This window comes from Podarcis filfolensis (genome assembly GCF_964270895.1).
Source record: "Podarcis filfolensis genome assembly, chromosome: 14".
NCBI classification, from domain to species: domain Eukaryota; kingdom Metazoa; phylum Chordata; class Lepidosauria; order Squamata; family Lacertidae; genus Podarcis; species Podarcis filfolensis.
In genome coordinates this window covers 17288692-17542573 of record NC_139616.1, presented here as the reverse complement: position 1 = coordinate 17542573, position 253882 = coordinate 17288692, and the positions used below count along the sequence as shown (strand labels likewise).

Sequence of the window (253882 nt, the reverse complement as noted above, 5' to 3'; positions counted from 1 at the left end):
TGCGCAGACGCCGATGCCAAAAACCGCATCTGCGCAGACGCAGACACCAGAAATCACGGGCTCTTACGTGAGTGCACAATCTAGCTGGATCTCCGCTGAAGTGAACCGGCCCAGGCAAGGTAAGCCTTGCTGACCCCTGGCTTAGGGCCCCACTCTCTTGGAGGCTCCCCAAAAAATCGAAGGGGGGAAAAATGGATTTCCAAAATATAAGATCAAACAAAAACAAAAACCTACATACAACAACAGTGTTTTGTGTTGTGTAGGCTCCTATGATATACGTAATGGGTCCATAAATTACCATTTATAGGACCGCTGACCATTAGGTCCAGTTGTGACCGACTCTGGGGTTGCGGCGCTCATCTCGCTTTATTGGCTGAGGGAGCTGGCGCACAGCTTCCAGGTCATGTGGCCAGCATGACTAAGCCGCTTCTAGCGAACCAGAGCAGCGCACGGAAACGCCATTTACCTTCCCGCCGGAGCGGTACCTATTTATCTACTTGTACTGGTATGCTTTTGAACTGCTAGGTTGGCAGGAGCAGGGACTGGGCAACGGGAGCTCACCCCGTTGCCGGGATTCGAACCGCTAACCTTCTGATCGGCAAGTCCTAGGCTCTATGGTTTAACCCACAGCGCCACCCGCGTCCCAATTATAGCATATATTCAACACAAAAAACAGCGACAATTTGTTGTTGACAAAGGACTGCTGGACATATAAAGGGCTCCATTATCTTCCGTAGCTTAGGGCCTCATCAAACCTAAATCTAGCCCAGTCTGTGCATGAGCAAGAGGTGTCTCGAAAGCATGTGCCACATCTTAACCGCAGCTTACCTTTTCAAATCAGATGGAAGCTGGTTTAAGGGTAAATGCAGAAAAACAGCAGCATTTCCTTAAAAGCTGCAGGATACATATGGACTGAGGCTACACCGTATGTATACACGGCTTCAAACATCAGAGGCAGGAGCGCACTGGAGCCAAAGTTGCAATGTGCGCACAGCCGAAGAAGGGTAAAGATGGCAAAGCAGGGTTGGCGACTCCCCACCCTCACCTGCCCCGGGTCCTCTTTCTGTGCCTTTAATTCACAGACATTGCATCTCCGTGCTGTGAAAAGTATTGTCGGGTTATTTCTGCAGCGCAAGGTGTTGTGAAAGGACGAAGGACCAGGCAATGCGCAAAGCATCTGCCTCCCACGCCCTGCTTCTGGGGTGCTTCCAGACAGAGGCTTCATCTGCAAACAGGTCACTGGGATAGATCTCTGGTGTGGGGCAGATAAAGCCACAGCTGCAAAAGGAACAATTGAGAGCGCTAGAATTCATAGAATCATAGCGGGACCCTTAGGATCATTTAGTCCAGACCCCTGCAGTGTGGCAGTATCAGTGGCGTGTGGTAAGATTTTTCGTAGGGGAACAGGGCCAGAGGTGGCAGCATGTGAGGGTGATTGGACGGGATGGCATTCTGACATTTCGCCCTCCCTAAGCCGGACAGAAGCTTCCTGGGTTTTGGGGAGGAGGCGCCAGGCTTAACACTTGAATACTTTAATTTACCGGGAACATTTGGGGGGCTAGCTTAGTCCACTGATCGCACACCACTGAGGAATATGCAGCTGTCCCTTACAGGGATCGAACTTACAACCTTGGCATTAATAGTATCACGCTCTAACCAACTGAGCTATCAATTACAATTCAACAGCAAAGGCAAGTCGGCTGGTATCAATCCTTAGTATTTTCCCAGATGGTGCGAATCGAGACAGGAATCCTGAAAGGCAGAGCATTTAGAAAAGGCGCCTCCGTTCGAAATATGTCAAAGAAACACGGGCGTAATGCTCACCCTGTTTTTCTACGCTCTTTTCTCTTCTTTCATCTCTCATATTTCCTGTATCGTTGCTTGTCTTCCTCTCCTCCTCTTTTTCTTCTGTTTGCTTTTCTTTCCCCCTCTTCTACTGCTTGCTGTTTTGTTTCTTTTACTTCTCGTTTTCCTGCTTCCTGCTTTCATCCCTGGTTGCTCCTTCCCAGGCCCTCGAGTACATCCTTCTTTAAACTTGTGAGCGGCTGATACACATCCGATGGATGAAACAAGAAGCCGTGTCCCGAATGTCAGCCTCAGTCTGCTGCTCATCTTTAGGAATATTTTTAATGTTTAATGTTTCATCGTGTTTTTAATATTCTGTTGGGAGCTGCCCAGAGTGGCTGGGAAAACCCAGCCAGATGGGTGAGGTATGTATGTATATATGTATGTATGTATGTATGTATGTATGTATGTATGTATAAATAGATTATTATTATTATTGTTGTTGTTGTTGTTGTTGAAATGTATGGAGCAACAGTGGTTATAAAGGTTGCACAGCACAATCCCCAAATCCCTGTGACGGGGTGAGCTCCCATTACTCGGTCCCTGCTCCTTCCAGCCTAGCAGTTCAAAAGCACTTCAAAGTGCAAGTAGATAAGTAGATACAGTGGTACCTCGGGTTACAGACGCTTTAGGTTACAGACTCCGCTAACCCAGAAATAGTACCTCGGGTTAAGAACTTTGCTTCAGGATGAGAACAGAAATTGCACAGTGGTGGCACAGCGGCAGCAGGAGGCCCCATTAGCTAAAGTGGTACCTCAGGTTAAGAACAGTTTCAGGTTACGAACGGACCTCCAGAACGAATTAAGTTCTGAACCCGAGGTACCACTGTAAGTAGTGCAAGTAGATAAATAGGTACCACTCCGTCGGGAAGGTAAACGGCGTTTCCATGCGCTGCTCTGGTTCACCAGAAGTGGCTTAGTCATGCTGGCCACATGACCCGGAAGCTGTACGCCGGCTCCCTCAGCCAATAAAGCGAGATGAGTGCCGCAACCCCAGAGCCGTTCACGACTGGACCTAACGGTCAGGGGTCACTTTACCTTTAAGTTAGAAATATGTATTTGTTTTATTTATTTATTACATTTATACAGTGCCTTTTTCTTAAAAAAAATATGTTTAGGGGTACTCTCATTTTGACTCAAGAAAATCACCATTTTATAGTTCACATTGGGGAAAATAAAGACAGTAAATGGACAAAAGTACAAAGATTCACAAAAAATTTAGGGGTATGTGCCCCCCCCCACAGAAAAAAAGCACTGCATTTATATCTTGCCTTTCCTCAAGGAGCTCAAGATGGTGTATGTAGGTCTCCTCCTCCCCATTTTATGCTCACAACAACCCTGTGAGGTAGGTTGGGCTGAGAGGCGGGTCACCTGGTGAGCTTCATGGCTGAGTGGAGATTCACTGGCAGTGAACATGTCTCGGGGGCTGGACTAGATGATCCTCAGGATCCTTTCCTGCAATTCTATGATTCTATGTTGGTTGCCTAACAATAGAACAGGAAGTATCATATCTCCCACTGCTGGGCTGGTATCTCAAGTCTAGACTAGAAAAGGGATCAATGATTGGATCTCCCACCTCATCCAAATTTTGATAAAAAGCAGTTGTGAAATGCAAGAGGAGGGATATGGATCGGGACTTTGGCACTGGGGGGGGAGGGAGTATAACCCATTTCTCCAAAGCAGTTTTGAAAATTGCCACACAAAACTGGCGGGGGTTTTTTGCCCTGTTTAAAGAAAATATACCCATCACCGCTCCCTTAAAATGAAAGTGACAAGAGTATGAATTATGGATCTCTGTTCTCTCACCAACTTTGTTAGTTTTTAAGGCAGTAGTTTCCAAAGTTTTTTAAATAATAATAATAATAATAATAATAATAATAATAATAATAATAATAATTGCTTATTGGGATGAAAAATTGCCACAAGATAATATATTTATTTATATTTATTTTTTGTCATTTGAAGTACAGTGGTACCTTGGTTCTCGAACTTAATCTGTTCCTGGAGTCCGTTTGACTCCCAAAACTGTTGGAAAACCAAGGCGCGGCTTCTGATTGGCTGCAGGAGCTTCCTGCACTCAATTGGAAGCTGCGGAAGCCGCGTCAGACGTTCAGCTTACGAAAAACGTTCGCAAACCGGAACACTCACTTCCAGGTTTGCGGCGTTTGGGAGCTGATTTGTTCAGGAGCCAAGACATTCAACTACCAAGGTAGCACTGTAATAATAAATTGATGGCGATGGTGATAATGATGGAAATTTTAATTTCAATTATTTCTCCCGGCAGCCAGTTTAGTATCGAGAGAGCCGGTAGAAATGTAGGATTGTACAAATTTCCGGTAGCGTATTGGGCTTCTAATGTGCAGGCTGTTCTAGAATCTGTCCAGACCTAGTGGCACAGTACAAAGAATGCCAACAGCATATTGATATCTCACTACAAATAAAAAAAACCAAGACCAGCGAAGTCTTGCATAGAAGGGAAATCACTGAGTCACCAGCATTTCCTGTGCCACAGTGCCCCCTAGCATATGTACATGGTATTTTGTACATTATTAACTGGGCTTACCCATTTTAATTATAGATGCTTGCAGTTCTTTGGGTGTGGGTTGTAGGATTTGGTATTCATGCCTGACTTCCAGTTTCCTCTCCAAATATTTGCCAAATGTTACCCAGTGGCGGTTCTAGGATATCTGACACCAACAAGGAGTGCTAATGGTGGACTAATTTCAAGAAAGGCACTAATTTGCCAAAAGAGAGACTTGTGATACTTTTAAATACTAGCAATGATCATCTCATTATCATTACTGTATTATGTTTGTTGCCCATCCTTCGCCATAGGCAGCATTATAATTTAAAACACAGTATTAAAAAGAGTTTATAAACAAATTACAGCCGCAGAAGTAGGGCAGGTCCTGAAATCACACACCTTGGGTGTCAAACGGACAGGGCAAAGAGGCGAGTCTTCAGCATTTGCTAAAAACTGTAAAGTGAAGGTGACTCTGTAGGGAGGGAATTCCACAACTTAGGGGGTGCCAGAGATAATGCCGTCTCCTGGGCTGCTTCCACCCTGAGCTTCTAAGGTTGGTGGAACTATCAATTATGGTGCAAGCTTTCATGGATTAGAGTTCGCAGATGCATGAAGTGTCATCCTCATTTGGCTTATTCTATTTCACAAACATACTGTAAGCAGTAGCCTGAGCTAGAAAAGAAAATGACGTACAGCCTCATTTATAAAGCATAAGTTTTTGTGCACGTACTTAAGTAAGCAAGAATTACAATTCATCACTGATTTCATTTGAGCTCCTGAGAATCTTAATTTGTGGGTGAACATATCAGACGACACAGCAATTCTTCAAACAGCTCTTGTTTATTCACAGAACAGAACAGAACTGAACTGAAGGGTTCAGCCAGCCTGCTTATATAGAGCTCCACTAGAACACAACAGTACCCATTTTCTGTAACTATCCAATCACTGAACGTCACTTTCAATCCCTTATTTGCATATGTGGACCTGAGTGAAAACTATCTACAGTATCCCCCTCCTGGCCCAGGGTGAGAACTTCAGTACATAACACCCTCCCTTTAACATCATACTTTCACTGTGATCTGGGAATACCCACCTACCTACCACCCCGGCAACAGGTTGAACAGGGGCTCTTTAGAATCTAAGAGCCCTGCTGGATCAGACAAAAGAATTTGATTTTACTTTTTTAAGGAAATGAATGTTGTGGGTGTTGTCTGGAGCCAGTGCTGCAGCTGTCTTCGCAGGGTCCTTAAATACCGTATTTTTCGCACTATAAGATGCACTTTCCCCCTCCTAAAATGTAAAATGAAATGTGTGTGTGTCTTATGGAGCGAGTGCAGGCTGCGCAGCTATCCCAGAAGCCAGAACAGCAAGAGGGATCCCTGCACAGCACTCCCTCTCGCTGTTCTAGCTTCTGGCTTAGCTGCACGCAGCCTCTTCAGGGCAGCAGGGAGCCTTCATCCCGCTGCCCTGAAGAGGCTGCGCAGCTATCCCAGAAGCCAGAACAGTGAGAGGGATCGCTGCGCTCCCTCTTGCTGTTCTAGCTTCTGGCTTAGCCGTGCTCTGTCCCTTCCCCCACCTCCTGGAAAAGCCCCCAAGAGCCACGCTCCCTTTAAAGAGCCACGTGGAGCGTGTGTGCGGCACTTGGGGGCTTTTCCCCGAGGAGGGAGAAAGGCAACCCGTCAGTGATGGGCTGCCCTTCTCCCTCCTCGAAGAAAAGCCCGCAAGCGCCGCACACATGCTCCACACGGCTCATGAAAGGGAGCGCTGAGCAGAGCCTGGGATGCATACAGGCTTTGATCAGCGCTCCCTTTAAAGAATATTTTTTTCCTTGCATTCCCCCTCTAAAAACTAGGTGCATCTTATGGTCAGGTGCGTCTTATGGAGCAAAAAATACGGTATATAGAGCCTAACTCCTGCCAGATACTGACACTCCTTTGCCCAATATTCTTCGTGTTAAGAGAAAAAATGGCACACACAAATTGAGAAAGCAAAAGAGAATTAATTTGGGATCTGCGCTCAGTTTAGTTCCAGGAAAGGGCAGAACGAAACTGCTATGTTAGCCCCGTATTGCTATAGACACATTCTTATTTGGCACAATGCTTAAGACTAGGAGATATCCACAGAGCATTCAGACTCTAGAGCCAGCTCCTGATTGCTAAATCTACCTTTCCTTACTTTGAAGCATTTACACCACCTCCTCCATGCATGCCTACTACCCAAACCATTAATCATGCTCACGCACATTACCCATCTTTAAAAGCAAGCCTCTGCATTTTTTTAATAGAACTCGCAGTGTGTCATTATGCTGTGTGTTACACCCACAAATGTATGCAGAATCGCTACTTAAAGGAATACAGGATGTGGTTGGTTTTGCAGCGTAATTATTATTATTATTACTATTATTAATCTAATCACCTTCTATCTACACAATCATCTCAAGGCTATGTACATTAAAAACATGATCATAGAGCTTGAGGAACTTATAGCAAATTTATGTTGGTGTTTCCTGAGAGCTGGAAGAAGTTTGCTTCTGAATTAAAATTAAAGCATAAAAAGAACCCGGTATCCAGATGCATACTGCACCTGACAGCAGGGAAAGAACATGCCTGTCAGAGTTCGTAGCCCCTGAAAGTCTTATCCACCACGAATTTGTCTAATCCTCTTTCAAAGCATCCTGCCCTCAGCCTTCTGCTTCAAAGCTGCCTTATTGATTAGGCCACACAACAGCTCTAAAGAAGGTGGTTTTGTTTATTTGATTTGTGGATATCAGATCAATCACACCCCTCATTTCTCTCTCTCTCTTTTTAATTTTAAAATAACCTTTATTATACAACAATTTACATATAACTTAGACAGTACATACAATACATACAACATAGACACACCATAGACACTAACGTACAATTTCTCATCAAACAAAACACCCTTTTTAACTGCCAATTCACTTCATTGTACTTTTTACATTTTGTTAATCTATACGCATTTCGTTATGATTTAGCTTTCCCATTATTTGTCAAGAAAAATTTGTTATATGCTTTCTCCATCTTTCAAAATTCAATCTAGGTCTGTTGGGAGATTTGCATTATCACAATAATTTTTAAGGTATTCTTCAAATATTATCCAGTCTTTTCTAACTTTCTGATTTGAATTTCCTCTTATTCTCCCGATCATTTTTGCGAGTTGTAAATACTCTATCATTTCCGCTTGCTAGTCTGTTTTGGTGGGGATACTGTTGCTTTTCCAATTCTTTGCTATCAAAATCCTAGCCGTACATGAAGAGGGTTTTAAAATTTATCTTGATTCACATGTATTTTTTCCCCACACCCCTCATTTCTCAGTGGCTGAGCTCTTTGTAAATGCATGTTTGCAGAACACATGTTAAATTAACAGTGGTTCTGGGTGTTCCTCTCAGGGTTGGGCTGAAAGCAAACAATACTTCTTTGTACAGTATTGCAAATACGACTGCAAAGCAAGCAAACAATGGTAACCAGGAGAAAACAAATGTGGGAAGGTGGGAACCATCAGTCCTCACAACTGCCGGGATGTGTTGCTGTACCCACTAGGCCTAGCATCGTCAGTTGACCTTGTTGAATAAAGAGTTAACTTCACTGATGCTGTGTGATTTATCTCCTGGCACCTGCTCCTGATAGCGGATGAGGGAGCAGCCATGCCTGAGCAGAGCACCTGCGGCCTCGGCTGCCCTGAGAGAGCCCGAGGCAGCAGGTAGGTGGGCAAGGGAGGGAGGGAGCTGTGGGTCTGGTGGCAGCAGTCAGGTCCTCCTCCCCATGTGGCTCCTCCTTTGCCTTCGCCACACAGCAGCCCTTTTTTTTAAAAAAACAAACCTGGGTGTCATGGGGGGATCTTTGTGTGGGTGAGGTGGGTACCTTTGTGGGTGTGTTGAGGTAGGGGAGCGGTTCATGACTCCATTTGTTCTTACTCCTTGTGGCACTTTACATTTTAACCCACTTCCCCCACCACTTTGTAATAATACTACAGTGGTGCCTCGGGTTACATATGCTTCGGGTTACATATGCTTCAGGTTACAGACTCTGCTAACCCAGAAATAGTACCTCAGGTTAAGAACTTTCCTTCAGGATGAGAAAAGAAATCGTGCAGCGGCAGCGTGGCAGCAGCAGGAGGCCCCATTAGCTAAAGTGGTGCTTCAGGTTAAGAACAGTTTCAGGTTAAGAACAGACCTCCAGAACGAATTAAGTTCTTAACCCGAGTGTAATGGTTCTAGGGGTTGCTCGTGCGTAAGTTGCCGCCACTCCTGGCTAGTTTACCTGGTTGAACCCTTTCTGTCTGGACAGCCTCTAGCTTCGTGGCTGTCTCAGTCGCTGGCAGAATCCGTCAGTGGGTGTTTCTTGAACTTCTTCCAGCAAAGAAGTTCTTTGACGCCAAGTCTCCTCCTACTCTCCCTGCGCGGAAGTCTTCTGCGCAGGGAGGGTGTGGGCAGCGGAGTACCCGTACTCTCTCCGCTGGTCTCCGGCGAGGAGTCTTGGAGCCTCCTCTCCGATTCCCCCCATCTGCCCCCCTTCTCCACTGGTGTTACGCTGATTTCCTTCCCCAGCAGATGGGCTGCCTCTCTCCCTACTGGGACCCTCTCCGGCATCCCTCTGGAGCCTTCCCTCCGCCTCTAGCTCCGATGGCAGTTCCCTGACACCGAGGTACCACTGTAGTAGTAATAATATATTATTTACAGTCATACCTTAGGTTACAGACGCTTCAGGTTGCGTTGTTTCAGGTTATGGACCGCTGAAACCCAAAAGTACAGGAACGGGTTACTTCCGGGTTTCGGCGGTCGCGCATTTGCAGAAGCGCTAAATTGCGCTTTGCACATGCGCAGAAGCACCGAATCGCAACCTGTGCCGCTGCGGGTTGCAAACGTGCATCCCGCACAGATTACGTTCGCAACCCGAGTGTCCACTGTATGTATGTATGTATATATACATACCCCGCCCATCTGGCTGGATTTCCCCAGCTACTCTGGGCGGCTCCCAACAGAATATTAAAAACACGATAAGTAAATCAAACATTAAAGCTTCCCTAAACAGGGCTGCCTTCAGATGTTTTCTAAAAGTCCGGTAGTTCTTTATTTCCTTGACATCTGATGAGAGGGCGTTCTACAGGGTGGGTGCCACTACCGAGAAGGCCCTCTTCCTGGTTCCCTGTAACCTCACTTCTCGCAGTGAGGGAACCACCAGAAGGCCCTCAGAGCTGGACCTCAGTGTCTGGGCTGAATGATGGTGCCAACGAGCGCCCAAAGATAGGGGGAGGAATTCAACATTGTTCCATGAGGGCAAGCATTTCAGCTTGCTACATGGAATGAACACATCCCTCTCTGCCCCGTGCACCGATCTGGGGTTTCTCCTGGCTCAGCAGATCCAGTTTTCCGGGGTGCTGAGAAAGGATAGAAGGAAAAGCTCCTTTGCCCAAGTGGAAGCCCATCTGCTGATGTTGAATCCCATTAGTTGAATCCCACCCAGGAATTTGTTGCTGTCATGTGTGGTTTGGGCCTGAGCTGTGGTTCAGCATAATATAGCAAGGCATTTCCGTTTTCTCGTATTAAGAACCTGAAAATGTCCCTCCCCGCTTTTACAGAACCCCCTGTATCATTCAAGCTTCTGTAGCACCACTGCAGTGGTTGGTGTTTTGGTTTGGAGGTTGTATGTCCAGTCCCTGTAGCTGAACAAATAAAGGGGCTGGCCGTGTCTCCACTGTACGACTTGTGGCACCAGTGGAGAATTGAGTTTGTAAAGGGCATGAACATGGTAGAGAGAGAAAAAGCTTTGCCGAAGGAAAAGGAGCATGCAGTACAGTCATCATAATCTAAATATATATTTAGGAAAAGGGCCTATTTTCTTTTGAGAAAAGTGAAAGAATGCCCGGAGCAAAATGTAAAGGTTGTTGCTCTATTTCCTCCCTCTCCGTTGGGTTTAATTAAGCGCCAAATTAAAACAGTAAAGCAAACACAAATTGAGGGATTTTCTTTTTAAATGAAACGGGAGCTTGCTCACTGGATGGGGAGGGGGACCCCTCATGCTGCTCTGGCAGTGATATGGATGTAGACTAGAATGTCCCTATTTTCATCTGAGGAGTGTTGGAGGGTATGCTGTCTAGTCACCACTGTTGAAGTAAGATTCAGCCATGAGTTCAGTTAGCTTGTGTACATAGAGCAGGGAGTGCCACCTTGGATGGCTGTAAAAGGGGATTAGAGAAATGTATGGAGGAAAAGGCTATTGAAGACTACTGCCCATGATGGCAACGCTCCGCCTCCACAGTTGGAGGCAATGCTTCTGAATACCAGTTGCTGGAGGAAAGAGGGCTCTTGTGCTTGGGTCCTGCTTGCTGGTTTCCCAAAGGCATCTGATTCGCCACTATGAGAACAGGATGCTGGACTAGATGGGCCATGGACCAGATCCAGCAGACTCTTCTTATGTTTGCCAAACTGATACCCATCTCCAGAGGTTTGGGACTATAACTCCCTCTGTGCTTGCTGGGACGGATGAGAGGTGTAGTCCAAAACATCATGAGGGCACTAGATTGGCAAAGGTACCTGTGTCAGGAGTGAGCCAACAGTAAATCACACTGTGCAAGTTGGAGTTAACTCTTTATTAGAATGAACATAACCTGCACAGACTTGGAGGAGAGCCAGCACAACTGAACACAGCAGCTCTTCCCTGATAGGTCTTGCCCCCTGATAGGCCTTGCCCCTGATAGGTCTTGCCCCATCTAAGTCCCCTTCTCTCCAAGGTTTTTCCCAATCAGAGACTGCACCTGCGTGAAACCAACCTCTCCTTCACTCTTTTCATGCCTCTCTTCGTTCTGGGAGGCCAGTGGGGAAGAGAGCTTATTGCAGCAGGAGTGGAATGCACCCATGACTCTTCACCAGCCTAACTCATCTCTGCCTCTTGACGCCCCTCCTCCCACTCGCCTACTTCAGATTCTGCTTTTGATTCTGGACTTCTCTCTGTCACAGGCTTTCCCAGCTCAATAAAGCCTGTTACCTCTTCAGCTTTCAACACCTCATCTTCTCAGTGTTCTCCCTCGGACCACTCATCATTGTCCCACCACCACTTCCTGGGCTCTGAACCTTCTTTCCTTGATGGTTCCCCAGCTGGTTCCTCCCACCATTCCTTTGTGTCCAACCAGTCCATGACAGTACTCTAGGCAGAGTCAGGCATATCTATGCTCAATTACTTCATTAAGCAGGCTTACATGTTCCAAATTACCATGGGATCAGGCTACATGTTTTAAATTTAGCCATTTCTTCCTGATGGCTTTGTTCCATTCCTCCATGGTGACTCAGAATCTTTGGGACTTAGTCACCTTGATAGACGTACTAGCCTTTGGAAAATGTGACTACATTCTTACAAACTTGTTTTTATAAATTACGCTTTCAGCAAATGCACACAAAAAACGCCCAACACAGTAGTGAAGGAAGGATATTTTTACAGAACTATGTCAAACACCCAGGATACTAATATAGTCAGAATTACTGTAGAATAGTACTTTTGAGACTTATATAATTTAGGACCAAGTCACCATTTTAAACTTGGGACAACAGGGCTGCCTCAGACATTGACTATGGGGAAAGATTGTAGCTCAGGGTGGTAGAACACGTGGTTTAGATTCAATCCTTGGCATTTCTAGTTTAAAGTATCAGGGTTAAGGGTGCTGAAAGTTGTGAGGATTCTCTGCACAAAGTGGTGCCAGACACGCCTCTGTGGGGAAGGAATTATACAACTTAAGGGCTGCAACACAGAATGCCCTCTCCTGAGGATGGTGAAACTACCAAGAGGGTCCCCACTGCTGATCTTAACACCCAAGAGAGTCTGTAGGCAAGAAGGCAGGTTTTAAGACATTTGGAGCACAAGTTGATTAGAGCTTTATACACTAATGTCAGTACTCAGAATTGGGCTCAAGAACAAACTAGCAACGAATGCAATTAAAATTTATGAGTTCTAAAAGGAACCCTAGCTAGGGTTGCCATATTTTCAGTTGACTTGTCTAAGATTCAGGACTGCTGCCTTTCAGAAATTACCCCCAGACGTCAATTCCACCTTTTGAAATCCCGGTAATGTCTGGACGTATGGCAGCCCTAACCCCAGCCAGTAATCTGACTGCCGCATTTTGGACCTATTGAAGTTTCCAAGTCATCTTCAACGGCAGCCCCACATAAAGCAACAATTGCTGTCTCCTTTTACACCTTCTGTGACAGTGCATTACAGCACAGGTGCCAGTCAATCAGTGCCACCTATAGTCGTTTTCTGCTGCAAACTGACAGAAGAGGATTTCCTGAGCTCACGTCCAAAGATGTTGCTTCCACAATAGTTTGTATGCCCAAATAATGTACTTAATAGTCACATGGATCCTCTGCAGGGGCTGTCTCTGGTTATGAATTCTAATAGAAAAGAGAGTCATTTATAGAGGAGAGTTAGAAACTCCTATGTCTGGTTTGGCAGAGGGTCCCCATATCTTCTACCCCAGCCGTGCAATATGCAGGCTAGAATAAGTATTATTTTTGGTCTATTTTTGCTTTTGCTGGTGGCTGTTATTACAGCTACCAGCTGCAGTTTGGACTAATCTCCCAAACTGAATAAATGTTTACACTTGGTCCTCAAGCCATTTTGGAGCACTTCCACTAAATTCAGTAGGACCATTCTGAAATAAGTGGGAGGACTGCAGCCGCTGCTATCAAGAGGCAGCGATGAGAACATATGACTCAATTATTCTGTAAGCACATGAGAATCCAAGACACACAAAGGAGCTGTCACGTTGAATCAGCAAGTGCCACCTTTGGCAGTCGCTATGAAGGTCTAGTATAGCAATCGCATGCACATGATAATTTGAAGGCCAGGCAAATGTTAAGCAAACCATTCTTTCTATATTCAGGGTCCAAATGTGAGTGTCAGTGCTTTTGTGCCAAAATGTCACCATCCACACACAAGAGGGAAATATTAGCAGGCTCATGGGAAGCCCAAGCTTTGTAGATGTGCACATACAACCCCCCCCCAAAAAACAGAGAGCACCTAATGGGGAGGGAAACCCCAAAATAGCTCAGAGGACTAGATTTGCTAAGTGTCCATGCAATGCTGACTGAATGTTGGAGTGAAACAGTCCAACTAGAAGGGGAAATGGAATGCAGTAGCCATTGACTAGCTGGCAGGAGCGCTCCAGCATGCAATGTTCCATTGAAGGTATCACTTATAATAAAACATTTTTTAAAAACGTAACATTTGGTATTTTTACAAGGAAAATATGTGGATCACTGAAACTGAGTTATGCTTTAAACACTTGAAAATAGAGTGCCTTCTCTTTCGCCACCTTTCCACTTTAACTTGCCCCCTTTTCTAAAAATAAAATTTGTGCACAATGTGTACTTTGCCCTTCAGGAGGAAGCTCATTGACCTTTGGCTAATCATAGTTTCTCAGCTGCCTGTACCTCGCAGGGTTGCTGTGAGGATCAAATAAAAGAACACAGTATGCTTAGCACAGAGCTCACTGGAATGAAGTCTGGATGCAAATGTGATGAACAATTATTTTATTAGTGCAAGCTCACCATCAACCAGCTTTAAAGCATCTAAGAGACCTCATTTTAGTGGGGAATAAATAAAGCCTCAATGGCTGCAGTTGGGATTTTTATAAAAGTATTTGCTGTCTTTTTCTCTCCTCTTCCCCCAGTTCCTTCCTTCTTTATTAATGATAGCAATAATAGGAAACACTCAGATCTGCAGCTAATTCCTATTTGTTGTGGAGAACATTCCCCCCCCCATGTTGTTACTCATGACCTTTTTTTAGTGCTCAAAAAGGATTGCATGTGTGTAATTGCGAAGAGGACAATACTACTAATTTCTGGTAAGCTGAGTATGAAGAATTTTCAGTTGCTGCCCAAATATTTAGGATAGAAATTCCTAATGCATGCGACTCTAGCATTCTTTAAAAGGCACCAGCTCTTTCTTCATCCAAGAATAGCTGATGGAAAGGAAGATCTAGAGGTTAAAGCGTAGAAGCATGAGTCAGACCAATATATCTCTCACCAGCTGCACGCCTGCTTTTCTTTTTCTCCCTTTGGAGGGGTTTGTAAAAGAAAAAAAAATCATTCCTGGTCATCCTTTTTAACTATGTTCACTATGGCTGCAATGAGAATAAGTCATGCCTAGTGAGTGAATTGTAAGTGCAGATGTGTTACAGGACAAGGCAATCACAGGACAGGGACAAGGACACAATCATGGCATGCCCTTGTCTCTCTCAAAATACTTTTCGTTTTAATGCCCACTTGTATTTTTTGACATGGCTTGTCACATGGAGTATGTCACTTCGGGCACACGAGGGGGGGGGGGAGATAGGCAGGGCCAGCTCTTTGTGGTAGCCCACAGCCAAATGTTTGTACTGAAAGAGGAACTGCAAAGGCAGCTTTCCGATCTCATTGGCAGTCTGTGCACAGCAGCTGCCTTCCTCCTTTCATATCTTCTGCATGCAGCACGGGCCTGCACACTTGGATGAATAATGAAAGGGGCTGTTGCTCACTCTGTCTGGACCAGCCTCTCTGCGCAGCCTACAGGCTGGCTTTGCACACAGAGGAGGAGAATGAATGGCATTGGACAAGGGACCTGTTCATAAACACATGAGCTGCCACGTGCAGAGGCTAAGACTGCACTTAAAGAGACCCGCAGGATGAATCATAGGGCATCACAAAAGGATCTGTGGAACTCCACCCTCTCTCCAGACAGTGTAGGCAACCACTTGAGAAAAGGTCAATAAATGGCTAGAGTTTTGCAGAGTGCTATTTAGGGATGAGCAAATATGCCACGCTCAGTTCCTCTCAGTTTGCCATTTTCTCCGATCTTGAATTAGTTCCACGCATTTCCGCATCAGTTTGTGATTCTTTGAAAAGCAATCATAAAAAAATTAATCAGCATTTTAGTGCAAATGCCTCTTAATACAGTATGCACATTTTGTATGCAATTTTGCGTAATATACCAATCTTTGCAAAGCAACATGGCTGATATTATGCATTTCGTATGTTATTTTCACTAACTGAATTTTGTTTGATTTTACTATAAAGTGCTGTGATCCATTTATCCTGGGGAAAGCTGGCACTTTCCCAGTGGGGAGAAAACAAGTCGTGCACAGGCCGCTATACATTCTGAGAGGGAAACATGGCTTGCCTAACATTACAAGCTTTTCCAAGCCAGGCGAAGGCCTTCCTATTTGCCCATTTTTAAGATTTCCCTGTTGTTTTCAACATCACACAGAAAGCTGCCTTGGCCCATGTTGCTCAGTACTGTCTACACAGATCGGCATCAGCCCCACCTGAAAACTGAACCCTTTCGCATGCAAAGCACCTGTAGTGGTTAAGAGCGGTAGTCTCATAATCTGGGGAACCGGGTTTGCTTCCCCGCTCCTGCACATGCAGCTGCTGGGTGACCTTGGGCCAGTCACACTTCTCTGAAGTCTCTCAGCCCCACTCACCTCACAGAGTGTTTGTTGTGGGGGAGGAAGGGAAAGGAGAATGTTAGCCGCTTTGAGACTGCTTCGGGTAGTGATAAAGCGGGATATCAAATCCAAACTCTTCTTCTTCTTCTTCACCTGCTCTCATGGTTGAGCTATGGCTCCTTTCTGTTCTATACAATATTTCGAGCTTTTGAAGTTTGTGGCTCTTTTTTATTTTTTGTATGTACAGTATGTTACTCTCTTGGAAAGGGAGGGCGATGAAGAAATATTATGAATGAATGATACAGCCTGAGGCAAAACAACTGAGGCAGAATCTTCCACCTGAGGTAAAAATTAAAAAAACAAAAAAACCAACACCCATCCCGCCCCTTTCCCGCTCATTCCCTCTTTCCCCTCAGCGCGACGCAACGCTCAGGCACGCGTCACTTCTCCACCCAGCCCTGACTGACACCCCTCCTGGCCCAATGGCGCCTCGTGTCTCCGCCCAACTGCGTCATAAGGAACCAATGGGCATCCTCCTCCTCTTCCTCCTCTTCGCCGGACTGCTGCGGGGAGGGCAGGGCGGCGTCGGCGTCGTTGCTGCTACCGCCGCCGCTGCCGCCGGCGCCGCCGCCCTGACAACCTCCAGGCCCTCCTCTTCCCACCCCCTTCTCTTTCCCAGTTCCCACTCGGACGAAAGGCCGGCTTCCGACAGCCAATCCGGCGCCGGCTGAAGGTGGAGAGTGGCAGGCGCCGGCGCCAATGGAGTGACAAAGGCGGCGGCTGAGGAGAGGGAGCGGGGAGGGGTAAGCTGGGAGCCCGAACCAGGCGCGGGTGTGTGGCGGCGTATCTCGATGGGAGTCGCAGTCAAGACAGGAGAGAGCGGGAGAGCCCGGACCGGGCCTACGCAGGTGAGGCTGCGGCGTGAGGTGCGCTGGCGGAGGGGGGGGCGGGCACGAAGAAGGGGGAAGGGATGTCTGTTGTGTGTGGGGGGGGGGGGGGCTGAGGCAATTTCCCAAATTGGGCGGCGACCAAGAGACAACCCCCTCCCCCCAAAAAAATGGGAGGGGGAGGATGTGGTGGCACTATTAGTCCCCTCGCCCTTCTTGTACCCGGGGGGGGGGAGAAGCGGGAGGCCGAGGCACCTTCGCACCTGCCTAATGTGGCGGAAAGAAGCAGGTGATGGGTGGGGAGGAGCGCGGCTGGTGGGCTTCTGTCGATTCCCCCGCCTCGCACCCCCCCCCCCATTTTGCCACCCAAAGCGGCGACAACGTGGGGGCGAGGGGTTGGCTTTGTGACCTTGGCCCAGAGGCCTCCCTCCTTTCCCAAACATGCCCGGGCTGCCCATCCATCATCATCACCCTCTGCAGGGAAAGGCAGGCCCCTTCTCTCCCCCCCATAACAACCACCTAAATTCCTGCTGTTGATTTCTCCTATTCTCCTTTCCAGCTTCTATTTCTTCTCCTCCACCTCCCTCCTTAAACTGTTCGTTTAATTTAATTTTAAAGACATTTTTAATTAGATGTTTCATACACACACACACACACACAGAGAGAGAGAGAGAGAGCCATAGCATCTTATGTGGGCTTCTCCCTCTCAATCGCTCTCTTTCTCTCATAGGTTTTCCACAAGCGTTTGGTTGGTCGCTATGAGGATAAGATGCTAGGCTAGATGGGCCAAGAGCCTGATCCAGCAGGGTGGTTCTTAGGTTCTCTCCTCTCCAACACCCCCCTCCCCGGCCACACACAATTATTTTGTTACTGTTCCATCTCTTTGAGTATTACTTAATAATGGAGTGTAGAAAGTAGCCTAAACAAAAAATACTGGCTCCAGTGGCGTCCCTATAGCTTTCATCTCTCTGCATGTTAAAATCAGCAGGTCCGTCACTTCAAAACTGGGGAAAGAGGGAGAGTTTTCAGTATCGGGGCTGTGTTTTAAAAACAGCCCCCCCCTGCCATCAGAATAAAGGTCAGTTTAGTAAGCAAAGCCTGGAGGCAAGGGTCCTCCCCTGTTCAATAACAGGCATTGCCTGTGCCCCAGCAAAGGTAGTAAAGAGGTACAACGATTACTCCAAGATTAAGTTGTAAAAGAAGAAGAAGGTGTCATCTTAACAGCGTTTTATGTGGTTATTCTTTATCATAATGGAAATGCTCTTGAGAAATGATAGGGTCTACAACTCAAGAATTGTAATCGAGTCTGCTTTTTTCGTCCTAAATGGTCTGTAACAGTGATGGCTGAGGTTCTGTCCTTTACCAACTGTTTCCTCTTTCACCTCTTACAAAGGCTCTTGTCTGTTTATGGTTTGGTTTTATGGGCTACGCCCCACCTATCATACCCATTGTTGTTTCACGTTACTGCATGGGTTTAACATAACATGAAGTATTACTAGACTCAGTTTATCCTTTTTTTACATTATGGACTGGGGTAAGGGGGTTAAGGTGAGTTTTCACATCTCTCTCCTTTTCTCCTATTCCCCAATATTTTTGTGTGTGCAAGGGCAGCAACATTTACTGCCTAGGTTCAGCATCTTTTCCCCACAGAGTAAAAAATATTCTCCCTAATTTTTCTTTCAAATATGCTTCCCTTCCTGTCATCTTGTTTATTACTTTCTGGTCCAAGTGCTAGTCACCTCTATCCTTTGAGCCATGTGTTGCTTCTGCTTTGGGAGATTTCACTGAACTGGCCCGCTGTTCCTCCTAGGGTGTTTCTCTACTTCCTGCTGCTTCTGAATTGTACCCAAGACAGACTTCCTATTATATATTGACTGGTGATTATGATCTTCTGTGCAATGCATACATGTTCGCCCGTATCCAGCCAGCAAAATGGTGCCCCACCAGGCGTGCTTCAGAATTTCATTGACATTAGTTGTTATACCCTCTCTACAAGTATATGTTGCCGGAGGGAATAATGACAAATGTCAATGAAATTCTGAAGCAAGAAGCCGGGAAGGGCACTGTCTTGCAGGTGGAATGTGAGGTAATGTGTAGACATTTGTCTTCCTATTCCTGAATCTCATCTATTCCACACTTGTCTTATAGCTAGGCTTTATAGATTGGTTACTTAATTTAAAGACAGTTTATAAAGTTAGTTGCTCCAATCACCTGGGATTATTTTGATTAATTGATGTTGTTATAAGCCATAGAATAGATAAGATTACACTGATAGAATAAGACTTATTCTAAAATAATCCATGCACAAGAAGACTAAAAGGGGGCATTTCCCTCTCCCTTTTGCTCTTTTGTGTTATACAGTTATACTGCTTTAGATTTCACCCAATTGCTGTTTTGTCAATGACGACCTTGTTAGCTTTGCATGAAGAAATGAAAAGTACTGTAAATCTTGTATTGTGTCCCTTAAGGGTATTAAATACAACTGTACATATTCTGTAATATGTAGCAGTTAAAACAAATAGCTGGCAGGGCTTGTCACCCAGTGGTATATACATGTTCTGCATAGGCAATCCTAAGTTGTCTCATACAGAAAAGTGAGATGCAGAGATGCAGTGACAAAGGCCAGAGCGGGTGCTGGCTTTGAGTGGCAACAAATTTGGTTTCTCTGATCCTTCTGAGACTTCTTCGGCCATAAAGACCAAATGTCTCCTGCTGAATATGTGTCTTGTGACTCTTGATAATGCGCTTTTGTGCTTATATTCACTGTGGGCCTTGCCATCTTGCTATTTGCTTGATTTATCTGTTACATTTTATAAATGATGTTAGCTGTTTTGGGACTTTGGTTGAAAAATGGGATATAAATCTACTAAATACCTAAATATGTACTTGCATATTTTTTCTGTGTATCTGAGTCAATTTAAAACTGTCAAGAAAGATCTATAATGGTTTGTATGAGTTGTTCTGAAATATGTTCTGTGTATCTGTAGTAGTACTTTCATAAATGTACTACTACTTTGATAAATGTACTACTAGTTGGACCATCACCTAAAAGATTTAGGTGATGGTCCAACTAAGATTTACTCAGAGTAGACCTATTGATTCTCCTTGCCTTTTAATTGGTCTCTTAGTATTAGTATATCATTCAATACACCCATAACATTGTCAAAGGATCATACTGCATAAATCAGAAGTTATGTTTAGACAATTCCTGCTTTTTCACTATTCAGGTTACAGACAGCAACTGCAAGCAGTCAACCTTTCTTGGACTTAAAAGAAACTCTCTTCTGAGAGTTATCTTGCACAGAGTCCAACAGTGTTGCTTCTGTTTAAGCAAACAGCATGGGTGTTTATCTCTTAAGAGTTCTGACACTCAAAACTGCTCATATAATATAATAAAAAACGTATCTGACATATTACTGGATCCATGTCTTCTTCACAGCGAATATTTTGCCCACAATATCACTTTGTCCCTCCCTTATAGGGACCCACCCAATTCTTCTGATTGCAAATTGCTTTAACTGATTTTAATATTTTATACTATTACAGTACTCTATTTGTTTTAAAATTCATGTTCTACTCTTTTCTTTCTAAACTGTGTCATGTCATGCCATTATAACATTATCATTATAACAGAGTTTGGATCAGTCTGCTTTTATAAAGTCCTTCACTCTCCTGGGCAGATACTTTCATATCTTAAGGTAGGGTGAGCAAGGATTACTCACCTCCGTCACTGGCGTTGTGCAATGCCAGGTCTATAGGCAACAAAACCGCCACCCTGCGAGACTTCTTCACCTCGCAGGGGGTTGACCTGGCTTGTGTGACGGAGACCTGGGTGCGCGAAGGGGAAACTGTTACCTTATGAGAGATGGCACCCCCGGGTTTCTCCATCCTCCACCAGTCGCGGACTGTGGGCGGGGGGGGGGGAGGGGTGGCATTATTAATCCGGGAAGATTGTTCTTTCAGGGCTCTACCATCGCCATCGATCCCCGGCATTGAATGTGTTGGCCTAGTGTGGGGCTCCGAGGTGAGGTTGGCTGTCTGGCTGGTGTACCGGCCACCTAGCGCACCAGCAGCCACCCTGTCAGGCCTGCTGGAGGCGGTGGCCGGCTGGGCCTTGGAGTTCCCTAACCTATTGGTATTGGGGGACTTCAACATCCATGCTGATGCCATTCTCTCCTCACAGGCTCTGGACCTGGTGTCTTCCATGGCGACACTAGGGCTCTCCCAGTTTGTTTCGGGCCCCACACATCAAGCAGGCCACACGCTGGATTTGATCTTTGGCGCCGGTATAGATGTGATCATGTCTCCTTCGATGAAGGTGCCATGGTCTGATCACTAAGCTCTGAAAGCCAGGATTGATTTTCCACCCCCACCCTGCTTAGGTGGCGAGCCAATTTGGGCTCGCCCGCAGAGGCTGATGGACCCTGATAGATTCCGTCAGGCCTTGCGGGACCTTGCTCCCCCTGGCGACTCATTGACTGAGCTTGTTGAGGGCTGGAATATCCAGCTCCTAGCAGCCATCGATGAGATCGCACCTAGGCACCCTCTGCGACCCCGCAGAAACCGGGCTCCCTGGTTTACCGAGGAGCTTCGGAAAATGAAGCAGGACCTCAGACGGCTAGAGCGAGTATGGCGGGGTGCCCGTGACGGAGCCTCAAGAACATCTTATAGGGTTTTTATGAAAACCTATGAGATGACAGTGAAGGCCGCTAAGAAGTCCTACTTCTCGGCCTCCATTGCTTCCGCTAGCTCTCGCCCGGCGCAATTATTTAGTATAATTAGGTCTTTAACGTCCCTTGAAGGACAGCCAAATTTAAATAACAATTTGAAACACAGCTGTGAGGCATTTGCGAGCTTTTTTGCGGAGAAGGTCCTGTTGCTCCGCCATGACCTCCCTGCCAATTTGGATACAATAAAGGAACTGGAGGCCCCTCGACTGTCCTCGGGTCCAGTATTGGACCACTTTGACCGGATATCCCCAGCCGATGTGGACAGACTCCTCCGAGCTGGAAAGCCCACCACCTGTCCTCTTGACCCGTGCCCGTCTTGGCTGATTAGAGCGTGTCCAGATGAGGTGCGGGCCCCCCTGGGTGATATCATCAATTTGTCCCTTGGCACTGGGATATTCCCAGGGGAACTGAAGGAGGCAGTGGTGTGTCCGCTCTTAAAGAAAACATCATTAGATCCCTTAGATCTATCCAATTACCGCCCGGTTTCGAATCTTCCATTCCTGGGTAAGGTGATTGAGAGAGCGGCTGCTGAACAGCTTGGTAGGTTTCTGGATGAAACATCGGCTCTCGATCCATTCCAGTCCGGCTTCCGCGCTGGTCATGGGACCGAGACGGCTCTGGTCGCCCTAACAGATGATCTCCGCAGGCAGCTGGATCAAGGCGGGTTGAGGCTGCTGATTCTTCTAGACCTGTCAGCAGCCTTTGACATGGTCGATCACGAACTCCTGGACCACCGCCTTGCCGACGTGGGGATCCAGGGCACAGTCCTTCAGTGGCTGCGCTCGTTTCTCTCTGGTCGGGGACAGAGGGTGGCACTTGGGGGGGAATTGTCATCGCGCCACTCCTTGGTGTGTGGAGTGCCTCAGGGTGCGATTCTGTCCCCGATGCTTTTTAACATCTTTATGCGCCCCCTTGCCCAGCTTGTCCGGAGTTTTGGGCTGGGTTGCCATCAGTATGCCGATGACACCCAACTCTATCTGTTGATGGATGGCCATCCTGACTCGGCCTCAGACACACTGACCAGATGTCTGGAAGCTGTGGCTGGATGGTTACGTGGGAGCCGGTTGAAGTTAAATCCTTCGACGACAGAGGTCCTCTGGCTGGGACGGAGCGATATGGGATTGAGGGGGCAACTCCCATCTCTTGCGGGGGTGCAGTTAGTGCCAGCATCGTCCGTTAAGAGTTTGGGTGTAATCTTCGATACCTCCCTCTCTATGGAGGCGCAGATTACAGCTATAACAAAGGCGGCATTTTTTCATCTCCGCCAAGCTAAGCAGTTGGCTCCTTATCTCTCTCGCCCTGACCTAGCCACTGTGATCCACGCAACGGTCACCTCCAGACTGGATTATTGTAACTCGCTCTACGTGGGGCTGCCCTTGAGACTGACCCAGAAACTCCAGCGGGTGCAGAATGCCGCGGCGAGACTCCTTATGGGGTCTTCGCTGCGAGATCATATTCATCCGGTACTATACCAGCTGCACTGGCTCCCGGTGGAGTACAGGATCAGGTTTAAGGTGCTGGTTTTAACCTTTAAAGCCCTATACGGCCTAGGACCCTCGTACCTACGGGACCGCCTCTCCTGGTATGTCCCACAGATAAATTTACGGTCTGCAAATAAAAACATCCTGAAGATCCCAGGCCACAGAGAGGTTAGGCTGGCCTCAACTAGAGCCAGGGCTTTCTCGGCCGCAGCTCCAATCTGGTGGAACGCTCTGTCACAAGAGACTAGGGCCCTGCGGGACCTGACATCTTTCCGCAGGGCCTGCAAGACAGAGCTGTTCCACCAGGCCTTTGGTCAGGGCGCAGCCTGGCCCCCTCCTCTGGCAATCTGCACAGAATTTTGCTTAATGGTTGCCATCAATTTGATTTTAATTTGATTTTAATTAATTTTATAATGAATGTTTTTAGAATGTTGGATTATTTTGATTGTTGTTAGCCGCCCTGAGCCCAGCTTCGGCTGGGGAGGGCGGGATATAAATAAAATTTATTATTATTATTATTATTATTATTATTATTATTAAGGCAGCTGAGACAAATAAATAATCATCTAAGCATTCTAGTTATCGTGTAGGAAGTTTTGAGCTATTTTGGAAGATAAGTTTTTATTGTGGAATTATAGATTCATGAAGGCTTTGTTTGGTAGTTAGATTCCATTATTGAAATAGAGAGGGATTTCCCTTTGTTGGGAAAGGCGCTAAATGTGAAATTGCTTATTATTATACTTTGAAGGTGCTGGCTGGCTATGAATTAATGTTTATCTTTCAGCTTGGTTTATAGCATTCTTTCAAAGTTTTCTTCTCATCCTGAATACTGTGTAATCTTAAATTACTATGACATTTCATAGAAGAAATAATTTTGAAGATCTAGGAGTGGAAACTTTGGGTTGTGCAGTAGAGATTACCAGAGCTCTTACATAGGAGAAGCAGGGTATTTTTGTCTTTTTAAAAAAAATATTTGTGTGGCTTAAAATTAGTTGCAAATAAACTCATGCTGATAACTGGCATGTAAAAAATAAATGAGAACTATTTAGCATCACTGTTGGTGACCTGTTTGGCCTTGTGACTAATAATATTTATAGTTTAATTATACAGTAGGACATTTGGAACTTCCTGTCATTTAGCACTAAAAAAATGCAGATCACATACTTGTCAGAATTATGTAACAGTTCAGCAATGAATGATTATATTCCAAAGTTCACTTTCTTTTGAGAACATTCTGTAGGCCTGAAAATGTATATAGAATGAAATATTGCTCATCATCAAACCAGTATTCAGAACTGCAATGGGGACGTTAAATTGTATAGCAGCTTGTTTAGCTCAGCAAATGTTTCCAGCGACTGCAATTGAAAACGAAGAAGGGGCTGAAGTAGATAAGTCCATCTTCTGGCAAGCAGAAGATCTCTTCTAATACTAGTTCCATGTGCAGCACTGGAAAAATGTGTAGGTCATAGTGTTTGGGGTTTTTAGTTGGAGAGGGAAGGCAGGTGAGAAGCACATAATGGTTTATAAAATTTGTGAAGAAAGTGGATAGAGATTATTTTAATAAAGCTGAATGATTTGAGATTCAGAACAGTCAATAGGAAGTACTTCATAGGTAAAGGTACCCCTGACCATTAGGTCCAGTCACGGATGACTCGGGGGTTGCCCGCTCGTCTCGCTCTATAGGCCAAAGGAGCCGGCATTTGTCCACAGACAGCTTCAAGGTCATGTGGCCAGCATGACTAAGCCGCTTCTGGCGAACCAGAGCAGCGCACGGAAACACTGTTTACCTTCCCGCTGGAGCAGTACCTATTTATCTACTTGCACTTTGACGTGCTTTCAAATTGCTAGGTGGGCAGGAGCTGGGACCAAGGAACGGGAGGTCACCCTGTCACAGGGATTCGAACTGCCAACCTTCTGATCGGCAAGCCCTAGGCTCTGTGGTTTAGAGCACAGTGCCACCCGCTTCATACTTGCGTATAATTAAACTGTGGAGTTGGCTTTTGCAAGATGTGGTGATGGCCATCAACTTAGATGGCTTTAAAAGGGTATTAGACAAATTTACGGAGGATAAGGCTATCAGTGATTATGGCACACATCCAGGATTAGAGATAGCATGTCCCTAGTTGCTGGGGAATATAATGCTATTGCCATCGTGTTCTGCTTTGTGGGTGTCTCAAATGCAGCTGCTTGGCCACGCAGAAAAACAGGATGCTTTACTTACTAGACAGGGTCATTCATAGCACAAGCAAATAGGCAGTGGTGAACGCTGCAAGCAGATGGGCTTCCTGAGGACATATTACCTAAGAGTCCCAAAATTGAGAGCCAATGCTGACTATGAAGCCTCTGAGTTTAAAAGAGTTTAAAAGAATGAGAAGTGAGAGATCTTAATAACAGATCTTCCACAAACTGCATTTAATTTGACCCGCATTGTATTCTCTGAGGTGTAGAATCATGAACTGAAGAATGTAAGCACTAGTTAAAGATAGAAATGTATGTGGAATTCAGACTTGTAGTGGATTAGTCTTTGCATGTCTTTCAGATCTTCAGTAACTTTCAAAGTGAAATGTACATCTTTTTGAAATAGAGGCTGCAGATTTCCAAACCTTGGATATTAGGTTGTAGAATTTCTGTAGTGCTTTGGCATATAAATGCTTTCATTAACATCAGTAACTGGTGATCTCTATTTTTGCTTTTGACTGTACATTAAATGCTTCATCCATCCAGTCCAAAACAGTAGACCTTTATCATGCCTTTGTATGATATACCTTTATAGCACCTTGAGAATAAAATACTTTGCACATTGCTTCTTTATCAAAAATCTAGGTAGAGACTATGCTAATTCCAATTTATGCAGATGGAGATCTGAACTTAGATAGTGATCTTGTGCCATATTAGTGAGCAGTGACCTCAGATGTTTCAAATCTGAAACTCTGTCCCTCATACTGGGTCACTTGCACAATCCTTGAAAATACAAAGTCCATATATTAATAATCTCTTTCCTCTTGATAATGAAAAAATGTCGAATAAACCCCCCTTCATATCCTATTTTCCTGATGGAGAAAATTATTTACTTTTCTGATACCTGACAGTTTATGCAAACACACATGGACTATGCCCCGAGCAACTGCGTTTCTGAACCCTGGTACCTTTGGCGGAGACGAGTGGGGATGGCATATGAGTTAAGAGTGTTCCACCCTGAATTGTAAGAAGTAGCTCTTATAAATGATGAAAGAACAGCTGTGAGCTCAAATTCCAATTCTTTGAACAGTCTTTCCCTTCCTTTTGTTAGCTTTTAAAAAGGGCATTGGGTAAGGAGAAAATGTTGAGCTGGTTGTAAGTACTGCTGTCTTCTTGGAGGAACTAGATTAACAAATAGAAGAGAGTGCTAAAGGTCTTTTTTAGATTATTTGATTTTCACTCCTCTTCCTTTCTCCTGTCCCCTTCCACATTTTCTCTAGATATGAGCACAGTTGTGATTTGGGTATACTGTATTATAGACTGGCCCTAAAATTCCCCCTCCCATGCTTCTGACACAGCTTTGTTACTGGTAACTGCTTCCTCTCTTTGTCTGTTCCTAGAATGTTTAAAGAAGAGTCTGGATGTAGCAACAGCTCACTGGGGGATTCTGACTTTCCCATTGTGGTGCTTCCTAGTAGCGTTGGCTATGACATTAGGTAATGAATTGGTCATATGGAGAATAATAGAGAAAGAGCTCTTGTGAAGCCTCAAAGGCACTAATCTTTTTCAAAGATCTTGGGTGCTTTGGCACCTGAAACCTTTCACAAAGGTTCTCCCCTTTGAGGACTCACAAGAGCCCTTTCTCACTTACCCTCCTCAATGTAAAATGCATTGCTATTGGAAAGCATCACAATGGGGGAATACAGAAACCCCCAGAGTGAATGAGATGTCACTATGCCCAGCCACCTCTCCTTTTAAACATCCTAGGAGCAGACTAAAGAGGAATCTGTCAAAGGTAACTTAAGCTACATTAGAGATAACTAAACTGGTGATAATTAATGCTCATGGACATTAGCCTATTCCAAATTGGTCCCCTCCTGATGTTTAGAACAGCTCACATCAGTTTCAAGTTAGAGGGCACCAGGTTTGGGAGGGCTGGTTTAACACACACTGCCTTTTGCTTCCCAATTTCTACCGAGCAGTCAGACTTGAAGCTACAGCTCCTGGATTCCTGCTGTCTAATTACTAGAATGCTTCCTTGTTAAAGACTCAATGTTCACCCAGCTCTGTGTCTTGGAGTCTGCTCTCCTAAGAGCATAAAAGCCTTGGTGGAGCAGACCAAAAGCTCATCTAGTTCAGCATTCTGTTCCCATAGTGGCCAACCAGATGGCTATGGAAAACCCACAATTAGCACTCTCCCTACTTGTACTCACCAGCAACTTCTAATATTGAAGGTAGCACATAGCCATCATGGCTAGTGGCTGTTGATAGCTTGTCCTTCCCAGTCCTAAATAATGCACATTTGTGAATTCACCACTCTTAACTCGTCTTGGAGGGGCAGCACCCATTCTGAACTTAATGTCCTTATTAGCACTTGGCCTTCTTTGCCAGTTTAGTTGTTTGGGCAGTAAACATAGGGAATGAAAGGCATGCATTTGATACTTGTGGACTTCTCTGCTTTGTCAGGTAAGTAGACTCCAATTTATTTTTAGTACTGTATCAGTGGCCATTGGAAGTACTCTCAGTACATTTGATAACAGGCTCTGCCATTTATACCTTTGAAGGATATAGAACATATTCCAGTATTGAATTTTGAATTATTTAGCTTATTAAAAAGGTGAATGACACTACAGCCATATTCCTTCCTCCCTGTTCCCTGGGTGCGGCAAGGGTGTATGCTCTACTTCTGCAAACATTCCCTTTAAATGTCAAGAGCTTGATTGGAGTTTGAGTTATTACTAACTTCCTTTGCTTTAGGCTGGTTTAGTTTCTTCTAGAGTATTAAATTGCTAGCACAGGGTGTTGCATTTGATCTTATCTCTTATTAGTCCCACCCTCCAGTCTTTCCTTCATAGGGATATTCTACAAAGCATTATATTATCTATATGTTTCTGCTTTCATACTCCTCTACGGCAGGCTTCCTCAGACTCGGCCCTCCAGATGTTTTGAGGCTACGATTCCCATCACCCCTGATCACTGGTCCTGCTAGCTAGGGATCATAGGAGTTGTAGGCCAAAAACATCTGGAGGGCCGAGTTTGAGGAAGCCTGTTCTACAGTATTGCCTCAGTTCCTGTGATTACGCACACCAAAGGTTTTATCCATTGTAACAGCCATCACTTCAACCATCTTTCATCCAGCAGATATTTTGCACAGTTTTGCATTAGCATTGACTTAACTTCAATGTAGACTTTCTTTGAGTTTTCTTCAGGTAAAACGTTGCTGCTGTCAGATATGTGTTGGGGCAGCTGATATTGAACAATACAAGTTTTGCTAATGTTAGAGGAATTCGGGTTGAACAACTTTTTATAGTTTATAGGTACAAAAGTTTTTATTGTCAGCTTAATTTCGACTCAGGCGGTGTACAACCCTGTTCTCCTATGTAGCATAAATATTATACAGGACTATATCTCATGGCACCAGTATTGCTGATTATGCCAGCTTTTATTGGCTTTTTGTTGTATAAAATGGAAATCTACTACTGTTTCATAGATTATATGTATATATAAATCTGTTACATAGATGCAACATACTGTTACATAGTTTATATGTATATATTAATCTATGTATAGATTATATCTTCTGCCATGCTGTTGTCTTTGCAATATGGATTTGCCAAAACACGGAGGCAAATCATATTCACTGATTCATATGGTGAGCTACTGCACATGATTAGCTCTCCAACTTCAGGTGGCCCCTGGGTAGCTGACTTGCATGAAGTGGATCTAAGATAGCTATCCTCTTGTGTTCTAGATGGGTTGTGCTCTGAGCCTTTTGATGTGTTATTATTGCCAGTAAAATAACATTCAGTATGTCTCTTATTTTATAGGTTAACCTTGATTTGAACAACATATTTGCTTAGATGATTCCCGAGTTTCCTGCATTTAAGAATAAGTGGCACACAGCACAAGGTGGGTTTTATGTGCTTGAATGCATTATTTGAGAGTTGTCAAGGACTACTCTCAACATCCTGTAAATTATTGCTAAACAGAGTGCTGCTATTTTGGTATGTAATCTAGCAATGCTTTTTCTGCTAGTCTCAGTTGTGGCAGAGTCTATCGTGCCAAAATTGTTGTTGAGGTTTTATTATATGGAGGAAGCTTAGGTTGCCCGGGAGCATATGTATCAGCTCCTAACAAGTCCAGATCAGCTAACCAGTTAGTTAAGCTTTCAATAGAGGTGTAGCAAAACCTCTTACTTGAGATAAGGCATCTCCAGCCCCATTTCTTGCACTCTTGCCATATGGAGAACCAGGTAGTCCATATAAGACAAATTAATTTCATCTTGCTTTGCAATTACTTCTGATTCCCTTGATTCACAATAGTCAAGCATAGATTTGTGGACTAAACCTGACAAAGGAGTTCCAGACAATTTATCTAAAGCACTACAGGTCTGTGTTTTTGTGGTAACTGTATTAAAACTGTTAAAACTGCAGAGTCTCCTTTGTAGCATTGAGCTTTTAAAAAGCATTCCTTATCAGTTGAATGCTAAATGCTACTCTCCCAGTGCCTGTCCTGCATTTAAAAGATATTGCTTTTAAGCCCACGTAAAAGTAAAAACAGATATGCTCCTTGCCTGTATATTGCAATTAACATTAGTGGCTGAGCCAACTGACTTTCAAACTATTCAAAATAACAAATTAAAACAGACCACAGAGCTCAAGGACAAGCAGCCTTACTCATTGCCATGTTCACGTGGACTTTTGTAGCTTGTTCTGGGGAAACTCTTAAAAGCTTCAACGAGAGAAACTGCAGTAACAAATTGAGCTTAGTAATAACAGATGGTTGCGTTTTTCACTAATACTATATTCATTTTACAAGCCCACCATTCATCATAATGATCCCAGGGTGGGATACAACATAAAAAGCAACATAAAACAGAGTGAGCTATTGCAGTGACGTTAACCATTATCATAACATGTCATGAGATTGTTGGATAAAAATTACAATGCAATTTTTACTAGTCCAGCAAGCCATGTAATTGGCCACATAACCTCAGCACTTACATATGCCTTAGATCTAGAAGGTAGCCCCCACTTGTGGTCCCATCAGTGGACATGGCCTTTTTGCTGGCGATATAGGATAGGTACATCTCTGTGGCTGCAGCCTCAAAGCAGAACTCCTTCGTGGTAGGGTTGTGATTGTCCCTTACATCTTAATTATTACACTGTTCCTAAGGACCCCGCTTGTTTATCCAGGAAAGGATAATGGGGCCAATGAATTCCTTTTCTTTTGTACTTGTGAGTTCTGTGTCTTAAATTGTATTGATATTATTTTGTGTTGTGTTTGTGTTTTTTTAATTGATTTACTGATATTCTGTATTGCGTTTTTAAGGTTGTAATTTGTTTGTATTCTTTGCTTATCTGTACTCTTCCTTGGGTTCTTAAGGTAGGTAGAATGGGATAGAAATTCAAGGTTATCCAACCATGTTTATGTGGCAAGTTTGTCAAGGAGTGGCTGTAGCTGGCAAACCAGCTGGTGCTGACAGTAGACACTCCTTGCCATTGACAGTTGCACAAGTCATCTCCTGCATGGATGCATTTGCTTCTCCTCCTCCATGATTCAGCATCTTTGTGTAACTTCTCTTGCGATTCTTGTATCTTGTTTCAGTTAGCTGATTTTGTTTTTAGAATAGGCACCAGAATTGTTCCTTTTTATTCTTTGCTTGGATAGGAGCTTTATCAATACTGGCAGAGTCATCAAACAACATTTAGAGTTGGAGTGTCTAATCTTTAATTGGTAATATAGAGATAAAAATCAAGATAAGGATTGTCAACCAAGAACAGAAATCTCTGCTTTGTCAAAATGTTCTGGTGTAGAGTCTAGAGATTTATTGTGTATGTACACATAGCTCTTAAGCTAAACTGGATAATCTGTTCTGTGTGAGCCTGCCCTGATCTGGGCTTTTTATGAATGTTTTTTATACATAAAAGCATTTCTAACAATACTGTTTCATGGCACCGCTTTGTAAGCATGTCTCAGTTGCTGAAAATAGATTTCTGAGCTTTATTTTTCTTTCATAGATTTCAAGATGAATTCCTTAATGGAAACCCCTGAGCTGCCGGCAGTATTCGATGGGGTGAAGTTGGCTGCTGTAGCTGCTGTTCTTTACATTATTGTCCGCTGCTTGAATCTGAAGAGCCCAACTGCCCCTCCAGATCTCATATACCAAGACACTCCTTTGTCCCGCTTTCTACTCAAGTCATGCTCTCTTCTAACCAAAGAGTGAGTACCCAATGAATATATGAATGTTTAGGTGTCCAAATGCAAAAATTCATACATAAGAAGGGAATTATTTACAAATGGGAAGAGATCTTTTATTGGGAATAGAATGGAACATTTTTGTGCAAATATTAAGAACATCAAGGCTTATGTGAATGAAACATTTCTATCTTTGGAAACTTGTGTATCGTATAGAGATGTTGGATTTAAGAGAGCGGGGCTGACTGCATCCTGTTGTTGAGTTCACACTCGGTAACAAGCCTGGGTTTGTTGCCATATGACATGTGGAAAGAACCTATTTTGCTTGATCAAACTCCAAGGCCCATCTAGTCCAGTTTTCCATTTTTTACGGACAACCACGTGTCTCTGGTGATCATAAGCAGGGCAGTTAAGGTAATGACTTTCCCCTATTCAGTCTTCAGTTCTAGTATGGGGAATGATAGTGCTCCTGTACTTTTTGGAGCTATCAGTCTAGCATCAGGAAGTGTTATTTGCTGAAATGACCAGGTCATTGCTATGTCCTTAGTTGAAGTTGTTTTGTAGCAATAAACTAATTTTGTTGAGTTGGACTAATACCCATTTGCAGTGAGATCTTTGGTTTGAAGAAATAGTATTAAAACAATATTACTTACCGTGAAACCTCAAAAACTGCCAAAATAATTAGTCAAATCTACTTTCGTTGGGGGAGGCAGGAGATTTCATGGCAGTAATGCATTAAGCTACCATCTATACCTGCAGATACTGCACAAAGGTGAATGAACAATCCACATTTTAATCTACTGTGACTTCTCCACGCTAGGCAAAGTAAGAATCTTTGAGCAGTAGATGGAAAGTCTGGTCTATAGGAAAAGACCATTTTTATTTTAAGGTTTTGAGATTACTATTCATTGTATTAATTTTCTTTTTGCTTTGTGTTGATGGATATTTGTCTTTTATTTTTGGTGTGTTAAAGTGAATATATATATATATATTAATGAAATTGTGCGCAGCGGGAGGCCCCATTAGCGAAAGTGCACCTCAGGATAAGAATGGTTTCAGCTTAAGAACAGACCTCTGGAACGAATGAAGTTCGTAACCAGAGGTACCACTGTAATAGCAGGAATTTCTGCATCTTTATCTGCCACAACTCTGCTTTGATGCAAATGTACAGCAACCCCCTTTTCCATTATGGAGAAATGTCCACTGTTACATCTCCTTACTGGTTGAGTTTCATTGAAAGAAGGCAGCAAATACAAAGGAAGAACCTCTCAGAGAAACTTATTATTGAATCCAGTAGTATAGAATTTCATACTTCATGGCTTCCCGTGGATTATCAGAGGTGAATATAATCATACATAGATAATTATGTAGCTAAATAAAGTGTTGGTTAAATCATTAATGTAAAATTATGTTTGATATGTGTGGGAAGCAATAGCTTTATAGAAAGTTTCCTACTTTTATGATACAAAAATCTGAAAGCTTTTTATACAGGTAAACTATTGCAAGTCTGTCTTGTTTAAATGTGAATATAAACTAAATGTTGGATTGGAAAATGAATATGTATTAAAACAGCAGAGCAGTAATTTTTTTTTCAGAAAAAAAGATTTCAGGAAAAAAAGTGTCAGGTGCCTCTCCATAGGGAGGAGAGCTTTCCAGAAATGAGGCCTTTTCAAATACTGCAAATCACATTGCTACCTGATCTAACCTGTTTTTGTTTTTTTGGTTTTTTTGCCATTATAATCTGAGTGGGTTGAAGGAAAATCACCTTCAACTATCTGAATTTGCTGTACTGTATAGCCAAATACTTGTCATACAGTTGTTCTGATTTGAATTTTAAAAATGCTATTCAAAATTTTAAAATCTTAATTTTTTAATTTAAACAATTATTTTTATCAATGAGACTTGATAATGTCTGCATTTGAAGGCTCTTCAATAGTTTAGTGAGCATGTTAGTTTTTGGGGTTTTTTTAAATCTACTTGGGAGTAAGCATTGAACACAGAGGAACTTTCTTCTCATGAAACATGTGCAGGATTGGGTTCCTGTTAACCAAGTAAAAAACTGCTGTTAAACCTTGTACAAAATGCATGGAATCTTAATTACTGTGTTCCTTGGGATATTCCAAGGACCTTACTGAGGCTTAAGGGATTTTGCATGCCTCTTCTAGCTTGATCTCCTGATTTTAAAGGACTGCTGGAACAAGTGAGTAAAAACACACACAGGTCAAACGGTAATTTCTGTTTTAATCAAGTTAGCTTGTGCTGGAACTGGACTCCTGAAAGGAGCGTAAAATAATGACAAACACAGCACAGTTGATGAGGTTTAACTTCACTTTCCATCTGACCAGCATTTGTAGTAATTTTTGAGTTTTTGTTCTCCTTCCCCCAAAATCATTCAGCAGTAGTGAACACTTGTCATGGGGTGGCAAGGTCAGCAGGACTGCAAGCAGCACATGATAAAGTGTTTTAATCCTTTTGGCATAGTACATAGCACAATACCTCTGTGTTCAACCTGGATAAAATATTTTAATAGTTAATGGGCCAAGCTGAGCTTTTTACATTCTATATTAAGGTAAAGTGTGCAATTGGGTGGAAAGGCAAAGGACAATTTTAACAAGCAAGTAAAAATGGCTTTTGCTTGCTAGCTTTTGGATCAGCTCTCAGGGTGATATGGAATACATGTTGCAGGCTAGACAGTTGGTTTCCTGTGCTGAGATGGTGCAATACAATACTGAAAAGCAAGATTTTATTAAACTTGTAATATTTCCATGTATATGATCTTGAGAGGCTTGAGAGGCTCGTTGACTGCTAGAGGAATGTGATTTGGAAAGCAAAATACTAACACTCAAACAAAAAGAATATTCCAAACGTTTGCATCACTAGTGCTTTGGTTATGGGCACTTGGTTATGAGACACTCTGCATTGGCCTTAGGAAACATTGCACAGATTCATCATTATTCCCAATGCTCCTGGGCCACTTGCAGAATATGAGCTATTTCATATGAGACTCCTTGTAGTTGGATGTGAATTAAATTGCACATTGGGGGCCTCTTGAAAGGCCCTTAGATATTAATACCATGGAATGGTGGCAAAAGAGGATTGATCCAAAGTCTGTCAGCGGTACAATAGAAACTGCTCACTGATAAACCACTCCCCAGTGACAGTGTTATCTGTTATCAAATGTAATTGTGTGCAGCTATGCACCGTTTCCGTGTTTCTCACCAGCATAATGCATGTTTGAACTGTGAGTAACTGCACTGCAAATACACCTTTATTATGAGAACAGACATGAAGGAGAAGAAGCTGTGTATTAGGCTGCTAAATGCTTTGCTTCATAAAGGAAGTGTAGAGTTTGGTGAAACTCTTGAGCCATATAAATGTATTGTGTTTGTGGTTGGTGAGAAAAACAGGAAAAGGTAGTTCCCGCTGTGAAATTTTTGCAAGAGCTACTTTGTGAGAAGAACAGTGCTGTGGAGCAAGTCAGTGGTGGTAAGACAACTTAGTCATTTTCAGAGTGGTCCCACTGATATCAGTGATTTAATTAAAACACTTAGAACCAGTGACAATTAAAGTTAATTTTTTCCCCTAAAAGTTCCCATCAGCCTAGGGTGTCCTTCTGTAACCTATGTTTCTACAGTGTACAGCATAGTTAATATTTTTTTATATGTTTTTCCCCTCTTAAACTGTTTCAGCTGGGCCATAATTCTGGATCAGTAATAACTTTAATGTGAGAGCTGTAGCACTAGAAGCCCAGGACAAAAGCACAATTCTAGGCACCATCATTTGTTTGCTTATTTATTTATTTTTCATTCTGAATCCTGCCTTTCTTCCATTGCGGAACCCAAGGCAGCATCTATATGGTTCCAAGGCGATTGCTGACCTGACCCAGACCTAATTAGCTTCAGCAAGGTAGAGTATAGGTAGCACAGTATCAACTAGATCTTGTAGCTGATGGCAGTCTTCTTAATTTGGGAAATGAGTGCTGTGCCCCAACTAAAGTTTACTCATAGCAGATCTTTTAATTCAGTCATGGCCATTAGTGTCATTGGGTCAACTTTGATTATGACTAAATTTGAATAAAACTTTGGGTTGCTCAAATTTGGCTAATGACAATTCTACCTTAACATTTTTTTAAAGATTCAGGCATATTCTTAAGCAGCATCTTACCAACACTCTCTTAGTAAAGTTTCCAAACTTCGAAGTCTTGTCATATGCCTATAATGGAAACAAGTAATTTAAATGCTAGTGCAGCTCATTAATCTGAAGATCCTGTGAAATGCTCTTACTGTTGTCCACAGGAAACTTGGAGCATCTCTGGCATTCTTTTCAGAATAGCATGACTATAAGCAGCACAATTGCATGAATGCAGTGCTGTTTACTAGAGCAAGAAGAGGAGCTTTGTGTAGAAACTGAAGCTAAATGTCTGTGTACATATGTTCTACTTGCATATAATCAACATGACTTATGTATCATTTGCACTACCATTGTAGGAGCTGCCACGATACTGGTCTATATATTTTGGAATTATTAACCACAAGGCTATTAAGAGCATTTAGAACACCAGTTTAGGACAGCTAACTGCATAATGGAAATTTCTTTTTTCCAGCCTGCTAAAAAATCCACCAACTATCTGTATTTCCACTGCTGGTGTTTAATGTCTAATTAGATCATGCTGATGACCTTTCATGAATAATTCTATTAGCAACACCAAACATTGCACAGGATATGAAAGATGTATGAATGTGTTTGAACAAATTGGATAGGATTGCAGTGCTAGTCAATTGACTATCTGTTATTTGATAACTGTCAAAGATTCCAAAAAATCATAAAGTCTGTGTGACTGATAGCCCCCTTTTTCATTGTATCATGCTGTCCTCTGATAGCAATACATTGAGGGCCCTTTTGCTTTACCTACAAGACTCAGTAAAGCCGTTTGTCTAATTTTAAAAGGGGGCAGGCACCTCTGCACTGTAACTCTGTTTTCTGTATTTACTTATTAAATTTGTATTTCCCCCTTCATCCGTAGATCTCAGGGCAGTTCACAACATGCTTTCCTTTATTGATCTACAAACTTTTTCTATGTTCCTAAGCAATACTGACTGGCTGTCCTCTTAAGAATGTTTACATTATTGGGAATCAGTTGTTGATTAATGCTCCTGCATTTGCAACAATACTAGCGTGTGTATGTGGTACAGTGTGACCTAGCTGCAGCTCTGCAATAATTTCAATATGCCTACCTGCCCTCTTCCAAATTAAGCCATGTGGCCAACTTTTCCCACTGGCCATGTTCTATAAGTACAGCTTTGTCTAATCAGAAGTAAGATTCAATATAAAGCATAAATCAAGCAATCACATGTTGCAAATGCCCCAGACTTGGGGCTGTCACTGAGACCATTTCATTTGCTCTGGGGTCATGTAGAAGGGATTGGGCTCTGATGTTTTCTAGAGCCACAGTATCTCTTGTAGTTTTCATATTCCTCTCTCTTCTAGTAAATCTGTGCTTCAATATTTGGCTATTGTTTGACTGGTCAGGTTACTGATTTATTTATTTATTGGAGCAGGTGCATGCACATGTGTTTTACTGGTCAAATGTTGACCTGATCTCTCTTCATAATGGGTTCCCAGGCCTTATAGGGCTTAGGACACAATAAGTATTGGAGCACCTCTCCACATAAGAAGGGAAGAGGGCTGTTTCTCTTATGAGCTCCTGGTTAAGGAATGTTGTCCCCTACGATGACTGTCAGGTGCTTATGTTAGCAACTTTACAGCACCAAGTTCATGTTTTCACCAGGCATTTGATAGAATGTGCTGTTTTGACCATTTGCTTGTGTATTACTGGGAATTACTGAGAATCAGTTGCTGACAGACAGTCAGTTGCTGTAGAACAATGTGTAAAGGTAAAAGTAAAGTGACCCCTGACCATTAGGTCCAGTCGTGGCCGACTCTGGGGTTGCGGCGCTCATCTCACTTTATTGGCCGAGGGAGCCAGCGTACAGGTCATGTGGCCAGCATGACTAAGCCGCTTCTGGCAAACCAGAGCAGCGCACGGAAACGCCGTTTACCATCCTGCCGGAGCGGTACCTATTTATCTACTTGCACTTTGACGTGCTTTCGAACTGCTAGGTTGGCAGGAGCAGGGACCGAGCAACAGGAGCTCACCCCGTCATGGGGATTCGAACCGCCAACCTTTTGATCAGCAAGTCCTAGGCTCTGTGGTTTAACCCACAGCGCCACCCGCGTCCCAGAGCAATGTGTAGTGACATTCTAATGCTGTTGTTTTTCTGTGTTTTGTATTTTTGCTCCAAATTAGTGATAGCTGCTCCGTTTTAAATTTTATTGAGTTTTATTCTGTTGTGAGTCACCTAGAGACTCTGACAGGTGGCAGGTAAAATCCAATGATAGTATAAGCACATAATTTAGACATTCATTATACTTTTATGTTGGGAGCTCAGGTTCTGATGAGCTCACCAGTGTCAGGCATGATTGTTCTGTGTACAGTCGAAAGCTTGCTTTCCACCACTTTGATATGCTCATGACCTCTGTATTGGTACCAAGGACATACTTCTTTTGAGTAATGAACTAGGTTTCCTAATATGTATTGAAAAGGTCCCTCCTGTCTGGCAGCTTTGTATTGCTCACCTACTGATTCCTTCCCATTTAGATTGGTGTTCCTAAAACAGATAAAGTTATCAGCTTTATATCTTTCTCTCCCTCCCCCCCCCCAAGTTTCTTCTTCAGTACACCAGGAATCATAAATCTGAGATAAAAAGCCATCTGCTTTGGCACCAGGCTGTACCACCTTCCTGATAAGCATAGTACAGATGTTCTCTTCTTTGAAAGGAAATGCTTTTGTAAGCATTCTGTAGTTGGTGTTTTTCAGAGGTCACTAAATCATACCTGATGCCAGATCAATAGGTTGGGGGCTCCAGTTCTATATCTGTTGGCCAATGCACTTACCAAGCAGCTGCTCCTTATTTTTACCTCTACACATCACAAAATACTACTCTAGGAAGGAAGTGCCCTTGTTTCAATAGCAGATCTGCTTTCCTAAAGCAAATAAATGCATTTGTTATCTTTTTAGGTACATTCCACCTCTGATCTGGGGAAAGAGTGGACACATTCAGACTGCCCTCTATGGGAAGATGGGGAGAGTAAGATCACCGCATCCTTATGGACTTCGCAAGTACCTCACAATGTCAGATGGTGCAACAGCAACTTTTGACCTCTTTGAACCACTGGCTGAAAACTGCATTAGAGGTGAGATAACCAGCTGTTGTGGGTTTTTTATTAGAAGTTTGAGTAAATGTGGGGGAAATACATTACTATTTTTGACTACCATTGGCAGGCTAGGGGGCCACTGCTTTCACAACTCCGGGACATGTTTAGGTGGTTGTAAGCTTCTGCAGCTAGTGCTGTTATGAATCATGTACCAAAAAAACAGTTTTTACAACCAAGTGATAAGATACAAGGTTTATGGCCTAGATTTCCAGTTGAGTTAATGGGCATGAAATGCTATTCCTCTGACCCATAAATAACATAATGCTTAGGATTAAGGTCTCTAAACAGGCTGTTTTGCCTGCAGGACTTTTCTCTTGTGTATATGGGCTTAATCACATCTGGAACGTGTGTGTGTGTTTAAAAACAATATATCAAAATTTAGTGAGTAATGACATGTCTTTCTGAAGGTCAGTTATAAGGGGCCGTTGATCCTGCTTGTTTTGAAATGTTGCTCTAGTGCATAGGAAGCTGCTGCTAAATATTCTAAGAATTTCACTCTCAAATGTGGAATTGTACCAGATGCTGGAGGGTTGATTCTTACTACCAAGCATTGTTTCCCAATGTAGATAGCAATGCAATGAGCTGTAGAGCTGTTCTCAGCAATTGCTTTCTCGGCAACTTTGATTTGATCTTCAAAAGAAGGAAGCATTGCTGACCAAATGGATATTTTTCAGATAGATGTACAAATCTGGACCCTTTATTTAGTCAACAGACATGCCAAAAACAAACAATTCCTTCTCTTACAAAGTTATTTCTAGTTAGCCTCAAAGACCTTCATCTTTAATCAGATACATTACGTCAAGGTTCTTCATGAAGAGTTTCAAAATAATGTACCAAAACTGATAGAAATCCTCTCTCTCAGTGACATCATTTGGAGTAACATCTGTAGTAACGTGTTAAAATAAACTCCTCTCAGTCAGATGAAAGAACCTAGATGAACAAACTCTGAAATTGTGCAGGGCATATTGTTTATTTCCCTTGATGATATAAACATAGCATATAAAACATCACTACAGATTGAACAATGCATGAGGAGCAAAAATAGCTTTGTTGTGAAATAAATGTGTTTTGTCTTTGTGGAATATGAAACTGGTATAACTAGCATGTATTCTTTTGCTTTTGCTTTAAAACTTACCTCTCCCGACCTTTTTCATTGTGCAGAAGATATCACAATGGTAATTTGTCCAGGAATAGCCAATCACAGTGAGAAGCAGTACATCCGCACCTTTGTTGACTATTCGCAGAAGAATGGCTATCGATGTGCTGTGCTAAACCACCTTGGAGCTCTGCCAACTATTGAGTTGACTTCACCACGCATGTTCACTTATGGTAAATATTGGCTCTTTCATCTTAACCTTTCAGAGTTACTTTGCAACTGGACAAAGTCCTCTAATGTCAAAGCACACTAGATGGTGCCTTCTGAAGCTTGAAAGTGTTGTCTGTGATAAAAACCTCCTCCTTTTTCCAAGCAGGATGACTTATTTGCTCAATTTCAAAAAAACAAAAACAAAACGGTATTCGAAGTAGCAGCCATTACTTGTGCTAAGTCTGCATTAATTTTGTTTCCAAAGGTTGATTCCTAAAACCCCTCTCTTTACAGTACACTATATTGGGAAGCATTGGGAAGGGAAAATAGTAGGGACAAGATGACTTGGTGAGATAATACCATGATCACCTTGCCAATGTTTTGCCATATATAATGCTTCACAATTGGATGACCATGAGATAGCAATTGAAGATGCAACCACTATTGCATTACCAGCTTCCCAGCATCTGTGTGCCCAGTACATTCATCCACCTAGGATGTCCAGTACATTCATCCACCTAGAATCTATTTACTCAGATTCTCTTTGCCAGAAAAGTAATTGATGTGTAACTTTTCAAGATAGCTTTAGAGAGCAGGTGAGCATAAAGCTGATATCTATTAAAGGAGAGTGGGGATCTCTTTAGCTGATGTAGGCCTGTTGGCTCTTGTCACATCTTGTATCTCAGTGCTTGTGATTAGAATTTCAAGCCTCCAGGGTGCGGTCTACTGCATGGCTGCTCTTTAATAACCACAGTCTATTCCGCCCTCAGGAGATAATTCTGGAGTGTTGTTGAGCAACCCAAAATGTTGTTGTAAAGCTCTGCACCGCCCCTTCTTCCTATGGGAGTTATGTTCTTTGAGGCTTAGGTATGGTGTTCATAAACAAGGCTTGAAAAACATTTTCAAGAATGAAGATGCATCCTCCCTACCAAAAAAGTGCTGTGCAATGTTTCTCCTCCCCAAAGTATTAAATATCAAGCTGTGACACATGTATCCTCTCAGGGGCTGGGAAATCAACTCAGTATATAACAGGCTGAGCATGCCCAGCCACGGAGCTGCATCTGGTCCGAATCTAGCCACCCTATCCTCTTGTTCTTTTTGGGAAGACATCCTCTGAAAGGAAAGAGATGAAGTGCATCCAAAACCTTAGTATAGGGTTGCCATATTCCCAAATTGCAGTCCGATTTTAAAAAATTGCAGTCTGATTCCTGGACATGTGGCAGCCCTACTTTAGTGCAAAGCTAAGCACCCTTTCCCCTCCCAGAGAAGAAGGCAGGCAGGGAAAACAAAAATGAGGCTGCTGTGTTCTAAGTTCAGGAAGCATCCTGCTTCACAGTGGTGGGAAGGTAAAAGAAAGTAAGATGGCGATAGAGCTGCTGCAGCCCCAAGAGAGCTAATGAGAGAAGGGGTTGGGAGCCAAAGAGAAACTGCATCTGTAGCCAAGGGTCCAATATGAAGCTCACTGTCCAACCAATGTCTGAAATGTTTTGCCAAGATCCCCATCTCCCCATATTCTGTGACCCTCCAGAATATGGCGGTGAGAAGCTTGGCAGTAACTGTTTGTGCCCACCTAAGGGCTGACAGAGTATCTCAGAAACCCATGTTACGTTGCTTAGCTGGAACACAACATAGTCCTGTTTCAGTCACTGCAAGCAAGCCCTGGGGATCAGAGTGGTATTGGTATTAAGGCTTCTTGGTGCTGTCCCTAACTCTAAAAATTCCTGAAGTGTTATTATAATGCCTCTGAGGGCTGTAGCTCAGATGTAGAGCATCTACTTTGCATGCAGAATGTCTGGGATTCAGTCCTTATAATCTCCAAGAAGGGTTAGGAGAGACTCCATCTTAAACCATGGAGAGCCACTGTAAGTCATTGTAGACCCTACAGCGCTAGATGGACCCCATTGATCTTGAATTGGTATAAGGCAGCTTCCTAGGTTCCTGTAAATGTTTTTAAAGGAGTGGCCATTGACAGTAGAAAATAATAGTCAGGTCGTGTTTGCACAGGAGTGCTGTGTGTATGAATACAGTCTTCAGTTCCCAAAAGTTTGTACAAATCGCTGCACATGAAGGATTACAGTCAAATGCACTTGATCGCTCAATAGTTGCTGGAAATCTGGACTGTGTGCAGCAATTTGTGGGGGGTTTTTGCAGGGAGGGGGATACTTTATAGATTTCTCTCCCAGTTCACAGTTGGAAGAAATAACAGTGTGTGTAGTATTATTAGTTACAGCTTTTGGCTGGGACCTGATGACTGCTGAACAGAGAATGAAATATTTTGAAAAACTTGCTTTGATCCTTTAAAAAAGGGGGGGGGGAGTTTGCTGCTGTAGCCAGCAGTTAGAGGCTCTGTTCATATGGCAGTAAAAAGGGGAAGAAAAAGGTTCTTTAGAAGAGCAGGTGTGGGTTTCACTATTAATGTGGGTGTATTCTCCCTCTGTATGATCTTCTGGAATATCACTGTATATGTGCAAAAATGCCCATTGTGCTACAATAATGAACAATGTTGTTAGAAATGTTGTCTCTTGAAGTGCATATGTGAGCTCTGGGGGAAGATTGGGACTTTAAATGCATCTGTGATATGTGATGTTTATTTTTTTTTTGCTGTTCTGCAGGTTGCACATGGGAATTTGGAGCCATGGTGAACTACATCAGGAAAACTTATCCTCAATCCAAGCTGGTTGTTGTGGGCTTCAGCCTCGGTGGAAACATAGTGTGCAAATATCTGGGGGAGAACCAAACTAACCAAGAGGGTGTATTGTGCTGTGTCAGCGTATGTCAAGGGTACAGTGCACTGAGGTAAGCTTGGTCTTGTAGAGCAGGAGAAACTTATGGTAGATGTCTAAGGAAACAATCTGCTGGTCATGGAGATATGATACAGATACCAAAAGCTTTCTTTGGGGTTCAGGGGCATAAAAACTTTAGTTGTGTGAAGTTTTGTTGCTAAACTGTGTTTTGAACTTTTTGCACAAAAAAGGGAACTGGGAACTTACAGCAAATTCCATCATTAAAATTTCTGTTGGCATATTCAGTTGCTGTAGGCATTTAGTTGAGAGAAAAGGGTGCAAACCATTTCCACATATACCCAACCTATTGATCTGTACTCTTTTATTCAGTATTAGCAGTCTCTTTTGAAGCTTTGTTGTGGCCAAATTTTCTGATATCTAGTTATGCCATGTCATTTCTGCTAGTATCATTTCTGCTTACAGTTGTGCTGTGTATTTTGGGTTGAGAGCTGGGTTGAACTAATGCTCCCTGCAAACTACTATAACAGATTCCGGGATGTGGGGGAGGCTGCCATTTTTAGCAGAGGAATAGAGTGTGCTTAACCTTGCTAGCATTTTTTCTGCAAAAATCCAGACCTTTTTCAGCTGCCACCTCCCGTTGCATAAACACAAATCTAGAACTCAGGTGTAAAATGGGATACATTAGCTGGGCAGAGGTGATTATAATTCAGAAAAGTGCCAGTGGAAAGAATATTAGGCATACCCTTCCCACCTGCTGTCCTTTTGTTCAGAATCACAGTCTCCCAAAACTACTTTGGCTCTGTGTATTTCCAGTGTTGAACTGAGGCTCCAAACAGGATGTATAGTAGTGTCCATGTGTGCACACAGGAGCTACATATATCCCAAGAGATCAAAAGTGACATTTTTAAAAAGGACCTTAAAGATGCTTGCTTTTTCTGTGCTACTTAGAAACATGACACCAATATTATATTATATTATATTATATTATATTATATTATATTATATTATATTATATTATATTATATTATATTATATTATTCTGCCCTATACCTGGAGGTCTCAGGGCAGTTCACAGAACAAAATCAAAATATAAAACCACAAAATAAATAATCAAAATGAAAACAACAACCCAATAACCCCCTCCCCCCCCAAACCCCCACATTTTAAAAGGGCATAGGATGTCAGTCAAATCAACCAAAGGCCTGGTTAAAAAGTAAAGTTTTTGCTTGGCACCTAAAGTTATATAATGAAGGCACCAGGTGAACTTCTCTGGGGAGAGCATTCCACAGATGGGGAACCACAGCAGAGAAGGCCCGTTCTCAGATGCCACCCTCTGGACCTCTCAAGGAGGAGGCACACAAAGAAGGGCCTCAGGAGATGATCTCAAGGCCCGGGTAGGTTCATATGGGAAGAGGTGGTCCTTGAGGTATTGTGGTCCTGAGCCGTTCAAGGCTTTACAGGTCAAAACCAGCACTTTGAATTGGGCCCGGAAACAATTGGTAGCCAGTGCAGTCAGACCAGGATTCGTGTAGTATGCTCAAGCCATCTTGCTCCGGTGAGCAACCTGGCAGCTGAATTCTGCACTAGCTGAAATTTCTGAACCGTCTTCAGAGGCAGCCCTACGTATAACACATTGCAGTAATCCAACCTTGAGGTTACCACAGCATAGACAACAGTAGTTAGGCTATCCCTGTCCAGATAGGGGCTGAAGCTGATGGACGGCACACTGAGCCACTGAGGCCACCTGAGCCTTGAGCGACAGCAAAGGATCCAGGAGTACCCCCAAGTAATGAACCTGCTCCTTCAGAGGAAGTGTAACCCCATCGAGAACAGGCGATCTCCACCCACTAGGGAACCACCCACTAACAGTGCCTCAGTCTTATCTGGATTGAGTTTCAGTTTTTTGGCTCTCATCCAGTGCATTACCAAGACAAAATACTGGTCCAGCACTTCCACTGCCTCACCTGCAGATGTAAAGCAGAAATAAAGCAGAGTGTCATTGGCATACTGCTGACAATGTACTCCAAACCTCTGGATAACCCCATCCAGTGTTTTTATGTAGATGTGAAGGTTCCACGGGGCTGAAAAGCATTCCCCAAGCAACACCCTCTGGGAATGGCCATCCAAGTAGGACTGGAACCACCGCAAAGTGGTGCCACCCAACCCCTAGTTTGGACAGTTGCTTCAGAAGGACACCATGGTCAATGGTATCGAAAGTATTATAAAGCTAGATTACACTGGAATATTGAAAGATAGAGTCTTATATTCTTGCCAGTCTCCAAATGTTGAGTAGAGGTTTAGGAAGGGAATTTCTTCGTGTTCTTTCAGATCTGATTAGATATTTGTACATTTACAGTAATGTTAATTCAGGCAGAGTATGTAGCAACCATGCTTTTTATAGTCCTGTGCGCTGAGGGCAGTGTACTCTGAAAGAAAGGTTAAAAATTGTTTGACCTAACCTTGATGAGCTCTGGTGTATTTTAAGGTCAAAACCCAAGGGAGGGTACTGTTCTAAAAAGCAGCAACCAATAATTTATTTCATCACCCACTTGCACAAATGGATTTAGAGGTGGAAGCCTTCCCTAGAATGACATTTAGTATGCAAAGTTCTGCTTATTAGGAAATAAATGCCATTGAAATCTATTAGTTGCAGTACTATAGCTGCAACTGCACTTTAACTAAAGGATGTTGTATCTGAACGTAAATACTACACAGGAGGCCCTTCTGGTTGGAGAAAGTGTCGAGCAGGCTAAGGAAATGGCAACCTCCATATTAATAGAACACATAGCAATTCAGCTCTGGTTCCAAACTGGACAACAAAGGCTCCCTTTATATTTAAGACTGTGCAGCTGCAGAAATATTGTGGCAGGATTAATTTTTTTAAGCAAGAGGATTAGAAATTGGAACAACATAAGCTTAATACACCGTGTCTTCTCTCCTCCCCATCTCTAAAATATTTGTCAAACTTTGTTTGAACCTGAGAAAAATGTGAGGATACTGCATGTAACTGCAAGATAGATTTTAGACTTTTACAAATTGCTTCACAAGACTGTGCCACCTTTGGCATGTGTACACATTCAGGGACTGTTATTTTAAAAGGGAGGTGGGTATTGTGCAAAAACCTCTCATTCTTATAAAGTTCTAGTTGCTCTGTCTGTTTTCCTTACTTAGTTAACCTTGTTTTTTAAAAAATAGCAGTTTCAAATACAGTTTTGAGTTCAACTGTCCATGCTCTGTCAATTTTTGTAACGCATGTTTGAAATTACCTGTCAAGACAACATAGAACAACCCATCTCTTCCTGGAAAGTTCTGTTTTGCAAGCTGTTGGCTGTTTTGTGCTCCAGTTTCTAATGCTTTTGTTCCCCCTGCTGGCTGAATCCTTTAATGACACATTTTTCTTATGCATTACTGTGCGTTTGAAAAAGGAAAAAGCTGATTCCTTTTGAAGGTGTGATAGCTTATAGGTAGCTCCTTGAAGTGAATCAAATTAGTTATGTGGAAATGCTGCCATCTATTTGCAGAGTACTTTTTGTTGCTATGACCCTTGCTTTTCCAGCTTTTAATTAATTTGCCCCATGTCATATCTTTAGGGCACAGGAAACCTTCATGCAATGGGATCAGTGTCGGAGATTTTACAACTTCCTCATGGCAGACAACTTGAAGAAAATTATATTGTCTCACAGGTACAAAATGATGCTCTTTATATTCTAAATGGGCCTCTGTGTCAGCTGATAATGTGCAGTACCATAAATTGTTCTTATGTGTCGCCAAGTTGATCAGGGTACCAACAAAATTAATTCTCCTCTGGATCAGTAGCTACTGAAGAACCATGTGCATTAGTAACCTTACTTTCAGAAACATCTTACTTAAGAAAGTCTGTGACACTTTGGCTGTGCTTGGGGAAAGGGTGTGAAACTACAATAACTGGTTGTTTGAACAGTTCCAGGTTAGCAGTAGTCAAAGCTTGTAACTGTAGTTGCTGTATTGCTTCCTGTTTAAGCCAGTATGGAAAAACAGCTTTAAGAGACTCTAATTATATATAGGATATAGAACCCCCTTAATTCATCCCAGATAACTAAATATTATGACAACTTAAGTAAATATATTAATCTCCCTGTTAAAAGAGCTCTTAGTTGTAAGCATGAGCAACCTTTGGCAGGTTTGAAGGACGGCTTGTTAATCTACAAAAACACTTTTGTCTCCATAATGGATCTTTTGTGCTCCAAGGCCAACCCTCAAACCAAACTTCCTTTTGCACATTTTCTGCTCCACCTCTGCTTTTTGGAGAACATGATCATGCATCTGATACATAGTCTGCAGCACACACCCTGTTGCATTGTTCTCACCAATGCTGACAGGGCTATTGCTTAGTAATGTAATTATCCACAGGGCCTAGTGCAGGGAGTGCTAACCTCTGGCCCAGGGGCCTCATTCAGTCCCCCAAACAGATTTTTCAGCCCCTGAAGACCCCATTGCTTTTTGCAGCAGCATAAAGGTGGAAATAAATTCCAGCACTGGGATGGGCAGAGAGATTCCTTCTTTCAAGGAGACCAAGGTGGCATACGTGGTTGCACACACACACACTGCCATTTTATTTTTCAGCAACACTGAGAAAAATGAGACTGAGAGGTCTGGCCCAAGTTAAGTCAACACCAGCAAGCTTCATAGCTGAGCAGGGCTTTGAACTGGGATCTACTGCTCTAAGGCCAACTTCCTGACTACTGCAGTACACTGATTCTTAAGCACTTCTGACCTTGGCTCAATTTTACTCCATTTATTTATTTATTTATTCATACCCCAGAGTATTAGAAACACGATAAAACATCAAACATTAAAAACTTCCCTAAACAGGGCTGCCTTCAGATGTCTTCTAAAAGCCAGATAGTTGTTTATTTCCTTGACAACTGATGGGAGAGTGTTCCACAGGGCGGGTGCCACTACCGAGAAGGCCCTCTGCCTGGTTCCCTGTAACCTCACTTCTTGCAGTGAGGGAACCGCCAGAAGGCCCTCAGAGCTAAACCTCAGTGTCTGAGCTGAACGATGGGCAACGCTCCTTCAGGTATACTGTTTGTATCTGCACCAGTTTCTGCACCAATGTCAAAATCTGTGCCAGTATCAAGTCTTCAGGGCTGAACAAAACTGCCTTTTGTATTTTTTTTCACACGGGACATATTCAGAATTGTATTGGAGATGACAGTAACATGGATCTTAAGATCTGTGTCAACATAAAGCAATTTATGAAGTAACCTTCAGATCAGCAGTAAACCCAATAGTGTAGGTTCTCTAATAGTTACAGTATGTCTGTGTTTCATACTCACTTACTTCATTCTCTATGTTTCAGACACACCTTGTTTGCTGAGAGCTCTAAAAAGCCTCAGAGTTTATTAGAGTCAGACTTGAGCAGACTTCACACAGCAACATCCCTTATGCAGATTGATGACAGTATCATGAGGTATGGACATCAAGAAGCACATTTGGTAACTCTCCCCTGTCATTTAGACCTTCCTGAAATGGAGGCTGTTGTTATCATCATTGTGCATATAACTCCCAATTCTTTCTTGATCTTATAGTTTACACGTTTGTCTTGCCTCTTGTTCGTTAGACTTTTAAAAATGAATTTACCATGCTGTAAATAGCAAAGTTGTTGAGTGAATAAAATTAGGGTGCAGGGTGACTAATCGGACTATGCATTTGAGGTTCTACAGTGTTTTTGTGAAACATATCTTAAGCCAGTACTAGAAATCTTTTCTGAATGGTTAGAAAACAGTGATCCTTGTCATCTAATTCCTTTGGCAAATTCCAGTAATTTGAGTTACTTGGTGGTGCTACAGAAACACCTGAGGGGTGCTGGTAAAAGTTCATCAGAATAGAGCCAGAAGTGTCATTTTGTTAGAAGTACCAATGGCCCCAAATGCTAGCACCAGTGCTGAATCACTTTCAGTTATGGTATAGATGGAAAATGAAGCTGGTCTGAATGAAATGTGTATTTTAGATTTGTAGTTGCATCAAATTCTTCATATACTGATTAGCCAGTAGCCATTGGCATAAGCAAAAAGTTGTGATTCCTTATGATCAGTTCTTACCACTTTCTACATAATTGTGTTACATAGCTGAACTTCTGTCATGGAGTTTCAAGGGTAGGTTTTCCCGTAGAAACTAGATAAAGCCTTTGTTGGTTAGCCTTAGTTTCCCCTACACCCTATAGTGATATGGCAAGAAATCAACCCTGTCCTCAGAGGACACCCTCCTTTTTTTGGCTGCACACTTGTTCCTCAGTAAAACTTGCATTCCCAAATAGGCGGACTAGGAGTTGCTATATCTCCTGTGTGTGTTTCCTTGCTTGTTTTTGCTTGCTTCTGTTACTTCATCCAAGGAGTCCTGGAATGTATTGTACACAAATAATTCATAGGATGGCCTGTTTATGGCTCATGACCAGTACAAATAATATTTAGGATGGCTGGGAGTAATATGAACATCAGCATTACGTTCTACTAGTTGAGTAGGGGATTGACTTCTGTTCTTAGAAGAACTTGGGAGCCTGATGTTGCATCTAAAGAGGGGCTAGTAATACAATTAGTTTTAACTTCCTTAACTCAGGGGTTCTGCAGTTAAATCGGAAAGGATGTTTCCAGTGTATTTGATATGGCTACGTGTGTGTACACTCCTTTCCACATATTTGTCTTACTGCTTCATTGCCTGGTATTTTGTTCCCTAGCTAATTGTTTACTAAGTAGCCACATTCTTCTTTTGATGCTTTTTTTTTGCGGGCCAGACAGTCTTGAGGAATGGAATTTAGATATTAAAGCTAAGAACAAGAGGAACATATAAATAGTTCCATATTCTCTGGATGTTTTACTAGATAGTTCTTTTGAAAGCCGAAGCAGAATGTTGGCTTTAACTTGTACAGAAGTAATCATTTCAAGTGTCTTATTTGGAGAACTATTGTAATCCTGTGTATAAGAATTAGAAGAAAATATGTGTGATTCAATAACAAGAAAATCTCTAAATGCTTAAGCTTTCTTTTTACTGTGTCTCAGGAAGTTCCATGGCTACAGCACCTTAAAGGAATACTATGAACAGGAGAGCTGCCTGCATTACTTGCAGAAAGTAAGTTGATATGATATTGTTACTCTAGTTTTTGACATGCACCACATATGTCAGTATGTGAGATTTGTGGTGAGATGGAGAACGTCCCCATGTGCTTCTAGCCAAGTTTATAGCACATGTTGCTGAATAGTAGTTCTTTATGTGGGGTCATCATAAATTAGCAATAATTTTCCTTGCCTTGGAAAGTATGCTTATCTGTGGTATGGTCAGCAAGTGGAAATATGCATATCTGTGAAATTTTTACAACCAGTTTATTATCTTTTGAAGAGACTAAAGCTCCTCTATCTTATGGTCAGGTACTCGGAGACCAACATTTCTTATAGAATCTATTTATCTATTGTTTTTCTGTAAGGCAATTTTTGATTAACTTCTATGGAATAGGCTACATATGCTGTCATTAGTGCTCCCCCCAATTCTGTTTCTGTTTTCCCTAAATTTAGAAAGCAGCAGATGTCTGTCACTGGAAATGTTAAGTTTAAGTCACCGTAGCCAATTCTACACTCTTGAGTTTTATACTAGTTCAAAATCTTTTCCACCTACAGCAAAATAGTGAATTGGTTTTGCCTCAAACGCAGCACTGCAGAAGATATGCTATTGACTGCTGCTTGTAGTAATAAAAGCTTTCTGTGACAGAAATCACTTACACTGGTGCTAAGGAGCCCCTCCATCAATTTTAAATGTGTATTATCTGAACAGTGGTGTTTCTGCAGGTTCAGGGCACCTACAGCACTTGATGTACTCAATTGTGACTTCATAACTAGACTACAAACAAGATTGTGTTCCAACACAGAATTCTTTTTTTTTAATCTGCAGATCTTTGTTCCCCTCTTGCTGGTTAATGCTGCTGATGACCCTCTGGTGCATGATAGTCTCTTATCAATACCAAAAGCCCTCTCAGGTGAGCTGAAAGCTTCAGTAAATAGATTTCTGCAAGGCAGTGTAGTGTTGTGATAACCTAAAGATAGTCTTGGAGGGCAGAAGGCATGTTTGTTTTTCCAGACAAACTTGTAACCTGTGCATGTGTCTCATATAGAACCATAATGTGCATATTCTTTACAGAGTCCAAAAGGATAGGCCCCTTCCCCAAGGAGTTTGCAACCTAAAATTTGAAACTAAAGGAGCAGTAGAAGAGGGTAATGGGGTATCTTACTTTCTAGAAGGATCAGTGGAAAATACCCAGCACAGACTTGATTTCATGTAGCTTGCATCTTGACTAATGCAACTGCCTTATAACTGGAGTATCATGCCTACCTGGAACACAGGTGGCTGTATATACATTTTCCAGCCAAAATAATACAGTAGAGTATAAGGGACGTGGGTGGCGCTGTGGTCTAAACCACAGAGCCTAGGGCTTGCCAATCAGAAGGTCGGTAGTTCGAATCCCCACAACGGGGTAAGCTCCTGTTGCTCAGTCCCTGCTCCTGCCAACCTAGCAGTTCGAAACCACGTCAAAGTGGAAGTAGATAAATAAGTACCGCTCCGGCAGAAAGGTAAATGGCATTTCCATGCACTGCTCTGGTTCACCAGAAGCGGTTTGGTCATGCTGGCCACATGACCCGGAAGCTGTACGCTGGCTTCCTCGTCCAGTAAAGCGAGATGAACGCCGCAACCCCAGAGTCGTCTGTGACTGGACCTAATGGTCAGGGGTCCCTTTACCTTTTATACCTTAAACCTGAGGTTTTACTGGACAAAGTACTGTATTTTGGTAAGATGCAGATCCTGTTGAGTTCTAAACTTGTGTTTTTTCACTCTTGCAGAAAAGCGGGAGAATGTCATGTTTGTTTTGCCATTGCATGGAGGTCACCTGGGTTTTTTTGAGGGTGCAGTACTCTTTCCTGAACCCCTCACCTGGATGGATAAGCTTGTGGTCCAATATGCCAATGCCATCTGTCAGTGGGAGAAGAATAAATCACAATGCTCCGATACGGAACAATCATCTGGCCAAGAATAAACAGTTCCAAAGACTTCAGGTTGTTTCACCTTTAATCCCCATCTTCTGGAACTCTTAATCTCTTCTGCTTTTCCAGACCTAACTTCTGAACACGTTGAACTTGGGCATTGACCATAGTGTTTCATGCCAAAGTAGAGCTACGGCCAGAGAGGCTAATGACTGGCACTGAGCAAGTCGGGAGTATATTTGATCATTTGCAGTACAGTTGTGTATTGGAAGAACTGATGCACTGTATTAGTGGGTTGCTATCTAAAGCTTGCTTCAATGTTCTGAAACAAGTGCAACGAAAGAACATTTTTGAAATTAGCAAGAAGTTTTGATGCTCTTGACCATCTGTTCACACTTTCACTGATAGAAACTGAAACAAAAAAACCCACTTCTGGTTTTTGCAAAACTTGTCTAGCAGTCAGTGATGTGCGTTAGGAGTTACAGTCTGTTTGTGGTTGCATTTTTTCCCTCCCCACCTGGGGGGAGACATCTATATCTATCTGTAGAGGAAATCAGTCGTAGTTCGCTCTGCAAGTCATCGGAAAGGCTGTCCACAAAACAAGGGGAAAGTTGAAAGAATTTTGAGTTTCCGGAATTGCATCCCTTTGAGAAGGGGGGGGGGCTTGCCCTTTCTGATTAATGCACTTCAAGGGTTTAGATTGCTTTGAAAGTGTTTGATGTGTAATCAGCACTACAGTTGCTCCAGAATTCTGGAGTGATGGCTGGGTGTGTACAGTCACATTTTGCTTTTTGTTGAGACTTGGCTCAAAGATGGCTTCTGGGTTGATCAGTCCAGTGGATTCCCTGTTGTGTTACTACTCGAGACTAAACAAGTAGCCTTGTGATACTTGCCTTTTCTAGTATAAGGAATTTTTATTTTGACACAAGACATTTGTGTGCTCTTAACCCAGGCCTTTTAATACGGTCTCCGAATGGAAGCCACTTGCTATCAGTTTGTAGGTGGCCCCTTTTTTGTGTTTTGTTTTCTAGAGTACTTCTTAGCAAATCTGTATGTATACTCTTAGGAACTTTTTGTGTGTGTGAAAGAGAGAATATAATATCCATCTATGCTTTTTTTTTTGCTTTTTTTTTGTCTTGCCCACATTTCATGTCTGCTAGGGAAGAACATAATAGATAAATAAATTAAATCCCCAGACTTCTAAAGCGTTGAACTGGCTATTTTCAGTCAGTATGCCTTGCCTTAGAGGAGATGGGGATTTGGTGTCTACAATACTGAAATGCTTAAAAGGAAAAAAAAGAGTTCTGTATCTAATGCATCTACAGTTACTAGGTTATATAGGACAATCTGATGAGTCCAGTGTTCTGACTTGTCTTTCAGAGCAAAGACATCAACAGAAAATTGGTGAATGATGCATTAGGCTGAGTTACAGTGAAAAAGTTTTTTTTTTTTTTACTACCACACAATAGAGAGACATATTTCTTCACTGAGCTACAGAGTTTCCACCCTGGAAGAAAAATATTCAGCCATATATGTATTAATAAGATTTTTTTAAAATCTGATATTTAGATTACTTTTCTATTAAGACAGTGGAACATTGTAGTAAGACACTGCTTCCCTTCAGAATTGTCAGCTCACTGTTGCCTCCTTGTGGTCCCTTTCACCTCTTTTTGCAGGAGTTCTCACGCACCCCATTTTTCATAACAGTTAGCACTTTATTGTTTAAACCTTTTTGGTTTTGTTTTTCAAGGCACTTTAATTATAGTGAGATTTTTTTTTAACATGGATAGGAGTCCTTTCTGAACTTGGATGCTTCATAGAACATATCCTGGAGCAGCTTTGAAATTCAGAAAGGTGTATGTTGAGTTTTCGGGGGTTATTCTATTCTCTTCTAGTTTTATTTATTGAGCAATAATTAGCTACTGTAGCAGAGGTGCATTTCTCACATCAGGAATAAAAACTCCTTCAGCCTTAGTTCAGCAACCTTGACATGTCTGGCAAGCTGTGTAGAACTCATGTTCTACCCCCTCAAATCTGAGGGAGTGACCAAGCCTAGCAAGGCATGATTTGGCCAGTGCTTATGGCTCTTTCCTTTTCCTCAAAGAGTTGGCTCTCCATTCTTTTTCAGTATGTTATTCTTTGGAATTTTCTTCTATATCCATAAACTGCCAAAATCCTACGTAAACCCTAGTGTGGGGATGAAATTATAGGTGCATAAGCAGTGCAGGTCACTATCTAGAGTCTCCTTTCTGTTTGAGTGGAAGTAGATGTTGAACTCATTTTTAGTTACTGCAAATAAATATTGGAAGTGAATGTAGCTTCTTTACCCCCACTTAAAATTTAGAAAGTTAGCTATGAGAGTGTCTGTTTCACATCAGTCTCCACAATATTAGTTTTTTCCTCTTTAGTGTGCAGCTGTTTTGCCAAAAAGAGTTTGCCTAGCAGCACATAAGCATAGAAGTTCCTCTAGACCCGCCACTGAGAGCCATCTTTCTCCTCTGCCCCACTTCTGGTTTCTCTTTAGATCATATAAATCTCATCTGCCCCACTTCTTAGCAAATGGGTGCTAAATAGCGGAATTTAACACTACCATTGACTTCTACCCAAGTAAGACATTTTTGATGCATTTAAAAGGGAAACTGCATTTTTCACAAAGGAAAGGCTTTTATTACCTTCTCCTGCTTGAAGGTGGATGTGAGGATGCAATTATTTGTAAAGGGCCCTTCAGCTATGGAGCTAGTTTTGCACCTGAACAAGAAGATGAGTTGATGCCTGCTTTTGATGGCACTCCAGTGTTCATATTTAGGCATTCTTAAGCTTCAGTACTCAGGGATCACATGGCAATGCACCTATGTAATACAGCCTTTTCAAAGAAGATCACTTCAGTGGTTAAAATTCTTTTAAATGGAGGAGAGCATGAACCACTCTTGTCTAAAACCATCAAACCCTTGAAAATCATTAGCGCTCTTGTGAAATGTTAGAAGGGATCCCTTTTCCCTACACACACACACACACACACACACACACACACACACCCCAAAATGTGGAGCTGTTACAGAGTCTTTAGTTCTCACTAACATGGCCATATAGAAATTTGGAAACCTATTTTGCCCCATAACACTGCCAGTGAGACCATAAAATTGAGGTTCTCAGTCTGCTTGATAGACACGCTTGGGGATACACTTAATGCTCCCCACCCCCCCAGAAAAAAACCCAGTAAGGGAAAGAACGTGTTAACTTGATCCAACGGGAGGAAGTGGCTTTACAAATTCCATTTTAAAAATATATGTGATTCTGACTTTCAGTTAGTATTTTCCAGTAAATCTGTGATTCTGCTGTAATGCATCTCACTGCTTATCAGTAGACTAGACTTCAGCCCCCCTGAAAGATATTACATGGAAACAAACAAACAAAAACAAGGAAGCATCCAGTACACTAACATTTCTTCCATCCCATTATTTTTGCCAGTAAATTTGATCTTGGTGATGCTTTCTGTGTTACTATTTGCTGTTTGTAACTGTGCATAGGAGCTCACCAGATCTTGTTACTTAAAAAAAAAAAAAAAAAGGGAGCACACCACTTCAGACCTTTCTGTTTGAGGTGATCTGTTGCATTCAATTGGTTTGCCATGTGGTAAGAGCTGCCATGTTCAATTATTTTCAAAGCAGATTTCATCAGATGAAAGCATAAAGCAGCTCTTCACTGATAACATCTGCAGCTTTCTGTAAACTGTGCACCTATTTCAACATTCATATCTTCACTGTTTTGTTGATGCCTGCACTAAAGTGGCCTGGTTGTGGGTGAAATGTTTGTATTCCAGATATTCATGGACTCTTAAGGTTGGGTACCTTTTTAAGATTGGCTTTGGTCTTTTTGTGAAGGCTTATATTACTAGGTAGCAGGTCATGTTTACAACTCTCTCTTTTTTGTCCCAGACTCATGCTGAAAGTGTTTGGTATATTCTTTTCTAAAAGGGCATGCCCTACATTCAGTTATACAGAGGTTAGCAGTTTTCTTCCAATTGTATTGTCATTGGCCTTTGAGTTTTCTGCCAGAATAGAACTTCCAACTCCCTGTCTGGGGACTCTTATCATAGGAAAGCATCTCTACAAGGAGAGGTCCAGGTGTGTATCACTGAGTAGTCTTGACAAGAGTAATAATAGCCAACAAGATGGTTGTAAAGGATCTGAAACACACCACCGGCCCCCTCCCATATATCAGTTGCCTAAGCAATCCTCCTTAGCTACATGTTATGCAGACCTCTTAGTCGCACACCAGGCACACTTATTGCCAATGATATAAATGAGGGCGAAAAGTAGCCTGCTGGTTGTGTACTGAGCAAGGTCTCCATTGAAAAGGGGTGGTGGGTGCCATGCAACGCTGCTGGAGTTTTGTGGCCTTCGTACTATTCTAACATCTTGTTTCGCTGTCTCCACATGTTCCTTATCTGGAATTGTTTTCTTTTTAAAATCTCCTTTGCCTTGAAGCGCCTCTGGTTTGGTTGCTTGACAAAATGAGATGAAATCAGCCGGGTGGAATGCGGGGGCAGTGGGATCTTCCCCCCCTTTTTTTAATCAAGAACTGTACTGTATCTCATTGAAGCATCTGGTGTTCTGTTCTTTTTGCTGGTTACATTAAAGGGCACAACCATGAAAGGGCAGCATTTATAAAGCTGGATCTGAGAATTGGTATTCCCCCCCCCCCCCCGCCGCTTTTTTCCATTTTGCAACCAGAGCAACCATCCCTATTTCCTCCGTGCAAGACATTTCCTCAGTTTCTGGGACCACCAACCTTCCAGCACTTTTGCTGGTTCAAACCCTTGTAGAGTAACCCATTGTTTCAAAATTCCTGAGATGGGGATTCACTGTTTTTCAGCATAAGGTTTTTGTTTTTTTTCAACTCGCAGGAGTTATTCTTTTGCTATATGCAGCAGAATCTCTGCTTGTACCAAACAGCCTTTTCCAGAATTGAAGTAGGTTCAGTTCCAGATCAATGGCTGATAAAAGCCTATGCAGACATCACGGCTTAATTTGTGTGGCTGTTTCGTACTGGGAACCTCAAGAACTTAATCTGCCATTGAGATTCATCAGTGTAGTGTGTTAGAATCTGTGAGTCTGTCCGTTCAATTATTTCATCACAGCTATTTCGATTGCATTTGATAGTTAATTCATAGATTTGTTCTGACAGCCTTTCACCTTATTTAAGAAAGCACAACTTTAAAAGATAAACACCCCATTTTTCTCCTGAACACACAGAGGAATATCCGAACACCTCAGGAAGCTAGACCTGTACCTGTGCGCTCTTTGATTTCTGTCACTGCAGCTGCCTTATTGGAGTGAGTTGAGTGTTTGGTTTTTTAGGGTTTTTTGTTTTTTTTTAAGAAAATGTCTCTTCAACCTCAGTTTTTTCTTTTTTTCTTTTTTGGTAATTTTTGCTTCCAGACAGACATTTTGGAAAACATCACTTTCACATTCCTAATTCCTTTGGAAACAAAAATGCTGCCCTGAACAGGTTTCATGTGTGTAAGTGACTCTCATGGTTGCTGGTTCCTTTCTTGTCTCTTAGGAACCAGTTGCTGCTGAGATGAAAATTTGCAACTAGCAATGCAATTTTTCTAAATCTGCTAACGTTTCAAGTTATTAAAAGTGTGTCCTTGATCTTTTTTTTCTTAATTTTTTTTGTTCTGTGTGTGATAAACAGAGTCATGCGGAACAGAGTAATTTTGTTATATTTGATTCAATGGAATTTCTTTGCTTAAAAAAATAAAGAACTTATTTGAGTTCGGAACACGTTGTTTTGTCTGTCATTGGTTTCAACTAGCATAGGAGGTACAAATTGGAAGTGGTATTATGACAACTATTCAAGGTGGATTGATTTTAAATCATAATTTTACATCAGCAAGGGGGCGGGGAAACTGATCTGCAAGGAAATCTGACTACTAAACCAAGTTTAGTTTACAGCAAAGTAGAGTATTAGTTACAGTTTCATTCCTATAACCAGGCCTTGAAGCTCTTTGTCACGCAGTATACCTTGGTTTAAGAACAGCTTAGTTTATGAACAACATGGATTAAGAATGCTGCAAACCAGTAAGTTGGTATTTTGGTTTGTGAACTTTGCCTTGGAAGCAGACCATGTTCTGCTTCCTGTTGAGTGTGTTTCATTTGTAAAATGAGTCCCCCGCTGCTATGGGAAAGATCACCTTGGTTTAAGAACGCTTTGGTTTAAGAACAGACTTGCAGAACGGATTAAGTTTGTAAACCAAGGTACCACTGTACATTGTGCATGCTTTCCTTAAATAGATAGCAATGAAAATCCCATACAAGCTCTTTCTACAAGCAGCTTCCATAACATCTGTGAGGTTGGGTGTGAGAATTTAGGAACCTGTGCACTGGACAAGTCTTCTTTCCACACTTGCTCATTTCTGTTTTTCTATGCCTTGGCTAGCCCAACCCTTGCAGAACCAGCAGCAAACAAAAATGACTGCTATGTGTCAGTGATTAGCATTTTCCTTTCATTTGCCACTTGGTTTTTGTGAGGATTGAGCTGGCCAAGGCAGAGCAAAACAGAAAAATCTGGGAGTCACTGGGCAGAGTAGAACAGTTTGTTTCCATCTAACAAAAATGAAAATGTCTGTGCATGGCACAGCAGATATTTAAGTATACATATTTTGAGAAATAATCACATTGATTCTTCATTTACATGGAAAAGCCTCTTAACTCGCAATGTATCTAGTGGAAGCATTGCTACCCATACAGTTAATCTTTGAACTGAGTCAACTGTACTGGTAACATGCCTATATCCAGATTTAATATTAACCTAGTTATTTAAGAGAAAAGAAGCCTAGAGAAAGAGACCTGGGGGGAGGAAGTACAGCATTGCAGAGATGCACAATAGTTCAGTTCACAAATTGATCTGAAATAACCATCCAGATTTGGGGCTGATGGCTTCTAGTCAACAACACACAACAAACTGGCTTTTTGTACTGCAACCTACTTAAGCCCCCAGAAATTCTAGGAACCAAGCTGTATATGACCCACAAAATCTGTCACAGCATACTGCAGGTCTGCATTGCTTACTCTAAGTTCCCCGCATTTGGGAAAACATCAAGTCAAAGGTGGTGGTGCAGCTGGAACTCCTTTCTATAACTTGCTGATTTTTGTGATCCAGGGGGAGATGCTTATTCCGTATACTAGCTTTAAGGGTGGTGGAGTGATGGGTGCTTCTTTTATTTCTGTGGGAAACCTTAACCTGACTTAACATGGGTGAATTCATCAGAAAGAGTGGCAGAGGGACACTTGATTCCATCCACATCCCTTGCTCCACCTAAGTCATATTAATGCCTCTGGGTAGGGTGAGATTGTGATCGGTAGCTCAACCAGCTTCCACCCCACTCTCCACTCTGAAAGACCCCTGTCTTCTCTGCAGCATCAGAGTAGATATCCTGTTTGGCTTGAGTGGGAGCCAGTGGTTTAATGAATGCACCTCTTGTAGGCTTCTTCCGAGCTTTTTCTGTTTCAGAGGGACCCCTGCTGGTTTGCTTTACAAATCAAACAATCCTGGTATTTATCTCTAGGAAGAGGAATAGGAGAGAGGTGGGGATTGCTGTAGATCTAATTTCATAGAACAAGGAAGAGAACCTACTTCTCTTTGGGTAAGCATGTCTGCTTTCCAGCACTGCTGGTGCCTCTTAATGAGCAAAAAGGGGAGTATGTCTGAAACATGGGTTGTATGAATGAAATTGGTCAACTGATCATATCACTACCCTCATCTGAAATTTAGTATTCAGAGAATACAGCGGGTCTGTGTGCAGTAAAAATGAAAAATCTGGCTGAGGCAACAGTAAACCTTGCCACAGATTTGTTGCTGGGCGCCTGTGACATGCGTACGATGTGCGCCAACCCCCCCAGACTTGGGTGCTAGACAGTGCCTCTGTCTGGGGCCTTGGAAACCAGCATGGAGGACCAACAAAGACTATGGAAATGAAGAAGTAAAACAAGATGGGGGAACTTTTTTTCAACCTGAGGATTACATTTTCTTCTGTGCAACCTTCTGGGGCCCACATGCCATTGGTGGTCAGGGCCAGAGGTAAAAATGGGCAAAGCAATGAATGAATTTCCTTTATACCATAGTTTCTAAACACATTCCCCTTTGACTTCATCCAGGCAAGCAAGAAGCATTTTCAGAGTTCAAGGATATGTTCCAGCCAGGCAAAAACCCTCAGGGAAGTTGCAAAGCAGGGCTGTTGAGGGCTGTGGCTGGTGAGAGTCTTAAGAGCCAGATACAGAGGCCTGAAAGGTTGTATTTTGGCCCTCAAGCCTCTGGACCTCCATATCTAAAGTAAATCAAACTCGTGATTGTGGGGGGGAGGGATAACTTTGTGGATGTCTTTTCTAGGAAGAAGGTTTGGATTTGATATCCCGCTTTATCACTACCCTAAGGAGTCTCAAAGCGGCTAACATTCTCCTTTCCCTTCCTCCCCCACAACAAACACTCTGTGAGGTGAGTGGGGCTGAGAGACGTCAAAGAAGTGTGACTAGCCCAAGGTCACCCAGGAGCTGCATGTGGAGGAGCGGGGACGCGAACCCAGTTCACCAGATTACGAGTCTATCGCTCTTAACCACTACACCACACTGGCCTGGAGCGTTTTCTGATGGTGAAGCCACTTCATTGTCTCCACAAACCTCAAAGCACATTCATTGATACAATTTCCAATGAGCTACTTCTGGGTCTTTTGCTAAAGTTGCTTTCAAAATGTTGAAGACATATGTTGAAGGCATGTCTCCTCTCCCAGTGGCTGCCATTTCCCCTCTTTCACCTTTTGCCCGGGAGTGATAGAGAGGGATCTCTCTCTCTCTCTCTCTCTCTCTCTCTCTGTGTGTGTGTGTGTGTGTGTGTGTGTGCTGTGATTCGAGGAAGTGCAGAAAACTGTTGGAATGTGGGATCACCCACAGAATCCAGCTTTCTAAGAATTTAAGCTTTTAATTCTTTAAAACAACAACAGCAGCTTTTTTAGGAGCACACACTTGAACATTTTGATCAATGATTTCTGAAATCTTTGAAGCCGGAGGAATTGCACATTAGGATTTCTAGTGGTTGGAGTATGGGGCCTTAATGCTATGTATAGGTCATGGCATGGTTGCTAGGAACACAAAGCATGTAAAATAGTGCAAATTTACTGAAAATATTGTACAAAAAATTCAACCGTAAGTAATTCTCACAGGCCACACATTTGGAGAATTTTGGTTTCTCCAAAGCACAGAGAAACTCGGCGAATGTTGCTTTTTGTGACTCAAATGAAGAAAAACACCCTTGCTGCTGTTGGTTTTTTTTATTCTGTATTGAAAACAGTCCTTGGCTTGTGTGCTGCTGCAGTAATGGACTGTGGCTGTGCCATTTACACTGCCTTTGTAACAGCTTTGTTTGTTTCCTCTTTCCTTAGCCTCTTGCCCCCAAATCCAGCGACACCTGGGCTCTAAAATACATAGCTATATGTGGGTGCCCACTTTCTCCCCACCATTCTAGGGCAAGCCAGTAAATCTATGAAGGCACATCTCAACTACTTGACTACCTGAGTGCTTGGTCAACAAAGCTTGTACTGCCTCATCTAAAATGTCCCCACCACAGACCATCTCTCTTTCTCCTTCCTTCCCCCTCTCATTCCGCCTGCTTGTTTTTCCTGGGTGGGGGTGAGGTAATAAAAGGAAAAAGGATTATTCTTGAAAGAAATGGCAGGGGACTTTTCATTGCTCTACTGCCATCTGGTGACAAAGAATGAGAGAATGGCAAAGCAATGTACACCCAGATTTTATGGCCAGGACTGATCTTTCAACCAATGCTACGTTTAACAGGATGGCTGGGGGACACCTCTGCGCCCTATCTTCTATTCCAAGATGCTGCTATTTAAAGAGCTGTGTCTTCAGCATCAGGTCGGGTCCCAAAAAGCAGCTCCGCGGTGACTTTGCCATCGTATTTGGGCAGATTGCCCCCAAAATCTGCTGGCAGGATATCAGCATCGATCTCTCGGTAGAAGGTGTCGAGTTCGTCGCCATGCACAAACACCTGAGTGCAAAAATGAAGGCAGAAAGGTTGAGCTGAGAGATGCTGTGTAACTGGGGACAGAGTTCAGCTATTTGAGCTATTATGTGATATATAACAGGGGACGCGGGTGGCGCTGTGGGTTAAACCACAGAGCCTAGGACTTGCCGATCAGAAGGTCGGCGGTTCGAATCCCCGCAACGGGGTGAGCTCCCATTGCTTGGTCCCTGCTCCTGCCAACCTAGCAGTTCAAAAGCACATCAAAGTGCAAGTAGATAAATAGGTACCACTCCATCGGGAAAGTAAACGACGTTTCCGTGCGCTGCTCTGGTTCGCCAGAAGCGGCTTAGTCATGCTGGCCACATGACCTGGAAGCTGTACGCCGGCTCCCTCGGCCAATAAAGTGAGATGAGCGCCGCAACCCCAGAGTCGGCCACGACTGGACCTAATGGTCAGGGGTCCCTTTACTTATGATATAGAAGGATTTGAAATATATGTTTAAAATAACCTTGGCTTAAAAAAACCCCTGAAGCTTTCCTTTTAGGAATTATAGGTTCCGAAATCCCAAAGGAGCAGAAAAGACTATGTAAGCAACCACAGCTGCGCAGATGTTATTGGCCCAGAGATGGAAATAAGATAAAGCCTTCTACCAGAGAAGAATGGCAGATGAAGTTGATGGACTATGCCAAAATGGCAAAAATGACCGGAAAAATCAGAAATCAGGAAGACCAAATTTTAATAAGGAATGGGGAAAATTTATAATTTATCTTAAGGACCATTGTAAACAGCTAAAATCGTTAGCAGGATTGGAATATCACTTGTAGCTTAATGGTGAATTTTGGACACAATGGAGAGGTAGATTTGGATCATCATAAAAGATGCAGGAGGAAATCATTAATAATAGGACCCACAAAGGGGAGGAGGGAAGTCCAAGACATTCATTGGAATTTTGTTTTTATTTTCTATGTTCAATACATGACTAAAATTTTAAATCTGAAAAACCAAATAAATTATGTATGTATGTAAAAAATTGATTCTCAGCTATCATTTCAAAAGCGAAACGTGTTTCTAGCCCATATGACTGAGTGGCTGGATATAATATCAACAAGTGATGCAAAATTGTAACACCAGGAGTTTGCTACCCTTGCAAGCAGCAGCTAGGTGTGGGAAAACCTTTGGCCCTCCAGATGTTGCTGTACTACAGCTCCCATCATCCCTGACCATTGACCGTGCTTGCTGGGGCTGATAGGAGTTGCAGGCAGTGTGGTGTAGCAGTTAGCGTGTCAGGCTAGAATGTGGGAGACCAGGGTTCAAATCCCCACTGGGCCATGATGCTCCCTGGGTGGGAGTGACCTTGGATCAGTCACTGCCTCTTGGCCTAACATAACAGGGTGGCTGGGGGGATTAAATGAGGAGGGGAAGAACCATGTACACTACCTTTTGCTCGTGGAGAAACATGTGAGATACAAAAGTTGTTGTTTTATCAATAATAGATCAGCAGCATCTGCCGGGCCAAAAGGTCTCCATGCCTGCAATTCCTGGCAGAAGATACCCAATCCCAGTAACATCTCATTTCTGGCCTTGCATGCTTGCATTCCTTGACTGACAATGCTGTATTCGTCTTCTCATTGCTCCTTACCCTTCTGCGGCATAACTCACCCTTTCCAGCAGTTTGTTTTTCAGGAACGGTTTCACCACATTGTAGGTTGTGGTGAAGTACCACGGCTGGTGGATGAAGTGGACGGCCTTGAAACGAGCTGGGAAAGAATCCTAGGGATTTCCAAAAAGAGCACATGGTTAAGGCAGCCAGCCGCACAAAAATAATAATACAGTGGTACCTCTGGTTGCAAACGGGATCCGTTCGCAACATGAGCAGAACACAACCTGCGTCTGCACGTGCCGCGATTTGCTGCTTCTGCGAATGTGCCTGACATCATTTTGCACGTCTGCGCATGCGCGAGCAGCGAAACCCGGAAGTAACCCTTTCCGGTACTTCCGGGTCACAGTGGGACGCAACCTGAAAACACGCAACCTGAAGCAAACATAACATGAGGTATGACTGTAGAGCAAAGGTGAGACAGAGCAGCTAGGCAGAGGGGACTTTTATTGCTTCAAAAGCCTGATTTCTCCTTTTTGGATGGGTGGAGGAAGCGAAGCAGTTCCACTAAACCACCACTGAGGGCTGTGCTCTTTGTATGGATGTAAAGGGCAGGGATGAAGTACTTTGTGTCCAGGGGCCAAATACTCCATCTTTTTGGACTCTTTGGACAGTCATACCCCTCACTCAAGCACTCCCCCCCCCCCGGCTTGAATGTGTCTCTGAACTGTGATAATGGCTGTGTAGACACCAAGAATTTAAAGCACATTTCCCCGCCAAGGAATACTGGGAACTAGTTTTGCTATGGGTGCTGGCAACTGTAGCTCTGTGAGGGGTAAAACTACAGTTCCCAGGATTCTTGGGGGAAGGTGTACACAGACAACATCTCTTGCTTGATGGGATGTAGGGTGGAAACGGGAAGGGTGTCAACTGTTGGGTGGCTGGAATGTAGCCGCCTGTGCAAAAAGTTAAGAGTTTTCATCCATCATTAAATTGTAGAATTGGAAGAGGCCCCAAGAGTCATATAATTCAACCCCCTGCAATGCAGGAATCTCAGTTAAAGCACCCATGAGAGAAACAGCAATCTGGAAGACTGAAGGAAATACTTCACACATTTTTGAGCTAAAGGGCAAAAGTGTTCAGGGGTCAGCAGGTCAGCAAACTTTTTCAGCAGGGGGCCAGTCCACTGTCCCTCAGACCTTGTGGGGAGCCGGCCTATATTTTTTGTGGGGGGGGGATGAACTAATTCCTAAGCCCCACAAATAACCCAGAGGTGCATTTTAAATAAGAGCACACATTCTACTCATGTAAAAACACCAGGCAGGCCCCACAAATAACCCAGAGATGCATTTTAAATAAAAGGACACATTCCCTCATGTAAAAACATGCTGATTCCCAGACCGTCCGCAGGCCAGATTTAGAAGGCGAGTGGGCCAGATCCAGCCCCCGGGCCTTAGTTTGCCTACCTATGGTTTAGGTACAAAACCAGTCCATGTTCTTTTCCTTTTGGTTAAATGAAAGCTGAAAATGCGAGGAGGACAGTTCATCCAGCGCTAAGGAGGGGCATCTGCCTCCCCTTGCCCTCTCCATCGACTCCCAAAACTCTACCTGATGCCCTGATTCTTCTCCTTGAATAACACCAATGCAGGTGTGGGATGATCGTTCACTTCTTCCCGCGATGACTTGCCTCGCCTTATCTGCCCCTCCTTTGCTCAAGAAGCAGCCACGCCAAGTCACGCGGCACAGCTGCAACTCCCCGCTTGGCACCCATCCACAGGATCGTGCCCTTCCCCAGGCCGCTCAGAGAGACACTGGCCAGGTGAGGATCCAACCAGGTATTGGCACCTGGGGAGCACCAAGCATCTAGTGCTCTCGTGCCTCTGGCCTTGTTTACCACTGGCATGCATTACCTGGGAGGTTTCCCATAATAGGATGCAGTGCTTGGGTTCAAAAAGCACCACCACCAACTATAGGGCATAGGAAGATATGTTCCTTTGACCGTGCTCTAGATGCCTCTACCTTCTCCTTAACAGGAACTCTTCACTATCGCGTTCCTGGCTTTTTAGTTCATTCTTTTAGCCAGATCTGGATGCTTTCCTGTTACAGATCTCTTCTCCTGTCTGAAATTTAGCCAAACGGCCAAATCGCACCATCACGCTCATCAGATTGATGTGATGACTTGCATGGGGTCGTGAAGGACCATATAGCCCTTTCTCTCCAGCACCTCAAATGTTCCTGTGAATGTTTCTGGTTGTGGATACATCATCTTTTTGTTCCCGTTCTGAGCACCAATAAGCAGCGGACTTTCATCACTCAGTTGCCTACATTCCTAGATAGAGGAAGTACCGTATTTTTCGTTCTATAAGACACACTTTCCCCCCTCCAAAAATTAAAGGGAAATGTGTGCGCATCTTATGGAGCAAATGCAGGCTCCATGGCTTCAGCAAAAGCAACGCGAAGCCTCCGAAGTGCAGCAGGAACGCTCCCGCTGTGCTCCGGAGGCTTTGCGTTGCTTTCGCTGAAGCCTGGAGAGCGAGAGGGGTCGGTGCGCACTGATCCCTCTTGCTCTCCTGGCTTCGCTTTGCTGGAGAGGTGCTGCGCAGCTTTCCCTCTCTGTGCAGTGCCCCTTCAGCGAAGCGGGAGGAGAAATAGAAGGGGCTCCATTTCTCCTGCCGCTTCGCTGAAGGGGCGCTGTGCAGAGAGGGAGAGATTTTTTTTTCTTGTTCTCCCCCTCTAAAACTAGGTGCGTCCTATGGTTGGGTGCGTCCTATAGAGCGAAAAATACGGTACTTCGTAGGCGAAAGGACTTTGGCTCCAGTGGCAAGCTGGCAAGAAGGAAATTGCTGCCACCTGAATGAGTTTTGCATGGGCGAATATACTGTACAGGAGCAAGGCTGTAGATTGGACAAGAGTCCAAATCAGTAGAAGGCAGCTTCCTATGTTTCTACAAAGGAACTGTCCAGGGTTGATTGACATCACTGATGACACACAATGGTCATGTGGTATGCTGCTTGCCCCCTGGTTCTAGGAATGCCTCTTGCATAACTATGGGGTCCGGGTTGTCTTCACTGCTTTCTAGGGAGGGCAATAAGGCAGACTCACCTGCAGCATGTCCACCATTTTCTTCAGTTCGGATGGTTTAATGCCAGAGGCCTGCTGCATGGTGAACCCATTAAAGTTCTCAATGATGCAGAAGCCATTGATTTGCGTCTCCTCGTTCTCTAGCAGCTTCTCTAGGATCACACAATAGGCGCGAAGAATCTGGATCAAAACACATGGAGACAGGAGCTTATGTCCAGAACTCTGGCCAACTTGATGGATTTCCTTCCTCCCATGGCTTGGGAAACAGGCAACCTTTCTGTACAATGCTGCTGAAGTCAGTATTTATTTTGTTAATTAAATTTCTATGCCTCCTGTCATCCGAGGATCACAGGGCAGTTTACAATAGAAACACACACACACACAAACAACAACAACATAGTAACAAACAAAAACAATACCCACCCCCCAAAGCCCAAATGGTGCTCCACCTTGCAGAATGGAGAACAGATGTGGAGAAACTTTGACCCTCCAGCTTTGGGCAGAGTTCAGCTATCTGAGATTCTCAGCTTTCATTTAAAAAGCTAAGTATGTTTCTAGCCATATGACTGAGTGGTTAGGATATCTGACCTTAAAAACAGTCAACAACTGATGCAAAAGTATCACACTAGGAGTTTGCAACCCCTGCAAGCAGCAGCCAGGTGTGAGAAACCTTTAGCCCTCCAGATGTTGCTGAATTTAGCACTCGCATCGCCCCCAGCCATTGGTCATGCTTGGTGGTGCTGTTGAGAATTCAGCAACATCTAGAGAACCAAAGGTTACCCACACCTGTCCCGAAAGAACCTGAAACACCTTGATGAGAAGCAGTAGCTTGCAGCAGGAACCAGGAATATTTTTGTATCGAGGGTTGTTTTCCCTTGGGGATAATCTTTCAGGAGCATCCTTGCACTAGCGAGAGGTGCTCCCTCCTTGTCTAGTCAGTCACCAGAGGGAAGGCAGACTGCCCTTGCTAGAGGGCTGAAATAGTTGCGAGAGGGCCCCCCCCCCACCACCTTCCATTGCTCCAGGAGTCGCATTCTAACACAAAAAGAAAATAGTCCTGCACAGATGATATGAAGCACCTATCACATCAGGCCATTGTTCACTACCCAGCATCCCAAACCAGGAGGTGGGTCAAATATACAAGAAAAGAATTCTGGTGTCTTATTTGGTTGCTGTGCATGCTTGTACAAACTTGTACACTTGACTCTCCAGGTGCCATTGAACTCCCAACTCACATCAGCTCCAACCAGCATGGCTAGTGGTCAGGGATGGTGGGAGATGCAGTCCAGGGGTGGAGAACCTCAGACCTGGGGCCAGTTGTGGCCCTCTGGGTTTCTCTATCTGGCCCATGGAACTCTGCAAAGGCCATACCCATCACCAACCCACCACTGGCCCGCCTCCACCCCACCACTGGCCCTTGGAAGGTTGGCCAGAAGGGAATGTGCTCCTTGCAGTGGAAAAGGTCCCTCACTCGCTATTGTAGCTCAGTAACATACGGAGGCCACAAGTTACCCATCCCAGTGGTAAGCATTGGCAGTTTAATAGTGGGGGGGGGGAGCACAAGTGCTTGCGGTGTAGGACCTCTGCTCGAAGATGCTCACCTCATCAAAGGTGATCTCCTCGTAATCCCAGTTCTCAATGTTGAACAGCAGCACCACCCGTCCATACTTGTCCCTGTTGGCCAAGATGCCTGGGTAGCCAGCCTCAATGGTGCTGCGCACAGCCTCGGGAGTCAGGTTTTCAAAGAGCTCTGGATACTGCTGGCGGAAGTTGACATAACCTGGTGTGAGGGGGAAGAAAGATGGAAGAAGAAGAAGAAGAAGAGGAGGAGTTTGGATTTGATATCCCGCCTTTCACTCCCTTTAAGGAGTCTCAAAGCGGCTAACATTCTCCTTTCTCTTCCTCCTCCACAACAAACACTCTGTGAGATGAGTGGGGCTGAGAGACTTCAGAGAAGTGTGACTGGCCCAAGGTTACCCAGCAGCTGCATGTGGAGGAGCGGAGACGCGAACCCGGTTCCCCAGATTACGAGACTACCGCTCTTAACCACTACACCACACTGGCTCCATGATGAGCGTGGGAAGAGAGACTGAAGCATTGAGCTAGATTAGGAATGGGTGAAGCTGTGGCCCTCCTGAAGATGATGATGATGATGTTTTATTATTTATACTCCACCCATCTGGCTGGGTTTCACCTGCCACTCTGGGTGGCTTCCAGCTCATATAAAAACATAATAAAAAATCATTCCCAGCTAGCATGGCCAATGGTCAGGGATGATGGAAGTGGCAGTCTAGCAACATCTGGAGGCCCACTGGTTCCCCATCCTTGCAAATGTTCCCCTTCCTTGCAAGGATGCTGTGTGCTTAAATGGTGGGGCTATCAGGGCAGAACTTCAGGGCAGAAAGTCACTCGGCAGAAGGAGAAGGGGCAGCTAACATAGCTGTGATGTCTCATCACATATTGAGGTAAGTAATGAAACCAGGCAAAGATCTCAGAGGAAGGTCAGTCGCTTGGTGGTAATGTGTCTGCTTTGCATGCAGAAGGTTACAGGTTCAACGCTCAACATCTCCTGGTAGGTCTGAGAAAGAACCCTGGAGAGCTGCTGCCAGTCAGGGTAGGCTAGGGTGAGGGAAACTATGGAAGTTTTGCAGTCAAATCTAACAATGCATATTTTTGCTAGTTAGCACATGAAGGAGTTAAGACCATAGAGCTGTGTTGCTGATAGGCAGACGCAGACCATAGAAACGTAATTGGTAGAGAATGCTCTGTGTGATGTCATTAACCCTCCTCTCCTGGGAGGGAAGGAGCAAATAAGTATTTCCTGTTCCTTTCGCCTCCCCCTCTCTCTTCAACTAGCCATGGGAGCAACCGTCTCTCCACTTGTTCCTGTATAAGGCACATGCCTGAAGTTGTTTTGGCTGTAAATACAAGTATTTTACCTGCATTAGTTTTTACTTCTGTTGCTGCTAAGGATGAATGCTTGACTGTGAGTAAACTATACATTTTAAACTTGCTTTTCAGTTTGGAGCCTGTTTCTTTGATAAACAGGGAAACAAAAGGGAGACAAAAGGGAGGCTAACAACTAATTCCTGTGCTTCCAATTATACTTGCTCAGATGGGAGTTATAAACTCCACTGAGAAGGCTTTCTCTCGTGGGAGTATCTGCAAAAGCCCTGTATTTTGGAAAAAGGCTTGTAGCCCCATTTTCTCTTTGTCTCAACCCACACACATGGGCCTGCAGAGGGATCAAAGATAGTTAATGCATCCCCTCACCTACCTAATAAAACCCATCAGTAACCAGTGTGTTCCTGATATTGTTGGACTACATCTCCCATCAGCCCAACATAGCCAATGATCAGTGATGAAGGGATCTGTAATCCAACACAGAGAGATGTTGGGGAGGACAGGTTCCCCATTCCTGGTGCAGACAGTGCTGAGCTAGATGGACCAAACATATCACTCAGAACAAGGCAGCTTCCGATAAGCCCACTCCCACTGCCCCCCCCCCAATAATATCATGAAGTGCAAACTCTGGAATTGTACTTGGGACAGTACTTGGGACGCGGGTGGCGCTGTGGTCTAAACCACAGAGCCTAGGACTTGCCGATCAGAAGTTCGGCGGTTTAGATCCCCGCGACAGGGTGAACTCCCGTTGCTCAGTCCCTGCTCCTGCCCACCTAGCAGTTCAAAACCACATCAAAGTGCAAGTAGATAAATAGGTACCGCTCCGGCAGGAAGGTAAACAGCGTTTCCATGCGCTGCTGTGGTTCGCCAGAAGCGGCTTAGTCATGCTGGCCACATGACCCGGAAACTGTCTGCAGACAAATGCCGGCTCCCTCGGCCAGTAAAGTGAGATGAGCACCACAATCCCAGAGTCAGTCATGACTGGATGTAATGGTCAGGGGTCCCTTTACCTTTACCTTTACCACAGTACTTCAAACTTGTTGCTTCAGGACTCAGGAACCTAACAGGGTCTATTTATTTTTTTCATCCCCCACCCGGCCATCTACTTTTCTTCTCAGTAAAAACTAAACCATTCTGCCTCCTTATTTTTCTCATGCTTGTTTACTAACAAGGGGGTGATCAACACAGATTTCCATTCTGCAGGGGGCAGGAATAGCAGGGGTAGTAACTTGTTTCCTGTTAAGAGCCATCAGGCGTGAAATGGGGAAACGTAGCTTGGGGCAGTTAAATAAAAACAGGCAAAAATCCTTCTCTTGTTCTTTATCTCCTTCGCTAGTTTTGTTAATTACTGCTCTGTTGCATAAACAAAGGGAGCTCTGAAATAGAGCCAAGCAAATATTTTTCTTCTTCTCCAGGATAATCTCTCCAGTTTACCAGAGTCCAGGGTCAATGCCAGTAAAACCCCTCTCAAAGAGAGAAAGGGGGGGGGACACAATACAGTGGTACCTTGGGTTAAGTACTTAATTCATTCCGGAGGTCCGTACTTAACCTGAAACTGTTCTTAACCTGAAGCACCACTTTAGCTAATGGGGCCTCCTGCTGCTGCCGCATCGCCGGAGCCCGATTTCTGTTCTCATCCTGAAGCAAAGTTCTTAACCTGAAGCACTATTTCTGGGTTAGCGGAGTCTGTAACCTGAAGCGTATGTAACCTGAAGCGTATGTAACCTGAAGCGCGTGTAACCTGAGGTACCACTGTATAAGGTAACAATACACAGCGGAGGCACCCAAATGGAGAAAAACCTCTTCCTACAACCTAACTTTGGGTTTTGCTGGCAATTAAAGGTGTTGCCCCTCACTCCTCCTTTTTTCTTTTTAATATACTAGATAAATAAGCCAATATCACCTGCCCACTCCCTGTGCTACCCTAAGGAAGGGTGACTACAGCATACCAACAATATTTGACTAGGTCTGTTTGCATGCCAAAAATCCCCACCTTTAATCAGATCATAAGCCCTGCTGATGTCAAATTTACGGGCTCGGATGAAACGCAGGAAGAAAGCATCATCCTTTCCTTTCACTTTCTCAGCCACCACCTTGCAGATGTCCTCTCCTCCTTTGGCTTTCTCCTGCACCAGTTCCCGCAGCTCTTTCACAGCCAGTTCACGCTTCTCCAGAGTCTCGTTCAGTTCGTCCTTTGCCTGTGGAGGAGAAGAGAAGCCGGACAGTGTCTCAAAGGTAGATGATGTCACTGGAACGGGACAATACCTGCTTTCCCTTCTCTCCCACGCAAAATAGCACTTGTGTGCTCATATTCAAGGAAGCGTTCTCCTAAACAGAAACATGTTCGCTAGCTGTGGCTATTGGTCTCATGATACTGTATCTGGCATGGCCCTCAGTGCTCAGCCAGCAATTTTTCTTGCCCTAATGCTGGGGACTTCAAACTTCCTTTCATCGCTGAGCCCTATTCTAGATCAACTTGTCTTCTAAGCAACACCAGAACATCTGCCATACAAGCCCAGAACACAGCAAAGGATTCTGGCCTATGTTGTTAATATTTCTATGGAGTGTCGGCCAGGTCTGTCGACTATCACCATTGCCCCCTGAAACCAGAGTATATATAGAACAACACACCTAGCATTCCACTTGTGGTTGTACTATTCAGGAAGAAAATTGGTGGCAGTGAACTAAAATGGCTTTTGTCTGCTATTGCTAGGCAACTCACTGAGGAGCCACCAAAGGAAATACTTTTGCAGACAACTGTCCCAATGTATTTTGGCATACCAAGCAGTAAAATAGCAAGGAATGTCCAGCCCAGCTCACTTTAATTAGTTTTCACTGTAGAATCCAAGTGCTGTCATTTCACATAGCTGGTATGAACAAAATCATATCATTTTCTGGATATTAAGTGGGCTGGTTCACAGATCCTATATTGAGCAGCAGGTTAAACTAAAAGGCCTCCAAGATACCACCCAACTCTAAACTTCTATGGGCATTCCATACTTTTCTTTTTACATTTAATCCAGATTTCCTCCTTTGCAAAAAAATTCCATTAATTAGAAATGACCCATTATATACCCACAGTTGCTACTGGTATGGAAGAAAGGGCATTCACAAGGTAAAGGTAAAGTTAAAGACCCCTGGATGGTTAAGTCCAGTCAAAGGCAACTATGGAGTGTGGTGCTCATCTCTGCTTTCAGGTTGAGGGAGCCGCCATTTGTCCACAGACAGCTTTTCTGGAGCATGTGGCCAGCATGACTAAACCACTTCTGGCACATGGAACACTGTGACGAGTGCCAGAGTGCATGGAAACGCCGTTTACCTTCCCGTCGCAGTGATACCCATTTATATAATTGCACTGGTGTGCTTTCGAACTGCTAGGATGGCAGAAGCTGGGACCGAGCAACGGGAGCTCACTCCTTCACGGGGATTCAAACTTCCAATCAGCAAGCCCAAGAGGCTCAGTGGTTTAGACCACAGTGCCACCCGCGTCCCCAGTGAAGGAGACTATAATGTGATTGATAGCACTTCCACCAAATAAGTATATTGACCCTTAGATATGCCTACAGGACTCCCGTGAAGGCTATATAAATTATGTTGGTATACAGATTTCAGGCCCTGTGCATTATATTTATTGTCCAACGATCAATGTGAGCTTAGAAAAATATCTTCCAAAAATACCTTCCGATCAGCAATGTGAGCTTGGAAAAATACCTTCCGATCGGCAAGCCCAAGAGGTTCAGTGGTTTAGACCACAGCGCCACCCACGTCCCTGGCATTCACAAATAATCCCTTGGCAACCTCAAAAGTAAGGTGAGTGTGACCAAAAAAACCATGCACCCCACCCCTGAGCGCTTCCTCTCCCCTTTGATCATTTTCATAACGCAATTTATTTTCTCATTAATTGATGGAGAATGGTAAAAAAGCAAGAGTGGGATTTTCAGCACAGCAGTAGGAAACCCTGAGATAGACATGGCTTTGGTCTGACCTAACAGGACTTATGCTCTTAATTAGCGACTTCTGCCTTTGATACAATTGTATGTAGGAAGTTAAACAATGGGCACATTGCAGCCCTTTGATGATTCTTGCATAAAGCAGCCACCACACTGGGCCTCCCTGTAGGGTTGTCTCTGCCTCTACATCAATGGCAGCATCAAATCTGGAGCGCCATTTTTCCAACCTTCTCCTTTAGCTCTTTGTGCTTTTTAGGGGAGAACAAGGTAACCGCTGTATCAACTGTTAGGACTGCCAGTGATGGACCTGGGCTGTGGTTCATCTCTGTGGCTCAGGGCCTAGCAGAAGCCCTGGTGGACTCAGGACCCATGTGTGTCTCTGTGTGTTCCCCTTTGTCTTCCCCCCTGCTATGACCCTCTGGTCTCCACTGAATGCTACATGACATGAACAGAGGCGTACTGGTTAAATTGCAGTGGAACAGCCATGCAAAACAGGGGCAAACTTCAAAGAAGGGTCCCTGATACAGGCCTTGAAGGATTCTTAGCTAACCCTGTTGGCAGGGAGACGAGGCATAAAAATTCAGTTTCTGTTTTCTCAGGAAGGTAAGGCAACAGTCTCATGATGGACCATCTTGACATCACTAAAACCTCTTGCTCTCTCTCTCACACAGAGCTACGTAAGTAGTTAGTTTTTGAAAGGTTAATTAGCCACGTTGAGCTCCATGAACAGGCCAACCTCTGGAATCATTAACAGCTTTCAGTCTTTGGCCTTCCCTCTCCACCCTGCCCAGCGATGCTCACCTTTTGCAAGGTATAGTCAGGGATTTTCTCACACTTCCCAAAGACGCGGCCGTGGTCCTTGGTGGTCAGCCTCTCGAGTTTGGAACGCAAGGCTTGCTCCTCCTCGGAAACGATCCTGAATGTGCCAGTCTGGGGGGAGAAAGCACAAGGGGGAAGTGAACTCCTGACTTAAAACATCCCCATCATGTCAACTGCTCATGCAAGAACTGACAAAACTTGCATAATACTTGGCACCCTATGTAAAAAATATTGACTCTAAAAGGAGAAGACCTGTGAATATTTTTGCAGCAGGGTCCTTACAGGTATCTCAATAGTAATAATAATAATAATAATAATAATAATAATAATAATAAAATAAATAAATATTTGTACCCTGCCCATCTGACTGGGTTTCCCCAGCCATTCTGGGCAGCTTCCAGCATATACAAAAACATATCAAAACATTCAACGTTAAAAACTTCCCTATACAGGGCTGCCTTCAGATGTCTTCTAAAGGTAGACCCAATCAGCATGAAAGGAGAGTTTTTTCACCACTGTACACCCAAAGCAGAGCATTTAGGAACTGAAAACATAGTGTTTTCTCTTTCCAGAGTCTGGTGCCCAAGTTCTGTTATGTACAATCGAACTTCATGGAAAACACAGCGTAAGACACTCAGAAAGAAGATAGTGGAGGAGTCCAAATATTTTTTGTCCATGTACACGCACAGAAAATTATCAATTTATCTGAAAGGCAACTCGTGGAGATTCGCATTGATCATTGCAATGCATCCTTAATAATTATTATTGTACAATATTACTATGTAAACTTAGAAGGTTGCATAATGTTTGAAGGGGTGTGACTGTCAGGGAGATGGCTTTAACTATCATGACCCTGCGTGACTGAATTTGCCACTACACTACTGGCTGTAGATCAGTGGCAAAGTGCGTACTTTGCATCTAGAAGGTTTTGGGCTCAATCCGGGGACTGGTGGCAGGGTGGCGATGAGTGGTCAGAGGAAGAAGAGGGAGCAGACTGGGAGGAGGAGGTGTCAGAAGTAGAAGAGGTAACAGGGTTTAGTGAGCAGGGAAAATCTGTGGCAGATAGAAGTACAGAATTAGAAGCAGAGGTGGACGCAGAGAGGAGGGAAGCCAAGAGGAAGAGATGAGTCAGGCTGGGTGTCTTCCCCTCCTGCTGTGACAAGCTCCCCTGACCCCTTGTCTCCCAGGAATAGAAGAGGTCTGAAGAGGGAGGAGCAGAGACAGGCACATCGGCGGAGTCTCAGATTGCTTGGGAAAGACCCGAGGAAGGTGGAGATTTAGGCAACTGCCTCATAGGGACAAAACCCACTGAGAATAGTTGCTGTCCCCATTAGGCCTGGCATTCCTGGGCAGGTCTTATTTCTTCTGAATCACTTACTTTGTGTGATTTATTCCTGATACCTGCTCCTGACCTTATACATCTTAGAGGCAGAGCTCCTCAGTTGCCTGTTACTGTTCATCTACCTTTTCCTTTCATCTGGGCTGAAGCAAGACAGAAGCAGGTGTTTATTGTGGGCTCAACACTGCTCACAAATGTAAGGTTTTTGCAGTGTGCCCACACAATGGCATCGGCATAAAAATGCCAGTCCAGATTTGCCCTATCCATGGACTATCTTTCCATTGCTTTGGATGGGCTAAGATGCATTGGAAGGGCTTTCCTCCAAAACTGCAGCATATAAATATTCAACAACATTTTCACGTGGTAGGCAGCTTCCTGGATGCAGCCACTATTTGTCCCATGTGGCAAAGCCAAAGTGACATTGTCGTCAGGGCTGGTCTCAGCACTGGTAGTGGCCTGAGGGTGTAGAAGACTGATGCTAGCCCTGCTGAGAGCAGAAATGAATCAAGATCTCCTTAATCTAAGCCTGGTTAGAATCAGGAAAAGGGAACAAATGGAATGGAACAAACAGGATCTGTACTCACCACTGAAGTCATGTTGTTTTCCTAATCCACGCAACCACTAAAAAGAGAGAATGAGGATTATCAGGCTAACATCAACAGGAGGCAACACAGTGACACCTGTTGCAGTTCACTCTCTGGTCCAGAGAAATCTGGTAACTTTCCGCAGCTGAGGATCCTTCAGAATCCCAAGTCCGCCTTGAGGGTTCTAGAGGAGATCTAGTGAGGCTGTCATCCCTGCAGGAAGTCCCACCCTCTTCTCATTACCAGGAACTTAATTTTCAGAGAACATTGCTGGGCCGCCTCCTTTAATTATGTCTTATACTTATACAGTCCCCAAAGTTTACTTTCTCTCTTAGGTTGCTAAAGGCTTCCAGCTGCTAGCCTTTGATGGCTGTGGAACTTCCCAATTATATGGCTTTTACCACTCCTCCTGTTTGTTTGAGTCTTTATCTACTGATAAGGGTGGGGCCAACATCCCTGTCCTGTCACCACGTCAGCTAATGTCCTGTTTGCCTTTGTTTATCCTTGGCCATGATGAGTACAGATATTGCCGAAGACTAGCTAGCAGGAACTGTAGTCAGGGATGATGGGACATACAGGAAGTCCTATTAAACTTGGTGGCAGTAAACATGCATTGGAAGTGGCTGTTTTGTCTTATTTCAGTGCCAGCGCAATATGCCTGGGTCAGCGCAATAGGTCTTGGGTCCACTCCCTGACATCTTCAGTTAGCAAGAGATGGGATAGACCTATTTCTGCCCTGGAGAGCAGCTGTCTGTCAGAGCCGGCAGTGAAGGGCCAGATGAACAAAGGATCCGCCCTGGTATAATGCAGCTTTTAAGATCCCATGTTTATAGACTCACAGGTTTGCTACATAAGAGACTACATGAACAGGCTGCCGGTAACTTGTTGCACAAGATTGTGTGATCTCTTGCACCACGAGTTTCTGCTAGTGCAACTGTTGCACTGGAGAGATAGCACAGGACAGGACAGTACCCACCCCAGAAATGATCTCTTTCAGCTTCTGCCTTCTGGAAGTAGGTATAGGGTTATAAAAGCCAGGACTAGCCGCCTGAGAAACAGTTTCTACGCAAATGCAATTCTGGTTCTAAACGCAGCATAAGGAGTCTCTATAGTATATTGTATTTTAAAATGGGGTTTCAGAGTTTTAGGGGTTTTTAAATGTTTTATGTAGTTTTTCAATTTCATTGTTCTGTATGGGACAATGACAATAAAGATATTGTATCGTATCGTATCGATTCCTCCGTTGTGCAACACTGAAACTCGTCCATCTGCTAGCTCAGCAGCCCTGGACACAGCTCACAGAGTTTGAATGGGTACATAGCGGTTGTCTAGTCTAACCCCATGCAATGCCGAATCTGCAATATAGGGTTCCAAGCAGAGCATCCCTGACATGTAGACATCTAGTCCTTGCTGAAATACACCCAGTTGTTTTTAACGGCTGGGCTGCGTTTGCTGCGATTTGAAGCAGTATTAAACCTGCAGCACCTATACTCTCCCAACCGACAGTAACAAGAAGGGTTGCAGCGGCAGAATCTAAGCTGAAAGAAAGAATCTCGAAATACTCACCAGGGAGGTGAAACAGTTCCAAGAAGGTCAGTGTGCAATCCAGGCAGAATCACCGTAGTGAATAAATTGAACATGCAACAGGCAGCAAAGAATCGAGAAAAGGCTGAAGTGCAACAAGAGGAAACCCAGGCAAAAGCTTTGTAGAGTCACCGGGCTGGGATTAGACCATCACAAGGCATCGCTCGCAAGAGCTCTCTAATTAGGTCAGCACAAACCAGGCGAGGGACCCCATTAAAAAATTACAAAAGGCCGGCGAGGAGGGGGCGGGGGAGAGAGAGAGCAAGTGGTCTTGGCTCACAGAAGTTCATGGCGGGGAGGCTGGCAGCATTCTGGGGCCGATTAGCCAAGTATAAAAGCTTCTTATTGTATAACTGGGCCACACTCATTAGTGTAACATGCAGGGTGGAAGGAAGGGCTTTGGGGGACATTGCAGAGGGAGGGAGGGAAGGAGGGAAGAGGGTCCATAATTTCAGCGGGGAAGGGCTGTAGCTCAGGAGCAGAGCACATGTTTTGCATGCAGAAGGTCGCAGGTTCAAACCCTGGCATCTCTAGATAAGCAAAAGTGGGAAAGGCTTCTGCTTTGGAGAGCCAATGTCCGTCAGGATGTCCACCAGCCTAGATGGACAAATATAGGCCCCATCTACACAATATGTTTAAAGTAGCATCATGCCACTTTAAATAGTCATGGCTTCCCCCAGACCAGCCTGGGAGCTGTATAGTGGAGTAGGACAGCTGGGGGGGGGGGAATCACATCTGGCAACCAATGTGCCCCTTTGGTTTCAGATAGTACATGGGTAGACGAGTCTTTTTAAAGTGGTATGACGCTGCTTTAAATGTACAGTGCAGATGAGGTCTTATTTAAGGTAAAGGTAAAGGGACCCCTGACCATCAGGTCCAGTCATGGCCGACTCTGGGGTTGTGGTGCTCATCTCGCTTTATTGGCCGAGGGAGCCGGCGTACAGCTTCCGGGTCATGTGGCCAGCATGACTAAGCCGCTTCTGGCGAACCAGAGCAGCGCACGGAAACGCCATTTACCTTCCCGCCGGAGCAGTACCTATTTATCTATTTGGACTTTGATGTGTTTTCGAACTGCTAGGTTGGCAGGAGCAGGGACCAAGCAATGGGAGCTCACCCCGTTGCAGGGATTTGAACCACCGACCTTCTGATTGGCAAGTCCTAGGCTCTGTGGTTTAACCCACAGTGCCACCCGCGTCCCGAGGTCTTATTTAGGGAAGTGAAAAAGCCGTTCTCTGATGTATATTTAAACAATGGGTTGCATCCAGTGCCAGCCCTACTGAGAGGAACCAGAACTGTGGGATTCATTCATCCCTAGTGGAGCAGCAAGCCATGCTGAAATTCCCTCTTCTATGGGTCAATGCCAAACCAGGCGTTTAACGTCACCATACTTTGGCTCCTAGGTTCAATTTAAAGGGTGCTTACAGGCTGCTGCTACTTTGGGGTGAGATTCAGTCACTCACTGACAAATTCAGGTTGTTCAAATCAGGTTCTTTGCCGCCTTGTGTGATGAACCCGAATGGTGCAGGCAGCCTTGGCTCACCCCTAGTTCTCGTGAAACCCTATAGGAGCTCCTGAGTTGTTGCAAGATGGGACACAGCTGGCTGCCCAGAATATACACCTTTTTACCGCAGGATCATCCCAGCCACCCTTCCTTGTTGTTTGCCCATTACTGTGGACTTGGTTGGTTTCTGGTCCAGAAAGGAATTTTGATCCCAACCACAATTTGTCTCTTAGTTGGGAGGTGTTCGCTTTTCCCTTAGTCAAGGACAAAATGTTTCTTGTTAGGTATTAATCTCTTCCTTGAAATTCCTGGGAGTTTACCTTAGTGAAGACCTCACTTGGAAAAACAATATAACTCAGGTGGTTAGGAAGGCCCAACAGAGGCTCCATTTCCTCAGGGTCTTGCGAAAGAACAATGTTAAACAACAATCGATGACCTCCTTCTACCGGTCCACAATAGAAAGTGTCCTCTCATATTGTATCACAGTGTGGTACGTTGGCTTGACAGCCATGGACAGAAAGTCTTTACAGAAGGTGGTGAACACAGCACATGATATCATGGGCTGTCTCATGAACCCGCCAGATGACATTGCAAGGGATCGTTGCCTTAGGAGAGTGAGAAAAATTCTCAGGGACGATTCACACCTCGGCCAGCACCTATTTAATCTTCTACTCTCGGGCAGGAGATATAGAAGTATAATCAGTTGTACCAGCAGGCTAAAAAACAGTTTCTATCCGTGGGCTGTTAGGCTGCTGAACGGAAAATAATATAGAGCAACTGACTTTTGGGGTTGGTGTTTTGTACGACAAGCACACAGAGTGCAATGAGGTTGAGTGTATGTGGGGGGGGGGGAGGCTCAGTTAATTTCATTGTACACAGGTTGTACATTGACAATAAAGGTATTAAATATTACATATTTTTGTCATAACTGGTGGAAAATGGCATCAGGCAGGCAGAGGCGGAGCTAGCTGCACCCGGGTCGAGGCTAACCACCCGGTGGAGGGTGAACGTCCCAGGGGGGCGGCAATGTCACCCCCCCTCAGGGATGACACCCTGGACGGGCCACACCCACTGCACCCCCCTTGCTCCGCCAGTGCAGGCAGGCAGGATCTGCTTAAGACGAACCCTCATAGGTAGGGTTGCCATATTCCAAAAAGTAGAATTCCTGACAACCCCAGAAATAGTGATTTTTAAGCTTTTTGAGCTGTTTCTGATGCTTTTTCCATTGCATACGTCTGGGTTTCCCCTTACATTTTGCCGATTCTGCAAAATTCCTCCCCGACACCATTTTTACACCCAAAAACCAGGACATTTTCCTAACATATGGCAAGCCTACTCATACAGGGTCTTGTGGGGTTGCACTATAGGCTGCAGCCTGGCTTGATGTTATTTTTTTATTTGCTTAAAAAAAATAGTTTAACAACAACAGCTGCAAAAAAATGCAAATGTAACTTGATTCTGTGTTTCCTTTCTGTGTGCACTTTGCTGTTGTTATTCTTTGGATTGTCATTTGTTTTAAAGTGCATTTCATGTTGCAATTTTAGATTGCTGTGGGAACCCAAGGAGAAGGGTGCATAATAAACAAAAATATTATAAATAAATGGTACTGTGCACGATTTCTTCAAAATGTGGCAAGCCAGCTCTGCTGTGTTTGGGTGGGGGCTCCTGCTTATTTTGTTGAATGGATCCCTGGACTTCTGCCCTATTCTGACAGCACCACTGGTACACAGTCTCTTTCTATGTAACCAGAACAGAAGATTCTGCTGAATTCTGACCGAAGAGAATAGGACAAAGTGTATATCTTCACTGGCAGTAAAGACAGAAGTGATTATCAACGGTCACTTTTGCCTTCCTCTTTCAGTCCAGAGACCTTCACACTAAAGGGGGCTTCGCAGGGGGCACAGTGGCAAAACGGATGGTGCAACTCTGTGGCGAGCTTATGCAGGGCATGTTTTCTAACTGTGTTGAGGTTTTTATTTTTATTTTTTATATATAGTTACATATTTTAATGAAGTAATAATAATTAATAAATAAAAATAAATATGTACACCCCACCCCTGAGACCATTCCATTGTAACTATCCAACCTCCCAAAATTTCAACACCTCTTGCGATGCTTTAACCCCTTTCTGTTTTAACAGTATAAATTCTACAAATGCCTCCCATATTTCCTCAAAACCATTTCTTCTGCATATTCCCCGTCTTACCTTAATAGTAAAGGTAAAGGGACCCCTGACTATTAGGTCCAGTTGTGGCCGACTCTGGGGTTGCAGCGCTCATCTCGCTTTATTGGCCAAGGAAGCCGAAGTACAGCTTCCAGGTCACGTGGCCAGCATGACTAAGCCGCTTCTGGGGAACCAGAGCAGCGCACGGAAATGCAGTTTACCTTCCCACTGGAGTGTACCTATTTATCTACTTGCACTTTGACGTGCTTTCAAACTGCTAGGTTGGCAGGAGCAGGGACTGAGCAACGGGAGCTCACCCTGTCGCGGGGATTCAAACTGCCGACCTTCTGAATGGCAAGTCCTAGGCTCTGTGGTTTAACCCACAGCACCACCCGTGTCCCGTCTTACCTTAATAGCACATGTTAATTTATGATTAACAGCTATATCCCTCACCTCTTTATACCATTCTTCCATTTTATATTCACCTTGCCTCTTCCACTTCCTAGCTGTAAAAATTCGCGCAGCTGTCATTAAATTTGTGAGCAAGTCCTTCGTGGCCTGCGAATCTCCCCCTCCCCATGTGTTGGGATTTAAGGATTTGAATTCCATTATCGCCAGAACTGTGGTTAGAAATGAGTTTCCACTGTGAGGCAGGGAGAAAGGGGGAGAGAAGAGGTATAGGACAATTAATGATGGAGCTGTGTGAACAAGGCATGGATGGGGTTCAGCCAAAAGCCACTCAGGCCCCCCCCAAAAAAATCCTCATGATTTAGCATCTAGAGATTTGAAACTTGTATAAATTATATTAGCACACAGTGCTTGCAAAGCAACTGGTAAGCAACTGCATGTTTGAACCAGTCTTCAGGGCTGCTGCTTCACGCAACCAACTTGGAAGGGTGTTTTGTTTTGTTTTTTCTAAAATAAATTGGTGCAAACTCTTTTAATAATAATAATAATAATAATAATTAATAATAATTTTTATTTATACCCCGCCCTCCCCAGCCAAGGCCGGGCTCAGAGCGGCTTACAAGCAATAATAAAAACAAGTTGAATTATTACAACTTAAAAACAAAATTAAAATACAACATTAAAATATTGAAACATTAAAATATAGCCTCATCGCAGGAGGAGAAGGAAAAGAAAAATTTTTAGCACGTGAAGATACGATGGATTGGATACAGGGGAATGAAGCAAACTGGTTACTGGCTTCCAGTGCTGTTGCAAGTACAGTATATAATCCACATTTGGGCACCCCCTGCCCCCAATATAACCTAGATGGGTGCAGTAGCAAAAAGTGAGAAATTGCCCCTTAATCTAAAACTACCTAATTGCGCCACTGATGGCTTCTGTTCTCTTGTGTTAGCTACCATCTCTGAACAGTTCAGGCTTTTGTGGAAAGCTTCAGAAATAAGCCGGTGTGTTTGCAACAAGAAAGGCCACTTAGGTTAATCTCTGCTTCCTTTTAAACATAGGTTGAAATCGCCTCATGGAACAAAGGGTTCCCCTTGTTGCTGGGTACTTAGGGGTTTTGTACAAAATGATCCAAGCCACGCGTGAGGCAAGAAAGAAATCCAGGAAAAGGCCAACCTGCAAGAAGTGTTACCCTCACTCTGATTTGGTTTCACGATGGTGATATTATTATTATTATCATCATCCTTCCTGGCAGGTCTTGAATGGGCTTTCTGTCCGAGCTCTTAGCAGCGAAGAAAAGTCACTCAAGGGTTAAGGCTGCACGGGACAACAGCAATTGGAACAAATGTTATGTAAATGAAATGTTAAAAAAAATATCAGATTGTTTTGCAGAGAGAGGTTGGATGAGGTCAGGGCAGAAGCAGATTCCCAGGTCTTGCTGATGTGACCCTCATTTGGGATGGTGGAAGAGAGAATATGACAGAAGGACTATGGGTTGCTTTCAATTAACGTATACTCAGAGTAGATCCACTAAGATAAACAGGGTCCATTAATTTTAATTAATGGGTCCATTAATGGGTCCATTAATTTAAGTGGGCCTATTCTGTGCGGCTTAATACAACACTGTACAGTGGTACCTCGGGTTAAGAACTTTATTCGTTCTGGAGGTCCATACTTAACCTGAAACTGTTCTTAACCTGAAGACCACTTTAGCTAATGGGGCCTCCTGCTGCCGCCGCGCCGCCGGAGCATGATTTCTGTTCTTATCCTGAAGCAAAGTTCTTAGCCTGAAGCACTATTTCTGGGTTAGCGGAGTCTGTAACCTGAAGCGTATGTAACCTGAAGCATATGTAACCTGAGGTACCACTGTATACTTCACTGCCATCAGGAGAACCTACTGGATGACACCCATAGCCCAATCTAGTCCAGTCCCCTTATAAAGCCATTCACGTCGGTGACCATCCCTGCCTGCCTCCAGTGGGAGTGAGTTCCATAGTTTAATTACGTGCAGTGCTAAGAAGTATAGTGGTACCTTGGTTCTCAAATGCCTTGGTACTCAAACAAGTTGGAACTCAAACACTGCAAACCCGGAAGTAAGTGTTCCGGTTTGCGAATTTTTTTCATAAGCTGAACGTGCTCCGTTTTGAATGCCACACTTCCGTTTTGAGTGTTACGCTGAGGTCTGTCTGTTTTTGCTATTTATTTTGTGTTTCTGTTTTTGCGGTTTTTTTGTTTTTGTGACTGTGTGAAACCCCAGTTCAGCTAGTGATTGATTGTTTGTGTGACTGCAGTACATTGTTTATTGCTTTCATTTTATGGATCAATGGTCTCGTTAGATAGTAAAATTCATGTTAAATTGCTGTTTTAGGGGTTAATTTTAAAAGTCTGGAATGGATTAATCTATTTTACATTACTTTCCATGGGAAAGCGCACCTTGGTTTTGAAACGCTTTGGTTTTGGAACAGACTTCCAGAACATATTAAGTTTGAGAACCCAAGGTACCATTGTAATTTCTTTTATCTGTCCTGATTTTCTTCCAGCATTCGGCTTCACTGGATGATTTCTTGTGTTCAGAGGGAGAAACAATTTTCTCTATCCATGCATAATTGTATAAAAAGTACCAAGAACTTGCTAAAAGCAAGAAGCCTCAAGCACTACAACCGTTCTTCATAGGAGAGTCTCTTTGGGCTTCTATTTAGTGAGCTCCCTTTTATCTGGTTTCTGTCCCCGTCCCCGCCTTTTTCATAAATTGGCAGGCAGCAAGCCTCGAACGTCCGATCTTCCGATTACCGCGCCGGTCACCCTACGCGCTGCGCCACAGCACCATCTGGGGACTTAGCTTGCCGCGGGGGCAGGGGGAGAACAACGGCGAAGCGGAGGCGGCGCATGGGTTGCCTAGGGAAACGGAAGCTGTTCGGAGAGGGGCGGGACTCCGTTGCCGGGGCAACGCCGACGAAGTTCCAGGCGGGAAATTCGGCGCGCGGGGAAGTTTTGAAGGAAGGTGAGGCCGGGAAGCCGCGCCTGAGGCAAAACAGGAACAAGGGGTCGGCAGCGGGAGGGGGCGCGGACGGGGACGTGAGAGGGTCACGTGGCCGGGGTCGTGGCCGAAGGTGGGTCACGAGGCTGAGCGGTGATTGTTGGTCATTAGCCAAAAAAAATTATGACAAGTTTTTTTTTTTGGGGGGGGGGCTTCCTTTGAGCCAGGTTAGAAAAAAAGGGGAAGGGGAAACGGTGTCTCTGAGCATGTGGAGAGTGCCTCTTTTGTTTATAACGGTTTCTGTACCATTTTTTTCCCCTACAGGGAGCTCAAAGTGGCATAAATGATTCCCACTCCCTATATTTCCAGTTTTGTCAGCGTAACAACCCTGTGAGGTAGGTTTGGCTGAGGGTTGAGATTGGCCTATTGAGCTTTATGTGTGTGTGTGGTGTGTGTTGGAACAAGAGTCTTCCTGGTTGGTTGCACCATCGTGGATACACCTGTGTCACCCCAGATAGGGAAGCTTGGTAGAAGATGTGAAAAGAAACCCAGCGGTTGCAGCAAAGTTGTGGCACGTGGCTGTACATTTGAATACTTTCCCACTTGCTGCAGTCATACAAAAATACAAAGACAACCCCAGCATGTCATTAAGGAGTCATCCAAGCTTCAGTTCCCTCCCACCCCAACCTATGTAATGCGCTTTTTTTATTGGATTCAAACACATCCCCGCTTGTAGTGCAGAGTGGTGCAGTCCACAAAAAGTTTTACAGTTTGAGGCTGCTATTCGCATCAGTTTACCTCTCGAGGCCTTAGATACGGAGGCAATCTGAGTTTCCTCTGTTTGTTTCTGTAGGTTAAATCTCTTTTTGCTAATTTTACAGATCATAAGTTTTTGTTTTTGTTTCGCCAGCTCTGTTAACAATGGACCAGAAAATCCTGACCTTGGCGGCAGATGAAAAAGCTGAGCAACTTCAGGCATGCCTGCAAAGCCTGAAAGAAAATGAGGTGAGCTGTTGTGATTCCCACAGTATTTCAGTTGGGGGGGGGGGAATCCACTGATAGTTTGCCCTTGTTTGGGATTGACTGTAAAGAGGGAAAGAGAACCTGTGTTCCTGTGTATGTAGCTGAACTCGCAACTCCCATCAACCCAAAACACATGGAGAACCGCTCCTATCCCTTCATTTGGACATTGCTCATTCTCTTCAGTGTATTTGTTTCACCATCATGGCTTTCATGATCAGTAGTTTTGTGTCCAAATTGTGAGGCATCCATATATAGTACATTAATGGACCTTTATTCATAGTTTGCTAATTGCACGAGTTGCAAGTCGCTAGATATTTGTATTTATTTCTGTTGTATTTCCGTTTCCTTCTATTAACTCATAGCTGTGGGAAGTCCCGTGCATTCGGGAAAATGGTAAAAATTGTGGTGACTCTGTCAGTGGGCAGCTATGCATCTGCCGTATGCCAAGGTGCTGCAACTTTTGCATTTTGCACTATACAGTATCTGGAACCAAAACAGAATCTCATACAATTTGTATGTTTTTATACGTCTCCCTCCTCCTGTAATGTTACCTCCTGTACAGTTTTATGACAGCTAGATAATGTTGTTTTGCTTCCATTTTTCATCATTGTGTTAAGGTTGCCAAGTCTCCTGCCTTTTACTAACTGCTAATGACAAGTATATCCAATGCCTTTCTTGCTCCTCTTAGAAATCATAGGCAAGTGGATTGCCACTTCCAGTTTTCCATGGTCTTCAAGTGTTACTGTAGTACTGTATATAATTCACAAAAATGTTTTTGGGAGCATTCATTCCTCTGTGGTTCTCCCTTTTCATGAACATGGTGTATTTTAACTGCATGTCAGGCTATCTAGTAACAGGCCATTCATCTAGTCATCTATGATGAGTGGAGGTTGCTTCCAGGTGATCAGGCATAGAGAACTGAAAAAAGTTTAGGGTTAGGCAGCCACAAATGATTAATGTAAGTATGTGTAGGCTAGTAAATATTTTGGATGTATCTGCAGGACCGTATTAAGAGGGCGGGAAATTTATGTGTCTTAGTGATGATTGTATGGAAATTAGTACCTGGTTACACACAGTGTTTCTATTATCCTTGGATGTAGAAACTTAAAGTGATGATAAATGAATCTTGTGCTTTCCCCCCTTCTTGCTGCAGTTGAAAGGCTTAATCACAAAGCAGGCTTTGAAGGGAAAGGAGATTGGTGCCCTCCTGAGAGGAATCTTCAAAGGTACCACACAATGAGTTGTGATAGACAGATCTATGAATCCGTTTTTTTACCCAACTGTTCCATGTATGACATTGATATCTTACAGTGCAATCCTAATCATATCTACTCAGAAGCAAGTCCTGTTGAACTGGGTTAGGATTGCAGCCTTAAGCAAGTACTTGAGTGTGGCTGCAATCCTATGTTCATTTACCTGGAAGTAAACTCAGCTGATGTCAGTGGGACTTGCTACTGAACAGAGAAGTATGGGATTGGTGCTGTAAAGAATCTTCTAGATTTTTATTTGTTTTTTTAGAGACATGCTGTGGACCAACTGAATGAAGTGGTCCCCAGACCACAGTTTGAGAACCCTTGTTCTGGACAGTATTGCTTGCAGGTGGGGAGAGTTCTTTTGAACTTGTCCCAGCAGTTGGGTTTCCTGATCACTTAAATGTGCCAGTGTTAAGTAATTCCATGTGGACACAACTGATGTTTATTTGTGAACAAGATACAAAAATATAGACTACGAAAGGGGATATTTTAATTTGGAGCTTCTGTTAATAAAGGAATTTGGGAGTCATGCAGAACCCTTTAGCTGTTTAAATTGCACAGAAGAAAGTGAGTAAATGGTCAGAAAAATTATTGAGAGTGTTGGTGAAGTCTAGGCCACCAGCTTCTCTTTTATCTCTTGTAAGAACTGTATTAAAATGTTTGCTCAAGTAACTTCTTTATTGTTTTTGTTTCCCTTGGGAATTCCACTCCAGGTTCTCCTTGCTTCCAACAGACGGGTGTTGTTAGGAGGCTCAGTGTTTATAAGCATTGTGTCCAGTTGGTGGAGTCGGGGGACCTGCATGTGGAAGTTGCATCTGAAATTATACGGTTGCTTATGTTAGAGGTAGGAATGGAGTTATCAAGACTGGTTTCTCCAGCTCTGCAAAGTGTAATGGAGATGATGGTTCCCTTCCACTTCTAGATTCCACGCTTAAATTACATTGCGGTCATCTCCTGAGAATCCTGACCCTATGCATGTTGCGGAACATGCATGTTATCTAGTGGGGCTGATTTTCAAGACACTACATGTGATTGCAGCTTTAGAGAGCAATCCTTAACTATTAAGAAGGGTAGGTAAGGAAGGGGCTATTTGATATTGTGGGCCTCCTTCTCTGCAGATGGAGGAGTCCCCAGTGTGGTGGAAGAAAGCGGTGCTGTGGTCACTGACTTGCCACCAATGCTCTGTGTGTGGTGGAGCCACGAATGGGGACACATTGTGGGAGGCTGTGATTTTTCCAGATCCAAAGCCTCCTTGTTCCCCAGACACGGATTCTACACACATACGCACACGCCATTACTTTGTCCAACTCCTTGGTGATGAAATCATTTCTAGGTCATAGGTTTCCTCCTGGTGTTACACCTGTGCCTTTGACAACAGTTCAGCACAGTGTAATTTTGTAAGTGAGGCTTCTCCTACCACTTAGGTCTATGGCAGGAAAGTTTTCATCTGCTCAGTTTCTGTGCTTGAACTACAGGATCGGGACCCCACTGCACGTGTGCATATTTAACATGATCAAAGGTAGCCAATCACCCAATCCCTCCCCCCTCCCTCTCATTATATATAAGGGTCTGATGACTTCTGTTTCAGTATATCTGAAGAAGTGTATGCACACGAGAGCTTGTATCTAAAACTACTCTGTTGGTCTGTAAGGTGCTACATTATAATTTAAAAATTCTTTTGGAAGGATTCTTTTAAAGACTTTCTTAGATCATATAACTTTTTGAAGACTTGATTCTTTTAAGGGAGTTTTTAGGTTTTTAAGAAGAGTCTTTTTAACTATATTTTTAAAGAATTGTTTTAATTTATTTTGACTATGGCTGACCAACACGGCTACCTACTTGAATCTACGATCGAAGGTAGTTTATATAGTTAGAACATTCTAGGCCTTCAGGTTCTTAGTGGCTAATGGGTCATGTAATAAATAAGTGATACTGTTAACTTCCTTTCACCTGAGGAAAGACATCCCAGTGTGTTCCTTTCTAATGCACTTTTCACTGGCAACTTGAGATTGCATTTTTTAAATACTTTTGTTATTTTAGTCTGGAACCCCCTTGGTGCATATTTTCATATGCATCTTCCCATATCTTGTCCCTCATTTTTCAGGCTCATGAGCTGCCAGGTTCTGCATTGGCTGACCTGGCAACTTCGTTTGTTGAAGCTATCAAAGGTGGCATCTTGCTCAGTGGCAGGTCTTTGGAGCTTTTCCCTACAGTTCTGACTGCGCTAGCGACAGCTAAAGAGACGCTGGTTTATGGGGCAGGTAAGCCCTATCCCTTCTTTCTTCCTTATTTTCATTTGACTAGCAACTCGTCCTAAGTGCCCTTGTACTGTGTGCTTTCCCACCCCTTTCCAGGTGAGCTGAGTGGGGAAGAGTTTAAGAAACAGCTGATCAATACACTTTGTTCCAGCAGGTAGGCATGTCTTCAGCAGGTCATGTGCAGTTCTGTGCTTGCCTTTAGAATTGTTCAGAATGCACCAGTTTTATGTAAGCAACTCTTTGCTATGTTTTACCCAGTCAAATGTTAAACTCTGGTACTGATTTTTCTTGGTGTTCTTACTTGACTTCCACCAAAATGGTGAGTTGCAACAACATAAAAATGCAATAGCAAAACCAGTTAAAACATTTTACAATCAGAAGAACAAGGGTGGGTCCTAAATATATATTTTTAGGTGTCAAAGACCACGGTAAAGTGTGCCTGCATCATTTTAGAAAAGCTATACAATAAAGGTGCCAGGCACACCTCTTTGGGGAGGAAATTCCCCAGCTTAGGGGTTGCCAAAGAGAATTGCCTCTCCTGGGCTGCCACCACTGAACTTCTGAGAGTGGCAGAATAACAAAGAAGGCTCCTTCTGCCAGTCTTAACACCCAAGAGGGTCTGTAAGGAAGGAGATAGTCTTTTCAGATATTTGGGGCCTAAGTTTTTAGGGCTTTGAACACCGACATGAGGACCGTGAATCACATCTGGAAATGAACTGGCAACCTGTACAGGGTTGTTGCTTTCTTTTTTAGAAAAGGGGGGCAATTATATGTGTTCTAACTAGGACCCCAGCCAGTAATCTGGCTATTGAAGTGTCTGAGTCATCTTCAAGGGCAGCTATTGCAATTAATCCAACTGTAGGTGCACTGGGACAGACATCTCTCTCACCACCCCTTTATTTCACAAACTGTCATGTGTAACACAACTATCCCTGCTGGAAGTATTTTTTGTTAGTACTTTATTTTCTGTTTTCAAACCTTCTGATTGATTTTTATATGGGCAGGTGGAGTCCTCAACATGTGATACATCTCTCCTCCATGTTCAGGTAGCCTCTCTACAATTTTTTTATTTTCTTTTTTCATTGCTGACTTGGGGAGCACTTACAGAGGTGTGGGGAGAGCAGTGTCACTAGGCATGTCAGTCAAAATCAATGCTTGCACTTTGGAAGAAGTTCTAGTTGGCCAAGTGTTTCCTAAGTGGGAAAGGTTCTTGATCCAAGGCTAATTTCTGGGATATACCATTTGGGGGCCAGTGTAGTGGAGACAGTATCAGACATGGAGCATGGAGACTTGGGTTAAAATCCCCACTTAACCATGAATGATTGTGGGCCAGTCTCAACCTAACCTGCCACACAGGATTGTTGTGAAGATAATTTGAGGGGTGGGGCTGCCTTGAGCCCCTGGGAGGAAAGGTGGGCTATGAATGTAAATCATAAATAATATTTGCTGCTTTTTGTACCGTGGTGTTTGTGGCCCCAGAGGCTTCTCTGCTGATGTTTTGGACTGATGTTTGGGTAGATGATCTGGACTGGCTTTCATCTTTACTCTGCAGGGACATCCCACTGAGTGCAGAAGAGCTGCAGTTTGTGGTGGAAAAGGTCTTAAGGATGTTCTCTCAGTTGGACCTCCAAGAAATCCCTCCTTTAGTTTATCAGCTTCTGTTGCTTTCTGCAAAGGTAAGCTTTTTGGAAAATTTGACCAGGCTCCGCAAATCTCAAAACCTGGACCCTGCAACTGACATGCAGTAGGTTCTGTGGGTGACTCAGATCACATAATGATGATGATAACAACAACAATAAGTAATAATACTAATAATTATTATTATTTATACCCTTCTCATCTGGCTAGGCGATTTCCAATATATATAAAAACATTATCTAACATTAAACATTAGCAACTTCCAATTCAGCCCAGCATTGCCTAGTCTGATTGTTAGAAGTTTTTCAGGGTCTTGGGGAGAGATCTTTCCTGGTACCTGGTCCTTTTAACTGGAGATGCCAGAAAGTTTTAATCTGATACCTTCTGCATCCAAACATGCACTCCACTACTGAGACATAATCTCTCTCCAAATGTTTGTATGAATGTTTATTGTTACTGTACTTTATTACCGTAATACTGTGGTGCACTTTCTGTTTACTTTGTCTTGTGATCTTTCAGGGCAGCAAGAAAAACATTTTGGAAGGGATAATCAACTTTTTCAATCAGATGGATAAAAAGCAAAAAGAAGAGAAGGGAAATTCAGAGTGAGTCCCCTCTTATATTCTCATTTTTCTACTCTGATATTTGTTACTCTCTTTTCCCTGTAAGGACACCTTCGATTCTGGGGCAAATGTGTTGTTTTAGTTTCTCTGTGGTTGTCCTTATTCCATCCCTGCCACAACTGTCTTTCTATCTTTGGCCTCTCTGTGACTGATTCTTTTCAGATCAATGGACCTTGAAGAAGCCACAGTGCCCCTGGACCAACTTCGCCATGTGGAAGGCACCGTCATTCTGCATATCGTGCTGGCTATTACTCTGGACCAGGATTTGGGAAAAGAGCTAATAAAATACTTAAAGGTATATCAAATGCATAATGTTGATGCTGAGGATGTCGCTGATATGCCAGATATTGGTAGCATTAATCTGTTTATGCCAATGCTAGATATAGTTTGGTCTGTGTTGATAGCAGTCTTCTAGGACTGAACTCACCGCGTGGGACATTGTTCTGACCTAAGCTAATTGTGGCTTGGAATGCCAGTCACTCCTAGAATTCTGTGATGTCTTACCTGCTTTCATTTTTTTTCAGCTGGGTGAAATGCTTGCTGGCTTTGGCACTGTGTTCCTGGTTGTTTTAAGCCACACTTCTTTATGTCTGATTTATAGGGAGCTGTGGTGTAATGTCATCTTACCACATTAAACAATTGCATTGCTGAAACTGGCAGCTGAAATGGGGGGTGTGGCTCTGTGGGTCTGATGCTTGTTCCCAGGTTAATAAATTATGGCTTATTAAATCAGGAATGTTACATCCAAATGGAGCCCCTCTTTTGCAGAAAGAGAGACACAAAAATCAACGTAATCTGGCAGCCCTGCTTATGTTAACCCAACCACATGGACCTAGTGGCTGGACTTGTGTCTTCTTTTTGGCTCTTTCTCCCTGCAAGACAAAGAGAAAGGGGTAGAAGGGAGATTCAGAATTCAGCTCTGCAGCATTTACACAGCTGTGGGAGCAAAACAGTCCGAAGCGCTGCATTTATAGCCGAGCAGTTTCTCAAAGAGGACTGTGTTAGGAAGGCTATCTGTAAGATGGTCTCTTTTCCTGTAAAAAGGAGAGCGAAAGGCTTTACACAGGCTTGAACCAACTCTGCTGCCTAACCATCCCCATCTTTTGTTGAAGTTTTGGAGAGAAAAGTATTTGGGGCACAAGAGGGGCTTGAAGAATGCTGTGATGGCTTCTGCCATCCAAGTGCAAACTTGGCTTTTGACTTTTGTTTAGAAGAGTTTAGAAGAGCTGAACATTCAACCAAAGCTGAGAACTATGTGTCCGAATAACTAAGCCAATGCTAGCTGTTGCAGAAAACACTGAGCTACATGAATCAATGGTCTGAGTCACTATAAGACAGCTTGATGTAGAATAAATTACATGATGAAACAGATTCAGTGACATAGCTGCCAAGCTTAGTCCGCTGAGACAAGAGGAACACTCATGTCCATTATTGGTCTAACTTCCATTCTAACTAGAGTTTTAAATAAAAAAGGAAACATTTACTTTATAAATCACAGACACACACACACACACACACACAGTGTATATATATAATCATCTCATTATAAATATGAAGCCCTCTAACTTTCTCCATTTGCTTGATGCTTTGTAGACTGAGCAACAAGGGGATCTTAGCAAGGTCTTGTGTCCCTTCAGCATAACCATTCTGCTCTCAGTGACCAGAATACACCGATTTGAAGACCAGGTATGCCTTTCCCTACTAGCGCTTGACTACATCTGTGAGCCTGATAGAGAATATTTAGGTGGGCTGATGGAGCTTTTAGTTGGCAGGTTTGCTCACGCAATGTTTAGTTCTGGCTGGGACACTCAGTGGTGGAAATTGGACAAGCTTAATCTCTCTTGCCCACTCAACTTTTGTGCTTTAGGTCTTTGACTTTTTGAAATCTTCAGTTATGAGGAGCTTCAAGGACAAGCAGTTTCTTCAGGGCTCCAAGTTCCTGCAGGAATTGGCTCCTCAAAACTATGACATATCTGCCGTGGTTTTGGAAGTTGTGGCAAACAGGTGAGTTTCTGCAGTCTACCAATGAAGAACTTGATGGACAAATTTCTCACCGTTTCTCTTCTCTCTCCTCAACCCCTGGCATTATTCTTTGATAGTAATGCACACATTTAGTAAGTCAGGAGATAAGGATGCTATAGAGTATTGTTGCCTTTGCAAAAATACCCGGTTCTGCCCATGCCCAAGTATGTACATAAAAGAATCTGCTTATGCCCATCTGGTTCAGCAACCTATTCTTACAGTGGTGAACCATATGCAAAGCCCGTAAGCAAATGAATAAAAAGTAAATGTTCTTTTAAAGTTGCTGTCTCCCTCTCCCTTCTTTTAATGACTCCATCCAGTGTGTTTGGTTGGGATCATGTGACTCGGGGCCTGGTGGATCTTGGATTCATCCTGATGGACTCCTATGGGCCAAAAAGAACTTTGGGAGGCAAAGTCGTGGAAACGAACCACGGCCTTTCCAAAACTCCAGCCCAGCAAGCTTGTAAGTTGGGAACTGATCTCCTATTGGAAGCCTTCAAGGTAAGGAGATGCCATTATAGGGAAACAGCTGTGATTTATATTATCTTCTCCAGTTCTTTGATAACATTTCAAGCATTGTTGAATCTTTCAGTTAAAATTGGAGCCACACCTTTCTTCCTTAAATCCAAAAATGTTTACTTTTACACCATATAAGAGAAGGAATTGCACACCCCTTGTACGTTCCTGCACGAGTCACAGTTCTGAGCACAACTTATGATTAGGCTGAGCTAAGCACACAGTAGTGACATGCACACATTTTGAGGTTGGATAGCTGCCTTTGTCTGCACCAAAAATGACTGATCCATCATCCTTTGCTGGAGGGACATTAATTCGGATGAGGGTCTTTCCTTCCACTTGCTTCATAGTTAGGGCTATGTTAGTGTCAGGGAACTGTCATCTGAGACGAAGGAGGTGAAAGGGCTCATGGAGGGTGAGAGAGACCACTCAGCGGAGGAGGGGACCAGCAGGGGGAGAAGTGGAGTTCCAAGGGAAAGTGAGTCGGAGGGAGGGCTCAGAGACACTTCAAGCGAGAACAGTGGGGAGGTTTCAGGACCTCCCGTAGGGACACCCACTCCTCGGCGGAAACTGTCACGCCGAGAGTCCAGAAGACGCGTTTCCGTTAAGGAGCTTTTATGCTGGAAGAAGTTCCGTAAACGCCCACTGTCCGATTCAACGAGCGATTGATGGAGCCATGCTTAAGGAGCTCCATCACAGACAGAGGTTTGGGGACTTAGCCAAACTCTGAGGGATCAGGATTTTACGCACAAGCAGCTCACCATCCCATCACAGTTAGTCATAGCAGCAATATTGGAGTAAACTTTTTTTTATGGTCTGATAAATCTGCAAGTCTGGCTACAGCCTCAAAAGTCGACCTATGACTGAATTTTAGTCTTCTGTCTGCTTTCAGGTCCATGAACCAATCAGAAGTGAAATACTGGAGCAGGTCCTGAACAGAGTCGTCACAAATGCAGGCTCCCCTATCAGCCACTTCTTAGGTAACTGTGAAATGAGCAAAGGGGGCACATTATTGCAAGGGAAATCTCATGATCTCATGTCTGCACAGTTCGATACAACAGCTTCTTGGTTTCTTTCCTCCCTCAACTTCAGAAGGGAGTGGTGCTCCATCTGTTTTCCAGAGCCATAATTGTCTGTCTTTAAGAAGTAGAAGTCTCACATAGCAGTCATACTCTCTTGTGTAAAAATGTAAAGGTAAAGGACCTCTGGACAATTAAGTCCAGTCAAAGGCGACTATGGGGTTGTGGCGCTCATCTTGCTTTCAGGCCGAGGGAGCTGATGTTTGTCCACAGACAGCTTTCCGGGTCCTGTGGCCAGCATGACTAAATTGTTTCTGGCACAACAAAACACCATGACGGAAACCAGAGCGCAAGGAAACGCTGTTTAGCTTCCCACCGCAGTGGTACCTATTTATCTACTTGCACTGGTGTGCTTTCAAACTGCTAGGTTGGCAGGAGCCGTGTCAGACCAACGGGAGCTCACCCAGTCGCAGGGATTCGAACCGCCGACCTTCCGATTGGCAAGCCCAAGAGGCTCAGTGGTTTAGACACTCTCTCATGTACCTTATTGTTATTATATGTTTTGTTGTTTTTGAAAAACTATACCAGTCTTTCCATTTACAGAAAGGGAGTTTATGCAAAGAAAGTCCAAGGGAGTTTATGCAAAGGAAATCACACCAGATTGCTGCCAAACCTAAAAACCAGTGGTTTGTAGCAGTTGTAGTCAAAATGCAGTTTATTCCCAGTTAGAGCCCCAGTTGCATACAAAGTTATTTTCCCACACCCATTTTATCCTCATAACAACCCTGCGATGTAGGTTAGGTTGAGAGATGGAGACTGACTCTCGTTTGCTAACTGAGCTTCCTGGCTGATTAGGGCTTTGAACACGAGTCTTTTTGGTCTTTGTCTGAAATACTTAGTGTCTGGCCCTCAATCCTTAGTGAGTACATATTTGAAAAAGTCAGTTGTATGACCTCTTATCTTTCACTGTTCTACTTTTTTTGGAAGGTGACTTCATAATTTGTGCAGTTGTCTTTTCTTGATCTGTGAACCTACGAATCAAATGCACTTCTTTTTCTGTCCCTGGTTCTTGACATCTTGGCCTTCTCTTTCTCTTATTGAAGGCTGCAGCTCTCCTTGTTACCGTTCTCTCTTTCAGATCTGTTGTCCGGTATTATCCTGTCTGCCCCGCTCATCCTTCAGCAGTCTTCTTCAAAAGTCGCAGAGGCCTTTGATCATTTGTCATTCCTGCCTCTTGACACAGTACAAGGGTTGCTTAAGGCCGTGCAGGTAAAGTTCTTTTATACTGGTCAGTTTTCAGCTCAAAAAGTCCTCAAAATATCTTATGAAAGAGTGCACCATATTAAAAAAAATACTTCAAAATATATTACTACTCTTAAATTCATTCATTAAAATATCTTTTTATCCCTTCTTTCCATTTAAAACAAATCCTCGAGACACCTTGCAATCTCATCCGTATATTTAAAAATCAATAAAAGATGGAAAGGGCATGGGATATAAAGTTAATGTTTCAGAGATCAAAGAATTCAGCAGGCCAGACAATTGCTAGAAAACTGATGTTTCTGCATAGTGGCATAAAGTTGTGGAGAATGTGGGACAGGTTCCCCTTGACAAGGCATTCTAAAGTCTAGGTGATGCTTTCACCTGTATGTCAACCAAATGCTACACTCAGGTCTTGCTTGTGGGCTTCCCGTTTATTTCTTGCAGTTCTCTTGCGGCTCATAGATTGGGAATGACTGACGTGGCTCATTGCTTATGCTGATACAATGTCCTCCTCATCCCTCTCTTCTTGGCCTTCCTGCTGCTGCTGCTGCTGCTCCTTTAGTGAAACTGCAGAACACTTGGTTTAATGCATTCTTTTTTTCTCCCAGCCCCTGCTGAAAATTAGCATGTCCATGAGGGACTCTCTGATCCTTGTTCTTCGCAAATCAATGTTTTCTGGGTAAGCTGCCATTTTTTATGCTTTCAAAGTAAATAGACATCTATGGAGTTCCTTGGTTTCCCTACTCCCACCCCTCACTGCTTTTATCACGTAAACAACACATGTGGAAAGGAGGATGTAACCTGAGGAGAGTCCCAAGAGCCAGATGGGGTCGCCAGGAGTGCCATACGCTCCAAATTCTGCATGCGTTAGTTTTTTTACCCAAGGGCTTACCCACAACTCCATTTGCCCTGCCTCTCCCCACCCCCCGGCTGGAAAAACCCAGTCTTTAGCACTGAATCAGAGCAAACAGCAACTGGGTTTTCTGCAGATTGCTGTTTGTTCTGATTTAGCACAAAATAGTAGGTTTTCTGCTTAGACCCATGACTTTCTAGGCACAGGACAAGTGTGGGTAAGCCCTTTCCTGAAGCCTTGGGGAATTAGTTTCTCCACGACATGAAAAATGAACCAAAGTTCATCATGCTTGGTTGGCGGAAATAATTATTTATAATGGGTCCCAATAATAAAATGTAAAAATAAGTGGCTGTCTTTAAAAAACAGGGTTGCTGTCTTTTAAAAAACAACACACAGCACATTTTATCCACTTGATCATACTGTAAACAAGCAACCCTGCACACCTTTGTGGTTTTCCACTCTAGGTTTGTTTGTTTGTTTGTCATTTTATCTCTTCGCTCCACTTTTAAGGGAATTCAGCTCATCAAGCTTTGTCTAGCATGAACAAGGTAGGGAGGACAGGGTGCCCCAGAATTCTCAGCAGAAGCATCCATGGGTGTCCTTAATTGTTCTCCCTTGCCTCTGTTTCCATCACAGGCAGCTGGAGGCCCGTAAGTCAGCAGTTTCTGGGTTTCTGCTCCTCTTAAAGAATTTTAAGGTTCTGGGTAGCTTGACCTCCTCCCAGTGCAGCCAGGCAATTGGTGCGAGTCAGGTAAGCAGCCAGCAGCTTCCCAAAGGTCCTGTGCAGCCTCAGGTGCATAGGGTTGCGGCTTCAGTCATAATAAACCAGAGATGATTTCTCATGACTCTGTTACTGCCTTCTAGGTCCAGGTGGATGTTCATACCCGCTATAATGCAGCAGCCAATGAGGCCTTCTGCCTAGAAATCCTGGGCAGCTTGAGGCGATGCTTAAGTCAGCAGGCTGATGTCAGATTCATGCTCTATGAGGTAAGGAGGATCCTTTTGGCCGTGGTTCCACATAATTTCTTCGGTTCAAGCAGTGTCGAGGTGGTGGATTAATGTCAGCATCTGCAGGCCTTTGGGAAGCTGGTTCCTGGTCTTCTGGTAAGTGCTTGTGTGCTGGTGTGTTGTAGCGCTCTAGTTGTATAATACCCTTCCGCACCTCTGCTGTGCTTCATAGCAGTGCAATGGGACCTGATTTGGTTTTGTGTGTTATATTGTGAGGATCAGTTTTTGCTTCTTAGCATAGCGGCAGGCAGCCGAGGCAACATGGTTGTCTTCCATTGCCTACAGTGATGAAAATTGCCTGTGAGAGTTTTTAAAGGCTCTATTATTATTTTTTTAACCTTTCTTTCCTCTCAGGGTTTTTATGATGTCCTGCGGAGAAACTCCCAACTGAGTAATTCCATTCTGGAGATGCTGCTGTCTCAGGTATATGGCAAGATCAAAACATTGCAGGCTTGGTTCAGACAGTATGACAAACCATAGTTTGGTATTGCACATCCCAGCCGTAGGCTCACATGCTCTCTTCTCCCCAGTCTTCCCCTCCCTGTGTGATCTTGGCTTCTCGGTCAAGTCAGCCCTTTATTGTGCATAGCCAAGGGCCATTACCAATCTTAGTTTCTGATTCTGGTTTCAAATTCAGGTTTATAGGGAAAGCACAAACCAGAGCATCCTGGTTCGGACAAAATGGCAGCCTTAGACCCGGAAGGTTTTTCTGTTAGTTTTTTGTTAGTTTTTAAGATGCCATAGGACACTTCATTGCTTTTGCTATCTGGTGAGGTAGCAGAGTTTACACAGCAAGAGGTAACTCATAAGATGACAAGTGAGGACGTGCATCAACTTAGAATCTCATCCTTCTCTCTCTTATTTTTTTTAACCTGCTGCTTATACCTGCATTTCTGGATTCCACTGTTTGGAAATGTACAGTCATTGATGGTTTAACCAGGGATGGAGAACCTTTCCATGGACCTCATTCCCTCATTGGCAACCTTCTGGGGGCTGCAAGCTTGTGGTGGGCAGAGTAAGAAGTAAAAAGTGGGTGGGACCAGGGGCAAAAGTGGGCAGAGCGACTGAAGTGACTCTTATGGTGGACACTGTGTGTGTTTGCTCTCCATCCTTCATCCATGCAAGCAAGAGGTATTATCACAGATCAGGGACTCGTTCCAACTAGGCGAAATCATTCAAAGTGGGTGCAAAGCATTGTCAGTGGAGGTTGTGGCCTGGGGAGAGTCCTGAGGCTCAGGTAGAGAGGTAGCCAGAGAGCTACATTTGGCCCCTGGGCCTGGGGTTCTCCAACTCTGCTTCAAAGCACCTGAAACTCAAAACAAGTATTAGAAGCCGCATGGTGGAGGGGGAAATAAGATAGATGGAAGGTCAGTGAGCCGTGCATCAGTTTCATAAGAGAGAACGCAAATGCACATATCTTGAACAATGCACTTGAGATGTGGATTCATGCTCCCCCTTCCTTTTTGGACAGATGTACAAACTCCCAAACTTGGGAGTAAGCTGTCTTCCCTGTTTCCAGGTGAAGCTGTCTGTGCAGAAGGTTGATTGGCTTCCCCTTGTGTCAGTCATAAAGACACTTCCTTTCCACCTTCCTCTCTTGCTGCCCAGAGCATTGCTTTACGTTTAAAAACAAAGGAGCATAGAATTGGTGATTGGTTGTTTTTTTAACTCTTTAAATGGAAAAACATGTCAGGCACCTAGGAGGGGTGGGGAAAGCTGGTCTAAATGGGAGCAGGGGGAGGTGGGAAGAGAGGGTTGAAAATTGTGCTGATGTATATTTGAGCCAGGTATGTATGTCAGTGGATCTCACACACGGTGGTGGGAAAAAACTATTCCTGTTCCTGGGCAGAGAAGTGTGGGTAGGAAGTATGTATATGTTTTCACCCTAGTTCAGCAATCCTAAGCTAGGGAAGATTTATTTCTTATTTCTAACTTTAATTCAGATGCTTAGCCTTTCTCCCCTGTTCCCTCTCCTGCCTAGCAGTAAAGTGGGATGATTCTCACTTGTAAAATGTTGTTCCTTATTTATTGTGGCAGATAAAGCGGTATTATGAACCAGAACCTGACCTGCTGCCCCCGTTAAAACTAGAGGGATGCATCCTGGCTCAGAGAGACCAAATCTTCCTGCAAGAACCTTTGGTGAGAGCGTTGAAGGATTGAGTCACTTGGATAATGGCTTTTAAAAGTTTGTTTTCAGTTCCACTGATATCTGGAGCTTGTAACTAGCATCTTTCAAAGGAAAGTGCCAGCATATTTCTCATAAATTAAGAACTGGCACCACTACAGATGCCACATAATACCCATTCCATATTTGTAAGAACTTGATCACTTAGTGTGGCAGCACCTGAACTTTGGAACTTCCTGCCTATTGAGATCAAGCAGGTGCTATCACTGTACTCTTTTTGGCACCTACTAGACAAGGGACGCAGGTGGTGCTGTGGGTTAAACCACAGAGCCTAGGACTTGCCGATCAGAAGGTCGGCGGTTAGAATCCCTGCAACGGGGTGAGCTCCCGTTGCTTGGTCCCTGCTCCTGCCAACCTAGCAGTTCAAAAGCACGTCAGAGTGCAAGTAGATAAATAGGTCCTGCTCCGGCGGGAAGGTAAACGGCGTTTCCGTGCCCTGCTCTGGTTCACCAGAAGCGGCTTAGTCATGATGGCCACATGACCCGGAAGCTGTACGTCGGCTCCCTTGGCCAATAAAGCGAGATGAGTGCCGCAACCCCAGAGTCAGTCACGACTGGACCTAATGGTCAGGGGTCCTTTTACCTTTAGACAAGCCTACCCAGATGCTTAGAAAGTTGGAGTAATTTTAATCCGTTTCAGTATTTTTACTTTTGTATGTTTTTAAAGTACAGATGTGAATTTTCCCTCTATTTTATTGTTTTATCTTTTTTGTAAACCACTTTGAGGTTTGTTTGTTTTTTTAACAATCAAGCAATATATAAATTTATTAAACAAACAAACAAACAAACAAACAAACAAACAAACAAACTGCAGGTCCTTTTATCTTAAACAATGCATTACTCTGCACTGCTTTGGAAGAAAAGCTTCCAGAGCAGTTAGCAGCTGCTGGGTCTGAATCAGAAGTACAAGGGAGTAGGCAGGGGGAGGGTTAAAGGCCCACCCACACCATTAGTGAAATGGTGTGGATGGTGTCGTGTCCAGTTTAGCCCTGGCAGAACAGATTACTGTATAGCATAAGTTTTCAACCTTTTTTGAGTTCAAGGCTCCCTAAACCAACCACATTCTTTCAGCAGCAGCCCTGTGGGGCTCAGGAGCCCAGGTATGTCACCCCTTGACTGCAGAGCTAGCAGCCGCTCACCCTTTTTTGAACACCCTCCCTTGTGGAGTGTTCCCTCAGCCTCCTCTCCCCTCTCCTTGGGAGTCCTCCAGGCAGCTGCTGCTGCCCCCGCTGGTCTCTGAGCTGCCCCCCTCTCACCGCAAAGAGGGATGCCTCCCAGAGGCACCATTCGCCTGTGGAGCTTTTAGCCAGGACTGCTGCAATAAACAGCTGTACAAGCCTTTGGGATGCAGAGATGCAAGAGGACATCAGAGTAGGGAGGGAAAGAAAGAGGGACAGAGGCCAGCGTTGCCCGCAGCACCCCTGGCCATCATTCAAAGCACCCCAGGGTGCCACAGCACATTGGTTGAAAACCACTTCTCTATAGTATTAACCCCTTTGTGCATTAATTTGACTTAAGCATGGTGGTTATATGAGGCTGGTATCTGTGGCAAGAACATTTTCCTGAGGAGTGAGGAGGCATCTGAGCAACCTGCATGACCATTAATGATTGATGCTGCAATTTCCTTCAGGCTCACTTACTCTGCTGTATTCAGCATTGTCTGACCTGGTATAAGAGCACCTTAAGCCTGCGCCGACAGGCTGAGGAAGAAGAAGAAGAACAAGAAGAAGAAGAAGAAGATGATGATGATAAGGGTCTCCAGCAAGACTTGGAGGAGATGCTGGAGTCGATCACACGGCGAATGATCAAGAGTGAATTAGAAGATTTTGAACTGGTAAGTTAGGAACAGGAAGGGAGAAGACTGCTTCTTTCTTTCTTTCTTTCTTTCTTTCTTTCTTTCTTTCTTTCTTTCTTTCTTTCTTTCTGCAAAGCCCTGGAGATTAGATTTTAATTTCTTACCTTTTTATGCTCAGGATAAGTCGGCAGACTTCTCTCAGTCTACAGGAGTGGGCTTGAAGAACAATATCTACGCTATTTTAGTGATGGGCGTCTGTGAGGTCCTGATTGAGTACAACTTTAGCATAGGGAATTTCAGGTAAGGAATGAAATTATCCTCCCTCTCTCTGCCCTCCATCAGCATACAGCCAGCAGGACTTCCCAGCTGCAAACTGCATGGGATAGAGCTTGCAAGTTCAGCACAATTCCTGATAGCAGAAATAGTGAAAAAACCTAGATGGTCTGGTTGAGCTGAACACTTCGAACCTTGACTAAGTCTCTGAAGGTTCTGGGTTCAAGTGACTGCCAGTGGTGTTAATCCCAGCTCTCCTCATTAATAGTGGTCCTTTAATCCCAGTAGGATGGAAATTAGTTCAGACATTACTTTGTCCTACCCTCCCTCAATTTCTTTTAAAACAGCTTTGCAAATGGGTCTATCGGAGTCCAACTAAGTTACCCGTCCATTCTAGTGAATGACTAATATCTGCATGTTTGTCTGTGTGCTTCATGAGTGAAACATGAAATAAAAATACCTAGGTTCTGTTTTGAAATAGTTTGTCTCATGGTTTTTTGCATTTTTATTTCTGCAATGTGTGTTGCAGCAAGAACAAGTTTGAAGATGTTCTGGGCCTGTTCAAGTGCTATACCAAACTTTGCGAAATCCTGAAAGAGAAAGCTGGGAAGAACAAACCCACTTCGGCAAATAAAATTGCCCGAAGCTTCCTTTCCATGGGCTTTGTGTGCACATTACTTACAAGTCTCTTCAGGTAAGGACCTGTGTTTCAAGGCACATTCATCTAGGGTATCTAGAAATTTTGTATCTCTCTTGATACCTGATTGTGCTTTTACCCAATCTTAGTGGTAGCTTAAGTCACCTGAGATTACACCACTTTCTCCTCTGGCTCCATCCCTGATTCCCTTTTGCCATCTTGACAACCATTGAGAATTTGCTTTCTTCTGATGCCCCAGGGACTGTTCCCAGAACCACGAGGAGAGCTTGGCCGTTCTGCGCTCCAGCAGTGAGTTCATGCGCTATGCTGTCAGTGTGGCCTTGCAGAAAGTACAGCAGTTGGAGGAGACGGGACAAACAGATGGGCCTGATGGGCAGAACAGAGATAAGATGTTCCAGAACCTCTGTAGAATCACTCGGTGAGTCCCTTGGCCTGAAGACTTTGGTGTGATATTCGTAAAGGGTACCTCTTAAATATCTCAAGCTTTTACATATTAAAAGGTGAAGAAAGAAAACAAAGAGGAGTTTGAAACTAAGCCAGTGTTGGGATTCTGAGCAAGTAGCATCTTGGTCTTTGAGGCCATTGAGCAGCAGACTTCTGCAGTAGTTAGTTAAGTCAAACTGTTTTGTACGGTTTTTGCAATATTGTAAACAAAGTTATCGTACAGAGGTTTCCAATAATAAATTCAGCTCTATAATATAGGCATAAGATACTGCCATCATAAAGTATATCTAGGCAAGAAGAATATGCATCCTGAATATTTTTTATCCTTCTGGCTTGAGAGAATCCCCAAGGCAAGAGAAATGAACTGTTTCTTGAAGCTGCCTATCTTAGGTGTGCCGGTGGTTCCCAGTGATAGCAAGCAAACCTGAGCAGATGTTCATCTGCCATGCCTCCCCTGTCTCTGCTCTTCCTCAGGGACAGTGGGGGCAAAGGGAAGTTAAGAGTCCATCAGGCATTTCTGCTGTTACTGGTATCCATAACTCCCAGTCCTCAGCACTCTTGACGGTTGGAGGCAATGCAGAGGCAGTGATTCTTAAAATCCTCTCCCCTACCCTCTTGCTGATGTTGCTAACTTCCCACAGAAGCTCCAGGGGTGGGGAGGTAGGCTTCTAGGCTTAATACTCAGCAACCTGATGTTTCCCATCTCTCTGGGGCAGGAATTCTTTGCCTAAGTTGTGTCCACCCACCCCGCTCTGCTCTTTCTCAACGGCAGCAGGGGCGGAATGAAGTCCAGGGGAGGACATACATTTTTCTGGGTCCTCTACCCAAATTCACCAGCTACAATGGTGAACAATACACTAGTGGAGGGATGCCAGGTGACAGCTAGGTTCCCTGCACAGGCTGCAGCATGTTAAGTACACAACTGCCAACCCCGATGGCTATGTTCTGCCTCCACCGTCAGAGGCAGTGATGCTTCTGAATATGTCGCTGGAAACCACATGAGGGGAGAATGCTCTTGCACTCAGCTCTTGCTTGCAGGCTTCCCATAGGCTGGCCGCTGTGGGAATGGGATGCTGGACTAGGTGGACTCCTGGCCAGTTCTTCTTAGGATCACATTGTGCCACTGAACACTGGGGAAGTCCTAGCCATAAGGAGGGACTTGTCATAAGATGTCATAAGATGCACCCACTCAGCAGGGTGCAGCTTGTCAGCTATATATATATAGTGGCCGACCAAGGATTTGATTTTCATTCTGTTTTTGCTGCCTGCCTAAGACAGCAGGAACCTGAGAAATTATCAAGCAGCTGGCGTGCCCATTGTGTGGCTTGCTGGCTGTGTTTGGTTTTGTTGGCCACAAACTGTGCAGGCCTGACTTTGACTGTACTAACTTTGCAAGAGGTGCATGTAAGAGATGACCTGACGTGAACTTCTGCCCCCACCCTCCTTTGCATGCATGAATAGAGAGTTAAGCACAGTAATAGCAGATGAGTAGTTTGGGTACAAGGGTTGGCTGTTCCTAGTCATCACACATGGCCATTAAGCCTGCCTTAAATCACCCCCTACTTTACCCCTTTCCCCAAAGAGTCCTGCTGTGGAGATACACCTCAATCCCAACCGCAGCTGAAGAATCGGGCAAGAAGGAGAAGGGCAAGAGCATCTCACTGTTGTGCTTGGAGGGTTTGCTGCGGATCTTTAACACCGTGCAACAGCTGTATCCAGCAAAGATCCCACAGTTTCTGCAGGCACTGGGTAAGCATTAAGGCTCGTTTTCTGCTGAATTGTCAGTGAAGGGGCTGGAAGTGTCATCGGAACACTCCTGCGGAATGCTCTTTCTGTAAAGATTCTGCAGGCCCCTTCTTTGTTAACCTCTGGGTGTCCACTGAACACTTTTCTATGGTGCCAAGCTTACGCAGACAATTAAGAAAGCTATCTTCTGGAATAGTGAGCTGATGATCTGTGAATTTAAGTTTTTGCATGGTTTTTTATTGTATATGTAAATAAAATTGTTGTAGACTACTGATATTTTTTAAAGAAACTGCAGCATACAAGTATTTTTATAAATATAAGCAAATATACTGCCGGCCACTGCTTTTCAAAGTAATGATAATCTCCATGTGTATAGCTGTGATGAATTCTCTCTCCTGACCTCAACTTCTACCTTGTTGCCATTCTCCCTCCTCCTTTTTTCCTTTTTGCCAGATATTTCAAACGAAGATGCGGAAGAAGACAGGGACATTAACGTCACTGAGAAAGCAGCCTTTCAGATTCGACAGTTTCAGGTGAACTGCAGAAAGGTGATGTTGGGGTCAAACTGCTTGAAGGGATGGATCGACCTCTTGCTCAGGAGGATGTAGGCAGAGATATTGGGCCTGTGCTCTCAGTTTGCTGCTTACAATTGCAAAGCCATTGAAGCAGATCTAGGAAAGGAGCATCTCCTACTTAGGGAATTGCCTAAGAATACTTGGACAGGAACAGAATGTTTGAGTCTCAAAAAGTGTTCACCCCACCTTCTTCCCCTCCTTTCATTGCTTTCCTACGTTTGTTGTTTGTTCATGAAATCCATTTTCCTTTCCCCCTCCTTCTCAGAGGTCATTAGTGAACCAGCTCAGCAATGCTGACGATGACTTCAGCAGCAAGGAAGCACTTCTGTTAATCAACATCCTTGCAACTCTTTCCAAACTGTTGGAGCCCTCCTCCCTCCAGGTATATACTGCAGAGTGATGCCACTGGCCTGATCCACCAGCCTTTCCTCATGTTTAAGTTGGTCTGTATGTTACATGTGGACCAGCCCTCAGTCCAATCTATCTGATTAAACTCTTGCTTTTAATACGTAGCATTTATTTATTCTCTCTTAACTCTTCTGATCTGCCTTTCAACCTACATTGAAAACAGCTCTCATGGTGGCTTTACAACAACATAAACACTAATAATTCTGTAATGGGAAAAGTCACCCTCTCTCTTCTTGTGCAGTTCATGCAGCTGTTATCCTGGACAGTCAAGATTTGCAAGGAAACTAGCCTAGGTAAGATTTCTGACCAGGTAAGACTTCGTTCCCCTGCCTTAGGCCTGATGACATTTGCAGCTTAGGTCATCAAATGAAATGTAGCATCCAGGTTTAAAGAAAGGGTTAAAATAAATTAATGGGAGATAAGGGTACCCAAAGTTGTTTGACAGAAGTTTGGGCCACTAAACATCTTCATGCGACCCAATGCAAGTGCAACACTGCTTGATTTCCTCGCCATCATTAGGTTACATCCTGTGGGCTCACATTCTCTTCTTTCTCTCTCCCTTCCTTCCTTCCCATTTTTGGAACTGCGGTCAGCATTATGCCTGTATCGGTGTTTTTGACAAAAGCAGCACTAAATAGCATTTTTTAGCCCTGGTTAGGGAAAATTATGATAGAGTGTGGGTGTCATGCTAACTTTAATTTGCTGTGAACATGAGAAAAGGAGATTAAGCAGTGTTAGATTTGCAGAAGGCCTGTTAAGAGATGGAATGCTGGGCTGGGTTGGTTGTTGGCCTGACCCAGTAGACCAGCCATGGTGTCTCCAAAGCTTACTTGTGTTTTCACTCTCCGCAGATGACGCCCCTTGCTGCAAGGGCTTGCTAGCCCTGCTCTTCAGTCTGCATGTTCTCATCAAGAGCCCAGGCAGTGTATTGCGTGAGCTTGCCCAGGATATCCATGCTCAGCTTGGGGACATAGACCAGGTAAGAGATCAGTTGGGCCTTTTAGACTGAGCTTATCAGTCTGCATGCATTTGCCAATGCAGAGCTTGTGCGCTTGTTCTGTATCCCCAAATCCCCTTCCTGGATATAGCTGTTGAAAGAACGTAGAATCAGGCTGGTGTAGTGGTTAGAGTGTTAGACCAGAGAAATTTGGGTTCAAATTCCCATTTAGAGACCAAGCTCACTTGAGTGACACTGAACCAGTGACTATTATCCTATCCTACCTCGTGGGGTTGTTGTGAAGATAAAAAGGAATGGTGGAATAATAATAATAATAATAATAATAATAATAATAATAATAATAATAAAAGATAGGTATCTAAATTACTGTTTGTTTCATCTTTTTAATCCCCCACTCTCTACCTAGGATATTGAAATGGAGCACCAGTCCCACTTTGCTATTGTGAACGCCAAGACAGCAGCTCCTACAGCTTGTGTGAGTTGGTATAAAACAGCAACAACAAAAAAAACTAGGTTCAAATTTAATGAAAAGTGGTACATAAATGTGACAAGTAAATTCTACTTGGCAATTTCCTGTGGCTGCAAGGCACAATGTGCTATTCAAAGCAATTTCTTTCTCTCTTAGAGCCAGTGTGGTGTAGTGGTTAAGAGCGATAGACTCGTAATCTGGGGAACCGGGTTCGTGTCTTGGCTCCTCCACATGCAGCTGCTGGGTGACCTTGGGCCAGTCACACTTCTCTGAAGTCTCTCAGCCTCACTCACCTCACAGAGTGTTTGTTGTGGGGGAGGAAGGGAAAGGAGAATGTTAGTCGCTTTGAGACTCTTTCGGGTAGTGATAAAGCAGGATATCAAATCCAAACTCTTCTTCTCTTCTTAGTTACTGATTTTGAGTCGAGCTGAGAAGGTCCTCGAAGAGGTGGACTGGTTGATCAATAAGATGAAGAGTCATTTGGGACTGGAGGCAGCAGGTAAGAAAAAGAACAGTAGTTCTCAAATGGTGTCTTTTGGGTTGTCTCGTGTTAAGAAGTATGAACAGTTCAGCTGACGATTCCCACTCTCATCCTTATTGTCAAGTCAAGAAAAAACAACACAGGATCAGGGACAAAAGGCCTTTTGGCACAGGTTTTTGGAAAAGACCCCAGGGAAACAGGTTTTCATAGGACAAAAAACAGTCCACCTGCCCCAAACATGGTCAACTCTGTGAAATGGTTTGAATTAAGCTCAGGAACAAATTTGTTAATCAATACAGATGACAGCCACATTCTAGACCAACTGAAATTTCCAAACTGAATTCAAGGACAACACCAAGTAGAGCTTGTTCCAGTAGTGACCGGGATATGATGATCAAGGCCAGCATCTCAAGGAAAAGACACATAAATCAAAGCTGTAAGAAGTGAACTTAATTAATGCTGCTGCTATTTGACCAACCAGGAACTGGGCTTGAACTTGGAACATGTTTAAACTGTATACCTGATTTTTAAAGGGGAGTGCACACCCATTCAAACAGGCTATGTGACTATTTCTAGATATCAAGGACCTTTGTGGTTTTTACGAAGCTTTTTCCTTCCTTTTGTAGAAGATGCCTCTCAAGCAACAAACCCAACCCAGCCTCTGGAAAAGGCAATCATTCTTCAGCTTGGGACTTTGTTGACTGCATATCATGAGCTGGTACAAACAGCCTTGCCTCCGGGAAGCTGTGTGGACACACTGCTCAGGAGTGTCAGCAAGATGTACACCACTCTTACAAGCCTTGTAAAATATGTGAGTGCTCTTGACCTGAGGCATGAGGTTTGGGTTTGAGGGCCTGATCATCAACTTTCCCTAAGCCCAACTTAGGCTGGATGCCTAAAAACTGATGATGGGCTACTCTCAGGTAGCCAGTAGTGCGTAATCATGCAAGTTTGTTTCTAAAATGTATAACCTGCTATCTAGCCTAATTCTTATGGTGGTTTATGTTAGCCTACTTGGGCAGAAAATCCCAGTGGAATGCCACCGCTACTAAGAACATCCTGACTCTTAATAAATTGCTACCTGCCAAATTTCAGCTGAGGGGGGCACTGAAAGTATTATTTCTGTAGGATCTCTGCTGCTGATCTTACAAAACACAAATGCTAACAGGCAAGGATGCCCAGACCATTTGCATTCTGTAGCAGGGAGTTCCTGTGGCTCATATACCATGTCCTCTTGCATTGCTTTTTTTTTTAGTATCTCCAAGTGTGCCGAACCACAACATGGGCGATTCCAGGACGGCTAGAAAAGCTGGTGGGTGTTACGTGATCCTGTACAAGGCCTGTTAGTAGGTGCTGAATAAATGTTTTCTGCTTTAATTCCGAAGAAAATTATTGAAATAAGTGGCATTATCTTCTCTAGGTTAGACTCTCTGGCTCCCACTTGACCCCCCAGTGTTATGCCTTCATCACATATGTGCAGGTAAGCCAAAAAATTGAATTTCCCATTTCACACTCCCAATCCCAAACAGTGCATCTGTTAACCTAGGGGAAAACAGCATTTACATATGCTGACGGCACAGGAGGCATCAACCTTGCTGGAGCCAAGTGGGTTTGGGTCTGGTCAGTGCCTAGATGGGACGATACCTGTGCTTGCTGCCTTGAGGTTCATTTAAAGAGACTGCTCTGTTTTGAGTTTTAGTGAAAGCTGTGATGCTGAGGAAGCTAAATTCTGTACCCGGCACAATTTCCTATGCTCTCAGCATAAATAGCCCTGTTCATAAATGCAGAGAATGCTGTTATCAGTGGCAAGACAGGAAAATGAGAATCCTAACAATAATAGAAAAGAATGGAACGTATTCTTCTGACTAGACCAAGTCGTGTTTTAAATCTGGGAGGTACTGATATGGTGAATTTTGGCACTATCCTACTCTTACTCTGTGTTCTGTGCAGCAAAAAGCTGCAGACTACAGAACTGTCCTGCCCTTATTTAACGAAGGTGTGGTATGGATGAGGGGCTCAGTATTTCCTGCAAAGATGGATTACGATTGCAAAAAATGACTTCTTCAGAGTGAGGACTATGGAAAGGTCAATGGGAAGACCAGAACTGGAGTAGGAAGAAGGGAGAGGGGGGTAGGTCTGGATTAAACCCAAATATAAATTCAGCAATGAACACTCCTTGTAAAAGGGGCTTTCTCTTTTTATGAATTGCTCCAACGTTTTATACCAGCTTGTTAACCCTATAATACAGAAACTCAATCCCCTATCTTTACATGCCCAAGCAACTTCTCCTTTCAGAATATCCAGAGTGAAACCTTGAGCATGGCAGGAGAAAAGAAAAAGAAGAAAAAGGAGAAGACAACAGCTGAGGTGTCCACCGTCATGGTGAGGATGGTTATTTCTGCCCAGAAATACACTGGACCCTTATTTATTTAATTGAGTTTCAATGGGATGTACTTAAAGCCTTAAGTCTCTGCTCCTTCAGTAGCAGAGGATGGCAGCATAAACTACCACTGAATACTCACAGGTGCAATTTGAATTGTGGAGGACAGATAAACTTGCACAAAGCCTTGAATAGCTATGTTTTTCAAGTCAGTTTTGTCGCTCAGGGTTTAATCAAATTCAGAGCATCTATATCTCCCTAGCATTTGGTTCCCTAATCATGTGGATAATACTCACCCTGAAATGATATTAAAAATCTTTGAAAGGCCTACATAGCTACTTACTGTGAGATCCTGTAATTGTGCTGCCACTGTATTTAATACACTTCAATGCTTTCCTTCCATCTGTAGGCCAAAGTGTTGCGGGAATCCAAGCCAATTCCTAACTTGATTTTTGCCATAGAACAGTATGAGAATTTTCTGATCCATCTCTCAAAAAAGTCAAAGGTAACATTCCAAGATAAGAATGTAGCTGCAACTTTCGGGCACACCTTGGCAACTTCTTAGGATAGCTCAGCTGGCAGAGCATTGGACCATTAATCTTAGGGTCATGGGGCCACATTGGGCCAAGAGATTCCTGAAATGCAGGTGGTTGGACTAGATGCCCCCCCCCCCCCGTGGTCTCTTCCAACTCTGATTCCATGAAAATTATGCAAGTTAACAGGAAATTGAATTATTATTTATATTGACACTTAAAAAGCTAAGAAATTCAAATGAAGGACTGTCCCTGCTGAATAGACTAAACATTTATCAGATACATTTTGTATATGTAATTGGTAATCTTTATCAAATACTTTGGTGTAATGAGTCACGTCTGTTAGAACCCAAGATGAAACCCAGAAAAGCCTGTGTCTACAGTTTGCAAGGAATACAGACAAAAAGAATAAAAGTAATGCTTGTAATAATTAGTAATCTTTTCTGCAAATAATTAGACAAATTCCTTCTGTGCTTCAAAGTGCTGTTCATCAGGGATATAGATCTTAGAATAAGGGACACCTGCTCCTTTATGTATCCAATATTTATTATATTGATTCGGTATGGTCTGAGTCAGTTTTGGCACAAAAAAGTACATGTTTTCACTAGCTTTTTGAGCCTTGACAACTGTGGTTTTACTACTGATATCATACTATTTGTGTTCTGTAATTTTCAGTATGTAAATGGCTTTGAGGTAACTTGTGATGAAAAGTTGTGGATAAACTTGGTTTTTTTGCTTCTACATTTAAGTTTTCATAAGCTATGCCTATAGGTGGTGCAAGCTTTCACTCTGACTACCCCTTGGGCTGCTTGCTGTAGGTCAACCTGATGCAATATATGAAACTGAGCACCTCCCGGGACTTCCGTATCAATGTGTCTACTTTGGAGAACGCTCTACAGGAACAAAATGCTGAAGATAGGGAGAATGAGCCAGCCAACGACCAGGTCAGTAGTAGACATTCTAAAAAGATGCAATCTATTTTCTGCCAATATAAATGTAAATCTGTACTTCCAAAGTGCCTTCTATGAAATTCATATGAAGCTTAGTCAGTTGTATGCTAATGGTAAATACCCATTTCTGTACGATGGCAACTTGTTTTGAAGTGTGGGGAATACCCCTCTGCATCATCCTGACTACTCAATTTCACCACTGAGTCTCAGCAGCCTCTGTGGGGGTGAGGAAGATACATGAATGCTAATGAGATGACAAAAATGAAGAACATGACACTTTTCTAGCAGAAGTTAATTTTCAGAGGTGTTTTTCAGAGTAAAAATTGCTTTAAACAGCAGGTTTTAAAATTGTGTTTCAGTAACTCAGGACTCCTCTGGCGCATTTACTAATAGCTTGTTTTCATCTCTTTTAGAGCACTGCATCTACCCAATCCAACACCAGCCAGGAACCCAAACCTAAGAGGCGACGTAAAAAATAAGAGCTGCTTTGGTCATTCCCAAGTGACTACTGTAGCTTGGTTCTGCTTGCCCTGCGAAGCATTAATGGAGAAAGATGATGGGCTTTAATTAGGTTTCTGCTTGCCATACGAATGACATGCAATTCTCTGAATGCTTGTACCACAACAGGCTACTGAATAACCATCCTGGCACAGCCCAGTTAAAGTGCAATCTGTCCTTCTGGATGTTCTGTCAGTGATTCACCTTTGCAGCTGTAGCCTGTTTTAATGATAGCCCCGAAGTCTTCTCCCTCTTCTCAGTGAAAAAAGCGCAAATCACAGGGACTGGGCAGGTCTCCTTGCTTAAACTGCTTCTGGGAGGATTCACTGAGCTGGTGGGTTTCCCGTCAGTTGAAGTCTTGCATCCTATTTTTGTTTCTGCAATGACCCTTTGGTTATTTTGAGAAGTTGATATATATCAAGAGCATCACCTGAAAGAAATTAAATAAGTCATGTTTACACCCCCCAGCCACATAACAGATACTGAAAACCACTTTGAGATCTACTTGTTGATCTTGAAATAGCTAGCAAGCTGGGAAGGGACTAGAACAAGTAATCAACACCACTGTTTATTCCAAAACTACTGGTATTACAAGAGAATGGTGGAGAATATTCCCAAATCTAGGACTGACTGCCATTTTTCTAAAATGCCTTTTCCCTAAAAGATTTGCTTTAAAGGATTCCTGCCAGAGCTTAATTTAATAAAATACATGAACCCTTCTCCTGCAGTGGTTCCTTCGCAAGCTGTCATAGTTGGAACAAAATTGCCATTACAGCTCAATAATTAACAAGCTTTAGTTATAAGTTGTTTAAACACTCATTAATTCACGCCAATTAAAAAGTGATTATGTCAAGTGCTGAGCATAATTACTACTTGTGAGACAAGATTTCATCTTGAAGTGTTTGTAAGCACTCTGTTATTTACACTGTACCTTTGCACTATTTCCAGTCAGTGGCTGGATAACAAGCCTAGAGCTGATGGAGTGAGAACAAGCAATATGGGAAAGCCAGATGTTGCAGAACGGCTTCCCTATGCAAATGTATCAAAGCATAATAAAATGTTACATTGGGCAAAGAAACAAAGACTGACTGGGACATCCCACAGTTATTGTGAAGATGGACTCTCTCCTTTCTGTGGGAAACTAAGGCTGCTGTGCATACTTACCTAAGTATAAGTTTGAGTGAGGTTTTCTGCTGGGTAATAGGGCTGTCTTTCTACTTGCACCAAAATGTAAGGTGTTATCATATTGCAGTTCTTGTGGCAGCAACACAAACAACATCATGACAACAGCAGGTGAGGTGAGTGAGCAGGCAGGTGGCCCAGGAAGGCCTTCCCATGTTCCCTGTGTCACCGCTGCCTACTTGCATGTGGACACACACACATACAACAAGGAAGCCCGAGATCTAAATGAGTGAGTGGCCTGGCTGAATGAGGGCTGCTTGTGTAAACAAGAGGGGTAGCAGAGCAACACAAGCAGGAGTGGCAGCCCTAGTGCTGCACAAGCAGATAGGGATCTATTTGGTCACTCTTTTCTTCCTATGGCAAAGGGAACATGCAAGTGCAAGCCTGGCCTCACTCCGAGGACAAATTCTGGAGAAAGGAGATCCAAGCAAAGCCTTGTTGAACTGGAAGGCTTTAAAAGGACATTTACAAGTTTTTGGCCAAAACCATACACTGGGGATGGTCTAGTTAGCACATAAAACCATGGCTTAGTGCAAATGAACAGTCATGGGTTCCCAAAGTGCAGATCATGGCTGTTGTGCTCATGCCAGTCTTGCTGCTGTGCTTCCCGTATTGCATCTGAAGCCAGTCTTGTGGTTTGCCTCACTCTAGACAAACTGGTTCATCCAGAATGAGAGACAAGCTACCCTTCGCTGGGAAGTAGCACAGCAACTATGATCTTCATTCCAGGAACTCACTCATTGGTGCTGAACCATGGTTTGGCTTAGTGTTATATGCAAAGTGGATCAATATATATGGCGCTCCTGGTTTATATGGCTATTCCAATGAGTAGACATAAATTATTATTCAGTAGTAGCACAACAGGATTCAGATAATATTTCTGTGAGAAAAGGAGGTGCTAGCTTTTCTAGAATTAGGAAAGTGGCACAATACTCACCCTGGGGAATATTGTATCTTCTTTCCATCCCTGTTGGGTTAGATGGAGTGACACAATCCATCGTCACCTCTTTCCTTAAGCACCGATCAATGTCCACAGCACTAAAGAAGGCCACTGACTGAGGCAGATCTTGAATACCCAGTTTATATGAAAACATGCACCTGAAAATACAAGCAATGCAAGTAGTACAGATTTAGGAAATTCTTCTGAAAGGTGTCAGCTTTCAGTTATCACATCAACTACAGGCCCAAATCCTCACATGCTTTTACAATTCTTTTTCTTTTTTAAAGACAAACAAACTCAAACTCACCTGAGTGCAGTAGTGCTCTCTCTACTTGTGATTGCCAGCAGCTGATATTCAGAGGCATAATGCCTCGGACAGTCAGCACTTTCCCCCCAGCCAGAACTCACAGGAACATGAGGCAAGGACAGGAGTGACACACCAATGGAGGACAGTCTATAAAAGCTGGTCATGTGGTTCCTCACATCTCCCAGGTGGAGATGGACACCTTGTTCACTCAACCCAGAAAAAGTATTTATTGCAAGGATTTGGACAGCCCCACAACCCCAAATTTGATACTATGTCTTCTCTATGTAGTTGCTTTCCCAAGTGCTTAATATATTTGCTCTCAGCCATGGAAGGTAGGCTAGTATTATAAGAAATCTGTCAGGCAATCCCTTATTTTCCAGCTGAACAGATATCCTGAACATTGGCTTGTGGAATGCCATGACAGAAATGGTGCTTACCGTGTAAGGAGGTTCGTGATCTGCAGGGCGAGAGCTGCCCGATAGCGATCCTCACTTTGCACCAGGTATCGCACTTCGTCATGGATGCTGATACAGAACCGCCCATCAATGTTGAACTCTTCAAGGAGCCATTTCATTGACACAAGCATCAGGTGCAGGTAATCTACAGCCGAGCTCTGGACCACCCAGTTTATTCTGCTGGTTATAAACTGGAAGAGAGAGAGACTGTTTTCTATTGTAAACCTCTTTTCTTGTTGGCTGCCTGCATCTTGAAAAGCATGACCAGCATATCAATGTACACAACCACTGAAAACTACTGAGCCCTGATCATTACTGCACAATATATGAATTTGCCAAACACATTTTTAAGGTGGCTTGGAGATACAATGAAAGCACTTGGCATGGAAAAGACAACTTGTTGCCAACACTTGATCCACGGCATAGCTTGCTACACCACCTACAGATAACCAAAAAGCACAACCACCTTGCAAATACAGTGGTACCTTGAGTTACAAACGCCTCAGGTTATAAACGCTTCAGGTTACAAATTCCGCTAATCTGGAAGTGTTACCTTGAGTTGAGAACTTTGCCCCAGGATGAGAACGGAAATCGTGTGCCAGCGGCAGCAAGAGGCCCCATTAGCGAAAGCATGCCTCTAGCTAAGAACAGTTTCAGGTAAGAACGGACCTCCGGAATGAATTAAGTTTGTAACTAGAGGTACCACTGTAACTTTAGGACTTACACTACTAGGTGTACAATTTCTACTATCCAACCTCCTGCAAATACGTGTTGCTTTTTTGTTGTTATGTAATAAATTACTAACCCTTCTAGATCTCCCCTGCCTGGTTGTCTAGTGGTGATTTTTACTCACTGCAGGCAGTGAAATCCTGCATTACAGCTCTTGCTCTTCATGGGAAGGCTGCCAGAATCATTCTCAGCCTTTCTCCACAATCACAGACCTGGAAAGGAATGCACCTTCCTCCCGCCCCCTTCAGCATGCACAATCACATCATGTACATGAATATTGGCATGCTCTGTGTGGCATGAAGCACACCATGGAAAAACGCCCAACAGCAAGAGTTTTAGCTGCATGCTCTGCTTCATACAGCAGCTGGAGAATTTAAATGAAATACTGTTCCTACATGTTGCTGGTCATTGGCTAGATACCTCCATCTTTCCTTTCCCATTCACTTAATACCACCTTTCCAGTGAAAACCCTCGCAATGCAAGCTGGGCAATTACTGCTGCCACCAAAACACACTGTAATGAAGCAAGGGCTGGAATTCCGAGTCAAGAGGTCAGAGTCAAGAGGGTTCCTTCTCACCTCGCCCTTGACAGCAGCTGGCTCCAAAGCTCTGCTGATGTGGCAGCCCAGCACAGGGGTGCGAGGAGATTCTGACATGGCAATGCTTTCCAGTTTATTGAACATTTCAGACTCTGTCCCACTGGCCCACACTCGTCGGTTCACCACATCCCACTTTTTCCTTCGAGACCTGCAATATGAAGAACATAAGAGCTGAACAAGTCATTCAGCAACAGACTTCTGTTTAGGGATCTGTCAAGGTACAGGTACCAGGGTGCATGGATTGTGCTTACTCCATCACCAGCTACCCACCTCCTGACATTTTTCTCTGCAGCATGGAAAATGCAGCTGGAACTCCAGCCCACCTATTTCTTCTCCACTAGACATCTCTCTTTCTCCCACCTACACTGCAGAAGTTTTGTAGCAGCCTCTACTTGTAGGCCCCACAAATTAAAGCCACCACCCAAAATATAAACCCTGGGTCCCATGCCACTAAGTGCTTAGAGTGGAGAAAGAAAAATTCAAGTTAATCAAAAGCAAGGCATTAAAGCCCAGTGATAAGAGTTGCTCAGATAAATGCCTGGTCTTGAGCAGGCAAGGGGTGGGGCAGGGGGAAGGTCTCCTCCCTATGGATGCTTCAAGCTTGCCTAATTTGCACAAATTATGCCCTGACCATGAATGCGAACAGATAATCTGTTTTGGGTTACTCTCCTTTAGAAAGAACGTCAAAAGTTATCTCTAAAAGTACATCATCTTCTGGAGAAAAGGCCATGGCTGTTCACAACCCAGTTATGTTATGGTTTCACATAAACCTGCAAAGCACCAGAGACTTTTCTGAAATCCAAAGGAGGACTGAATAGCTACAGCACATATGCCACCCCACCACGGGAGGGAGAGAGAGGACATTATGTGGTGAAAGAAGGGAGAGGCTTCAGCTTCTCAAGGATTTCCATCTTCCAAAACACATTTGTGACCCTTTGGCTAAGAGTGCTTGGTGATACTCAGAAGCCACAAGGATGGCTAAATAATTTTTCCAGTGGCCAGGCTTCAGTGGCCTACATAACCTTTTGCCTTTGTCTGTGACCAGCAGGAGAAGGAACTGAGTAAAATGGAGCAGAAGCATGTAGATTTTTGTGGTATGGAGTTTAGATGACCATGGCACAGAATTTTGATTTTTTAAAAAGTTTTATTTTACTTTAGTGCCAACGGCCCTGGCTTTAGCTCAAGCATAACTTTCCAGTAGAAAACACCTTACCATTTTCCTGCTTCTCTCTTTATCTTCCGCACATCTTCCAGGGACACAGAACCATCCTCTTCCCTTTCTACGGGGATGCCAAGCTCTTTCACCAGCCATTCCCCTTCCTCGGACAGATAGCAGCTGTAAGAGGAGACTGGAATAAGAAACCACAGGAGTTGGGAGGGACCCAAAACTGCCAACACAAAACACCTCCAAAGTCCAAACTAAGTAGGACCTTCAGCATGGCAGTTCAGGCAATAGTTCAAGTTGGAGCCAAACAGGAACTGAGAGTGAGCAAATAGCCTTGAGGGTAAACTGTTTAGAGCTAAGTCACATGATCTGGGAAAGAAACATCCCCACTCTCCTCACACAATATCCTCTTACCATCCTGAAAAAGTTGGTGTCATTAGCAAACTTGGCCTCCCCACTGCTTACTTCTAATTCCAGATCATTTATGAACAAAAGCACAGGTCCCAGTACCAATTATTGGGGGGGACTCCACTTTCTACACCTCTCCATTCTGAGAACTGCCCATTCATTCCCAAGCTCTGCTTCCTATTCTTTAACCAGTGACTGATCCATAAGAGGACCTTTCCTCTTATCCCATGACTGCTACGCTTACTCAGGACTTTGGTGCGGAACTGCACCAAAACCTGCTTGAAAGTCCAAGTACCCAATGTCTACTTGACCCATCGCTATGTTCACTGACATTCTCAAAGACAAGGGAAATACTGATTAGACTGGACTGACCCTAAGACACCACCAGAGAAGAGCCATTTCCCCCAATGAGATGGAATGGTTCTTTCCAGATAACAGTGGTACCTCGGGTTACAGACGCTTCAGGTTACAGACTCCGCTAACCCAGAAATAGTACCTCAGGTTAAGAACTTTGCTTCAGGATGAGAACAGAAATCGTGCTCTGGCAGCGCAGCAGCAGCAGGAGGCCCCATTAGCTAAAGTGGTGCTTCAGGTTAAGAACATTTTCAGGTTAAGAAGAGACCTCCGGAATGAATTAAGTTCTTAACCAGAGGTACCACTGTATAAAAACTGAAGGCAGTAGTATTTTTTAATCACTTTTTTGTTGTTTAAAATATACATTGCCCAATTAAAAGTTGCTGTTTTAATTAATCAAAGGTTTTTTTAAATCAAGGTTGCAGCAATTTCTATGGAGCACAAACATGATACTATCCAACTGATTAATCAGAGGTGGGCTCTTCCCCAAGCGCGCCTTACCGCCGAATCCCTTTTGTAGCAACATACAACTGGTGAGCCTTTTCACTGGCCTGTTGCTGTGTCAGGCGATGGTTGAACTGCATGAGGAGGCGCTCTGCAAAGGGCTGCCCTGCCCCATAGATGCGCCCATAGTTGAACACTTTGGCATGTTCTCGGCTGATCCCCACTGTGGTGGCCGTCTTGCTGTGCAAGTCTGTGGCATTGCTCTTCTTCCCCTGAAGGGTCATCCAGCCAAAAGCCGTGCTGCCTTTGGTGGGGAAAGAAGGGGTTAGTGTGGTCTTGAAGAGGGTGTGAACAAAAGGGACCTTGGAGTGAAACGGGGCCAAGTGTATCTCCGTAATTCTGTACAGGAACAAACTATGGCACTGGATACAAAATGGAGCTCAGAACCTCAAATGTCAATTAAAAACAAGTCTGTAGTCCTTATGGTTGCCTAGATACCATAATGTAGACTGTCAGACAAGGGTTGTTAAGCCCTGGGGGATGCCCCACTGTTGCTCCAACTGTTCAGCCAGGGCACAACTTGGGAAAAATGCCAGCTCTGTAGCTGCCAGAAGTGTGTGTGCATGTGTATTCTGTGCACCTTAGGAGCTTCTGTAAGTGTCTGCTTTTGTCAGTAAAGAATTAAACTGCCAGCCATTTGTCCTCCTTGGCTGAGTGAGCTCAGGACACAAATATATGGAAGTCTCTAGACCCCTCTAAATTATTTTAAAGAGATATGTTGGTCTGAAGAAGGCGAAAAGTGGAATTTCTAATATGCAGTTTCCGTACTCACTGTACTGTAAAAATTTACAATAAAAAACTGTATTTCAAAAACAGCATTAGCTATGATAGTTGAACAGAGCTTTCATATTCCCAGGCAGTAAGTATACCCCTGACTATCAGCTGCTGAAGGAACAGACAGGGAAGGGCCATTGTGAGTGGAAATGCTCACCATGCATGCCAGCAAAATGAGCTTCTCCCAAAACAGCTGCAATCCAAAGTTCCTGGGAATCCACATCAGCTCCAACCAGATGGTAGCCAGAAGGGGCCTGGACCATAGCTTTCAACTCACTGCCCACCCGGTCAGTCTGCAAGGCACAGAGAACATAAGAAGATTCCTGCTAGATCAAACCAAAGACCCTAGTCCATCACTGTTCACAGTGGCTAATAGCACTCTCCTGCTCATGGATATATTATTACAGAATCTTCTAGTTACAGTAGTGATAGCCTGAGCTCGTAATTAGAAATCAATGCTCCAAAAATCGAAATAGCTAATGAACTAATTGGACTTTGTAGTAATGAATAAACGAACCGATAAATTATGTTTGCCAGAATGGCTTTTCTATTCCTGTAAATTAGCCAAAGGTGTCTATTTCTTATAGACTGGAATTCTCATTATGGACAAGAAAAGCAGGATGGACATATCTTTGGGCAACTATATTTCAGTTTCTCTCTCTCAGTAAGCATAAAAAGCATTAGAAAATCCATACATACTCTGGCATTACTGGCTGTCAACCAGGTGGGCTCCACAGCTCGACGAGTTATTGTCCCGGCAGTTACCACCTGTGGCAGGATGGCTCCATAGCTATTCTCCTCGTCATAGTCTGGGTGCCTACAGAAACATCAGGATGAGCCCATTTCATATAACATGAGGAAGGCAGCCTTGCCAGTGATTAAGTAGCTACTTGACAGGAACAGCTAAGACTGCAGATAAACCGACACATCCTACAGAGGCCAAGGGTTCTAAAAGATTTTGCTGGAGTAGCTGTTCAGCAACTGTTCATGAACATTCATCACTCTTAACTGGCTGTTACTGTTCAGGTAATATACATCTCTGACATTTGCTTGAAACCCAATTAACCTGGTGGAGATTCTTGAGAGAACGCAGAACTTATTCCAAGTTATGCTACTAGCCCATCTAGACTTAAGGAATAAGTGGCATGCAAATCTGGTTAAATAAACCAGACTCAGCAGGCAAGTCCTTTGTGAGCCAGAAGTAGAAATGTATCCTACAATTACTCCAGTATCTGGGATAAAGCCCCCCCCCCAACAGCAAAGACATGGATGGCCATCTGTCAGGAATTATTTGGCTGTGGTTCCTGCATTGCAGGGGGCTGGACTAGATTGCCCTTGTGGTCCCTTCCAACCCTACCATTCTATGATTCTTTGAATATCAGCTGCTCTCCCAAAACAGAATCCTTTTACTTTCACAGCCCAGATAATTTACAGCTTGGCTACACATTACACTTGCCAGGGGAGAGCAGCATGAACATGCAGAAACTCTGTCTGCTCAGAGCTCAAAAGATTCTCCACCAACAGGCAGCAAAAGCTGGAGGTGATACAAATCAGATAGCAAAACAGGGCTGCTATTTTTCCGCAGGAGCTGGAAAAGGGAGGAACAGGGAAACCTGAGAGGTAGTACACCAGAAATCAACAAAAACGCTGCTTCTGAGAGCTGCCAGCTATGCAACTTGCCAGTCTGATTTGTAAGACTTAAGATCTTTGAAAAAAGAGCAGAAAAACAGAAAAGTTTGGAACCTAGACACACCACCTACTCCCAGAGATCAGAAGAGACTTGTGAATGCATCCCTAATTATATTGTATTATTATTATTATTATTATCATCATTATTTTAGTTGTAAGTCACTTTGGTAACTAAATTTGGCTGAAAAGTGGGGAAGAAATAAAAGGAAAAAAATGACCTTGAGAACATCTCTGTATGTGTACCTGGTCACAGATCGAGGCAGCTCCCCTTTCTTCAACCACACCACCATCTGGGAACTGACAAAACAAAAGGGAAACAAATTTCAGAAAGCAAACAGCAGAAGCTAAAGAACTAATGTCTTGCATTGGCCCTTGTCTCCTTGCCTGAGCACACCAAGTCTCAAACCCTTAGCAGACCATGAAAGGAAGAATTGAGCTGAGCTAGCGTTTTATCCAGGGCTCAACAAGCCCAGTAATCAGACTGAACTATACCAAGTGCACCGCCCCCCCCAAAAAAACTACCTCCCCTGAGCTCTTAGCAAATTGAAGATGATTCAGGGGAGGGGCTCCTCTCATGTTGCAAAGATTAAAATTCAAAGGTTGAAGCAAAGTATACAAACTGAATGCTTCATGGCACAAAAAGCACATTTACCTTGGTACTGAAAGCAGAATTTGAATTATAACCATACAGCATGGGAGCAGGGAGTAAAGTCTGTCATGCAGTTCTGCAGACTGGTAATTTAATTCAAAGGAAGTCACCCCTCACCTGATTCTTTTGTGAGCATTTCTCCAAAAGGAGATCTTCTTGTTGATTTCAAGAGCTTGTGTCCCTTCTGTGGCCCCTATGCCAGCTTTCAGGGTGCCATCCTCCATTTTGGGCAAGAAATCCTTAGCAAATGGGCTTCCAACGTTGTTTTCATTCCCATCCTTTTAACAGCAGGAGATGGAAGTTTGCTTTAGCTCAAGGTATTGGTTATAAAACGGGATTAGCCAGCATAAAACCCTCCTCCCTAGTACATATGAAGTTGCCTTACAGAAAGGCAACTTAATGGACCAGTCCAGCAGCTTCTATTCTAACCAGCAGCGACTCCAACAACTGGATTATGGCCTCCTTAACACTTGTGAAATGTTAAAGAAGCAATGCCATGGAGCATGGGTAGGATGCATTTCCTTTCCCAAGGAACAATCCTTAACACCACTCAGAACATCTGGCAATAAGGATACAGTGGTACCTCGGGTTAAGTACTTAATTCGTTCCGGAGGTCCGTACTTAACCTGAAACTGTTCTTAACCCTGAAGCACCACTTTAGCTAATGGGGCCTCCTGCTGCTGCCGTGCCGCCGGAGCACGATTTCTGTTCTCATCCTGAAGCAAAGTTCTTAACCTGAAGCACTACTTCTGGGTTAGCGGAGTCTGTAACCTGAAGCGTATGTAACCCAAGGTACCACTGTAAAGACTTCTAGGTCACAAACTGCATTTTCCAGGCCAGTTTGAACACTTGGCACCTCTAGCACATACTTTGTTCTATCCAGGAAAGAAATATTACATTTCCAATAGAATTTAATAAGAGGCTTCATTTCAGTGGCAAAGGTGCATAGCCTTGAGAGGTCTATAAAACCATAACTACACTCTTATTTTTCCCCCCTACAAGGATATTAGAAAAAAGAAAAATAATCAAGTGGAAAACAATAGTGTATACTCAAGGGGTGGGGGAATGTTCCCTGTGTGGTGTTTAACATCTTCCATATATCACAGACACTTTCTTGCATATATACTTTAATGCATTTCTGATTTTAAAGTTCAATTTACTGAACTCAAGAGAATTATCAATTTATTTCTATATACAAGAAATTCCTGCTCACCTTGTGCGGTAGCCTGAAAAACCAGCACCCAGGGATATTGACCTCATTGTAAGGACCATTGCCATGGTGATAATCAGGACGACTCTTTGAATGGTCCAGCTCATCCTGTTGGCAAACCAATGTAGGGTTAGTTGGACCTGAATGTACGAGGATGTACAAGAAAACAAAATAGACAACTCAAGATGTAGGAATGTCCCACCTCATAAAGGCAAACCAAAAAATTTTAGAGAAGCATTCTTGATTAGATATGATGTTTTTACCATCCATGCCAGCAGGGCCTCAACCACCTCTGTCATATTTAAGAGGAACAGTCACCAAAAAGTTGGGAAAAGAGATCCCTCTCCATCTTTCTAGGAACTCTTGATGTTGCTCTCAAAATTCTGCAATGCTTCATGCCATCAATTTGCTATGGTTCTTCCCCTCCCATTTTACCTAAGATCAGGGTTGCTGGAGTAGACAAAGGGTTTGGGGCATTTGGGAATGCTCTTCCTACTACCTCCCCAATCAGACGAGCCCCTCATTCAGGCTTTTGCCCAGCACTCCCAAGATCCACTACTCAAAGCACACAGGTTTAGGCAATACATGAGTACAGATTTTCCCTCAATTACTGTTTTTCTCTCAAGGGGGTATACCATTACCTCACTAAATTGCTTGGTTACAGGATCTGAATCCATCTCCATCTCCGCACGGCTGAGCTCTTCAACCTGGCATGAGGGAAAGAGATCTCTTTAACAGCTAAGCTCATTCTCACCTCCCACATCTACTCATTTGCCTGATCCCCATCTGACCAAGGTCTTTCCTAAGTGAGAAAAACAAAAACTCTTTGCATGTAGAAACCTAGCTTAGCTTCATCCTTGACATGCTAGTTTTCTGTATCCAGTGAGTTTTCTTTTTAATATGGAGAGAAATCACTTATGCAATGCCTTTACCAGTTACCTGAAGTTGTACAGTTTAGCAAGAACTGCACCACATAATTCTACTGATCATGTATGACAGCTTTGAGACAGACAATTTGTACCTTATGCCAGAAAGTGCTATTTTCTGTTAACATGAGCTCTTCTTCCAGCGTGGTGTCCAGTGAGATAGGTTGCTCTTTGCCTTTCTCCTTGCAGTGTTCCCGGTACAGATGCTCAATAACCCTACAGTTAAGGGAAAAGTAGTTTTGCTTTCACTGAATTCAGCAAATTATTCTGTTTCTTGATCCCATTTGCAAAGCAATGCTAAACTTTGCCACAAGAATGTTATGTAACAAGGAGATTGGTGCACTGGGCCTGCTCACTTTAATGAAAGTAGTTTTTCATTGAAGGATGTTGAGCACTTCACACCTTTACTCATTTGCAAATATCAGACCTAAAAATAGCTTTCCTTTTTGCAATTGGCTATAGTTCAGCCATACAGAAGTGAGATGTTCCTATACCTACATTCCTACATCCAGACAAGCAAGAGGCACTATTGCCATTCATGAACAAATTCCACTCAGGCAAAACAACTGGAGGATGGAGTGGCCTGGAGAGTCCGGAGGGCCAGGCAGAGGCCTGGAGTTTGGTCCCCCAGGCCTGAAGTTCCCCACCCCTGCTTTACAAGGCCTAGCTCTTACATGTCATTCTCCAGGGAACATTTCTTACATCTCACTGCAATTCACTGTGGGGCTGAAAGAAGAGAAGGAAGAAAGGAGGATGCAGAGGGGGTGAAGAAAGAGCTGTGAGTGGTGGGGGGCCCTACCCCCATCTTTTGGACCCCCTGGGAAACTCAACAAATCTGTTATACCCAGAACTGTGTGTGCTGAGTGCAGCTGAATGGGACACAGCTGTAGGCAGCCCGAGGAAGTACCATCTACCTTGGGCCTGCTCAACAAAACAAATTTTGCATTACAGCTCCTAAGATCAAGGAGCATGTTTTCATCTATTTTGGGAGACAACTGGACGTCATTTTGAATCAAGATGGCAGACTGAACCTTTTGCACTGATTTCAGCCACTGATTTCAAAACTGAACTCTTCCCACCACCTTTCTTTGAACCGGAAAGCATCACAGAACAATGAATGAAATGGAATGATGTGTGGACAATCCAGCATAAATCCACGACTACTGCGTAAATAAACGTTGCAGAACACACCCTGAAAAATCCACTTGGACGATCCCTAAAAGGTACCAAAGTGAATAAATGATGCTCTCTCCTGCTGAGAGCACTTTCTCTGCTTGTCTTTGGAGGCAACTGCTTAGGTCTGAAGCAGATTAAAATCATCACGCCTGCAGGGTACAACAAATGGGCTACGAAAGGAGGTGAATCTCCTGGAGAACCATGCATGCAACTGCATTTGCTCACCTTCATCCTTTTTCTAAAACGTGCCTCTCACAATTCTCCCCTCTTTTGGGTTCCAAGTATAGCTCTGGTGGCAGAGACCCAGTAGTGCTTTATTCACTAAGCATAATCAACAATTCCCCCCTCTTTTGTTACCTTTGTGTCCTACCTCCTCCTTTGCTGCCTTCCACTGCAAACTCAACAATTTTAAACTATAAGCTCCTTAGGGCAAGGACCTATCTTTTTTCTGTGACTGTATGATGCAATGCATACACTGATTGCACTGCATCAAATAATATTATTACTAGCAACAATTATAGACCATGGCAGCTCTGTTGCTCTCTTCACCCCAGAATGCACTTCTTACCTGAAGGGGCAAGTAGGCAAGTCAGCATCTGGAGTCCCCTCTGGCAGGTTGTCACTCCTCCCTGGCACCAGGTAACCCCAACCATATTTCTCAGAGTAGTGCAATGGAAAGCCATCCCAGGTGAGCCTCATGAGCTTTGGGGTCACTCTCATCTGAAGGCTGATAAGGCTGGGCCCAGGCACCCAGCTGGGATCATCCAGTCTCTGGCACAGCTTACGATACCACCTATGCAAGGGGAGAGCAGACCACAAAGTCAACATGAAGCTTTCCTCAATAATGTTAGATAATTGGTTGTTCAGATTAAATTTTATACCAAATTGCTCAAAGGCCTTCACCAAGGAGCTGTATGGAAATCCATTAAATAATAATTACATCTCCTGTCAGAGTTGATTTTACTCAGTTTAACAAAAGCTACCTTTTCCGTCACTGATGCTTCCAGGTGGCCTGCTCCTTTTTTAAAGTAGAGAACTTTTCCAATCGAGCTGCTAATGGGAGACTCTGCTTGCTGACTCTCTTCTCAATACATTATAATCTGGATGGCACTGACGCAGCTACTTGGGGAGTTTGAATACAAAGAAGCATGCCTGATTGCAGGAAATTAATTATGGGGGCCTTCCATTCTACAATGCTATGCTTCGTTAGCAGCAGTAGTAAACTTTTTTCAGGCTGAGGGCTGCACTGGCTTATGGCCAACCCTTGGGGGGAGGGGTTAAGTGTGAAACTAGGTGTGGCCAGTGTTAAGAAGTGGGTGTGGCCAGAGCTGCCATTCAAAAGGCTGCCTTCTGAGAGACTTTCCCACCAGCCATTCTACACTATTGAAAATAATTATTCATCACTCATTATTAAATTTAATCGTTTTTAAAAGAGGTTGAATTTGGAGAGACTTAGGGATCATAAAATACTTTTGTGAGGGTTGGATATGGGTTGTAAGTTAGCCACCCGTAATCTTCACTATACTACATAGGACTGTGACCTTGCCAACGGAATTCTGTATGTTCACAGCAAACGGAATAATTCAGACAAATAAGTGGTTGTTTGACCAATCATCTTGTAAATCAAACAGTTCTAACTTTTAGACAAAAAGCATCCACTCAGGATGACAGGAATGTTAAAATTTATTTTACCCTTGTTTGAATGCCAACTGTAAAGTAGGTCTACTTCTAAGGAACGTGGGTAAATCTATGTCTAAGCTGCACACTTCTGATAACAGGTGGAGGCTCTTGTGGGCAAATGATCTATATAAAAAAAATCCATGCACATTGAAAACTAACATATTAGAAGACTAAACTGGAATTCTTCTTCCTGACAAAGAGATGAACAAAAGGTCCTAGAAGGGTCACTGTCTACAACTTCCCTTTAGTAACACACCCTGGATGGCCAGGCAGGTGCTGAATTCTCTTTGGCTGCAAAGCTACAGTCTCCTTCAGACGGTCCAAGCACAATCGGCTCTCAGGGAGTTGCTGTTCTTCCTCTTCAGTTGGGGGTCCTGGATCTGTTTCCATTATACAACAAATCAGAAAGGAATTATTTTTTAATGAGTACAGTTGTTGACAAGGCTGTTTTCTAACTGCATACATATTACGTCAAAGGGCTTAAGAATCTACGTGGACACAGTTATTTGGTGGCCTGCAAAGCCTATAATCCAAAGCAGAATTTGACAGCTAGCAAATTTCTAAAACTCTTAATGGCCAAGAGGAATTCAAATACATGAGTGTTTAATGCACAGTAGCCTAGAGAAGAGTAGAAATGTAACTTTAATGGTCAGGAGAGAAATGTTTTCTCGCTGAAATGTGTCAGCTCCATAACACTCCATAGCTCTTATGTTCCTCCACTGCCTCTATATTGCACTCCAAACACCTGTGTATTCCATATTTATCCTCCAAGACTGTAATTAAGAAATAAATAAAAATGCAACACCACAGACACCCTTTTTAAAACAGCACCTCTGGGATCTCAGGACTTTTTAAGATTCTCTGGTAATACTATCGTACTTTGAAATCACTTGAGAGCTGGATGCAAAACATTCTGCCTGCAATACACACACGCTGAGGTACGTATTTCAGGCTTGTAAATAAGATTTTAAAAGATGCTTGCTCCTACCCAATTGCAAAGACAGCTTAGCGGAAGGGATCTGGATCAAGTGTAGATTACATGCTTTGGATCCAAGAGGTTAACAGGTTCAACTCCTAGCGTCACCAGGTGCGGCTGGTAAAACTATCTGAAACCCAGGAGAGCTATTGCCAATCCGTACGGACAATGCTAAACCAGATGGACAAAAGATCTCATTCCATCTAAGGTATATTCTTTCTCTCTTTTTCTGATTAAGATTTAGGAGAGAAAGATTACAACTGCCAGTAGACAGTGGGGACATCTGTGATTTGCTGTGTGCTAGCAAGCTAGTAGTCAATTATGATGATGCTCTTACCTTCCTGCCACTCCAGCATGGAGGCTTTTTCCACGGCTTTGGGCAGTTCATCATTACCATCTTCATTCTTCTTCTTCCCAATTTTCTTCTTCTTTTGCTTAAATTCCTGGAGATCCCACTCTAGATCCCACAGCCAGGGATCACATTTGTACCTGTTTTGATACATCAGACCAAATACCACAGCTTAATTTGAAGAATACTTTTTTCAATTTCCATCAATGAGATCTTGCTCTACAAGCTCCTGATTATTTACAGCAAAGGAGAGGAGCTGAAAAGGTACTTTTCTCCACCATGTCATAGTAACAACTTCTCAGTTTGGCACTGCTGAAACTGCGTCAAACAAATTCCTTTACTAAGTAGTAGTCTGCTTAATGAAACAGTATTGCATTTCACAAAACCCGCAGTCTCAATTCTATCTCAACCTTGCAGTCTTCCTTTAGGGGAACTGCCCCCCACCCTCAAGCATACTACAGATTTTAATGCCAGAACTAAATGTCAGCTGAAACTGTGGTCTGAGAACCCAGTTCTCCAACTGCAAAGATGAGGGGAAGACGTGGCAGATGTGCGTGCATCCTTAACTCTTCCCCATTTCCCCATTTCATGTTCTGTCCTGGTCTACCTCCTCAGCTGAGTTTCCCTGAGATGTAGCAAGCATGCAATTGGGACCCCAACCAGAGGGAGGGTTGAGTGCTGCATCCTCCTTCCAGCTCCGTTTCTGCTTCATAGTGTTCTCTCCTGCCACTGCTTAATGGAGAGCCAGGTCTTCACCAATTATGAATCTCTGGCTTAAGCAACAGTGCACTGTAACAGTGATTATGATAATACCCCCACCTTTCTTCATGAAGCAGCTGGCAGGCATTGTCAGCTAGGTTCATCAAGGATTTCTTCATCTCCTTTTGCAGCTCCTCATAAGTGACCTGAGCTTCATCTAGGTACCTCTCCCAGTTCTGATTGACAGGAAGGTAGGAGACTCCCATTTCCAGCATCCCTGCAAATGTGACAGGATGGGGACACCTAACCAAGAAACAGAAAAGGGGGTAATAATAGAGTGGAGCCAGAATGTTGTAAGCAACTGGACTAAGCTATGTAAACTAGGCATCTGTAAACTAGACCTTAGCATACAATGGAAGCAGATCGTAAGAGCCTGTCAACACTATGCATGACCAATGGACAGAACCAAGGATGGATCCATGTAGATGAAAGGCTGAGGCCACATTGCTAGGAACAAGGTCCAATAGCTGAGAGCACTGATCTGGGTAACAGATGGACCCCTTCACTCTCTCCCATATGTGCACGGATGTCATTCATTCCAATGAAGCAAATTAAGGGACACTCTTTTTTTTATAGCAAAGTCAAAAGTGTACTCTTTACTACTGACACTGGGCAGTCTGCAAGGACAGATCGCCCGCCAGGGCTATTCCTTCCACCTAGTGGAATGAGATTCCACAAGAGACAATACATTTTGTGCCTACTCCCACCCCCAAGGTTTTTGCATTGTACAAACTTTCCCCTCACATTCTCCCTGCCTGTCACAACAGACATTTTATTTAATATGATAAGTTGTTTGATGTAACTCCCAGAATTATTTGGCTCAGTTTTCCAACGTGCATTGTAAATTCTGGTTAACTATTATCTGTGTTTCTTTCACTGAGAAATTTTGTATATGCACTTGTACCACTTCTGAAGGATTAAGATGTTTGGGGAGATACTGCTTCTTGCTTCTTTCTTACAAAATTGTAACACTGGTTGATTTGTACTGATACTTTACCACCATGCTGAACCTTGCAAGTTTTATCTGTATCTAAAGAAAGGTGAGACCAGAATCCCTAGCAAGGTAAAGTGTAAAGGGGTTTATTGATAATCTAACACCATCTTGTCCCTAAGATGCTTCTGACACACAAAGGCAACCTAACACTACTGGCTAACCCACAGCAAGCTATCTCATAAATGGACACACCATAAAAAAGAATTCCACATTTCAGAACCCCCCACCCCAAATACTCACCTTTCTAAGAAGAGAGGAAGCTGCTCCTGGAATACTTCGTAAGTAGCCTGGACATCAAGGGCACAATATCTCATCAGGTCCTTGGAAGGGAGACAGAGAGAATAGAGGGAATGGGAGAATAAATTATGTACACCTGTATCAAAAGCCACATTCTACTAAGTCACACCATCGGTCAGTCTATCCTAATATTCTCCTCTGACTGGCAAAAGAGCTCCAGATTGAAATCATACATCTTTCCCAGGTATACCAAGACCCTTTCCTTCACACTAGACATGCCACTTTAAACATGGAACTTTCTACATGCAAAGAATATGCTCTACAACCAAGCAGTGGTCCCTTGATTCCTTCCCTTAAAAAGTACCATCCTATAGATTATCTCCCTACCTGGAAGTTATTCCTGATGTCATTCATGCTCCCTTTGACAAAGAGTTCCCGGGCTTCTTTCTCCAGTGGCTGGCCTCCAACATATAAGGCATGCACATCTACTAGATTGTTGATGCTACTAATGTTCACCCAGTCCCAGGAGGCAATCTGCAAGGTAGTAAGGCAACAGAGCAATGACTAGCTAGTCCACAAACCCCCAAAATGCCCACTTTTGGATGGAAAGCATTTAAAAACATTTAAGAAACCATCAGATTGGGTCCTCAATCTATAGGAATAAGACTTCCATTATGATTAGTTCTAACCCTCAGAATTACACAGAACATCTACACAGTCCAGGATCTTTACAAAAATGGCAGGTCCTAGGAGGCCTCGTCTACACATGTGAATGAGGCGGCAGAAAGTTGAGATGGTATCTTGAACTGCATTACGGCAGAAAAATAATTCCAATTTTGAATGTTCCTCTACTGTACAAAAAATAAAATAAAAAATCCTTCCTGCCAAGGGAAAAATAGCACAGTAGGGAGAAAGGTTCTAACCTAGTCTTTTGTCAACGAAGTTTGTTTTCTATTTATGTATTTTTTAAAAAATATATAGGTGACTATTTAAAAAATATGATCACTCTGTCTAAAGTAAAGCCATCTATTATACCATCTCAGCCCTCCACCACCTCATTCTGATGTATCTGTAGATCAGACTTACTGTGGCATCCATACAGAAATATAGCTATAGTTTGGCAGGCCTTTATCGGAGGATTGCCTATGAAACAATGACAATGCAAGAGGCAACAGAAGTTCATATTACTTAACAAAACTTTTCGCACATCTAGGATGTTGCCAATCTCCTCCATGCTGGCTCTGCACTTCTCCCCTCTACTACCAATTCAGAATGCTTTTGCCAAAAAAATTCCCCCAACTGTCTATGGTGATCTCTGTCAGTCTTCTACTAAAAACCCCATGGTGGTGGAACTGCATTTTACAACTTTAGTAAGAGACAAAATTGTACACATTAAGACATGCAATTATGAGGAAGGGAGGGCAATTAGTTATTTTGGAAGAGAGAAATAAAGTGTTCAGTCCCAGCTAATGTAACCTCAGGTATAAAAATGACATCCCTATCTACCTCTTTCTCCACTCATCTCATAGGACAGAGTATTAAAAACCAGTTATTCAAGTGTCATGTATGTATGAAATTTAGTTCTGCAAAGTGCCTTCCAACCTTCATTTCATTCTCACAACAATCCAACAAGGCCAGACACGCTCATTCCCATGTTTTATATAAGTATGACTTGATCAAGGTTGCTGAATGTAGAGGACCCGTTCTGGGGGAGAGGGAAGCTCGGGCTTCCCCCACCCCAGCCCCGCGCCTGGGGGGAAAAAATAATAATTTCCCCCCCTTTATCCCCCCCCCCAAAATCTAGGTGCGTCCTATGGGCCGGTGCGTCCTATAGGGCGAAAAATACGGTAGTTTTATATTGTTAGCGAAAATCCTAAAAATCTGTTTACCGGAGACCAAAGAGGAGCTAGCATCCAGACCACAAGCAGTAATCCTTCTTCCAAACTGCCTTCTGCTCTTTGGGGGGGGGGACGACACCTCCAGTTCAATATACAGTGGACGCTTGGGTTGCGAACGTGATCCATGCGGGAAGCACATTCGCAACCCACAGTGCCATGTGTGCACACGCACGGGTTGCGATTTGGTGCTTCTGCGCATGCGCAAAGAGTGATTTAGTGCTTCTGCACATGTGCAAGCACCAAAACCCGGAAGTAACCCGTTCCAGTACTTCCGGGTTTGGCACGGTACGTAACCCGAAGCATCTGTAACCCGAGGTATGACTGTACCCTGGAGTACATTACATCTTATCTAGTGCTGCCGCTTTGCATGCCCTATAGATATAAATTGGGGCAGCCTTGTGAAGAAAAGGAGGGATTAGCATGCAACTCCTCTGTGCCTTTCCAACTCACCTCAGGGCCATCAGTTTTACTCCGTGTTTTCTTGATATGGTGCTGCACCTGCTGCTGCCCTCTTCGCTTGCCATGTTTTGCTGCCATCCAAAGGCTGCGTTGGAATCCTGTTAGCCCGGAGATGGCCATGTGCATACTCATGGTGTCCAGGAAACGCATCTGGGAGCCCTGAAAGAGTTGTTTTAATGTCACAAACACTGCCATTTCGACACTCATTTACACAAAGAGCCATACATGGCAAACAAAAAAATAACATGGTATAGCTTGTTATATGCTAAAGACACCTCTTTATACCCTAGCCTACAACATCTAGGATATATACTATGAGGGCCAACCCTCTTCTTCCTATTGTAAATGATTTTAACTAGTTTTAAAGTTACAGGTATATTTTTTTATTGTTATAGCCTGCCTTGGGACCACATGGTGAAGTGCAGGTAGGAAATCCAGTAAGCAACAATAGTGAGGCAACCTGGAGGATAAAAGAGTATTACATAGAACTTGCTATGCTGTATGTTCAGGAGCAGGTCAACTGAGGGTCAAGTTCAGCATCATGTCTTACCAACAGAAGCCATATAGATACCTCAGGAAGGGATCACAGGCAGGGTGTGATGCCAAGATTCAAACTCAGAGTTCACAATTTAACTACCCTGCTATCAGGTGAAATTCTAGCCAAACGGCTCATACCCAAACTATACATTCTATCTCCACCCTGAGGATTTGAAATTCTGACTGCAGCTTCTCCCCTGCAAAGCAGCATCAGAGTGGGGAGCAGGTGGGAGGGGTGGTGCTTAACCCTTCCCTCTTCTGCCTCTTTCCACCTGCAGCTCCTTCCCACAACCACTTTTTCTCCAGCTAGAATTCCAGACTCATACATCTGATCCAAAGAGGAGCTTGAAAGCTTGCTGGAAAGAAAAGCAGCAGGTGAATGAAACATTAATCACCCCTCCTCCTCATGTATGGATTTTCCCTTGCAAATAGTACCCTCCTGACAGCAGTTTGCAGAGAAGCAATGGCTGGGTTTTAAAGATACAAGGCAATAGCAGAAAACATAGCTCTATCATTGGACAAACAACCAACAAGGACAGCTGCTTTGTTTGCAGCTGCAGCATCAAAGTTTCACAGGGACTTTGTAATATTAAAAAAACCTAGCTAACTGCTGCAGGGAAAATTTTGCTCCAATACAGATCTAATATTTGATCTGCTAAGCTTCATTTCTACAAGTATTTATTTGTATCTTGTTTGTTGTGCAATTTCCTAAGTTATGGCTCATGGCTATGATAACAACTGAATTGATACATGTTACCACAAACATCTAGCCTTCAGCCACCAATAACAGCTTGCATACAAGAAGAAAGTAAGCAGAAAAGACTGGAAGACAAAGATGACTTACTTGAATCAGGTACTGTTCTTTGATGTGCGCACGGTCAAAAGAGACATTGTGACCCACCACCAGCCTCTCTTGCCAATCCTGCTTGGCAAGGCTGCTGCCTGTTTCCAGAGGGATGAGATCTGACAGAGTCAACTGGCTGGACCAGGTGTACCGTTCCTCTAACAGTCGCTTGCTACACCAGGAGTACCTGGGGAGAAAACACACCCAGCCGTGTGAATTAAAGCACCCTTTCCAGGGCACGACAGAACACCTGAATCCACCTTCATTTCTTTCTATATCTGAAAATTTAGTAATTTCAGAAAGAACAGTGCAGCATTGCACTCATTTTAACACCCATATCAATTTCATTTTTTTGGGGAAAAATGTTACAATCCTAAGAAGATTTACTACAGAATGAATCTTGTTGAACTTAGTGTGGGAGATGCTCTGGAGCCAGCACACTTAAGATCACACCACAGGAGTACCTGTGCTTTGGGGGAGGGTTCCCCTGCTGTGTGTAAAGCTTGTCCAAACCAAATGGGCACATTCACACAGATGACTAACCATGTAGAGCAGTGTTCAAATAGATCAGGTTCCCAGCAGCTATCACACTGCCAGAGAAGACAAGGACATGGTCATAATAAGAACCTAACATCAAGAATTTGGTGCCTCTTGTTTGGCTCTTCCCTCCCAAAACCCTTTTTTGCTTTCTTGCCATGTCTTTGTAAGCATAGGGGCAAATAATGTGTTATTTTATTAATTTTTAAGTTGCTTTGTGGGCTTTTCCAACTGAAGAGCAGGGTAAAAACACTTTGAATCACCACCAGCATTTATTTATTTTATTTTAAAATTTTAATTTAACATGGGCCACATATTGTATATGTGTACTGAAGGGATGGCTAAATTAGGATTCATAAGATGAAGTTCTTTAGAAGTTTAAGAAAACAAGGAAAATACAGCCTCTTTTTCAATTCTCACTTTGCTTTGAACAAGCTTAGGAGGTGAGAGCTCCAGTGTTCTAATTTAACACTTTTCTGACCGTCCCACAGCATCTGTGCACAACCCACACATCTGGTTAGGAATTTTGTGAGTCAACAAAGAGGGCTTCCTCCAAATATATAAAGGAAGGTTACACAACCCCCTCCCCCCAATACAACATTAATTGTCTCTTCATAAGCACAGTTTCTTGTTCTTGCTCTTTTACAAAAGCCCAGGAAACTCTAGGTGGAAACATTTATTCTCATTCTGGCACTCTTTCAACAACAGAACTCCAGAAGAAAAGATAACAGCATGATGTATAAGCGGGAGGGGAGTTTTCAGCCCAAGGGTCACATCCACATTTCTCTCTGGACAAACTTCTGAGGGCCACATGCCAGTGGTGGGTGGGACCAAAGGCAAACCAATACAAATACAAATTGTACTTATGTACCATAAGCTAATTACAGGAAAGCAAGAAACATTATCAAAGTGCAAGGACACATTTCAATCATTCAAAAAAAAAGGGGGGGATATGAAGCAGGGCCAGTGAGCAGTGTAGCCTTCAAGGGCCAGAAAGAGACCTAGAGGGCTGCACGGAACTGAGGCTCTCCAGCCTTGCCCTATGGTATGAGACCTAGAACTGAATAAGAACAGGAAGTGGTCTAATAGATGTGAGATGCTGATTGATCGGGGCCTTTGGCCAAAAAGTGGTATATAGGAATAAACCAATGAACAATGAAAAAAGTATTTGGGACACTGGAGGCAGAAGTAGCAGGACACTGACTAGGTCATGTTGTTGATGCCTAATAGGTTCTATTTTTATACAAAGTTTGTAGGAACAAAAACTTTCACCCTTCTACCAGAGCTGTCTTACCAGGCATTTGAGGAAACAGCTACTGCAAGCGTAGGGCACTGGCCTGCATTCATGCACACTTCCACATCAAACACCAAGGCCCGCTCATCAGGGAAATCAACAGCTGTCTTCTCCCCACTGGGTCCGTATCGTGTCCACCCAGCTTTCCAAGCCCACTCCTGGGGCACTGGTGGGATCCCAAACTGAAGAAGTTCCTTAGCAGCTTCCAGATATGGGAGGCTCTGCTTCTGTGCCAAGATGCAGAAGTGTTCATCGATGTTGGCCCCATACAACTGGGGCAGCTGCAATTCCACATCAGGAAGAGTAGTTGTCTCTTTGCCCCACAAGTCATGCTTCTGCAAGTGTGCCACACTCTTCTGGATGTCTTCCTCTGAATATTCAATCTGGGCACCCCGGAAAATCTGCTCATGAAGATGCTTAGAAAGCATCTGGATGCCAAGTGGATTGATGCGTTGCTGTTTGGGTCCAGAACCAGTATCTTGTGCCATCTCCTCCTGAACCAGGCGGCTGGCAGAGGAACCCGAGGACCATCTCTGCATTCCCCGTAATCCAAATGGACCTGTGTTCCACACCAAGCGCTTCATCTTCACTAGAAATGAGCAGCATGGAGGATACAGAAGATCTATCAGGAGACAAAAAGTATTAACAGAACTGAGGTTTAGTGTGGAATTTTATCTTCTTGCCCAAGATGCCGGTACATAGTGTTTAACTTGTGAAGCGCCTAGATAAGTGTTCCAGATTCAGACAAAGGATTCAAAACCTCACTCATCCACAAAGCTTGCAAAATGACTTTGGTCAAATGACTATCAAATGAGGGTATGTATAGGAATGGAAGACGAGCCTGCTGGATCAGGGCAACTGCCAATCTAGCCCAGAATCCTGTTCTCAAAGTGGCCAGCCAGATGTTTCTGGGAAGGCTACAAGCTGAAAGCAAGCACTAGAGCACCCCCCCAGTTTCCAGGGACTGGTGTTCAGAAGCACTGTTATCTCCAGCTGTGGAGGCAGAGCATAGCCATCATAGCCACTAGCCACGGAGAGCTGCCATGAATTTGTCTCATCCTGCTGTAAAGCAAAGTTGGTGGCCATCACTATCTTCTGTGGGAGAGAGCTCCCTAGTTTTAACTATGTGCCACATAAATAAATATGGGTGTCCCGAGCCCTCTGGAGGGTGAAACTGAAAAGCAGTCCATAATATCTGTGACTGCTAAGAGCAGCCCCTTCCAACCCTAGAATTCTATGAAAACAATGATGATTATACTTGTCTTCTTGAGATGATAACAGTAATTTTAGTATTTATATGCCACCCATCTAACTGGGTTGTCCCAGCCACTCTGGGTGGCTCCTGACTGAATATTAAAAACACAGTAAAAACACCACCAACACCACTTTGGACACCAAACGTCCAGAGGGCATAAGAAAATATTTCTGATTCCCAAATTCCCACCCCCCCCTTCCAAAAAAGAAAAAAAGAGATATATCTACAGATTATCTCAAAATTTACCTACCCCCTCAGTTTAGCTTCTTTTCCATGCCCCCTAAAGGAGCTAATATTTATTATCCTCACCAGCACCCCAACCCAAAAGGGGCGCCCACAAATTATTCCCTTCCCTAAATTGGGCTATTTTACCCCCTCCCCAAAAATGGGCTGCCCCTCCTCACAAAAATAGGGTAGTGGTAGGGGGAAGAAGCTATACAGCAGCCCCCACAGCCCGCCCCCTTTCGTGGGTACACGAAGCCCCCAAAACACCATGAGGTGATTTTTGCCCACGACCCCAAACTCCGCCCCGCCCCAGAGCTCACGAGGCGAACCTTCCGCCGGCGCGCGACTGGGGTGAGCTCGCCCGACACGGGGGGGATTATTATATGGAAGCTACCAAAGTCTCCTTTCGCGTCTTAAACACAGCCCAAATATTGAGAGGACAAGCAGAAGAAAGAGAAAGCAATGAGTTTGCCTCAGACAGAGGCTGTGCTGGTTTTGTTTCCCACCCACCCCTAGTTTCTTCCTCCCCTCTCCCCCCCTTGACACTCGCTAGGAAATGGTATCTCCCAAAATGCTTCAGAACCAGCTTCCTGCTTCTCAAGTTCCTATAGGTCTAGCGGAGACCCTGTATCCAGCGCGGCCGCGTGGCCTAATGGATAAGGCGTCTGACTTCGGATCAGAAGATTGCAGGTTCGAGTCCTGCCGCGGTCGAGAGGGCTTGCAGGTTCGCCACTGGCAAGAGTGTATTTTTGCTTTTATGCAGTCGCGATTTCTGTGCAGATATATATTTTTTTACCATCTTGGCAACAATCACTGGCTTCCGTAATTAAGCAACCCCCTTGTTCTCCACGGCTAACATTTGGTACCTTTGCATTTTCGCTGTTGCCCCAATAAGCGCCGTTGGACTCAGTCATTTCTGAGTAGACACGATTGCGCTGGAAGTCTTCGTGCGCTCAACAGGGCGCGCAACTCCGTAACAGTTTACGCCTCTGCATGTGACCGTGGGAAAGTGTGGGAAGGCGTGTAAACAGCCTACAAGCAAATCAGGATGAATGCTCAGCGTCGACTGACCTTCCTTGCAAACAAATCAGGAAAAATGCTCAATAAAGACTGGATATAATCTAACCTGTGCCTGAGCTTTGTGCAAGCAAATCAGGATGCGTAGTCGTCTGAATTGCACTTAGTCTGAACTTAAGGGGTGCTTAAGTTTTGTTGCACCAGGAAGTATTTTCCCTATTGTGCACCAGGTGGCAGTGTTGTCTGCTTCTTAATAATAAAAACACTAAGTTGATATTTAATACTCTTTGCTAACTTTCAAGCTACAGAAACCTGAGGAATCTTCTATAAGAAATCATTTGCTGGCCCTTGTGCTGTTCGTGATGATGGGTCTGTTATAAGGTAGGCTCTCCAAAGAGGGCAGAGACATTGCCCTGATGGCCTGGCCAATGCTCCCTGCGGACAATGTGCCCCAGAACCCTTTGCAAAGCTGATGTGAAAAGCGTTACCCCAGAAGCTGAAAGTTTGGAAGCCACTGCCCATGCATGTTCTCATCTAAGCTGAGAAGTTGATGGAGGTATCAGGAGGTTCTCTTTGTCTATCTGTGTTCTCTTTCTAGGGTGTGTTTTTGCTGCTTTTTTCCAAAAAAATTTATTGGTTTTCCAAAATTTTTAAACAAACAAACAAACAAACAAACAAACATACATCTTAACTGTACTTGATCCAATCTTAGTAACATTGTTAAATGACTTCCTCAAACCCCGCTGGCTGAATTTCAGTGTATATCATTGTAACAGTTTTCCAAAACCAATTTTCTCATAAAATTAACTTAATCACTTAACATCTTACTTTGTTTTCATTTTGACTTTAAACATATTATTCTCTAACATCACATCATTAAATCCTAAGCCTATCTGGTATTTGCAAGTTTTTCCAATTAAGTTATCTTAACATATTTAACTAAATAGTCTTTGAATTTCATCCATTCCTCCTGGTACTCCTCCTCCTTCTGGTTGCGGACTCTTCCGGTCAGGTCGGCTAGCTCCGAAAAGTCCATCATCCATCTGCCATTCCTCCACTGTTGGGACTTCTTGTGATTCCCAATTCTTAGCTAACAAAATTCTAGCTGCAGTTGTGGCATACAAAAACAATCTAACATCTTTTTTGGGCAATTCTTCCAAACCTAATATTCCAAGAAGAAAGGCCTCTGGTTTCTTAATAAATGTATATTTCAACATTTTTTTCAATTCATTATAAATCTTCTCCCAGAAGTCTTTCACCTTGGGGCAGGTCCACCACATTTCTTTACATTTCCAACATAGATTATCACTATTATAATATATCTTTGCTAATTTTACAGGAGTTAAGTACCATCTATACATCATTTTCATAATATTTTCCTTTAACACCATACATGCAGTGAACTTGACCCCTTTCCTCCAGGGTGTGTGTTTGCTGCTTCTGCCAATAAGGCATATGAATGACCATGATTGTTTCCTCTGTTCCCTCCTGCTTATTGGAGAGCCCTTCAAGCTTCCTGCAAACAGCTCCAAGCATCACCTCCATCACCACCCCCTTGGTTAATTAACCCTTCAATTACAAAAGGAATGATCCCAGCTGTTGCACTTCCAGCTTATCCCCATCACCTGAAACAAACCTTACTTCCTAGCAAGTGTGTTTAGGATTAGAACTCAATAGGTGATGGGGGCAAAAATATAATCCATTGGCTTGCCTCTCATTGGCTCTGGCTTCACCTTTGCCTTAGGGGTCAGTACTAGAATACCCAATAGGCAGGCTAGATAGGTGCTTTTTCTGTGCTTTTAAGCATGGAAATAGTAATCATATGGAAAATTAGAACTTACTACACACTCTTCCTCTATTTTTCTGTTCTGTTTTCATTATTTAGCGGTGAGGAGTGCCATGTGCTGCCCAGGTATTTTTATAAACCAAATAATATTGCAATTTTTAAATAAATACGGTGGTACCTCGGGTTAAGAACTTAATTCATTCTGGAGGTCTGTTCTTAACCTGAAACTGTTCTTAACCTGAAGCACCACTTTAGCTAATGGGGCCTCCTGCTGCCACTGCACGATTTCTGTTCTCATCCTAAAGCAAAGTTCTTAACCCGAGGTAATATTTCTGGGTTAGCGGAGTCTGTAACCTGAAGCATATGTAACCCAAGGTACCACTGTAGTGTAATTTGTACATTTGGACCCATCATGCCAAAAACTGGGTGGAGTAAACCCAAAGTCGTATTTTGGTCTGCCTTCTTGATTCAAAATGGTGTGTGGGATCCAAGCGCCAATGAAAACTTCTTCCCCCATCTTAGGAACCTTTTTATGCCAAGTTTGGCGATAATGATATATCAAGGGATGGTCAAACCTATGCCAAAAAATAGGCAAAGACAAGCCAAAGTTACATTTCAGTGTGCCATCTTGATTCAAAATTGCACCTGGCACCTAAACATTGAGGAAGACTGCCACCTCGGAGAGCAGTGTGCTGAGTTTGGTGATGAGATCTCAAGAGGTGTCTGAACATGTTGAGAAGAAGCAAATGGACAGTCAGATAAACTACTTTCTCGAATATATAGTGCTGTTGATCCTGAGCTACACCAGGAGATGTCCTACTAACATAGACTGAAGTATTACTAATAAATCCAATCTTGTCATGTGCTGCAATAAATCTAGGCTTTTATTATTGATATATTCTTCTGAGTTATATATATTTGATTCACTCATACACATGCACACACACACACACATAAAAATAGTGTATATTGTATAAGATGTTTGTTTGTTTGAATTACATATGGGGGCACCATAATCTTTTCAGTGCTAAGGGCTTCTAAAAGTGTTACTTTGTCCCTTGCAATGGGCAACAGCCACCACTAAAGAACAGGCCTTCTCAGACATTCACAGAGGCCCAACTTTTGAGACCCCTAGTTGTCATGGGGGGGGGGGGGAGATGGCACATCAAAACAAAATAGGGCACCCAAAAATATTGAGTGGTTTCTACAGTCCTCTGATCTGATGGGAACATGTTCATCACAGTCTAATCTTGTGCCCTCAGATCTGATACATATTTATTAATATTTATGAGCATTCTCAACTCTCTAATATGACAAAATCTATGTTGGATGCCTTTTACCAAGCCACAGCTCTTATTTGCTTAAACTGAGGCCATGTACGCATTAGTGGCTTGAAATGCAGTGAGGTCATTTCCCCCTGTCAAGCCACTTTCTTACATTGCTGTACACACTGGAGAAGGGTCAAAAACATCTTCGCCTGAGGCACCTCACCTCATTGGCTTCCCCGTTCCAAACGCCAGTTCACTGAAGCTGTCTTCTGCACATTTGCAATGGCTCTTTCCAATGTACACACCTCAGCTTACCTGAGGCTTCCATTTTCTAACTGGCTGGAAGCTGGTTTGAGGGAAAACACATCCAAGAGGAGTATTTCTCAAGAAACTACTGGCTACAGATGAATTGTGGCTAATGCCATGTATATACTGCTTCAAGACTGTGTCACGTTTTTCACCCAATGTGCATAAATATTAAACATCTATTTAAATTTGTAAAACAACAACAACTTTCAGCTTCAGGCTCAGGACAAAACCCTCCTGCCCTCCCCCCACTGGTTCTGGGGGTGAACCCTGTTTAGATTAACCGGGCTGTTCAAGAAAGAAGCTGGAAGCGAGCCTTTAGTCCAGGGGTCAGAAAACTTTTTCAGCAGGGGGGGCGATCCACTGTCCCTCAGACAGGGACCGGGGCCGGACTATATTTTGAAGAAAGAAAAAAAAAAGAACAAATTCCTATGCTCCATAAATAACCCAGAGATGCATTTTAAATAAAAGCACACATTCTACTCATGTAAAAACACCAGGTAAAGGTAAAGGGACCCCTGACCATTAGGTGCAGTCGTGGCTGACTCTGGGGTTGCGGCGCTCATCTCGCTTTACTGGCCGAGGGAGCCGGTGTACAGTTTCTGGGTCATGTGGCCAGTATGACTAAGCAGCTTCTGGCGAACCAGAGCAGCGCACGGAAACGCCGTTTACCTTCCCGCCGGAGCGGTACCTATTTATCTACTTGCACTTTCACATGCTTTCGAACTGCTAGGTTGGCAGGAGCAGGGACCGAGCAATGGGAGCTCACCCCGTCGCGGGGAATCGAACCGCCGACCTTCTGATCGGCAAGTCCTAGGCTCTAACCCAGAGATGCATTTTAAATAAAAGGGCACATTCTACTCATGTAAAAACACACTGATTCCCAGACCATCCGTGGGCCGGATTGAGAAGGCAATTGGGCCGGATCCGGCCCCCAGGCCTTAGTGTGCCTACCCATGGCCTAGATCAGGAGTCAGCAAACTTTTTCAGTAGGCAGCCAGTCCACTGTCCCTCAGACCTTGTGGGGGGCCGGACTGTATTTTGGAGAAAGAAAAAGAAGAACAAATTCCTATTCCCCACAAATAACCCAGAGATGCATTTTAAGTAAAAGCACACATTCTACTCATGTAAAAACACGCTGATTCCCGGACCGTCTGTGGGCCGGATTTAGAAGGTGATTGGGCCGGATCTGGCCCCCGGGCCTTATTTTGCCTACCCATGCTTTAGCCTTTGACTGTGACAAGTGGGGTTAAAAGTGAGATATTATTATGAGCCATTATCGGCTTATAACGATGTTACGATCCAACGTATGTTCCAATAACCACCCGTAATGGTTGTGTAGTTAATGCCTTAGGCTTGTTCTTGGAGGAATTCCTTCAAATAGACACTCCTGATAATGAGATGGCAAGCTTCCAGTAAACAGCTGGGCTGGGTGCCTTTCCTGGCTTTTAAAGTGGTTTAAATCACAATTCCTAGATATTGGGAGCTGCCGGGGAGGGGGCTGCATCACTCAGAATATATCTGAAGCAACAGTTTGATGTAGTAGTTAGAGGGACTCATGATAGGACCTGGGAGACCAGGGTTCAAATCTCCTCTCAGTCATGATGCCCACTTGGGCCAGTCACGCATTCTCAACCTACCTCACAGGGTTCTTGTGAGGATAAAATGGGGTCTCTTGTAGCGTCCAGTGCCATGAATAAAATGTCCAACTCCCATCATCCCTGACGATTGGCCACACAGGCTGGGACTGTTGAGTTGAAGTCTGACAGCCATTGGGCAGGGGGCACAGGTTCCCCACTGCTGATTGATGTGATCCATTTAGACTATGGTTACCAGACGTCCCCGTTTTCGGGGAAAAGTCCCTGGATTTACAAATCTGTCCCCGGACAAAATCCATCCCCGGAATGTCCCCAGATTTCATTTCATGTCCCCAGATTTATATTTTAAGTGTTGTAGATTTATTAGTAGGGAATGAATGTTGCGTGATTGGTTCAACGGCACAAGACACATCATATGGAGACTTCCGGCGAGGCAAAATGGCGGGCGCCACGGCAGCGAACAGCTCCTGAAGCCAGCCAGAGCCAACTGAACTACCAGGCTGGCTCCAGGCTGCTGAGACTGCTGCCACAGAGGAACCAGGGATACCTGGTGCATCAACTGGGGAAACCACTGCCCCCCCCCCCGCCCCGTGACCCAAATTGAGCCGGGAGCGAGAGTGTCCAGCCATCCAGTCAACTGCCCAGCAGTGCTCCGGGCCCAGGAAAAACCCCAGAGCCAACGCAGGGAGAAGGAGGAGAGGAGAAGGAAGAGAGAGAAAGCGGAAGGAGAAAAAAGAGGGGAGCCCCGACCTTGCCACGCCGCTGAGAAGGAGCGGTAGTAGAGCACCGGGAGGGCAAGGACATGTGCCTGAGCCCAGGCCCGAGCCGAGCCTTCTCCACAGCGGCTAGCGCTCCAAGAGAGCAGGCCGGGGCCCATAGGAAGGCCACGCGACGGAGGAGACCGCAGAAGAGAAGATATTGCTTCTCTTTTAAAAAAATAAATAAATAAAAATTCTCTTTTCAAAAAAAAAAAAGTGTCCCTGGATTCTTTTAAAAAAATCTGGTAACCTTAATTTAGACCAGGGGTTTTCAACCTTTTTGAGTCCACTGCTCCCTTGACCAACCACATTGTTTCTGCGGCACCCCTGTGGGGCTCAGGAGCCCAGTTGCATCACCCCTTGCGTGCAGAGCTGGCAGCCTCTTGCCCTTTTTCAAACACCCTCCCTTGTGGAGGGTTCCCTCAGCCTCCTCTCCCCTCTCCTTGGGAGTCCTCTGGGCAGCTGCTGCTGTCACCCCTGATCTCTGAGCTGCCCCCATGCCCACCCCAAAGAGAGGTGCCGCCTCACACTGCCCCACAGGGCCCTGGGAAGAAGATATCCCCAGCCTTAGTGGTCCAGCAGAGACTGGCCAAAGGTGAACACCTTACCTTGGAAGGCAGAAGTGGCAACAGTGGGCGCTGCCAGGCCTACATGGCGGAAAGGCTGCCCTTCAGCACTGGGCATTGAGCTCCCAGGCAGGCCTTGCACACAGCAAGCACGAGAAAGGCTAGCACAGTGCTTGCTTGCCTGCCTGCCTGCCCGGCCTCCTGCTTCTCTTCTGTACATTCCCAAAAGCAAGGGCTGGCAGACTGGCTGGCTGGCTGGACTCCCTCACTCACTTGCTTGCTGGCAACCAGCAACACTCCCCCACCAGCCCCAGAGGCACCATTCCCCTGGAGATCTTGTAGCCGGGGCTGCTGCAGCAAACAGCTATGCAAGCCTTTGGGAAGCAGAGAAGCAAAAGGGCAGAGGAGGGAGGGAAGGAAAGAGGGATGGAGGCCAGTGTTGCCCGCAGCACCCCAACCATCATTCAAGGCACCCTAGGGTGCCACAACACACTTAGCAAGCAACAGTGGAGCTGGATTGCCTCCTGCCCTATAGTGGTACAGGAGATCTTACTATTTATTTATTTTGCAACATTTATATACCACTTGATTGTAAGAAAACCACAAAATGCTTTACAAAGATGAATAAAACAATAAAATGATCAGTTAAAAGAAGATTAAAAATAGGTACTGAAAACATTTATAAAATCAATTAAAGTCAATGATAAGCTAAAGACCGCACATCAAGATTCTCCATGTCTGGATAGATAAAATAGCAAGTGCCTTAAAAAGTACAGTGAAGACTCCTGCCTGATGTCAATAGGCAGGGAGTTCCAAAGTATAACTGCTGCTACACTAAAAGATCAATTTATTGTGAATGCAGAACAAGTATTATGTGACACCAGATCCACAGATTACTACCTCTAGTGTGTCACGTTTGACCATAGGAGTCAACTCCTAGAATCAGAGGGGGCTTCTGCCCCCAATAAAATATCTGAGGAGGCTGCCCCCCCCCCCAATGTTGATGGGCATTGCCATTGAAATGGTGTCTGTACACTGCATCATGTGATCAGTTATGCAGGGGGGGCTTACCTGCCCCCCAATATTTTGTTCAATTTAGCACTCCTATTTTTGCACTTTGCAGGATCTTGTAGTGCTTCAATATGTTTAACCACGCAAGAGAGCCAGTCAAGAAATATATACGTATAGACTCATAATTGCATCTTGTTTTGCAGTCTTCAGTTGTGTCTTGAAACTGTTCTTGGTTATTATCTGCCCTTCACCAGAAGGCCCTAGGAGAGGTTACAGAAATCTAAAATGCAGCATTTAAAGGTAAAGGGACCCCTGACCAATAGGTCCAGTCGTGGCCGACTCTGGGGTTGCGGCGCTCATCTCGCTCATCTTGCTTTATTGGTACAGCTTCCAGGTCATGTGGCCAGCATGACTAAGCCGCTTCTGGCGAACCAGAGCAGCGCATGGAAACACCGTTTACCTTCCCGCCAGAGCGGTACTTATTTATCTACTTGCACTTTGATGTGCTTTCGAACTGCTAGGTTGGCAGGAGCAGGGACTGTGAAACAGGAGCTCACCCCGTCGCGGGGATTCGAACTGCCAACCTTCTGATCGGCAAGTCCTAGGCTCTGTGATATAACCCACAGCGCCACCCACATCCCTAAAATGCAGCATTTAAGACAGTATAAAACAAATTGCAACCATGACTTGAACAATGGTCTCTCCGTTGGCAAAGGCACAAACTTGGCATGCGTTTTGTTTCCTACAGCCAACCTTGGCCAACCTGGTGCCCTTCAGATGTTCTGGACTGCAACTCTCAAGAGCCCCAGAAAGCACGACTGATGATCAAAGATTAAAGAGAGAAAGTGGCTTGGTCCTGTTCTGACCACACAGAGCAGGAGAGGGAAATTCTGTGCCAGCCCTAAAATTAAAAGGGAATAGTTACAGGAAGCTTTCATACCCTGCTCAAATGGCCGTCACTGATCTCACTTTCTAGTCTAGTGCATTAAAGAAAGAACACGCAAACACACACACAAAAACCCAATCAAACTACTTGGACACAATCCAGCCATAGTTAAAACGTTTTCTTAAAAAATGCTTTGATTTCAAGTGACAGAACACCAATCAGCTACTTCCACTGAGACTTAAATATGCTTAACTTTGGCTGAATTATATCCTCTGCTAAGAACAAAAGATACTTGGCATTGCAGCTACATGAGGCCAGCTAAAAATGCGTGCCAGGATGTTATGGCTCTCCAAATACACATTGGCGCTATATCTTTATAGCTTTATATCTTTTCCTTAGAGAGAGAAATAATAATATATACATATGTTGTGTGTGTACTATATACACTTCTAATTCAATGAGAGATGAAATCACTTCATTCCCACCACCCCATCCTTGGATTTCTACTCTTATGCCACTGGTTCTATAGCTTTATTGATCACAATTGTTCCCATATGAACTCATTTCTTTCCTTCCTTCCTTCCTTCCTTCCTTCCTTCCTTCCTTCCTTCCTTCCTTCCCTTGGGTTGCAGGATTTCCTTAACAGATCAGTTTGTTGAATTAGGATTCTTCCATGCTCTCTCTCATGCAAAAATACTCGCTTGTGTAGGAAACATGGCAGAGGTCGCGCAAGGAAAGGAAGCTGGCACGATTTCTGAAAAGACCCCTTTTGGCAAGAATCTGGGCTTCTTCTAGGCGTTTTTGTAAGTGAATGATAAAAATATATTCGAATGACTCCTTTCTAGAGTAATGTCATGGGCATTTCTGAAGGGGTTTGCTCTGAATGGACAAGGAAAAAAGCGGACTCAGAATGCTTTCCCCCCAGCGAGAAAGAGCTCAGCTTCTTTACGAAGGAAGGCAGATTTCAGGCTTGTGGGATCTACTTTGAAACACAATCTGAAACCCTTTGATGCGCCAATTGGCGCCTGGTGCAAAAGACCAGGAATTTGTTCTGAAGACCAGAACTGAACTGAACTCGCCACACCAAAACTCACTCTTAGTTACCCAAGTATCGCAGCAGCGTTATTTAGCGGGTAGGGTCGTTTTGTTGCTGCTCTTGTTAAGTCATTGGGAGCCAGAAATCCTTGCCGATCTACTGCGAATCACTCAGAGATCTACCAGGAGAAGCAGCAGATTGACCTTCTACCCAACCCTGCCTTAGGAAGAGGGGGTTTAGCCGTGTATATATTTAGGGAAGAATGAATTCTGCTGAACCAACCATCGCCAGAAATCCCAAATATTGGCACACCAGGCAATCCTGAACAATCGCGGGTGGAAAACAGCTTTCTCTGTTCAGATGAGACACAGAGAACCCCAAGAAGCTGCCATCTGGTTCAGTGTTGTCCACACTGGTTGGCAGCGGCTCTCCAGGGTTTCAGGCAAGGGGTCTCCTACCCCATCGGGGACTGAACGTGGGTCCTGGGACCTTCTGTAAGCAAAGCCTTCTCTCCGCCACTCAGCTACGGCCTTTGCCAGTTAAAAGAAATACAATGAGGTACCAGGTTTGTTTGCAAAAGCATATTCATAATGACGAGGTGGAGGCGGGTGGGAGGCGATGGTGTTCCCTTATAACGTTTAGTATTTCCGGGAAAAAACTACTGTGATCCCTGCACTTTGCTGCGCGCATGGAGACAGGGTTATTTCTTTGCAAACAGGCATAGGATTGGGACCAGCATGGCTATGATGTCTCCCAGTGGTCCCAAATTTTGGGCGCATATACAGCTGCAGGAAAGTAGTGTCGGGGTGGGAGGTGAGGGAGCGAATTTATTTGTGAACCAGGATTTTCAAACAAGCAACCCGGCCCTCCGCGGAACAAAACGGACCCTTCGCTTCTCACGTGTAAATGGGATTAACTGGCGCGGTGCAGTTTGAACCCGGGGTAGGTTAGTATGGCTTGAAGTCCATACTGCAGCTTTGACGCCTCCGTCAGTGCCTCTCCCGCTATATAAAGGGATTTTGAAAAGTTCCATTCCTTCCGGAACGCTTCCTTTTTTTTTTTGAGGGGGGAGAAAAGATCTCCAAAAGGTCAACATGAAAAGATTGTCACGAAAACAGAATGGAAGCGATTATGTCGATTTTTTTTATTTTTATTTTTATTTGTTCTCTTCGGGGCCCCCTCCTAGAAAAATCCTCTTTTCTTGAGGAGGTAAAGGGAAACGAAAATAATCCATATTAGTATCGGAATGCCCTTTTAGTTTGTGGGATTATGGATAGTTTTGTGGGAGGAGTGAATCCTTTGGCATCAAATTTTCGCAGTTCGAAAGCATTATGCTTTAAGGAAAATGAAAAAAATATATATGAAGCATTCCACCGGAAACACTGTAATCTAGTGTGATTTATTCAGGGAACTGTGTGGAACCCGTTGGAGCCTTCAGGGACGATGAGTAGCAAATAAGAAATTCGTGGGAAAATTTCCGTTTCCAGATTTTCTTAAGCGAGCCAGCAAGTGTTAAAAAAACAAACCTCTTAGCCTGGTCGTCGGATAGTGGGGAAGGCAAACCCAGGTTATAATAGCATTAGGATGGCATTGAAATGCAAAAGCTTCAACTTTAACCCATAAAATATGGTGGGTGTTTTGGGACAGAGTGGCGGGGAGAATTAGGAGCAAAAAGATAGAATACATATTTTTTTGGAGTAACGTCTACAAAGCTGGGCGGCGCAAAGCCGTGCAATTCTCAAAAGGGCCGCTAGGGGCCGCCCTTGCTCACCGCAGACCTGGCAGAGCAGCTGCCAATCAAAACAGCTTCGGATACTTGGAAATATATAACACTCCTAAAACAAAAAATCGTCATTCACCTTTTAAAACCGATGTTGGCAGGAAGGGTCCTAAAATTAAATGTCGCACATCTATGCATTGCCAGCCTCCTTATATATTTAGCAGGTTTTGTCCTGCTCCCATCAGATTCTCGATGGAATAATATTTTAGGAAATATAAATGTAAATGCATAGCTTTAATTAAATAGGCGAACTCTGTGAATATGCCGTGGGTTTCTGTTTTCACGTGTCTGAGTGTTTCACTGTGGGTGCATGCATTGGCGTATGATTTATTTATTTATATATAAATATTATAAACGTCAGAGGAGAACTTGGAGAGTCGTGCTGCCATGTTTATTGCGTAGGCACCTCGTCCCACGATAGTGCAAACTGATATACTCTCTAAAATATAGGAGGAAGAGCATTTTAAGCCAAAGAGTAAACATACAAACAAAATATGCATTTATTGAACTCCCGTCTTTTCATACAATCTACAAGCAGAATTTTGCTTCGGTTAAAATACGCCGGAAGGCTCATCTCTTTCCTGGGTTATCGATTTCGTCCTAGTGGATGAATGTTTCAGAAAATTGTAGAGGCGGGGAGCGTAAATGTTGTCTTTTTTAAAACAACAAACATTACAAATTCACGAATTTATTCTATTTAAATTAATTTTTGCTTGCAAAATCGGTAGTGCCTGGAGCGAAGCAACCGGATTCTCATGCCACCTCCGGATACTTTTTTTCTCCAGCATCCTTTTGCCTGGAAATAATGTATAAAAGAAACAAAAAAAAGTGCGCTTTTAAAAACTGAAAATCTTCCGGCATCACAATGGAATTTCCAGTTTAGATACTAACAATGTTCCAAATCTGCGGGGTGTGTAATTGTGCAGTTTCTCTTCCTCCCCGCTCCTCAATATTTACCTTTTTAAAAAAACAACTCCCTCTCCCCCCAAAAAACACACACACACAATCCAGACTGTTCGGGGTTAGAATTTAGAAATGACCATCTAGGGATGTTGTGCGTGCGTGTAAGAAAAACAAATTCGGTTTCTATCTCCATAAATTTCATAAAGTTCGCTCCAGAAATCCATTTCTTCAGTGAAATGCTATTAGAAGTAATTAATTAATTAATTTATTGGGAAATATTAATCGAGGTCGAGCATTTAACCCCGAAGTAGTCACCACTAGGAAAATAATCTTTCAGGAAAAGAGAGATTTCTTTCTTTCTTTCTTTCTTTCTCCCCCAGAACAAACAAGGCGGGCATGGGGGGGGGGGGAAGGACGACACCCAACCCTGGAGAGAAGTAAACAAGCATATTACCTTAACGTGATTGCAATAAACAGGCCAGACAATTGACAGAAAAGGGAATTTGTTTAACCTCTCCTGCCCTTTCTCATTGAAACAAACCGGTCCCTTTTTGTTCCCGGGCGGCTTCAGTGGGAGAAGAACAGAATCCGGAGGTCAGGGGTCAAGAGCTTCGCCCATTCTCCTTGCTTTTATTTCCCTGCCCTTTTTCACTCAGGGGATCATCTTAAAAAAAGGGGGGGTGAGGAAGGTCGCTTGATGACCCAGAAGTGTCCCTAGACATTCCATTACAGGAGATGTGGATCTGGATAAGCCAAAGGATCCGATCTGTCAGGGGAGGGAGACCGAATCTTACCTTTCTAGGTCGGGGGAAGGAGGCAAAGAGACCTCCCAGACCATGCTAGGATGTTGCTGGTGGTATATTATATTTGGCACCCAACTTCTCGAGCTCTTGATTTCATAACTCCGAGCTTGGTTTAATTCTCCCGGTTGCAGCCCATCTCCATTCCACCAAACTCTTCTAGAAGCCCTTTGGCAGGAGAAGCCGGGCAGGAAAGGTTTGTGGAATAAAGCAAGATGAAGAAAAGGGCGCGATGGAAAAGCTAAACAGTGGGCGAGATCATTCCGGGCAAAATTGAGCGCTATGAAGTCTCATTGATTTCACAGAGAGAGAGAGAGAGAGAGAGAGAGAGAGAGAGAGAGAGAGAGAGAGAGAGAGAGAGAGAGAGAGATCCGTTTCGACCATCACTAGCACCAGCGACAGTTTTAAACTTCGGGTTGGATCGGGCCCCAACGTTTCGGTTCTGTTCTGCTTCTTCTTGAGAGTATATTACATAAAGCCAAGCTATTTGAGAACACTCAAAACGCAACCCAAAATTTCAAACGGTGTTGTTCTGGTGTTTCTTTAAATATATATATTTAAAAATATAGAGAGCATGATACTTGCAGAACAGAACGGGAGAAGGGTGGTATTTTTGAGGAGGGGTTCATATTAATAAAAGCGATAAGAAAAGCGATCACACATCCACAATGTGGATATTCAGTTGCTATATTACATGTGCACGCGTATTGCAGTTTTGTCATTCCTAACGCGGAGACTACGTTCGGCTCCATTCGCGTCTCAAGGAGTTCACATGAACATTGCTTCGTCAAGTACTGGAAATCTCTATTAGACAACTTTCCCTGGTTTGCAAGGAGGGTGCGTGTGTGTTAGGTGGGGAAGTGGCGGAGGCGAAAGGCTGGACTTGGACAGCTTCGTGTTGAAAAGTTGTTCCAGTGTAGAAACTGAAGTATTTTGATTGCAACAGCAATGGGATATTATAAACTGGCCTCTCTCACACCCGCACGTGTGTGCGTGTGATAGTGACTGTCCAAAATGCGGCGACTGTTGCTATCCACGAGCACGTGCTTTCTCGCACACATTTACACAGGCGTGAGAAAAATAAAACCAGTGATGTATCGTCACTGTCAGTCACTTAGTCATACGTACACGCCAACAGATAGATGCACACACACACAAACACACAGGCGTGTTATAAAAAAAATAAAAACAATTATACGAATGTAAATCGACAGTCCCTGTAATACATACACACCAATAGGTGTGCCTCCTTCCATCCAAACTATTGGCGTGTTTATAAGGCAGGTTGTGTGTGTGTGTGTGTGTGTGTGTGTGTGTGTGTGTGTGTAACTTAGACCGAGCTGTCTTTTTCTCCAGCCATCTATCTCATCTGCCGTTCTTTATCGACACTGTTTTCACACAAACACACGCGAGCGCAAATAATGGAACTGGGTGCGTAAGGGGAACGGTGCAGAGTGAGGACGCAGACCTCAGATCAGAAACCTGCCCGTCGTCTCTCCCTTCCTTCGAACTGGGCGCTCCGTTTATGGTGTGCACGCATCCCTCCCCCGGGTTCCGTCACCCTAGTCGTGAGGATAGTGTGCTCTGCCCGTGGGCAGAAATGCCCAGATAGCGCGCAGTGCGGAGGGAGCCTGCGCCCGTGGGGAAACTCTGGACTACTGGAAAGGGGGAGCGGAGGTTAGGGGGCAAGTAGGGGGCTGTGGATTTCTTCGCGTTAGCAGCGCCCCAACCGGGACAGGCGACCGCGAGCTCCGGAAGACGGCGGCGGCCGCAGAAGAAGCCTCGCTCCGCATCTGGCTCCGCAATCCAGTCCAGCGGAGCGTGTGGACGCCGCCTCGCTCGCATTGCCAAAACTCGGTTGGCAGGGCTGGAATGAGAACGGGGCAGCTTTCTCGCGGTGGTTCTTCAGACTAGGCTACTAGGGGGCTGGAATAAACCCCTCGATGGACGGAGACCCCCTTCTCTCTCTCTCGGTGGGGCAAAGAGAGAAACCCCCATGCTCGAGAGTTTCCCCCACCTAGTTCCCCTCTTCGCCTTTTGCCACCCACGCCGCCTCTTCTTCCTGCCTTTTGGAGGACTTGGGATTCCTCTCCCTTTTCTCTTTCCAAACTTTCCCCCAAGTCTGCGGACCCTCCATCCTTGGACGCCAACTATTGCCCCTCTCCTCCCACCCCAAATATTTCAGCGATGTTCCCCATCACTCACCCAACCTCTGCCTCTCTTCCTTCCTCAGCACAAGTCTGTAAGTTATTTCTCTCCCCCATTTATTCTTATAAGAAAAGGAAAAAGAGCGACGAGGCTTGTTATTATAGATATTCATATATTTATTAGGCGAGCATCAAGAGCCAGGAGCCTCGGAGGAAAGGAGGCGCCGGGGGCTTTTTATAGGTGACGTATAGACCTACGTGGGGTGCTCTGGCCCCACATGGCCCCTGCTTACAGGCTTCCCACATCCTAAAATGACATTTCCCCGCAGTCCTCCTCTTCCTCCCGCCTCCCTCTGAGGTGAGGAGGGAAGAGGGGCGGTGGGGGGAAATCAGCCTTCGTTGTTCTGCTCGGGAGACGAGCGACGGAGCTTCAGTTGCACAGAGAGACACAGAGACGGAGGAGCGCAGGGAGGGAGCTCTAAAAAGGACCCTCCATTTGTGGGAGGGGGAGCGCTCACCCCAGGAGGGGACACCCCCTCCCAGGAAGAGAGATCGAGAGCTGAGATCCAGCAAAGCGGAGGGGATCGGCAAGTCCTCTCCAGCAAGGTAAGGTCACAGTGGTTCCTATTGCGTGGCGTTTGCTTAAGACACAGTAGAGAGGGCAGAAAATGACTCTTCATTTCTTTCTTTTTAGAAGGGTTCTTGGCTAAGGAGCTGCGGAGATCTGGGGTTTTTTGTCTTGGGGGTACAGAAGAAGGCTGGAATATAAATGATGATGGCGGGGTTGGGGGGGGGCTTTCCCCACCACAACAAATCACAAGTCCTGTAGTGGAATTTCTGACCTTTTACTGTCTGAAATTGACTTGGGCTGCCGCAGTGGCCCCGGACACGTGTCTTCCTTCCTTCCGTTTAGGGAGTCTTAAGATTTAGAGGAGGGGGTGTGGAACACACACACACACACACACACACACGCTTGTGTGTTTGTGCATGCGCGGGTGTGTGTGAGTGTGAAACACAAGCCATTCTAAGGTTGTTGACTGACTCTGTCTGGATTGTCAAGAAGAGTTTTCTCGCTACACACCCTTCTGGATCCTGGCTCTGGGCAACTCATTGGCACATTTTTGTCGGCCACTTCTAGGTTTTTTTTAGGAAGGTGGGGGGGGATGCCCCTCTCCGTCTCCATAGATGAAGGCCAGCTGAAGCTCTCTTAGACAAAAACTTATTATCTGTGTGTTTGGGGGTGGGGAGAGACTTTACAACACCTTGTATGCAGGAAGGAGAAGGGACAATATAGTAATTTCCTCCTTTAGGATTTTGATTGATTGATTGAAAAAAAAAGAGTATAGACCCGCTTTTAAAATTGGGATGTAAGGTATATATGGGAGCCCTTTCCCTCAGCTCCATATGAGCTCTCCGTGCTTCGTATGGAGCAAGGGGAAAGTCGAGGGACAGCAATTTGTTGTTTGTTTTTTTAAGGCTGGGAGTAATATTTGCACACCGTTAATCCGGATCGCAGTCCGATATTCTCCTTTTCACACAAGGGAGGACATGGAGGAAACGTTCATTCACTCGTATGGGGGCTAGGGAAAGAGGTTGGGGGACTGAGAGGGTTTGGTTGACCGTGAGAAGCAGATAACTTGTGAATTTTCTCCCCATCGTCCTCAGAGATGTTAGTCTGGTGGTAGTAGATTCCTGGCGCACTAGATAACGTAGTGGGCTGGACCAGCTCTGCCCTGGACTGTGTGTGGATGTGTATAGAAACTATGATATATTAGTTGGATATTATCCTTCCTTTTGTGAGTTTAGCAGAGTACACCCCTTGCAGTAAAAATAGGAAGATTGCACACCCAGCCCTGACTTTATGACTTTCTTATCTGTTATGTGTGCTTGTGTGTCTATATCAATATCTAAACAGATTACACACACGCAATCCCAAAGCGAATTGTTTCCTGCAACGCTCATCTATTCGCTCTCGGAAAGCACAGAGCAGTTTTACAAGCAAAGGTCGACCCACACAGACACACACGCACGCCGACTCCTCGCGCTCGAGGTCCCCGGTGGTGTGTGCCTTTAAACACACCCAGACACACAGCACACACCCGCCGCACCATGGTCACCATTGGAAAGTTGCCTTGGCAGAAACTTCACTCAATAGGGCGACAATGGAGCCCCCGGGGCGGGCGGGACAAAAGGGGTTGGAAGTAGTTGAACTGCCAGGCACGTCCACCCCCCGGGTGCTTGAATTAAAAAAGAAGAAGGAGAAGGAGGAGAAAAGGAAATAATGAATGAGAGAGAGGGAGAGAGAGAAAGAAAAATGAAAGAAAAGAAATGTACGGGGGGAAGAGGGAGGGGGAAGCTAGAGAGGGACTTTTCTTTGCGCTGGTGAGAAAATACTCCGGGCAAAAAGTTGGTTCGGCGTCTTCATTTCAGCGCCAACGGAGCAAAGCTAATTCAATAGGAAACGCGAAGGTTTCCAAATAAAGAAGGGCTGTTAACGTGAAAAGTTCGTCTCTGGCGAATTAATTGTTAGGGCAAATAAACTCAGCCACGGAGAGACGGCAGTAGGTCGGGAAGGGGATCATTACTATTATTTTCTCTTAACTGCTGGCTGACGTTTCCTCCGCAGTTACGCAATGATTTTTCAGTGCTCGTCCTTTCGCGGAGAGAGTTTAAATCTAACCCACACAACGCTATCTCAGATACTTCCGGGGGGAAAGGAAGGATGTCATTTGCTGTTGTTGCTTTTATTTTATTTTTTTAAAAAAAATATTTATTTATTATTTTTTTAAAAAATAAAATACGACCCTTTGTCATAAAGCAAAATGAGACAGAAATCGTGGCAGGGCCTGGTGTTTTCTAAGAGAGCGCAGTGATACTCGGAGCATCTTCTAAATGGGAATTTGTATTTTCCCGTTCAGAAATCCGAAGCGATCAGCAAGATTTTTGTAGCTATCCCATCTATTGTATAGCTGCCTCTTCCGAAGTTTGGTTACTGCTAGCGAAGGTTTGAATACCTGTTCTTGTGGTTTCAACGTTTTATACCATAGCGCCTCTTTATTATCCCGTGTTGTGTGATCGTATATTTATATATCTATCTATCTATACATACATACATATGTATATATGTATATGCATGTATATATATATATACAGATTGAGTCTACAGTCCAAGTTGGGAAACATTAATGGCCCAGAGAAAAGAGTTCCAGAAGCAACGGTTGGTTAAATAATAATAATAATTTTTTAAGCGAAGCATACTGAAAAATGCAGATTATTTTTTGTGTGCATATGGAAAATAAATTCATTACATAACAGAAGGCTGAGCAGGAAAGAGAAACAAGACGTTTGGAGATAAAATAATAATAACAGGTGTACAGTGCTAGCTTAGACAAGTCTACTCAGAAGTAAGTCCTATGAAGTGGGCCTTATGACCAGATAAGTGGCTATAGGAGTGCAGCTGCAATTAATATAAAAAAGGGAGGGGATCCAAATACATAAATAAATAAGACAGCGACTAGAGTTGCTCGAGGCTAATGAAAGCACAGGGCGGGAGGGGGGGAGAGACGTGGAATCAAGACGAGAGAGAGAAGAGAAACAAAACGGGAAGGAACTGATTTAAGGCTCCAAATGCTCGAATTCCAATTCAGACGTCCACACGCCCACATTCACCTAAACACAGCACCGCCTCGCACCGTCGGTTTTGTTGGGGGGGGGGTGTCGTCTGTTCCAGCGCAACACAGGAATGGCCTGCAAGGGGTTAAACTGATTGCTCATGAACTTGGCCTGTCTGTCTGTCTGGATTTTGATGGATGGGGTAGACCCCGCTGGCAAGTTCAGGCGGCAAGACCTCCCCCGCGGCTTCGGCGGTCCTGGGAAGCAGACGACAGAGGGAGAGGGCGGGGGAAGGGGAGGGGGGCGGGGGAAGAGGAGGGGGAGACTTCACCTCCCCGTTATACTCCCCCTCGCTTTACTACCGCAGCCTCCCACCCTTCTACCTCGCTGCAGAGGAGGGCGAAGTTGCCCGATCTCGGATAGAGAGCTGGTCTTTCCCTGGCCTCTTCAAGGCCCCTAATTCGCTTGGAATGGGATGGAGAGACAGGTAGAGGGGGAAGGTTGATCCACGCGATGGAAGGAGAAGGCAGGCTGGGAAAAAGCGGGGCTGGGTTTCAGCATTTGGACAGCGCCCGAGGCAAGGTACCCACGGTGGGCGAAGAGGGGCATGGAGAGAGAGGCAAGCGCAGAAAGCGGGGGGCCAGTAGAGAAGAGGGTCTCTAGAGCGACCCCCTTCCTCCCTGGCTTTCAGATCACACCGTGGGGGGGTGAAGTTGGGGAGGGAGCCTCTCTGGGTTTGGAAATGTGGGGTGGGGAAAGAGGTTTTCCTAGAATCCAGGTACAAATCCAACGTGCCCGCGAGCTGTTCCTCTGGTTTGCCATATCTGCCCATCTGGTTACCGACCTATGGCGCGCACCCCATCTATCATCAGGAGAATTAACAGACAGACAGACAGACAGGATGTATGGGTGGCTATAAAGGCAACAAGGAGGGGAAGAGAGAGAGGGTCACCTAACCACTGTCACAAAAATATCAGTTATGTCAAAAAGGCTATGATCAATATCCTTCCCGCTCCAATACTTTTTCTTCTACTCAATCCCCCATCCCAAGATGCGGAAAGACTTGGGGGTCTGTTCAGCAAACCCCATTACCCCATTACCCCCTGTCCCACAATACCTTCTCTCAACGCCCTGCAAAGAATGCGGCAAAACCAAACATCCCCCGCAAAAACCGCCTCTTTTACCTGCCCAGAATTCCACCCCGTTGGTCATTCCCCTATCCAGGAGGGTTTGAGGACTGGTGGGGGGCTGGTGGGGCAGGTGGGCGGGTATAGTGTTGGTTTTCTTCTTCTAAGCCTGCCTGAGCTGTTTTCAAAAGGCCGTCCTTATGCAAGCCTATCAGAATGGACTCCCTCTCCCCCGCCCCGCCACAAGCCACTTTCCCTTTTTAATTGGAGCTCCACCGGAGTCTTAATTACAGGCTGAGAGAGGGAGGGCAGGCTGAGATTTCTGCTCGGTGGAGAAGCCTGGCCAAGCGCCCCCTCCCCTCCCCCTCCTCCTCGCTTCTCCCCCTCCTCCTCTTCTTCTTCCTCCTCCTCCTCCTCCTCCAGCCGCCCCTGATTGGCTCGAGTAAGACGCTGCTGCTCTGACGTCACCCAGCCTGCCAGCAGACCAGGCTTTCTTGGAAAACGACCAGAGCTTTTGGAGCTAAGAGGAGCTGGCTGGGCGCGCGGAAGGAAGCCCAGCTAGAGGCGCCCTCCTTCTCTTAAATCCCTCTCCTCCCCACCCCTCTCTCCGCTCCCTCAGAGCCAGAAGGGGGAAAGGGGGGCCGGCCAAGGAGGCCCACACAGCGAGACGGAAGCCGTGGATCATCCTCGGCTGGGAAATAAGCTACGCAGCAGCTCCAATCGCCTTTCGCCCCTTCTTCTTCTCCTTTTTTTATTATTATTTTTGTTATTTTCTTGGCCACGGATTTCTTCTGTCTGCCTGCCTGCCTTCTCCATCACCCGTGCTTGGAGCTGCCGCGTGTAAGTGCTGATCTTGCTTGCTCTTCGCCGAGAATCCTGCCTGCCTGCCTTTCTTTTCTCTCGCTCCCCCACAACCACGGGGGAAGGCGTTAAAGGCTGTGGGTTTTTGGGCCCACCATCGTAGAAAAGAGAGATGGGGATTCGGCTGGGTTAGAGGCGGTGGAGACGGCTATGGAGTGATGGCGCTGCTCGCCTTTGAAACAGCGTCTGGCGTGAGGTGTGGGGGGGCGTTCAGGGGGGTGCTGGCGTTTTGAGGGGGGTGGGGGGCAGAAGGGGAACGGATTTGGGAACGATCGAGGGTGCCGGGGGAGGAAAGAAATATCTCCCTCCCCTTCTATAAGAGAAAGTTGATCTTCCTTTGCTGCTTTGAATAAGCAAACGAGGCAAAGAAGGAAAGGAAGACGAGCACGTGTGAATTGCAGGTTTGGGGAAGGGAAGTAAGATCGTGGGAACGCGGGGAAGAGAGAAGAAGGCGCTCGCGAAGAAGGAAGAGGGTGTCGGGAGAAGTCCTCCCAGGCCTTCCTTGGTTGCAAGCTTTGGATCTTGACAAAGCCGGGTCTGCGTGCGAGTGTGTTTTTGCTCCCACCCGCTGGAAAAAGCTTTAAATAGGCATCCATGGCTTTGGGAAGTAGCTGGGGTCTTGGGATGTTGCGCACGTGAAGGCGAGGGGAGCCAAAGGAAGCAGGGGTGGGTGGAATTGTTCGAGGCTGCGATCCCCTTACACGCTGCGCACCGTGCGTGATTATTGGCTCCCGAGTAAAGCTTGCTTGGATTGTACTTGCACGCGGGTGGATCGGGTAGCTGCGTTACGCTGCCGTTGAGGAGCGCGGTGGCGGTGGCGTCTTCCCGCAGTCCCAGATTAAAGGTATCCCCTGATAGCAGATGGGTTGTAACCAATGCTAGTCCTGCTGGGTGTGTAGAGCCATTAAAGTGAGTGAGGATGAACTAACTGAGGTCCATTGCTTTCAATGGGTCTACTCTGAGTAAAGCTAAGTTAGCTACCACCCTTTGCCAAGTCAAGGCATTCCGAGAGTCTACTGTGCGTCTGTCTTCGGTTCTTGGGCTGCTAGAACTAAGAATGTGGCGAGGAGGCCTTGAAGTTCATCGCTAGCATTTAATAACAACACTGACAGCAGAAAGTAATAACTGCACTAACACTAGCGATGATGGTGCTGGTAAATAATAATTATATTAAATAATTATTAAATAATAATTATATTAATAATGCATCATTTTTTTGGTGTCTTTTGTCCCGAATCTACCACCCGAGGCAGCTGCCTCAGTCGGCCCACTGTTGGGGACGGCCTTAAGTTTCAGGCTTATATTCCACGTTTATGGATTTGTTTCCAAGATGCGCGATAGAAAGGAGGGGACGAGTTGTTGGTTTCTTGGACATTCACATAGTTACTGAGGTGCTCTGAGCGGGTCCTTACCAAACCTTAGAAAGATATCGATCCACTTCTCCCAAATGCTCGCTATTGTAAAAGCCACTTCTGAGACTATTATTTTACGCGGAGGGCATTCGAAAGATTCTTCACCCACCAGTTATTTCATAAGGCTTTGTTCTTTTCGAAGGGCCCGTGGGTTTGTGGTGAGCGTGTGCGATTTGCATGGGATGGTTAATATTGCAAATTCTCTTAACAAACGAAATGGGTTCTGTAGTGTTTCGATGCCCATGGTGGAAAATATTTATATAAGAGTATATATATAAGAGTAACAGATTTCAAGACACGTGTGAAATATCCCAGGCTTACGGTGGATATTTTTGAGAGAATGATAATGATAACCACAACAACCATTGCACTTTTTACATGATGTCTGGCCTTGAAAACACAGAGTTAGAGAGCATTCCATTTAGAAGTATTGCTTACCATACATTACTGAAATGAGGACAGCCACTAAGAATGAATCCTTTAATTTTCTGTTATTGGAGGCAGAAACCTTAACTAACGTGGGGGGCGGGCGGAACTTGGATATATTTTCTATCGCAAGTTACAGCCACGGCATTGATATCTAGGTAGCAGCGGATGCAAGAGAGTCTGGATTTGTTGCCTTTGCTTAACTTGCATTTTATTAGGTTTCATTTTTCCTTCCTTCCTTTCCTTTTCTTCCTCTTATTTTTCAGAGTCAATTAAAATAATAATAGTGAATTAGAACGATTTCCACCCATTAGGCCTCAGCCTTGAGCGTGTGCCTAGGGATATAGCATACGATATTTTAAGTTGTGCCCCTCAAAACAGGCCAGACGTTCAAAGGACACGCATTCCTGTCTAGATCACGGTCCCCTCACCCCCCGACGCTTGTTTGGAAGGCAGTGTAAAGAGAAAAACAAACACACTCTGGCCCTCCTCTCTCCCTCAGCTTTCTACTCCATTTCTGGAGCGGCCGCGTTTACACCGCTCATGATGGGACTCTTAATTACTCGGCAAAGCGAGGCTTCCCAGTTCACCGCCCTTACTTTTCCCCCAACCAGCCCGCATCTTCTTTCTCCAAAAATACCCCCCCAACCCTTCGGGATCTGCGGTGCGAAGTTGGCAAAGAGAGAGGTGAGGGGACCCAGCACAAACCAGGAGATTCACCTGACTGAGTCCACCGAGCAAAGAAGCGTGTGTGTGGTTATTCGAGGTTGGCTAAAAATAACTTTCCCCTAATTAAAGAAGACCTGACGTCAGACATGCTCAGGCATAAAAAAAAGGGGGAAGGCCTCGAGAGATGATGTGTGTAGTTTTCTTCTTTCTTTCTTTCTTTCTTTCTTTCTTTCTTTCTTTCTTTCTTTCTTGGAGAAGAGGAGAGCAGGAGGGCTTCTTTAATTTTGAATGTCTTGGAAAGCGAGTGCGGCAAGGTTGGGGCTACGATTCTTTCTAGCTGGCTGGTTGTGACCCTTTTTAAAAATGCTCATCTCAGTAAAACCAGGCACGATCTCCCTCTCTCTCTGTGTTATGATTTTGCCACGCTAAAAAAACCTACTCTGGTGTGCGTCTCTCTCTGTGTTGTGCTTTTGGGCGTTGAAATAACGACACGGTGTGGAACACAGTCAGCCTAGGGGGGTTGTGTAAGCATGCTGGAGGGAGGGAGGGAGAGGGGTGGAATGGAGAAATATCACTGGGGAAATCTGGCGGCCGCCATGTGAGCGTGGTAGCTGCCGAGCCTGCTCCCTCTGCGAGCCTGCGGCCCCGGGGACTGCGAGCTCGGCCTGCCTTTTCTGCACCAGCGCACCGACAGACAGACAGCCGTGTTACATGGCTCCCTGTTGGGACTTCCACGCGATTTCCTCCTTCCCCTCTCCCCGCCACCCTTAAATCCCCACATTTAAAGCATTCCTTTGCAGGAGCACAAAGCTCACGCTGTTAGAAGGGAGCGAAAGCTTATGCCCCCTAGGCCCATTTCACAGCTATAGGGATGGGGAACATTTCTCCTGAATGGCACTCCAGTATTGGAAAGATCTGACCCGTCCAGTCTCCCAACACGGACCCGTTCACTTCAGAGCAGCCACACTGGCTGCGGTGGGGCACATTCCCAGAAAGTGGGGTTGTAGATTCTTTCCTCTCTCCTCTTCTCTTCGCCCTCATTTTCATCCCTGTATCTTCTCTCCGCCTTCCACCCATTGCTCTCCTCTTGGACTGGGTGAATAAATATTCTTCACCTCCCAGAATCGGGCTCAGCTACGCGTCTGAGGTGTAGGAGGGATTTTGAAAGATGCTTTTTGGATTTAGTGGCGCGCTCGAAATCTTCTCCCACCTACTACTCCTGGGTAGGGGATGGCGGTGACGTGGCTGCAGCCAGGACACTCTGTCTTTGTACCGAGGCTTGATGGATCCGAGTTGGGCCTTGTTAGATTGACACCCTGCAGTCTACCAAAGTCTTGGAGGCCAGGGAAAAGAAAGAAAGTCTGCAGCCCTCTTCGGGAAGGTTGGCAACCGCCTTAAATGCAATCCTAATAAAACAGCCAATAACTGTGACTTGTTATTTCAATTAGAGTCGAATTGCATCTAGCTTTGATGATGTAGTGGAAGAGCGAACGAGTCTGAATCGATTTGTTAGAGTGGAATCCTATACATTTCTAATCAGAAGTACACCCCCCAAGTTCAGTGGGGCTTACTCCCAGATAAGGGGGTTTAGGGGTGCAGTTTCAGTCTTTAAGATGGCACCAGACCCTCTGCAACAACAGACTAAGGGGGTTGCCACCGCTCTGGAAGTTTTCTTCATCTTTTATAATTTGCGAGGAGGGGAAAAATATTTATTTAATAGAGGACTGTTCATTTTCCATCACGCATCCGTTACAAATAGCTCTAGCCAGAGGCGGATTATACCTAGATTAGTATTTCTTTTTTTAAGGTTGGGGAAGAATTTCTTATTATGTAACCTGATGCACGATTTTGCTATTTGTTTACTGTCCCTTACCAGGAAATTTCCCATTGTATTAGAAAGGAGGGAGCGGAGGGGGCATTAAGGAGGTTTTATTTTATTTTGCAAGAGGCGAGTGGGGGAGAGATGGTGAACAGATGATGCAAATATGTGGCGGCAACGAAGGCACGTTAAGGGAAGCTAGCTTCCAGCACCTTGGCCAGTGCCTTCGCCCTCGGATTTAAGCAACGCTTCATTCTTGGGCAGCCGGTGGAGAAGTAGGGAATTATGTTCCGCAGCAGAGTTAGTGCCCAACCGCATTTTCCCATCCGGAGACTCGAGGGAGGAGACCTCTCACTGGGGTTGCGGGAAGACTGGCGTGCTCCCAGGTTCCAAAAGCCTCTCGGAGGATCCGTAACGCGAGACAGCACCCGCAGGTTAGGCCTAAGGCTGCTGGCAAGACTTTCCCGGGCCTGGCCAGAGCTAGCCTACCTGCTGAATGATGGTGGGGGTTTGAAAGGAAAGTGCTGGACAGAAATGGGGCAGGAATGACTGCTTGGCCAGGCTGGCTAGTAGCTTAGCACCAGGGAAAAGCGGGTCCGGTCGCCTCTTGCGTTCCTTGGTTCCTTTCCTTCTTCGTCTTCCGTGGATTCGAAGCCCCCCTCTGGAAATAGTGGTTTGATCCAGGGATTATTTGATTTATTTAGATTATATTTAAATTCCTTATTTCCTTCCCTTCATCTCTCCCTCCCCTCTTTTTACCCGTCGTTCACCCCCTCTCTCTGTCCTATCAATATTCTATCTATCCATCCACACATATCTTCTTTCTTTCTTTATTTCCAACACCCACCCACTCAGCTAACAAATCTGTTTTATCCGGATTCAACGCACACGTAGAGCAGCCATTCCCCATAGCGGAGAGATCCTGTGGCATTTAGCATCGATTTGAAACATTCTGTTCAACTGCACGGGCAGATGCATAGAATATTGACTAGAGGAGACAAGTCAATACTCCGCAATAGGCTCGATATAGACACCATTCTCTCTCTCTGTGTGTGTGTGACACACACACACACACACATTTAATGGTAACGACAACGTTTTAGATTTAGCATGCTTGCAGAGGGGTAGCCATATCTGTCGGTTGCCGCAAAAACAGAGTCTTGTAGTACCTTAAAGGCTAAGACACTCTGACTGTGGCAGAACCTATCGGTTCTGGATTTAGGTTATCGAATCGTCTGCCTAGCTTGCAAGCTAGCTACCTGTGTGATGGAGCGGGGGCGGGGCAGAAATCAGCTCGTCCAAGTGGCTTCTGCGTATTTGAGCACAGAGAAATAATGAATGCAAGGATTTTCCTTGCATGTTTTACGGTCATCCTGTTCAGGCGCTGGAGGAAATATCGCGCGCTTGGCCTTGAGATGCCTGCTTCTGTTTTCCACGCAGGAGGAGAAGCAACAACAACAGTACAGGCAGAAACGAGCGGCGCGTTTCTACAAGGCCAGGTTGGGGGGGGGGCGCCTCATTTTATTCCGAGAAGGGGAACCGGTGACCTTCCAGATCCTTCCTGGACTACATTTCCCATCATCCCTGACCACTTTCCACGATGCCTGGCGCTAATGGGAGTTGGGGTCCAGTAACACCCGTGTGTGTGTTTCACTAGTTCCCCATCCTTGATTCAATCGCAAACCCCAGAATGAATGTCCGTGGAACCCAGAACGTCATTCCGAACGTCTTTTCGCTAGAAATCTTCGGAACTTGCTGGGCCTTCGCTTCCCTTCGCTTGCAACCCACACCGAAAATAAATTAAATTGAGAGAGCATCATCCACACACCCCTCCCCACCATTGCACCGCACATTTCGCTCCTGCAAAGGTGCCGGGCCCTGCGGGCAACAGACGTGGACTCAGGCGGAAAGATTTTATATTTTCACGGAAACATGTAAGGGGAGGCGCAGAACATTAAGACTCTATATAGAAGTGTGAGGATTTGGGAAATGGCATTCGGGAAGGTGGAATTTTAGGGATGGCTACTAAGCGGAGGGACCTACTAGCCAGCCACGGATAATCATCCTTTACTAAAGAGAACCACACCTCCTTCTTTTAGGAAAATCTACGACAATTCCCCCTGGACCTGGGGAGAGGATCAGTAATGTTTGGATTTTGTTTGAAAACCCCAAATTCTCAGTGTTCAGTATCTTTCCCCCGCTTTCCCACCAATCTTCTAGTCCAGAGAAATCTAATTCAAGATTAGTCCTTTAAAACAATCTGTTTTGCAAATACACTGGATTAGGCCGTGGGAGGAGGGGAGGGAGTTGCAGATCTGCTTCTGATCCGAAGTCAGATCCCATTCACTGCTTTCACTCCGGTTTGATCCACTCGTTCTCAGTCCCACCCAATCAGATCCTTTCAAACGGCAACAACGCGTGTACCATTCGGGTGTGTGTGTGGGGGGGGGAATGTCTTCGGAAAGGACGAGCGGTGTTTTTAAAGCGTGTTTGTTCCGAGTCAAAATTAAAAGAAAACGGAGGGTGGGGGAGAGTGAAGGAGCCTAATTTTCCTCCAAGAAATGGTGGGGGGAATGGAGACGGAGGGCGTCGTCCCTGAAATCTAATCCCACCGTTCATTCAAAGGTTCTGGAATTAGAACACAGTACCTGGTGGACCTCCGCCGAAATTACGACTTATTTTCGGTGTATACCTGTTCCACTGACTTGGTTTCAGTCTAAGTGTATTGATTGACCTATGGAATGGTTTGAGAGCCCCTTAAGGTCCCTTTTCCATTGTACCTGGAAGGCGGTGCCTAAAGATTTTGCCCTGGGGTATTCAGAGAACTCTAGTGTTTCCTTAGAGCTTCAGTCCTAACATTACTTGGAAGTAAGCTTTGATGAAATCAAAGGAATTTACTTCCGAGGTCGTTTATTAAACTAGCCATTAGCCTTGTAGCTAGTTTTTTTTTTAATTTAAAAAAATATTTATAGGGGGGGGAATCACGCGAGAATGTTGATTTAATGTTGATTTAATTTTTGAAGTAGAATAAGCTATTAGATCATATCCATTGGTGCTTTGTGCAGGTCAAGAGCCCGGAGATAAGAAAGACCCCCTTACCCAATATAATCTATCTAATTATTAGATTGCTATATGTGTGTGCGCGCGCGCCTGCATAGCGATAGGAAAACAGGAAAGACAGCCTTTTGAAAATGGTTAAAAGCAGAGATCTATGTTTCCCTCCCAAACACTCCAAAAAAGAATCCGAAAAGGCTGGATTGCTTTTGGGAATGCGCGCTAGAATGGAATCCAGTGTGTGGAGAATCTTGTTGATCTCTCTTGCCCCAGTGGCATAAGGGTGAGCCTAGTGCCTGGATATCAGCCGGTTTGGACTTGCAATCCTAAACCCACTCACTCCATAACAGCGCAACTCTAAGCATTTATATCCAGAGACAAGCTGATATCCTCAGAAGTAAGTCCTGTGGAATTCAAGCGGGGTTTTTGGTTACAGGAAAATGGGATTAAGGGTCGCAACCTAAATCTCCGGGAACACAGTGAGATTTACCTCTGGGTAAATAGGCGCAGGATTGTGGAGTCAGTTAGATCCCGCCGCCTTCTGAGATTAGCAGCAATCTAGAATTCCATGCCGGGAATGTGATCTGGAGGTGATGTTAGAAGGCTTTTTAGGCGTGGATAGCTCAGTCGGTAGAGCACGAGATTCTTAATCTTAGAGTCGTGAGTTTGAGCAAAAGATTTGGGCAAAAGATTTGAGCAAAAGATTTGGGCAAAAGATTCCTGCATTGCAGGGGGTTAGACAATATGACCCTCGTGGTCACTTCCAACTCTACAGTTCTAGGATTCTGTGGAAATGAGTCACATATACCTTGGTGCATTGAGATCAGTAACCTGCTGTGATTTAAACTGCAGTCCTCCGCCTGCACTCATCTGCAAGTAAGTCTCATTGAGCGAAAAAACGGCCTGTCTTCTGAGTAGACATGTATAGGAGTTCCACTGAAAATGTGCTTGGCATTGGCCTGTTGGATGCTACTTTTATTTCGGAATAAAGGGTGGACCTGAGGCTGTTGATTCGCTATTCTAGAATTCCTTAGGTGCCGCTCCCTTGCCCAGGCTTCTAACCTTCCCCTTCATTCTCTGCTCGTTTTCAATCAAACATGCTTCGCGTTGCATTTCCGGATCTGATCTCGGTTTGGGGACCGTTTGGAAACCGATAGGAGGAGAGATTGTGTCTGATGCCGGTTCAGACAGTAATCGCTTCTAATGCCTGTATTGTTTGATCTGTGAGCCTATCGCTCGTTGTCGATCGCTCCAGCGTGTTAAAACGCGTTGAGAAGCGAGGCGTTGGTGCTGAAGGTGAGGCGGGTGTCTTCCACACACAGCAGATCAAAGCAAAGACGCGTTACGAGAAGAAGAAAGGGATAAAACCATTTATTTATTTTAATCATCTTGCCTCCTAATTCTGGGTGGTGCTTATTTGATAGAGTGCTGGAGCCAAGGGCGCGCTGCAATGTGTGTGCATTGTAAGTGAGAGGCTGGAGGCCGTAGAAAAATACGACATAATTCATATTTCGTAACTGGGGAATTTTTTTTTTTGCAAGGCACTTGTTTTCCATTTTCAGCTCTTCTAGGGAAAAATGCATCGTTAAGAGGAGAAAATATACTGAACGATTAGGCTCCCCAAACTCAGCTGACGACACATTTTTGCCATGCCCATGTTTGTTTCAAGAGGGAAACTGTCTCTGCTTTGATTTTAATTTATTTATTTATATATATATTTTTTAAAAAAACAACATGTTGGGAGACAGGAATCCAGACAGCATTAAACACTTTACATTGGGGGGGGCGGGTTTCAACAGGAGATATGTATTGGCTGGGGTTTGGGTATTTATAACTAAAAATAAAAATAAAATCCCACAAAACTCGTTGGAACTGAATCTCAAGCATGACTGCTGTCCTACGCGTTCCAGCGTAAGAAGAAGCCCCCTCCCCGTGCTCAATGTGACGATTTAAACATGTATGCTCAATGTGACGATTTAAACATGTATGGGATAGGGGCCATAATCGGGCACGTTTGCTGCAGCCGTTAGCAAGTGTCTAAATCTCTCCCAATGAACTCAAGGGAACTTCATAGGGCTTAACTTTCGCTGGATCGGACCCTGGGACGTGAGAAGGGCTCCTCTTTCGTGCTCCGGAGTGCAAGAATCCTCTCCATCCCCAGTGATTTTAAAATGATCTGATTTCACCCCCCCCAAGAGTCTGCAAAATCCCAGGCCTCCCCCACGCCCCACCTCCCAACAAAGTGGTGTTAGATCGCTCTTAGTCAAGGGGCTGAGCGCCAGTTCAGATCTTAATTTGCTGCACCCAGGGTTTAGACTGGAAGCCCCCATTGAACAAAATCAAGACCCCCCACGCACGCAGTGGGTTTCTTTGAGCCCCCCCAGAAAAGAGGAAATGTGCGTTGCAGGAAGCCCCGTTCACTTCAGTGGGGCTGGCTGCCAAGTGAAATGGCACAGGGTTGTGTTGCAGGCCTTAACTCAGGCAGGGAGAGAGGGCTGGGGGTTGGTATGGCAGACTTCAAAGAAATATTGTTGCCTAAAAGGAAAGGGGCGGGATGTGTGTTGGGTGGGGAGGCGTGGGAGGGAAAGAGCAAAAGAGGCGGGAAGGAGAGGTGATTTGAATGCGAGGCCGCCCATTGGCTGCCAGCCCTGTTGACGTCACTTCCCAAAGAAGGGTGTTTAGCATCAGAAAAGGAGTATAGAACTTGGTCAGTAGAAAGAGGGCGAGACATCAGCCCAATATCTCAGGGTGTGATTTGAATGTAAACCAGCTGCTTCCCCCCAAGGGAAAATGCCTCATTTCAGATAGTCAGAACTCAGCAATGGGTGACTTCTGCCAGCCATAACCTGCAGAGCAGGTCCTTCTCCCGCTTTTCCTTCTTAAATAAGTGCAACGCTGCTCTTTTTCTTCTCTCGTCTTCCAAAAAAGTTTCACTTTCTTTTGTATCTTTCTCTTTTTTTGCTTTTTCGATGGCAGATCGAAGATCCAAACCTCGCCACTCTTGTTTTTTCTTCTGCTACCCCCGCCAAGTTGAGCCCAGCTTTATGAGGAGGGGGAAAAAAGAAAAGAGATAGAGAGAAAAAGTGGAGGGGAGGAAAGCAAGAAGACGCCTCGGAAGAGGGAGGGCTGTTTCTGTCTTTGGTTATCTAGCTGTATGAGTGTTATCAAGCCATCATAAAGCTAGATAACCGAAAGTAGAAATGACTTCCAAAGACTTCTGGGAGCTGGGAGGCGAAGAGGAGCAGCACGGAAGAAGAAGGAGGAGGAGGAAAGTCCGGAGAGCTGGAGACAAGGGAAAAGAAAACGAAGCCAAAAGATCAAGATTCTCAGGGAATGAAGTTGTCTGCGACTGCTGGCGTTTGAGAAATGCTCCCCGCGTTGTTTCAACACAGGTATCCTCCTATATATGATTGCTGCTTTATTTATCTTTCTAATTTGCTTGTTGTTTTAGGAGTTTTAACGATGATTCACTCTTTTTTTCTGCCCTCAGCAATTATGTGTGCGGGTGCATGCAAATGCCCCGAAAACCAAACCGGAGCAGGCTTGTGAGAACCTGGGGGCAAGTGGGAGGTAGCAGAAAACACAAATGATCCAAAATAGATGTGTGTGTGTGTGCACGCAGATATATATGGCTTGAAATTAATTTGCAAGACTTGTAGATGCGCCCCAAAGTGTTAAGACAGTGCAAAGTGTGGGGAGGAAGAGGCTGCTGGGTGTGTGTGTGTGTGTGCAGCGACTGTGTCTGAACTCTTTTGCAACAATGCCCCTTGATCAAATTATTCTATGTAGAAAGCCTATTAGCATTTGGAATTTCTCTCAAGCACACTACACCCCCCCCCCCGCTTTTCCAGGATCTTCCTTGGTTTGGGTTTGTTACAGGCCTCTCCCCCAAAACTCTGCCCCCTCTGTGAGGTCAAGTTCTTGATAATTTGATCACTTTTCACGGGCTTTGGCAGCTGCTTTTGTGTGGAGTTGGGGGTCTCTGTGCAGAGTGAAGTGGAGCAGAAATGAAGGGAGAGTTTCTTGAATAGAAAGGGGCCTGGTTCCTAGGGCCAGACTTTAACATTGAGACTCTGCCTGCATATAAACTACCTGTTTTAACTGCTGAGACTTTTCTGTCTCTCTCTCTCTCTCTCTCTCGCCGACAACCCCCCCCCCCATTCCCACTCTCACCACCACCACCACCTCCCCTCCTCCAAGTTGCCTGAATGGTTAACATTCATAAAGGATTCTTTACCTCCACTGCAAACCCCAGAGTTGAAACATAATATGTATTACAATGTCTAGCAAATAAAAAAGCAATTGGGGAAATCTGCATTCCGTTCCCATGGCAACGCAAAGCACAGCGCTAGCTCGGCCTAGTCTCTCACTCCTGGCACATTTTAGCCGCCAATTTGAGGCAAATAAGTGCTTTTTGCCTGATTTGGTTGGAAGCAACTCTCTTCCGTCCCCCCCCCGCCAACCTTAAACCATGGAAAACAATTCACAAAAGATCACTATAATTCTTTCAGGAGCTGACTCCCTAGTTGGTGGATGTTGTTGACAGTCATTTCTCCCCACCACCACCAACAAAATACAACAACAATGTTTAGAAAGGTCCAGGGAATAGAGCTCTCCCCATTCCCCCCCCCTCACTGAGGGTTTGATACATTGCTTAGTATTACTAATCGATTAATTTAATTAAGTAGGTGTGTTAATTACTCACCTTTCAGTTGAAGGTCTCGGAGCAGGTTACCTAGTTTTAAAGAAAAAAACACAACCCAGTAAAATCTAATATGCAAATGGCACAACCTGGCACAATTTGTTTATTTATTGCATCTACCTATCTATCATCTATCATCTGTCTGTCTATCTGTCTATCTATCTATCTAGCTAGCCAGCTAGCTAGCTAGCTAGCTGTCTCTATCTCCCCTTTCTGCAAAGGCACCCAAGACAGTTTAACACTTTAAAATACTAAAACAAAATATAAATCTGGACCTGTGACTTGTGGTGTGGAATAGGATGGGGGCATGGTAGTCTTATTGCAGCAGGCCGCGATCTAGCCTTTGCCTGCCTCCCTTGTTCTTATCTTCCTTCCCACAGGGCTGCTGGTGCTGGTTGGTGTTCCCATCATAACCAGTACAGATAAGCAACAATTTAATTCCTCAGACCTTAACAGCAACAGCTTCTCAATTTGTGGGACGCAAGCCATTGGGGCGGCATAAAGCATGCAGGGGTTCCTTCCTTTCTCCATCACCAGTTATGAACTCGGTAGAGAGAGAGAGAGTGTGTGTGTGTGTGTGTATTTGAGAGAGACAAAAACATGTATCTGGAAGAAGGAAGCTCAGGTAGAGGTACTATTTTGCTCTTATAAGACTAGCCAAGTCAGGGCATTCATCCATCCAGCTCATCATGGTCTATGCTAGAGGTAGCCATATGGTGCCCTCCACATGTTGGATTAAACTCCCATCAGTCCCAGCCAGCAATGCCAATGATCAGAGACAATGGGAGTTGTAGTCCAATGATAATGGCCGTTACCATGTTGACTGCCCCCAGTCTACCCTTACTGGCAGAAAATCTTCAGGGTTTCAGACTGGGTCTTTTCTTAGGTCTACTTGCAGATGCTGCCAGTTGTGCCCAGGACTGTCTGTGTTGTGCTCTACTGCTGAGCTAAGTGTCTTCCCTTGTTGTTTCAGTGTTTCCCTGGTTGTGTAGCTTTTAGGCATAAGCAGAGGTGTTCCTGTTGTACTCTTAGAATGACAAAGTGGGGTTTGCTCCTCCAAATTCCCAGTTCTTGCACATGTGGAAGCTGAAGTCCTCATGACTATGTGCAAAGATTTTTGCACATCCTCCCAAATGGGTGTTGAGTTGGAAGGCCGTGAAATGAGTTGAAATTTAGTAAAAGTCAGAGTTTATTCTCTCCCCCCCCCAAAAAAAATCACTACTTTACAACCAGTGCCTTAAAACCTGGTTGCACTACCCTAGGGGTATGTAAAGATGTAATATGGTTCCACTGAGCATGTACAGAGTGATTCCCCCCTCCCCAAAACCGAATAACCACCAAATCTAACACATCTATGTTTGTGAAGTGTGTTGGAGAGCAGGATCCAAGCTGCCTAAACATGTAAGGCATAGGCTTATAGGAATGTGTGATTATGGAAGAAATTAAACATTCATTTGATCCATCTCACGCAGTATTCAGTTCCTTGCAGAAAGCAGCTTTATGCCGTGAGGACGTTCACAAGTTAGGCATAAGAGTGATGGTGGAAAGGCCATAGCTTAATGATAGCACACATGTTTCCAGGTTGTCAGCTCAGTTCTTCTGGATCTCCCTAACAGAGTAGTGAAAGTCTCCTAGCTAGAACCCTGGAAAGCTCCTGCAAGTATAGTAGACAACACTGAGATGGATGGACAAATGATTAGTCTTTGTATAAGGCAGCTCTCTAAGTCCTCCTCTGCTGTTTATCGCCACATTTGTTCTTCAGGGCTGGAGCATCATAATAATCAGCCCCTTTACCTAACAGTTGTCAGTTGGTCTGTCTGTGATGAAATGGTTTAGTTCTTTTTCTTAAAGCCACCCCAATAAGCGAATTACACACCATGCTTGTAATTGGTCACTTTAGGAATAAATTGGGGGCATATTGAATTTGACCAGGAAAGTGGAATTGGAGAGGGTCGTATCACTGTATAAGGATTTGCTTATCTGTAACTTTTCAATATTCACACCACACTTGCATCCCTAGTGTGTGTATGTTTACTCAGAAGTAAGTCCCCCTTGGTTCAGCACAATTTACTCCCAAGTAAGTTTGCCTGATAATACAACCCATGTCTAATTCTTTGCAGTCGGTGCAACCCCCCCCCCTGTGCACTTAGTGTTCCCTTTAATGTTTAGTACGACCTTGCAAAACTGCTTGAATAAAGGTGGTTTTATTGTATCCATAGAACTCAAAGAGAAACAAAGGCACTACAGTGGTACCTCAGGTTACATACGCTTCAGGTTATATACGCTTCAGGTTACAGACTCCGCTAACCCAGAAATAGTGCTTCAGGTTAAGAACTTTGCTTCAGAATGAGAACAGAAATTGTGCTCCAGCGGCATGGCGGCAGCAGGAGGCCCCATTAACTAAAGCGGTGCTTCAGGTTAAGAACAGTTTCAGGTTAAGAACGGACCTCCGGAACGAATTAAGTACTTAACCTGAGGTACCACTGTATAAGCATACCTACAAAGGTGTGCTAGGTCTAGAATATTGCAGATGTAGACAGTTGTGCACATTGGATCCTTTAGTACATTTTGCACATTTTGCTGTGGCTGTAGGTGTTCCCATCTTCTTAAAGAGTCAGGCATTTTCTTTCCATTGGTATGCTGCTGGAGAAGAATCTTGATCGGAGCAAAAAAGTAGGTTTTACCAAAAGTAGCCTACCATTTATAGGAAATCTGAGTGGGTTTTGCTAATGGTTGCAATCTTGTACTTCTTCCCTGTCAGTATAGAGCCCAAAGTAAATGGAGGGGGAGGAATGGAACTCTGCTCCAGCTTTGTTAAAAGTGCTTAACTTTTAAATGGTCTGAATTACTACTGAGTTGTTCCAGCTGAACTCTGTGGGGCTTGCTTCTGATTATGATTCTTAAGATCATGCTGTACGCTCAATTGAACAGAACAGGAAGGAGTTAAACCTTGTTCTTGGCAGTACATCCTATGTGGCTTTTAAAAAACAACAACTTGGAAGCAATAACCACAATGTTCAGTGGTACTTACTCTTAAGTAGAGATGGGTGAGGAATTTGATTTTCTGTCAATTCTGATGCGTAATAATATGAATGAATGGATTGGAATGTTAATTATCTCTTGGATTCTGTGCTTCTCTGAATTTTGTGATACATTTCCTGGCTCAAATGTAGCAAAACGTATCAACACAAGGGTATTTTGAATAAAATACATGTAGGTGCATATTGAAATACCATTTTAAAGCTGTTTTTAATGCGGAATATTTTTTTTTAAATGCAAAAGGGGGACAGGGCAAACTTACGAATCAGCACACATGAAATTGGCTTGAAACAGGCAGCTCCATCCATTCCTACTCTGTGCTAAACATATTTAGGATGCAGTTTAAATCTCCCACTGAAACATATGCAACTTAGAAGAATGGAATGGTAGTGCTTCATTTTGGTTGGACTGAACCTTTTTTAACAGCTTCATTTCTTGTGCAGAAAATATTTTCAGGAAGTAATGTTTTAGAATATTCTGTGCTATTCTTCAAGACCTTGATTGGATTCACATTGGCGATTTTTTTTGGAACAAGATTTGGATAGGTACTACCCAATAAGATTAGCCTGAGTAGTTACTTGACTGAATGCATAGAAAGATAGTTCTTGGAATCTATTCTTTGAATGAGTGGCTGCTTTTGGAATTCATGCAACAAAAAGATTGGCCCTAATTTAGTGTAGATCTGATTCGGTAATAGATCTGTTGAATCTGATTGTCAATGTCACTGTATTTGACTTATAGCATCATGGGTTTTAACGTAAGTAATTTCACTGGAAGTTGGGTGTGCAGGAGCCTTTAAAAAATTTTCTGTTTCTTAATTTATGATAACTGTTCATTTTGTAGCTCTTTCTCTGACTATCCTGGACTAGTTATCAGTCAGTAGTGCCTATTGTTTTTTGAATGGGTGTATTTACTTCCAGTATTCTGATCTATTAAAAATATACATCTTACCATTTATCAAGCATTTAAGGAGTTGATTGTTTCAAATTACTTTTCTTTGATGCACCAGGCAGTATTTATGTTGATGCATTTTTAAAGACTACTGAGCACCTTCAGGTTCATCACTTGATGCCTGAAAAATTAGGACATGGGTAGGCAAACTAAGGCCCGGGGGCTGGATCCTGCCCAATCGCCTTCTAAACCCAGCCCGTGGATGGTCCAGGAATCAGCATGTTTTTACAAGAGTAGAATGTGCCCTTTTATTTAAAATGCATCTCTGGGTTATTTGTGGGGCCTGCCTGGTGTTTTTACATGAGTAGAATGTGTGCTTTTATTTAAAATGCATCTTTGGGTTATTTGTGGGGCATAGGAATTTGTTCATTTCCCCCCCAAAATATAGTCCGGCCCCCCACAAGATCTGCTGAAAAAGTTTGCTGCTGGATTAGGAGATGCCTGGCACATGTAATAAGGCTGCTGTCACTAAGTGGTAGAGCTACATCTCCTCTGCATGCAGAAGATCTCAGGTTCAATCCCTTGCATCTCTAGGTGGGACTTGGAATGTCCCCTGTCTGAAACCCAGGAGAGCTGCAGTAAAGAGGTAGATGGGCCAACGGCCTGATTATAAAACAGCTTTATTTGTAATGCTTTCCAATGGGTCTGGTTGACATTCAACTGCTAGCCACCCAGAGCCAAGCATTCAACTTGCCTGTGTGAACTAGTCCTTTGTGGGTAAAGTTGATACTGAAGAAGGGAGATGTGGCCTATGTCTGGCAGATGCTCAAAATCCACCTGCTTGGTTTCAAATATTTGTTCTTGATGTGGGTCAACCTGAGGCCAAGAACATCTAGGGAAGGGCTGTAGATCAGCGGTGGAGCACCCGCTGTGTGTGCAGGACACCCCAGATTTAATCCTTGGCATCTCCAAATGGGACTGGGAATGTCCACTGTCTGAAATCCAGGAGGGCCTTTGCTCTGTCAGTGTAGATAGTATAGAAAGACAGTACTGACCAATGGCCCAACCTGATGTTTAAGGCAGCCTCCTATTTACCTTGCAAGTTGTTTTGCAGGTGAAAAGTCACACCAAGCTAAGAGGCCAGTATCCAAATAAAGGCCTTTTGTTCATTTTTAGAGCACATCCATTTATATGATGCTTTTGTATTTGGACCCCACCTTTTTTCTATGATGGAACTCAAGCTGGTATGAATGGGGCTCCTGGGCAGTCTCTCCTCCAAATACAGTCCAGACCCAGACCTGCTTAGCTTTCAGCAATGTTATTGCCTCTTAAGACCATGTACTGGGACTTATCTGTCTTTCAAAGAGGTAAGGAGAAGACTAAAGCAATTCACAACTGCAAGAGGGGAATGTTGTTTAGTCGTTTAGTCGTGTGCAACTCTTCGTGACCCCATGAGCATGCCAGGCACTCCTGTCTTCCACTGCCTCCCACAGCTTGGTCAAACTCATGCTGGTAGCTTCGAGAACACTGTCCAACCATCTCGTCCTCTGCCGTCCCCTTCTCCTTGTGCCCTCCATCTTTCCCAGCATCAGGGTTTTTTCAAGGGAGTCTTCTCTTCTCATGAAGTGGCCAAAGTATTGGAGCCTCAGCTTCAGGATCTGTCCTTCCAGTGAGCACTCAGGGCTGATTTCCTTAAGAATGGAGAGGTTTGATCTTCTTGCAGTCCATGGGACTCTCAAGAGTCTCCTCCAGCACCATAATTCAAAAGCATCAATTCTTTGGCGATCAGCCTTCTTTATGGTCCAGCTCTCACTTCCATACATCACTACTGGGAAAACCATAGCTTTAACTATACGGACCTTTGTTGGCAAGGTGATGTCAAAGAGGGGAATAAGAAAAGCAAATAGTTTCATTTAGCTCTTTAACCAACATGTTCCCAATAGAGAAAGATGGAAGAAGCCACAGGGGCGGGGAGTGCTCTTGCATTCGAATCCTGCTTATGGGTTTCTCACGGGCATCTGACTGCCCACTGTGAGAACGGGATTCTGGACTCAATGGGCCTGATCCAGCTGACTCTTCTGACGCTCTTATGGAGATGCTGGAGAACTACGATGTTCTCCCTTCTTTTCAAATTTCCATTTTATCAGTTATGGCTCCCATAGTTGCTGAAATGCATCGTACTTGAAGGAGTGCTTTACCCAGTACCAACCAACCTAGGCTTTTAAGATCCTCAGAGGAGGCCCTGCGAGTAGTGCCTCTAGTGAATAGGGCCTGGAGGACCACTATATGAAGTAGAGCCTTTTTAGTGGTGGCACCCCAGTTCTGGAACACCTTCCTTGTTTATATCAGGCTGTCCCACAGATTATTTTAGGTCAGGTAACACCTTAAGGCCTAATATGTTCCATCAGGCCTTTGGGACATAACAGGAGTAGAATTGTTAGCTACCCTGGGATTTTATGAGTGCAAAGGTGGGGCATAAGAAATAAGATAATAATCATCTTAATTGCCCACCAAGAGCATGTTCCACAATCTGGTGCAGCAACAAAACTGCTAGTGTGTTTGCAAAGCTAAGCAGGGTCTGGTATGGTTTCAAATGGGTTGGGGTACTGCGTGCTGAGATTCCTGCATTGCAGAGGGTTGGACTAGATGACCCTTGGGGTCCCTTCCAACTCTACAGTTCTGTGATATACTAGGACGTAAATTAATTTTATCCCGTTGAGTCCATGAAGTCATGGCTGCAATCTTAGGCATCCTTACTTGGGAATAAGTCTAATTTTTAACCTAGTGGGATGCACTTCTGAATATACATGCACAGAAATGCTTTGCAAATCTGCTTAAATAATTTGTCTGCCTGGGGTTGAGGATCAGGCCATAGGTTTGAAGCTGGCTATAGACAACTGAGTGTGAGGAACCAGCCACACAAATAGCATGCAAAATGTGTGGGAAGATGGAGCTTCGGGTCTGGAGGCTGAATATGGCCCTTCAGATCTCTCCATCTGGCCCTTGGGACTCTCTCTGGGGCACCCCCCTCCCCATTCACACCCTCTTTGGGCCTACTGCATATTCTCCTTGAGTGCTTTTGCAAGGCTGGAATGAACTGCTTCTCTGGATGGAAATAATAATAATAATAATAATAATAATAATAATAATAATACCCGCCCATCTGGCTGGGTTTCCAGAGTAAGATGTGTTTAGAAACTGGACAAAGGCAAAATTTACAGTCATTGCTCTGTCCACTTTTGTTTCTGGCCCTGTGCTGCGCTGCTACGTGGCCCCTGGAATGCTGTCCTTAATGGAATGTGGCCCTCAAGATGAAAACAGTTAATAATTCCCGAATTTGAGAATGTTACTGTGTTAAATCGTAGACTCACCAACACAAAGGAAAAACTTGTAAGGAGTTTATTTTTGTTTGTTCTAATGAGAAGTCATTGTACAATATATGTACAATTTATTTATTTTTTAGACTGGAAAAAATTAGCAATGGTGCTAATTCCACAGGAAGCCTCCCAGGAAAAAGGGCTCTGTGAGTTTGAATGCTTGAAAGCATAAAGGCCTGGAATTAGACTATCATTTAAGGAAGCGTTACTAATCCAAAATTACAGCAGCAATTCTGTGATTTGTCGGGGTCCCACATGCATTGCCGGAATGAAAAGGTGTGGATTTTCCAGAAATGGAGCTCAGCTGTAGCACATAGTCTTGGGAAGATGAGAATGAATTATTCCTTTCCTCACGCTGTAGGGAGATGAAAACGAAGGTGCCATTTACGCAACCAGTTTTTGTTCTTTCCAAACCATGTGGAATAGCATTCTGGACGCAGCCCCGGAGTGTGATGCAAAGGCCAACGAAAAAGCATTGGGAGGGATCACTTTCTGTTTAATAATGTTATGCAGTGAGGTCTTAGTTTTAAAAAATCTATATATAAATAAAATGTCTGTAGAGTCCTTGTGTACGTGTTGGACAGCACCCAGTCGACTTCCTATGCTTAAGCCCTATTGAAAGCAGCGGCATGGCTTTCAGGGCTGCAACTTGAGCTGCCCTGAATATTCTTGCACTTTGAAATTGAATGTTTTCCTGGCCCCGAGGGTCTCTTTCTAGCGGTGCTGGGGAGCCAGAGGCAAAAGTGGGAGGAGCTACATGTGTGATTTCCACTTTTGTACAGTACAGTGGTACCTCGGGTTACAGATGCTTCAGGTTACAGACGCTTCAGGTTACAGACTCCGCTAACCCAGAAATAGTACCTCGGGTTAACAACTTTGCTTCAGGATTAGAACAGAAATCGCATGGTGGCGGCATGGCAGCCCCATTAACTAAAGTGGTACCTCAGGTTAAGAACAGTTTCAGGTTAAGAACGGACCTCCAGAATGAATTAAGTTCTTAACACGAGGTACCACTGTAGTCCAGTACACTGCTGTCTCCATTCAGACAAGCAAGAGGCATGGTCAGAGTGCAAGGACACTTTCCAGGCATTCGAAAACGGGGCCAGTGAGGAGGTGTGGCTTGGGGAGAGTCTCAAGGGCCAGACAGAGAGGCATTTGGCCCCTGGGTCACTCGTGGCCTCGAAATGAGTGTATTTGATGCGACCAAATAAAATACTCATGTGCATGGCATCTTTCCCACTTCATAGAATTGTGGAGCTGGAAGGGACCCCAAATGCCATCTAGTCCAACCCTCTACAATATAGGAATTTCGATTGAAGCATCCCAGACTGATGGCCACCCTACCTCTGTTTAAAAGCCTCTGATGAAGAAGAGCCCACCATAGAGCAGTGGAACATTTCTTAGCTTCCTTAATTCATCTTGCCTTCCCCTTTAGATTATATAACCTTTCCCTCCCACTTTTCTCTTGCTGTCTTCAGCCTCCCTTGCCTTGCCTCCTTGCCTTTTGAGGTGATTTTGTTTATAAGTGTCTGTGACATTGCTTTGCCCAAGTAGCGCTGTGTCTCCGTTGACAAGTCCATGTTTGTTTGTGTGTTACATTTACAGTGGTACCTCGGGTTAAGAACTTAATTTGTTGTGGAGGTCTGTTCTTAACCTGAAACTGTTCTTAACCTGAAGCACCACTTTAGCTAATGGGGCCTCCCGCTGCTGCCACGCCACGGCCGCACGATTTCTGTTCTCATCCTGAAGCAAAGTTCTTAACCCGAGGTACTATTTCTGGGTTAGCGGAGTCTGTAACCTGAAACATCTGTAACCTGAAGTGTCTGTAACCTGAGGTACCACTGTAGATCTCGCGTTTCCTTCAAGGTGCTTGAGGTTCTCCTTGCTCCCGCAGGAACCTAGGAAGCTGCCTTGTGCCGAAAGACCATTGGTCCATCTACCTCAGTGGATGGGCAGCAGCTCTCTCAGATTATGTTCTCTCCCACCCCTATCTGGAGATGCTAGGACTGAACCTAAAACGTTCTGCATTCAAGGCAGATGTTTTGCCGCTGTGTTGAAGCACTGGAAAGGATATGAGAACAGCTGGTGTGGATGCCGAATTTTGTTGCATGTGAACTGCGTACTTATCATGTACCACTAACAAGTTTGGCAGCTGGGCGTATTTGACTAGAGAGACGGTTTGTGTGTGTCAGGGGGGCAGCATGCACAAACGTGATATCATCACTTGGCAGCAACTGTTATGTTAGGCTGTAGCAAAAGAGAGTAGAGAAGGCATGCAGGCCCAGTCCATCAACACAACTAAGATCAGGAACTTTTGCCTCTCCCTTTCGTTGAAAATTTCCACCACAGCTTGGCTTTAGGAAAACTTTAAACTAAAAACTTGTACCTGAACCTGCTCATTTTTCTCCCTCCCAAACCATTTTCCTTTTCTGTTGTGACCTTGTCCCTGGGTTTCTTATTTCTCCCTCCCTCCCAAACCATTTTTTCTTTTGTCTCGTGAACTTGTTACCTGAAGACCTGCAGCAAAAGTTTAAGTTCCCCCCACTCGATAATATTGTGTTAGAGGGTATACAATTTGAAAACACAGTTTCGGGTGTTACATCTGTGCATTCAGAGCATCACTTGGTGATACATGTAGTTGCGAGCTTTTGACTTGTTGGCAAGGGACCAAATTTTAATCTGTGGGGTTGTAAGATCAGGCCACATTTGGTTCTTCACATTTGGTTTTGTGGTGCTACTTGATGGGAAGAAAAAGAAAACATGCATGGTGCTTTTCTTTCTAACAGTGCATGGTAATTTCTTTTGTTTTCTCAGTGTGTCAAAAGTGAATGTTTGCAAATTTAACCAAGGTCAAATTTATTTGGTTGTAGCCAGCTGAATGGCAGATGTCTGGTCAACTCCAATGAAGTTTATATAGCACTTACCAAGTGTTCAAAGCGCCTCACCTGAGCTTCATAATCTTTGCAACACCTCTGCAAAGTTGATCAGATCAGCTGGTTTTTAGCTCAGAGCGTTCATTTACTGCTTTCTGAGCAAACAAGCTGCCAACATGATTTTTGAAGTGCATGTATGTGTGGTATAACACATTATAACACATTATGCATGCATGCACAACATATTTAAGTGCATAAATAAATATATATTTCATTAGTAAATTGTATTGAGTGCACAAAAATTGTATTATTTGTAATATGTCACTATTACAAATACTGCCTAAAACTGCCCTCAATGCAGTAGAGGGGTGAGGCTACGAAATAGGAACTTTTAAAAGACCAACCTTGTACATTTCGTAGCAGAGGTGAGACTAAAAAATTGGATTTTCTGGTGTACAGTTCATCTCATAGCTATTTTGTAGTATGTTTGTTAGGAGAAATTCACACACCAACTGCAGATGATTTTTTATGAAGATTCTTTTTTAAAATAAAAATAATAATAACGGCAAATTGCTGCAAAATGTGGAGAACTGAATTTAAGATTGGGAAAGATATAAAGAAATTGAGAAAATCAAAATGGACAGATATTTCCAACCATAGGTGGGGCTTGAGTTGGTTGTTTTCTCTCTGCCTAACCTACCTCAGAGGGTTGTTATGGAGGTGAAATAGAGAAGGACTATATATTTGCTCTTTAAGAAAGGGTGAAATAAGAAGGTTGTGTTGTTACACTACACTCATTTTTTTAAAAAAATCTGTTGGCTGTAGGGATGGACAAATCTGTCAGTTATGTGAGTTTCTCATTTTTCCAGTCTTTAAGTCCCGTTCACTCTTATTTCCTCAGCAGTATTTTTTTTAAGTCTGCATGAAAATTTGTATGCATTCTCATGCATGTTTCTCCTAATAGACACATTTTTTTTGCATGCCATTTCGTCTTAATGTATGCATTTTTTGCAAGCCATTTATCCTACTATAATGCATTTTGATACATTTTCACTGTTTTACTCATTTTTGGGGTACGCTATCCCTTAATATAAGCGCCTTAATGCGTTTTTCTGGTTAGAGAAGCACATCACAACATTTGGAGATTTGTGAATTGCTGCCCTGGACTCCATTGGGAGGAAGGGTGGGGTAAAAACTAAATGAAGTAAAATAAAATAAGAATCTGAATGATAGTTCTGGTTCAGTTTATTGCGTGTTGGTCCACGATGTGTTAACTAGGTAGGTTTGTGTTACAATGTGAACTGGATGAATTTGTCCCCCACCCCCCAAATCCTTAATTGGCATTTCTACTTTGAACATGACTTTCTCTCCCCCCCTTCATTGTGATCAAACTGAATTACACGTCCGTGTTTCTCTCTGTGTGTCTGTAGAATGTATTGCCCCCCCCAGGGGAAAACCCTGCCGACCCTGACAAATTTGCGTGTCAGTTGATCTCACCTGATCTTCAATGGCTCCCTTTCTCTTCAGCAGAAATCACAATTGTTATAGTTGATGGCTATATTGATTGCCTTGCTTTTGGCTTAGTTAGGGGCAAGTGAGCCTCGACAGCTCGGAGAACAGGAGGGGGAGAGGGGAGAGATTTTCGACAAAGTCTTGGTCAGTTGGTCTCTTAGAAACAGGAGCTGCTGTTCCTATAGAAGAGAGATGTTCCATTCACCTTGGCCCTGCCTTAAGCACCACTCATAAGTGGGCCTTGCACATTCACATCCAGGCTCCTTGAAACCATTGAGACTGCAGCCATTTGAAAAGAAGGCCCAGCCTTCAATGGCAGGACCTTGGGCCATTCTAATTGGTTTTGGTTCAAGGGGCTACTGGATTTGTGAAAAGCCCATGGGCAGCTTTCCCACGCCGTTCTCCAAGCAAGGGGAGGATGGAGGAGGGTGCTAACAAGGCTTGCAGGGGGTGGTGGCAGCTTAGAGATGGAGAATGGAAAGGCAGGAGCGCCATATAGGGTGAATTGAAGCCTCTCTTTTTTTGCTGGCAAAGCAATTTATTCACTCATCTAGGGACGCGGGTGGCGCTGTGGGTTAAACCACAGAGCCTAGCGCTTGCCGATCAGAAGGTCGGCGGTTTGAATCCCCGCGATGGGGTGAGCTCCCGTTGCTCGGTCCCTGCTCCTGCCCACCTAGCAGTTCGAAAGCACATCAAAGTGCAAGTAGATAAATAGGTACCGCTCCGGCGGGGAGGTAAACGGCGTTTCTGTGCGCTGCTCTGGTTTGCCAGAAGCGGCTTAGTCATGCTGGCCACATGACCCGGAAGCTGTATGCAGGCTCCCTCGGCCAATAAAGCAAGATGAGCGCCGCAACCCCAGAGTCAGCCACGACTGGACCTAATGGTCAGGGGTCCCTTTACCTTTACCTTATTACCGTAAATGTCTATCCTGTCCTTCTTCCAAGGAGATGGATGCAACATACGTGGTTCTACCTCTCCCCCCGTGCTGATTGTTCTCACACCAACCTTGTGAGGTAGGCTTTGCTGAGAGGTGGTAGCAGTGAGCTTTGTGTCCAAGGGTAGATCTGGAATCTCCAAGGCGCTAGTCCCTAATCACTAGCCACGTCCGACGATAGCGATGCAATAAAATCCCATGGCAATTGCCTGTTCTTTGTATAATTAGCCCTGATGTAATTGCTTCCTGTGTGCACTGGTCTGCCTGCCTGCCTGCCTCTCATTATTAACATGCTGTGTATTGTGATTTCTTCCTCCTTTGAGGACCAGCTTGTACATGTATCAGAAACAAGCAGGAAAGCATTTCTCCACCCACCCCCGGACTGGACAATGTGAGTTGTTTGGCAGTGGGTGGGGGAATCACTTTAAAAAAAAAATATTCCCCACTTCAACAAAGCATGCACGAACCAGCTAAGTCACAGGAAAAGACTAGACCCATTCCTTCTCCGTATTGTGCTTGTTTTTGATGTGTAGTGCAGTGTATGTAGAACCCCTTTCGCTGTAGGAGCATGTTCACGAACACAGTTGCCCACCTGGAGTCTGAAGTGGTACGGTCCAGGAAAAGCTTCACTCCTTATAAATCCATAGAATGTGCAGACTGGCTCTTATTGGCTAGCTGCTCTCATTTTGCTTTAGTTCAGGTAGTTTGCGGAGGCTGTTGGGTGGGTGGGGGGATAGAGCACAGGAGCCAACACCCACCTGTGCATATGATGAACTGTCCAATGCTGAATCTTGAGTACGGATTCTTGCAACTAGGCGCTCCACTTGCTTTAGGAAGACTTGCATTTGGATGCTTGCTTGCCACAAGCGCAATTTGCTGTGCCTTTTTCTTTTCTTTTTAATAAGCAGTGCTCTGGAGCTTGTGCGTGGCCTTGTGCTTCCTGGTTGTGAACAGACCCCTTAGTTAGCTGTGTAATAATAATAATAATAATAATAATAATACAGTGGTACCTTGGGTTAAGAACTTAATTCGTTCCGGAGGTCCGTTCTTAACCTGAAACTGTTCTTAACCTGAAGCACCACTTTAGCTAATGGGGCCTCCCGCTGACGCCACACGATTTCTGTTCTCACCCTGAGGTAAAGTTCTTAACCCAAGGTACTACTTCCGGGTTAGCAGAGTCTGTAACCTGAAGCGTATGTAACCTGAAGCGTATGTAACCTGAGGTACCACTGTAATGGCACTTAGCATTTTAGATGAGGATTTAGCATCTTAAGCCTCATATAAATGTTAAGTACCATTATTATTACTGTGCTAACTAAGGGGTCTGTTCACATGCGTGTTTTAATTTGTCCAAGGTACTTCACTTACATCATCCGGGTAATCCTCAGAATAGCTCTGTACGATGGGTCACTATTGTTAGGAACATATGGAGTAGCCTTATTCTGAGTTAGGCCATTGGTCCAACTACTCAATGTTCATCTAAATTGAGTGGCAGTGGCTCTCCAAGGTTTCAGGCAAGAAGCCTTTCTCAGTATCATTCGGAGATGCCTTCTGCATGCAGAGCAGTTGCTCAGCCACTGAGTTGCAAACCTCCACTTGTTCCCATTTTAATTTGTTCACTGAGGAGATTGAGGATGAAATTTGCTAGCATGTGAGTTGGTGGCAGAAGCCTCCTTGGTTCACAACTCTGCCTCACTGTAGAGATGTAGTTCACCTGGGCAAAACCACTGTTTCTGCTCTAGAAAAAGGTTTGAAGCCAAGATGTTTTCATTCCAGGTGTCCACCAAATCATGCCTCTCTCCAGTACCCATTCTGCTGCTGCAGCCGCTGCTGCTATTATTATCAAATTTCTATACTGCATAGTATATGAAAATATCTCTAAGTGGTATACAAAAAAACTGAAGCAACAGTAGACAACTTAAACAAAATATTGCAAAAACAGACAGTTACCTATAAAAATGTTACATTAATACACAGTTACTAACATATATATATATATATATATATATATATATATATATATATATATTGATTCCTTTTGATACACCCTTCCTCTCAGCCTCTGGGCTCTCTCTCTGGGCCCAAACAAACTCAGCTCACCCAAAGTCTCACAATGTGAACAGTCCCTGGAAACAGTGGACATCACCCTAGTCTGTTACTCTAGACCAGCTTTTTATGGTTTCTCTCCTGTATGATTTTTTAAAGTGTGAGATTCCAGTCACCTTGAAATGTAATCTGGCAACCCCTGATGCAGGGCATCTTTGATGTAGGTGGTACCAGGGCTCTTTTTCAGCTGGAACTTGCCGGACCTCAGTTCCGGCACCTCTCAGGTGGGTGCCATTGCCTTTTCAAGAGTATGAAGAGTTCATGGTGAGTTCCAGCACCTATTTTTCTAGAAAGACAAAAAAAAAAAAAAGAACTGGGCAGTACCATCTTTTGGAAGTGAGTGAAATAGGCCTTTGCTCATTTTGTGCCCACATGAAGTGTTCATGTTGATGCACTCTGGTGACATGATAAAGAAAATATGCAACTAGTTTATTGTGACTTGATTCATTTTTCACTTTACTTCTGAGGGGAAATAGCAATAAACTTTATTGAGCCGCAGTGATGGTAACTGGATATTGATGGGTTGTATCAAACTAAGTTCTACTTGTAACAGACCCATTGAAATTAAGGGAACTAGACCAGGGCCCTGCGGGACTTGACATCTTTCCGCAGGGCTTGCAAGACAGATCTGTTCCACCAGGCCCTAGGCCAAGGCACAGTCTGACCTCCTCCTTTGGTGATCCTCGTAGAACTCTGGCCCAGTGGTTGCCATTAATTTGATTTTGAATTGATTTTAGAATGAATTGATTTTAGAATGAATTGATTTTAGAATGAATTGATTTTAGAATGCTGTGTTACTTTCTGAGCCCGACTTTGGCTGGGGAGGACGGGATATAAATAAAATTTATTATTTATTATTATTATTATGTCCTCTAATGGACCAGATATGAGTAGCACCACTATTGGATACAACTCTCCGGCATGAAAGTTCTCTTGTTGATGATGCTTTTAAAGGGTTGGTATACTATCTAGTTTTTCTTATCTGTATTAAGAACTAACCTCCTGATTAAAGCTCTGCAAAGAGCCCAGGGACCCATTCTTGCACGTGTATACCTTCATAGGAATCTGCAGAAGGCAATTGGTAGCTCTCGTCATGAATTTCCATTCTGATGTATGTGTCTCATTGCAAGGTGCAGCCTCTGCCTTGGGACTGGTGTGGTTACTCTCCTCTGTGGAATTTCCTCAAGTGAAACTGAGAAAGAAGTCCCCCCATAGCTCAGTGGCAGAGCACATGCTGTGTCTTCATGCTAGAAAAGTCCTGGGTTCAGTCCCTAGTATTATAAGTTGAAAGAATCTCTGGTGACAGAACCATGGATAGCTGCTTCCAACATACACAGTGTTGGGCTATGTGAAATAGTAAGTTTATATCTCACATCCAGAAAGACAGTCCCCCTTCAGAAATGTATCTGCACTGGGATGTGTGCTCCGTTTAGACTTGTGTAACTGGGGAATTGATTGAAAACCGGACAGGAAAAAGAGGAAGGCTTATTGCATACAATAAAGACAGATGAAAGATTCACGCCCAGTGCTAAACTGACTGATGGTCTGGCTTGCTATGAAGCTTCATGTATTGTTCATGAGAGGTAGGTTTCTTTCTTGATGTTTCCTGCAAAAGTTTGAACGCGTACAGAAGAGTACAGTGAAAGATTTTAAACTTTCCTTACACAAAGGATAGTGGCTCACAGACAGTGCAGGTGTGATTTAGCTTGTGTGGTGAGAGATTCTGGGCCCCTTTGTCTCGGAGCCGTTTCTCAGACGAAGCTCTCTTTTGCATGATTTATTTACACCCTGCTGTTCAAGCTAATTTTGTAAAGCGGCTTAGCATTACAAGAAACATGGCAACAATAATATACTGTATTAAAAATTAAATAATTCCCTAAAAATACACACCGTTTTTTTTTATTTCAAAAAAATCAGCAGAGCACCGATTGTGCTGCTCAGAGAGCCCTCCAGACATCCTTTTTATTGTGAATTCATGATGATTTTTCACTCAGGATCCTGTCAAGGTGGCCATATGCAATATTGCTTTCAAAGCAGTTTGTGCCCACAAAAGTTTTGGGGTGACAATGCTGTTTCAGTGCATATTTTGTCATTTCTTGCTGAAATCCCATAACTTGTTTGGAGCTTTTAGTTTTGCTTGTCCTGCTTTTGTTGCGCTGTGGTCCCTCTGGAGAGCAATAATGTGTTGGCAATGGGGAAGCATTGCAGAATTGGTAACAACTAATAAAGTAGAATAAATGCAGCACTAATAACATACTATTGTTGTGTCAAGAACATGGTGCACCTGCGATAAATCACTAATCTTGATTGGCCTTTTGTTATCTATCTAAACACCTTCAGAAATAAAAACATATTCAAACGGCATCTAAAAATGGTAGGAAAGGGGATTGCTGGATCTTCCCAGGGAGAGATTTCCACAACTGTGGTACCACCACTGAGAAGTTCCTATCCCCGTTGGATCTTTGCCAATCATAGGCTAAGAAGCTGGACCTCTGAAGCCAATCTTGAAGCATTGGTTTGAATGTAAAATTAGGAAGTGTGCATGTGTATAAATATATATATATAGAGAGAGAGCACAGACACTTTAAATATGTTGTCATGAATGCTCAAAGTTGGCGAATACCAATGCTTTCAGATTACCGTATTTTTTGCTCCTCCTAAAAAGTAAGGGGAAATGTGTGTGCGTCTTATGGAGCGAATGCAGGCTGCGCAGCTATCCCAGAAGCCGGAACAGCAAGAGGGATTGCTGCTTTCACTGCACAGCGATCCCTCTTGCTGTTCTGGCTTCTGAGAGTCAGAATATTTTTTTTCTTGTTTTCCTCCTCCAAAAACTAGGTACGTTTTGTGGTCTGGTGCGTCTTATAGAACGAAAAATTTGCAAAGCTCAGATATACGTAACTGAATGTTAAAAGGCACCTACAGTAAATGTGATTGCAGCATGTTAGTGTTGACTTGTGTATATCTGACAATCAGGGTTATACATCTTACTTCTGGGCATTCTCAGAATTCACCTGTGATTATCAACATTTGCAAGGGAATGTGAATAGGCACCAAATTGTGAAATGCACGGTGTGTATATGGTTATATATTTATATAAGACCAGGGCTGCAAGTTTGGGCTGCTTAATCAATGTGATTAATCAGCCAATGCTGTAATTACAGATCAAAGTTTCTACTTCTCACTTGTCGAGGCTGACGTGAAAGCACAGGCTCTGTGGCTCAGGTTTCTTGAAAGCCAGCCACCGCCTGCTCCTGAGACCAGATTTGATGAAATAGATACTTCACATTTCCCCTTCCATTTTACGTCCAAACCTGGCAGATAGTTTTCCTGTGAAGGTAAAACACCCGTGTTTTCTTCTGGCAATAGGCTTCGTGGCAACACTGCAATAGGGAATGCTTTGAATTCTAAAATTCAATGAAAAATAAAATACCAAATGTAAGCAATGGCCATCCCTTCTTAAAAAAAAAAAAAAGAATCATTGGCGTTTTTGTATCTTAAATTACAATTTTTGTCTTTCAAGACAGACCCTCCCCTTTGTGGATCCTCAGAAATGTTTCTACACTGAGGATTTGTAGTGTGTTTATTTATGTCATTGGTGAATCAGTTAAAAAACGAGAAAGTAAACTATAGATGGTTTGGATGTCAAGTCCTAGTCAATGAATTGTCATGTGGGACTATGCATAGTGACTGTCATCCAAAGAAGTTTTTTTTAGGGTCCTCCCAATAGGATGATTTTATTTTTTAAAAAAGAACAGACTCCCATGCCTTATCAAACACTGTTTTTGAAGGTACCCTCATTTTTGAAAGCAGATTGCTGTGTGAGTTCTCTCTTTCTCCCCCCCCCGCCCAATTGGGTACCCAAAACTGGTTGTGCGATTTGTTAAATTGCAGCTAACGACTGCAGATGCTTAACTGTCATCCACACTTCAATGCAGGGATGGGGAACCAGTGGCCCTCAAGATATTGCTGGACTCCCATTGTCCCTGACAACTCCCATTGTCCCTGATGCTTGGCCATGTTGGAAAGGCATGGGAGTTGAAGGAAAGGGGAAGAATAAGCAGTGGATACAAGATGCTGAAGGAAGGGCAAGCCTGAGTTCAGGGGATTTTGGGATCAGTGGCAGAGAGTCTGCTTTGAATGCAAAAGGTATCCGGTTCAATCCTCTCGAGGAAGGACTGAGAGAGACCCCTGTATAAAATCCTTCGAAACTGCTGACTGCCAGTGTAGAAAATACTGAGCTTAGGAGGACCAATGGACTGAGTTGATGTCAGGCTCTGTTCCTCTGATGCTCAAGGATTTTGATCTCTGAAAAGTCCTTTGGGAGCTGACCTGATCCGGGCTTCCTGGATTTGTATGAAGTATGGAATGGAATTATCCTTTGGATTTTTGTGACACAGTTCTTGGCTCGGAACATTCCAAAATGGTTTGCAAAGATTTATTTTAGAAATGCTTACTTTGCGATAAAATGCCTATTTAAACGCTTGTTTTTAAACACATGTGAATACTTTTTTTGTGTGGCAATAGGGGGAAGAACTGCAGACTTTATGCAGAAATGGGACAGGAGGGCATTTGGAATATAGATGTTTGAAATTGACATGGATTGGGAATAGAGTGGCTTATCATTCCCCGTTGTAGGCAAGGTAGCTAAAGGTTGCCGCATGTATCCCCCCAAGGGTCCTATTGTGCTTTTAAGAATTGTGGCTTCCACTGTTGCTGCAGCATTGAACTGTAGTTTGGCCGTCTTAAAGAGGGAATCAGGGCAGTGGGGATAGGATGCCGTGTGTCACAAAACTTAATTCCTTTGCTTTAGGCTTCTAATGTGGATAGAAATGCATATAACACCATCCACACTGAGACATGGCAAAAAGGTCTGTATTAGATGCCTCACATCCAAATGAATGTACATTGCATTTAGTTTAGAGGTGTACAGAAATGGTGTTGGTCAGGCATCGGCAAACTCAGCCTCCAGATGTTTTGGGACTACAACTCCCATCACCCCTAGCAAACAGGACACCAGTGGTCAGGGATGATGGGAGTTGTAGTCCCAAAACATCTGGAGGGTGAGCTTGCCTATGCCTGGTGTTGGTGATAGGTATTGCTGGGTACCAGCCAAGGCTCATGGCTTCGAAGGAGGTCAGTGCTGATCTCTAGAACCCCTTACTCTGTTGTTTTTCCTCTTGCTATTGCCCCCTGCTCTGGGGGGTTCAAGGAACTGTAGCCAGCAGCCACTGCTTGCTTACTCACCTGCCCTTTCTCTGGGAGCACTGGTGGGGATTAGGCAGCAACAGCAGAAGGGAGAGGAGTGGATCATATTAAGGACATCCTGTCCAAAGTCTCTCCTCTCCCCAGCTTGGAACACCACAGGCACGAGCCTCACTGGTGTTAGAAATCAGCCAGGGACCAGGCATGTTTTGTGACTGGAGCAGGTCCAATTGAGACCACTTGGAAATCTATGGTTGCCAGCTTGGTGACTGGAGAAAGTAAAATGTCACTTAGAGGAGGATCTGAAATATTTTCCTCGAAGCTCTCATTTGTTTTATTCTGGAGTGCTTTATTTGAAGTATTAATGTGTTGTAAACCACTTTGAGCTTTGCTCTTTAAAATACAAAGTGGTATAGCAATGAAATTATCATCATCATCATCTCCATCGCAAAAAAAGAGACAGCAATAACCTAGGCTTAATGTGCCATTGGCGATTAGATTATATATCTGAGTTTTTAACAATGACCTCACCACCTTGAAAATTCCTAATCCAAGATACACTCACTAGACAATTACTCATCTCTTAGTTAATGGAGGAAAAACTCAGTGGGTCTTTTAAAACTTCTTGGTCAATAGAAGAGCAAGCTGGCAAAAATGCCAGGAAGTTTCTGACTTGAGATGCTGAAATATCATCATTGACCTGACCAAAGAGCTCTGATATTTTTCTTCTTCTTAGAGCTCAGCTCTGTTTCTCCTTTCAGGGAAAGTTTGGCTGCTTCTTATGAGATGTCCTCAGATGGTTTACCCAGTGCAGATTCTTGTGATTGGGGCATACGGTAATATAGGTATAAAGGTCCTGTATAAAGATGGCGCAGAGACCTGAATTTGTATGCCATTTTGAAGGGCCCAGTGCATTATTACAGGGGTCCCCAACTTATGTGGGACCAGGGACATATTTGGGGGAAGATAAGAAACCATAAACTACTCATTCCAAGAAGAAAACCTAGTGATGTTGAGAAGTTGCTTCCGTTCCAAACCATTTTCACCCCCGCCAAAAAAACAAGTAAAATGTGGATGAGAAAGGAGCAGGCAATTCCCCTCCAATAGCTCCTCAAATGACCAGAAAACCAATTTTTGAAAATTGTGATGGGGAAGGAAGCATGGTGAACCCCATGAGGGATATCTGAGAGTGCTGTGTTGCCCATGGACGCCATATTGCGGGTCCCCAGTACTAGGCTATAGTTGCTACTGTGGCACTCTTCCTTGATCATGCTCTCATTAATGGGATTGTTTTTGCATATGGTGACAAGAAAATCTCGTTGTAGGCTAAAAAACGATTCCTTTTAAAACTGCTGTTCTATATTTCTCTCCCCCTCCCCATTCCCCACCCAGATAGTTGTCAAAGATTTGTTTTTGCTTTCAAAAGCTCTTTGCATCTCTGGCTAAGAGATGTTGAAAGGTGTGTTTTGATGTATGCCTACAGATGAAAGATATGCACCATTTTTTGGTAGCAAACTGGACCTTGTGTCTATTTGAATACATATTCAGATCCTTCCCCCCCTTTTTCTTAGTTATTTATAATGTACTGACATCAATGGATTTTTATTGGCATACGAGTACTTCAGTTGTTGCCGCTGCAAAAATCCAGCTTTTTGAACTGGGGGAGAAAGTGACTTGAGCCTTCTGTATTTATGATGACTTGGTAAATCGGGGGTGGGGGTGGGGAGCCCTGGAGATGTTGCTGGATTCTCCACCCCTCTTGTAAATCATTTTTATCCAGATATCCTGCTCACCCCTCAACAGTCTCCAGTAGGGCTCTAAATGAATTAAACAGTTTTTTTTAATTGATCAACTGTTATTTAGCTGATTAAAAAAATTCTGTATGTACCTTTTTTGATATATTGACAGCTGGGGTAACGTAATAATTTAACAAACAATGCCTGCCTCTTCATGTAGTAGCTATTATTTTCTTTTTATTTCCCCTCATGGTAACACAGCTGACCAAAAACAGCCCTAAAACGTAAACAAGCATGCCCCCATCTTAGTCTCACTGGACAAAAGTTCCCTTGACTGACAAATCGACTTAAGTTTAAGTTGATTGACCTACCAAGTTAAAAGTTTGCCAACCTGATTTCCAGATAGGGGGTAAATAAGAACCTTCTGAATCCAAATTTCACATGACCTTTGTGGCGTGGGTCTTTCTGAGCCAAAAGGAGGCTATCCTCCATACATGGGCACACACCCTTGTTGATATAATCTATGCATGAACATAGAGGTGCGCTCAGTGGTGCACACCTGCTCAGAAATCAGTTCAATAATTAGGCTGCGCAAGAGGGGCACGCCTTTGTCTGTGATGCTCTGTCTGTGATGCAGGCAATAAACGTCTGTTCTCACCCTGCATTCTGTTAATGAGATAGAGACAGGTAAGCATCACACATCTCAACTTCCTTGCCTTCAGCTACATCAATGAAACAGTGACAAGCTATTAATGGGAGGTGATGGGCCGAGTGCTAATTAGTGCTTCTCCTTCTCTCTTTCCCCTCCACCCAACTTTTACTAACCCTGTGCACTGAGATCTTTCTCACAGTCTTTCCCTTAAGCTCGTTGTCCTTTGTTTTCAAGTAGTTCATATAAAGCAGATGAGCAGAGGGATTTTTTTGGGTGTGGGTGGGTGTGTCTGAATGGTATATCACCGTGCAAACCTACATGTGCTTATTCAGAGGTAAACCCCAATGAATTCAATAGGTCTGAAAGCCCAGTTAAGTGCGTATAGCAACTGTCAACATCCAGGTGCTCTCCAGATGTTGGGCTACATTTCCCATCATCCTTGACCTTTGACTCTGCTGACTGGGGCTGTAGTCCAAAACAGCCGGAGGGCATCATGTTGGAAGAAGACCAGTAATGCAGTACAGTGGTACCTCAGGTTAAGTACTTAATTCGTTCCGGAGGTCTGTTCTTAACCTGAAACTGTTCTTAACCTGAGGTACCACTTTAGCTAATGGGGCCTCCCGCTGCCGCCATGCTGCTGGAGCACGATTTCTGTCTCATCCTGAAGCAAAGTTCTTAACCCGAGGTACTATTTCTGGGTTAGCGGAGTCTGTAATCTGAAACGTATGTAACCTGAAGTGTATGTAACCCGAGGTACCACTGTACAAGGAGCCATCTTATACCAGGTCAACCTGGTTGCCCATCGAGGTCTAGTCATTGATAGACCCTCTTCTCTGTGAATTCATTCATTCTTTGTTAAAAATGCTAACTAGTGGAGGCTGCTGCTACTTTTATAGTTGTGAGTTCAATGGCTTTGTGTCCCATTCTGGGGGATGCACTTTAAGGCGGATGCAGACAAGCTGATATGGGTTCAGAGGAGGGCAGTGAAGATGGTCAGGAGTATGGAAAAGAAGTCATAGAATGAAAGGCTGAAAAAACTGAACATGCTTACTCTGAAGAAGAGAAGACTGGAGGGACATAAAAACATCCATCAAATCTGTGAAGGGCTGTCACATAGAATACTTGTTTTCAGCTACCCTGGTGCACAGGAGTAGGCCAAACAAGCTTATGTTACAGAACTGTGGATTTGGGTAGGAGACATTTCTTAACTCAGGGATGGGGAACCTCAGGCCTGGGGGCCACTCTCTATCTTGCCCTTGAGACTCTCCCCAAACCATGCATCCTTTTATCTCAAGGCCACTCCCCTCACCAGCTCTGCTTTGCACCCTCCTTGAGTGTTTTTGCCTGGAGGGGACATGTCCTTGGACTCTGTTTCTTGCTTGCCTGGGTGAAGGATAGAATGAGTGTGTGGGCTGGGTCAATTAGCATTTGTTGCTCCACCCAGTTTTTCTCCTGGCCCCACCTACCACTGGCATGTGGTCCCTGAAAGGTTACCTGGAAGGGAATGCGGCCCTTGAGCTGAAGCACTTTCCCACCCCTGTCTTAACTGTACAAGCAGTTTGACAATGGGACCGATGACCTAGAGAGGTCGTAGGGTCTCCCTCCCCGGGTGCCTTCAAGCAGAATCTGGACACCCACCCATTGTGGGTGCGCAAGCTCTTGATTTCCTGGATCAAGCAAGGGGTTCGTTAGATGGAATTGCATACAAAGCCCTCTCCAACTCTAGGAGTCTACGTCTCATATGAAGGTGCACTTCCCTGCAGCAGTAGTGGGGAAGCATTGGTCCTCCTGCCATTCTTGGGCTCCAACTTCCATCAGCACCAGCCATCAAGATCAGGGATGATAGGAGGTGTATACCAACATCATCTGAAGGGCCACAGATTATCTATCACTGGTCTACACTGACTGGATTTGCCAGTCTAGGTTCACCCCCCGACATAAAATATTGCATTGTCGTTTATAATGGTGGTATTTAAAATTCTTAAGGCACTGTGATATACCGTATTTTTTGCTCTATAAGACTCACTTTTTCCCTCCTAAAAAGTAAGGGGAAATGTGTGTGCGTCTTATGGAGCGAATGCAGGCTGCACAGCTATCCCAGAAGCCAGAACAGCAAGAGGGACTGCTGCTTTTGCTGAGCAGCGATCCCTCTTGTTGTTCTGGCTTCTGAGATTCAGAATATTTTTTTCTTGTTTTCCTCCTCCAAAAACTAGGTGCGTCTTATGGTCCGGTGAGTCTTATGGAGCAAAAAATATGGTATCTGATAAGCGGTGGTATATTTACACACACACACACACACACTTTAAATCAGAAACATGCATTTCTATAGGGCTTGTTTTACTACGAGTAGAGTTTCAAATTTGATTGTTGATGTCCATCTAGCAGTACAGACAGAGCATTTTTAGACTCTAGGCTTGGTTATCATTTGTTTCCTCCCCTTACACAATAATGTGTTTTACTTGCTCGCTTCAAAATGTGGCAAGCCAGCCCAGCTACTTTTGGGGGCCTTTCTGCTTATTCCACTTTTGGGGGCCACCTGCCCCCAAAGTCCTGCCCTGATGGCAACAGTGTGCCTACCCCCTCACAGAAATGAAGTTTGCAGGGTTCCTTGTATGAGAGGAATTAAACCAGGTGAAGGCTGTGATATGGAAATGTCCCTTTATGCTGTGATGCACTTTACAGGCAGTTACAGTCATGTTTGCTGTGAGCAGAGGGCATTTCCCTGCAGCAAGCTCATTGGCGTCACGCAGTCAGGTGTGCATCCTTAAACACCCATGTGGAGAGCCACAACCGTGTGGGACCTTCCTAAATTCATGGACGTTTTAAGGATACACACCCAACCATTCATGCTTTCGTTGCAGCAAATGCCAACGCATTCATCAGGGCAAGCACAGACGTGGATCATTGCTAGGGACTTGGGGCATCTGAAAGAGTAGCCAGCCAAGGTATTGCATAGTGACCGATTCATCTCCATGACTGAATGGCTGTTGTCTAGTCCCTCTCTTCTTCTTTGTCCATCTCTCTCTCTCTCCCTCCCCTGCACCCTGTTTTTGTGCTTGCTTTGGCAGAGGGGTTGCCTTGCTAGCTCTTCAAATGCAAACAGTTATTTTGTTTGTTTTTCAGACAGTGGTGGTGCTTTGTAGGCACACGGAATGGAGCGAGGCGGGTGGGCAAAGGGTGGCCGGCGGGGGGGGGCGGCAGAGACGAGAGAAGGACTCATTCACATTAGCGGAGTTCTTATTAAAGCCGGGTGCGCAATGGCCAGTTGCTCGCCACAAAACCATATGCTGCTTCCCAGACATAAATCCCATGCAGGAACAAAGCCTTCTGTACCTTGGGCCACAGTTTGTTCTCCCTCCCTCCTCACTCTCTCATGCCGGAGGTTTCCTAGTGCCAGGGAGATATGATAATTCTCATGGAGAGGGAGGGAGGGAGAGAGAGGGAGGGAGGATAAAAATGCCTTTGCTCTTTGTGTCTGTTTAATTCAATGCGAATCCCCAGCCCTGGACATCATGAATGGTGGCTTTGTATTGGCCTTTCCTAAGCCTCAACTGCCAAGTCTCCCTCCTTCCCTGGCCTCCCCCTTGTTTCCCACCATTGGATGCCGATTAACAAACTAAATTATTTTCCCTCCCTAATGATGTTTTCCCACTTTGCACATGGGGTGGATGGATCTGGTGGGGGAAGGAAAAGCTTCTTGCAAAAGGAGATGCTAACCCAGCCAGAGAAAAGGAGCTGGGAAAGGAAGGAGCTGGATTAAAGAGCTTGTGTGTGTGTGTGTGTGTGTGTGTGTGTGTGTGTAGTGGAATACATGCTTAATGGTGAGGAATTTATTTTATTTTATTTTATTGCTTTTTCTAGCATTCCTTCTAATTACATGAAGCAAAATGGGGGTACACTGGCCTGGTTCGCAAGGCACCCTGAGCCAAACCTTGACTTAGCGACACCAATGCTGAGCTAAACCAAGGTCAAGCTGGTGTTTCTTGAGCCAACATCAAACATTGGTTATAGCTTGTAGTAAGCAAGGGTTGCCACACTTTCAAAGAGTCAAAACAAAAGTTGTTGAGCCTTTTTGGGGACAAAGTTGTTCAGCTTTTTGGGGGGGAATTTGCCAACAACATACGCCCAACATATTCGAAGCTTTTGGGTAGGAAAATTTGCCAACAACATACGCCCGACATTTTCAAGACGTTTCCAGTGATTTTCAGAAATGATGCCCGGACACTGTTTCTGACGGACGATTCCCAGATATGTCTGGGGAATTCCGGGTGCGTGGCAGCCCTGCAAGGAGAGAGCTTAACTGTGATTCCTGGTTTGGACTTTGGGTTGATGGGAGCACAAAGGTCTAGTGAGGAACAAAGCAGCTGCAATTTCTTCCCTGGAAACCAACACGATATTGCTGAGCCACAGTTTAGCATGCTGTGTGAACCAGCTCACTGTTGTGATATACTGGTGAGGAGTCCATGGCTTAAATTTTATCTCAGCCCATAAGTTGAGCTCATTGCATGGCCTTAGGCAAGCTAACATGTTTTCAGGCTCTCTCCCCCCCCCCCAATTTCAGGATGACACCGCCCTACAGGGCTGTTGTAAAGGGCCTTTAATCTGAGCTTTACTTCGTAGTTCTGTTAGTTTGGTTTATTCCATTTGTTCATTGCTTCACACAGCTTAAAAAGTGATTTATAAGGACATTATAAGGATGACGGAAGTCTTAACATATGGATTTTTTTTTATGTCACCTTTTTTGTATTTGATGTGATCTGGGTTTTTTTTGTTTTTGTTCTCTTTGTGGTGAAGGGACTTAATATGTAAAAGAATAAAGATTAAAATGCCCAAAAAACAAAGAATGCTTCTCGACTGAGTGGGGATTCAAACCATGGTCTCCCAGCACTCTAAACATTGTGCCACGCTGGCATTAAGGGACATGCTAGACTGTATAATTTCACCTGTGTGGGTGATTGTATTTTTTTTAAAAAATGTTCCCCTGTGGAAAAGAAAACCTCCCTGTATTTAATAGACTAGAATATGGTACACCGGAAAACGTGAGACCAACTGGTTACAATGTCCAAGGTAGAGTGTGTCATATTTCCACCTCTGGTCTGAAATGGCACCGTTTGGAATTCTGCCACCTCATATTGCTTAATGCATAGATAAGCTCCTAGGTCCTATCTCTACAAGTGACAGTATGAAATAGTAAAAATCTGAGTGGTTTGTTGTTGTTTTTTTGGGGGGAGGTGTCATCGCAGACTGTAATACTTCAGACTGCAATGTGAATATATCCAATGCATATTGCATATTGGATAATAAAATACCACGTTAGGGAGAAGGTTGGATGGATTATGCTCACTTTCTGCAAGCACAGAGTTCTGTTTTTGTGGGAGAGCAATCAAACGTCTGACATCTCCCATTCCATCTTGAACCCACACACCTACAGCTTAAAGTGGTGTAGTTCGGCAATGACTTTACCACTTGATTCTGTCAAATGAGTATAAACTGGAAACAAGCCTACCAAGCGGAGTCCTCAAATTCCTTATTTTAAGGCCTGCATAGATCATCCGAAAACTAAATTCTCTTTCGGCGTCCATTTTTCTGTGAATGGCAAGCAGTAATTACTTGACATCCATCCAGACGTGTGGGAGCCTTTCTCTAATTGAGATGAATTTTTTTCTTCTTCTTCCTTAATCAGACGTGACTGAGAGTTCATGACTTGGGATGCGGTGACACAAAGAGACAAGACATCTCTCTCTCTCAGCTTGGAGAGGTGAGTCAATGGACTTGGACACAGAAGGCAGAGGGGCTGGGTGGGTTTTTACTTTCTAATCATGCACATTCTATGTATGGGAGCATCTACTCCAGAAAACCAGAACCAATCATATTGGTTGCTTTGGGTGCTCCTATGTAAAAGACATAAGACGAAAATATATTAGTGGGAAGAGAGTCAGTTTTACATAGTGGTTAGAGTGTTGGATGGACTGGGGAGATTCAGGTTCAAGACTCAAAACCATACATTTAAAGCACATAGGTAAAGATATAGGGACACCTGACCATTAGGTCCAGTCGTGGCCGACTCTAGGGTTGCGGTGCACATCTCGCTTTATTGGCCGAGGGAGCCGGTGTACAGCTTCCGGGTCATGTAGCCAGCATGACTAAGCCACTTCTGGCGAACCAGAGCAGCGCATGGAAACACCATTTACCTTCCCGCCGGAGCGGTAACTATTTATCTACTTGCACTTTGACGTGCTTCCCGACTGCTAGGTTGGCAGGAGCAGGGACTGAGCAACGGGAGGTCACCCCATCGTGGGGATTCGAACCGCCGACCTTCTGATCGGCAAATCCTAGGCTCTGTGGTTTATTCCCCCAGATAATCCTGGAGCTGTAGTTTTTTAGGGATTCAGATACTCCAATGTTATCTACCCCAGGTATGGGGAACCTTAGGCCTATGAGTCAAGCTTAGCCCTCCAGGCCTCTCTGTCTGGACTGCCATGTTCGACACCTGAGGTTTCCCATTGCTGGAGTAGATAATACTAAAGCAGTTTCACATATTCACATATCCTGGAGTGAGAGAGAGTAGAGGTAGAGGTAGAGTGAGGGAGAACAGACTTATAGTATGATCTACCACTACTGTTACTTTCTCATCTTCACTCCCTTCCCCAGGGAAACTTGGGTTGGGTCAGGATGACAAACACACTTCCTAGAACATCCATGAGTTTGGTTATTGTGGTCCTTCCCTCCCCTCCAAAAAGTTAGCTACTGCCCACCACCATATCAACAGTGCAGTAGGAATTGGTCCTGTGATCCAGCAAGATCAAGAGTGGGAGGGCAGGTATCTGAATCGCATTGAATTCAGAAAGGTAGCAAAGGTTAATTCACACCCAATTAGTGAGTTGCAAATGGCTAGGAACAAAGTACCAATTATCCTGGTAGCAGATGTGTTCATGCTTCAGCTCATAGGTGGTGGTAGACTTACAGCCTCAGGGGTGTGACCAAGTGCCTTTTTTATTCAAGGATGAGCAAAGTGTACGACCTGTTCTGGCCATGTTGGGTGTTTGAATAAGAGTGAAGGGGAACTGACCCAGAACAAAGAGTGTGTAAGGGGCAGGTCTCTGTATTTAGGCAGTAGAGAGCAGGTTTGGGGGCAGGTTTTGTGAAGGGCACCTGCTTTACATGCAAAAAATCTGAGGCTCAATCCCTGGAATCTCAGGGGGAGGGGAGGGGGCTAGGAAGGATCCCTGCCTCAGACCCTAGAGAGCCATTGCCAGTCTAAAACTGGGCAATATGGTCTAGCAGTCTGACTCTGTATAAGGCAACTTCCTAGGTTTCTGTGTTCAACCAGCCAGAATTGGGTACTTCAGGACCTGGGAGAGCTCCCCTGGATGAACTGAAGTTGTTCTGACACATTCCAAAGACTAACCCTTATATTTGCAAGCTGGCCTGCTAACTGCCAGAATCATACCATATATATGTAAGACAAATGTCATTTTTACCAGATAGGACTCACGTTACTTCTGCGCCGCTGTGGTGCAGATATTGCCAGTGAGGAGAGGGAAACGATCTCATCCTTTTGCCCTCGCACAAGAAATTCTGGCTCCATCTTTTATTGTGCGTTAAGGCCCCAAAAGCTGAGTGCTTGTGTCTGTGAGTACAGTGTGAGAGTGTATAGTGATATATCAGTTTACAGGGATTATCTGTGTTTTTGTCTTCCTGTGTGTAACCATGGCATTATGCCCATGTACCGTACTCTGTGAGTAATGACGCTGTGCCTTATTGTCTCCCGCGCAGAGGCTGTGCGACATTCTGCTGCCGAGATAAGGAACTTCCAATTTGGCACGAGCTGCAAACGGCGATGAAGATGGAGGGCCACTGCGTGCGTCTCTGGCTTTTAATTCCCCCTGCCCTACTTCCTCCTCCTTAGTCCTGCTCTCCCCTCCCTCAAAGCCCATCCGTGCTGTGTGCGGTGCCCTCAAAGAACAAGTAGGAGGAGGCTGTGTGTGTGTGTGTGTCTGTGTTTGTGTATGAAAGAAGGGCAGCCCCTCTCCCTGAGAAGAGACCCTCTCAACAACTCCAGGCCACCCTGCCGCAGCTTATAGGTTCTCGGTGCCAGGAAGCCATTTTGATGGAGTCAAATGCCGTTTTGTAAGATGGCCGCATTGACGTGAGGTAGGTTGCACAGCTGCTGAATCGTTACCGTAATGCCGAAGCCCGCCCTCTCCTCCCTTTTGATCTCGCTAATTAATTAACCCACAACGGCAGAACAATAGGCCAAGCTGGCACATCCCCATTTCTGTCTGTGCCACCTCCTTCCTCAGGCAGAAAAATCCTTGCCCTCCCGCACGAATAATTGAACTAATGGACTTTTCCCGCTTACCCTTCCTCATATTTTTTTTTTGGGGGGGGGTATGTGTTTATGCCTGTCTGCTGCCCATCCTGTTATCCAAATGAGGGTAGAGGCGCAGGGAGGGAGGAAAGAAATTGGTGCATAGGATGGAGTGGGGAAGAAAGGAATGCTTTTATTTCTTTGTATGCAAAAAAATAATAATACTTAGTGATTTTTAAATGGAGGGGGGTCAGTGGGAGTGACATCCCCCCCCCGGTATAAAACCCATCAGGGAAATGACAGGATGAGCTAGCTTTGCTTTTGGTACTGTAATAGCAAACTGTAATGTCTGTTATTCCAATATGTATACGCATAAACACACATGCTCAGTCTCTGTATATTCAAATATGTTACCATATTCAAATATATCTGTAAGTAATTTGACATCGTACAAAGGATAGAAATCCACCTGTTCCTTTGTTTTGACTTTTTATGACTGCCTGGCCTGTAAATGCTTTATTTTATTTTACTTATCTATTTATCTATCACCTCCACCCCACCTTTCTTCATATTAAAGACTCAGTGCAACAGGATAGAATACCCCACCCCACCCCCCACCATACAATATTATCAAGTCAAACAATGCAGAATCAAGCCAATCCTATAGGTCGTTACTGCAGTAGACCGCTTCCAGTTGTGTGTGTATGTGGTTTTGTTTGTGTATGTATGAATGAATGTGATCAGGGGTTGTATTCAAATTAGGAGAGTGTTCTGTCAGATTTCTCCTTGGTGCGACGGAACGTTCTCTCTTTCTCTCCCCCCCCCCAGTGTTCCCTAAATATCTTCTGGGTTTCCCCCCAATGCTCCAGTGGAGGATGGCATGGGGTACACATAGGGAAAGAGGGGGAAGATCCCCTTGTGCTAGTATAAGAATTTAGTACGATGCCATCCACATTATCTATATGTGTATACATAAGTGTTAAAAGGCGTAATATACATTTGTTTCTCCTAAAGAGGATCAATTTGGACATTTCCCTGATGCCAAGGGGTAATCTGTTTATTCTTAATTCTACTTTCCATGTAGCAACTCTGCAAAAAATACAACACAGGAACTCCACGCCCATTTCAGAAGTAGTCCCCAAATAGCACTAACTGGAATACATGCCAGTAGTCTAAGGAGGGGCACTGCCGCGTTCACAACCCGAAGTTTACATATCCAGAGGGATACGTAAGCAGAGGTACGACTGTGTGTGTGTGTGTGTGTGTGTGTGTGGGGAGAGAGAGAGAGAGAGAGAGAGAGAGAGAGAGAGAGAGAGAAATGTGAGTGTGCACGTATTAGGCATGGCTAGTTTCTCCATTCTCTTAAAAGAGAATTTCTCATTTGACCATAGCACTTGCCAGGTGCAATCTGAAACAATGCTCTGGCAATTTTGTAATTTCTGCTGCAAAGCCAAAATAAAATGTAAACAGTGCATGAGTTAAAAACAATGTAAACAGTGCATGAGTTAAAAATAGTTAAATGCCGCCTTGTGCAAATATACATTTTGGAGGCAGACTTGCAGTTTAGGGGGGCAGGGGTGGGGCTGAAGGGGCATTGTGCCCCCCCCCGAGTTTCAGAGCATATGCAAATAATCTTTTGGAGAGCTTGCTTTTCTGATTAGCTCTCTGGCCTGTTGCAGATGTAAACTTGCCAGCTTCGTAAACCTTGGTTTATGAAGCCAGGAATGAGCATTTAGAACAATTCACTGAATGAATATTGTTTTAAACAATTAAATAGGCCCTTGTCCTAAATGTTTACTCCACACTCATGTATCCTTTTGGATTTTAACTTCAGCTTGCGGGCACCAGGGAGGACTCTGTGGGTGCATCTTCACTCTCAAGCACCCCTGTTTTATGCCATTGGGCCTGTGGGAGCATCTCTGCGCTAGCTTTTTGGCTGAGAGAGGTGGCATCTGTTCACCCCCCACAGTACCTTCTGGGACCAAAGGCGAGAGTGCTCCCTCCCTCCCACTGCCTCAAAGCTGCTGTAAGGGCTTTTCTGATCTCATGCTGTCAGCTGATGGTGACAGCACACATGAACGATTTTGGGTCACAGTACTATCGAAATTGGGGCACGGGTGGTGCTGTGGGTTAAACCACAGAGCCTAGGACTTGCCGATCAGAAGGTCGGCGGTTTGAATCCCCGCGATGGGGTGAGCTCCCGTTGCTCGGTCCCTGCTCCTGCCAACTTAGCAGTTCGAAAGCACGTCAAAGTGCAAGTAGATAAATAGGTACCGCACTGGTGGGAAGTTATACAGCATTTCTGTGTGCTGCTCTGGTTCGCCAGAAGCGGCTTTGTCATGCTGGCCACATGACCTGGAAGCTGTACACCAGCTCCCTTGGCCAATAAAGCGAGATAAGCGCCGCAACCCCAGAGTCGGTCACGACTGGACCTAATGGTCAGGGGTCCCTTCACCTTTACCTTACTATAGAAATGCGCCTAACATTGAGTCAGATCATTGGTTCATTGTGTATTTCCTACACTGTCCAGCAATTATTCTCTAGGGTTTAAATGGGGTATCTGCAGCCTTATCTAGAGATGTTGAGCACTGAGCCTGGCAACTTCAGTGTGGAAAGCAGATTCTCTGCTGCTGAGCTATGGCCCTTTCCTAATTTGCAGTCCCCACCAATTTGCAGGGTGAGGTGCATCAGGTTCTAAATGAAGATATTTTTGTCTTGCATGGGGAAGTTTGCCCAGATGTCTGTGGGGACCCCCTCTGGCACACCTTCTCTTCCAGTCTGAGTGCCCCACATGTCCACAACACAAGCACACACTTCATATTAACGGGAAAATGATGATATCCTTAACCTTAGAGCTAGTGGGATGGGAGAACTTGTGGCTTTCCAACAGTTGTTGAGCTCCAACTCGTATCGGCCCTGCTAAATATGGCCAGCGATAAGGAAGGATGGGAATTGTGGTTCAGCAATAACTAGGGGGCCACAGGTTCCCCATTCCTGTTTTAGATGTGGGTGAAACTCAGCAAGTTAAAGGATCACCTAGGTAAAGGTAAAGGTAAAGCGACCCCTGACCATTAGGTCCAGTCGTGGCCGACTCTGGGGTTGCGGCGCTCATCTCGCTTTATTGGCTGAGGGAGCCGGCATACAGCTTCCAGGTCATGTGGCCAGCATGACTAAGCCGCTTCTGGCAAACCAGAGCAGCGCACGCAAATGCCATTTACCTTCCCGCCAGAGCAGTACCTATTTATCTACTTGCACTTCGAAGTGCTTTTAAACTGCTAGTTTGGCAGGAGCAGGGACCGAGCAACAGGAGCTCACCCCGTCGCGGGGATTCAAACCGCCGACCTCCTGATCGGCAAGTCCTAGGCTATGTGGTTTAACCCACAGTGCCACCTGCGTCCCTAAAGGATCACCTACACAGGGCCAAATCGACTTTCTGTGCAAGAAATAGGATGCAGACCATGACAGATTTTTTTAGATTTTTTTTTTTAAAGAAAAAAAATCATTTCCCCATCAGTGCATCATATGGTTACATCCTGATCCAGCAAAAGAAACAGGCTTCCATGTGCAGATCAATATTTTAGATTCTCTTTCTCCCACACCTGCAGTTGGTGTAGACAGTGCCGTTTGATGTAGTGTTTGAAGACATTTCTGTATTCAGACCCACCTCTCCCCTTGTCAAGCTATTGAGAAAGCTCTTAATTTCGTTGTGAGATTCTGGTTCCTGAGTGACCTGATAAGGCCTGCATATCTGGGAGACATTGTGGCTGTTTAGCTCTATATTAATAGCAATGGTTCCTTGATACCTTCTGGATTTTGGACACTGTAGAGGAATTTCACATTTGCACCACAGGAAGTTACTGGTGCGCTCACATCTATTTCCTGTCAAGCTGCTTGCCTCTTGTCATCTTCATTTAAAAGCCTGCTCTTCTTGGATGTGTATAGTTGACCATTTAATGATAAAGAACATAAGTTAGACCTTGCTGGGTCAGTCCAATGGCCCATCTTTTATACTTGTATACTTTTCTCTCAGTGGCCAGTCAGAAGCCTGCAGGAAACCCTCAAGCAGGGTCTAAACGCCACAGCCTTCTCCTCCCCTATGGTTTCCAAATGTGGAGGTACAGCATAACTATTTGTCATTGATAGCCTTCTCCTCATGAACTGGTCTCATCCTCTTTTGAAGCTCCTGTAGGAACAAGTTCCATAGTTTAACTATGCACTGCACGAAGAGGTGCTTTCTTTTACCTTTCCAGAATCTTCCAACATTCAGTTTCATTGGATGTGCACATGTTCTAGTCTCATGAGAGAAGGAGAAATCTTTTCTCTATCCACTTCTTCCATGCCATGTATAATCTTATAAATACCTGTCATGTCCTATCTTACTTGCCTTTTCTCTATACAGTGGTACCTCGGGTTAAGTACTTAATTCATTCCGGAGGTCCGTTCTTAACCTGAAACTGTTCTTAACCTGAAGCACCACTTTAGCTAATGGGGCCTCCCGCTGCTGCCGCGCCACCGGAGCACGATTTCTGTTCTTATCCTGAAGCAAAGTTCTTAACCTGAAGCACTATTTCTGGGTTAGAGGAATCTGTAACCTGAAGCGCATGTAACCTGAAGGGTATGTAACCCGAGGTATCACTGTACTAAAATGCTCCAAATGTTGTAACTTTTCCTCAGAGGTGAGTCACTTGATGATTTCGGTTACCCTTTTCTGAACATTTCCCAACTCCTGTATCCCTTTTGAGGTGAGGGTTGTGGAAAAAAGGGCTGCCTCTATGATTTTGAGCCTCTGCTTAGGACCTGACCTTTACACTGAAATGGAGAATCTGGCCACCTCTGATGAAATCCCTTTTGGACACTGACCAATTCCCGAACTGAAGCCATGACATAGCATCTTTGTTTTGGGACACCTACACAGTTTGCTTGTCCTACACAGTGCAGGCCTATCGAAGTTGATTTACATGGCTAACTTAGGTTCACTTCACTAGGCCTACTCTTGAGTAGAACTTGGTTGGATGCAACCCATGATGTTTCAGGAAAGAAGCTGGGATTCCCCCCTCCCCCGCATGCACTTCTGGCATATGACAAACAAATAAACAAAACTAACAATAAACATGCACGTTTTTGCTAAAGCTAGTACAGTGGCACCTTGGTTCTCGAACACAATCCCTTACAGAAGTCCATTCGACTTCTGAAATGTTCAGAAACCAAGACGCGGCTTCTGATTGGCTGCAGGAGCTTCCTGCACTCAATCAGAAGCCACGTCGGACGTTCAGCTTCCAAAAAACGTTCGAAAACCGAAACACACACTTTCAGGTTTGTGGCATTCGAGAACCGATTTGGTCATCAGCTAAGCCGTTCAAGAACCAAGGTTCCACTGTATCCCCAAACCTTACCTAGGGTTTAAATGCATTCAAACCAAATGCATAGTCTTAACTAGAGTTGGCAGTATTGGGGAGCTGGTAATTGGTAATGGAAGCTTTCAGGATTTAATTTTACTCTTACGTGACTCTTTACAAAGTCATCTGTATTTGTGATGATGGGCTCCATAAATCTCAACTGTCTGTCTCCCTTCCCTTCTTCGTCTGTCTGTCTTACCATGTTCTATCCATCTCTGCTCTTCCATCTGTTTCTTGAGGTGTTCCTTGGACTGAAAAAGCATGTTAACAGTGTTCATGGGGGGTAGCGGGTGGGTGGGAATTTGTCTGGCTGGTATCATAAATGTGCCAATGGGGGAGGCACTGGGTCAGAAGCCAGAAGTGACCAGATGGTGTTCCAGCTTTTCCAAATCCTTGTCTTGGGGCTCCTCCCCTCTTGAAAATGGTCAGACTCCTCGCTGCTATGAGTCTTCCTGATCCTACCTAATCTCTCTTGGATTGGATAGAAATATGCCCTTCCAAGCAGAAACTGACGCAGCCTCCCTTGTGTCCATGATCTGAATATGAAGGCTCAGATCTCTAAGCCATGGAAGGGATTGTGGATGCAAATTCAGTCCTTGCATCCTAGCGCTGTAAAATTGGAAATGCAATTTTACTGGAGAGCCAGTATACATGTAATGAAGAGAGACGGGGGAAATGCAGGTTCATAGCTGGGTGGGGATTCGGTTCCAACTGGGAAGCCTAATTTATTTATTTATGCATATTTAAATAATTTATATTACTGCCCTTTGCACAGGCCACAGGATGGTTTGCAATAATAACCTACCTCACAGGGCTAATGTAAGAAGAAAATGGGGGACGACGACACCCCTGTATACTGCTCTGAGCTTCTGGGGTACTGGGGGATGCAGAGATACAGACAGGGAAAGTACTATTGATGATGGCTACTAACCTTGATAAGGGACACGGGTGGTGCTGTGGGTTAAACCACAGAGCCTAGGACTTGCCGATCAGAAGGTCGGCGGTTTGAATCCCCGTGACGGGGTGAGCTCCCGTTGCTCGGTCCCTGCTCCTGCCAACCTAGCAGTTCGAAAGCACATCAAAGTACAAGTAGATAAATAGGTACCGCTCTGGCGGGAAGGTAAACGGCATTTTCGTGCACTGCTCTGGTTTGCCAGAAGCGGCTTAGTCATGTTGGCCACATGACCCGGAAGCTGTACACCGGCTCCCTCGGCCAATAAAGCGAGATGAGCACCACAACCCCAGAGTCGGTAACGACTGGACCTGATGGTCAGGGGTCCCTTTACCTTTTACTAACCTTGATAGCTTGATTGGCCTCCACAATTGGTAGCAGCAACGCTTCTGAATGCCAGTTGCTGGAAACCACAGGACAGGAGAGTGTTCTTGTGCTCTAATTCCTCTTACTGTTTTCCCACACACATTTGGTCAGTCACAATGAGAACAGCATGCTGACCCTAGATGGGCCATTGATCTGACCCGGCGGGGCTCTTCTTATGACCTCATGAAAACTGCACAGGTGTAAGATTCATTGTAACCCTGCCCTGGGATTGAAATAGAAGGCAGGAGAATGTTTTGTGAATTTTGCAAAAGCGAAAGTTGCAATTCCAGAAAGAGGACTCTGTTAGTCTGCTGCAGCAGAAAGTGAAAGAATGGAAGCATAAGGCCTGTATCTAATTAAGTCCTATTCAGAGTAGATGCATTGAAATTAATGAACCTAAGTGAGTGATGTCTAAGTTCAGTAGGTCTACTCTATGTAGGACTAGTGTTTGGTACCACCCTAATATGTTTATTATGCCATAAGCTTTCATGGACTGGAGTCAACTTCAGATGCATGAAATGTTATTCTGAGTTGACACACACACACACACACACACACACACACAGTGGAAGAAAGGAAGTAAGCCTTGAGACTAGAGGGAAATGAAATGAAAATGCCATACTTTTTGCACGTGTATATTGAGTTTTTCCTTGTGAAACCTGTCCAAAGGACCTGAATATCTAGGCGAGTTTGTGGCAAAATTCAAATCCACCAATGCAAATTAAGAACTTGATTTCCTGATGGTTTCGCATTGTGTGATTTGCACTAGCCAATTTCTATCTCCCCTTTCCACATATGTTGGTTTTAGTTCTACAGGGTAGTGGAACTGCTGTCCTGTCCTGCTTTGAAGGCTGTGAATCCTAGCTAACGCTTACTTGGGAGTACCTCCCACTGAACTCAACGTGACTTAACTTCTGAGTAGATGTGTACGGGACTGCATAGTAAGAGTACGATTTGGGCGTGAACTCTCTGAAGGGCCTTGGGCAAGCCACAAACTGCAAAACATTTCATGCCTATGACCTCAGTCACCTCTGCAACAATCCTGTGAGGTACGCCAGTATTATCCCCACATACACTTGTGTGCTTGTGTGTGCTGAGTGATTAGGGACTTTCTAAGGCCACCAAATGAGTCTTATGACCAAGTTGACCTTTTGAATTGGTGTGGCTTGTACTGTTACTATTTTAGACTCCTTGGATCAAAAGAATCAGGAATTCCTTCTGCCCAACAGCTCATAGGGACTGGGTGTGTGTGCTGAGTATGTTTAAAAAAACATTTTTAAAAAACCAGCATTTTGTACTGTAGTACATGAAGTAAAAAAAAACGGGACGCGGGTGGTGCTGTGGGCAAAACCTCAGCGCCTAGGGCTTGCCGATCGCATGGTCGGCGGTTCGAATCCCCGCGGCGGGGTGAGCTCCCGTCTTTGGGTCCCAGCTCCTGCCCACCTAGCAGTTCGAAAGCACCCCTAAGTGCAGGTAGATAAATAGGTACCGCTTTATAGCGGGAAGGTAAACGGCGTTTCCGTGTGCTGCACTGGTGCTGGCTTCCCAGAGCAGCTTCGTCACGCTGGCCATGTGACCCGGAAGTGTCTTCGGACAGCGCTGGCCCCCGGCCTCTTAAGTGAGATGGGCGCACAACTCTAGAGTCGGACACGACTGGCCCGTACGGGCAGGGGGTACATGAAGTAAAGAGCATCCATTGATGAATGTGTCTAAATATACATGTCTAAATATATCACCACTAGTGGACATTGTGCTTTACACAGCGACATATTAAGATCAGGCAGGCACCTTCATGGTACTCTTTTCAGCATTTTCAGCAAAAAAAAAAAAATTGTTTAGACAAGCCTACCCAAATATTTAGAATGTTGACGTGTGTTTTAATGTGTTTCCAGTGTATTGTTGATTTTAATTTTTTGAACGTTTTAAATTGCTGTAAATTATTTTATTGATAATTTTATTGTTTTGTAAACCACTTTGACGTTTTTTTTAAAAGCAAGTGTATACCGTATTTTTCTGTGTATAAGACGCCCCCACGTATAACACGGCCCCTTTTTTTTTAACCCCAAATTAAGAAATAAATTTATTTATATATTTAATCGCAACATTCCATGTATAAGATGTTAAACTTAAAAAAAATGGGGGGGGGATATAATCGTATACACTGAAAAATACATTAAATAAATAGGCACCTACCATGGAGCTTGCACTCTGAAACAGCCTTCACCAACCAGATATGTTGGACTACAATTCCTATAAGCTGTCCAACACATCTGTAAGGTACCAAGGTGGACTGGGAAGTCTTAGGGCAACAAAGGATGGATGGCAGTAAGTGTCCTTTTTATATATATATAGATACAATTTCAGCTTCGTTTCAGTTTGGATGAAGACTGTTAAACACAGGGCTGTGATGTGAGAAGGGGGCAACTCTTTAAAATAAGGATGTCTGGCTACCCTAGGCCAGGACTTACCGTGGCTTTGTCTGCCTGGCTAAGAAGGTGAAAGTGAACCAAATTGGACAATGTTCTGCTCTCGCTCAGAGGTGGGGGCACGACTTTGGCTCCCTGCCAACTACAGCTTTTGCAGCCTTTTGTTATCTGATGTTTCCAGCGCATGCCTGGCAATCCATTATTTAGGATTTAGGTTACGGGTTTTTTGGTGTGTGCACGTTTCTTTGTTCCGTTTTTAAAGGAGGAAGGTTTTTGCTGTGGAATTATGTGGATTTTCTAAGGGTGCTCCGGTGCACGCCCAGGGACACACGCTGTGGCTCTCCATGCATGTGACGAGGGTAAAATGAGAGGTCCGAGCATGAAAGATTAGGCACGCATCTAAGGACCTGCGTGGGAAAGGTGCCAAGAAGCAAATGATCAAAGAGGAACATGTGCATCTTGCACTAGAATTTGCTGGATGGCCAGATCTGCTGCAATTTATTTCCTTTCTTTCTTTCTTTCCCTCCCTCCCTCCCTCTGCGTTTGTGTAGGTCCTTGATTGCATGGCCAGCTAAGGGAAGGCTTGCAGTCTGACCTGGTGTAATAAGGAAGCTGGCATAGACAAAGGAAAAACCAGGGGAGGGAGTTACTACAGCTCAGGGCTGTAGTAGTTGAGTGAACCCATAACGATGGAGCAAGTTGGGATTTGTCTAGATCAGCGGTGGGGGACTTATCTTCTGCAAATGTTGTTGGGCTTCAACTTCCATCATCATCCCTGACCATTAACTACATTTCGTGTTGCTGTTGCTGCTGCTGTTGTTGTTAAAAGACAGGTTTTAAAAAAAGTACAATACCATAATACAAATATTTTAAATGCCCTAAATTAAACTTTACACTTATGGTTGAGAGGCAACCATTTGTTGAATTTTGAATGGTCAGGCTTGATAATTTAACTGTTTTGCTATAATGTAAATTCTTTGATCAATTAATTGGAATTAATTTAGAGTTAGAAAAGAATGGAAAAACACAGATTTATATTTGCTTTTTGTAATTTTCTATGTATGACTTGGTATATGAGGTGATAAAGTACTATATATTTTATAATTATAATTATATGTGTATATATATAATTTGTGTGTGTGTTATTTTTTAAAAGATAATAGGGAATTTTGGTAGTGTGCAATTTTAATCAAGTGGTGAATTCGTTCAAAACCGGTGATGATGAACTGATCCTCTTTTTAAAAATAAAATAAAATAGGGAGCAGCCTTGTGGGCCAAATGGGGAGGCCTGACAGGCCTAATGAAGCCCAGTAGATGGAGGTTTCCAACCACTGGCTACTTTGTCCTCATCATGAGAAGGGCCATAGTTCAGGGGCCATAGCTCAATTGCAGATTTAATATCCTGGGCTCAATCCCTGGTGTTTCCAGATAGGAATGAGAACCCCCAGCCTGGACCTCTAGATTGCCAAACTGTATAATCCTGACCTAGATGGACCAATGGTCAGACTCGATTTAAGGCAACTTTCTATGTTCCTATGAATGGAAGAATTGCCATGGGGAGCCAGATGAAGCCCTATCTAGTCTAGCATTCAGTTATTAACAGGGGTTAACCAGGTGCTTCTAAGTGCTTTGCAACCAGAGCATGAAGGTGATAGTCTTTCCTGGTAGCTGGTATTCTGAGGTATACTGCCTTGTAGTACGGAGGCTTAACTCTCATGGCCAGTACAATTGCTAGACCTCTGCCCTCAATAAATTTGCTTAATCCCCCCTAAAAAAAGCCACCCTGAAACAGTGGCAGTGAGTTCCATAGGTTTCCTGTATCTATTGATTTGTATATCCTGCCATTCTAGTTTCCATGCACCACTCAGAGAAGCATTGTGCATTGTGCACACATTTTGCCATGACTCCAGAGTCCAGCAGCAGTCAAGATTCGGAGTCAGAGGTTGCACATTTTCTAGCTCAGGAACCAGGCTAGATGTAGGGCCTGCGGCTGATGCTGAGGAATATGAGCTGCCAGAACAAGCTCTTGTATCTGTAGGGCTAGAGCCTGGACCCTCACAGACACTTTCCTCTGAACCTGAGGAAGCAAGTGGCTCATCCCCCAGGACCTCACCAGTCCAGTGGTGCAGGTGGGAGACTTGGAAATAGAGGAGGAGCACTTATCTTCAAGCCAGAATCTAGAGTTAGTCACAAGGGAGCGGAGTCTGAGAGAGATGATCCAAGTGGAGGAGCTTTAAAAGGCTCAATCAGCTCTGGCCTTTGTGGAGAAAGTTGTTCAGTTGGAGCTATCCATAGTCCTGCAACTTTTGACCAGCCCTGTCTTCTTTTCTGTGAGACCTGGCAGCGAATCAGATCAGAGCATATTTATGCATTAAATCAGGGGTCAGCAAACTTTTTCAGCAGGGGGCTGGTCCACTGTCCCTCAGACCTTGTGGGGGGCCAGACTATATTTTGGGAAAAAATAATGAACGAATTCCTATGCCCCACAAATAACCCAGAGATGCATTTTAAATAAAAGGACACATTCTACTCATGTAAAAACACGCTGATTCCCGGACCATCCGCAGGTTGGATTTAGAAGGCGATTGAGCCGGAGCCGGCCCCTGGGCCTTAGTTTGCCTACCCATGCATTAAATGCACAACTGCTGCCTTTTATCTGTCCTGAACCTTAATGCAAGACTTTCCTGACCCCAAGAAAGAAGGATCTCTCTCTTTCTCTCCATTCATTCTATGGTGTTTGTAACTTGAAAGCCTTTAGACTGAGGGTGAGCAGGAGAGTTAATCATGACCCTAGACTAGGAGATTTGGCCAAAGGTTGTCATCCTAAATGCACTTTCAGGGCAGTAAAAGGCATCTTGCTCGAATGCACCTCTGTGCTTCTGGGTAAACCTGTTTGGGCGTTTGTGTTTTGTTTCCATTTATGAACAGCTTCCTACGAAGCGTATTGAAGTGATTTAACAATAAAAACACAAACAATTTGTGCACTCGCCCACACCAATTTCATATATAAAAACAACTTAAGGACCATTAAAGACACAGACTAGGATAAAAAAAAATAAAAATCTCCACTTAAAAAGCTTGTTGGAAAAGGAATGTCTTCAATAGACAGCAGAGGAGGTGCCCTGTCTCATATGTAAAGGGAGGAAGTTCCAAAGGCGGGTGCTGCCACACTAAAAGCCTGATTCCTACATCATACAGAACGAACCTCCTGATGAGATGCTAGCTGTAGGAGGTCCTCTCCTTCAAAGCACAGCGATTGGCTGGGTATATTGGTTGTGAGATGATCGTTTAGGTACCCTGTTCCCATCGTTGTGCCTGGACACTGAAGGCCTTCTGGTGGTTCCTTCGCTGCGAGAAGCCAAGTTACAGGGAACCAGGCAGAAGGCCTTCTTGGTAGTGGCACCCACCCTGTGGAACGCCCTCCTACCAGATGTCAAAGAGAAAAACAACTACCAGACTTTTAGAAGGCACCTGAAGGCAGCCCTGTTTAGGGAAGCTTTTAATGTTTAATAGGTTATTGTATTTTAATATTCTGTTGGAAGCCACCCAGAGTGGCTGGGGAAACCCAGGCAGATGGGTGGGGTATAAATAATAAATTATTATTATTATTATGAGCTAAATAGGGCTTAATAAAGCAGTGCCAGCACTTTGGAGGTAGCTGAGTAGCTAATTTGCAGCCAGTGTCAAGTTATCGTAAGGCAGGAGTGGGATAGGGAATCTTTTTCAGCTGGAGGACATCATCCTGTTTTGAGCAACTGTCCTAGGGCCACATGCCAGTGCTTGGTGCGGCTAAAGGCAAAAGTGGGAGGAGCAATGAATCAAAGCATTACTGTTGTACAATAGGCCACTTTTAATACACTCCCACATCACCCTCTCTATCCTTCCAGGCAAGCAAAGTGCGTGATCAGTGTTCAGGGACACATTCCAGCTAGGCAAAAACACTCAGCTAGGCTGCAAACAAGATGGCAGTGAGGGGTATGGCTTGGGCAGAGGGGGTGTGGCTAGGGAGGGTTCTAAGGGCCAAATAGAGAGGCCTGGAGGGCCACATCCAACCTCTGAGCCTGAGATTCCCCACCCATGCCGTAAGTGATGCGAAGTAACTACTCTGTATTTTAATTGCTGCGAAGCTCTTTGTGGGACCAGATTGTAGGTTAGTTTGCCACAAAGGCCATGCTGGCCCTGAATGTGGCTGTTCAGCAGTGATGAGGAGCAGACGATGCATGGACAATGACAGTAACGAACTGCCAGAGATGTGCATGACGGCCACATTTATGCTCTCTGGATTTTCCCCTTTCCCCATGACTCAAAGAGGATTTTAGCTTGCAGTTTCTAAGACCTCCCCTTCTCTTGCTGTTGGCCATGTATTATTCTGCCATGAACTGAGAGGGGAATTCTGTGTGCAGGTTTCTAGAAGTGTCAGAAATGATCAATAGTTAAATGCAAAGATGGTGGTGAGCTGTTAAGGGAAAACCAGTGAACTGATGGTTGGAAAGCATGCGAGGCCCGAGAGGCCTGTCAGTGATAACTCCTGGAGGGGACAGAGAGGTTGCTGGTGGATCGGAATTGCCTGCATTCCAGCCCTAAGATGAAGTCCAATCGATGACCACATAACAGGCCTGGGTAAAAGTCAGAAGCTATATCTGCCTCCTTGACTCATTCTGCCTGGAGGAGAGGAGAATTGGAAGCTGCCTTATGCAAGATTGGGCTTTTACTTGTCTGTCCAGCATGGTAGTATATAAGAAGAGAATTGCTGGATCAGGCTAAAGGTCCATGTAGGGTAACATCCTGTTCTCACAATGGCCAACCAGATGCCCATGGGAAGCTCACAAGCAGGACCTGAGTGCCACACTTGTGATTCGTGGCAACTGGTATTTAGAGACATACGCTGTGGGTTAAGCCACAGAGCCTAGGACTTGCCGATCAGAAGGTCGGCGGTTCGAATCCCCGCGACGGGGTGAGCTCCCGTTGCTCGGTCCCTGCTCTTGCCAACCTAGCAGTTCGAAAGCATGTAAAGTGCAAGTAGATAAATAGGTACTGCTCTGGCGGGAAGGTAAATGGCGTTTCCGTGCGCTGCTCTGGTTTGCCAGAAGCGGCTTAGTCATGCTGGCCACATGACCTGGAAACTGTACGCCGGCTCCCTCGGCCAATAAAGCGAGATGAGCGCCACAACCCCAGAGTCGGTCATGACTGGACCTAATGGTCAGGGGTCCCTTTACCTTTACCTTACACCTGACAGCAAAGGGAGAACATAGGTATCGTTAACTAAGAGCTACTTGTAGCCTTATCCTCCGTGAATTTGATTGCAAGAACCATCAGTCCCTGATCTCTGGCAGAGGTGTGTTCATATGACCTGCTCCCTCACCTTTTAAGAAAAAAAAACTTGAGGTGACAGCGGATTGAACCTGGGACCTTCTGCATGCAAAGCGTGCCCTCTACCTTTGAGCTATGGTCTTGAGTAGGAACTGAGGTCTCTGGAGCTACCCCAGAATACAATATCCTTGAAACACAGAGGGCCCATCTGCACTATGCATTTAAAGCAGCAACATACCTCCTTAAGCAGTCCTTGTTCTCCCTCCTGCTCCACTCCTGGGCTTGTAATTTCTTAAGGGTGCTGAGAGTTTTTTAGGAGATGCCTATTCCCCTCATAGGGCTGCAATTCCAAAAAGAGGTTTAACAATCAGTGGTTTACACCCACCCCCATCTTCAAGATGTCTTTGACAAAAGTGTCTCTCACTAAATGTAAACAAACTGTGAAAAAGACTCTATGAACTGAAAGTGGAGACATTAGAGGTACCATTCCCTGTTTATCTGTTTTGTAATACCAAAAATTCCTCAATAAAAAATAATTTTTTTTAAAAAAATCAGTGGTTTAAGTCAGGGAATTGTAGCTCTGGGCAGGGAATAGGGGTCTCTTAAGCACTCGCAACACCCTGAACAAACTACAATTCCCAGGATTCTTTGGTGAGAAACCTTGATTGTTTAAAGTCGTATGTAAAGTGAAGATGGGGCGAGGATCCCTTAAACCACAAATAATTGCTCAAAAAGTTATATTTTTGCAGAGTTTAATCTCCGCCCCCCCCAAGCAGGTTTATGATCTAATCAGGCCCTGGCTTTGTGACCAATATGTCTGATCATGAATCTGTTGTTAAAGCATTTTTGCTTTAGGCAAGGTTTCTGGTATTTAAGCTGCCTGTAGCTGAGATGTGGTCAGATGGTGGATCACAAATAGCCCTGGGGCATGGTCTTCATCTTGCTAAAGCTAATCAGGTCTGGTCAGCGCCTGGATGGGTGACCACCCATGAAAGCATCACGTGGTGGGTGTGATCCTTGAGTTCTATGATGGAAGCAGGGACATGTTTGGCGCTGTGGTCTAAACCACTGAGCCTCGCCAATCAGAAGGTCAGTGGTTCGAATCCGTGCAATGGGGTGAGCTCCAGTTGCTCTCTCCCAGCTCCTGCCAACCTAGCAGTTTGAAAGCATGCCAGTGCAAGTAGATAAATAGGTACCATTGTAGCGGGAAGGTAAACAGCATTTCCATGTGCTCTGGTTTCCGTCACGGTGTCCTGTTGCACCACAAGCAGTTTAGTCATGCTGGTCACATGACCTGGAAAGCTGTCTGTGGACAAAGCCAGCTCCCTCGGCTTGAAAGCGAGATGAGCGCCACAACTCCATAGTCTCCTTTGACTGGACTTAACCATCCAGGGGTCTTTTACCTTAACCTCTTTTTTTATAGTTCCTAGCATTATTTGGAGGAAACCATGACCGTTAGAGATATAACTGTTCTTGAAGTGAAGGGTGTTGGTTGATGTGCCCAGGGTCCCTTAACACAGATGAATTATGCCATAACAATTGAGAGATTCTGAACATGCCACCTTGTTTGAAAAACACAACACACATTGCCGGATCACAGAGATGCTAGTAAACAAAAAAAGTAGACCACGCAAGATGGAAGTCGGCCAATTCCCATTGCAGCTTATCTGTAAAGGAAGCCTCTTATGAAAGAATTAACCATTTATCTGCTCTGAGACAGGCAGAATTGCAACAAACTTGAAGATGAAGAAGGAGATTATTTCGTTCTCATTCTGTCTACTTAGTCTTTTTTGTCTGGTGACTAGATAATGCTGGAATCTCCTGCAAGAAAAGCCGGGAGAGAAGTAGCAGTAGATTAAATACTCATTTATTATTTCTGTGCTACTACAACTAGGACTGGGTGCTCAATAATGGTGGATGTAATCCTTATATTATTTGCGCAAACGTTTAATTAGATTAGACAGGCTTTGTAAATATAGTAAATATAGTTTTGCTGTGTACGTATGCAACATGGAGGTGCCCTCCCATGTTTTCACGCTTGGGCACGTTTATGCTGTGGGATGTGTATGCTGGCATGTCTATCATCATTTTCAGTTGCACCCATTTCACACCTCCCTTTTGTTGACATGTTCTTTGCTCCCCTCCCCCAAAATTGACTAAATCAGATGACAGTAGATTCTATTTATTTTAAATAGTATGCTGGAGTAGAAGGAAATCTAGTCACACAGAGTCTTACACAGCACATAAACTATGGAACTCCCTGCAGTGATGGAGGCCGTGATGGCTACCATCTTGGGATGGCTTTAGAAGAGGATTGGACAGATTCATGGAGGACAAGGCTCTTCAGTGGCTGCTAGCCATAATGGCTATGTTCTGCCTCTACATTTGAGAATCATAGAATCATAGAATCATAGAGTTGGAAGAGACCACAAGGGCCATCAAGTCCAACCCCCTGCCAAGCAGGAAACACCATCAGAGCACTCCTGACATATGGTTGTCAAGCCTCTGCTTAAAGACCTCCAAAGAAGGAGACTCCACCACACTCCTTGGCAGCAAATTCCACTGTCGAACAGCTCTTACTGTCAGGAAGTTCTTCCTAATGTTTAGGTGGAATCTTCTTTCTTGTAGTTTGGATCCATTGCTCCGTGTCCGCTTCTCTGGAGCAGCAGAAAACAACCTTTCTCCCTCCTCTATGTGACATCCTTTTATATATTTGAACATGGCTATCATATCACCCCTTAACCTCCTCTTCTCCAGGCTAAACATGCCCAGCTCCCTTAGCCGTTCCTCATAAGGCATCGTTTCCAGACCTTTGACCATTTTGGTTGCCCTCCTCTGGACACGTTCCAGTTTGTCAGTGTCCTTCTTGAACTGTGGTGCCCAGAACTGGACACAGTACTCCAGGTGAGGTCTGACCAGAGCAGAATACAGTGGCACTATTACTTCCCTTGATCTAGATGCTATACTCCTATTGATGCAGCCCAGAATTGCATTGGCTTTTTTAGCTGCCGCGTCACACTGTTGGCTCATGTCAAGTTTGTGGTCAACCAAGACTCCTAGATCCTTTTCACATGTAGTGCTCTCAAGCCAGGTGTCACCCATCTTGTATTTGTGCCTCTCATTTTTTTTGCCCAAGTGAGGTAGCAATGCTTCTGAATACCTGGAAACCACAGGAGGGGAGAGTGCTCTTGTGCTTGATTCCTGCTTGCAGGTTCCCCACAGGCATTACGAACCAGGTCCCATGCTTGATATGGGTATAAATATTTGCATCGGGGTGGATATGTTCTTTGGCATTTGAAACCCACCTGGGCGCATCATAGTCCCGCATTTGAATCCATCACATTTGGTAGCGTTTTGCCCGTTGCAATTAACTCAAGCCTGTTAATTTAGTGAGATTAGTAGTAATAATAATAATAATAATATTTTTTTTATTTATACCCTGCCCTTCCCGGTTCAAAAACTGGGCTCAGGGCAGCTAACAACAAATTTAAAACACTTAATTATAAAAGCAGCATAAAATACGGTATAAAACATGAATGACAATAAAATTCAAAAATCAAAAATCAATCAGATAATCCTCAGGGCTAGCTGGCTGAATTGGGCCAGCGAGGAGGCCAGGGGAGAATTTGCTGTGGGGTCTCAGAGCGGGTGATCTAGACGCTGAATTGTCTTCCCGGATTTACATTTGCACACTCTAAATCCACATACTCCCATTCCGACTGGCTTGACTTGTAGTCCATGTTTCACGTAGCAATAATGTGTGCATGTATTGTGAGTTAGGTTTACTCTCAAAGTCTTCATTCAGCAATGAATCTTTGCAGTCCTTTTTGTAGCTATCTTGTGCACGGCAGAAAGAGAAGGCCGCAGTTCTGAATGCACTGAATAGTTTCAGGGGATTTTTTGAGGGGGACTGAGTTCCGGCACCTCTCAGGTAGGTGCTACTGCCATTATAAGAGAACAAGGGAGGAATTCATGGTTAGTTCCAGCACCTCTTTTTCTAGGAAAATAGCACTAAATAATTCCATGCAAACAAACAAACAAATGGCAGAAGACATTCGCAAAATCAAAACTTTGTGAACAACCTTATGGTGAAATAGATGATTTAAAAGGTCCTGTCCACCTAAGTTTTTTTTTTTAATTTAAAAAATAGCTTAAAAAGATTAGCTTCCTTTGTATCCTATAACACCCACTTTAATATTCAGATATCATCAATGTGTGCCTCCCGATCACCCCCCCCCCGCAAATACTCAGAAAAAAATGTTTGGGATTTCAAAATCTGGCATACGCCAGAGCCATTGTGAGATCCACTTTGCAAGAACTTAACCTGTCCGAAATAGGTACAATTAGCAACAAGAACATCCCCGCTTGATCAATTTGAAAGTCCATGTTCTCTGGCATCCTGGTCTCATGGTGTCCAACAAAATCCCTGCAGAAGCCTGCAAGCAGGAACTGAGTGACCAGCCCCACCCCCCTTGGATAGTGGAAATAGAATAGGGCCATTGTGGCTAGCAGCCATGGAGAACAGCCACTTGCCTCTACAGTGGTACCTCGGGTTACAGACATTTCAGGTTACAGACGCTTCAGGTTACAAACTCCGCTAACCCAGAAATAGTACCTCGGGTTAAGAACTTTGCTTCGGGATGAGAACAGAAATCGTGCTCCGGCGGCGCAGCAGCAGCGGGAGGCCCGATTAGCTAAAGTGGTACCTTAGGTTAAGAAGAGATTCAGGTTAAGAACGGACCTCCAGAATGAATTAAGTTCTTAACCCAAGGTACCACTGTAGTTGTAGGTGGCAACTCACTCCACAACAGCTCTCTAAGGAAACAGGACATCCGCATAGTCGGACAGAGGATGGTAGTAATGATGGGCTCCAATTCGACAAACGAAGCACTATGATGCCCTCATACAGATCCAGCCAGATGGGTGAGGTATAAATAATTATTATTATTAATAATAATAATAATAATAATAATAATAATAATAATAATTAATCTGTCTCCAAGAGTCTTGGCCAGAGAGCTTCCTGATGAACCAGGCCTTGAAACAGCATCTTGTATCAATAATAATAATAATAATAATAACAATACTACTAATAATAATTTATTATTTATACCCCGCCCATCTGGCTGCTGGCTGGGCTTCCTCAGCCACTCTGGGCAGCTTCCAACAAAATATTAAAATACCGTAATACATCAAACATTAAAAGCTTCCCTGTACAGGGCTGCCTTCAGATGTCTTCTAAAAGTCAGATAGTTGTTTATTTCTTTGACATCTGGTGGGAGGGCGTTCCACAGGGCGGGTGACACTACCGAGAAGGCCCTCTGCCTGGTTCCCTGTAACCTCACTTCTCGCAGGGAGGGAACCGCCAGAAGGCCCTTGGAGCTGGACCTCAGTGTCTGGGCTGAACGATGGGGTAGAGACGCTCCTTCAGGTATACAGGGCCGAGGCCGTTTAGGGCTTTAAAGGTCAGCACCAACACTTTGAATTGTGCTCGGAAATGTACTGGGAGCCAATGTAGGTTGATGCGATCCAAGTGCAGTTTGGAGATCCTGAAAGATGAAATTAAGAAGCGGGACCCACAAGATGGTGTTTTTGTAGCTTGGGGGGAGAACCGCAATGTGTGGCTGTTGGCGTGCTTTCTCCCCGCCCCCCAAACACTCCCACCGCTGCCCTAATAGATGCCTCTTTGTGTGCATGCTTGTCTGGGGCAGGGCTATTTGCATATTGAGAAGACTTTATTCTCTTGCTATCCCTTGGCTCCAGAGAGCTGGGCGAGACATCCTCAAAGGACGATACCCACAGTGGCGGCTGATCTGCAGGCCAGGTGTAGCTGCCCCCCCATGCTGTTTGAGCCCCATCTGCTCCACGTGCTTATGGGCACGTTCCTACCAGGGGAGGGGGGTATATGTGGGAGAATTAAACCTTCCCTGCCAAGATCTCCATTGTAATTTATTGGCTGGGAAAGGGAGTAAATTAAATAAAACAACAACCACAAAGCTTGAAAAAAGAAATTCCTGCTTTCAGATAAGCTATACATCGAATCTTGCTTTTCTTCTTTCCTCTGTCTGCTACCAGCAGTGGCAGAATTTAGAAAATCCCTCGGGCTGTAAGTGCCCTCATTGTAACTGTGACACTGCTCTGCAAGGCTGGGTTTAAGTCAATGTTGTTTTAGCTGCAGAATGCCAGTGAGCGTGGGCTTCAAGCCATCTCCCTGAGCCTCTGACTATCGGGCTTCTTTTACCTTCTTTTCTAAGGGCTTAAAAAATTTTTTTAAGAGAAGGTTTTCCCCAAGATGAAGGTGTGGTGGTGAGATTTCCCCCCCCCTCCCACAGGATTGCTCTCTGCAAGGCTGCTGTTTAAAGGAGTGCAGCTGAATTGCCTCTTCCCTTTCTTCCTTAGCCCTTCGCTAGAGAATATTTACCTGCCATATCACTTAACTTTGGGCATGATCCAACAAAGTGCTACTCAGAGTAGACCCACTGAGGTGACTGGACCAAAGTTAGATGTGTCCATTAATTTCAATGTGTCTACTCTGAGTAGGACTAGATACAGGCTGCAAACCTTTCTTCCCATGCTAAGTCAGGATTTAAAGAATTGCTGGGGTGAGACCAAGGGCTTGAGACCATCCATTCTTTTTGTGGGGTGAGAATTTTAATGTATTTATATGAAGATCAGACCATAAGCTGCTCTTGCCATGTGGGTGCATAGGAGAAGATGAGGGATGGGCAAATATGTCCATTTTGTCCCCCCCCCATTTCTCATCCCCCCCCAGTCTTGCATTCAGTTCTCCACATTTCCACATCAGTTTCTGATATATATTTTTAAAGTTCACATGTAAATTTATCAGTATTGGAGTGCATATTTCTCCTAATACAGTATATATATTTTTCTGTGTGAAATTTCGCCTAATATATACATACATATTTTTGCAAAGCACTTTTCCACAGTACAATGCATTTTTGCATGTTATTTTCACGAACATATGCCTTTTTATGCATGCTTTCCCCTAATTATATGCAGTTTTGTGCACATGGCTTGGCTGGAGAGCTGCGCTGCAAGATTCAGAGAGCTGCAAGTTTTGTAAGGTTCGTTTGCTGTTCCGGAAAGTGAGGATTTGGCACGCTCTCCTTCAAATGCGAACCAAATCACTTTTCTCCCCTATCTCTAGGGGGACACTGAAGTCCCAGAAACACAAATCTGAAATACCTCTTGGTAGCACAGCAGTGGAGGAGTTAGCTTGGCAGTAGGTGTTAAGTTAAAGCAAATTGTCAGTTCATAGCTATCCCTCCCACTTGCCCTATGATAGTGATTGTCATTTTGGATCTTCCCCTCAAGAGCTTACCAGTGTTTCCCAGACTTGGGTCTCCAGCTGTTTTTGGACTACAGTTCCCATCACCCCTGACTGCCGGTCCTGCTAGCTGAGGGATGATGGGAGTTGTAGTCCAAAAAACAGCTGGAGACCCAAATTTGGGAAACACCAGCTAAATCTAAGGCTGGGAAACCTGTGGCCCTCCAGATGTTGCTGGACTCCAGTTCCCATCATGCCTGACCATTGACCAAGCTGGTTGTGTGGCTGGTGGGAGTCATTTGGAAGGCACCCTGTTTCCCATCCCTGACTTAGGCCATCTCCGGTACACAGTTAGCTGGTTTCTTTGGATCCTGGCTGAAATTTATGGCTTCCAACTGCAGCCCAACTGGCCATTCCAGCACCTGCCCCCTTCCCTTTGTGTCTGAATTCGCACACATTTCTTCCAAGAGGAGCTATGGAAATATTCTGCCCCTCGTGGGTCCTTTCGCTGTTCAGACTGTCTGGGGGAGACTTCAAGGCAGCTGCAAGGGGTCGTGTTGGTAAACATTTTCCTAGGTTCACATTTTTTTGTCTCGCACTCCCTGCCTCCTCTGCTCTCCTCCTTTCCCTTTTCTCTGTGGCACGCACAATGAGACCATTGTCAAGGGCCGATTTGAATGAGGGGGGGTGTCTCTGGGCATGTTCCCACCATTGCGGAAAGGGCTGGAGTGCGGGCGGCGCGGGGGAAACAAACACAAACTCTCTTGGGCCAGCCAGAGAAGACCAGACCAGACTGAGACAGATGCCTAAATTAGCAACAAAGCCCTTTCAGTGGCCCCTCCTCCCAGCTTTATGCTCCTTGCCTCCGTAGACAAGGACAGCCTTGTGTGTGTGTGTGTGCATATAGAGCTTTGTGTGGCTTGGACAGCAGCTTGTGTGTCTCCCCATGTTAATTAGTTTTGCATGCATGTCTGATAAGGTGCCAATGAATATGTTTGTCCTCCATTTGCTGGCAAAAGCTGTTTTAACGGTAGGGGGAGGAGGAAGGAAGACGGGGAGGGAGCTGGCATTGGAAGGGTGTCTATAGTGTGTGTGTGAACACTGAATGCAGCCTTGAAGCTTTGGATAATTGAGCTACAAAAAGAGGAGATCTTGGGGGGGGGGGGGAGGTAAAGCTAATGTGGGTCTCTCCCCCCCCCCCACCTACCCCCATCCCAGTGTGCCTGTGTAGGAGTTATGCTTTGTCGAAATGTGATCTGATATTTTAGACTGGCTGATGGGGCAGTTGCGGTGGCGGGTGTGCGTGTGTACAGACAAGAAAGAAGGAAGGGAAATTATAAAATGGTTGCCGTGTTTATGATCTCATTTTTCCCATTCTATAATTCTGTTATAATATTTTTTTTCTTTGGGGGGGGCAGGATGGAGAAAGCTCCCTTCCCTCTTTTTCTACCCTCCCTCCTTCCCCACACTTTCCCACGGGTTCCTCGCTCCTTTTTGATCATATGCTTGTTTATGGAAGCCTTTAACACCTCTTCCTACATGCCTGTAAAAAAGCAAGTTGACTTTCTGGAAGACGAGCAGAGAAAAGGAAATGTTGAATGAGATTGTAATGAAGCATATGCAATGTGCAGTAAGGTGAGAGCGAAGAAGAGCGTTATGGTTGAAACAGGATGTGTTTATGGGGGCGGGATGAATGCAGAAAGGTTATTTGGGGGCAAGGAATCGCAATTAATTTTAAAGGCCTGTTGCATATTTTGCTTCCTCTAAGTCACTCAGCATAGCATATTTAGGCTGCGTATACACTATGACGGGGATGCGGGTGGCGCTGTGGGTTAAACCACAGAGCCTAGGACTTGCCGATCAGAAGGTCGGCGGTTTGAATCCCCGCAACGGGGTGAGCTCCCGTCGCTCGGTCCCTGCTCCTGCTAACCTAGCAGTTCGAAAGCACGTCAAAGTGCAAGTAGATAAATAGGTACTGCTCCAGCGGGAAGGTAAACGGCGTTTCCGTGCACTGCTCTGGTTCACCAGAAGCAGCTTAGTTATGCTGGCCACATGACCTGGAAGCTATACGCTGGCTCCCTCAGCCAATAAAGCGAGATGAGCGCTGCAACCCCAGAGTCAGGCATGACTGGACCTAATGATCAGGGGTCCCTTTACTTTTTATACACTATGACTATACCTTTAAGGCACATTCAAAACTCATTCTTTCCAAAGGATTTCTGGGCACTGTAGTTTGTTATGGTTGGAATTGTACTTCTCTGAGGTGTAAAGTACAGTGCCCAGAATTCTTTTTGGGGGAAGGAATGTGCTTCAGATTATAAAGGTATAATGTCTATTCAGCCTTGGTCATAATCGTTGCCCGCCCCCATTTTATCTTCTCAATAGCCTTGTGGGGTCGGATGGGCTGATCTAGGTACTGACGGGACTGTTGAAGCTTTCATGTGCACGCACACTTCTTCAGATAAGTGTGCATGCACACAAAAGCTTATACCAAGAACAAACTTAGTTGGTCTCTAAGGTGCTACTGGACAATTTTTTATTTTTAACATATATTTAAATAATAATAATAATAATAATAATAATAATAATAATAATAATAATTAAACTGGTTTGAAGTCCATATCATGATATCAGTTTCATAATTCTTGACCTGGCAATATATCGCGAATCATGATGTGTGCATGTGCTATGCAAAAACCACAATGTGGGAAAAACCATGAAGCCAATCAATGCTTCTCTCGATTCCTGCAGCCCCTATAAATTCTGCCGCATCAGCTCTACCCTGCCTCCTGCAGAAGGCAGTGAATCAGAAGAGCATGCACCTCCAAAAATCACGATGCAGGAAAAACCATGAAGCCAGCCAATGCCTCTACATAGCTCCATCCTTATTTCAAACCTTTTGATATATCAGTATATTGTGATGTTTAGCTGGTGAACATATCACAGTGTTGAAAACTAGACATTGCCCAGCCCTACTGACCCCAGCTCCCTGTCTTCACAATAAGGTTCACAATACTGAGCTGAATGGACACTGCTCTCGCTCAGGATTTCCTACATTTCCTTTCCTTCCTGTTTACATTTTTTCCTCCCCATGTAGATACCTGCAACTCAGGATAAGTGAGGCCGACTGTAGTCCACAAAAGCTTATTCAGTAATAAATTTGTTGAGTCTTTTATGGTGCCACAAGACTCTTGTTATAACAGAACGGGCCAACCATGCTGAGCTTCTGTAAGGATTTCCGAGTTAATATATGTGAGCTGCATTGAAGGACCGAAATGTTCTCCATCAAACCTTGTTATGATTAAATGAGAGCACCAGCCACCTGCAGACTGCATGTTCAGGGGCACGAACCCTTCCCGATCACTCGTGTACAGTCTAGGAGGGCCGATGCAAGAGTTGAGAGCCACCGTTCAACAAACAGCAGCAGCCTTGCAATAGGAAGTGCCTTTTTAATGAGAGAGCCCCTTTTGCACCTCCAGGCTTTTGCGCTGGCATCAGTAATTGGAGCCAAATGTAAGTGTCTGCAAAAATTGGAAAGGAAGGGAAGGTGCCACGGCTTAGCAATAGAGCACCTGCTTTGCATCTAGAAGGTCCCAGGCTCCATCCCCAATATCTCGAGGAAGAAGAAATCCTGGAAAGCCTCTGGCAGTCAAAGTAGACCATACTGAGCTAGATGGACCAAGGTTTGCCCTGATATTCAGAAGCTCCTTGTGTCCCTAAGGATGATGTTGTTGTTTAGTCGTGTCCAACTCTTCGTGACCCCATGGACCAGAGCACACCAGGCACTCCTGTCTTCCACTGCCTCCTGCAGTTTGGTCAAACTCATGCTGGTAGCTTCGAGAACACCATCCAACCATCTCGTCCTCTGTCGTCCCCTTCTCCTTGTGCCCTCCATCTTTCCCAACATCAGGGTCTTTTCCAGGGAGCCTTCTCTTCTCATGAGGTGGCCAAAGTATTGGAGCCTCAGCTTCAGGATCTGTCCTTCCAGTGAGCACTCAGGGCTGATTTCCTTAAGAATGGAGAGGTTTGATCTTCTTGCAGTCCATGGAACTCTCAAGAGTCTCCTCCAGCACCATAATTCAAAAGCATCAATTCTTTGACGATCAGCCTTCTTGATGGTCCAGCTCTCACTTCCATACATCACTACTGGGAAAACCATAGCTTTAACTATACGGACCTTTGTTGGCAAGGTCCTTTTTAAGATGCTGTCTAGGTTTGTCATTGCTTTTCTCCCAAGAAGCAGGTGTCTTTTAATTTCGTGACTGCAGTCACCATCTGGATACCAAGCACCAATCCTACTAACAGCAGACCTGGATGCATGCAGTCCAGAGCATAGAGTGCAACTGAGCAGAGAGAAGATGCACAGCTGAAAAGTGTGGGAATGTTTAGGAAAGTAGGAGAGGATATATTAATTAATATGATTCCTCATCACTCACGCTAGTGAGCAAACAGCAGAGCACATCCCCTTTCAGCTTGCAGGAAGCTGCTGATGACTGGTTTCAGTCTTTTAACTAAGCAACCCAGGATGCCTTTGTGCACACTGGATTCTTCCTGGTGATTTCCCCTTTATTTCCCTCTTAAAATAATAATAACACAAAATAGTCTTCTTAAAAATAAGAAAGTTTTGCTCACATTCAGTTGCTCACAGCAGTAATCTGAAGGCAGGCTTTATCTTGTGGTTACAGTTACATTAAGTTAAGGAACACCGGTGGAACTGTGGGTTAAAACACAGAGCCTAGGACTTGCCGATCAGAAGGTTGGCGGTTCGAATCCCTGCGACGGGTTGAGCTCCCGTTGCTCAGTCCCTGCTCCTGCCAACCTAGCAGTTCGAAAGCACGTCAAAGTGCAAGTAGATAAATAGGTACCACTCTGGCGGGAAGGTAAACGGCATTTCCGTGTGCTGCTCTGGTTCGCCAGAAGCGGCTTAGTCATGTTGGCCACATGACCTGGAAGCTGTAAGCCGGCTCCCTCGGCCAATAAAGTGAGATGAGCGCCACAACCCCAGAGTCGGTCACGACTGGACCTAATGGTCAGGGGTCCTTTTACCTTTACCTTTTTACAATTACATTTGTGGGATAAAACACGTAGAGAAAAGAGGTCTGAGCTGAATCTCGGACTTGCAACATGTGGGCTCCAGTCTTTGTAAAGGATGAGCCACGTGCTGGCTAAGAGCCAGGAGCTGTAGAGAAGGTCCAAAGGGAAGATGGCTGCGGGTCAGCTAGGGTCACGCCTATCTACCTGGTCACACTCAGGGGGAGCTGTCTCCCAACAGGTAGTCGTCCCTATCTGGAGCCACATTCCCCTGCATGACCATTCTAGGAAACAGGGAATATTGTACTTGAATACTCTAGCAATACATCTCACAAGGTGGCTGTGGAGCAATAATCCTATACACCTCCAGGAAGTGGGACGAGCTGCATTGGCAGGATCTTATTCCTCTGGGTCACTTGGGCCATTACTTGGTGAGAGGACATCTGCTCTGCAAGCTAAAGGTTCCAGGTTTGGTTCCTGGCATCTCCAGGTAGGGCTTGGACAGACCCTGGCCTCTAACTCTGGAGAGCTACTTCCAGCCAGTATAGACAAAACTGAGCTAGCTAGACCAATGGGAAAGGTGCCATCTTACATTCCTGTTTATACTGCTTGATGCATTTTCTTGGTTTTGTAGTAATCAGTTGCACTAAAATTCTAGTTCCTCGGGAAATACACTATGATAAACATCTTCATATGATTCAGGGGAAATTTCCTTCCCAGATTCAGATACGGTGATCTTCAACTGAGTAGTACCTTTTGCTGTTCTTATTTTTTTTCCTGGGAGAGCAATGTCCAGTGTAATTTATAACTTGCACAATTCTGTATATCTGTGGTGTAGTCACATTTGGACTGCTGTCTGCACTTCTAGAGAGCCCTTAAGAAAAGAAGGTAGTATATTGGCCCTGGAAAATGTACAGAAAAGGGATCCTGGGACTGAAGCATCTTCCCTATGAGGATACTGGGTGTTTTAGTCTAGAACAAGGGGATTGCAAAGGATGTGGAAGAAGTGGCTAGAGTGAGCAACTGCTGCCTCTCTTATAGTACTAGAACTAGGAGCATCTAAAGATTTGTGGTGACAAATCCCTCTAATAGCTAACTCGGGGTGGGGGTGGGGGTGGGGGAGGCTGACAGAAAAGGAGCCAAAGCAGGACCACTGAGAAAGAAGGGGACGGTTTGGGCATGCTCAGCAGAATGCAATATTTGGCAAAGTATAAAATCTTTTTTAAAAAAACTTAAGTCTGAAAGGGGACAAACATAGAGTCTTGAGCGTCAGCTGGAAAAATTAAAACAGAAAACTAGGGAGAGGGAGAGGGCAGGAACTGTCTGTTTAGGATCCCTGAATGGGAGTGTGCATGTTGGGCATGAGGATTCACTGCAACACTTTGTCACAGTTTTCCACATCTCAAAGGATATTAGCCGTAATCGACAAAGTGAAACCTCCTGGTATAGTGGTAGCATATTTCTGTACATAGCCTGTTTCTGAACTTCCATAAGCATCTGGCCATATGCATCTTTGTTAAAAAATGGAATGTTGCATTAGGTGGACTTTTGGTGTGATCTTGTTCATTTTACACACTAGTTGAAAGAGACTGTGATGCCCCAACAGAAGAACCTTGTCGTATTTGCACAATTCATAACCAGGTTGTCAAATGCTCCTCCTCCCCCCCCATTGCATTATCATTATTATTACCTGTGTATCTGTTATACAAATAGAACAACAGTCCCAATTCATTGTGTTATCACCCAAGGAGTTTTGTGTCAGTATAATGATATGTAAATTATCACTCCTGTGTACTAAATTTCTGATTATCTGAGCGTTTTGGATATCCCCTGGCCATTTTGGATAGATGAGATTGCACTTTATTGCAAAAACGCAGGAGCACTATGTTTGTTAATTGGCCATTTGTAATGGTGCAATTCATATTCTTTTTGGCAACCATCCCATAGATCTCGGGGTTTTCTACTTGCAGTGGTTAATTCACAATTCATTATTTCAGTATTCATTATTTCCACTTTCACATTCATATACTCCACACTGGAGTTGGCTTTGCTGTGTTGTTGTATCTGGGTGTGTGCATGTGTTACTGTGTATGCATATATCTCCCGCTCCCCAAATCCAACTCAGGTGTGTTTAAAGGCCAACATACCAAAGTCACCCTTTGCAAAGCAGTATATGTAAACCAAAACATAGCTATCTTTTTAAATTAGCACTCTCTGAAATTTGCAATGCATTTCTGCAGCCAAAGATGTGTATACTATTGAAATTAACAAACATTATATTAGGGGAATCTGCTTTTCCAAAACACGTCTATTAAGGAAAATTGCATACAAAATATGTTTTTTTAAGGGTAAAAGCCCACTAAAATGCTGATGAATTTTCTTGAGGATTTTTTTAAATCACAGATTGCTGAAGAAATGTAGAGAGGTGAATTTAGGATTGGAGAAGTATGAAGCAGAGGGAGCTGAAGTTGACAGGCTCATCCATCCCTAACTCCCACAAGTCAATAATTTAACTTATATGTAATTTGGCTTGCTCTGTGACGAGGTGCTGGCTTCTGTAGTGGGTTTTCTCTCCTCTGTCTAGTTCATCTGCAAAAAAATACCATAAAGTATTTTGGGGTACCCTTTATATGGCCTTCGCTTTAAGTGAGATACTTGCAAATGTCCTTTTTAAAAAATTGTCGTGGTGTTTTGGAGCATGTATATATTGAATTCGAGTTTTATATCTCACGGGAAGTACCCAAACAATTTTAGCATTTTCCCAGGCATTTTAAAATTCTTAAGATCTTTAGTGTTTTTAATGCTTTTTTATGTGGTTTGCTCCTTTTTGTAGTATCTCTTCTGTTTTTATATTGTGACTGTTCTGTTTTTTTTTGTTTTTTTTTAAAAATGGCTTTTGAACTGTATTGTTCATTGTCCAGAAAACATTATTTGTTGGACAGTGGAAAAAAATTGTTAATAAATATCACAACACACACACACGATTTCAAGTGAAATTAAACTTTAAAGTAATAATGGTTGTGATCAATAGCAGTTTTTAACAAAACAGTCCAACAGTGCTTAAGTTCTTCATGCAGAAAGTCTGACATGAATTAAAATAAGTATCAATCAAAAGTTGAACTTCAAGTAGAACTTATCATTATGGTCTTAGCATTTGGTGCAGGAAATAAAAGGTTTCATTGCTTCCTTTCTAAATGTCTGTCACACCTTTCTCCCATGATGGTTGTTATTACTATATATATATATATATATATATATATATATATATATATACAGTGGCGTAGCGTGGGTTGTCAGCACCCGGGGCAAGGCAAGTAATTTGCACCCCCTAACCCGTGGATTTTAGCACTCGAGTCTCTTCTGCGCCCCCCCAGATGTTGCGCCCGGTGCGGCCGGCCCCCCCTGCACCCCCACGCTACGCCACTGTATGTGTATATATATATATATATATATATATATATATATATATATATATATCTCCATACACACACACTCCAGCTTTTCCCCTCATAGGACTCAAGGCAGCTTATAGATAAAAAGAACTGCTAAAAACAAAAGCAGTTACTGTATTTTTCTGTGTACAAGATGCCCCTGTGTATAAGACGACCCCTATTTTTTTGAACCCGAAATTAAGAAATCAATATTTTAAATATCGAACAGAACAACTTTGAGGGTTTTTTTTTGGGGGGGGGGGAGGTCGCCAGAGCCCAAGCCTGAACCCCTATGCATTCACCATCCATGTATAAGACAACCACCAATTTTTGACTAATTTCTTTTTCCAAAAAAGATTGTCTTATACACAGAAAAAATACTGTACTTAGGAGGTGGTGAAGGTGATGTTGTGGGTTAAAGTAATGTGTTTTAGGGAATTCCTTTAAATTCTTCTTTTGGCTTTGGGGAAAGAGCCCTTTAGTACCATGGACCAGCCGTGTGGGAAATGAAAGATACAAACAATTTACAGTAATCCCCAACCTCTAAATACCGTACATATGGCCATATTATTTATGTAATGTGCAGGGACTGTGACTTAAAACACAACACAACACAACAAGAAAGGAGTATACAGGACCATGGCTTGTAGTAATTGAAACACTGGGGGAGGGAGGGAGAACGTGTGTGTGCATTTGTATGTGTGTGTGTCAGAGAGAGAGAGAGAGAGAGAGAGAGAGAGAGAGAGAGAGAGAGAGATCACTCTTCTCACCCACTTTGTGAGAATCCCCTTTCTTACCTTCTGCTCTTCGGTTTATTCTTGGTTCTGATCAAGGACATAAGACATTCTCTCTAGTGATAAGGTGTTTTCAGGATCCACCCTTTTCCTGTGACTGTAGTTTGTTTTGACTGTTTTTAATATGGAATTTTAAATTGCTGTTACCTGCCCTGGGCTGGTGAAGGATGGATTAATAATAATAATAATAATAATAATAATAATAATAATAATAATACAGTCATACCTCGGGTTACAGCCGCTTCAGGTTGTTTATTTTCCAGTTGTGGACCACCAAAACACGGAAGTACCAGAACGGGTTACTTCTGAGTTTCGGCGGTTGTGCATGTGCAGAAGTGCCAAATCGCGCTTTGCATATGCACCGAATCACAACCTGTGCGTGTGCAGACGCGGGGTGCGAACACTGCGGGTTGCGAACGTGCATCCCGCATGGATCACGTTCGCAACCCAAGCGTCCACTGTAATAATAATGTCGGAAGCTTGATGGAAGGTGCAAGAGAAATGTGAGTATGAAATGTGGTGAGGACTAAATTTCTCCATTGAAGACAAGGATGAGTAGCTTGGTTATAGAAACAAAGGCAGAGGAATCATCGAAATTTAGAGTTGGGACCTTGAGGATCATGTTGTCTAATCCCTCCTTCCTAAAGCAACTGCATTATCACAGCTAATGGTTGTACAGTGGTACCTCAGGTTAAGTACTTAATTCGTTCTGTAGGTCTGTACTTAACCTGAAACTATTCTTAACCTGAAGCACCACTTTAGCTGCCACTGCGCCGCCGGAGCATGATTTCTGTTCTTAACCCGAGGTACTATTTCTGGGTTAGCAGAGTCTGTAACCTGAAGCGTATGTAACCCGAGGTACCACTGTACAGTCTCTGCTTCAGTACATCCACTGAATGAAAAATCTGTGCCCCACCCCTCCAAGGCAGATAGTTCCACTGTTGAGTGGTTCTTGCTGTCAGGAAGTGTTTCCTAGTGGTTACATGAAATCTGTTTCCTTGCAATTAGTTCTAATCCTTTCCTCTGGAGCAACAGAAAGCAAGCGAGCTCCATCTCTTGCATGTCAGACCTCCGGTTATTCAAGAGACAGTCATCCACTCCCCTTAACCTTCTCTTCCCCAAGCTAAGCATCCTTGGGTCTTTCAGTCATTCCATAAAGGGCAGGAAGCATTGTTCAACATTTTGTTCTCACAGTAGCCAGCCAGATGACCCACAAGAAAGACCAGCACTCTTGCCCACTTGTGATTCCCAGCCAGTGGCATTCAGAGACATACCGCTTTGTTGTTGTTTAGTCGTTTAGTCGTGTCCGACTCTTCGTGACCCCATGGACCAGAGCACGCCAGGCCCTCCTGTCTTCCACTGCCTCCCGCAGTTTGGTCAAACTCATGCTGGTAGCTTCGAGAACACTGTCCAACCATCTCGTCCTCTGCCGTCCCCTTCTCCTTGTGCCCTCCATCTTTCCCAACATCAGGGTCTTTTCCAGGGAGTCTTCTCTTCTCATGAGGTGGCCAAAGTATTGGAGCCTCAGCTTCAGGATCTGTCCTTCCAGTGATCACTCAGGGCTGATTTCCTTCAAGAATGGATAGGTTTGATCTTCTTGCAGTCCATGGGACTCTCAAGAGTCTCCTCCAGCACCATAATTCAAAAGCATCAATTCTTTGGCGATCAGCCTTCTTGATGGTCCAGCTCTCACTTCCATACATCACTACTGGGAGTGATGTATAGTAAAACCATAGCTTTTACTATACAGACCTTTGTTAGTTTCTCTGTTTATTTTCAGTTCTGCTGTTTAGAAAGATGAGTGGGACCTCGTCTGTACATTCTGAGATGGTATCCTGATCTGATACCTCCCTCATAAGAAAGGGGTCCTGCTGGATCAGGCCAGTGGCCCATTTAGCTCAGCATCCTGCTCTCACAATGGCCAAACAGAGGCCTGTGGGAAATTCACAAGCAGGACCAGAGCACAACAGCACTGTTCCCTCCTGTGGTTTCCAGCAAGTGGTATTCGGAAGCATTATTGCCTCTGACCATGGTTGGGGTACCATTAGGTTTGTCTGGAAAAAGGACCTTCACTCTGAGAATTGAGATTGCCATTAGTATATTTGCTGATGACTGGACTGAAAGACTATGTCTCAGTTTTGACTGGGACGTTAAGCTGCTATATGGGGAGCTGCCGTGAGCCTAGAGAAGGAAGTGGGCTAGGGCTACAGCTCAATGGCAGAGCATAATAATAATAATAATAATAATAATAATAATAATAATAATACCTCACCCATCTGGCTGGGTTTCCCCAGCCACTCTGGGTGGGTTCCAGCAAAAGATTTAAAATACATTAAAACATCAGTCATGAAAAACTTCCCTAAACAGGGCTGCCTTCAGATGTCTTCTAAACGTCAGATAGTTGTTAATTTCTTTGACATCTGATGGGAGGGCATTCCACAGGGCGGGCTCCACCACCGAGAAGGCCTTCTGCCTGGTTCCCTGTAACCTCACTTCTCACAAGGAGGGAACCGCCAGAAGGCTCTTGGAGCTGGACCTCAGTGTCCGGAAGAACGATGGGGCTGGAGACGCTCCTTCTGGGCCATTTAGGACCATTTAGGACCAACACTCTGAATTGTGCTCAGAAACGTACCGGGTTCTGCTTTGTATGCAGAAATTCCCAGATTCAAACCCTGGCATTTCCAGGTAGTGATGGAAATGTATCCACCCTGGAGAGCTGCTGCCAGTCAGTGTAGGCAGTACTGTGCTAGATTGACCTATTATTCACTTTTATTATCACCTGATGGCAACTCAAACGGTTCCATGAATCTGCTTCGCACCTTTGAGCTGTGAGTCATCAAGTGTCAGGTAATATGAAAATATGAGCCGATTTGTCAAACGTTGATGATGTTCTGTTCCTTTAAATAGGAAAGGTAAGAACTTTGAGAGTTTCCCACAAAATCTGTGCCTCCCCAGCAGTGATTCATCCAAGCAAAAACCTCCCCCTTCTCCTCCCCCACCAGTTTTCTTTATTGCTTGACCAGTCACCTTCTCATTTAAATCCGATCACCAGGCAAAACGTCGCTCCATCGAAAAGTCCTCGCTGAGTTGAGATGTGGGGGATTTTCTGGTTGGGATAAATATATTATATATGTCTTTCCATGTGAGCAAAGCTTCTTAATGAATCCATGGCAGGAAATGAGTTGCCTTTGCCAAGGCTTCTTGGCACAATCAGAGTCACGTAGTCAAATGAGCCAAATGAGCCGTTCCGGCAAGAGACAGAGAGTAAGCAATTCAATGAAAGCAACACTTAAGCCATGTGCATAGAGTATATCCTAGGTTTTTCCCCTTTTGGGATCAGGCGTCTGTGTGTGTGTGTGTGTGTGTGTGTACACTTAAAAAATAATAATCTTCCCTCTATTCTCTCCACCTCTACGCTGTTTTCCTTTCTCTCCCAGGAAATAATTTCACTTTCCAGTCTGGGGAAGGATTCTTATTTCCTCCCCAAATATTTTAAAAGATATGTGGCCTTATCTAACACCCTCTGTCCTTTAGTGCAAAAGCCCTTGTGTTACTGGACAGCATTATTGGACAACTAAGGAATCCCAACGCAACAGTTATGTGAGCAGAAGCTTGTTGGGCAAACAGCAATCTTTGCTTCTGTTTCCTCTTGCAGGTTCTTGTTGTGAAACAGCTGGTTATTTTGTAAGCCGTTGCACAACTATATTGAGTAATAGACTTGTGTTTTCCCTTGCACATCAACGTTCTGCCAGTGCAACAAGCATTGTTGTTGTTTGTTGTTACTGTTATTATTAATTACCCACCTTCCCCTTAGGTCCTAGGGCAGGTTACAATAAAAAACAAGGTTGAAAACAAGGTTAACAGCAGAATAAAGCAATAAGGTGTGTCCTAAAATATGCATCCCCAGTGTCAAAAACCAGGGTAAAGCATTCACCAAAAGCTGTATGCCAGACACAGCTCTGTGGGGAAGGAGTTCCACAGCGTATGGGCTGCCACAGAGAATGCTGTCTCCTGGGCCACCCCACAAGCTCCTGAGAGTGACAGAACAACCAATAGAGGTCCCTCTGCTGATAGCAACACCTGGGAAGGAGGTGGTCTTTCAGGTATTTGGGCCCAAGTATTTTAGTCGTTTAAACACTGATGTGAGCACTTTGAATTGGGCCCAGAAATGAACCAGCAACCAGTTACCAGTTAAAGTGGCTTCAATTTAGCGCTTCATTGGATTCGACTCTGTGCTTGTGTTTGTGTGTGTGTGTGTGTGTGTTGAGTATGGCAGGGCAAGATTCATTGCTGTGGTCAGCGGCCTGCTTTTGAGTATAGGTAAAGGTAAAGGGACCCCTGACCATTAGGTCCAGTCGTGACCGACTCTGGGGTTGCGGCACTCATCTCACTTTACTGGCCAAGGGAGCCAGCGTACAGCTTCTGGGTCATGTGGCCAGCATGACTAAGCCGCTTCTGGCGAACCAGAGCAGCGCATGGAAACACCGTTGACCTTCCCACCAGAGCGGTACCTATTTATCTACTTGCACTTTGACGTGCTTTCGAACTGCTAGGTTGGCAGGAGCAGGGAGCTCACCCCGTCGCGGGGATTCGAACTGTGACCTTCTGATCGGCAAGTCCTAGGCTCTGTGGTTTAACCCACAGCACCACCCGCGTCCCGATGCTTTTGAGTATATTCAGGTTCAAATAGCAAAGCAGACAAAATCCAGTGCTGTTTAAGCATATGTGTTCCTGTGGAATAATTGCATTTGATCTGAAATATGGCAGAGTGGCAAAGGATGAAAGGCTGTGCCCCCGCTCCCAATGGTTCCAGGTAGCATTTAGTGTTAGGGTGGCATCTTACATATTGCCAAAAAAAGAGAACAAGCAAGAGTGCTAATTTGCATAGAATTTGCACATGGTTGTATATATGTATGTATGCCCATTTTGGCATAATTTCTATATTTTAAATAGAAACAACAACAACATATCACACCAAAGCAGGGTGGTGGTGGTTGTGACTCAGTGACCCATGTGCCTGTCCAGTCTGTGGCCCAAGTGTTCTTTCTGCTATCCCTACAGTTCTTTTATCTTTAAATTGGACTTAGACCAGACATTCCTTCAGATGGAGGACGCTAAATACAGAACAGTCCTCTATAAAGTAGGACACAGCATTGGCCACCCTATTTAATACTTAAATATGCTAATATTATATGGACTTTTGTAATGTAGGGGTTGAGCTCTCACCTGCCATTCCTATTTGCAGTCCCCATACACCACCACTGTTGTTATTAGATGGCAACATAGCCAAGGGAGCTCCTAACAGTTTATGGCCTGAATTTTGTTTTAGTGCTTGGCGTGTACACTCCCTTTGTGCACAGATTTTAGGGGTCCCCCCCATTGTACTAGGTAGTGTGCAGAGAACCTAGGCATTTGCAAGTTGTGTAGACTTTGTTCTGAATATTCAGAGCAATCAGCAGTGATCCTGTGTACCATTCTCCTCACAGCATTTACTGGCCATCTGAAAAGAGCTATTTCAGTAGGTTGTAGTCAGCTTAGAAGCTGGTCTAAAGAAAGACAGTTGTATTACTTTTGCTTTTTTGGGGGGGATTTGCAAAACTAATTTGTGAAAAGTAAGTTAGTGCTGAAACAAAGCAGAGCAAAAGAAAACCCTAAGCCCTCTACTCCAAAATGTCTATTTAGACAGGATCTTTATTTGAGAGCTGGCTCTTTAGGCATGGCTTCACTCCCAGGGATGTGGTGGGCTGTAAGCAAGTGAGCCTGGGAGCTGGGCCTTTTCCCTTGCAGTGCTACAGCTCTGAAACACAAGGGTGTATTGAATGTAGCACAAAGATAGTCACCTAGCCATATACTGGAGAAGTGTTTTGCTCCAGAGGAGTGTTGTGCAAGAGAATGCATATGTAGGTAGCTGGTAACTCTGTTGCACAATAGATTGCACAATCTGTTTCCTCTGTCACACAACATTGCAACTCACATGTTCCCTAGCACAAGACCACTAGTGCTAGTCGTGGGCTGGGCTGGGCTGGAAAGTCTTGAATCCAAATCTTTCATCAGTCACAAATTAAACTAGCTCACATTATCATAGCTACTAAAAAACAATTTCACTCCATATTTCCATTACAAATGGGCTAAAAGTGGCTTTACAACAGGCACGCCATTCTCCCCAAATCTGTCTTGCAGATACCCCTACCATGGGGATAATGCTACGTCAGCTACCTTACAGGTCCATTGTAAGGATTACTGAGAGGTTGTCTGTGAAGTGCTTTGAACACTATCAGAAATGGAGTCCCAACATCTTGACTATCTTTCTTTCTCTCTTATTTTTAAAAACTTCATGGCTGAATAGATATGATCAGTTTTAATTTTCTTTTTTAAACGGGGTGAAAGTTGCATGATGGAAACATGTGGTACACACAGGCTCTTTACTCCAATTGTCATCCCTGTTCAAGGAAGGATGAGTGTGTGAACATCAGACAAAAAATAGTGGTTTGTGTATGTGCATGTGTACACTGCAGGAGTGGGGAGCCACTACCTCTCCAGATGTTGATAGACTGCAACTTCTGTCATCTCTTACCGTTGAGCTGGCGTCGAACAACATCTGGAAGGTACTAGGTCCCTTTCCCCTGGTGTACACTGTGGTCAGTTATGGCTCTGTCATATCAGTGGGCTGGTTAAAGCGTTGAACTATTACTAGGGAATCCCACAACCAAATCCCCATTTGGCCTTGAACGACTCACAGGGTGCCCTTGAGATATTCACTCACTCACTCATCCTAGCCTACTTCACAGGGCTGTTGTGAGAATAAAATGGGTTGGGGCTGGGAAAACCTTGCATGCTACCCTTTACTCCTTCAAGGAATGGTGGGATATCAATATAAATGCTAAACTCTCTGACCTGGTTTGCACAGAACGTTAACCACAGTTTAGTGTTACGGTGAGCTGCAGCAAACCTTGATCTTGCGCCCTCCTCCCTTCCACCTGCCTGTGAGGAGGAGATTGGAAGCTTCCTCTTTCATTTTAGATTAACCACAGTTTAGCATTACATCCAAACCCTAAACCGTGATAAATGGTAGGTGTGATTTGTTGAGAAACAACCCAGCATCTCAAACTATGGTTTGTAGTCTGCTTGTTTCTCAGCAACCATAGTTAACTGCAGTTTGTCAGGTTTGGATGACTCTGCAACCCCTATGAGCAAATATGACTCCTCTTAATGTCCATCTTCAGCCTTAGTTTATATTTTATCCATTTATTAAATTTGTATACTGCTCTTCATACGAAGATCTCAAGGCGGTTCACAGCATAAAAATGCAAGATAAAAACAGAAAACCTGAACTTGCTGAAACTTCCTCTCTTTCCATCAGGGTCCAGTTCATCTGGCTTTCATATCACTCCCATCTTCTTCTTCTTTTGTTTTCAAGTGGGAATGAGGTGTGTGTGTGTGTGTGTGTGTGTGTGTATATACAGTTACATGGGGGATTGTTTAAAAGAGCTTTGCCCCCATCCCATCCCACATGACCAGCCTCAGCTGCAGCTCCCTTCTTCTTAATCTGGAGATAAGTGCGATTATCCAGGGAAGGGCTGTTCTGAGCTTTTGTAACTGTGACAGGGGAGCTTTCGAGCTGCACTTTGCCGGCAGAGCGGAGCTTAAAGCCGGGGAATGAGATTCCAAGCATGGCTTTGCATCTCGTTGCCTGCCGGGAACATGAGCGCAGGGCAAAGATGGGAGTGGGGATGGGAGCTTTATTTGGACTTTGCTTATGAGGTGGAAAAAAGGAAGCAGGCGGGAAAGGCTGGGGGGACGGGGAATGATAACACACACACACACACACACACACACACACACACACAGACCCGCTTGCCTAGCTTTGCAGTGAAGAGACACACAGATGGTGTGCCCAGCCATCAGCATTCCTTTGGGACTGGGCCCAATGCTGTGTGGAAGTCGTTTTGTTGTGCTTATTTTTCAACGATGCTCTGTTGGGTTCCTGGGTAATTTGCCGCTGGCCTGCTTTTTGTTTTTTGCAATGGTGTTCTTTGATTCTACGTGCGCGCGCGCGCACACACACACAGATTTCTTCTATATCCCATCCTTCTTCCCAGACAAGAAGTGGCAGTTTAGCATCACAGCAAACCCTGCCTCATAGCAATCTTCACAACTGGTTGGGCATTGGGGCAATCCTTTGTTTTGGCTGGGGGGGAGGTTGTAGTCTCCGCCTGCCCCTCCAAATGCTGAGGTATCCGGTTAAAGTAGGGGTCAGCAGACTTTTTCAGCACGGGGCTGGTCAACTGTCCCTCAGACCTTGTGGGGGGCTGGACTATTTTTTGGGGGGGAAATGAATGAATTCCTATGCCCCACAAATAACCCAGAGATGCATTTTAAATAAAAGCACACATTCTACTCATGTAAAAACACGCTGATTCCCTGACTGTCCGCGGGCTGGATATAGAAGGCAGTTGGGCTGGATCCGGCCCCCGGGCCTTAGTTTGCCTACCCATGTGTTAAAGGGATCTGGGGGGGAGTGGCCATGTCCATGTGCCCTGGCAGGGCCAGGGCCGAAGGCACTCCCCCAGACGGCAGTCCCTGCAGGGGTTACCCTATTCAATATAAGTCTTAGGAACTCCCACCTGGATTGACCACACATCACTTCTGGTGGGCAGGCCAGAAGTATTTAGATTGCCCCATGCCCAAGCCAAACCTTTCATCTGCATTCAATAACGTTGTGGCCTGTTTTGACTCACGAGAGCTGGTGCAGCACCATAGTTGAAGGTGGACCCTCAGGCTTTGCCTCACATGCAAGCCAGCTAGCATCTTTAGAATCTTGAAATGCTTGGGACCTGGAGACCCTAAGGAGATGCTTCTCCCCCTACATGCTTCGATCATCACCTGAACCGCAGTGGTTGTTGTTGTTTAGTCGTGTCTGACTCTTCATGACCCCATGGACCAGAGCACACCAGGCACTCCTGTCTTCCACTGCCTCCCGCAGTTTGGTCAAACTCATGATGGTAGCTCCGAGAACACTGTCCAACCATCTCGTCCTCTGTTGTCCCCTTCTCCTTGTGCCCTCCATCTTTCCCAGCATCAGGGTCTTGAACCGCAGTGGAGGGTGTTCCATTAAGGCGAATGGGGTGCCACTCCACTAACCACAGTCTGCCTTCAGCCAGCCCCACCTGCCTCCCTTCTTACATATGAGTTACGCATTTATTTATCGTTAAATGACTATAATGCCCTTCCTCCCAAAGGAGTCCTGGGCAGCAAGCACCAAAATGTAAAAGCAATACAATTAAAAAGAAAACAGTTGTTTAAAAGATTGGGAAACCTCACCTTCATATGAATGGTGCATTCTTAGAATCATAGAGCTGGAAGGGACCACGAGGGTGATCTAGTCCACCGCCTGCAATGCAGGAATCTATTGTCCAAGGTGGGGCTCGAACCCACAGCCCTGAGATTAAGAGTCTCATGCTCTACTGACTGAGCTATCCCAGTATTACAAGCAAAATGGTCTTGAAACTGTTGGTTGCGTCAGACTGTGTTTTACTTGGAGCAGACTCGTTGAAATTAATGGACATGACTAATTTAAGAATATGGGAAGCTGCCTTATACTGGGACAGACCATTCACAGACACTGACTGGCAGCAGCTCTCTAGGGTTTCAGCCAGGGATCTACTTCAGCCTTACCTAGAGATGCCAGGTATTGAACGTGGGACCTTCTGTGTGGTGTAGTGGTTAAGAGCGGTAGACTCGTAATCTGGTGAACCGGGTTCGCTTCCCTTCTCCTCCACATGCAGCTGCTGGGTGACCTTGGGCCAGTCACACTTCTCTGAAGTCTCTCAGCCCCACTCACCTCACAGAGTGTTTGTTGTGGGGGAGGAAGGGAAAGGAGAATGTTAGCCGCTTTGAGACTCCTTCGGGTAGTGATAAAGCGGGATATCAAATCCAAACTCCTCCCGTTGTTGTTGTTGTTGTTGTTGTTGTTGTTGTTGTTGTTGTTGTTGTTGTACTTCTTCTTTTTCTTCTTCTTCTTCTTCTTCTTCTTCTTCTTCTTCTTCTTCTTCTTCTTCTTCTTCATGTTTTAATGTTGTATTTAATGTTGTTTTTTAAGTTGTATTCCAATCAACTTGTTTTTATTATTGGTTGTTAGCCGCCCTGAGCCCGGCCTTGGCTGGGGAGGGCGGGGTATAAATAAAATTATTTCTTCTTCTTCTTCTTCTTCTTCTTCTACTACTACTACTACTTCTTCACACTGAGCTATGGCCCTTGCATAGGTTCGTTAATCTCAGTGCAACTACTCTGAGTAAAATTTAGTTGGCAGCAACCCCTAACCTGAATGGAAGACTTCACAATTCAGTACTTCATATTTTAGGGTAGAACTAGATGTTGTTACACAGGGTTGCCATTTCCCTCCTCCCCTTTCTTTCCTCTTGTAACATCTCCTACCAATTCAATTCATGACATGATGTCATCGCACGATGCACTTTCACCTGTCAAGGAGAACCCATAATGGGCATTGTGTTATACTGGACATCAACCAGGAAGAGGAGGGTAGGGAAGAGAACTGGAGCAGCAGGAGCAGCTCTCCATCTTCCAGCCTTGGCCACTAGTGCCACGGATTCACTAGCAGTTGCCTAGCATGTTGGCAAGTTCATGATTAAGAACAGGAGTGGGGGGACTTTTTCATCCTTAGGGCCACATGCCCTGATGGGCAACGTTCCAGGGGCCACATGCCAGTCATGGGTGGAGCAACAAATGCACATGTTACCTTCATATAAGTAGATGAGTTTCCTCTCTCTCTCTCTCCTGCAAAGCAGGATCAGTGATGGCAGAGTTTGTCAGGCCAGATAAAGAGGACACAAGGGCCACATTTGCCATTGGCTGCGAAGTTCCCCGGTCCTGATTGGGAACATCCAATATTTCCTTGCAAGTTCATCATTATTAAAGGGCTTTGCATTTGCAAATATAAAGGAAGTTAAGCTGTGGATGGATAGATTTTGTGTGTGTGTTTTCCCTTGCTCCGAGGCAGCTCCAGAGGCTAGAGGAGAGAGCCATTCTATGCTAATCAGCACAAAGCAGCTGCTCTCTGAAAGTGGGGAAAGGGGTCGCTTTCTTTAATTCAAAGCGTATGCTGTCAATTTGAGCTTCACCTTGTAATCTTCCAAGCTGGAATTTGGCCAGTGGATTTGCATCAAGCAACCGATGGGTGGTGGTGGCAGCGGCGGCAGCTTGCCCTTACCCTGCTTTGAAAAGCTGGCAAGCAACACTTCCAAATAGGTGGGCAGCGGATCAGAACGGGCTCTGCTGGCTTCCTCCCTGCTACTTTCTGGACAGAATCCCCTCCCATGGTGCTCCGAATTGGGCAGCAGGTTGCAGTCTCTTTCTCTCTCTTGATGGATTTCATTTCTCAAGATTTTGCAGAATATTATTATTATTATTATTATTATTATTATTATTATTATTATTGGATTCCTGCCTGGTTACACACACACACACACACACACACACTGGCTTGCATGCAAGAAAGAAATGAAACCTAAAAAACAAAGTAAGTTGACAAGCACAAAACCAACAGCAATTAAAGACAAGCAACCATTTTAAAAGCAGCAGAATTCACAATTAGTCATTTTAAACTCTGGACTTACGGGTCTATTTTTGTCTCGCCCTCCTTTTTAGTTTAAATGGCTACCGGTTGTATCCAACCTTAGTCTCGCTCACTGAAATTAATTAATAAACACAGTTAACTTAGATCTGTTTAAGTGGATCTACTACATGGTTAGAGACAGATCAATATTTATTACCTCACTTCAGCAAGACCTGATGTGTTTTGGGGCTCCTGTTGAGTGTTGCCCCAGACATCTGCCCCAAAGTCCTGCCCCAATGGCACCACTGCACACAATAAAATATTGAGAGGCCAGTGGTTTCATGCTCCTTCCATCTTCTGGTTCAAATTTCTCTTGTTAGCCTTAACCAGCAAACTCATTCATTGCCCAAGTAGTCCATGCAGAAGTTGAGTTTAGTGGGATTGCGTAAGAAAATAAGAATTGTGTAGCTGGGTGAAACCAAGCCCCAGGTTGCCCACTGCTATGTCTTCCAAGAACAGCCAGCCAAATGCCCCTAAGAAGCTCTCATAGTCTTGGAGATTGCCATTAGCAGCCCATGAATGCATCTAGCTATACAAGCCTGGGCACTCCTTGGTTACTGTTCCCTTGATGCAGGGCAGATGAATGTGTGAATGGGAGTTTGGAAAGCATTGTTCAAAGGCAACAGAAAAGTTACACTGGTTGTGTTGTATCTGTGTTGTTCCATTTAGAATATTTGTTTGACAATGCAGTCATTGTGTGATGAGCAAGCTTATGCTTTAATCTAGAAGTGGGGGATGACAAAATACTGCTTCAAAATCCCACAAGCCCCTTTGATGTAATCAATAAACAGTGGGAGGACAGAAGAGGTTATGAGATTAACCCCACCCAATGGACTAGAATGTGGTCTAAACCTCCCTTTAAATTCATATCAGCAAAAAGGAAAGAACTCGCCCTAAAACTCATTTAAAGATGGTACCTAACACCAAGGAAACTAGCACTAATACGCCCAAGAACCTCACCAAAATGCTGGAAAGGATGCACATCCACAGGCACATACCTCCATGTGTGGTGGGAATGCCCCAAAATCCAACTCTTCTGGACAGCAATCATACAAGAAATATGCAAAATAACAAAACAAGTATTAGAAGTCACCCCGGAACTGGCCCTACTAAACATCTTCCAAGACAATAATGTCCACTCACATCATTAAGGACTCATAATCTACCTACTCTCAGCAGCCAGAAACATCATAGCCAGACACTGGAGAGACTTGTCAGGAGTAAGTCTGGGCCAATGGTATCAAATAGTATGCGAAACAGCCTTATTAGAAAAACTAACCAATAAACTGAAAATGACACAGGGACAAATAGAAGAAGATGCCTTCACCCCGGTATGGCTCCGTTTTATCACATACATAGTCCAACAAGATGATAAAAAATCTGCCAACAGCTTACAAATCAATCTGGCTAATCTGATTAAAACACACACTCACACCCACACCCCTCTCACACACAACAACAAAGCTCACTACAGCCACCCAAAGACGACTAATAACACTCTAGGCCACCACCACCCCATCTTCTCTCACCACGAAGGAAACACAATGAGCGAATAATAAGAGAACCCATACAAGTTATGCTGACACATAATCCCACACATACACTAAGTAGAAGAATAGAAGCATAACCACCTGACCTCACTCCACTCATCATCCCCTCTCTTTCCCCCCAACCTAATATTGTATATAATACTAATGTCTCACAACAAATGAAACTATATTGTAGAAATCACAATTTGAAAAAAGAGACAACACACCTGTTTTTGTTCAATAAGTAATCATATATATATATAGATATATAGATATATAGATATATAGATATATAGATATATAGATATATAGATATATAGATATATAGATATATAGATATATAGATATATATAGATATATATAGATATATAGATATATAGATATATAGATGATGATGATGACTATGGACCTCCAGGCTTCTCTGTCCAGCCCTCAGAGCTCTCCCCATGCCACGCCCCTCTCTGGACTTGTTTCACAATCTCCTCGAGTGTTTCTGCCTGCTTGGAATGTGTCTTTGAACGCCGGCAATGCATCTTGCTCGACTGTGCGGATGTCAGAGCAGGATCTGTGAGTGTTCATAGAAACCAGCCTATTGTACAATGTAAAATGTACACCCACTTTTGCGTCTGATGCCACCCATCACTAGCACATTGGCCCTGGAAAGTTGCCCGCAAGGAAATGTGTCCCTCGGGCTGAAGAGTCTCCCACTTGTTCCTGCTTTTAGTTCATCTGGTCTCAGGGCCGGCCCTACTATTAGGGTCTTGGGCAGAGGATGCTGGAGGGCGGGGAGTCATGGTCAAGTGATGGAAGACAACCTGCTCTGCCCCGCTTAAGCTAGTCAGGTTCCCTCTGCGCTATGATTTTAACCTCGACCCTACCCACCTCACCTGCAATATGAAGATTACACATAGTACTGGTCTACTGTACAGGACTGAGAAGTGCTCTGGGCACTAGAGTTGTGCTATGTCATTCCTTTGTGTGTGTTTTTGCTGTGAGTTGCCCAGGATGTGACGGGTTAATATGTGGCCCCTTTCCCAGCTTCTTCCCTCCATGCTGCTACCGCCACCACCATCACTGTCTCACCTCCTCCTTCCTCTGTATGCAGCAGGCAAGCCTTCAGCCTGGGTTCCTGCCCTGAGCTGTGTTGCTAGGGAGCCGCCAGCCTAGGCTGAGCTATGCAAGGGAACAGCCTGGCCTGTCAAAGTGTCTGAGATAAACCATAGGCCAGACTCTCTACAGCTGGGCTCAGGCATGCCTCAGCTCTTGTCTGGGGCCTGGGAATGGCCTGGGTCTGTGAGGTTCAAGGGCAAACTTGCTATTCATTAGTTGGGGGTCCTTGACATTCCCACTCTGTCTCTCTCTCTTTCTCTCTGTCTCCTCTTTCCCTTATTGCAGTGTTTGTGTGTTTTCTCTTCCCTCCCCCTCCCCAACTCCTATCCTCCTTTTGATGCATTCCTGGGTGCCACTGCTGAAGCTACTCCCCCCTTCTCTGTAACCCCCCCAGTCCTCTCCCATGCATAGCCCTCCCCAGGAGACAAGGGAGGGATGGAGAACAATGGTCCAAGTGAGCCTATTCAGAGGAGGAGGCCCTGACGGACTTGGCTGTCTACCTCCTTTGCCTGCCTGTGTCCCTTGAAGTTTGCTCTCCACGCCCCATATTTGTGGCTTCTCATCTGAACCCCCTTCCTGTTTTTGCGAGTGCATCTGCAGGGGAGAGATTAGGGGGCTCAATTGACTTTGGATTTCAGATCATTGATGTCCTTATTATCTTGATATTTGCAGGAAATTGTAATTTGAGATAAGGAAATGTCAGCTGCGTGTTCTCTCCCCCCTCCACCCTTTTCCTCTGTCTGCAAAGAACCCCCCACCCCACAAAGCACGGGCAAAGTTCTTGCTTAAAGAAAAATGTAAATGATTGCCTTAAGAGGAGCTTCAACTCAGTGCAAGTGAAAGAGCTGGCAAAAATCTTGTGTGTGTACACACACACACAGCTCCAGTAACCACAGGAAAAACATGCTGCGTAGGCAGAACTCTGAAGCTCCCCTACTTTCCGTCTCTGAATGGAATATTTCTTACCTTTTTAGCATCTGAGTCTCCCTGTAATTATCCAAGACAAACAGCATGTGCAATTGGTTTAAAATGATATTTTCCCCCCACCCCAGGCCCCTGGAGCAGAATGGAGGTGTAATTGTGCTAAGGAGTTAGCAGGGGGAGAATATGGCTTCCCCCCCCTTTTTGGTCACGTTTTGAGTTGGAGGTCTTCAGCCAGGGAAAGGGTATGAAAAGCCTTGATTTGCATAAATAGCATGTGTCTCTACAAAAGAGAGAGAGGGGTGGGAGCAAGAAGAGAAGAAAGAAAGATATCAGGGGCTTGCAAAATTCAATTGAGACTAGAGAGGGAGGGGGGCAGAAAGGAGGGTGGAAAAAATTGACAGTGAAAGGGGTTTTGCTAAGTAATACCCTGGCGAGATTAAATTGTCCAGAAAGTTTCTCCCCGTGTGCTGATGAAATGGTTGATGGGGTGAGGCGAAGGAGGAGGGACGGAATCCCTCCTTTCCAAAGGGCATGAATAGAAAATTTGGCAAAGGGAAGGAATCCGATTAAGCAGAAAAATCCCTGACATTTTATTTATGATGAATGTGTGTGCGTGCACCTTTTGGTCAAAACCTCACACTTCCAGTTTGGTGTGGTGTTGCTCTCCAAGTCCCAACAGAACCACCAGCTTTCTCAGTGGCTGTGTAACAACAACAGCCCTTTGACGAACGGGAGCAGAATTTGTTCAGGGCCTCGGAACAGAGGCAATGGGTGAGTTATTGCAGTGATTTACTCCAAAGCAAACGGCAGGTTTATCTGAACACACCCATCCCATCTCAGATAGATTATCCTTGGGCAAAGGTGGAGATTGCACCTGTGTTTTGACACTGTTGCAGGGTGATCACCTTCGGTTGGATAATTGTGGTTTCGGCATCTCCCCAGCCCTAGTCAACCATCATGAAAACATGGAATAAAACACACACCCAGCATTCTTATTTTTTGCAAGGGACCTTGGGCTGCCTTTGCGAAAGCAGAAATTAAAAGAGAGCAGGGTCTCCCTATTGAGTCGCTAGTCTCGCCTTTATTTATCCGAGGTGCAAATGTGCAAACTTTGGGATAGCAGATGGCAGAGCCTCTTCTCCCACGGACGGGGTTGGTGCCTGGGTGCCTGTGTGTCTCCTGCCAATTAGTGGCTCCCTCTCTTTGATTTACACAGTAGAGGAACCCCCCACACTCCTTGCTTGCGAGGCAGAGAAGGAGCAGGTGCTCCTCTCATCAATTTGGCATTGGTTCACTCTGCCGACATCGCTTGAACCCTGGGATGGGAACTCCAGAGCAGCTGCTCCTCTGGCAGGCTGCTGCAGAATCAGCTTTACCTGGTTATTGCATCCTGTGCTAAGAGCTGGTGTGACAGTTTTATCATAGAGGCTGCTTCATTGGGGCAAGTGGGGTGCTGCCCCATCAACCTCACTTGTGCCCTCAGCCAACCCCTCACCTTGGCTGCCTTCTTACTTACACCTAGTCCAGGGGTGGCACTGCCTGTCAGCTTCCTCCACCTTAGTCTCAGTGTTGTTCTTGTAGAACTCAGCAGGAAAGAGGGTGGGGACAAGACTAGAATACCTGTCATTGGCTCTCTGGCGCCACCTACTGTTAGCCTCCCTGCCTTCTGCCCTACCATTCTCAACCAGCACCAGCCACCACTGGATTTATGGCTTCTCTCAAGGAACCCTAGGGATTGTAGTGATGAGCATGCTTGGGAATTCTCCCTTGGTTATCTCTAGCCACCCGCTTAGAAACCACAGTAACCTGGAGGCAGGGGGTCTTAAACCAGTTTGTGTCTGTAGTATGTATAAATCTGCCCTTGCATCGATTTGAGCTCCAAGGCAAAACCAGCACAATTCCGCCCCCCCATACAGTAGACCGATATGAGTAGCTTATTTTCAAGGACAGAATACTCAGAGCTCACTCAGAGATCCCGTGGCAGCATATGAGGCTTATTTTATCAAAGTACTGGACTGATCTTCTTCACCTTTAAAGCTTTATTGTGAAAAAATGTATACAAAAGGCCAAAAGGGGATCTACAGCTGTCACCTGTGTGCTATTATCCATATTCTAACAATTTTAGGAACTGGGAGATCAACTGATGACTTAGGGGATATTGTTGTAGACTCATGTTTATATATACATGTTTATTTCACATGCAGTTTTGGTTGTCTGCTCATAAATCATTTTTGTACAATTTTCATTGGATCTGAGTTCCTTTGACATTGTCTGTCTTCTTTTGCATAATTGGAAACCCTCTCATTTGTTTTGGTTGGGTAGGAATCAAACATTCCTTTTTAATCGGGTCTTTGCCTTTTAACTATGGTTTTTTTTGCATGGGTGGGATGTTTTAATGTTGGGGTTTTTAAAATCTATGTATGTGGTTGCTTTTTGCTTAAAATATTGTAAGTTGCTTTGAGGTGCCATAGCTAAAACAACAACTAATAAAGATAACAATAACAATAATAGCAATAATCTACATTGAAAAATTTGCCATGGCCTAGAGTGATCTGGGCAATTTATTGTGTTGATTTGTGGTTTCAGAAGAAGCTATTTGAATCAAATTATTTTCTTGTTTTTATAGATTATTAAGATGGGGAATTTCAAGAACTTGGAAAACGCTGATTTTTTGGTCACGTTTACTACGGATGAAGGCATGTCTGCTTTTCCTGTTTCACATGGACCTGATTTTCAAACCATCTTTCTTCAGGATACCCTACACAGCAAGAACTTTCTTGGGACTCTAGGCTTTGAATTTTTGGATTGTCTAATGAGACAGGGGAACTGGGCCAGAAAAGCCCGTCTCTGGACATGGAAATGGGACTGTGTTGGGTCTCCATCTTTCTAGGGTCTGCCATGCTTTGCTGATTTGGATCACACATGGAAACCAAGAGCAGCTCTGTACAGCTAGCTGCTGAAGGAGGAGGAGGAAAACAACCATGGCAAAGAAGCCATGAGAACTTTCTTATCTGTAGTCATTGATGTCATTAAGAGGGATGTGATATCATTGATATGGCTTGTGACTCAATGGAGATAGACAGCTGGGGGACCTGAGCTGATTGTGAGGGGCTGATTTCACCTAGGATCACTTAACCTTTTTGGCACAGGAATCAGAAAATGACCGGGCTAGTAGCTTTTCAAAATTATACCTATCATTTTCCACTTTGACTTGGCTACACCATATTGAGTGTATTCTTGGGTGCAAACTCAGGCGACACATGACACTATGCAGGCCTGTTAAACATCAGTGTAGCTTCTGAAGTGTGTACTATTTCACCAAAGAGTTCTGCCATGGCTCCAGATTTCAAGGGAACATCATTGATTGGGGAAGTTTGCCTGCTGTTCCTGATCTTAACTCAGGAACCTAGGATTCCCTAGGACCTAGGACTGGGTCTCACACCTGTCTGCAAGAGTGCTGCAGTACTCAACATGAATTGCAGCTTCTGGGTCAAGCACAAGGGAAGCCCCACATAGAGAGCATTGCAACTAATCCAGTTTTGATGTTTTGGTTGGGCTCCACAACATGACAACACATGGTAACAACATTGCAGGTATGGTCTGAAGGTAGAGTCTGGGTCTGGTCTGTGCCTAAATGGGTGACTTCCTGGGAACAATATAGAGTCTGTGATGGAAGAAAAGCAGGCTATAAATTTAAGAAATCTAATAATATTTTATCACAAATTATGCATGTACAAATTCATTTCGTCTCACGTGTGTACATTTCTAAACCTATTTTAGCCTAAAGTATCTGTTTCTAATGCATGGTTGAGGGGGAGGCAAGCCAAGAACAGTCTCTCAGAATTTGGAGAATCCAAAATTTGGAAGATAATTAAGGTCCAATTCTCCACATTAAGTCTAGGAAGCGCGGATCAGTTCTTTTAGCTTCAGAATTGACAAAACAAATTCCTCAGGCATCTCTAGTGCAGAACAGTAGGTCACTGCAGTTTAATTTTAATGCAAAGGACAATGACAGTGTGGTGTAGCTGTTGGAGTGTTGGATTAGGAATGGGAAGACTAGGGTTCAAATCACTGTGTGATTTTGGGCTTTTTCATCCGAACCTACCTCACAGGGTTGTTGTGAGGACAATAGGAGGGGAAGTATGCATACCATTCAGTGGGTCTTGATTCTGAGTAGATGGTATAGGGTTGCATGATAAGTCCCATGTCATTTAATGCTGCCTTGTCTATGTGCTCCATTTGACATCTGAGGTGCTGGCTAGGATTGCAGTGGTTTGCTTTGAAAATAACATGTTTCCCTGTATTATATATTGTATTTTATCAATGTAAACTGCCACATGTGTAACTGATTAATTGGGTGGTCATGTGAAAAAGAGAGTGGTGCTCCTGTACCTTTATTAGTTGATTCCAGCAGGTGTGGGTTCTTGTCATGCTCCTATTAAAGGTGCAAGAGCCCATTCCTCCCGCACTGCTCCTGGCTGCCCTATACTGATCTTGTATGGCATAGCAGGTAACAACACAATTTTCTTTTTTAAATGGAGCTTACTTCCAGGTAGGTGGGTACAGGATGCACTGGAAACAATGGGAGTGTACTTCTGAGTACACTTGTGTAGGATTGCATTGTGAGCTATGAACCAGAAGGGTCCCCAAGCTTCTGCTATGAACCTTACAGAAGTCACTCACAGTCTCACCCTCTGATCCCTTTTGCAATGTGGGGATTGCATGAGACTTACCTTAGGGCATCCATTTCCAACCTTGTGCCCTCCCAGCTGTGTTGGACTGCAACTCCCATTGGCCCCAGCCAGGGCAGCTGTTCTCTGGTTGGGAGTGATGAGAGTTGTAGACCATAAGAACTGGTTGAAGAAGTCTGACATACGGGATGGTTGGACTACAATTCCCATCACCCCTGACCATGGGTCCTGTTAGCTAGGGATGATGGGAGTTGTAGTCCCAAAACAGCTGGAGGGCCGAGTTTGGGGATGCCTGGATTACAGCAAATGTGAAGCATTTCCAACACTCTATAAATGCTGAAGTATGAAATGCTAGAGTTGCAATCCTGTATCCACTTAGCTGGAGGCAATGTGAGCAGATATGTATAGGACTGTGTCGTCATTGGCCAGATCTGTGCTGGGTTGATTTCAAATCTTGTCATTTGGATATGTTTCTCTTTTCCAACATGCTTTTGATGTTTCTGCCATTTAGAGTCTAATTTTGACTTGGTTCCCTATTGGCTATGAATTCTGTGGTTTATTGCTGCCTTGCCCCTTATTGTGATGTGTTTTTATATTTCATTGTTGGGGGGTTGTTGTTGTTGTTTTTTGCATTGTTTATGACTGCCATTAGCACAAAAACAAAACCCAATACCTGTCTGTAATCCAATTCCTTATTATTATTATTATTTATTAAAGTTCAATCATTGTGACAATAAATCATTTTGATGGTTTCACAAACAATCTCTCTGCGTGTTTTTGCTGTGGCTGAACAGGGTAGATGCAATGCAGATGTTCACATTTTTTGATGCCCTTGGTAGCCAGCCATTATATTTGGTTGCCACCCAGTTAGGATGGTATTTTAGAGAGGAGTCCACTTCCCCTTCAGAATAACCAGGCCTCCTGTCCCCCAACAAAAAGGCTGGCAAAGGCAATTCTTTGTAAACATACATGTAGAATCAAAATAGCAATAATCTTAATTTTCATATATATGTTTATGCACAGGCATAGCTGGGGGGGGGGGCGGGGCAGCTGCCCCCTATATCAAGTAAATACATAAAGACACTTAACTGAAAGTAGAAATTGCAGAAATATTTTGACAGATTTTTCTGAGCACTTGGGGGTCAAAAGAAAGCAATTTGAAACAGTTATTGTTGAGACATTTCATTTCGAATCTGCTAGACAGAGCCAGACAGAGAATGATGACAGGTGGGTGTTCTCTTTCCCCCCATAAATCCTGGCTGTGCCCATGATCTGAAGAGTCCCCTGTAAAATCACTAAGTTCACTGTCTGGAACATAAGAAGAGTTTGC

At 44.4% G+C, this 253882-nt stretch overlaps 4 protein-coding genes and 1 long non-coding RNA gene across 12 annotated transcripts; 3 read left to right on the top strand and 2 right to left on the bottom strand.

Annotated features, from left to right (window-relative positions):
* The first annotated feature begins 16363 nt into the window (after positions 1-16363).
* On the top strand, positions 16364-57394 carry ABHD2 (abhydrolase domain containing 2, acylglycerol lipase). Of its 3 annotated transcripts, none has more exons than XM_083586815.1 (11): positions 16364-16715; positions 28911-28992; positions 31104-31305; positions 38360-38535; positions 39718-39885; positions 42475-42658; positions 46197-46289; positions 47948-48058; positions 49644-49713; positions 50527-50611; positions 51471-57394. In XM_083586815.1, the coding sequence occupies exons 2-11, from the start codon at positions 28944-28946 to the stop codon at positions 51662-51664; spliced, it is 1332 nt and encodes a 443-aa protein (XP_083442941.1). In that variant the 5' UTR covers positions 16364-16715; positions 28911-28943; the 3' UTR covers positions 51665-57394. The 3 variants fall into 3 exon arrangements, with proteins under 3 accessions (XP_083442941.1, XP_083442943.1, XP_083442942.1); XM_083586816.1 differs by lacking the exon at positions 16364-16715 and adding an exon at positions 26816-26878; XM_083586817.1 differs by lacking the exon at positions 28911-28992.
* A 4005-nt stretch (positions 57395-61399) lies between these two features.
* On the bottom strand, positions 61400-77782 carry RLBP1 (retinaldehyde binding protein 1). Its single transcript, XM_083586992.1, has 8 exons — positions 77487-77782; positions 75921-75957; positions 73980-74108; positions 71222-71426; positions 67926-68104; positions 66346-66504; positions 63306-63416; positions 61400-61670 (listed from the first exon to the last, which is right to left on the bottom strand). The coding sequence occupies exons 2-8, from the start codon at positions 75930-75932 to the stop codon at positions 61512-61514; spliced, it is 954 nt and encodes a 317-aa protein (XP_083443118.1). The 5' UTR covers positions 75933-75957; positions 77487-77782; the 3' UTR covers positions 61400-61511.
* A 6713-nt stretch (positions 77783-84495) lies between these two features.
* FANCI (FA complementation group I) lies at positions 84496-113104 on the top strand. 4 transcript variants are annotated; one of them, XM_083586241.1, is made up of 39 exons: positions 84496-84581; positions 84882-84952; positions 85468-85562; positions 86734-86806; positions 87547-87677; positions 88938-89094; positions 89188-89245; positions 90096-90137; positions 90644-90767; positions 91249-91334; positions 91515-91647; positions 92946-93038; positions 93220-93356; positions 93695-93875; positions 94783-94870; positions 96048-96178; positions 96781-96851; positions 97662-97776; positions 97890-98012; positions 98388-98456; positions 100071-100172; positions 101848-102051; positions 102191-102312; positions 102815-102979; positions 103182-103361; positions 104970-105136; positions 105587-105666; positions 105974-106090; positions 106358-106409; positions 106968-107095; positions 107481-107549; positions 107952-108042; positions 108651-108835; positions 109280-109336; positions 109445-109504; positions 110320-110406; positions 110814-110909; positions 111756-111881; positions 112301-113104. In XM_083586241.1, the coding sequence occupies exons 3-39, from the start codon at positions 85479-85481 to the stop codon at positions 112364-112366; spliced, it is 4050 nt and encodes a 1349-aa protein (XP_083442367.1). In that variant the 5' UTR covers positions 84496-84581; positions 84882-84952; positions 85468-85478; the 3' UTR covers positions 112367-113104. The 4 variants fall into 4 exon arrangements, with proteins under 4 accessions (XP_083442367.1, XP_083442365.1, XP_083442368.1 ...); XM_083586242.1 differs by having other exon boundaries at positions 84561-84690; XM_083586239.1 differs by having other exon boundaries at positions 111756-113104.
* POLG (DNA polymerase gamma, catalytic subunit) lies at positions 111131-137838 on the bottom strand. 3 transcript variants are annotated; one of them, XM_083586276.1, is made up of 23 exons: positions 137816-137838; positions 136016-136637; positions 134185-134371; positions 132795-132962; positions 130834-130980; positions 130450-130529; positions 129276-129458; positions 128445-128596; positions 127388-127511; positions 126020-126244; positions 124371-124491; positions 123991-124056; positions 123353-123457; positions 122257-122417; positions 121734-121787; positions 120501-120618; positions 119959-120094; positions 119025-119271; positions 117810-117932; positions 116576-116744; positions 115252-115460; positions 114505-114665; positions 111131-112815 (listed from the first exon to the last, which is right to left on the bottom strand). In XM_083586276.1, the coding sequence occupies exons 2-23, from the start codon at positions 136597-136599 to the stop codon at positions 112751-112753; spliced, it is 3585 nt and encodes a 1194-aa protein (XP_083442402.1). In that variant the 5' UTR covers positions 136600-136637; positions 137816-137838; the 3' UTR covers positions 111131-112750. The 3 variants fall into 3 exon arrangements, with proteins under 3 accessions (XP_083442402.1, XP_083442403.1, XP_083442404.1); XM_083586277.1 differs by having other exon boundaries at positions 137825-137837; XM_083586278.1 differs by lacking the exon at positions 137816-137838 and adding an exon at positions 137521-137723 and having other exon boundaries at positions 136016-136638.
* Positions 137839-158629: 20791 nt separating this feature from the next.
* Positions 158630-253274, top strand: LOC310749748. Its single transcript, XR_014541710.1, has 5 exons — positions 158630-158936; positions 169314-169729; positions 199045-199119; positions 201138-201515; positions 250488-253274. It is a non-coding gene; the product is annotated as an uncharacterized lncRNA (long non-coding RNA).
* The last annotated feature ends 608 nt before the right edge of the window (positions 253275-253882 follow it).

What these genes read in the sequence shown, in the direction of transcription:
- ABHD2 (XM_083586815.1), top strand. Translation starts at nt 28,944, where the DNA reads ATGATTCCCGAGTTTCCTGCATTTAAGAATAAGTGGCACACAGCACAA. An exon ending in TGCTCTCTTCTAACCAAAGA is followed by an intron (nt 31,306 to 38,359) that starts GTGAGTACCCAA and finishes TTATCTTTTTAG; the next exon opens with GTACATTCCACCTCTGATCT. An exon ending in ACCACGCATGTTCACTTATG is followed by an intron (nt 39,886 to 42,474) that starts GTAAATATTGGC and finishes GCTGTTCTGCAG; the next exon opens with GTTGCACATGGGAATTTGGA.
- RLBP1 (XM_083586992.1), bottom strand. An exon ending in AGGAGATCACCTTTGATGAG is followed by an intron (nt 66,505 to 67,925) that starts GTGAGCATCTTC and finishes GTTTTGATCCAG; the next exon opens with ATTCTTCGCGCCTATTGTGT. An exon ending in AAAACAAACTGCTGGAAAGG is followed by an intron (nt 61,671 to 63,305) that starts GTGAGTTATGCC and finishes TTTTGCACTCAG; the next exon opens with GTGTTTGTGCATGGCGACGA.
- FANCI (XM_083586239.1), top strand. Translation starts at nt 85,479, where the DNA reads ATGGACCAGAAAATCCTGACCTTGGCGGCAGATGAAAAAGCTGAGCAA. An exon ending in AGGCAATTGGTGCGAGTCAG is followed by an intron (nt 97,777 to 97,889) that starts GTAAGCAGCCAG and finishes ACTGCCTTCTAG; the next exon opens with GTCCAGGTGGATGTTCATAC. An exon ending in TTCAGATTCGACAGTTTCAG is followed by an intron (nt 105,667 to 105,973) that starts GTGAACTGCAGA and finishes CCTCCTTCTCAG; the next exon opens with AGGTCATTAGTGAACCAGCT.
- POLG (XM_083586276.1), bottom strand. Translation starts at nt 136,599, where the DNA reads ATGAAGCGCTTGGTGTGGAACACAGGTCCATTTGGATTACGGGGAATG. An exon ending in CATGCTGGAGTGGCAGGAAG is followed by an intron (nt 127,512 to 128,444) that starts GTAAGAGCATCA and finishes TAATGGAAACAG; the next exon opens with ATCCAGGACCCCCAACTGAA. An exon ending in TCATTTTGCTGGCATGCATG is followed by an intron (nt 119,272 to 119,958) that starts GTGAGCATTTCC and finishes TCCCCACCAAAG; the next exon opens with GCAGCACGGCTTTTGGCTGG.